This window comes from Felis catus, chromosome F1 (genome assembly GCF_018350175.1).
Source record: "Felis catus isolate Fca126 chromosome F1, F.catus_Fca126_mat1.0, whole genome shotgun sequence".
In the NCBI taxonomy this organism is placed as follows: Eukaryota; Metazoa; Chordata; class Mammalia; order Carnivora; family Felidae; genus Felis; species Felis catus.
This window is the reverse complement of record NC_058384.1, coordinates 48,273,643-48,562,000: the sequence shown is the minus strand read 5'-3', so window position 1 is coordinate 48,562,000 and position 288,358 is coordinate 48,273,643. Positions and strand designations below refer to the sequence as shown.

Sequence of the window (288,358 nt, the reverse complement as noted above, 5' to 3'; positions counted from 1 at the left end):
GTAATCAAATTAGCTCCTCCAAACTTTAGAGTATCTTTTCCCATCCCTAAACCAACAGTTTCTTCAAATGACACACAGAAGAACTCTTAAAAAGAAATTGGTAAATTTGCATTTCTAGTCAATAGTACATATGGTTTTAATTCATTTCTCCAAATATTTTCCTATCCTGGGTTTGAATTCATAATGATTCAACCACTGTTTAGGTAAACAATAAATACTATTTTCAAATTTGCAATTGAAATGTTTGTAATGATTTTTTTCGGCTCCTTTATTCATTGTCCCTTGCATTTTACATCTCCTAAAAGCTTTTTTTTTAATGCTTATTTATTTTTGAGAGAAAGAGAGACAGAGCACAAGTGGGGGAGGGGCAGAGAGAGAGGAAGACACAGAATCCAAAGCAAGCTCCGGGTTCCGAGCTGTCAGCACAAAGCCTGGGGCTTTGTGGGGCTCAAACTCAGGGGCTCAAACTCAGGAGCTGTGAGATCATGACCTGAATCAAAGTCAGATACTTAATTTAGTGAGCCAGGCACCCCTGTTTTGCATCTCCTAAATCAAGTGTCCTCAGGGTGCCCCCTGGTGTCCCAGGGTCTCCCACCAGTGCCATACTGTTCCCATCCCAGGCTCCCACACCAGAGCACAGCACTCAAATACCCAGCACGCTCTCCAGATTTTGCTGCCTACTGTGCTACTTGTCTTCTCTTCTAGACCTACTGTCCCTCCATTTCTTTAGAGCATAAAGAGTGATTGGCTAAGTAATACGTTGTCTTAAACTAAGTTTGCAATAGCTGCAATTAATTTTCTTTATCAAAATAAGTGTTGTCTAAATGCACTGTGACATTGTGGATTGTATCCTGGATCAGAAAAAGGCAAGCAGCGGGAAACCAGATGAAGTCTAAATACATTTTGGAGTACAGTTAGCAGTAATATACTAATGTTGCTTCTTTAGTTTTGATAAACATACCATGTGAATTTAGTATGTTAAAGGAGAAAGAACAGAATGGTTGAGGAGTCTCTATGAACTCTATTATCTTTGCAACTTCTCTGTAAAACTAAAATCAGTCCAAAATAAATAGTTTCTTTAAAAAACAAATGTTGCTTTTTAAAATAAGGCTTCAGTTTATGAACGAACATAAAGAATAAAGAAGATGGAAATTTCAGGTATAATGACGGTGCTGCAAACAGAAATGAAGAAAGTCACTCCCTGCTCACTTCACCTCACACAGGCAGCCGCCTCTTTTTGCCTTTGCATAGGGTTGGCTGTGGAGGAAATTGCCTTCATTTGCATGACATCTGGTCGGGCCGCGGCTTAATCTCAGATTTACTTTTCAAAGAGATGAATCTTGTTGCATATAGAATGTAGACTTTAGGAAAGCAAAAGAGGGCACAGGTAAACAGTTACGGAGTTGTTGCAGAAATGTCAGGCAAAAACTCTCCTAGACTAGAGCAAGAACAGAAATGGTGAATCAGCGGATACTAAGAAACTATACTGGATGTGGTGAGAGAGAGGAAAGAGGCAAAAATGATTCCTAGGTTTTTTGGGTTTTGTTTTTTGTGTTGTTTTTTTTTCCTCAGGTCACTGAACAGATGACAAAAAATAACTGACTGAAAAAGAAATTACAGGAGAAGGAGCCATTTTGATAGAAGGAAACAAAGACAATGTGCACGTATTATAAATTTGTGGACATTGTAACTAGAGATGACAGGATAAGCTGAGGAGAAGAGTCTGAGATGAGATGAAGATTTGGAAATCATCAGCCTTAAGGTGATATGCATGAATTTGTTGAAGATTACCCAAATAGTTATTGAGATAACCCAAATAAGATATATATTTAGAAGGGAAAAAAGTCAAATGCCATGTGATGGAAATACATAGCCCAGAGATTACTAACCAAGAGATTCACAACCTTATGCTAAGGAGTTTATACCAAAAAAAAGTAACTTGTAAGGAAAACACTGACTTTTAAAAACTGATTTTGCCTCATGTATTTATACCATGTTTCATTATTTATGCCTAAGAAACACCATAACTGATAAAAATATTCAGATAAACATATAAATACAGATATAAATGATACACATGTAATACTTATTAACCGTTTCCGCAGATACACATATATTTCTGTTTAGTCATAATGTTAAAAAATCAGCATTGAGGTTTTCTTTAATATTAAAAGATCAATAAGTCTTATGACCAACAATATACATAGTTACATTTGATTAAAATCAAATTGGCAAAAGCTAGGATGATGACAAATTCTACAAGAATATGCTATAATTATTCTACTTAAATAATATTCTTATGAGGAAAGTTATCACTGCAGTGTAATTATTTGGCTACATTTGGTATTATTCCCTCCTTGTTTAGGTTTCTCTGTAAAAGAGATCTATTTCACTGAAGGATAAGACATTGGTAGTTGCACTTAACAGAGATTTCATGTTACCCTAGTTGCACAATTGAACTAAAAGTCAAAAACATGATTTGCTGTTCCCTTTGGAATAGTATTTCATTTTAATGCGAATTTCACATTGGGAAAATGGAACTAATGATTACCTGGCATGTGGAAATCTGCACATAAAAAACACAAACTTATTCACAGATTTTATATATATATATATATGTGTGTGTGTGTGTGTGTGTGTGTGTGTGTGTGTGTGTATTAGACCTCCACTTACAGAAAAAAAATATATTGGCTTTATCATATTTAATAAACACTGCTTATCTCTTCTAATTTCAATGTTGAAAAATAAGTTATATTGAATCTCACCAAAAGTAGGCTACAAAGTTTATCCTATACCAACAAATGTATTAGTCACAATGTAATCATTTAGAAGCTGAATTGAAATAACAGAAAACTGATGTTTCCAAGAGTAGACTGGAAAAGCCAGACTTCTTAAGCTATGAAAAACCATTTCTCAAGAGAAGAAAAAAATAAGTCACAAAGTGGGAGAAAATACGTGCAAAAGACACATCTGGTAAAGGATTGTTATCCAAAATATATAAGGAACTCTTAAATGTTAATAAGTAGTGCCTGGGTGGCTCAGTCAGTTAAATATGTGACTCTTGATTTCAGCTCAGATCATGATCTCATGGTTCATGAGATTGAGCCCCACATTGGACTCTGCACTGACAGAGAAGAGCCTCCATGGGATTCTCTCTCCTCTCTCTTTCTGCCACCCCCCACCCCGCTCATGCTCTCTCTCTTAAAAAAAAAAAGTCAATAATAAGAAAACAAACAAATATATAAGTCAAAGGTTTTAACAGATATTTCACCAAAGAAGATATAAACATGGCAAATGAGCATATGAAAAGATTCCTCACATCATATGTCACCAGGGAAATACAAATTCAAGCAATGACATATTACTACACACCTCTTAGAATGGCCAAAACCCAGAATGCTGACAATATCAAATGCTGAGAAGGATGCGGAACAGAAGGAACTCTCATTCATTGCTGGTAGGAATGCAAAGTGGTACAGCTACTTTGGAAGACAGTTTGGTGGTTTCTTACAAAACTGAACATATGCTAACCATATAATCCAAAAGTTGAACTCTTTGATATTTACCCAAAGGAGTTCAAAACTTATCTGCACACAAAAATCTGCACCAAATATTTATATTAGCTTTCTTCAAAATTGCCAATACTTGGACACAACCATGAAATCCTTCAGTAGGTAAATGGATAAACTGTGGTAAATGGATATTGTCAGCGCTGGAAAAGAACCAAGCTATTAAGTCATGAAAAGAAATATAGGAAACTTAAATACATATTAACTAAGTGGAAGAAGCCAATTTGAAAAGTCTACCTACTATATGATTCCAAATATGTACATTCTGGAAAAGACAAAACTGTGGAAATAGTGAAAAAATTAGTGGCTGCCAGGGGTTGAGGAGGTTGATGGTGAGGAATGAATAGTCAGAGTGCAGAATTTCAGGGCACTGAAAGTACTGTTTGCTACTATAATGATGGACACATGTCATTCATTATACATTTGTCCAAACCCATGGAATACACAGAGTACACCACCAGGAGTGATCCCAAGATAAACTGCGAACTTTGAATGATTATGATGTGTCAGTGTAGATTCATCAATTATCATTTGTAACTAATGTAGTACTATGGTGGAATATGTTAATAAAGGGGGAGGCTATGCATATGTGGGGACAGGAAGAATATGGGAAAATCTCTTCCCTCTCAATTTTGCTGGAAATCTATAACAGCTCTTAAAAGAATGAAGTTTAAAAAAGTTTGTGATAATAGGGACACATTTTGCCTCTTCTCTCTTTCTTTAACTTGCTCTGTCCCTGAGAATGAAGGTATTCTGGTTTGAATATCTTGCTATTTTAGTTTTAAATTGCCTTATAATACCAAGAGGAATTCTGCTTTGATTAACTGAAGACAGATCTTGCAGGAAGAATATTGATCTTTTTAGGTTATTTTGTGAAAAAGAAGTAATGTGTCATATGGAAGATTGTAATGAAATTATTGTGTCATAGAGATAAAATATGGTTCTTCCAGGGCTAATAATTAATACTCAAAGATAGGAACCCTGTAACTACTGCAATTTAAGTACAGTGAATATGCAAAGGCTGTTGTCTACATGGACTGACAAATTTGGATAGGACTTTAGGGGACTGGATTTAGAAAAATGCTAGGCATGACTTGAAAATAATGATATTCCTCTATTATACCATCTGATAGAACAAAAGCTATTTTAAAATCCACTAACACAGTTATGAGATAAACAGTGGTGTTGTACCCAGGACAACTGAACTGGAAATGGAAAGGAAGAGGCCATATTAGATTTCCCAAAAGTGTTTAGGTGAACTTGAAGGATCTAACTCTATAACTTCCAATTTTAACTCTATAGCTTACTAGTTTTATGACCTAAGTGAGTCAATTTCCATACCTAAAAATACATAAATAACATTTACCTAAAGTTATTGTTAATAACATTGAAATTATATGAGACAAAGAATTCTATAAATACTATATGTGTGTGTGTGCTTATTAGTTTTAAGTTGTATTGCCTAATCAAACATAATCAACCAGAAATGTCATCTTTACATTAATGAGTAAAATCCAGTAATTGGCAATGTGAACTATATCCTATGTGCAAAATGAAATACAACTTTCCCAACTTTAGAAAGTAAAGGTAGGGGCGCCTGGATGGCTCAGTCGATTGAGCGTCTGACTTCGGCTCAGGTCATGATCTCACGGTTCGTGAGTTCAAGCCCCACATCAGACTCTGTGCTGACAGCTCAGAGCCTGGATGGAGCCTCCTTCAGATTCTGTGTTTCCTTCTCTCTGCCCCCACCCCTCTACTCTCTGTCTCTGTCTCTGTCTCTGTCTCTCTCTCAAAAATAAATAAACATTAAAAAAAAAGAAAATGAAGGTATACACAATGATATACCCCTGTTGAAATTAGCACTAATATCATATGCAGGTTATATTTATAATATACATAACAGCTGCATTTTCAAATACAGTTTCCTCCTAAGGCTTAGGAGTGGCATCTGGATATGCCTATGCATCATTTAAGTCAAGAAGAACATCAAATGTGCTAACCACTTGTTCATGGCAGATGAATGATGCCAATAAATTGATATACATATCTGCATAATGATAGGCTGTGATACAAAGACAGTATGAGCTCTCCAAAAAGTTCTAGCAGACACAACTCTAGTGCCCTTTGGTTCTGTTTAGAGTATTGTCAAGGATGGGAGAAGAACCAAAACTTGGTTTGTCTTCTGAGGAAATTGTTTTTACAATAACTCTTTCCAGAAATGTTTTACAATGACTCTTTTCAACAATGATTCTTTCAACCATTTCCTTCAAAAACAATAAGAGAATCTCTGGAAACATAAACCGCCCTTTCAATCTTCATCAAATCATAGAGGTGTTGTTAAACATTTTTAAATAACTGGTCTGAGAAGCTGTTAAGAGTCAGCCAAAAGGCCGGCAGCCTTCATAAGGAGGTGGGTGGACATTACCAAATGGTAAAAGGCAGTGTGTAAAAAGAAACTAAGTGCAATATAAAATAAGCCAAGCTCTGGAGAATGGCAGCAGTATTACACAAACGGTTAGGAGAATAACACTCTAGCAATAAGCAGATCATGTAAATTCTATAAAGCAGGAAATTTTAAAATAAATAAAAATCCTGAGTCCCAAAAATGTATGAAATGAGGAATATTGTATTTTTTTAAGAGTAAGTGAAAGCATCTTAAAAGGATTTGCTATCTGGAAAACAAAGTCCTATAAAAGTTTTCTGGTGGGTTTGTTTTATTTTTCATTTTGAGAGAGATAGTGAGAGCAGGCAAGGGGCAGAGAGAGGAGGGGAGAGAGGAAGAATTCCAAGTAGACTCCACACTGTCAGTGAGGAGCCCAATGCAGGGCTCGAACTCACAAACGAACCATGAGATCATGACCTGAGCTGAAATCAAGAGTCAGAGGCTTAACCTACTGAGCCACCAAGACACCTCAACCAAGTCCTATTATATAATTAAGAATTCGTTGAATATAGAAAATCAGTGATATCCTTAAGATGATTACATGAAGAAAAATTATCATGGCAAAAAAATTGAGATTGGCTTCAGCATCTGTAGCAACAGAGTATTTACAATTTCTTATAAAATGCCTATGATTTTTAAGTCATATTGCCCAATCAAATGAAAACTATGAAGATTGTCTTTAATTAGCAAAATCCAAGTAATTGTAATTTGTGACGATATCTCACTTGCAGAATAAAAATGCAATATTCTCAATTTTTTTAATGTTTATTTTTGACAGAGAGAGAGAGACAGAGCATGAGTGGGTTAGGGGCAGAGAGAGAGGGAGACACAGAATCCAAAGCAGGCTCCAGGCTCTGAGCTGTCAGCACAGAACCTGACACGGGGCTCAAACTCACTGACAGTGAGATCATGACCTGAGCCAAAGTCAGATGCTCAACCGACTGAACCACCCAGGCGCCCCACAATATTCTCAACTTTCTTTTTTTTTTTTTAAGTTTTTAATGTTTATTTATTTATTTATTTGTGAGAGAGACAGAGACAGAATGCGAGTGGGTTGGGGCAGAGAGAAAGGGAGACAAATCTGAAACAGGCTCCAGGCTCTGAGCTGTCAGCACAGAGCCCGACGCAGGGCTCGAACTCACGAGCTGCGAGATCGTGACCTGAGCTGAAGTCGGACGCTCAACCGACTGAGCCACCCAGGCACCCCTCAATTTTCAAAAATAAAGGTGTACACAATGATACAGACCTGCTGAAATAACACTGATTGTATTATATTAACACTAATGTATTATAAACATGTTATATAATTTTATATTATTTATTAACTTAATTTATCAGATTGGAGATATAGAAATTAAAGATAAAAATTAAACATGGATAGTTAACCTTTACCTGAAATCAGTTGGTTTTATTGTTAGTAATGTGCTTAGTAAATTCCATTAATAATTTTCTCTTTTTTTTCTAAATCAAATATATTTACAAGTTCCAAATAAGAGTTTCAACAGTTTCATTACCTATACTATGTAATTTTATCACTTTCTTCCATCAGAAATAGCAAATACTTTTTTAAAAATAAGAAAAACTCATTGTTGAAACGTGTGTGTAAATGCAACTGGTAAAAAGCTTCTTATGGGTAGTTTGACAGTAAGTATCAAAATATAAATTGCACATAAAATTTGACCTAGCAATCTTATTTCTAGGAATTTACACTGAAATAACTACATGGTAAAACATGTAACCACAGAATGTCCACCACAGTATTATTTACAATAGGGAAACAACCCAAACTTTAGTAAAGGATTGACTAAGTACATCATGACATAATTTGTAGACACTAGTCATTATGCTCAGAATGTATATTTACTGATACAGAAAGATTAAAGGTTGATACTAATGGGATCTCATACTTATACATTATAAATATGATTAAATTTAATTATTTGTAAAGCATTATATAATTTAGAATGATTTCAAACAGATCAAGTCTCGAAACAATTCCATGAGTCATTTTTTTCCTTTTAAATGACAAAAAGAGGTTCAGAGATATTAATCTCAATCAGAGTGACATAGGTAATAAGTTATTTGATCCAATAAGTCACAAATTTAATATTAAGTTTTGTATGTGAATTTAGTGGTTTAGTACTGTTAGGTTTAAATGGAAACAAATTTACAGTACTGCACTAAATTCAGTGAAAAAATTCAGTGAAAAAATACTTATTCTTTTTTTTCCTTTGAACATATGTTAGCATCATGATGAGCATAAACTGTACATCCCATCATTAATTTTGTTTCTCAAAGCCATTACCCTAAGATTAACCAGGTCTCCTGCTTATCATAGTAACATTTTAAATGTTTCTGACTCTGTGCACCTATTTTTGAAAAGAGTGAAATGTGGAAAGGTTTTTTTAATTTATCTGCTTGTTTTTATTAAAGGAAACAAGGTATCTATGCAAACTGCAGCTTACATAGGGAAAACAGAATGATATGACCACCTGTTACTCTTACTTAAATATTTGTAACTGAGGAATTAAAGTATTAAGCCAATTTCATAGACTATAAAGGAGAGAGATGTTTCTCAAATGAGGTGTGTCATGCAATTAATGTAAAACTGTAGCCAAATCTTTGTGCCATAATCTTGCTGCCTGAGGCAATAATACAAATGAGGATTGGAGGTCAGCATAGACAGGAAAGACTAAAAAATTGAATCATGATCCAAACCCAAAATATCAACATGTACAGAATAGACATTCGTTGCCTTTCCCACATTATGAATAAAATTAGGTATGGGAATTTATTTATTTATACAGCAATATTCTAACTCAAAGATAAATTCCATCTTGCAGATATGCTCATGGCAAGTTAAAGCCATGTTGCCATGAAAAGCTCCCTAGCTACTGAAGGAAGATATAAAATATTAAAGTCATTTTAATTCCATTATATTTAATTATTTTTATACCTAATGCTATTAATATTATATGCCAGTCAATTTTATTGTTACATATGAAGTAATGTGCTAAGTATTGATAAGGAACTCAAAGCTTAATAAAAACATTTCTTCATGGAAAATAAATCTATAAGGGGAAAGAAGACATGATCATACACCAGCAGTACACAAGTCAGAAAGTGATGAAGCATCCAATAGATGTTATGGAAGTTCAGGGGAATACAAAATCATTCCCAGTTCTGTGAATCAGAAATGTGAAAACACACAAGCCAAATTTTAATTTATGGGCAGAATTTAGAAAATTTAACATAGTGAGGTTAAAGCAATTCCAGAGGAGCTTTAGAGTATGGACAACAATACAGAGTCAACCAATTAAAGTTAAGTGTGAGCAAAAATAGTTTTCCTAGAGTACAACCTATTTCGAGACAATAAACTTTGGGAGAAAAATCTAGAAAACTGGGTTGGAACCAGATTATGGAAGATGTTGAAAATCACCTTAAGAGGTTCACACATAATTTAGCAAGTAACACAGGGATACATAAGGTCGTAGGACAGAAAATAATAAGATCATATGTTTTCAGTAAAACTCTTCTACGATATATAGGATGAATTGGAGAGAGAACAATCTGGAGACAGCACAATCAGTTAAAACAACTATGGACTAGGGTAATCTTGGCAGACCCAAGGAACTATAGATAAATGTGAGAACTAGCTAAATGAGACATGGCAATGTATTATCTTTGCCTGAGGTAATATTAATGATAACTGTGAGGTTTACATCCCAGTGGCTGAGAGTATAGTTTAGTAATAAGTGAAATATGACCAATGAATGATAGAGGATGGAAAATGAGGAAATCAGTTTTGACACACTGAATATGATTAGCTGAAGGATGACCAGTTTGAGGTGTTTAACAACTGGTAAAGTGGCACTGAGGCTTATAGGGTAATTACCATACAGTAGATTGTGGTGTTAATGCCTATGTATGTATCATAATAGCCCGTACTTGTGGTTGATGTATATTGTTTGGCCGTGCTATCTAGATTGCTTTAAGAAAGATTCAGTGAATCAGATTCAGAGCACATGCAGCTCTGGGTAAATAGGAGCTCTGCATTCTTGTTTAGATCTAGTTCCATACGGCAGTGCAAATTTTGCACAACTTACTTCTTTCTTCCTTTTTACTGGATCAAAAGCTATAGGTGACCTGATGGAAACAACAACAAAAAAGAATATATATATGTATATGTAATGTGGATGTGTATAGTTTAAGCTGATTTTCAGCTTTCTTGAGTTATAATTGATAAATAGGAATTATATACATTTAAGATATATAATTGATGTTTTGATATATGTATATATTGTGAAATAATCACTAAATCAAGCTCATTAGCATAACCACCACCTCACATAATTACCATTTTCTTTCTTAGTGGGTGTGTGCAGTAGGAATCTTTAAGTTCCACCCTCTTTGTAAATTTCAAGTACAAAATACAGACTACAGTCACCATGCTGTACATTAGATCTCCAAACTAATTCATCTTGCATAACTGAAACTTTGTACCTCTTACCTTACAACTCTCCATTTCCCCCTTGCGTCCATCCCTGGTAACCACCATTCTACTCTGTTTTTATAAATTTCACTATTTTAGATTCCACATATAAATTAGATCATGGAGTATTTGTCTGTGTCTGCCTTATTTCACTTAGCATAATGCCTTCGAGGTTCACTCATGTTATCATAAACGGTATGATTTTCTTGTTTTTTAAGACTAAATAGTATTCCAAGGATGGATATATATATATACACACACCCCCACACACACACCTATGCATACATATATGTACGTATATACATACATACATACATACATACACGTATATACGTGTATATATATACGTATATATGCGTGCGTGTGTGTGTGTGCATGTGGCGCATGTGTGTGTATATTTTCTTTCTCCATTCATCCACCAGTGGACACTTAGGGTGTTTCTACATTTTGACTATTATGAATAATGCTGCAATTACGTGAGAGTGCATATATCTCTTCAAGATCAAAATTTCATGCCCTTTGCACATATATCCAGTTACATAATAGTTCTATTTTTTGATATTTTGAGAAACTTCCATACTGTTTCCCATTATGGCTGTACCAGTGTACATTCCTGTCAACAGTGCACAAGTATTCCCTTTCCTCTACATTCTCATTAACACTTATTATTTTTCCTTCTTTTTTTGTTTATAAGAGTCATCCTAACAGGTATAAGTTGATAGCTCACTGTGGTTTTGATTTGCATTCTCTGATGATTTGTATTTCTGAGCACCATTTCATGAACCTGTTGGCCCAAATATGTAAAACAATTGATAACAAACATAAATGAATAATAATAAAATAATAGCAGGTGACCTTAATACCCCTCTTATTGTCAATTGACAGATGATCTAAACAGAAAATAAACACAGAAACAGCAGAATACACATTCTTTTCAAGTGCACATGGAACATTCTCCAGAATGGATCACATATTAAGTCACAAAACAATCCTCAACTAAAAAAAAAAAAAAAAAAAATAGACTGAAATCTTACTATGCACCATTTCTGACCACAATGCTATGAAAGTTGAAGTCAACCACAAGAAAAAATTTAGAAAGACATGAAGGTTAAACAATATGCCACTAAACAATGAATGGGTCAACTAGGAAATAATATTAAAAGAATAAATACTGCATATATCACAACAGCAAAGATATTTGTATAAGGGTCTTGAGTAAAAAAGAATTTTTTTTAATTTGGAAAACTTCTTTGATGCAAAAAAATTATTAGATGAAGCAGAATCTTAGACTAAAGCTTCACAATGAAGAAAAAAACCCAAATATAAAAGTGAAATTCAGGATGTTCATACTCTAATTGATAAATTGAAGGTCCAGAAAAAGAAGGCAGAATTGAAAAGAAAATATTAAAAAAATAAAGAAAAAATGTATGAAGAATATAAACCTCCATATTGAAAGGATAAGTTGTGTGTCTAGTTGAGTGAGTTTAAATACACAGACACACATTATGGAACAGCATCAAACTACTTAATAATAACAGCAACAAAAAATATAAAGAATTGTGAATTACATAGGATCACTCATCAGCATCATTGGATGAAAGCAGACATTAGAGCCAAACTATCAAAATTATAGGAGAAAATAGTTTTCAACCTAAAGTTCTATCTCAGACAACTATCAATTGTATATCCATAGGCAAAAATAAATAAATAAACCTAGATCTAAACTTCACACTTCTATCATATAAAAATTAACTGTAAATGGATATTTTTTAATGTAAAGTATAAAAGTCTAAACTTTTATAATATAACAGGAGAAAATGAGGATTTGAGAGAGTTCTTAGAAATAATGTGAGGGGCGCCTGGGTGGCTCAGTCGGTTAAGTGTCCGACTTCAGCCAGGTCACGATCTCGCGGTCGGTGAGTTCGAGCCCCGCGTCAGGCTCTGGGCTGATGGCTCAGAGCCTGGAGCCTGTTTCCGATTCTGTGTCTCCCTCTCTCTCTGCCCCTCCCCCGTTCATGCTCTGTCTCTCTCTGTCCCAAAAATAAAAAAAATAAAAAAATAAAAAAATAAAAATGTGAAAGGTACATCCATAAAACAACAAAAAACAACAGCAATACATTGAACTTTATCAAAATTAAAGACTTTTGCTCTGTGAAAGACCCTTGTAAGATAACAAAATATTATTAGGAAATAATATTTATAAGCTGCATATCTGACAAAATACTCATATCTACTATATAGAAAGAATTCTCAAAACTCGACAGTTTAAAAAAATAAATAACGGTCCAGTTAGAAAATGAGCAAAACTCATGAAAAGGCACTTCACCAAGAGGATATATATGACAAAATAAACACCTGAAAACATGTTTCCCATCACTAGCCTTAAGGGAATTAAAATAAGACCATGATGAGTTATCACTATATACCTATTAGAACATATAGAATAAAATTAAAAAAAAAAAACAGTGACAAAACTAAAAGCTGTTGAGAATGTACAAATTAATACTGGATCTCTCATACACTGCAAGTGGGAATATAAAATGGTAGACTCTCTGGAAATATTTCATCAGTTTCTTAAAATATATATATATCTGTGTATGTATATACATATATATACATGAACATATATGTGCACTTACCAAATGACCCAGAAATTACAATCCTCACTATATATTCTAGGTAAATGAAAACATGTCCACATAAATAATCTGCACACAGTTGTACATGGCAGCTCCTTTTATAATAGACCAGCAACTCTAAACAACCAAAATGTTCCTCAATAGGTGGACAGTTGAACAAACAGTGGTACATCCATACTATGGAATACTACTCAGCATCAAGAAGGAACAGGCTATTGAAACACACAACCTGGATAGATCTCAAGGACATTACGCTACGTGAAAATAGCCCATCTCTAAAGGTCACGTACTGCATGACTTCATTCACATGACACTATCAAAAGACAAAAAATAGAGATCTGAGAACAGGTTAGTAGTTTCCAGGGGTTAGAGGTGATGCAGAGGGGTAGACCATAAAGAAGATGGATCACTGGACTTGATGGAATAGTCCTGCATCTTGGTTGAAATGGTGGTTACATCAATCTGCACATGAGGTAAAATAACAGAACTATGTATGATGTGTAAAGATGTCAATTTTCTCATTTTCATATTTTGCTATAATTTTTTAAGATGCAACCACTGAGAAAGACTTTGTGAAGAATATATAGTACCTCTCCATCATATCTTTATAATTTCCTGTGAATCTATAATTATACCAAAATAGAAAGCTTTAAAAGGTAAATAAAATATGTTATATGACTTAAAATATAAGTCAAAATTATATCATTAATCCTGTGATAAAAATGAACTACTTTAACATAAGGCTCTTTAAAAAAACATTTTGGTTATAAAAAGATGGACTTCCTGTATATATTACATTGTTTTTGGGTCTGCATGTCCTTTGCTAAGCTAGGCTATATTTTAAGACTCATCAGAAGTGTAGTAGAAAGTATATTTGGATTTAGAGAGATCTCAGCTTCAATCCAAGGTCTCCAAGTTGTTAATTTAAGAAGTTTACTAGCTATGTAATCATAAGGAAAAATCTTAATGCATTTTCTGAGCTTCAGTTTATCATCTTTAAAGTGAAGATAATAAATAGTGATTGTATAGTTTTGTGGCCAAGATAAAATATAATTTATAAAGTGATTTCTACCAACATTCTCCCATTTTAGTTTTAGAATTGAATTTGTCTATGTTGGAAAGAACTTACATCCCTTCATAGAACAATGAGTATAACCTACTTTTATAGTTATATCATGACAGGCCACCCAACATATGTTTACCTTTAATTTAGAAACTTTATAAAATAAAGAGAACAAGTGGTGTCTAAATTCTGCTAAAATATATGTAGGAAACTGAGGACTCCCCCCCAAAAAATTAGGGAAAAACATGCAGAAGAGGAGATGGAATAAAAACTGAGTTGCAAACAGACACTAGGGAATGATATGTGGTGACTATGTGTGTGTATTTTGCTTACTAAGAGATCCCATGCAATAAGGAGCATAATGTATGTGAAATCATACTGTAAAAATTGCAAAAGAAAAGCAATTGCAAAAGAATATGTGCTCTATATCCACCCACCCCCCTTCACTTCCTTTCCCTTCTCCCACCAAGTTTGGGTTGACGCTATGGTAGCACTTCTTTTATAAAAAGTCATATGCCTATTCCACTTACGTCATTACAAAGCTTGGAAACCTGCCTAATGAGTTTGCACAGAACTTATTTTTAAGTTGCATTTCATATACTCTTACGAATAAATATTTAAGACCATATTAGGACATATAAATAACAATATTAAGATAGGATCCTGGGGCCACCTGGGTGGCTCAGTTGATTAAGCCTAAGCTCTTGATTTTGGCTCAGGACATGATCTTACAGTTCATGAGTTTGAGCCCCGTGTCAGGCTCTGTGCTTACAGCCGGATCCTACTTAGGATTTCTCTTTCCTTCTCTATAAGCCTCACTGGCTTGCACGTGAGTGTGCTCTCTCTCTCGCTCTCTCTCTCTCTCTTTCCCTCTCAAAATAAATAAATAAACATTTTTCAAAGAATCTATTACTTAGATCCTGAATAATTCTATTTATTATATTATTCTCACAGACATGTCTGCTTTAAAAAACTAATTCCATAGGTCATCAGAATAATGCTTGATGCATTTGTTTTTTTTTAAATTATAGCAAATAAGGACTCTGGGGTGGCTCAGTTGGTTAAGCATCTAACTCTTGATTTCAGTTCATGTCAGTTCATGTCATTTCATGACATGATCTCAAGGTTCATGAGTTCAAGTCCCACACTAGGTTCTACACTGACAGTGTGGAGCCTGCTTGGGATTCCCTCTCCCTCTCTGCCCCTCCTGCACTCTTGCTCTCTCTCTCTCAAAATAAATAAATAATAAAATAAACTTAAAAAAAAAGAAAGCATCAGTTTCAAAAACTAAATTAATTGATTAAATAAATTATAGCAAACACAGTAAACTCCCAGATCTGGGACTAAAATCAAGTAAAACCTTGATTTGTGAGCATAATTTATTCTGGAAACAGACTTGTAATCCAAATCACTTGTATATCAAAGTGAATTTCAAGAACCATTGGCTTACTTGTGATCATGTGATGTTTGGTGCCATGTACTACCCATATTGTGAGACATCACTCATTTATCAAGTTAAAATTTATTAGAAATGCTTGCTCGTCTTGTGGAACACTTGCAGAACAAGTTACTCACAATCCACTTACCTTCACACTTACCTTCACACTGAAGGATGTACATAATTTAAAATTTTAAATTATATGTAAGGAAAGAACATAGGTTTCGGAATCAGTTAAGCCTGTATTTGAGTCCTTGCTTTATCACTTAAACCAAGTGACTTTGGGGAAGAAGGAACCTGATTTTTTCAACTGTTTTCCTCACATGTATAAAAAGAACCTTAGAATTTGTAGAAGAATGAGTTTAAATACTGTATGTAAGCTATATAAAATGTATGGCATACAATAGAGGCTTGCTAATGGTAATCACTTTCATTCATCACTTTACCTATTAGCTTCCTCTCCAAGTTTTTTTTTTAATTTTTTTTTCAACGTTTATTTATTTTGGGAGAGAGACAGAGCATGAACGGGGGAGGGGCAGAGAGAGAGGGAGACACAGAATCGGAAACAGGCTCCAGGCTCCGAGCCATCAGCCCAGAGCCTGACGCGGAGCTCGAACTCACGGACCGCAAGATCGTGACCTGGCTGAAGTCGGACACTTAACCGACTGCGCCACCCAGGTGCCCCTCCAAGTTTTTTTTTTTAATACTTCCAGTATGTCTCTTACTTTTACCTATGTTTGTTTGTTTTTTACCATACCCATCTTATTTTAACTGTTCTGCAAATATTCACTGGTAATTCTTATAGTGCAAGGTACTATGCCATGTGCTGTGAGATGTACAAGACTCTACCTCTGTTCTAGACAAGAAAATAAGACCGAGAAACAGTATTGCAGTAGGAAACAAGTGATTAGTAGCACTGCAGTGTTACCCACTAAAGGTTATTGGTAAGATGGTCCTTTGGAGAATACCAAAGACTCCTAAGGAGAAGCAACTTTTAAGCTATGCTTTGGAGGTATTTCAGAAGAAAAAAAACCAGCAAAATATAGGTAGAAAAGAAAACCAATGAACAAGAGAGTTAGAATAGTTTATACACTGTCATGCTAATGATTTTGGACTCACCAAGTAAACAATGGGAAAGCAGTGAAGATTTTTGTTGTTCAAGGAAAGTATACTCATTGCAATAGTATCTAGATTAATAATTCCGTATAATATCCTTCTGTGTAAAGCATACTGTCTAAAAATCAATTGATTGAAAATTAATGTATATGTGACATTTCTGAATTTCCTGTAGCCAGTCTATAAGTCAAGCCTAAGCACCACTGAGCAGAAGATTAAAGGCTCATGGAGTCAAAGAATGATAAATTCAATGGAAGACATCGCTTCTGTCTGATTCCCGGCAGTACACATATTTGATGACTTCCTGCCTTCTTTTTAATGTTGAAAAGAGTTCTTACAGCAATAATCTACAAATTAAGAGAAACTCATTCAGCCTGTCAAAAAATTAAATGGTTGAATATCCCTAAGTATCTAGCCAGATATTTTACTAATACTTGCCATAAAGAGTGAACAGTTTTTCATCACCTTTTTTCCTTCTTCATTCTAGAAAAATAACTTCACGGGGCGCCTGGGTGGCGCAGTCGGTTAAGCGTCCGATTTCAGCCAGGTCACGATCTCGCGGTCCGGGAGTTCGAGCCCCGCGTCAGGCTCTGGGCTGATGGCTCAGAGCCTGGAGCCTGTTTCCGATTCTGTGTCTCCCTCTCTCTCTGCCCCTCCCCCGTTCATGCTCTGTCTCTCTCTGTCCCAAAAATAAATAAGCGTTGGAAAAAAAAAAAAATTAAAAAAAAAAAAAGAAAAATAACTTCACAAGTATAAAAGATACATATGTATATTCATATATGTATATATGTATATGCATGTATATGAAAACAAAATTATTATGCAAGGGTAAATGCCTTGTTATGAAGAAAAGAAATGAAAATAATCTTGTCACGTGTTGAGGGAGAAAGGTAATTGGCTTAGTGGGAATTTTATTTGACTTTTTCCTTTTCCATTCTGAACAACTAGTAAGTAGGGAGGGCCAAGTTTTTCCTAGTTGGAACCTGGATCTGGTTGAAATAATATAATTAAATATATTTTAATTTATATCATGGCTTAGATTATTGGTTTTAGTAATACCCAATAAATAGAGCCATTGCTTTATAAAATAGTAAAGAATACTGTATGCTATTCTTTTTTTTTTTCAACTTTTTTTTTTTTATTTATTTTTGGGACAGAGAGAGACAGAGCATGAACGGGGGAGGGGCAGAGAGAGAGGGAGACACAGAATCGGAAACAGGCTCCAGGCTCCAGCCATCAGCCCAGAGCCTGACGCGGGGCTCGAACTCCCGGACCGCGAGATCGTGACCTGGCTGAAGTCGGACGCTTAACCGACTGCGCCACCCAGGCGCCCCCTTTTTTTTTTTTCAACTTTTTTTTTTTATTTATTTGTACGCTATTCTTAAAATGTATTTGGCTATAACAGATAATTTCAACTTAGATACATATAGTGTGAATTGTGTTTCATCCTTTCTTTTTAGGGATTAGTGTTCTCAAATACCAGGAGCAATTTAGCATCTTCTCTTTATTGTATGTTTTAAAAAGCTACAATGTACAGAGAGCTAACCAACTCAATATTTCAAAATTCCACTACTCAGACTGTAGTATTTATTCCTTATCAAAATGTCTTGAATATTCTCTTGGGCCACAAAAAGTGAACAAAATATTTTGAGCCAAAGATGTACATAGATTCCAGTTCAAATTGTGTTTTATAAATTATACCACTTAGCTTTATTAATAGCTCTCATGACAAGCTACCTTTCCTTAAATATTTTTGCATTGAATGGTGAGCTCTACCAGACAGGTGAGAAAGAAATTTAGCTCAGGAGAAAAGTGAAATAGTTGCTGTGTGTATAAGATGGGAACACAGAAATTTGAAAGTTGGGGGAGAAAAGTAAGTTAAATGGTTATTTATCTCTATGTTGTCAAAAATCTCAATTAAAGGAAAGAAAAACTTCAAAGAATCGATTAACAAGATATTATGAAGACTATGAGATTATAATGTGGAGTTAAATATTCTTCACTGAAAAAGAAAAAGAGAGAGCAAAGCTGATCTTTTGATTTGGATATTTTTAGCTTTACTCATTTCTATCAAACTGTCCAAACTTAATTCTTTTTTTATTTAAAATTTTTTAAGGTTTATTCATTTTTTAGAAACAGAGAGAGATAGAGCCTGAGGGAGGGAAGGACAGAGAGAGAGGGAGACACAGAATCCAAAGCAGACTCCAGGCTCTGAGCTGTCAGCACAGAGACCTACAAGAGGCTTGAACTCACAGACTGTGAGATAATGACCTGAGCTGAAGTCAGCCATTCAACCGACTGAGCCCCTGTCCAAATTTAATTCTAATTAATTAATTTAAGTATATGAAACCATTAAAATGTAGAATGGTATTTAACTTTTAAAACATTTTAAGGCATTTTTGCTTGCATCAGAAAGCTTGTTAAACTTCTAAACTATTTCACTTTACTGAAGCAGATGTTTCTTTGACTATCAGTGCCTTCGTATTCTAAGATAACACAAAGAAAGTACATTCAGGACATACAACATGAGATGTGACTAGCAAGTAATGTGACTGATTTGCCAAAAAGCATACTAAGGACTAAACATCCAAATGAACATTATATTTCTAAGCAGCCACTTTGGGAGATCAGACACATTTCAATGGTGTTGCCATTGCTCAAAACATTTCAAACTTCTCCTTTAGAATGCTCTCAGAAATAATTTATGAACCATACAAAACTCAGGCTCATTGATTTATAAATTGCACCTCATATAGCAGTAACTTGAAGCAGAGCAGAATTGAAAAATATAATTTTTTCTTCTCCTTTGTTTATAAAAAGAAACTTACATTTTAAATTAGTCCCCAAAGAAAGTGTTTTTATACAAATCTAGAAAAACAATCAGAAAACTAATAATAATAGTAATAATTCTTCCTTTTTCCTTATAATTTGAATAAGAAGCATAATATGGACTAAGAATCAGTGGAACTTTTTTGGGAAGTGTCATCCATTTAATCTCAACTTTGTTGGTCCTGTTTATTTTTTCAATGACCACCTTGGCAAATTTGCTCTCTCTTCATCCTCCTTAACCCCTCTTAGACATCTGACATTCCTGATCATCCTTTCTGTTTCTAAAAATGCTATGAACAGTGTTCTTAAAAAACTTAAAGGAACCACTCTGTATCCTTAGCCTTTCCTGAACTTACTGTGCTATGTTCTTCCCACATCCATGGAAGCATTACCCTACATATAGAAGTTACTAAAGTATTTAAATATTTATTGAATAAATAAATAGACAAGCCTTTGGTTCTTGGCTCTATTTCCTGTGCTATTTCTCTTGTTAAAATAAATCTCATAGGTGTTAACTATCACCAGTGCTAAAATAACAAGTCCCACCACACAGCCCCCCCTGTATCCCTACCACTTTCAACTGTGCCAACTTCAGCAAGTTATTTAACTTCTCTGAGTCTTAATTTCCTCCTTTGTAAAATGGGGATAAAAATATAGTCGATCTCATAACATGATGCCCAGCTAGATAATGCTTAAGAAGTTTCTGATACTTTTTTTAAGTGTTCAATTATTGTTATTTTATTATTATTTTTTTACTTATTGAGGGAGAGACAGGTAGAGAGAGAGAGCACAGGTGAGGAAGGGGCAGGGGGAGAGAGAGAATCCCAAGCAGGCTCCACACTGTCAGAGCAGAGCCCAATGCAGGGCATGATCCCATGAACCATGAGATCATGACCTTAGCTGAAATCAAGAGTCAGCTGCTTAACCAACTGAGCCACCCAGGTGCCCCTCAATTATTATTTTTTTTTAAGTAAGCTCTACACCCAACATGGGACTTGAACTCACAACTCTAAGATCAAGAATTGAGTGCTCTACCAACTGAGCCAGCCAGGCACATCTAGATGTTGAATTATTTTAACTATTATTGTTTTACCCTAAAATCCTTCACAACATCCTCACAATCAATTCAACATCTTTTTTAAAATATGAATATTGTCTGATACTTGCACCAAGATAAAATGGTATGTTTTCACCTAGATTAAATTATGCAACTACCATAACTAAATTCCTATTTATCTTTCTCCAACCTTTAGTAGTGTAGATAGCAATGGCTTTCTTAGGCTAAAAAAGAGCCTCCATATAGATTCTTTTATTGTCTTTGAGTAGGCTGTCAAAATGCTATGACCTCTGTCTGACAGGAAAAGTTAATCAAACTATATCTAATAATCATTCTGCATGTCTCTAAACTTTCTTTTACCTATCAACTTCCCCAAACCTGCTTTTCTTTTGTTATTACTGTGATCACTTGTGGGAAATCCATTCTTTCAGGCTATGAGGTTTGAAATCTGTTCCCCTCACCCTCCCTATTCTAACCATTCTAGCCAGGCCCCACAGCCCTGATGTTCACTTTTCCATCCCTCTCCAATTGCCCTTGACATCTCACGCATGGACCCCCACACTATACTTCTACTCTCCTGTCTGTCTTTATTCTCACATTCTTCCAATTCATTGCACACACAACCTTATCATTCTAATGTTCCAAAATTACCAACTTTATACTGTCTGATTGAAATTTTGCAGGAGCACCTGGGTGGCTCAGTTGGTTGGGCATCCAACTTCAGCTCAGGTCATGATCTCGCGGTTCGTGAGTTCCAGCCCTACATTGGCTCTGTGCTGACAGCTCAGAGCCTGGAGACTGCTTTGGATTCTGTTTCCTTCTCTCTCTGCCCCTTCCCCACTCACACTCCATCTCTCTCTCAAAAATAAATAAACGGTATTTTATATATATACATATATATATGTATATATATATTTAATAATGAAATTTTGCATCCTTATACCACTTATGATAATTTTTTACAGAATGTAAAAACAAAAAATTTGTGAATAAATTTCATATCCTTATGATATGATATGGTATGATATCATACCTTGTATGATGGTAGTATTGTCCATAGAGTCACATGCTATATCTCAATAATGGTTCTGTGAATGTCAAATGAGATGAGAAGAAAATTTTAAAACATATATAAATAGCACTATGTAAGATGCTTTGGCTTAGTATATTACCATTTAGTCTCACACCATAACCTGTGAGAAAGGTACTATATCCATTCTGTAGCAAAAAGTCTCAGAGAAGTCAAGGTTACTATTCAGCAGAAAGGGTTCATACTATATATGAACTCACTGCTCAAGTGTCAGCATGTATGCTCATTTTATTTCATCCTACCTTCTTTTAAGCAGGGTTTTAAGACTGGAGTTCCTTGGATGTATTAGTTTTCTTTTGCTGCTGTAACAAAATATTACAAATTTAGTGGTTTAGGATAATACAAATTTGTTATCTTAGAGTCTAGGAGCTCCAAAGTCCAAAATCAGTCTCACTGGGTTAAAATGAAGATATTGGCAGGGCTGGTTGCTTCTGGAAGCTCTGAGGGGAGAATGTGCTTCCTGGCCTTTTCCCCTCCTAGATGACACCTGCATTGCTTGGTTCTTGCACCTTTCTCATACATCACTCCAACCCCTTGCTTCTGGCTTCCCATATCTTACTACAGGCTTCACCCCTCCTGCCCCCTCTTGTAAGGATCTTGTAATTATACAAGACCCATCTGGATAATCTAGGCTAACAAACAAACCCTTGCCATGAAGGGTAATATATTCACAGTTTCCAGGCACTAAGACATGGACATCTTTGGGGCCATTTTTTCACCTGCATCACTAGGCATGAGCTCTGACTATGGAGCCTGAATCCCCTGGGACTAAGAGGTGGTGATCATTAGCTGTTTCAACAATACTATCTATGCATTATGATCTTTGGTCAAAATGTATTGAACACCATAGGGAATCATTCAGCCTAAGAAGACAGTTCATTTACTCACCTGTTCATTTATTATGACCTTTCGTTTTGATAAATAACATCCAATTCTTAGTTTTTCCTGAAAAATTAAAAGAAGATTGTAAGAAATGAGCAGTGTATATTAGACAAATAGTAAGTGTGAGTTGGGGAAGGATGTACGAGAAAGAGCATTCTTGCAACTACACTGAAATCAAAATAGAAATTTCAATTTTTTTTCAATGCAAAATAAGCCTACTCCTGCTTGTGTGTCTCACAGACTTAGCATGGCTTTTACCAAGAGGGTCTTTACATTTTGACAGTTTATTTTTTCCAAAGTTTGCATGTTCGAGTATATATTATAAAGTTAGTGCTTCATTATACCCCTTCAGCAAAACAAAAAGTCTAAATATGTTTAATGATTTAGTTTTTGCATAAGAACATTACTTAATGGTGCTTGAATTAACAAAATGAATTGAGCTAATTGATGACAACCCTTCTTAATGATACACTGACTTTCTGGGTCATCTCTCCTACTTCTGTCAATCTCATTAGCCCAGGGCCACTTGCATACTGGGCGCCCTCAGGCGTTTCTATAGATCAACTAAATGGGGATGCTTCAATGCTAAGTCAGGGAGAAGCAGATTTTCTGCTGTCTTCTGACTCCTTTCTTTCTCCCACCCTGAAAATCATCAATCTTTCAGGAGTGTTAAATTTACTTTGAAGGTCATAAATATATACTGGTGCAATTTTTTACTGAAGAACTTTGTTATATTGAGATAAAGGCTTGATGAAGCACCAGGTTACATGTAAAAAACTTTGACTACAAACAAAAATACAATATATGGTCTGTATTTTAATAAATATATTCAAACATTATGAACTTAAATATCAGCGTCCATAAAGAAACATTGGCAGAACATACCAAGAGATTCATGGTTAAAAGAAATAGAGATACATGTGTTTAGGTAAAAAAAAAAAAAAAAAAAAAAGTGAAAGTGAATACATTTTGAAAAAAACATAATGCCTCATACTAGAACATTTTAGTCCATGAGTAAAATTGTAAAAATACTTAAACCTACATAGCTGTTGAAGATAAGCATATTAAAAGTACAGTCTTCCTAAGACTCTCTGAAAATCAAAGAACAGAGGGAAAAATTGATTGATGAAATACCTAAAGACAAATATTAAATTTTATATACTTTTTTTCTGCATTGATTTAACCTCCTATGAACAATAGTTGTCTTGTAAATGGATGTATATGAATTTTAGGAACCAAACTTTCAAATGGAATTTATTTCAGTTATGCCACAGACTCAGAGAAATGTCACATTTATTCAATGAGTTATTTGTTACTTAGAAGTTTAAGTGTTTTGACCAGTGAAAAGTTAACAACAAAATGAAAAGAGCTGAGCATAGCATGATTTAAAGAATGCCAATTTGTAACCTAGGGGATAGGTATTTGCATACTAATTGTAATGTTCCTGCTGTCACATTACCTTCAGCTTGAAGATCAGTCAGAAAGAGAAATTCGACATCATCTGTGACAGTCAGACAGTGGAACGAAAAATGCCAGTGAAGTGAGTTGCCTTTTAAAGCTATTTTTATCTCAGAAGAGGTACAAATGAAACACTTGAGCCTTCATTAGTCTTGATGTTTTGTTTCCTTCATTTCTGATAAATATGCTAATTGTTGTCTTTCTTACTGATTTATTTTCTTCCCCTTTCTCTATTGATTTCTTCTTTTCTAAAATATGTCAACAGCTCATGACTTGCTTTTGCAGTTAGTTCTTTATATTTGCTAATATAAAGCAAGGTTATAAAGGGAGAAAAACCGGTGAGCATTCTTTATGCGAAGCTTTTCAAAATAATGACATGTTAAGAGTTCGAGACATAGATATGTCTGATCCTTGCAAAAATTATTCATTATTGCAATATTTATTGAGAAATTTGAAAACAGATATTAAGTGCTGGGTAAGGAAGCAGCTGTCACTTCCTGGAGCACATGGACCCCTTGCTTGAATTTCCCATTCTCCAGCACACTGCTAATTGAGTGTGAACAGCTAAGTTGTTGGATTCCACATTTTTTAATGCAATACAACTGGTTCTAGCTGGCACAATTAGCAAGATAACTGGTAGCTTTCACGCAGTTCCCATCTGGCCTGGCTCTTCTCCGGACACATAATATGGGGACTGCTGGCCTTGATGGTGTTCGCTTAATGAAGGAAACAGAAAGGAAATCAGCCAAAACCCCATGAAACACTAAGTGCAATTTTGGCTCCAGATACATGGTGAATTTTCATGGCAAATCATACACATACAAAAAGTTACTCTGATTATGCATCACAGTTATTCAGGAAATGCACACACTCAGACAGTCAGACAAAAGCTCTGTTCGAGTTAAAACTAAAATCAAAACAAAATTTAAAAAGAGAGAGAAATAGCAGAGAGGCACATTGTCCGTTTTTTCAAGGTAACACGTGTCAAGTAAAATTTAACCAAGTTAGTACATTTTTAAATTAGCCACCTTCTTTTTTTCACCAATTTGAATTCGCTAGTTTCTTTCTTAACATTTATATAGTTGCATTTTTTAAAACATAAAACATAATTCTCAAGTCTAACATGAGAAATGTCCTATTTTCATTTGATAACATGTGACATTTAAGAATCTGTCTTCTGAAAAGTTTCTATTGAGTCCTCAATTACTGCAATTCAGCTATTATTTAGAGGAAATATTTGTGTGAAATGCAATAAACTCTATCAGAGAAAATGCAATTTCAAATTATTTATTATAAATGTTCCAAAACATGAACAAAGTACACGCATATGCATATTGACCTATTCATTCAAGGAAGAAGTGTAAAAAGAGTTTGGGTCATAAGGAGATATACCTGTGCTTGAATTCTAACTGCCTATTAGTATATGCAAGGTATTGCACCAGTCATTAGCATCTCTGAGGCTCTTTATTCATTTGTAACATAGGATTAAAACACATTGTCATTTATAAGATTAAATAAGGTAAAGTATATGACATGCTGAACACCATGTGGTATAGATTGCAAACATTCAATACATTGTTGTACATTTTGATGCTACTAAAAATAGTCTTTCAGCTTATTCATATATAACAATAACTTACTCTTCCACAGAATTGTAAATATACAATCAACCCAGAAGTTAAAATTTTAAACAGAAAATTAAGAACATTATTTCTTTAAATAGTTGCATTTCACCTAGCTTCTGAAAAGTAAATACTGTGTTACCACCAACCCTCCCATCATATCAGGTAGTCAAAATTGAACCTTTCAAGTCAAACTTGAAATAGGTTAGAAAATTGTTAGCTGAGAGCATTCCAGGAATTATCACACACCTGCAGAGGTATTCTTTCAGAGAGCTGAAAGGCAAATTTACCTTCTATAATAATGCAGCATTTGGTGGACCATAAATAATACTAGAATATCCCAGTATCTCTAATTCTGTTACCTATAATATTCTCTATCTGTAGAAAATTATAATCTAGTATGTCTCTTTAACTCAAAACATTACATTTTTTCTCTTGTCCTTGGTATCACACCATTTTCAGACTTTGTTTTCTTCCTTTGTTTTCACTGTTTTCCTACACTAATGAAGATAACTAGAATAGCTACCATTTACTTCAATACTTCCATTACTAAGACTCCTTTACTTCTGATAAGGTCTTCACTGAATATTCCTTTTGCTTTCAGTGTATGCAAAATCTGGCTCTCCCTAAATGACATGACTTGCCTTGATGACTTCAGAATGGATTTTGTCCATTTCCTCCAATTTCACATCTCTTAGGGATGGGAGTGAGGTCTGTAGTCTGTCGCTTCCCAATGATGCTTTCGCATCATGTCTCCTCTTCCTTCCACCATTACACGCTTTGATGCTAATGCCATTCAACTATAACTTTCAATAATCATCTTATCACTGTCATCTACCAGCATCTTGAAAGCCATTGCGCTGCCTCCACTGAAGGTTTTAATACCCACCACTATTTGGGGTTTGGTCATTCCTTCATTATTTGCTTCTATGTTCAACATTTTTTTGACCAGACATACTGTTCTTGATAGTGGAAAATAACAATATTTCATCAGAGAACCTACACAATGGGGGAAGTGTATTTTCATCCCTGAATGCTTTTTGCCTAGATTGTTTCTCAGTGGTTTTTGTTTGTTTGTTTGTTTGTTTGTTTGTGTGTGTGTGTATGTGTGTGTGTGTGTGTGGTTTTTTTTTGTTGTTTTTTTTTTTTGGTGGCTGTTCCTCATTCAAAGTGGGTGTACTGTGCAGCCAGGCTTTGTCTTAAACTCCTCACTGCCCTGTTCACTTACATGTATTCCACTCATGGAAAGTAGGCTTTTTAAAAATAATCTGTTAACCACTAAATATCAGTCTTCAAATAGAGATATTTTTAGACATGTGCACATTAGGAGACCATGTGATGATTTTAGCACTATTTGGTAGAATTCTTACAAGATCTAATATTTGAGTCATATGAATTATCACATATGCTTGTTAGAGTAACAGGTTTTATAGTGCACAAAAGCTCTTCAATGTAGATTTAAATCTAAGTTTCAGTCCCATTCTCCATTAATGAAAAATAGAAATTGAACAACTAAATTTTTTAAGTGTCCATTTAAATGAAAACCCACAATTTCAAAATGGTTTCACAGAAAATCTTGTGTCCCTAAGATTTAATAAATCAAGGGAGAAAGAAAAATCATCTGTCTACCACCAGCAAAGAAATCTCAGACAGGAAATGTAAGTAATGGAAGATAGTAAAATGAATTCCCAGTCACAGAGCCCTCTCTATGCACCCTCTAATGAGGACAGCCATTATTATCTGAAAATAGAACCACATCTGCAACCACAGAAGAAAGCACACTCAATCCCAACACAAATAATAAAAATGGCAGCAAATTATAGGAAGTAATAGATACAAAAGCATAGAGATCACTTCACAAAGCGTATTCAAGATTAGTCACCTTAACATGCAAATGTAAAATTTATAAGAATTACTAGATATGAGACTCTATTTTATTATCAATTGTTTTAATAAAAACTTTCAAAAATTAGCCCATGCATTTCCATAAGTAGGTCATTTGCACATCACAGCTACATGATCTAAGTTTTTTTTCTGGGTAGCAGATGCTTTCTATGGTTGGGAGCTTATCTCATCAGGATCTTAGTTTATTAAGGGGAATAATGCATGATATATTTGCATCTCAGAAAATTTATATCTTAAACCTGATTTACTATTTCTACATCATATCCCCAAAAGTATACCTTCTTCAGAAGACTTAAGTCTATAAATTTTTTGACTTCCTTGGAAAAGATATTACTCTGTCCTGACAGATACCTAGATTTAAATAAATCATCCCAGAATGGGAAGCATACCAGTCTTAGGAGAAATAAAGTCTGTCTCAGAGTGGGGTAAAATCTTCTCAAAATACTATAAATAAATACTTTCAAGATCATCACGTGTTAGAAATTCTTAACTGAAATTTTCTTTTACTTTTTTGATATACACAATTATGACACGGATAATTTTATATATTGTGAAAACTCAGAAAATAGTTCACTCATCACTACTGCTATCATGAAAACTTTTCAGAAATAGACTAGAGTAATGCCATGTAAATTAACAATTAATATATTTATAGTTGAGAAAAATTCAATATACTTCATAGAACCATGAGCAATATCTCCTTTGCACCTTTATTAGAATATAAGAATTTACAAATATTAATAACATTTAAGCATTAATAACATTTAGGCCTTAATAAGTAATTTGATGATATCAAATTATATACCACTTTATGTTGCTATTGCTGTCCACTATGAAAAACATTAAATAATTTTTGCTTACCTTTTGCAGTTTGGTTAATGGTGCTTTTAAATTACATAACTCAACAAATACACATATCTCAAATATTACTGTAGGTTATAGGAGAAAAAGATCACAATGCTATTGTCAAGGGTAGATGTTGTTTCTACAGGTCACCAACAACAGAAACAATGGCGTGGTCTGAAAATATGGACACACTTTTAACCAATCAAGGTAAGATCCAACTAAGTTTAAAAATATAACGATTAAAAGTAAATCATTAAATTCTGAACGTTGTAGTCATCATAAAATATGAGTTTGATCAATATTTGAAGTATAAGATTTCCAACAGTCTCACAAATTTAGGTCTCAAACCTAAATGGAATTAGGTTGGACTTAAAATAAGACAAGATTATAGAAACTCAAAACGTTAACACAAAAAGAAAATCCCAAATAGGAAGTGCGAAATTTGTCATTTTTTTGTACTCATTATCATTTGATGTATGTATAATGACTGTTCTTGCTACAAGTTGAAAAAAATTCACAAACTATTGAAAAGTTGAAAATTGAAGTAAATGACTTGTTTTTTCATGTCTTGGAAGCTAAAAAAACTTTTTAAAGTATTTATTTCAACTGATATTCTAATTTCTAGTGAAAACAAAAACATATTTAAATGTATTAATATGTACCTGTGTGGATGTTTATATTTATATTTAATACGGCTCAATAAGGCAATTTGGGCCAATTATAAATAAAATACCCTAGAATTTGATTCAAAGTAATCATTTGGAACTTCTGTTTCTGTTATAGATAATTTTGCTTTGCAGCAGTTCTATTGCATACAGGAAAAAGAAATGGCACTACAGAGACATATATTTTAAAATATTTAAAATTTAGTATTGTTGGTACTAATCAAATGGAATTTCCACTTTAAATTTGTAAAGTAAATATCAGAATATTAGAAAAGTTTTTTTTTAACGTTTATTCGTTTTTGAGAGACATAGAGACACAGACCATGAATGGGGGAAGGGCGGAAACAGAGGGAGACAGAATCCAAAGCAGGATCCAGGCTCTGAGCTGTCAGCACAGAGCCCCGACAGTGGACTCAAACTCACCAATTGTGAGATCATGACCTGAGCCGAAGTCAGATGCTTAACCGACTGGGTCACCCAGCCATCACTAGAAAAGTTTAAAACATAATAAAGTTAGGTGAATTTTTCATAGTTGCTTATTCATATATAAAATTGGATTGGATTAAACAAAATTATTCTGATTTTATGATTCTTAAACAACTAATTCCTAAAGCATAGACATAAAAGAATCCACGTTGCTCCTAGAATCCAATTAAGAACATAAACCAAAGACATCAAAGATATGGAATTGCATTTTTATAAGTTTTGAATGGCGTGTTTCTTTTCTACTTAAGTGTATAACCAGTGGGACAGATCAGGTTTACAAAAAGCCTTAAGAAAGTATCTCTGCAGGTGGTGATCCGGCTGGCTCCAGAGAAGCGGAGATCCAGGGGCCAACACTACAGACCAGAGGCATAGAAGATGTTGAGCTGAAGGCAAATGCTTTCCTCAACATATCTCCTGATCTTTTTTATTTCGTGCCCACATAGAGTAGAAGACACACAGATTCATTTGAGTAGCTGTTGGTTTTTGCTTTTTATAATACCAAAAACAGCTTACAAAAAGAAAATGCTTCTTAATGCTTTAAACAGCTAAATGATTTCACCAAATTATCTAGTTATTTTGTCATCTTGGAGATATGTCTTACAGGTACCACACAAAGGCTCTCAGATAGGTTTCAACACCTATTGTTTATTCCATTTGTCTAACCAGTAGCCATTCCAATTTGTAGAGAGTGCTCTCAGATGATATCATTTTAATCATATGTAGCATATTATTCCAAAGTCACATGACATTTTTTGATCATTCATATTGTATATATAGAATAGAAGCAGAGTTCAGTAAAATAGTGTGCTCAAGACAAGGATAGCTAACTTGTTCTAGCTGTTTATTCTGTTCCATTGTGCCCTAAACCTAGTGATGGCAGGGGGAGAGAAGCCGATAATGGCTCTCAGAATGGTCCTTCGTTAAAATGGTAGGATGTGAGAAAATAGTAAGTTTCTTGTTCTCTAACTTCCCATCTCTCTAAGATGCATTTAGATAATCCTCACTGGGAGGAAGCCTCATATACCTTAATGACACACATATAAAATATTGCCAGACAGGAATCTACATTCTTCCCGTATCCTTAAAGTATACTTCATTCTCTATATAAAATAGATTTTAGCATCAATTCTGTTTTGACCCCTCAAATTCATCATTGTTTGGACAAAACTCATGGAAATTTTAATTGAGTGTTACTAAGAGGATTTTTATAACCTAAATTTGTGTCACAGAAGCTTCTTGGATGTATGTTTAAATGCAATAAATGTGCAGTTAATTGAATTTTTTATAGTGATCACATATTAACGACATCCACACTCTCCAATATTTCTACTGAGAATTTTAATTGGTACCTGATAACCTTTTGCCATGACTTGTTATTTCAACGCTATTTCGAATGATAAAAAAATGGTTATATCTATTTTTAATCCAGTGTTTTTAGACATTTTAATCTTACTCCCTTGAAGCCTTTCCCATTTTCTTTCACTAAACCATTTTGCTTCGTACCTGCAGCAACCTACAAACAACTGACTTTGGCTTCTGTTTCATAAACTATCTCTAACATTTTCTTTTTCACTAGTTAATTTTCCCTTTCCCCTGATTCTCCACAAGCTTATTAGTCCCAGCTTTGGAACTTGAAGGATCAGGTCTCTAAGCACACAGTCAGGGAAGAGCTGCTTTGAGGACATGCTAAGGGACCCTCGTGGCAGATGGAAGAGAAAGCCACAAACATACCCTCCCAGAGGCAAGATCCCTCCCAGAGGCAAAAGCACTGATGTATATTTTCCTCCTCAGAGAGATCCAGAGTCTCATTTATAAACAAATACCAACCTCAGAAGTGTACAATCTATGAAACCACATAATGTGAACTCAAGGTACTGGCTTAGTCCATCAACTGCGGGAATCTGATAATGACTTTTCTTACCTGCTAACTAGAAGCACACTCCTAACCATACTCATCCCTAAACAATTTAGCAAGAATTACCTTCTTGAATGAGCTCTATATATGCCAAAGAAGAATATTTCAGGGCACATTTTGATGAAAAAATAAAGAAAAGAACAGTCTAAACAGGTGGTCATAAACTCAAATATCTATGAGAGCAAGGAATAACACATGTGTAAATTTGACTGAAAGTAAAATAATGGGGAGACATAAGACATATGGGAATCATAGGCTGCAAGCACTAGCTGTTGTTATTAAATTCAAAGGAAATAGCATATACGAATCGAGGCAAAGTAAACAGCCTGCAAGTATGTGGGCCTATTTGCAGTCCCTGGTCTAAAGTTTCTGAACAAATCCATGCTCAGGAGAATACATGGGAGCAGGAGAAAAACACCATGAACAGGCTGGATTACAGTAGGTGCCATGAGGGAGATTGGAGGGACATCAGTGTTTTGTTTAAGGTAACATTGGGGAAAAGCCCATTTATTTGCCTCCTTGACTTATAATTGCCTATCGCCACATCAAGAGGAAAAGCATTCACTCCAAGTATTTTGCCCATTATTTTCCTGGGTTAGAGATTAGAATTGGCCAATATATTCATCCAAAATTAATAAATGCCAGTCCTTCCTTCTTTGCTTTGAGCCCAAACCCACACAATCTAATCCCTTAGCATCAAATTGTGTTTCCTCACCAACTCAAGGTAACAAAGATATTCTTACTTGGAATTGCTTTTAACATCATTAGCTTGATTTGGGCTTAGTGCATTGGGTGTAGAAAGCTAAAGCCTATGCAGTTTCCCATAAAGTAACTGCTGTAAAGACTTTACCCTACGGGTGCCTGGGTGGTTCTGTCAGTTGAGCGTCCAACTTTGGTTCAGGTTATGATCTCATGGTTTGTGAGTCAAGCCCCGTGTTGGGTTCTGTGCTGACAGCTCAGAGCCTGGAGCCTGCTTTGGATTCTGTGTCTCTCTCTCTCTCTGTCCTCCCCTGCTTTCTCTCTCTCAAAAATAAATAAACATTAAAAAAAAAAAAGACTTTCCCCTAAACGCAACTCCTAGACATTTCAGATCTAGAAAGAAAAGTACAGGTTTTCTTTGTTAGTGGAGCTAATTGGATACATAGAGACAAGACTATTTTATGTTTATGATTACTGATCAAAAATAAGGTTTCTACACTTAAAGACAAAAACATAAGTATATATAGAAGGATGATAAATATTTGCCACTGAATACTAAGTAAATGCTCATATCATACAACGTATTCATATTGGTTATGTATACTGCACTGAATGTTTCTTAAATTTTTCTCTTTTACATTTTACAGCTGGTCTAGATGCTTTTCGAACATTTCTAAAATCAGAGTTTAGTGAAGAAAATGTTGAGTTCTGGCTTGCCTGTGAAGACTTCAAAAAAACAGAAAGTGCAGAAAAGATGGCTTCTAAAGCCAAGATGATTTATTCTGAATTCATTGAAGCTGATGCCCCTAAAGAGGTGAGTAGAATATTCTAGAATAGTGAATATTCATCTCCTAGCAAATCTGCTCCCAATTGTAAGACACTAAATCCATCTAAAGGGAAATCAAATTGTCGCTATGTATTCAAATAGAAAATGTCTGGAAACTCCAATAGAAGTGTCTTAAGATGATCCTATCTTTTACTGATTCAGCAAATATTTTTCAACACCTGTTATGTGCCAGGTTTTGTTTCTTTGACCAAAACTTTGACCAGAAGTTTTGTTTCTTTAGCACGACATTCATACTCTTGAAAAAGAGTATTTATTGTCTTAAGTTAAATTGCTCTAAAGTTAACCCTACAGAAATGCTATTTAAATGTGTTGTTGCATTTCAAGCTCACTTTGGTTTTTCCTGTTGTAAATCATGGTAGTCAAAATAGAATAGAATTCTAGAGTAGAATAATTTATTTAACAAATTAAGAATAATATGTGGGGGGAATACAGCTACTAACCAACATTATGAATTCTTCACTTTTAGTAGTTTGGATGTCCACATTATGGCATGTAATGTCTTATTTTTCAAAAGACAGATTTGCTTACCTTTATTTCTTTAATGGCAAAAATGAGCCAATGTGTGAGCCACATTGTTTTATGTGATCAGGACCCACCTGCGCTGCTTTAAGGTCAGGAAAGTAGAAAACGCCTTAGAAAGAAACCTGGAAAGACTGATAATAGCTCCCCAAAAAGTGTTTAATGTGTGTAACATCTCATTTATATTTGATTTCATTTTCAGAACCAAAACTGTGATCATCTTCACATACCCCTTTAACATTTCACTTTAAAGTTTAAGCAATTTATAATTTAAAACCACTTCCGTTCCCCCCGATGATATCCTGTAAGCAAAGAGTTTTAATGCATAAATAGCAAACAGAAAGCTACACTGCATTACTAGTACCAAATAGAAACTTTTGGTACAAGTCATTTTTCTAATAGAGGTAAAATATCAGTTTCCTCCAAAGGGACAGTTATCATATTTTCTGATCCAAAATTAGGATTCATGGTGTAAGAAGGGTTATTGTACTTATGGGGACAAAGAACAGAATAGGTGAAATGGAAACACTTTTGGAAAGTCCAGGACATAAAGTTGCTGTAGCAGTAGTTCAAGTTTTAATTGGACATTAATTACTGCAGCATACATTGGCTAGTATAACTTTACAGGCATATATATGAGCCACTAAAGCACAGCCTTGAATTCATGGGGTGGTGAAGGCAGGGGGTGGATTTTTAACTGCTGTGGAGCTATTTTAACATTCATTTCCCAGTCACCATCTAAGAATCAATAAATAATTCTGGAAAATTGAAAATATAGTGTATGAGATTTGTCAAGTTGATTAATGTGTCATTCCCTAAAAGGCTTTGAAATCAGCTCTAAAGATATCCTATTTATTGTGATATTGATTTGAAAGCCAGATTTTTTTCTTCTTTATGAATTCATCTAATTAACAGTGATTGTTTTAGAATAACATTCTCAAACATTTGCATGAAAAGTCTTCTAATAAGAAATGCCACCTTTTCATTCAATCTTACAATATATAATAAATTATCAATTTTGACAAAACAGTTTTGTTTTCCTAGTCTTGTCTTCTAAAATAAATTTACACAGTAATAATTTAAACAAACAGCACAGTCATTACTTTAGGATATAAGAATTTTACAGCTTTTTATAATTTGTCCATCTAATTAAATTGGCTAAATAAATCTAACTAAATTTGTGACTGCTTTTCAAGTAGTAGATTATGTTTTCTCCTTGAAGTGTCTAAAAATGTTTTTATTGAATATGACAAAATTCACTGAAAACAAAGAAATATATATGTATTTGAAATAGTCATTATCTTTCCTATTATTTGCCATTAGTTGTTTCTAGTTCAACAAATTATTAAATTTCAATTCCCAAATTACTAAGGACATTTGCCTCTTATATTATATACCAATCACAGTCTTCAAGATATTTCCCTGTAGTCCATCAGCTTTAGTTTAATTTTATTACAACAGTGAGTATGTTGAGTCATTAAATCTATTTTTTGAATACCTGTCCACACAGTGAAGTGATGAAACAGAAGATAGTGACTTGTAATAAAACCAGCCAAATATACAAAAAGCAATATAATAATAAAGCCACATTTAAAACTCATTTTAGCACACTGGAAAAGTGATCAAATCTGGAGAGTTAAGGGATGTTTTTTCAGGGTAATTCACACATGAAAAATGTATGTCATGAAAAGAGTAATATCAAGTCAGCATTTGAAGAAAGAATATTTCAGACTGAGGACATGGTGATACAACATGGAGGTACAAAGCTTCCCAGTGTTTTCTAGAAACTGCAAACATTTTGATATTGCTAATGAGAAGTGGGGGGTGAAGTTGGATAGGCAGCAGTAAAGATAAAGAAAAGATGGGAAGTATTCTAGATTTATCTAGTAGGCAGACTTAACAAGATGAGGTGATATATTTGATATGGAAGCTGGAAGACATGATTTTCATAAGTAAAAACAGTTACTTAAGAATGAGATTTATATGAAAATATTCTCCATTTTGTTATACAGTTGTAGTTGTATAAGTGACTCTTACAAAGAATCAAAATTATAACCAATTTCCTTGGTAGCAAACCCTAAAGTAAAGGACAATGGCAAAGTCATCTTATCCGAATGTCTATTAATTCCTGTTTATTTTCTTTTCCACTTCTTGTGTCTTTATTTCCTCATCTATAAAGTTGCTATCATAACTTAACAATTTTTAATTTATGCACTTAGACAATTTACAGTTAGATTATACTAAATTTACGATAAACAATCCCTGTCTATAAATTGACATTACTAATGGTTCTCAGTTTCCCAGGCAAAGACAGCACATTGAACAAAACAACAACAAAAAAAAATGAACTTCTAGGTCTCTAAGAGAAATGATAATAATTGTAACTGGCCTTTATGCCCTCTCACTTACAGTGTTACAGTTCCTTTGGTTTCTACACTAATAGAGAGTTAGTGTGATGTAATGGAAAATTGGAAATTTAGAGATACCTAGATCTAATTCAAATCCTGTAATTTTGTGGTAAGCTGCTTTATCTCTCTGAGCCTCAGTTTCCTCATCTAAGAAAGCATTTATAAAACAAGCATGTAACAACCACAGAACACACATGAGAATGATGAATGAGACCACATGCCAATGGTTTACATTATGCAGAACAGCTTTTAAGAAATTATAATCCCTTTCTTTTTTAAAAAACACAAGTCATGTTATAGCCCTATGGGCTATAGTTTCAACCTGAAAACAACAATTATACAAACATGTTAGCAAATCACTAGTTTCAAATAAAAAGTGCTACTCATTGAATGGACTATACCTAAATAATTTTAGAAGAAAATACTGAGAAAAAAAAAGTATGACCCAAGTATTTTAAGTAAGCGATTTGAAAATGAGAAAATTATTAGACAAGCAATATTTTTAAATTATTTTTAATAATGTTAAAATATTTTCAAGCAATATTTTCTACTTAACACACATTACGTACCTTTAGGTTAAACGGAAAAGTTCTTAAACTTGTATTCATTCTTCCTTTAATTTGGAAAGAATTTCATAATATTTCATAATATTGGGAAATTTTAAGAAAATAATACTTCATCTCAAAAGAATGGAAACCTTCAAAAAAATTCAAATAATATTTTTGTATTAGCTAAGACACTAACATATTTTAAATATTCATGTTATATCGATATCACTTATATATATTATATTTATATCATTCCTTTATATTGAAAAGAAAATTGGTCAGGATGGAAAAATATGTGATTAGAGAGAGAAATGTTTATGTCATCATTCTGTGATATTAGAAAATGTTCTAAATCATATAACAGTGAGATGCTTAAAATTATATAAATTCAAAATCCGACTGCATATTATCCTGGATTATTCAATCCAGGAACAAATACATTGGCAGTTTTTTAAGTCGAAGGATATTGGTGTGAAGTACTTAATTGCTAAATGTATTTATTAAATGTGAAGACACCATAATTCATAAGACAAAGCAGGAACTATAGTCATAAAGAAGAAGGTATCTTAATAAGTAGTGTGCAGGACACTTTTTAAAATATCTGTGTCTGGTTTTTTGCTTTTATTTTTAAGACAGTATAATGTTATTTATTGGCATATTTTATTTCACAACAGTAAATGCTTATTCTGTGCCTACTATTCACCCTCATATATGATAAAGTACCTCCATGGAAGAGAAGCTCAGTCTAGGTTGGAGAACAGAATTAACACACACACACACACACACACACACACACACACACACACATAAGTATAAAGCAATATGTTGTGTGAAGCAGGCAGCTTGATAAGGAAATGCAAGAAAATAAAATAGGTTGAAACTATGGTTTGACTCAAAAAAACTTTGAATCTAGTTGGGTTTTTAAAAATGAAATTTATAGAACTAGGAAAAAATAGCAAGGCAACAAATGATTAAGTGCAAAACCAAAAAAAAGTTGCAGAGGAACCTCTTTACATTAAACCTAGAAGGATATAATGATTGAATAGTAGTGAGACAAGATATTGAGATAAGGCCTTTAAGATTAGCTTTAAATGGAGTCATGAGCTAAGGAAACAGATACGTGAATTATTGGTAGAGAGAAGCCCATGAAAATGGGCATTTAGAAGCACTTCTGGATATAACTGTCTTGCCAATTTTGTATTCCCCATCTTATATTCAAAACTTTTCTTTGCATTTTTAAGTGCCATTTCCCCAGTGTGTTGATGTTTTTGTCCTACCCCACAAGTTGCTTCTTATCAACAGTGCCCCCCCCCAACTCTAGAATCATCTCCAGATATAATGAGTTTGCTTATTTATTAATTTCCTAACTTTGGTGCACTAATCACTAAGTGTCTAATACATGTCAGGGATTATGCTGGTGCAGATAAGAAAAAGGAAAGAATCCCTGAACAGGTAAAGCTAACCATTTTGATGGGAGGACTCCAGTTAAAAAATAATTACAATAAGCTTTCATGAGAGTTGCAGTAGGGAAATACAGGTAATGTGGTAGCATGCATCAGGAAAATCCGATTCTAGGGGGTGATAAAATATATCTCAAAAGAAGTAATTCATGAGCTTTGACCAGTGATGGGAATATAGAGGGAAATAAGACACAATAGGAGGGAAGAAAGGAAAGGAAGAACAGTGGAGAAAAGGATCAGCCAGTGCCTAGAAGCTAGTCCAGTAGGGAAGGAAGCCTAGTACTGTATGTCGCAGTGCAAACTGGGGTAATTCACCTCCTGGAGCCCAATAATTTCTGCCTCTGAAAATAAAGAGTCTATGAAAAAGAAAGAGAGAGACAGGAGAAAAAGGAGCAAATTGAGGAGGAGGTGAGGTAGGAGGAAGGGAGGAAAACACAGCTAAAGAAACCCATGAGTAACATGTGCACAGTGCTTCTACGTGGACTCATCCGATCATCGTTGTCACTATCTTATGGAGGTATAACAATCATCCACATTGTACGAATGAAAATGAACTGAGCCCTAGAGAAAAAGTAATGAGCCCTGCATCATTAAGATACAACAGACCACGAGGAGAGAGGTCTACAGCCCATGGTTTTAGGTTTCAAATTCCTTTCTTCAGATCTATTTATCTTATATGTTTGCAAAATAGCCCAGAAACCTTGATGTTTATGCTAAAGGCAAAAGTATAAAATTATCTTGGCACATAGAGTCTATCTTCCTTTCTAACAAAAGCTTTATTTCTCTTCTCATATTCTCTTTAATTTGTATAACTTCTTAAGCTATGAAGCTTAGATTCAAATATGACATTAAGAGAAAAAAGAGTTGTGGGAGTATTTCTTCCAAATAATTTGCAGTATCATTTTGGGCCTCTGAAAAATTGGTTGCTACATTTCAACTCAAAAAGAAAACAGTCAGGAGTGCCTGGGTGACTCAGTAGGTTAAGGATCCAATTCTTGATTTCGGCTCAGGTCATGATCTCACAGTTTGTGGGATCGAGCCACACATGTGGCTGTGCACTAGGTGTGGAGCCTGCTTAAGATTCTCTCTCTTCCTCTCCCTCTGCTCCTCCCCTACTCACACATGCACGCATAAGCTCTCTCACTCTCGCTCTCTCTTAAAAAAAAAAAAAGGAAAACAGAAACACTCAGGTGTTTTTTGAACTTCCATGGATCCCTGTGCTACTGAAATTAATCTTGGATTAGTATGTTTGTGTTGTTGAATGAAGCCAGTCGTTCTGACTCCCCTGCAGCTGTTCCAGATAGCTTTGCTTATGTACGTCTATTTTTAGCAATCCTTATACATTATCCATACATATTAAGTACATTATTTTTAGCAATTTGTGCGATTTCATATGTTATGATTTCTTTTGTTTCTTTGCCCAATTTGAGATGTTAGCATTACCTCCCGATTCGTGTCACTTATTTCTGCCTCTAAAGCCAATAAGAACAAAAGGATAAAGTCTTGTGCAGGGATGAATTCCTTCTAGATGTTACAAACTTGGCTATTTTCAACTTTAATAGCCCCTTGAGAATATATTTCAGAATATTCGTGTGCCTTTAATGATGCCAAAAATGAAGTAATAGAAGAGGTGTTAGTGGTGATTAAATAGAATTATGTAACCAAAAACATGATTATAGGCGGCTTTAATTTGAATAGTAATTTTTAAGCTCTGTTGTGAATGAGGTCTGAGATGCTGCCTGCTCCATTTTAGTAAGGTGTTTTACATATGCATGCACACACCCTTTGCATAATGACAGTCTCCTGCTACACTATACATTCTAAATGAGGACAAGGCTATCTAATTTGAATGTGAGAACACAATTGAAAACTTTTCATTCAAATTATGTAAAATTATATAAAGCACGGTTTAGGGTCACAGGAAAGCCAAATGGTACACTTTAAAATGTATTCTTCCTGATAAAATAATTTGTTGAAAACCAAAAGAATTTAAAAACCACTGGTGTAGCAAAGAGGAATTTGGCTGGCATGCCTTGTAGTTAACAAAATCACATGGGTACTAAAATATTCTGGATCTTTAGAATAAAATTGTTTTTAAACAATGACCACAAACATCATTCAGAAGGCAGTCATTTTAATGCAATGGATTGCTGTCAATGTCACCAGTGTCAAGGCCTTTTCAAAACTGACAGAATTTAAAAGCTTCTAAATGGTTGTGATGACATCTCAGCTGTCATTCTGGAAGAACCACAATTCTTGTTTTCTGAGATTGACAGTGCAGTGGTCTCAGATATCTAAGATAATTTATAATCTTTTGAAAAATAAGCATATTAAATATTGTATTTCTCGGAGTCCTTGAAACTAAAGAGTATCTTTACAAACACAATGCAAGTAACTATCATATTAGGAAATAATATATTTCTGTTTATTTCCTCAACTGACACACTGCTCAGCCCAGGCTCTGGACCTATTAGTTTGACTGCTCAGCGAAGTCTAAGCTGCCCTGTAACTCCCAAGCAATTCAGGAGCCCCTCAATACCATACAATTGGAAAGTGTGCATCTTTAGAAGGCCACTTCCTGATGGATCTCACTTTCGGTCTACTCTGAGCTCAACATCTTTTCTGTCTTACTTTTTGAGATAGAAATCTATCCATGTATTTTCTCGTAGAACTCAGCCAAAAATCATAGTTGAAATGAATGCAAAGTTGAGGGTATGGTTGACAGACATGCCCCAGAAGTGATTCTTTTAAAGAAATTTATGTCAGAATATATATATTAGGCCCAACATTTTTCACTTCTTCCCCCAGTTACTGAAAATTCAAGGCATTTTGAGAAGAAAAGACGTGACAATTTTGATAGCTTAATTCTCACATCTCACCCAAATTGACTTTTCAGGGGGCATTTAACAAAATTGATCACTCTCTCTTAATTGAAATACTATCTTTAATTGACTTCTAAGACTTGATCTCTTCCCTCCTTACTGACTGCTCTTTAACAATTGCTTTTGCTGTGCAGACCCATAACCCAACATACACTATAATGAGGGAAGGCAATCCTCATTTCTTTTCTTTTTTTAATATAATTTATTGTCAAGTTAACTAACATACAGTTTATAAAGTGTGCTCTTGGCTTCAGGAGTAGATTCCCATGTTTCACTGCTTATATACCACATCCAGTGCTCATCCCAACAAGTGCCCACCTCAATGCCCATCAGCCATTTCTCCTTCTGCCCTCCCCCCCCACACCTCCATCGACACTCAGTTTGTTCTCTGTATTTAAGTCTCTTATGGTTGCCTCCCTCTTTGTCTGAAACTACTTTTTTTCCAATTCCCTTCCCCCATGGTCTTCTGTTAAGTTTCTCAAATTCCACATATGAGTGAAAACATATGATATCGTCTTTCTCTGACTGACTTACTTTCTGCTTACATTCACTCTGCCAGGAATTTCCTCTAGTTCTATTTCTTTAAAAGAGCAGCTCAAGGGGGCACCTGGGTGGTTCAGTCAGTTAAGGGTCCGACTTGGGCTCAGATCATGATCCCATGGTTCATGAGTTCATGCCATACGTTGGGCTCTGTGCTGACAGATCAGAGCCTGGAGTCTTTTTCATATTCTGTGTCTCCCTCTCGCTCGGTGCCCCTCCCCCCACCTCATGTTCTGTCTCTCTCCCTCTCAAAAATAAAAAAATAAATAAATAAACATTAAAAAAATGTTTAAAGGGCAGCTCAAACTTAACAAATTCAAGTCTGAGTCCTGATTTTGTGTTCAAAACTATCTTCTACTTGAGTCTCCCAATCTTAGTTAATAGCAACTCTGTTCTTCTGTTTGCTCTGGTGAAATAATTGGTAGTCATCCTTGATTCTTCTCTTCCACTCGCACCCCATGTCCAATCCATCAACACTTTCTGTCACCTCATTCTTCAGAATATTGTTAAAATCCAGCCATTCTTAAAGATTGTGTCCCTCATCCCAGCTCACTATTCAATCACAAGCTCCACCCATTCTACCTTCTAGATATCTTTAAAATATGTGCATGTCCCACTAATTACATAGTTGAATTCACCATCACCGGTCGACCACCTGAACTTCTGATATTTTTTTTCATTTTTCTTCCTTTTAAACACACCCAGCTATCACACCACATGGCAACCAGTGACATGTTTTTTGTTGTTGTTGTTGTTGTTGTTTTCCAAACATGTTTGTACATTACCCCTTTACTTAAAATTCTCCTCCTTGCTCTCAGGTTAAGTAAGAATTCTTTAATGAGAACTACAAGGTCCCACATAATCTGGTGCCTTCATGCCTCTCCAGGTTCTTGTCTTTCCTCCTCTCAAACCCCACCAGGCTTCTTCTGGCTTACCCACCCATCTGCAATTACCTTCCTTAATCTCTATTCATGACAGTACTTCAAAGATTTGCTGAAAATCTCATTTCCTTTGAACCGCCTTTTCAAAATCTGTCTTCTTGATGGACTTTTCACTTTAATCACCTCTTCAGATCCTTCACACAACTTCTAAGCACCCACTCAATAAAATATTTCAAAGAAATAAGTTCTAGGAAAGATTACAAATGAAATGCCTACTTTTTCAGATATATATTAGTTTTTACCCTCAGAAAAATGGGGATAATAATAGTGTATATCTTATAGTTGTGTGCATGTGACATAAGACAGCCATATAAAGACTTAGTATATTGGTACTAATATTTAATAAATAGCAACAATTATTATTTACAGTTAAAATAGTCATATTTAAATATCATTATGATTATTTTAGAGATAATGCCAGTGTCCAAATATTTTGCCAGGGATGAAAACAGAGTAATCAAGGAAAACATCTAGGGAGAGAAGACTTTGTATAGATGAAAGAATGCATATTTTGGGAGGCATGCAAAAAAAAAGGGAATTAGCAAAATAAATAGGGAACAGACAACAGATACAAAAAGAGTTAGTTCCATATCATGAACTATTGAATTCTCTTTGTAGTGACAAATCTGTTTTCTCTGATAATCAGATTGAATACTTAATATTAACAGAAGCCTTTGTATCTAAATCTGTTTAAATTTTTTTTTTAACGTTTATTTATTTTTGAGACAGAGAGAGACAGAGCATGAACGGGGGAGGGGCAGAGAGAGAGGGAGACACAGAATCGGAAGCAGGCTCCAGGCTCTGAGCCATCAGCCTAGAGCCCGACACGGGGCTCGAACTCACGGACCGTGAGATCGTGACCTGAGCCGAAGTCGGACGCTTAACCGACTGAGCCACCCAGGTGCCCCTAAATCTGTTTAATCAAGAAATCAAATATCTTAAAAACTTTAAATCAAAATAGTGTGTATTGATAAGGAAATTATAGTGACTTTCCTTCTGTGGGTAAGGAAGGCTTCCCAGAGGACATTCAACTTAAGCTAAATCATAAAAGATAAGGAAAATCTATATAGAATAAAATCGTGGGGGTGAAAGGGATCTTAGATGCTGAAAACAGCACAAATAAGAGCTTTAGGTAGAGTTCCTTCAGGAACAGAAAGTAGACCAGTTTTCTAGATACTGCTAAGGACAAGTAGGAGATTTTGAAACAGCGCATTGGACTCTGGGCATGAGGAAGTTCAAATGCCAAGGTAAGATATGTAAAGCTTATGTTACTAAAAATAATGGGTTTTCAGCTGAATATTCGTACAATGAAAGTGATATTTTGGTGAAACTGGTGTAGTTATGCTTTCACATGTTCAGGAGGGAAAGAAAAGACATTATAAGAAGAGGTATCAGACTAGAGGTAAATTTCATAATTTAGGAAAGAAATTCCATTATAAAAGACTAAACTGGAGAAATATGAGTGAAAAGGACCATTACAAAATTACAAAAGAAAAGGCAAATGAGGGGGGAAAATAGAGAGAGATCAGAGAAAAAAGAAATGTCAGAGATGACTCCTATGTTTTGAGCTTGAAGAACTTGGAGGAAAATAATGACATTTATACAAACATGTGGGTGTGATGTTTTGTCACTGACATTAAGCTGAATTGCCAAGACACAGTCTCTTAAGACTACTAATTATCTCCTGGGATTAGTATATCTGCTCATCACTCAGCTATCATAGCTGATGTTGGCAGCTCCTTGGTAGGAAAACAGACAAGTCAGAAAAATAAGAGAGATAAGTCAGAAGAACAATTTTAACCTATTTTAATAAAAAACATTAATTATTGGTATTAGGCTGAAGTGGAATAGTTTTCTTCAAAATTCAAACATGATTTTTAACAGATATAGAAACTTTTTTTTTTTACTTTATTTATTCAGTACATATTTATTGAGTCCTTACATGGCTCAAGGCATGGAGAGGAATGCACAAAATGTAAATATAGCCTAAGTGACATAGGGTGGCTATTACTTGAATGTAGCCTTACAGACATAGAAGATGGTGAAAGGAGTGATTTTCAGCTAGACTAGGATGGTATGAAAGAAAATGTTTGTAGGTGGGAAAATAAAAGGAATTTGAAAGGAAGTGTCCAGCTTGGTAGAAATACAGGGCACACCTAGAGGAGAAACAATTGTATCAGGTAGGACTATGTTGTAAAGTCCATGAATGCTGAAATCAAAGCTTTGGAGTTTTCAAATAGGAAATGGGGAGTTACTGTAAGTGTTCAGTTCTGATGAAAATAATACGCCAGCACTGTGTACCAGGCACGCACCAGCCCTGCTGTCAGTGAAGACTCACCCAATGAATGAATGCCTCAATGAGCCGAATTGCTATATTTACTATTATGGGGAATACAAAGTTAAACAAATTGCAGATGATGCCATTAAACAATTAACAGCATGGCTAAGGGAGGGAACAGGCAATATTTATCCTCATATCCCCACAACACAAGATAGGATTGATGAAACAGAATACCCTAGATGTTTAAAAACCACTGCAAGAGCTTGACGTCGGCCACTATTTACTGATCCCCACTATGAGGCAGGCGGTATACTAGGTTCACGACATGGCATCATGCCACTTCCCTCCTCAGAACTCTTCAGGGTCTTCCTAGTGCTTCTAGCAGAAAAATAAGAACTCTTTACACTTCACGTAAGCCCTACAAGACTCATAGGCAACTCTCATTACAGGAACTTTCTTTGTCACACTCTGTACTCCAGCCATCCAGGCATAGCAGCTTTTCAGAACATAACAAATTCTTGCATCAGGGACTTTGCTTTCATTGTTTTTTTTTCTGCCAGAAATGTTTTGCCCCAGATCCTTAGAAGACTCGCTTCTTCTCATCATTCAAGTTTAAATCTAAAATAATGCTATTTATTTAGTTGTTGGTTATCTTTTCCCAAGTATAGAAAGCATTTTTACATAATAGATACTCATAAATATTTGTGAAATCAGTGAATATATGGATCATTTCGTTTTATTCCTTGTAACAACTCAGTTAAGAACTATCTAGCTTAAACATGAGGAAGTAGAGCTCAGAAATATTAAAATAACTCCCCTCTGGTCACCAAGGTCCTAAGTGTTAGAACACAGATGAGAAAATTATCCCAAAGTCTTTCCACTGTCCTGTACCATCTTCCTGTATAATGAAGAAGAAATTGATTCCAGCTTTTGAGGTCTTCAGGAAGTTGCAGCATTGAACCTGAGACTTTGATGGATGATGGAAAAGGATGATCAGAGAAATAAAAGTGCAGATGTGGGATCACTGAGTAGCTGAAGTCTCTCAACAAAGAACATCTGTGAACAAATAGTGGCCTTTTCATGATTCTTTTCAAATTAAAAGTTTTTCTTCTTCTTTTCTTCCTGGAACAACAATATTAAAATATTTTGATATTACTTATCTCATTTAGTCCTTGAAACAGTTTTAGATGCTATTCCTATTCCCTTTTATACCATGGAAATCGAACATTAAAAGAAATGATAGAACTTACTTCATTCAAATGAATAGCAAGTAAGTAGCTGAGGAAAGGTTTGATTATAGGTATGTCCTCCTCTTTTAACCTCCATTTAATAAGCAAAAATTATCATTCATAGTCTTTCTTTTACCAGACCCCCAAATTATGGCATTTTTGTAATCTCTTCCATTTTGCCAAGAAACACTTTAACTCTATTCAACTAATATTTATTGATTTCTTATTATATGGTAGATATTCTGCTAAAGACCAGAAAATAGAAAGATGAATAAGACAGATACAGCACCTGCCTTTCATGTTTTTAAATCTATGATTCAAATATCTTTTGCACTTCATGAATATTATCCATTTAAATTAGAGAACTTGGATATGAAATTTTCTGCTTCACAGAATATACCCTGGAATTTGTGTAGAGTTGGACAAGTATCTTGACAAGAAGGTTTGGGGCATTTTACAAATTTTCAGATGAATGGTGTGTCTACTATAATAGATCTCTATTAGATCTTGCTGGGAATACTCATGTATAGTAATGGTATGGGGACAGGGATACACACACACACACACACACACACACGCATACACATATAGATCTATTCTGTGGAAGGCATGGGAGTCAGTGAAGAGGGGGATATTATTTGCTTTATTTTGGCAAACAAAAAGAAACACAAATCAGAATGAAAAGCAATGATGTGTGGGAAAACAACAAGGGGAAGTATGAAAATGAGGATGGGTTGGCAGAAGCCAATCTAGTAAGTTCTATTTATTGTTCTGTCTAGGGAGAGTACATTGTAAGTATTAGGGTCAAAGTACTAAGGGAAAAGGATTTGCAGGAAAAGAAATTTAAAAACATGAAATATCTTGTTTGATTTTTCACCGTCCCATTTTTGTTTATAATCTCAAAATAAGGCTTTATCTGTGTTCTCTGTCAATGCCAACCCTCTCAACCTAGGAAATATAATTAAACCAAACATGTGTTCTACACTACAAAAAATAAATGTATGACCTTTCTGCTGTTTTGCATCAGATTAACTTTGTGTTTAGAAAAGAAATTATATAATATGTGTATCTACCATCTGTATAAACCATGTATTCCTTGATTAAACTAATGTAATTATATGCAAACTTATTTCCACAGATCAACATTGACTTCAGTACCAGGGACCTCATCTCAAAGAACATTGCAGAACCAACTCTCAAATGTTTTGATGAGGCTCAGAAGTTAATCTATAGTCTTATGGCCAAGGATTCTTTTCCTCGATTTCTAAAGTCAGAGATTTATAAGAAACTGGTAAATGGCAAGCAAGTTGGAAATCATAAAAAATGGTTTCCTTTTTTGTAAAAAAGGTTAATGATACACCAGTAATGAAGTTAAAATTTGGGGAGAAACAAATGACAGGAGAGATCAACCTTTAATCGCTATACTCAAGGCTAAAATGTTTTAAATACACAAAAACAATATAAGTTTCTGTTAGGGTTTAGAAAACATTTTTTTTACTCCAGAAGAATACTTTTTTTTAATATGTAAAGCTTGAATTTTTAAGTCATTTGTTTAGAATTATTCATTTTATCAGGTACTTAAAAATCTCTTACCGGGAGAATAAAAAGGAGTTAATAGAGATGTAATATACTCTTAAATCATAAGTGAATATTCTCATGACATTATGAATTCAAGAACTATATATCTTTGTGTTGCTGAGTGTGAGCTTGTTCAGCACCATACATGTGATTTTAAATTCCATTTACATTATTCAAAACCTTCTGTAAAAAGAGAAATTCTGAATCAAAACACAACCCTCCATTTAGTGCATTCAACTATTTCCTTTCAATCAAGATTTGCCACATAACAATGTGTGTTATGGCTGTTAGATTAATTAAAAAGAAAACTGCAAGAATGTGTGCATATATAGATAATAACACCATGGATCTAACTTTGTCAAAATATATCAATTGGTTCAATTCAATGGCAGCATATAGGCATATGTGTAGAAAAGGTCTTGAGGGCACAGAGGACTGATTTTTTTAGATTTGTATGGACATAAGGAAAGAGGAGAAATAAAATGGATGAATGGACAGATAAGTCCTTATAGAATGAACTGCATAGTAGTAACTGTGCCACAAAATAATGTATATATATATATATATATATATATATATATTGCAACATTATCTACCCAAATTAGGGACTTAAGCATCTATTCACTCATTCAGTACTGGAACTTGTTAATGGAACTCAAAGAAATTTTCAAAATGTATTTTTTGAGATATTCCTAAAACTGTTTCTTTCTATACATAAATATGAATAAGTATGAATAATTTTATGTCAAGACAAGAAGCTATAAAGATTCAAGAAAAATCTTCTGTTTCCATTTTATTTGCGAAGATTTATTTATTTTTGTTAATAACTCCAATTTGGAGATTATTTGAACATTTAAAAATGGAGGGCAAATAGCATGACTAACTTCGTGTTTCCACAAAGTATTCATTTGACAGACAAAATTTTGTCTTCTATTTGTCATGAAAAGTAAACATTTAAGCACATGCGAATGGAATATTCCCTGTACATTTGCAAATTCTTTAAAGGAAAGCATAATAAAAACTGATTGTAAAGTATTCAGTGCATCTTAAAGGTGCACTTAGTGGAACATGGTTACACACTTTTCATCATTTATTCTGAAAGTTCCAACCTTAATCTATTCTCTATTTAAATAGGAAACTTAAAAATCATTTCCAGGGAGAAAAAAAAAATTATTCCCAGAGATGAAAAACATTTTAAAAATTAGAAGGAAACTTAGAAACTAAAATCACATCCTTCCTCTTAGACACACACAAAAAACACGAGATCTCAGTTATTTCCTCTAATAACACAGCTGGTAAGTGGCAGAGCCCGTGAGAACAGTGCTTCTCTCCCACAGCGCCATATTGGCTCTTGTCCCTGCAGAAGCAGTGTAGACTCCTTCCCTGTTAGAACTGTGCTGAGGCCAGGGAATCTAAATTACTACAAATCCTCAAATACCCAGGCACTCTTCCTTCCACTGAATATTCAAATTGCTTTTTTATACTGTTTGCAACTTTCCTTGTTATCACAGAGTAAGATTTCATGTTGAATGACTGCCTCTTAGGTTTTCTCTAACAATGCATAGGAAGCCACAAATCAAACTTATAGAACTAGAGAAGTAGAAGATGATTGATAATGAGCAAAAATACACTAGGTGTCAAAACAATTTGTTGAAAAATTGGGAGCTGCAGGACCAGTATTATATCTCAACCAAAGGCCTTAAATAGCCATGCTTTCCTCTCATTTCCCCCACGCATTCTCCATACCAAGCTATAATTGTAGGTTTTCTGATTTAATGGGACAGAAAAAGGAACAATTGCATATGTTTGGAATAAAAAAATCAGGTTTTTGGAACAGTCGGTAGTGACAATTTTCAGTAAAATATCAGATGTATAACTTCCACATGTGGCTCTATTTATGTCTCTTTCACTCCATATGTTATTTGATTTCATCAGTTACCATTGATGAGTGATTTTATGACTGGAATTTTTAAATAAAAAAGATTAACTTGCAAAAAATGATAACAACATTCACATTCCTGGTAAAATATTTAAATATTCAATGATTGTGTAATGTCATTTTCTAAAAATATGTCATTGGCTTTAAGAAATGAAGTGCTTCTATTAAAAACTAAGCTGAGCAGTAGAATAGTAATAAAATTACAAGATATTGATATAGATGTAACCTTCAAATTTTAGAGTTTTCTCAGGCACAATGTTTTCTATTTTCTGACAGTTCCTACAGAATATATTTTAAAACAATTATGTTTGACCTCCATTAGATCAGATGTAAACAAATTAAATTATATATTCCTAAAAAAATCCTAGCTCCTTTAACAACCCATTGTGGATCTAAAATCCATGAATTTATTCAAAATCCTTTCGAATTTATTTGAATATCAAATAGTAAGAATTCGTTAATAATGATTACTTAATCTTATAATTTTATGCAAATATGGTTTCTTGTATTTGCCTAAAAAGGATCTATTTCAGCCTAAAAATAAAATCAACATTTTTTTTATTAATACTATATATTGTAAAAATCTAAAACTTTTAGGGCATTGCAAAAATGGGCTAGTGTCAAACTTTATCTTCCCAAGCCTTTTTTTTAGTTTATCTATATACAGAATTCACTCTACTCACCTCCATTGCTTTACTTTTCTCTAGAGTTTTCCTAATTTTTTGTGGTGCAGTAACTAGTGTGTGTGTCTGTAGTATTTCTGATGAGACTACTCTTGGTATAATAAAGGCAGAGAAAAAAATTTTCTGTTTCCTTTTATGATATCCTTTCTTATAAACTTAGTATCATCTCAGCTTTTAAACAATAGTAGCACTCTGGCTCATAAATCTGGAGAAAAGACTAGATTTCTTAATTGAAAATTCAAGAAACTTTCAAGTCTATTTCTTTGGACTTGAAATTTAGATTGATTTGACTTCCTTTTGTTTAAGTGGATGCTGGTCAGCTAATCTTCCCAATTATGTATGTCCTAACATAAGCAATCAATATGAATCATTGTTGAAAAACTGAAACTGAACTAAACCAAACCAAAAAACCTCTCCATTCTAAACAAAAGAAAGAAGAAGGAGAAGAGAAGAAGGAAAAAGAAGGAGAAGGAGAAGGAGAAGGAGAAGGAGAAGGAGAAGGAGAAGAAAATTCTGTTTAAAAATAAAAACAATTTGGTCTCAGTATCATTAGCCTTTCTCACATTTTTTTTCCTATGGAAAAATTCGATCTCCAGCCTTCACCCACACAATTCCTATATAACAGTTTCACCTCAATTATATCTAATGTGGGCCTGATTTGCTTCCCAATGACACAGTCAAGTAATTTATTTCATGGTGATGCCAATTAATTTAAAGTGAAACCTTTTCACAACCATGTGAAAAAGGTGGGATGTTGTCACAATAGTAATCAATTATTACATGAATAAAGAGTCACTCATTTTATGTTCCTCTTATTGTTTTGTCAGATTTGCCATTTCATTTTAATGAGAAATCATCAGGAATGAATATCAAATGACAACTATTTACTTCAGCGTTGCTATTTCAGAAGAATTTTTATAGTTTCATACAATTACTACTTATAGTGTGTGTTTGAACATAAAATGTATACGTGTAATTCACTCTAACAATAAATGAATAGACATTTGTGTGCTTCCAAGTATAACAAGAAAATAACACTTTTTAAATGACCTCATTTCTTTAAGAAACCACATTGTTTTTTCTCCTTATTTTATTTAAGATGCAAAAACAGGATTGAATGTCTGGTAGAGGAAGAAAAAAAACCAACAAAGTTTAATCAGGTTATTGTTTAGTCGTTAAATATTTATGCCTTGTGTTATGTGTTATATCTAGATTAAAACCAGCTATGAATATTTCTGAGAAAAGAAAACTGTCTTATTCAATTCACATTCTTTTCTTGAGTAATGATTGTATAATTATCTATTCCTGGATATCTCACATAAAACATCATTGTGCTGACATGTTTTTACAGATAACGAATTTTAAAGCAGTTAGTTTCTTAAAAATATGATGTATTTTTTGTTCTAATACTTTTAACTTTTTGTGCATTTAGGAAATAAATTGTAACATTTGGATTGTTAATTTTGTGAATAATGATGGCTCAGATATAGAATATAATAAATATCTGACTCTTTTTAAAACTGATTTTAAAAAGTCAAAGTTTTCATAATGTAGATTTATTAAATATTATTGCATTTATTTCATATAGATTTTAATTTTTAATGTTTATTTTTGAGATAGAGACAGAGTGGGAGTGGGAGAGGGGCAGAGAGAGGGGGAGACACAGAATCTGAAGCAGGCTTCAGGCTCTAAGCTATCAGCACAGAGCCCAATGTGAGGTTCGAGCTCAAAAACCATGAGATCATGACCTGAGCCGAAGTCAGACTCTTAACCGACAGAGCCACCCGGATGCCCCCAGATTTTAAATAAAATATCTTATTTTTAAAGTGGTCTTTTAGGCCTCTAAAAAGTAAATATTTTTGTGCATGATGCCTTTAGAGTATTGTCTTTGTTCTACTTTCCAAATATGCCATGTTTACCACAAAGACATAATCATGAATTCAAAATCATAAGACTGGTTCTCCTTACTTCTTACAAACAGAAAACACAGGGGGAATTCCTATTGTCTAGTAGGAAAACTAGATTTTAAAATTAATCGTTCAAAGCAGTGTTTGTTTCATATCTGGACATAAATCTTTCATGGGATCATACCAAAAATCCATTATTAAAAACCAGGAGCACTTCAAAGGAGATTTTAAATGTTGAATTTATGATTGATCTGTTACAAGTTTTTTAGTATTATTTACTGTCCAACAATTCTATAGATTCTCTTGTAGGATCTTCTTTTTGCTAGAAGCGGTCTTAAAATGAGTAAATAAACCCTAACACTAGAAGGTTAAAGATTGATTGGAAACTTCAAATCATGAGCCTGTTTTAAATCAGATAAAAAACCATTTTCCCAAATGTTGTTTTTATGTTAAGTGGTAGACCAATGGAGAGTAAAAAGTATCATTAGGTAGTGATTTTAAGTATATTTAGAACTTCACTGAAAATCTAAGGTTATCTGTATATGTGAATGCACGCACACATCCACTGCAGGAACTCTGTTTCTGCTTAAGTTTCTGTCTTTTGAAATGAATTGCTTATTTCAATTGGTTATTTTTAAGTCCATACAAATTGTGTTTCATAATACCTCCATTTCAGATAGGAGTGAAGACTCAGAAAAAAAGAACATGAAAGCAAGTGTTAATCAACTTAGAAGATTTATTTTTGAAATCAATAACCTTGAAAAAAGTCTAAATATAAGCAAAAACATTTACTCTCTCATTCTGTAATTAAGTAAAATGAAATCATTAGCTCTGAAACATGAAGGAACATTTAAGTCCCTGTGGAAACACTATAATTGTATATTCGTAAGTGTTGAATAACTATCATCTGATCAGTTGAGTTTTAAGAATTTCTCACTGAGTTAACAATCCTGAAGTAAGCAGTGTAGAAAACACAAAAAAATTTAAGTCTTCAGAAAGTGTGCCATAAACTGGAAAGACAGCAGTTTTCTACAGCAGCTCATAAAGTATTTTCACAGAGAAAATAATTTTTACCTTGTGTAAACTATGCAATTAAAAGAACTATAGCATATAAATTGCTGATAATTAATATTACTGCATACTATATATGATATAAAATACAAAATAAAATACATATAAAATATCACTATATGTAAAATAGACAAGACTTGCTAAAATGGGGCCAGCTGAAACTTAGAAACTGAGAACCAATGTGTGAGAAATGCAGTGGCCACGTCCCAGGGAAGAGAGCTGGAGAAATCATGCAGCAGCAGGTGAGAACCATAGGTAGAGAGGTGCCTGGGTGGCTCAGTCGGTGAAACACCCGACTTCAGCTCATGGTTCTGTGTTGACAGCTCAGAGCCTGGAACCTGCTTTGGATTTTGTGTTTCCCTCTCTCTCTGCCCCTCCCTCACTCACGCTCTGTGTCTCTCCCTCTCTGTCAAAAATAAACATAATAAAATAAAACAAAATAAAATAAAATAAAAACACGCAAAGGGCACAGTTTGACAGGGAAAGAAAAGTGCCAAAGGACACCTTGTAGTGGTTCTTTGGGCCTCGGAAGAAAGGAAGAATAATGCTAAAACGAACAGAAATATCTTGTTAAAAATCAGAAAGACTGAAGCAAGATCATGACTTAGGTTTATGTTAAAGGTATTCAATGTAACAAGTAAAATTGTAGGGCTGCCTATGTCTGGCCTGGAGTTCATGCTCCTCCTGAGGGAAGTAAAGCCCCTTCCCGTCAGCTTTCATGGACAGTTACAAATGCTCACGTCCTCCACTTCTGAATGAAAAGGCTGTCTCCACACTTAGTCCTGCTCCATTTCTACCCTGTGGCATCCTCCTCACAACCACACATCAGGAAAATTTTGTCTACACTTTATCTTCACCCACCCGAAATCCATTATTTAGCTTAGTGCAAGTGGGGCTTTTCTCTTTGGCCCTCACTTTTCACTGCAACGGCCAGGGCTGTTTGAGATTAAACCTAGTGACCAATTGTCAGTCCTCCCATTATGGCCATGCTGTGGCATTGAACACTGTTAGCCACTTCCTTCATAAAACTCGACTCACGTGGTCTCTGTGATCCCCCTTTTCACTACGCTCTTCATTCCCCAGCTGCTCCTTTTCCATCAGCTTCATGGGCTCCTCTTCCTCCGCCTGCTCCTTAGTTTCCCAAAATTAGATTTCTGTTCTCGTTCTCATTCTCCTGTCCCTCAGTACACTCTCCTGAGGGCATCCGCACCCCCAGTCTCCACCACCATGTATATTTTGACTCCTGAAGTGATTCAGGTCCTGTGGAATCTGAAACTTAAAGAAAAGGAATACAGAAATCTAAATACAAAATTATGTTTAAAAAACTGAACACATACTTAAAACAAACAAAAAATCATACTCTTTGAGAAGCTGAAAAATACCACAGCATTATAGAAACCAAAAAAGTTAACACAGTGTCATTAATCGTCTGGCACAACTCTATAATTTACTCCATTTCTACTATTTTGTAATATTATAGACAGAATGGAAAAATAAATCAGGCTTTCATCTAACATGGTTCATCAGATATAATTTTTATTACTGATATACGGAACACAAAAAACATGAGACTTCTTACACAGATAAACTTGCTGTACGTAGTATTGCTATAAATTTGTGTCTGAAAAAGGAATTCAGACAAAATTTACCTCTTACAATTCCCTTCAAAAAAATGAGACATTTGTAATTCTGTATTTCATTATTAAACACAACCGTGAAAGAAGAGAACTTGTGTCTGACCAAGCACTAGTCAAAGCAAAATTACCCACCGGAAGTTTTACATATCTGAATGATTAGGAGAATTTCCCACAGAGCAACTTGCAATTCCACATATTCAGACTTTGTTTCTCCTCCACAACCCATATTTTTCTCTACAAGTACCTTGGGACACTTGGCCCTGTCTCTTCGCATTATGTCAGGTGAGTCAGCACATGGGGAGTAGACACGTTCTTAAAAGCCTTTCCTGAATCAGGATGGCTAGCAACTGCTTAACTGTGCAGGGACATCCTAAGTACGTCATCCTCAACCTTTATCTTCAATCCTAAAATTCTGTATCATCATCACGTCTCTGTTGGATCCCCAAAACTCACCCAACTATTGTCGAGAGGGAGAGTGTGGAGGAAGGAAGTCAGAGTGGAAAGGGATGTCAGTCTTAGAAAATTGTGGTTAAAATACCTTATTTCTGCAAATTTTACAAAAACATACAGCCATGTGAGCACGGTGTTAAGGTCCCTCCCAGAGTCACGCTAGTGAGGTGGCCTAAAGTTTACCTAATCCAGATGGACGTCCCCACTTAGCTGTTACACAAACATCTCAAGTTGTAACAAGTAAAATTGTAGGGCTGCCTACAATCTTACCTTCATATAGCACCTCTGATACCCTCTAGTCCTCCTTCAGTTATCAGTCACCTATCCCCGAGTTGCCTAAGTCTAAATGACAGAGAATGTCTAAATCTCCTTCAATCTCAAATCTCAGTAATCGCTACCTGATATTGATTTCACTTATTTCCATAAACACTGCCACAACCATAGTGGAGATCCTCTTCATTTCTTCCATCCTTCTAACAGTCACCTAATTGGCACCCTCTGTGCCAGTCTTACCACGATGCAATTCATTTTTACATTTTGCCAGAGAGAGAAAGCTTTCTGAGCTGAAAATTATATTAAGTCATCCTCTTAAGGACTTAAGACAAAGAGAAAGCACGAGTGGGGGTGGAGCAGAGAGAGAGGGAGAGAGAATCCTAAGCAGGCTTTGAACTCTCAGTGCAGAGCCCAACGTGGGGCTCGAACCCATGAACCGTGAGATCATGACCTGAGCCAAAGCTGGATGACTAACCGACCGAGCCACCCAGGCGCCCCAGTTTCTGCTTTTTTGTTGAGCCACACCTCTCATCTATTCAGTGTTCCTCATCTCTATACCATCCTACATTCCAATAATATTAAAATATTATAGCTGGCCACACCATTGCCAAGCATTTATACCCATTGCTCCTTCCACCCAAAACATCACCAACTGAATAACTGGCTCCAATTCCTCTGGTGTTTTGGAACTCTTCCCAGCATGACTGCTTGGACCACTGCCACTACCCTTTAAAACCCTCTAACCTGGCTCAAGGCTTCCCAGATAAACCCATTCTGTGCCCTTATTAGAGTATGAAACATGTATTACAACTGGTCTCGTGTTCATATTTAAAAAAATGCATGAATTTGGTGAACAAAGCTCTGACACCTGGAGGGTGCTGCAGTGGTTTTAAGTTTGCCATATTTGTATACGATGGCCTGTTGAGATCCTGTTAAATGTTCCATGAGAGTTGATAATAATGTAAATTTCCCACTAAGGCAGAAGCTATAACTGACAGGAAAGCTGAGACTTTTTTACTCTCAAAATCATGAGAATATCTACTCTATCTTTACAGGCTTTAAATATCATCCTTCTTATTTGATCACAAATCATCTTGTTCCACATGATTAAGACCGGTTAGAGTGAAGAATCATAAAAATAAGTAAATATATACGTAAATAAGGATGACCTAAAATATCTTTTCTCTGACAATGAGTCAGAGAAGCAAATTATTTTGCTTACAGCTTTTTCACCTTTATCTTTTGATTTCATACCGACAATCAAAATTCTTCAATTTATAGTTCCAGTTTCTTTAAAGTGAATGAGAACCTAAGGACATAATCTGAATGCAGAAATTCTTCCAGATTTTTATTTTCCAAATGTGGGAGCCCAGTCCAGTTGTGGAGTCAGCAGTCAGACTATTTATGGAAGTTGCCCACATTTTCATAACTTGGGTAAGGGGAAGAGTTCAACTATTTAGAACAAAAGCTATACCTGGTCCCCCGTGCTTTCCAAATGCCTCACCAAGTGCACTCTGGGTTATAAGAGAAGAGAGATTCTCAGAGACTGGGTTTTTAAACCCAATCAGCCCCAATCCACACCTAAGAAGGAAATGTAACTACACTGCTATTACCATATCATATAAAAGGTAACAAACTTGCTAGTTGTGACTGTGCCACAAGGCATAAAGATAATATAGAGGGACTTTACATATAGCATAGATACTTTCAAAACTAGGCCCTTCCAGAGGCCTGATTATAGTCTAGCACACCAAACTTTTGCTGCTGTTTTACTCACACTTAACTGAATAACAAAACTTAGCAACTCACCTTTGTTGAGTCTTTTCAAAGCATTGGTCTGCATTGAATAAACTCTCTCTTCCTGCACTAATTTTATGTGTATTTTTTAATTGAATCATGTATTAACAATAATAAGTAAAGTTTACATAAAGAAATGAGGGGGGAAAAATTCCCTTTCAATAAGCATTCAATTCTACCAGTATGAGGAAATGAGCACTGGCTATAAGAATTCAATATTGCAGAAAGCAAAGAGTATATTTAAAAAATGGAGAGTGGAACAACTCTATGAGGCCCTTCATTGGAGTTCTGTTAAGAGAATATCTAGACTGACTTTTAAGATTAGCAATGTAGGAAAATCCATACTTAGTTGTCCAACTAAGTTGTCCGCCTAAGTTGTTGGTGTATTAAGAAAACCAGAGCTTGAGGCATCATAATCCTGGACTTTAGCTTCTACCACAAAGCTTCAATCATCAAGATAGTATGGTATTGGCACAAAAACAGACACATAGGCCAATGGAATAGAATAGAGAACCCAGAATTGGACCCACAAGTGTATGACTAATTAATCTTTGACAAGGCAGGAAAGAGTATACAGTGGAAAAAAAGACAGTCTCTGTAGCAAATGGTGTTGGGAGAGCTGGACAGCAACATGCAGAAGAATGAAACTGGACCACTTTCTTATACCATATACAAAAATACACTCAAAATGGATGAAAGACCTAAATGTGAGACAGGAAGCCATCAAAACCCTAGAGGAGAAAACAGGCAACAACCTCTTTGACCTCAGACTCAGCCATGTCTTACTCGACACGTCTCCGGAAGCAAGGGAAATAAAAGCAAAAATGGGCTATTGGGACCTCATCAAGATAAAAAGTTTCTGCACTGCAAAGGAAACAATCAACAAAACTAAAAGGCAACCGACAGAATGGGAGAAGACATTTGCAAATGATATATCAGACAAAGGGTTAGTAGCCAAAATCTATAAAGCACTGACCAAACTCAACACCTGAAAAACAAATAATCCAGTGAAGAAACGGGCAGAGGACATGAATAGACACTTTTCCAAAGACATACAGATGGCCAACAGACACATGAAAAGATGCTCAACATTGCTCATCATCAGGGAAATACAAATCAAAACCACACTGAGATACCACCTCATACCAATCAGAGTGGCTAAAATTAACAACTCAGGAAACAACAGATGTGGAGAAACAGGAACCCTCTTGCACTATTGGTGGGAATGAAAACTGGTGTAGCTGCTCTGGAAAACTGTGGAGGCTCCTTAAAAAATTAAAAATAGATCTACCCTACAACCCAGTAATAGCACCACTAGGAATTTATTCAAAGGATACAGGAGTGCTGATTCATAGGGGCACATGTACCCCAATGTTTATAGCAGCACTTTCAACAATAGCCAAATTATGGAAAGAGCCGAAATGCCCATCAACTGATGAATGGATAAAGAAGATGTGGTTTATATATACAATGGAATACTACTTGGCAATGAGAAATGAAATCTTGTCATTTGCAACAATGTGGATGGAACTGAAGAGTATTATGCTAAGTGAAATAAGTCAGAGAAAGATATATGTTTTCACTTGTATGTCAAATTTGAGACACTTAACAGAAGGCCACAGGGGAAGGAAATAGGAAAAAAATAGTTTCAAACAGAGAGGGAGGCAAACCATGAGAGACTTTTAAATACAGAGAACAAACTGAAGGTTGATGGTGGTGGGGAGAGAGGAAAATGGGTGATGGGCACTGAGGAGGGCACTTGTTGGGATAAGCACTGGGTGTTGTATGTAAGCAATGAATCACGGGAGTCTATCCCCAAAGCCACGAGCACACTGTATACACTGTATGTTAGCTAACTTGACAATAAATTATATTTTGAAGAAAAAAAAAGAAAAACGAATAGGGAAGAGAAAAATTGGTCCATTTATTGTGAGAGCTTAAATTTCTGTGAGTTAAAAATATGATTCAAATGCAATATAAAAATAAATACACACTGACAAAACTATTTTACTTAATATAAAAGAACCAGCAAGATAGTAAGCTTGTTTCAAAGCAGATGAGTGAGATTGAACTACTTATAGCCAATTGAAGATACTAAAATATAATTACAAAGCTGTATATGAAACCAGCTAATATCCTAGAGAGTAATACAGCCATGATCTTAGGATATCTTTTCTACCAGACACAAATCTATTGTTCCTTCAATGGGCAAAGGTCACTTGCAACTTATCAATCTAAAAGTTATCATCTACCTTCATGGAGTCTGAATCCTGATCAGTAGTAAGTAGTAAATCAAACAATGGTTCATTCCCATAGAGCAGGAGTTGGCAAATATTTTCTGTAAAGCACCAGGTAGTAAATATTTTAGTATTTATGGGCCACATAGTCTCTGTCACATACTAATATTTGTTTCATTTTTTAATAACTCTTTAGAAATGTAAAATCCATACTTAGCTCAAGGGCTGAACAAACACAGGCCCTGTGCCAGATGTCACCTGTGGGCCATAATTTGTCAAACCACTGCCCTAGGCAATAAAATAATCCTTGGAGGAACCTGTTGCATAAGGCTCTAGCATGACACTGAAAAAACTGTGGTCTTCACTTGCCTTTTCCCCAGATTTTGGGTAATTTTTTAACCACACAAATAAGGAAGCTGAAGCAGAGAGTAAATTGGCTCAAAATTCTAAAGGAAGATGCATAACTGGGACTTGAGTTTGACTTCAATGCCTTGTTCTCTCATCTCTTTTAATCACATATGTGCATACAGACACACACACACGCAGTTGTTACACAATTTTCGTGAATTTTTTTAAAAGATTTTATTTTACTTATTCCTTTTATATTGTGATACATAAGATATGTCACAAGAAATCCAGTCAACACTGTTTTCCATATTGCTATGTTGGGTAATTGTAATCATAGCCCGTTCTACCTGCAAAAAAAGTCAGCGTCAGTTGAGAAGTAAAAGAGAGAGAAGAACCTAGAAGGAAGGAGTGAAAGAAAATGAGGGAACTCTGACTAGTAAGGACAATAAAGGTGTTTATCACTTCAAGAGAGTTGTCAGGGTCCAGTAGGGAAAATAAAAACCATGCTGGGTATGTTAAAGAGAGGACATTTAATACATGGAATTAATTATAGAAGTTATGGGTGGGGGCACCTGAGCGGCTCAGTTAAGCATCCAACTTTGGCTCAGGTCATGGTCTCGCAGTTCATGAGTTCAAGCCCCATGTTGGGTGAGATCAAGCCCACTTCAGGTGGGCTCAAGTCTTGCTTCGGGATTCTCTCTCTCCCTCTCTCTCTGCCCTCGGTTTGTTCTCTCTCTCTCTCTCTCTCTCTCTCTCTCTGTTTTAAAAATAATAAAAAAACAGAAGTTATGGGTGAGCTGAATAGCTAAAAAAAAAACGGGGCGGGGGGGGGGGGCTGGTGATGAAATGCAGAGATTAACACCAGCAGAAAGCCACTGTCACTTTTAGGGCTAACAGTACACCAAGAGGAAGGGGGGTGTTAACGGACCTCAAAAGCCAGAAGTGTCTGTTGTGGCCAGAAGACCATGGTGAGAGTTGACTGGCAGAAGTTGGAAACACAGAAGGAAGGCTATGTTTAGAGGTGTGGAGAAGACACAGTCCCTGTTGGGGATAACACCCAGGACAGAGAGGAGGGAAAAACACCATGGATTCTCTCTTCCCAACTCCATTCACCAATTCTTGTCTATGGTTCCCATGAATCAACCCACTAAGCTTAAAAAAAAAATGTAAGGAAAAGAGGAAAGGAAACGTAAATATGGAAATAGAAGTAGGGAAGAAACAAGAACCAAAGAGAAATCGAGAGAAGGAACTACAGTGCACAATGCAGCATATTGATTATCAAGACTAAGCTTTCATTTCTGCACAATGATAGTCGTCATTCCTGATAAAACACCCAAGTTAATTTATCAAAGGGAATGTTTAAAAAGTGGGAACAACTATGAAATATACATAACTCCCTAATCTCAAGCATATTTATCACTATTAACATTATAATTGTCAGACACCAACTATTTTAAAAATCTGTTAAATTTACATAATGAAAAAGAACACTCTTACCTCACTGAATTTGCATTTTTCTGATAATTTTAAATCCTAAATATAATAACATATTATTATGCTGAATTACTTTTATTAAATCTGCATTATGAAATAAAAAAGTATTTAAATCTTTAAGTGCTTAATGAAAATTTCTATTTTATGAAATATATGTATTATTTGAAACTCTATTTGATTTATTTAAACCTGCTGTTTCAGGGTGCCCAGATGGTTCAATCGGGTTAGCATCTGATTCTTGATTTCAGCTCAGGTCATGATCTCAAGGTTCATGGGAATGAGTCGTGTGTCAGGCCCTGTGCTGACAGCTCAGAGCCTGGAGCCAGCTTGGGATCGTCTCTCCCCCTCTCTCTCTGCCCCTGCCCCATTCATGCTTCATGCTCATTCTGTCTCTCTCTCTCTCTCTCTCTCTCTCTCTCTCTTTCTCTTTCTCCCCCCTTCAAAATAAATATTTATAAAAATAAATAAAACTTGCTTAAATTAGGCTGCTTACAATTTTTTAGAATGCTACCAAAATTATAAACAATTGTAATGTTCCATGAATTTAAAATAGTATTTAGTAGCAATTAGACATTTACAGGTTTTAAAATACAACCATATTTAAATATGAACAAGTTGTAAACATTTGTATTAAGCCTGAATATTTCAGAAACTTGCCTTGAGAAAAATACGATTTCCTGGGGACACGAAATATCAGAAAATAATTGAGGAACATGATGAAAAAAGTTTTTCTTCTAAATTTCAACAGTTCTTATTTTTTAACGTGGTTACTTTGAAATGTCAATTACATTATGTATCTGTTGGTCAGCGACCGTGAGTATTTCCCAGAAAGCTGGCAATTTTCCAGCCTTGCTAATTCTTTGGTGTTCCATGGCAGCTAGTTCAGATCTGTCTTGTTCTTCGCAAATATCATCTCCTGTCACCTCCCACATTAGTCTTTCATGGCTGAGGCACCTGGATGGCTCAGTTTAAATGTCCGACGTCAGCTCAGGTAATGATCTCTCGGCTCATGGGTTCAAGCCCTGCATCTGGCTCTGTGCCGGCAAGGCGGAGCCTGCTTGGGATTCTCTCTCTCCCCAGCTCTCTCTGCCCTTCCCGCACTCGTGCTTTCTCTCTCAAAATGAATAAATAAAACTTAAAAAAAAAAAAGAGTCTCTTTTATGGTTTGCTTCCCTCTCTCTCTTTTTTTTTTCTTTCTCCTATGTTCATCTGATTTGTTTCTTAAATTCCACATATGAGTGAAATCATAGGGTATTTGTCTTTCTCGGACTGACTTCTGTCACTTAGCGTAATACTCTCTGGCTCCATCCACTTCATTGTGAATGGCTGAAGAAATTTAATGTGAAACTTTTAAGATTACTTTTCTCCCAAGAATAAAATGTTAAGCTTAGAAAAGTTGTAACTTTTCCACAAAACATGCAGTGCACTGGCTGTCAAGAGCGACACAATACATTATGCAAATGTAATTTTACCCTCACCGTAACACTGAATAAATGCACATACCATATCATAATGAAACATGTCTTCTTAGTATTATTCTAAACTTACCATACAACAACTCAGCTATCAGTAAAGGGTTAGTATATGCTACAAGTATTTGTCAAAACCGAATCTATAATTAATTCTATATCATAAATCTTAAAATAATACCTTACTCTTCTCACTTTGTTATTTTTTGTTAAGATTTTTTAATGTCTATTTTTGAGAGAGAGAGACAGACAGAGACAGAAACAGAGCTTGAGCAGGAGAGGAGCAGAGAGAGACAGACACAGAATCTGAAGGAGGCTCCAGGCTCTGAGCTATCAGCACAGAGCTGGACGTGGGGCTCAAACCCACAAGCCACAAGATCATGATCTGAGCCAAAGTCAGATGCTTAACTGACTGAGCCACCAACAGGTGCCCCTGTTATTTTTTTAAAGCTTAGTTGTTTATTTTGAGAAAGGGAGAGAATATGAGATACCATCTTCTATCTTCCCAAGTAAGCGAGAATAGGGGCACCTGGGTGGCTCAATCAGTTAAGCGTCTACTCTTGATTTCTGCTCAAGTTCATGGGATCGAGCCCCACATTGGGCTCTGTGCTGAAAGCGAGGAGCCTGCTTGGAATTCTCTTTCTCCCTCTCTCTCTCTGCCCCTCCCTGGCTCATGCTCACCTGTTCTCTCTCTCTCTCAAAATAAATACATAAAAATTTTTAAAAAGATATGAGATGTTATATTACTTTTAATTAACAAGTCAGCCTACTAAAATTTCAAAGATGCTAGCAGAAGACACAAGACTCATGAATCTGAGACCATAAATGTTATTATTCATAGCCATAGCAGTAAGCCAGATTATCAGCATTCTTGTGTCCCACCTCCCACAGGGCAATGTGCAAAGGGACATGTGACACCTGCGTGCTCAGTGGTTTGTTACAATAGAGAAATCCTGAGTATAGGGAATCTGAATCTTTTATAGAAGGCGGTAACTATGCCTATCCTTTGTTCTGAAGAGACACTATTTTCCAAGGCTGTTTGCTGCACAAACATCTTTGAAAAACTATACCAGAGCAAAAGTCTTGGTCAGTGCCTCTGCTTTTAACTTGGGCAGAAATGTGAGAAGATCATGGAGAACTGTCTCCCAACAACCACCCAAAGACCAGAAAATAATGAGTCTTGTTATAAGGAATATGGGGGAAATGCTCAGACATTTTCGTTCTATTGACTGTGAGGATAGAGATGCATTTGAACTTTCAGAAAGCCATTCCCTGAGGGCAGGAGATAATAATCAACAGAGAAAAGGTAACAGTCATCTTTTGCTAGAGAAAAAAATACATCAAAGTACATTACTTTGTATGAGATGAGATTTTTCTCTCCTTGGAAGCTCTTCAACAAGCTGCCTACAAATGGATAAGAGATATGCCTAGAAAAAGAGGCCTATATTTTTTAAAGATGGTAATACTTTGAGTTAACAGATTGCATTTAAAATAAGTGTCACAAGTGAGATGACTCAACTGAAACTTCACTGCTCCCAGATCTGCTGTTTGCTGTCTTCTAAAAAGAAGTCATCATTTCAAATCCTAAATTAACCATATATAGATTTAGTTGTGTCACACCTTGTGGCTCCATATTGTGGTTATGCAATATTGCAGCTGAGCAATGTTGCCCGCTCGGAAGTCAGCTTCGTTTACTGTGTCACTTTAGTCCTGAAAGCCCTGTGCAGTAGACACCAATCCATTTCCATTTCTGTTGAAACCAATTTATGTGAATTGGGAGTCATACTAAATTCTGGTGTTACACACGTTTTAAAAATAATTAAACACAGTTCCCACCATGAGTGGCACAGGACAGCTCCTTACCAATTCACTTTTTGTCAAATACAAAGATATAACTTAGGCATGCATTAAATCAACTACAGTAAAACATTTTAAGGAAAAATGGCATTAAAACAATGAGTGAAAATCATCGAGTTTTCTTTTTTTGAGGGCTGGTGATCTAATTTTTAAAATTTATTATCTATTTATGCCAATTCCGTCAAAAAATCTCTACAAAATAGGGAAATGTCTTAAATAACTTGATATCCTGTGTTACACAGTATAGGTGTCTAAGACTGTGCACCATATTGCTCACAATACTTTCTTTTAATCTATTTAATTTTGCCTATTATTTTGCTCTTAATTTCTTCCTGCAGAGTTTTTACTTTCACCTACCTAATCTGTTGTTGGAAGTAAGAATAATCCAAGTTGACCAGATAATGGAAAGAGCAGTTACTATTCCAGTCCCTCGTTGCCTCACCCATCCAATCTATCTGTCTGTCCATCTACCCTTTTATCCAGTCATCTATGTAATCCTTTAATTAATACAGCAAATAATTAACTGTTGAGTTGCTTCATAACAGTGGCTGATAGAAAAATGAATGAGAAGCAAAGACTTCTCTCAATGGGTTAAATAATATGTTACTTTCACTGATCAAGTTATAGGACAATTACAACAAGAACACAATGATAGAAGGTCCTGTATATGAGTCAGACGAGATGAAGCAGAGACTTTAAGGAAGAAAAAGAGTGTATGTGTATGAATGTGTGTCTGTTTGCCAGTTTGGAACAGAGCCTCAGAAGAAATCTAAGGAATAAGTTAGGTTTAAACCAATTCTCAAATCTTACCAGAGAGGGTGATAACATATGTGATGTCATTGGAGAAAAAGAGAGAGAGAGAGAGAGAGAGAGAGAGGTAGAGAGAGATAGAGACAGAGAGAGAGAGAGAGAGAGAGAGAGAGAGAGAGAGAGAGAACAACTTTAGAAAACTTCAATGCCCACCCAGCTTCATTCTGGTCCTGTATCTATTAGAATTCATTGGTCTCCTCATTTCTGTAGCCGATTGTGAAAGTCGATATATACAGCGTCCCTAGAAATTCTACCACTCCTCTCCCCAGTCAACACCTAAAAAGCTAAGATTGTAGGTGTCCACACAAAAGAGGAATAGAACTTTTCCTCTTGGCTTGGCTTTGTTGCTTGATGATGTGCCGCAACTTAGAGGCGTTGATTCTCTCATTACAGAAATCTTTGTTGAACACTTACCATGAGGTATGTAATGCACCAGTTTCTAGAGATACAAAAATGAATAGATTAGATACCTCCCTCTTTGGAAAACACAATTTAGCAGCAAAGAGAAAACAAAGTAAATCCAATAATAGTTTTTGTTCAAGGGAAAGGACAGTGTTCATGAAAGAATATATCAAAGTCTGACAGGGACAAAAGCTCAGATAAAGCTTTCCAAAAGGCGTCTTATATTCCGTACGTTGGAGTGAGAACTAAGCTATGGAAGAAGTTTAACGAAGTAACAAAATCAAAACTTTGTTTTAGAAAGATAAATGTCTGTAGTGTCGAAATGCCTTGGAAATGAGCAAAATTTCTGCTTCGAAATGTTAAATGTTTATGTATAATCTTGTAAATTCAGGAATGTTTATCAAAATAGTCTATTTATTCCGCCTCCTTTCCACATGCAAGTTATCAGCAACTTCAGGTCAAGAAGCTTTCTTTTCACAAAGCAGTGGGACAGTGCTTCATACACAGTAAACACTTTTTAAATACTCTTATAATGTCTAATTTAGAACCAGAAAATACAACGAACTGAAGCTGGAAGTGTCTGTGTGCTCCCTGTAAAGTATAGAGAAGCTGATCCAAACCCTGAAAGTGGTTACAAATGTGGTAGGCATGATTATAAACACCTCCATTGCATAAACCTTTCTTGCTCTGCATGCCACTGAATTAAAAAATTATATCAAAGTTTGATTAAAGCTCTGTGACCGGTTCTTTGAAAATAACAACTAGCCTCTCTGTTGCCTAGTTCCTTGGTCTACACCCGTGTAGTGGGTTCACGGGTCAGGAACAAAACTAACATTTTCCCTAAACTCTTCCTTGAACCTCTCCAGCTAATCTCCAGAGGAAATTCCCAGTGGGACCCATAATGGTATGTTGGAATGAGATCACCTTTCTACCTGATCATTTCACATCAAAATTCATTCCATTAGGGGGAAAAATTCACCACTAAACTTTCATCCAGTTCAAAGTCTAAATATGGGAGGAAGTGAAAGAGCACCGTGGTGGAAAATCAACTGCTTGCTGCTAATTAGGTGCTTCCGCAATCCCCCAAGGAAGGCCTGCTAGCCAATTAAGCTTAATTGCTCAGTGCCAGGGCCTAGGGGTCTGGCCCATCCAGAACTCACAACTGTAGCTGTAGGGACTTCTTCACCCAGAGCAGGGTTTCAACCCCTTGCTTCTCAAACTAATCTCGGTGACACTTTATCTTAATGCACTCAAGCCGAGGGAGAGGGCATATCCTACTTTTAGAATGTTGCCCATTATTTAAGATTGATTTCCAATTAGTTTTCTTTTTATGAACTTCAACATATTCCCTACTAAGTTTTTGCTACTTAACTTGGTTTATAATAATCAAGAGAGGTGCTGGAGAAAAATTCCCCTGTGGGGAAACAGGAGTGTAAAATTATCATTATGAAACACAAAACACACAATTTAATGAAAATGAGAACTCATTAAGTTATATATTTCTCTAATTTCACAAACAAAAAAATTAAACTTGCCTCTAATTTAGAAAATATTCCCAAAATTGTCAGTTATAGGAATGATGAACAGATTGCATATATCCTGCTGATGAACAGATTTCATATATCCACCTTTGTAAAGATATCATTTTCTGATATTATTCTTTCTCTAAAGCTCTTTTTTCAGGATCTCGATAACTAAGATTTTTCAGGATATATTCTCCATCTAACATTGACAGGAGTAAAATCACAAACCTGTGCCTGACTCATTCTCTTTTCAGATTTATTTTTATAAATAAGTAAGTTGCTATGCCTCCTAGTCACCATGACAGCTTTCTGCAATGCCTGAAAACTCACCCTTTCACACTGACACTCCTGTCCTACTCAGATTCCACTATTTGCATTTGAAATGAACGAATGCTGAATTAAATTCTTATTCAAGGCCTTTCTGCAAATGGGTTTGTATGAGGTTGCTGTTGGAGTGTGAATAATTTCCATACGGCATTCATTAGTCATAGAAATAAGCAAAGGGGATTTATAGGAAATGATTGAATTTGGAAGCTAATTTTTTTCTTTCTGGTGGCATTATCGATTTCTTGACTTCCTTCCATTTTTCTTTAGTTCTAAAAGCACAAATGATAGGCAAGAAATTTACTAAAAATACCATCTTCCAAGAAAAATCTGTGTATGGATTAGGACAAGAAGTGTGTATGTATATAAGAGAAATCTAGAAGAAAAAAAAAATAACAATGCCTACATAGGGAGGAAGGATGAAAAAAAGAAGAGACCAAAAAAGAGAAGGTCACATTACATAAGTCCTATGCCAATTATGATTATAAAGAGTATAATGGGTTTTATTTTGCAATATTTTGATGCAAATGTCACTACAATCTAGTCACACATCATATTCATGCATACTATATCTTGACAGTTTGCTCTGTCATGGCCAAGTGGTCCTAAGGTTTTTGATTTTCTAAAACTCTGTGGGAGAAGCTGAGGCTCATTCAGCACACAACTCCTGATTTCAGCCCAGATCATGATCTCATGGTCACGAGAGATTGGTCATGAGAGATCAAGCCCCAAGACAGGATCTGCACTAAGCGTGAAGCCTGCCCTCTCCCTCTCTCTCTGCCCCTGCCTCTCTCTCTCTCTCTCTCTCTCTCTCTCTCTCTCTCAAAATAAATAAATAAACATTGAAAAGAAACCTGCGTGAGTGTGTAAAATGAGAAAAGTAGCCAGAAAAGGAAATGACATCATGGAAATTATTTAAAATTGGATCTTTCCAAACTCTAGTCTAATTGAATAAATATAAGTAAATATATTTTAAATATATATATATATATATATTTATTTTATAATATATATAAATATATTTATTTAATATAAGTTATATGTTAAATATATATTTAAATATAAAGTAAATATACTTTACATTGTAGGTAAATTCATGGGACAATTTGGAAAAGAGTTTTAAAATAGACACATATGAAAAATTCTTTCTACTAAGCAATTAATCATGTTGGAAAGTTTCAAAAATGTTGAACAAAGTACAGAGGAGACTAGAGCTAAATACTTTCATAATTCCATCAGATGCTGTATTAGTCTGCTAGCACGGCCATAAAACAATGGACCACAAACTGGGTGCATTAAAAGAGAAATGTATTGCCTTACACTTCTGGAGGTTAGAAGTCTGAAATCATGGTATGGACAGGATTAGTTCTTTCTAAGTCTCTCCTTGGCTCGTAGATGGCCATGTTTAGGTTCATGTGGAATTCTTTGTGTGTCCAAATTTCCCTTCTTTTATAAAAACACCAGTTATCTTGGATTAGAAACCCACCCTACTAACTATGACCTTATTTTAACCAAATATATCTGCAACAATCCTACCTCCAAATAAGGTCACATTCTGAGATACTGAGGGTTAGGACTTCAACTTATGGAATTTGGTGGGGATACACAATTCAACCTATAACAGGTATGGCCCTCTTTTGAAAGGAAAAATACGCTAACAGATAACCAACATTGACAAATTACTTTTATGTTAGTGTTATCTAAATAAGTAACCGAATAAATATGTATTTTATACTTCACATAATACTAAATAGCCAAAAACAAAATTTTAAATGATATACAAATAAAATAAATGTAAATTAACACTAATTTATCATAATAGAAGTGCCATTTGCTGCAGCCATATAGCACTTCAGAATATGAATGTGCTTTGGAAAGCTGCAGTATTAGTTATTTTGATTTCAATATGTGCCATGGATAATTCCATTTTTCCACTAACTTCTTCTATTTGAGCCTCCAAAACAGAAGTGGTCTCAGTAGTACATGGCTTCCCCTTTTTGGACATCTGGTATGTTAGAATTAAGAGACAGTATTATCTCTTGCTCCGAATCTTGTTTGACTTATCAATGTAATATGGTATCAAATATATCAAAATCATATTTCTCTCATTACATAATCCACTCATTCGTTCCTTTGCCCTCAACTACTATTCCTACTTTTCTTCAATTATGCCCCAACTTTTCCACTTTTGGAAGGGACACTAGGTTCAGCCACTGTGCTGGTCTAGATTGCTAGTCTAGTAAATACCTTCAGTCCCCTTCCATTCATGTTCGGGTAAGGTCACATGGGTACAGAACTGGTGGACTCTCTTGACCAGCAGGCATTACTGCTGTAGTCACTGTTAGTCCCACTTTTGCCAGATGGGTAAGGCAGAGCCCACCCCCTCAGGCCCTTAGGAATTCCGACATAAAAGTTTAAAAATATCATTGGACTGTCTTGTTTGGGAGTCATCCCTGTTCCCAACACTTATATTTGGAGCCCTGGTGCTCACTGCATGAGGAGGAAAAAGAAAACTGAGTGATATGGGAGGGAAGGAAGGAAGGAAGGAAGGAAGGAAGGAAGGAAAAAGGAAAGGAAAGAAAGAAAAAAGAAAAAGAAAGAAAGGAAGAAAGAAAGAAAGAAAGAAAAGAAAGAAAGAAAAGAAAGAAAAAGATAAAAGGAAAAAGGGAGGGAGGAAGGAAGGGAGAGAGAGAGAGAGAGAGAGATGAGAAGGAAAGAAAGAAAAAGTATAGTCATACCTGTGTTCTCCTCAACCCCCTCTGCTACAGACCCACCAGAAAAACAGAGGAATCTATCCAGGGGATACTCCTTTGGCCCCCATTATGTTGAATGTGAGCTCACACAGGTGAAGGTGTGTAAGCCAGTCCTTCATGCCAGTATCTCTTCCTGTTTTAGACAACCAATGTTCCAACTGCTCATTCCAATTTCCTATCAAACTATTATTCTGAGAATCTCGCTCTGCCCACTGTTGGACTCTGGGCTGCAGAGTGTGTTCCTTGTTCTCAAGAAATGACAGAACCTGCAGCTGCAGCTCACTTTATAGCACAGAAGTAACTGTAGAACTGCACTAGTAGAACTTGCTGGAACTGTGTCCTTTAGGATGCCAGGTAAAGCCGTTCCCGAGGAGACCTCTTACCAGACCCATTCTGCTGTAAAACTTCCTACAATGGTGCCAAGGGGAAGCTGCTGGCTGCCCTGCAGGGTAGGAACCAGGCAAGTAGGAACTGAGGCAAGTATGCACCATCGACTGGCAAAAATTCAGTGCCAGCTGGCAAAGGAAAAATATTTAAAGGGCCCCTGTCTATTTTCACAGATCAGACAAAAAGGATTAATTTAGAGTGTAGAGGCAATAAATCAATGAGCAACATACACTCTCTATCATTAACACCATCATTGAGTGCACAGGTCATTTGTATATTAAGATTACTCAGTTCTTTTTTTTTACATATTTATTTATTTTTGAGAGAGAGACAGAGACAGAGATAGAGACAGAGCACGAGTGGGGCAGGGGCAGAGAGAGAGGGAGACATAGAATCCAAAGCAGGTTCCAGGCTCCGAGCTGTCAGCACAGAGCCTGATGTGGGGCTCGAACTCACAAACCACGAGATCATAACCTGAGCCAAAGTCAGATGCTTAACCAACTCAGCCACCCAGGCACCCCACGATCACTCAGTTCTTTTCCCATTTGCCAGTGAAAACAAAGTACCACTGGTTTACAATCATTATCCTCACTTTCCACTCTTGAAATGATTTGAAAACCAAATGATGATAGTTCATGTGATGGCAAAATCTGACCTGACCCAACAGGAAGAGAATATTTATAGTCTTTATTTTCCACTTACTCGAATATGCAAATTTGTCATTGTAGAAATGTGAGTGTGTGGATTTCACGGTCCTGCTCCACACTCTCTGGGGAAATTACACGGCACTGCATTACCTTTCTCAACGCTAAAAATATGAAAAACATCTGGCCTCAAGGGTTTCAGGTAAGGGATTGTAGACCTTACCACTTAGAACCAGTTTTGATCTTAAATACAGAAGCAGATACGGGGAGGTGACATCAATAATTTAGCAGAATAGGAAGCCCTTGACCTCATTCTCCAACAGAAACACCAACTCAACAACAATATACAGTCCAAGAAGACTTTACAACTCCAGAAACCAGTTAGGAAGTTGCAGTATTCTAAGCAAGCTCAAAGCCAAGACCAGTCACACTGAAATGAGCAGGAAAAGCCATTTCATGTCAACTAACCCTAAGCTGTCACAGCTGTAGATAGGAGGAAAAGCCACACTCTCCTTCCCACGGAGGGAAGGAGAAGAGTGGACTGGGGGTCTAGCATTTCAGCTTTTGGAGGGGGAGGGGGACAGAGAGGACTGTCCTAAGGACTGGTTTCTGACTCAGAGCACTGATGAAATCAGCGTAGCTGGAAATCTGGGGTCAAGGAGAACGGAAGAGCCTTCAGCAGCTTGATGCACTGGAGGAACTGCAGTACCACAGAGCGACACCAGAGGGAGCAAGAGGCCACAAACTCCTAAAAAAGAACCGAGCAAATCCCTCCTGTGGAAAATCCTAAAACAAGTGCAGTGAGGACACGTAGCCATAAAAGGTTTGAGAGGTCCCCAGAATCTGTAGCCACATTGATTGGTGAGAGTTTTCCTCTGTCTGAGGCCAGTCCATAAGTACGAGAAGTGTCTTTTTTTTCCGACTGCAAAATTCACAACAAAAATAACAACGCATGTAAGGAAAAAAGGAACATGTTCCAATCAAAGAAACAAACTAAATCCCCTAAAGAAAACTGAGATCTATAAATTACCTCAAAAAGAATTTAAAATAACCATTTTAAAGAAGCTCAAGTACAACAACACAAGTAGACAGCTAAATGAAATCAGTAAAAGAATGCATATACAAAATGAGAATACCTTCAAAGAAATAGAAACTGTAGAAAAGAATGAAACAGAAGTCTAGAGCTGAAAAATTCAGTAACTGAACTGAAAAATTCACTGAAAGGAATTAACAACAGACCTGGTCAAGGAGAAAAATCATCGAACTTAAAAAAAAAAGTCAACATGCTAGAACCTGGATGAAACTTGAGGGCATTTGTATGGTGAGTGAAGTCAGCCAGTCACAAAAACACAAATACTGCCTGATTCCACTGCTATGAGCTATCGAGAGTCAAACTCACAGACACAGCAAGTAGAACCCTGGTTACCAGGACCTGGGAGGAAGGAAGAGAAGGGGAGTTGCTCAATGGACACAGGGTTTCAGTTTTGCAAGATGAAAAAGTTCTAGAAATGTTGCACCATGTACATATAGTTAACACTACCTTACCTTACACCTGTATATTTTATGTTACGTGTTTTTGACCATAATAAAAAGTACTAAAACAGATGTGAGGTCTGAAATGATCTAACTGTGCTCAGTTATAGTATGTTCATTCAGGTGATTCAGAATATGCTTGCATTATTTTGTAGGTATCTGTATAAATTTAAAATTTTTTAAAAAATTCTCATGAAGAGCCAGAGTCCTTTCTGCAATAGGGGAGTTGAGGAGGGGGTGTGTGAAGGAGATGGAGGGGGCACCTTCATACCCCAATTTGAGAAACCAAGTGCACGTGGTTAATTCGTACTTTATATATGAAAGAGTAGAGCTTTATACACTGCTACATTGTCCTTCCAAATGTCACATCACCAGGAGGAAGCAAATCTAGGGTGTCAGCTTCAATAGTTAACCCTAACCTGATCCTAACCTTAACTGAAGTGAATTCTTAATATTTTGATAGTAATAAACTTTATTTTTAAATGATAACCTTGCCGTAAATGGAAGCGATGATAAATAAAGCCATTTCTATTTTTTTAATGTTTATTTATTTTTTGTGAGAGAGAAGGGGAGAGACAGAGAAGGGCAGAGGATTTGAAGCAGGCTGACAGCAGAGAGCCCCATGGGCCCTTGAACTTGCAACCGGGAGATCTTGACCTGAGCTGAAGTCAGACGCTTAAGTGACTGAGCCACCCAGGCGCCCCTAAAGCCATTTCTAATAACAAGAAATTCAACTGCTCTTACATTAATTTCTACCACTATCTAAAAATTTCTAAGCATTAAACAGTCTGCTAATATTTTCTGTGTTTTATTTTCTTCGGTTGCCACTCATTTTTTTAATATACTAAATGCCAATATAGTTACTTCATAATTCCTGTGAATTTTAATTGAAATTAAGAGTGTAAAGCAATCCCATACAGTTCATAAGTTCAGAGCACTACCATTTTACCACAAACTTAGTGCAGAGCAGACGTTGTTCATTTCTTTTATATATATTTTATCAAGTCCATGGCTCCACTATTTCCTGTAACTGCTGTTATAGAAAAGTATAACATCAAGTGTAACCTCTTGTGCTAAAGGAACCTGATAGATCAATTCAACAACACCGAAATCATTCAAGTCATACCAAACCTTCACTAAATAGTGAGCATGCAACATGATGCCTCACAACTTTAATTCAATAATTTCATTAAAATGCCATATGAAATAAAATAGTAGCCACAAACTTGGAAATAATGGAACATTAAAGAAAAGGTTTAACCACCATCTAAAGCGAGAACTTCTCTATCATACATTTGGCAGGCAAACAAAGACAGTGACATCCCCAGCTAATGGCCAAATATCGGCATTGTTAGCACACTGATGCCTGCAAAGATGGCTCAGATAATTGTTATAAACCACTGAGAGCACATAATGTCAAGCATTCACGTACTTGACCCCTAGCCATTAGAATGATTTTCTGCTCTTTGAAAATGTAACTGGCTAAGATTGTGTCCACCTGTAACAAAAGTACAAGTATGCTATTTGAAAATTAAAATACAGCCCACACTTTGCTATAAATTACTTTTAACGCATTTCATGAGAAAGTTTGAAATAATGGAAACCTCAAATAATTTTAACGTTAGTCGATAATGTTAAATTTGCAAAATTGGCAACCCACATGGATTATCAAGTCTGCTGAAACCTATGCCTCCTGTGGAGGTAGCACTTTTGCTGCTAAACAGAAATACCCACTTCTAAACTTTTACAGTGTCTTGTGATCCAAGCTGTTGTTTATACACATAGGAATTTTTACAGATGATTTTGGTTACCGCTGTGCTATTATTTTAACATGAAATAACATAATCTTTTTTAATTCTAATAATATCATGTAAGCATTTGTCAAGTTTAAAATCAGTAACTTTGGAATGCAAGTTAATATTTAAAAAACAAAAGAAAAGAAAACATAATGAGGATAGCCAAAGAGCCAGCACGACTCACTATGCTATTAACTTGGAAAATTGTATTCTGTGATATTTTAGAGAATAAAGCTGAGAAAATAAATATACTATCAAGGCAGGCACACTTTTAAGATAGCCAGAATCACATTCCAGGCAAGAAAAATAGGGAATATGTAAGAAAATTGTTGGAAACATGATTGTAAGATGAACCACTCATTATAAAGTGCCCCTAAGTTTAGTCTTAAGGAGAATTAAAACATGTTTGGTCTCTTAACATTCCCCTCAGTTTGACTTAACTTTAGAATCTAGGCCCCTGACCTCCCTTTTCTTAGAACATTTACTTGAGAAATCTTGTAATTATAACTGCAGTCTCTAGAAGTAACTGGTTTTTAAAAGCCTCTTGTCAGTTTTACAACCAGGAATGTCTTTCTCAAGGACCTGAGAGTCATTCCTTTGAAATGTAATCATCATGGAAGATTGCACTCTGATCTCCCAGTCTCTATGGAAAGTAGGATATTAACTTTGGTGGACATCTTCCTTCAAGTTGTGACACTACCCCTTGTCATGAAGATAGGAGAAAGTTGACTTTTCCTTTGGCTAAGGTCAACTAGCAAACACAGATGGCCTGCATTCCTTCACCCCAGCTCTTAAAAACTCCTGCCCTTTGTTTCAGTGGAGCTGGTATTCAGAATTGGTCTTGCTGTCTCTCCTATTGCTGGAGACAGGGTTGGAAGCAATCAGCTTCTGTCTTCATCTTCTTCAGTTCAATTTTCTTCTTTAGCAGGTGAGTTTTGAGGAATGTTCTTCCTCCATAGAATGTGGCTATACAGTAGTGGTGGGAGTTGGCAGCTGAGCAGATAAAACAAGGGCTCAGAAAGTGGTTCTGGAAGAAAGTGGAACTTCTCAAGGATTTAACTGTCAGCCCCAGAACTAAAAAGCAAAAAACAAAAAGAGAGAAAGAGAGAGGGGGGACAGGGAGATGATGTACTACTGAGGAAAGGTTGTGGTGAAATGTTCCAGTTCCATGATACTCTGGAAGCTATCAGGTCTCCACATTCCTCAGCAGAAGAAGCACATTCAAAGGTAAACAAGATTTAAATACCAAAAGGGGAGAAGGAGGGGCACTTGGGTGGATTTCAACTCAGGATTTCAGCTCAGGTCGTGATCTCCTGTTCATGACTTCAAGCCCTGCCTCGGGCTCTGTGCTGACAGCTCAAAGCCTGGAGCCTGCTTCAGATTCTGTGTCTCCCTCTTTCTCTGTCTCTCCCCCCACTCTCTCTTTCTGTGTCTCTCTCTCAAGAATAAAAAAAAAAACATTAAAAAAAATTTTTTAAGGCGGGAGGTGGAGAGAAAGAGCACAGAAGAGAAGAGGAACAGAGTCTTATTCATTGGAACACAAAGTCTTTAAGGAGGGTGCCTGCATAATGGACAGATTCAGAGGGATCTCAGGGCAGGACCTCAGGTTCACATGGTACCCCTTTGGTTTTATTAAAGGGAAAGGTGGAGAATAAATTGCTGTTCTCATTAGAGGATATTGGATACTTCTTCATTTATGTTCAATATGAGGAATTAATGGTATAAGAATATTTGAATCAGATGTTTTTTGAAGCCAAAAAATAGGAAATTTAGAGAATAAAACACTTGTTCCAGGTACATAGCTCCCCTCAAGCCTTGTTAAATTTTAGAATCCCAGCAGATTTCCACTGCCACATTGAGGGCACCATCAGCCAGCATGTCTTGGGCCTGCTGATGGGATTAGTAGTCCCTCTGGGCAGCTTCCCTGTGTCCTTTGAAGAAGAAAGAGTTCATACAAGTCTGCTGAAACTTATCTTTCTCTTTTTATCCAGTGGTGCTCCTTCTCGGTAGACATGAGGTAATTTCTTATTCAAAACTTTTGTTAAGAATCCTATACAGAAATCTGAATACACAAGCATCACATTTTTAATTTATTCCTTGTTGACTAGAATCTCAAGCTGCCTCCATTCTACACTGAGTCTGAGTGGAGAAAACTTAAATTTGGTCTCTCAACAAACTAAGCAAGAGCAGGAGGAGGAAGAGGAGGAGGAGGAGGAGGAGGAGAAGTAGTTAGCATTCAACTCTCAGTTGAGAGAAAAATGTCCTCAGAACGTCCTGAAGAAATCTGAACCTCCCAATCTCAGCGGTGGGAGATTCATGTTTGACCAGAGGAGGGAGACTTTCCCACAACTTAGACAATGCAAATGTAACACCACAGCCAGCTTGCGCTAGAAATTAATTCACCTAGAAAATATTTACTGAGCACTTAGTAGGCCAAAGCACCTGAGTAGATAGAGAAGATACAGAAGTGAAGACTAACCAGGGAGAAACAATCAATACAACAAACAAGAAAATACAAGTCAGTGATAATTGCTGGAGGAAAATTAAAATTGGGTGATTTGCTAGGAAAGATTTTTATAATTTTATAATTAGATTGGATGCTCACTCGGGACGTCCTAACAGAGGGGGAGGTATGTAAGCTACGAACACAAGAAGAGATCACTCATTTGAAAGTCAAGGATGCAGCTGGTATAAAGACCCTGAGGCAAAGAACTCAACTATAGGAGGAATGGAAACACCAGTGGCTAATCCACTGGGGATGAAGTGAGGGACAGTATAAAATGGGATGATGGAGGAATATGGGAGGGTTTCAAGGATAGGAAGAATCCTGATTCAAGGCATCTGTATTGTGGAGTAGGTCTGGACAGCCAGATCCTGGGGTACTGGATCCTTCGGAGACCTGGCTAAGTAACAGTTACAACAACTTGATTAACAGATCAAGAAATTCTTGTGTTTACTACCTTCTGTAAATGTCTTTGCTAAGCCTGCAGTTACCCAACAATTCACACTTAATCCCTTTTACAGCTTGAAAACCAAAACCTAGGTTACATGACCTTATCGAGGCCTCAAAGCAAGTGATTGGCAGAATCAGAATTTGCAATATTTTATGAATTTCCTGGATTTGATTCCTTGGTGAAAATATGGGGAGACCCAAGAAGGGTTTAGGAGACATTTCCTGTTTCCTAGGTTCCTTTTTCTCTTTCTCTCCTCCTACCCCAGGAGTGAGCTCCCATTCCAGATTCCTTGACGCTTTCTTACCTGAGTCTGCTCTGTGTTATGATTTGGTCATCGCACGGATTGAGCTGTAACTCACAGTGAGACATCTGCTCCTTCAAACAATTGCTGGAATGCATCCCAGGGAAATCATCCTCAGAGGGGCAACTCTTTATGAGTTTACTTTTTGAAATTTGCTCCGTAATCATTAATTTACACATATCAAAAGGAATAGAAACTTTAAATATAGGTACATTTTCAATATAACCTAAATCTATAACATGTAATATTTTGCATATAAGTATGGTCAAAAAAAAAAAAGTAATCAGAATATTTGATTAGAACATCTTAACACCCCCAGTTTACCGGAAAGCCTTTTCGAAGCATAAACTATCCTGCCCATTAGTCCACTTCTCCGGGTCATTACTGCTTTTTCATACTAAACACAAAATGTAGCCCCATAAATGCTACAGGACACACTAAAAGCAAGATTGCAAGTTTAGCACATTAAAGATGGAAAACATTGCAAAGTAACTTTCAAACTGCAAGAGTTTTCTTTAAAACCAAAGCAAGCTTATTAAAGTCAACTCCTACTTATGATGAGACTGTATAAGAAAAAAATAAATTGCTCTACTTTCCTTCTGAATAGGAAAAACTCATTTTATATAAGGAACATTCCACAGAGTTTTATTTAACCACATGCATTTGACTGAGTGTGTCTGAAGTACTTCAGCACCTCTTGGTATGTCATCATTCTGAACTCGTTTAGAATTCAGTGAAACATCACAGAGCATAATATATTCATTTGGTAACCATTTGGATGTCACATTTATTTCCAGAGGTGTTCAATTGCAATTTGACGTTACTGGGCACTCAGGGAAAGCGTAGCCTTAATTTCTATAGTTGCCCCACTGTTAGAACCCATCCCTCTGCATCCAAATCAGCACATTTGCATGTACAATTTATTCTTAATCTGAGTTTTATATTTTAAAGGATCTCTTTTTCCTGATTATCACGTTTAAATGCAAATTGTTTGATACACAGCTAGTCTGTTACAGCTGTGGAGAAATCTTATAAAGCAAGATACCATAGGTTAGATATAGCAGCAAACTTTATATAAGCTTGTGTTGTTTTCTTTAAAAAAAAAAAAAAAAGTTACATTGAACCTAAATAACATGAGCCTATTTTTGCCATTTTTCCCCCAGCTCAACCCGACCAGGCTGTGTTAAAATATAAATATCCCATAGGAATGGGTCTTAAATTTTGTGAGTTTTGAGGAATGCTATCCTTCACATAGAATGTGACCTCTTCGTGTTTTAGTGAAAGGAGCTGAGCAATAATGCAAGGGTCAGACAATGTTTCTGGAAGGGTAAAATGCCTCTGGTCTCTGATTCTCAGAGACTGAGCTGCCCGCACAAGAACTGAAAAGTAGGAATGAGGAAGCTGCGGATGAAAATGCTCTCATTCTAAAGATAGATATTTTAACAGATATCCAATCAGAATTGCAATTATAATCTGTCAAATTAATTCTACAGGGTCATAGTAAAGTATATGTGTACGAGATGAAAATGTTTCCATTATCTATCAGGTAGCAATATTTTTAAAAAGCGTAATAATTACGACTTATTGTAAATGACAATGTAAATTTCAATCTACATGAACTAGATTAAAAAATATACGTAAAATATATGTAAGTGTGTATATGTGTGTGTTTTATGTGGCTAGAGTGGAATTATTTATTATTAGTTATACAGCAATATTATTCTTAATTATAAAATAACCAACTGTAACTAAGATCTAAAATAAAATCTCAAAAATAAAATCTCACACAGCACTTCAGTATAACACTTCTTCAAAGGTATTAGATCAAGTTTAAACCCCATTTTAGGGGTACCTAGGTGGCTCAATCGGTTAAGTGTCCGGCTAGTGATTTTGGCTCAGGTCATGATCTCATGGTTCATGAGTTAGAGCCCTGCATCGGGCTCTGAGCTGACAGCCCAAAGCCTGCCTAGGGTCCTTTGTCCCCCTCTCTCTTTGCCCCACCCCCACTCACTCTCTCTCTCTCTCTCAAAATAAATAAATTAAAAAAAAAAAACCATTTTATACAAGACAAAATAGAGGTAGATTTGGAGAGTTGTAATGAGGTAAGCCCATAGTGAATAAGCAAGGGCTGACTCTAGGGGGTCTGGGTGACTCAGTCCTTTGGCCAACCGCTCAGGTCATGATCTCACCGTAGGTGAGATTGGGCTCACTACTGTCGGTGCAGAGCCCACTTTGGATTCTCCGCCCCTCCCTCTCTCTCTCAAAAATAAACATTAAAAAAATTTTTTTGGAAGAAAGGGCTGACTTCTCATATAATTTTCTTTGGGTTTTAAATATGTTCGGTTGTCCCCAATTCTCAAAGGCAATATATTTTCTACTGAGAAAACAGAATGAAAGACAGTAAATCATTGCTGAATCAAATTAATTTATTCATGTTTTTGTTGGTTTTGTAAAGGCTGAATCGTGAGTGAATAAATGAAGTGTAAACAGATGGAGGCATCGGTAATTACATAGCTCTGGTTTCAGATTCTGGCAGAGTCATCAACACATGTGGAAGGACCCACAGTGCCCTGGTCAACACTTGACCGTTCCCCCTGAGGGAACCTCAGCTTTTATTAACTGACCCTCACCTTAAACCTGAGAAATGCTACTTCCTGAGAATACCAAAAAAGGTCTTAAGTAAGAAGCAACTGAAGTGGCACATTGTCCCTTTTTAATAGCTTATCAGTCACATAATATAGAAAACAAATGTATGATCATTTAGACTGCATAATTACACCCGCTGAGACAAAATATTTTTGGAAAGAAGGTTTGATTTAAGAGAAGTGGTAAGAATAGACTCTTAAAGAATCATGGATTCTTGGGGAGTCTGGGTGGCTCAGTTGGTTGAGCGTCTGACTTCAGCTCAGGTCATGATCTCACAGTTCGTGAGTTCGAGCCCCACGTTGGGCCCTGTGCTGACAGCTCAGAGCCTGGAGCCTGTTTCAGATTCTGTGTCTCCCTCGCTCTCTCTGCTCCTCCCCTGCTCACACACTGTCTCTCTCTCTCAAAAATAAATAAAGATTAAATTTTTTTTAAATAAAAAAAAGAATCGTGGATTCTTTTTACGTCTACTATTCCTAACCAAAATGTCTGTTTTACCATATGTTTGCAGATCTAATTTTTAATTCTTTTACACTGTAAATCCACCAAATGGTATACAGTTATCACAAGTTCACATCATTCAATACATGAAAGAAAATTTTCTGTTTCACATTTTTCAATGAGAGATATTCAGGATTCTGCCATGCAGTTTTTCATTTGGAATTTTTCTTGACAAACAGTACCCAACAGTATTCCTAAGTAACAGAAGAAGAAATACATTTCAGTGAATTTTATGTCATTTGGAATTTGTTATGACATATAAGCATCTCTGAGTAACTAAATAATAAGCCGACTGTAGAAATAAAAAACGTTTTTTCTTGTCTTTCAAGGAGGAATTTTATTCTTTGACCTTGAGATGACTGTCATACCATACTAAAACTTCCAACCTTATCAAATATAATGTTATTGGCCTTAGATGCTATTTAAAACCACTAAAACTTCCTTCAGGTGGGGTAGAAGAAACAGCATTTCTAGCAAGCAGATATTAACCCCTTGCCTAATGAGATTAATTTGTTTCTCTGTGGGTTGGAGATATCTATCCAGAACAATTTCTTTTCAGAGGATTTCTGCTTTATCAGAGATGGCAGACAAATATTTAATCACCCCCTCATCTCTTCTCTTTTTTCCTGACCTGCTTCCTAAGAGGGAAGGACTAGTTGCTGAGCAACAGACATCTCTGAACAGCATACAGCTCCCCAGCTCCCTTAGTTGGTAAAATGAAGGCGGATGAAACCTAACTGAGACATGGGCACCAGGAAGGGGTTTTGGCTGGGCCACCTTCCTCAGGCTGTGACAACATTGCAATCAGTCGTGAGTTTGGCAGCCATATACTTTCACAGCTGCGGAATATCAAATGTCTTGTAATAACGGTTACTAAATTAGAGCGAACTAAACGTTTGGGAGCTAAAAAGAATCAGTCTAAGTCAGAACATTGAATATCTCAAAGAAGTGTTATTAAGTTGCAAGACAATAACTTGTGTGCTCTCATGTGGGCTAGACTGGAAAACAGAGCAACATCTAGTTTATACATGTTATGTATTTACTTATTTACCTATGTGTCTATTTATTCATCTATGTCAGGGAGGATATTTTGGTTTGTTAATAAACACATATAACAAATTTCACCTGAATATTGTTTATTAGATTTTCCCTGACTTCAATTGTGCTGTCCTGCAATTTATATAATTGATTTTAAATTGAAAGATCACTTAGGGTTCTAGTAATTAAGATATTTCTTTTTGTTCTCTATGAACAGGAGAGTAGCCTTGTCTATACTACCCCTAAAATGTATAGAACTTTAGCATTTTTTTTTTTTTTTTTTGTCATCAGAAGTAAGTTCCCAATTCTTAGTTCTCTGGTAAAGTTGCTACTCCACCCAAACTTTAAAACAAATCAGCAACACTCAGTAAACTTGTTTTTGCTTGGTTTCAGCACTTAAATAAGTCAAGGTTTCATTAAAACAAAAAGATTTAGGGGCGCCTGGGTGGCTCAGTCATTTGAGCGACTGACTTCGGCTCAGGTCATGATCTCATGGTTCGTGGGTTCGAGTGCCGCATCGGGTTCTGTGCTGACAGCTCAGAGCCTGGAGCCTGCTTCAGATTCTGTGTCACCTTCTCTCTCTGCCCCTCCCCACTCACACTCTTGTCTCTCTCTTGCTCTCAAAAATAAATATAAAAAACATTAAAAAAAATTTTTAAAAAGGTTTAGTTTCTTTATTGAAAGCAAAAAATATGGTAAGAATCTTGCAAAAGTGCTATATTCAAAGCACCTAAAAAAGTGAAGTCTTTACACACTATTTGCTGAGGCATGAAGCATTTCTCTGAATCACTGGAATCAACACAATAGGAATAGGCACAATAGGCACAATCTTGCCTTCATGGGTCACATAGTCTAGTAAAGCTGATGGGCATTTCTAAAAAATTATCATGTGCTTATTTTTCCTGCATTGTCTGGGTGCTGAGGATACAGCAGTAAAGAAAACAGCCATAATCATAGCTCCCAGGAGCTTACAGTTGCAGCTGGAAAAGACAAACAATAAACAGTCACACTCATATGTCAGATTGGGACCAGTTCCATGGAAGGAAGGAAGGAAGGAAGGAAGGAAGGAAGGAAGGAAGGAACCGATGGAGGGAGGGAAGGAAGAAGGTAACAGAGATCGATGACAGTGCAAGTGGAGTGAGGGACATTATAAGGGTCTGATTTAAAAAGGTAGTTTTCACTGCTGTTGTAATCAAGAGTTTGACTACATTTTTCATGTTTAACCACTGACAGCTTTTAAACCCCATATCTTTCTCTTTCCTGCTTACCCTACATCTGGGCAACCAGTAAGGAAACCCTGTGCATTCCTTCCCTTAGCACTAGTGGAAAGTTCAAGCGAAGTCCCTTCCTCCCACCCCCTCTTCACCATAAACCCTCACCTCACCGTCTAACTGCCCCCCTGGCCCCCACCCCTGCAACAAAGCCATGTGCCTCTCCTCTCCCTCGAGTCATTTTCAGACCACTTTAAGAGAATTCCCTGTTTTCCCCCAAAAGGGAAACACATGTCTTCACATCCTCATAATGTTCATGTGGTACCAACAGTATCCACATCCAGATCAAGTTTTGGGTGGGGAGGGGATCCCAGCCTCCAAGGGCAACAACAGAGTAGGCACTTAGATATTTCAGTTATTCCACGTTGTAGGAATTTACAAGGTTTAGAGAAATGATTTGGTCACTGTACATGAACTAATTGAGTCATTACCTGTTTAGTAGTTACTAGTGTTTTAGTAGCTACCAAATATTAACATTAAAAAAAGACACAGAGAAGTCTAGAATTTCCCCTGAGCACAGCTAGTATGTCCTAAACTCTACCTTCCTGTCTTCACGTTTGTTGTACTACTTTCTTGTAAGTCTCTTAAAGTTTTCATGAAATGAGACTAAATAAGTAGTTTTCCTGGCTTATTCAAACAAAACATCGCTATAGAATACTTGCCCTCATGTCAAGAGATGCCTGAGGAGAGAGAACAAAATCGCAAATATTTATTCCAGATGCAAAACATTCCAGACAAGGGCCCACTGTTCGTGTTTTGTTTTTCTCTCCAAACTTTTCTCTTGAATTTTAATTCTTCTGATTACATAAAGAAGAAAGCCTAATGTAGGTGCTAATCTAACTTTAGCCTCTGAGTTCTATAAAGTGTGTGAATCTCGCGTTAACAAGGAAGGCACGCTGCCCAATCCACTTCGGAGTCAAGAGTGGTGTTTTGGAGCAGTGGGACTGAAATTCCGAGGGAAGATGGGAAGAGCAAGGGACAGAATGGTGAGCAGGGGACCCGCAGCAGTAAAGGTTCCAGGAATAGGTGGCAGTTAAATCCACGGGGCCTTCTGAGGCAAAGAGCAAATATTTGAAACCTCCAATCCTGAATCTAAAAATCAAGGGTATTTCCTGAATACTATCCCATTACATAAAACAAATTGACCTCTTTATCTGTAGAAGCTGTAAAGTGCAGCTGTTTCAATAGGAGACACATGGAGTGAGAGAGTTTGCCCTGAGGTAGGCATTTCATGCATTTTTTAAAGCAAAATCAAAGTTCTAAAATAAGAACTATAATAAGAGAGAAATGTGGCAGGACCACTGGGAATTTCTCATGATCCCTCATGTAATTGAACAGCATGAATACAAAACCAGCTGCATATTAGTTGTCCTGACACGACTGTCTTAGCGCCTTTCAAAACAAAATGAATATTTCCCATTATTACTTTACCTTTTCTGCCGGTTTTATTCTGATTTAACACTTTCACAGTATTTTTTTCAGGTGTCTTCTCTGTATTCAGAATTTTTCTTAACTTCAAAGCAAGCTCTAAGCATTACAGTGTTCCAAGGAGGTTTCAATATTGAAAACATCCTTGCCCTAAACCATAATTATGTAATATATGATCATTGTAAAAACAGAAATTTGTATTAAAATTGGAATCTCCTGCTTGGCTACATAAGCTAAGCGTGAATTTATTTCTTTTTTCCCCATACTCATGATCGAAAAGGAACCCCCAAATTATATCAATTCCAAGAAGTCTTAAGGGACCTAGAAACAGAATAGGCTTTGGACCTCAGTATAATTGTATTACCTGCAAATAAGAAAAAGTACAAGATTATGAACTTATGATTTCTTTTCTTTTTTTGTTAATTTATAATTTCCTGTGTGAACCGAGATAATATGCTCCTATACATGACCACGTCAAACTCTATTCACTTTTTTGTCCAAACAGAAAAAGAAGCACAGTAAAAGCGATGAGTTTAATATATGAAATCGTATCAAAGAAAAAACCATATGAAACCTCCCTGTCTCCTTTACCACACTTGTGCACATAGCTGGATGTACAAGACAATTAAAACCTAAATAGGGATGTTGATATTATGGGGAATTGTCCCTGTCTCCACAGTGAAGCCACTAGAATGGTTTTGTCTTATTGTTACCTTTTTCAACTCTGAAAATCCTGACGTAGGCTCTAATGTTTCATAATGCCTTTTCCATTGAATGTTGTGCCTTTCAAGGAAATAATTAGAATTTTCTGTTGAAACTTTAATTCGCCACTCTTATTCTGACCCCAAAGAATAATCAATTTTGCTTTCTTTGTTTCATATAAATATTCTCAATGTTGTACATTCTAATTCCTAGGCCATACGATCTCCCAAGAGATTTTAGAGGAGATTTTTTCCTTTTAATGTTGGAGAATAAGATATGAATTTAAAAAAAAAAAACTAAGGCAAGAATTTTTAGAGCTAGGAGTAGAAATTAACTTTGTGGTAGTTTTCAGTGAGTCTCACCAGTATTTTGATTCTCTTCCCTGAGCACCTCAGTCATCAATAAACACTGACAAAATTCTCATGAAATTAGTCATATCTGTGAAATAATGCATATAAGTATAAAACAATGAATGGAGATATAAATATATCTTTTTAAAATTTTTTTAATGTTTACTTATTTTTGAGAGAGAGAGAGAGAGAGACAGAGTGTGAGCGGGGAAAGGGCAGAGAGAGAGGGAGACACAGAATTTGAAGAGGCTCCAGACTCTGAGCTGTCAGCACAGAGCCCAACATGGGGCTTGAACTCACAAACTGTGAGATCATGACCTGAGCCAAAGTTGGACACAACCGACTGAGCCACCCAGGCGCCCCAAGATATAAATATATCTTGATAATTATTGCTATGACTTCTACTAAGTACTATTATGAACCCTCAAATTGTCTAATAATTTACATATCAAACGAATTTGGTTTGTTTGTAGATGACTACCAAATACCACTCCAAACACAGTCTTTCCGAATGGAAAGCTCCCACAGTGTTTCCACCAGACAAATATATCTACACAGAGGTTCTCCATCGTTATCTCAAGCATATCTTATACACACTAAATTTGACAACTGCATAAAAGATTATTGCAAATGAGACACACAAAAGGAAGGTGTAGCATCATAGAACACTGCTGTATGTGTTCTATATGTATCAAAAAATCATTTATTTGATGAGAATAGACATCAACTAATAAAGTATGCAAAACTCAGCCAATGTGAGTCTATGTCAATAAGTGCTCAAGGACTAAATCTTGCTCCCCATTATCATTTAGTATGCTGAATTGCCATAAATTTCCTTTACCTTGCAATTAGAATGCAATCTACTACTAAGGTGGTTGACAAAGCAGAATGCAGTGTTGTATGGCCATGAACTGTAAGAATATTAAGATCAAGAGTTTTTTCCCCAGAATGCCAAAAATCTCTCAAGTAGAAATTCAGAATGGTATTTTTTTTAATTCTCTTTCTTTTCTTAAGCTAAAGGATTATATAACAACAACAGCAAATCTGAATTTGCCAGAAAATGAATTTTTCACTAGCAGTATATTAATTGGAGGCTGTCACAGTCTATAGACACAGGGCATCCATGATCAAAAGTAGTTGTCTCTCAGGCATGATCACATTCAGCACATAACAGTCATTACATAATTATTTAAAACTAATTTTGGAAATTAAACTAGAAAGGCAACATTACAAGTCATTTTCTCCTGTTCTGATATCTATTGCACTTTAGACAGATATTAATATTACCTACTGTCTTCTTAGTATTTTAGAGTTTCACATTTCTATTTGAATTTTCTATAATATAAAAATATGCCATCAATAAACGTATTCAACTCTAACAGGTCACACCTATTCACCCTACACTTCAAACTTTTCCATATTGTATATACAAAAAAGAAATGTGATATCTCTAATGGGGTATTTAATTACCTACTCTCTAGTTGGTTATTTTTATACACACACACACACACACTCACACACACATACACCCCACATAAATACACAAATTAGAATGTCAGAAAAAGCAACATTTTTTAATGTGAAAAACTGAGAGCACTGTTAATACCACAACCATTTCCCAGACCTTTTAGAATTCCTCTAAGACAATTTTGACAGAGATTTTAATCTTAATGACATAAACAAAGCTGCTATTCAATAATTTATTTCATAAAACCAGAAGGAAAGAGAGCAACTGCATGACAGTAAATCACTGCTTGGATCTTAAGTACTACTCACAATAACTAGCCTGGCCATTCTTTATGAGTACATGATTTCCTTTGAGAGATGCAAATTTTAATTTCACTGGCCTGGCGATCCTATCTTTATAAATCTGCAGATCCCTTGGAAAGATACACATTTTAATCTTAGATGTATGGAGAAAGAAAGCTGTGTACATATTTACTCAAACTCTTGAAGACTTGTAAGACCTTTTAGAACATAAGCTCTATTAATTCAAAATTTATGGTAATAACCTGGATAGAGAATGAACTAAAATTCATCTATGTTCAATCTAGAAAGAAAACAATGTTAAATAAAATATCTATGAATAAAATTTCACCAGTTGATGGATTCAATTGTTTTCCAAAACCTTTAAGTATTTACATTTCATATTCAATACATTTCATAAGATGTTTGTGACAATACCAATTCATATGTGAATATCAATTCGTATGTGAATATGTGAATATCAGACCTAGAAGTTAATTAATAATCATTCTTAGCTAACATACTAAAGATAATGATGTGAATTTTAGTTGAAATACACATGAAATAATATTTCCTCTGGCTCATTGTTTATAGCACTCATTTCACAATTAATCATGTGCTATCTTAAAAAAAAACAATTTTTATTTCTAACAAAATTTTCTGTTACTTTTTAACTTTTTGGTTTTTTTATTACTTTTGAGGCAGGAACTAATTTTTTTTTTAATTTTAACAGGAACTAATTTTTGTATACACACTCCACAACACTTACAAAGAACAAATGTTTGATGCGTCTGTGTGGCTCAGTCGATTAAGCAACGGACTCTTGCTTTTTGGCTCAGTTCCTGATCTCTTGGTTCATGGGTTTAAGCCTCTCATGAGGGTCTGTGCCGTCCCTGCTTGGGATTGTCTCTCTCTCTCTTTCTCCTCCCATTCCCCGCTCATGCTCTCTCTCTCAAAGAAAGAAAGAAAAAGAAAGAAAGAAAAAAAGAAAGAAAGAAAGAAAGAAAGAAAGAAAGAAAGAAGAGGAAAGAACAAATGCTTATTGATTTAAATTTGTTCCCTTAAATTTTATTAAAATACATAATTATATAATAATTATAGTTTAATTTTTATAACTATCATTTACATAATTATATTGTTTTGTATCTGAAGGTTTTTTTTTCCTATACATACCACATATACACGGTTTATCTACATATACAATGACTCACTAAAGCTAGTTTTTTGGTTCATTTTTCTTGTAAAAAACTGGAGTATCTTGACTGTTTAATTTGTAAATGAAAAGTATATAATGACTAAATGGACTCTCATTGAATGCTAACCGGACTGTCATTGCTAACTAAACTCCATTTTAAATGGAAAGATGGTGAGTGTTAAGCTAACAGCCCAGTGCCAGTAAAATCAGGAACCAAACATACCCCTTCCGTTGATCTCACTTCCTGCAACTTTGTATTGGTTGTTCTCCAGTCCAACAATAAGCACCTGAGTTTCTGTTGTTTATGCCTTACACCGGAGCAAATCAACAATGTTGACAATTAAAGTCATTTGCAGCCATATTACATATAAATAAAATAACCAGTCCTTCTAATGTTGGCAATGAACTCTAATTTTTCAGACAAGCACTTAATTGATTGCTTCTGCCTTTCTGTATTTCTCAACATGTGTAGCAAAAGGCAACTTCAGGTCTGATAGACAACACCCTCCCCATTTGAACAGTAGTTTCCTAACAGTACTATCAAGCACTGATGATGTCATTTAAAAATGAGCAATTTCTGTTACCTTTTGATCAAGATATTATCTTGGTTTGTTTTATGCAAAATGACCCAAGCCAATAACCACAGTCAGGTCCTGTCTACACAAGAAAAAAACAGGTATAATTTGAGATTCGTCTAAAACCAGATTCCATCTACATCACAATAAAACTAATGAGAAGTAATTTTAATGAAATAATTACAAATTTTCAAAAGAAAAGAAAATTTAATGGCACCTGGGTGGCTCAGTCAGTTGAGTGCCTGACTCTTGATTTTGGCTCTGGTTAGGGCAGAGCATGGAGTCTGCTTGAGATTTTCTCTTTCCCTGTATCCCTCCCCACCATTCATGTGCTCTTTCTCTAAAACAAACAAAAAACCCCCAAAAAACGGAACAACTACAACAACGACCCAAATTTAACAATTATTGATTGTCCACTATGCAGTTGTTATAGAATATGTAAAGGACTATAAAAATTATTGTTTGAACACAAGAAAAATTAAACAACTTTAAAGTTGGTAGAAAAGCTTGCTAGCTTTATAAAAAATTATAAAAGAGATGTCACAAAATAGCATAAGATTAAATTCAAAAGAGGAAGCATAAGCAATGAGTCAAAAGAGATATTCTTTCATATATGTTCCATAATTAACATTCATGACCTTAATGTTAGCTGAAAATGATTAATAATAATAAGTCAGGTATTCACATATGAATGGATCCAGAAATGTTTAAAGTTTTCTGAAAACTAAAGTATATATTTATATATAGTTATATGCTTTTATAATAAATATTATATAACTTTGTCTTTTATATATATATAAGATGAATAAATAGAATGAATAATTTTTAACAGCATATTTTGTTACTGAGATTATTTAGTTTTTTTGTGAACACTGATACTTTTGGTGAGTTTTTTCTGCAGGGTTTAAATCAAATAATTTTTTATTTAATATTTATTTAAATTATTTCTCCTTAAAAAACTTACTTTGTGGGGGCACCTGGGTGGCTCAGTCAGTTGAGCATCCAACTTTGGCTCAAGTCATGATCTCACAGCCCATGGGTTTGAGCCCCATGTTGGGCTGTGTACTGACAGCTCAGAGCCTGGAGCCTGCTTCAGATTGTGTGTCTCCTTTTCTCTCTGTCCCTCCCCTCTCTTGCACCCTGTGTCTCTCTCACTCTCAAAAATAAATATTTAAAAAAACCTTATTTTGTGGAACTTAATTCCATTTATTTCAGCATTTTTTTCCAAACAATCCAGACAGGAATTGTTATATTTAGCCTTCTGGTGGATTATACATTTATTTGCATTTTGGGGCACTAAAAGTAACACTGTAGAATATGGTGTTCTCCTTGACAACAAATCACAGATTCTGTAATAAGTTATATGTGAGGGGTTTTTTTTTTGACAGAAAAAAAATCTTTAACCCTTTTTGACAAACGTTATTCTCTATATTAACCCTGGGATTCCTTCAATTCTGTTATTCATTGTAGTAAGTAAAATTTCCCTCTTTTTTTATTGCTAAATTAAAATATGTGCATTTATTCTAGCATTTCAAGATTTTTGTAGGAAAAGTTGTTTGTTTCATCCATGTCATTCATGGTTTTGTATATCAAAATTTTATTTCTATTCAGTTTGGGTTTTTTAGACTTCTGAGCCTAAAAGTTGGTAATACCTCTGTTCGTTTTATTGCTTTAGCATTTGAAAAGAATTTTTTTAATTTTTTTTAACATTTATTTATTTTTGAGACAGAGAGAGAGAGAGAGAGAGAGCATGAACAGGGGAGGGTCAGAGAAAGAGGGAGACACAGAATCTGAAACAGGCTCCAGGCTCTGAGCTGTCAGCACAGAGTCCAACGCGGGGACCTGAACCGAAGTCGGATGCTTAACCGACTGAGCCACCCAGGCGCCCCTGAAAAGAATTTTTCTGAGTAAATGGTTTTTTGTTTGTTTTTAAGAATTACACTAGCTCTATTGGTTGCTGTCACTGTAAATTAATACCTTAGGACACCATCTCTGAATCTACGATGCTTTCCACTGCCAACATCAATAGCCATTAAATATTTAACTACTTTTAAAAATCTGTAGTTTTACCATTTCACCAAACATAAAACGAACCTGACACCTTTCTACTGATGCAAATGTTGGTGTGTCTCTTTCTCATAGAATAACAGTGTCTTTGCCCTTTGTTTTCCAGCTGTGGGCTGTTATCTTAAAAAAACAATAACTATTTATGTTACACCGATATAATATATTAAACCCTAGTTCTTTGTGGAACTCCAAAGTTACTCTTTGGGAATTCAAGTAGATTACTTAAAGTGAGTTCTGCTTTATTTATATAATTAACTTAAATTAGCATGATTTGTCATTGGAGTGAAAAATCACATAATCTATTTTTTCTAATTTGTCTTTTTTTTAACATTCAGGGTTTTTTTAAATTTTTAGTTTATCCACTGTGAAGATGATGTTAAATACTTTCTTATATTGACTTAAATTGATGATAAAATTTGAGATATGTCATTCAGCTTTGTATAAATGCAAATTACACATGTTGTCTTATAAAGCCTGTTTTCTCCTTGGATGGCTTTTCAGAAAGACACCATCCAGATATATTGATTTTCTATTTGGATTTTGTTAGATTGGCTTAAAAGCATCTTGTGAACTGGCCACACCAAGCCAATTTAAAAAATAATTTTGAAAAGAGGCTCCATCTATTACACACAACAAATGTAGATATATTTCAGGTAATTATGGCTCTAGGTCTGTTCTTTCTCAAGAATGCAAACTTTATTCTCATTTCTAATTCCAGTTTTATGTCAGTTATTAACATAATGAAGATTCTTTCTCTCATCTCTAGATTATTCCTGAACAAAATGACTGATTCAAAGTCTATAATAATATGATGCCTGGGATGACTTTAAACTAGTATACAATCATCTCTCAATTGTGTTTAATTTAAAATTCCACTGTCTCTTTAGATGAAAACGTTCCTTCCAATCTTTTTAAGAGCTTCAAGATTTTTCCATCTAAGCATTTCAGGTTCCTCCAACACAGCCTCTGTAATTAGTGGCTCCAGGCCAGTAAATTCATCCTGCCTGTCAGTGCCTCTGTTTCTGCTAGCTTCAGCCCATGATGTGAAAGTAAATCATTACAACTGGCTTCCCAGACTTGAAATTGAATTTGACAAACAGTCTTTGGGAGTTATATAGGATGAGAATGTGAGATACAGATAGCAATCACACCTGTGTAACCTCATTACACATATTCAGTTCCCACTGACTTCAAAGATAGTCATGGGTATATAAGAAAAAGCAAAATTTGTCACTGGATTCCTAATATGTCTCTAATGGTATACAGAAGGCATCATGCTTCTCATTGAGCACTGGGAGTTCCAGGTTCCAAGTAATGAATATCTTTTATTTGCTATTTAAATAATGTCCACTGCAGTATATTATTCCAAATAGATCTCATTTCAGTCCACAATGCCTCAAGAGTGTAATTTCAAAAGCATAATTATGAGAGATAAAACGTTCATGAATTAATAGTACATTGCGAAAGTTAGAAGTAAAGTCAGCAGAAAATGATGAAACAAACTCAGAAGATATTAGAACAAAGAAAATTAGAGATCTTTTAACACCATGCCTTCATTTTACCTACGAGAAAGCTCAGGTTGCAGGAAGAAAACGAAAGCCTAGGTCAAAGAACTAGTCACTGACTGACCTGGAATAAAAATCAAGTCTTGTGATTTTCATTTTAATGTTTTCCATCTCATATTAGTGACTTCCAGGGGAAACAAACATATAAATTAAACTTTTATAATTTCTAATTTTTACACAAATTTAGGATTTTTTTCCCAAGATCGTTATTTTATCAACAATGTTTTCCTTCTTTACAATTATAAATTCCAAATGATTGGCATGTTAATGTGGATTTTGAAGTCCAAGTTAATTACTTTGAAAAAGTAACCCTATTAATATGTTTATTAGTTTTCTAAAAGTTACTGCAATGATCACTTTATAAGTCCTGTTTAGAATATTTTTAGCCTCCTCTTGTTCTTTCAGAGTCGCTTTTAAAATTCAAAAAATTACAGGCAGAAATACGCTTCACTTGCAAAAGAATGATAAGCTCGGCCGTATGTTCCCCTCAAGCTTCCTTGTCATGGTCTCCTCAAGTGTGCTATAGCCAGAAGAAGACACTGGGGCAGTGTAGCCTTTGGTCTCTAATTAGTTTCATGCCTATCATTCCAGCATTCAAATACAAATGAATTTTCAAACTTCTTTTAAAACTGAAGACACTGATTGACTTTTGGCTGTTGCTTAAAAAAAACATCCTGAGGAAATGCATCCTTTTTACCTGCACATTCCTGACCTCATAAAAGAACGAGTACTCACAATGGCTTGCAGGTATTATTTATTACTTGTAAGGAGAATAGAGCATCTTGAAAATGCACACACACCCATAATATCAGTACTTCCAGTGATATAAAATGAAATGAATGAACGAATAACAAACAAAATATCACAAATGTATTTTCCTTGTCTTCTCATATAAATTAAGACGGGATAACAAAAGTCTCATAATAAATTCAAATAATTAAAAATCAGTGTTAAAAAATATGGATGCTATAGAGAGGGCTACTTCTAGAAATGCAAGGATTATTTCAGATCAGCATCTGTAAGGATTCATTGATTAATTTCGCCTATGACTACAATCAATACAAATGGGTTTTATGGCACCTGATATATTTATTTTCAGTCTTTTGCAGTTGAAACTCCTACTTCTAATAACAGTTGAAAACTTGGTAGCCACAATGTTTGGATTCCAGAAGCAGAAAAAAATTGTGACTTCATATCTCAAAGAGTCACAGATTTGTCTTAATTTGGAAACTGGAGCTAAATAATTTATGAAATGTGAAGGAGTAGTATCATGTCAATGACACTGCTTCAGATGATCTTTCCTAAGCAGCTATTGATAATTTACATGTAAAAGCCCAAATGCTAGGCGCTTTCTTTAATATCCTCTTTACTCTTTACAGCAACTGTATGAATAGAGGTTAGTTATACCTATTTTATAGTTTATTTTATTAAAAAAAAAACAACCTTAGAGCCCGTGGGATTAACTAACATGACCAAGGTAACACAACTAGTGAGAGTAGAGATATTTTTTTCAAACAAAATTGTCTATTATTTATTTATTCTTCAGCAAAGATAATAGAGTATGTTGGAAATTCAGTCATGAATTCAATCTTTCAAAAACTATAATTTTTATTGTTTTATAACTGAATGGGATTTGATCTACAATATATATATTTTTAAGCAGAAGAATTTATCTTCCCAATTCAAAGTAACACAGAAGTTTCCAATATAAAATGGAATCAAATCAAGTTGTCTCTTTCTCTCTCTCTCTCTCTCTCTCTCTCTCTCTCTCTCTCTCCATTTCCCTTTCCTGTCTTCCTTTCCTGGCTCTTTCTTTTCCTTTCCTTGAAGTAACATAAATTCCAAGTGGCCTTATTTTCCTGGAACTGAGGCACGGACATCTTAGCCATGTAATGTCATGTCCCCTGAGTCTAACTGATCCTTCTTTGCCTAGGTATTATCTTCTGTTTCTGTTGCATCTGTTCTGGATGTCTCTGATCCACCATGACCTCCAGTTGACTGATCCATAGTCTACATATCCATTCTTCCAATGGTAAGGCCCTCACTCACATCTATTTCCTACCTTTCTTGTAGACAGAGTAAATTTATAAATCTCAACATGCTTGGCCTGGATGTGCAGAACTCTATAATATTGCTATGGTTCAAGCTAGTCCAAAAAGTATCTCAAGCAACCATTGATAACCTGAGACATTTACCATCTTGCTTATCTGTGTCCTGAGACTCATAAGTCATGGCATGTTCAGCTCTGAGATACCTCCAAACTTATCTGGTGTCTCCAGAGACATTTATTCTCCCTAGACTCAGCTAAAAGCATATAGCAAAGACTAAATCTCTTTCCAAAGACCCAGCAACCACTAAACAGAATGCACTTTTCCTCTAGTCTCTTTCCTGCCTTGTAGTTGAACCCATCTCCAAAAATGGCTCCTGGGGAGAAATCATAAAGCAGGTTGTCTGCAATCCATAATCTCCCTGGTGGCAGAAGGAAGGAGATAGGGAAGACACCCTGAGAAACTAAGAAGTTCCTTTAGCCAAATCTCCTTGTAATCATGCTGATGACAGTTCTGGTACACAAACTAACGATATTCACTCTCAAGAGAGTCCATATCTGTGAAAATATTTTAGCATGCTATACTTGATTTGTCTAGGAATGTTTGTACTAAACAAACATGGCGTCTATGAATTTATAGCACATGTCTCTCTGGAAAATGTCAGATAAACTATGCAACCATCTGGGAACGTGACAATGTATCATAGCAAAATGGTCCTCTTCTGTGTCATTTATGTAACCATGAATATCACACAGAGTCCCATACAGTAATCTGAGCCGGAGCACATCCTGACTGACAAGAAGTCACCCAGGCAACTACATTGAAGGTTCTGGTCTCTCACTTTCACCTATGCTTCATGGTTACTTATCTTCCTGAAATTATTGGTAAAGTTTGCTATTAGGTAAGATTTCTTATTTGAGTGAGTCTGATTTGACAGTACAGTCCTTTGTGTTATCTCAATCCATTACCATCTTCTCTCACTGGTATAAACCCTAGGTTCTGAGTCATCCAGATCTGGTCTTTGGCATTTTTAAATAAGATTATAGATTTCACTAAAATGCTTTTCTCTTTAAAGCACCTCAGTCTTACAATTAAAAGTAGGAATATCCGTGACTATTGTATGCTTGAGGCCGTGGACATAAAAGACCCTTATTGATTCTTGAATGATGATGACAACAGTAAGGATAATGAGAATATTGAAAATACATAATCCAACATTAAGATATGAACTACTGCTTTTATTTGAGATGTTTGCTGTGGCAGCACCACATCATCTTTGGTACATTACAGTCACAAGTTTGTTACTCTTCTCTCCTGAAATCTTAAATGAAATGAGTACTTAACAATTTTAGCTAGATGCCAAGGAATTATTAATAAAAATTACATTGATAATTTTTGTTAATAATAGTGTGAATAGTTTTACAAATTCCTATGTCATCTTATTTTTTCAAGTATTGTTTAAAAACAAACACAAAGGATTAGCAACCTCTGCAATTGTGCCTCTGATACGTACAGACTGAGCAAAATATTCAATTATAACAATCAAATTGTGAGAATGGAATTTGTTGAACTCTTATTAAAAAGGTTCTAAAACACTTTATCAGATATTATTTGAGTACCAGGAAAGCCACGTGCACAAATATATTGCTAAATATGCCACAAAATGATTGACTATTTTATAAATAAAATATGTCGTATTCAGTGATTAAAGTCCAACAAATGTAAGATTCTAAGGTTTACATAGGACAAAATTTAATGCAAAAAACTCCTTAGTGGGGCGCCTGGGTGGCTCAGTCCGTTAAGCGTCCGATTTCGGCTCAGGTCACGATCTCGCGGTATGTGAGTTTGAGCCCCGCGTTGGGCTCTGTGCTGACTGCTCAGAGCCTGGAGCCTGTTTCCGATTCTGTGTCTCTCTCTCTCTCTCTGACCCTCCCCCGTTCATGCTCTGTCTCTCTCTGTCTCAAAAATAAATAAACGTTAAAAAAAATTAAAAAAAAAACTCCTTAGTAATCTACACAAATTAGGTACTTGCCTTATGATATAAATAATATTTTCAACTATAACTGAAATTAACTATAAATGAATAAAAAACATTATTATTACAGAAGAAAAAGACAAAACATTCTGAGTTTTCCAAATGAATCTACTATTATGGACCAAAGTATATGCCACTATACATAAGAATTAAATTATTTTCCTATTAAAATTAAGTATATTTCAACTGATAACTATTAGTCTATTTTTAATGTGTCTTTTTGGTATTTTTATCAGTGATATAAAAGAACTAAAAAAATTTTATGAGTATGGAAAGAGAAAAATACAAATAATTTATTTTAAGGTAAGAGTTAATGAAAATAGTTACTATTATTTTCTATTATTGAAAATTTTTCCAATTTAAAACTTAGAATTTCTGTGAATTCAGTTCTGCAAATATGCATTGCTTATGAAAAATGGAATTTTTATTACTAGAAGAAAATTTCAGAATATAAAATTTTAAAATCTAGAGCTTTCTACGGGACCTTGAGGAGACGTATTATGATAGTGTTTCCTAAGGCAATATATTTTAGGAAGTAAAAGTGACAGTGTGGCTCTTGGGCAAATCTATACATTTAAATGAAAACTGCATTGATGGTGTTTCTATACAAAACATTTTTTGTACCAATGATATTTTATTATATGGTGCCAAGTGGACCTTGTATAATATTTATCTTCATGACTCAGATCTAACTATAAAGAACCAAACCAGCAACTGCTCAAATTTACGTTACTTTGTGTCATATTATTAGAGAACACAAAGTACTCCAAGCACCATTTAGACAAGATACTTCACTAGATAGAACCTGTTCTGATTTTAAGGCAGAGCTGCCCAGGCAAAAACCTCCTCAAGTGAAATAATAACCCAAATGTGTGTGTTACTAGAATGATGTTTTGTGTAAATATATCACACAGTGTAGTGTACAATTTAGAATAACTTCAATATAGTGTTATCTGTCACAATATGGCATATATTAGGCTTTTGGCTCTTTTTTTTAATGTTTACTTATTTTTGAAGGAGGAGAGAGAGACAGAGAGAAAGAAAGAAAGAAAGAATCTGAAGCAGGCTCCAAGCTCTGAGCTGTCAGCACAGAGGCCTGTATGGGGCTCAAACCCACGAACCGTGAGATCTTGACCTGAGCCGAAGTCAGATACTTAACCAACTGAGCCACTCAGGCGCCCCTAGGCTTTTGGCTCTTTTAAACGTGATCTTATTTACCAAGAATTTTTATATTGTATATATGACTATAAAAAAAAAAAACACAGAAAAGTTTCTATTCTTTATTACAGTTGGTTACACAGTCCAAATGCATGCAGCATCCTTTGGCTATAGTATGGAAAAACGAACTTACAGCTATTAATACAAAAAATAAAAAGAAAACACTGCTGAAAATTAAAAAGAAAAGTGATTTCTGGATAAAATAATGACAATTCCAAAAGAAAAAATGTGTTTTCCAGTCTGTGGGTATCCCTACATGGAAAAGTTTTCTGTGTATTAGGCAGCAAATAAGCCTTTTTCCCTGATGAATCTTTGTCAGTTTACTGTCAGAACAGAATGGGGCAAATTAGTTTGAATTAACCATTTAGACCACATATGCACAATGCCTAATAGTCTGTGACTTGTCTGATAAACATTGAAAATTTTATTTTACAAATTCTTGTTTGACTAATTTTAATTTTTTTCTAAATTAAAATTCAGTTTAATGAGTTTATGAGTTTAGATCAATGGTTTTCAATCTAGAACCTTGGACCCCTAAGTTCACACCAAAATGGACTCAAAACTAACAATAATGATGCTAATGATTATATTGATAAAATAATCAGAAACAACATTTATTGTGTGCCTACTGTACTCCAGGAACTGTTCCATATATTTTATGTGTATTCAATATTTAATCTTTACAACACAGCTGTGAAATTAGTATTTTTCATTTTACAGATGAAGCGATTAATGCAAAGGTAGATGAGGTAGCTTTTCCCAAGATCATTTAGTTAGTAACTGGCTAGTTAAGATTCGAACCCAAGCAACCTAAATATTTTAATCATTATGCATATTATCTTCCAAGATAGTCATGGGAAGTCCATGAACTATTTTCAATTCTAAACTATCTTATAAATATTGCATATTTTTCTATTTTGGATAAACTAACTTAAATGCTATTTCTTTTACTTTGGTCAAAATTGTGTGAAATCAGAGTGATAACACTAATTGATTACAAATAATAATCAGAAGTCCACAGACGTCTTGGGGCATAAGGAAGATTATGACTTATGTGTTGTCTCACAACCATTTGATAAGAAAGTTAAAACAAGAAAACCTAGATTTCTTGGTTTCTTTCCAATATGTTTCTGAACCTCTATCTCTCTAATATAATACTATATCAGAATTTCCTTCACACAATGTTTTATATTTTTCCTGCACTTTCTAACCTTAGCACATTTAAAATATCTGGAGCTAATGCTTTAAAGACTTGCAAACTTTTAAAGTGGCTTCTATGCTCAAAAAATATGAAACAAGGTATAAAACCCACTTTTTATCCAGTCAGCACATCCTTTGGTAACATATTCTATTTCTTCTATCTAATTTTAAGGTGCCCAGTTGCAATGGTGTATAACAACCTGATAAGGTTTCATTGCAAAATTCAGTCACAGGGTAGGTCAATCTGAAAAAAATAATGTTCACATAAATCCAACCTGGATCAAAATTTTTATTGCAGACATGAAAGTAAGCTAGGGTTGGGGTAGAAATGAAAGAGCTATAGAAATGTAGCACACTCATAATCTTTCATTTCTGCCCTGGAGAGGCTTGAAATGTTGAAGCCAGGAAATAGAATATGATCAAACAGCCCTGCTTGTATGTGACTAAATTGATAAAAGCCATGAAAACCTCAATCTAAATTATAAAGCACATTTATGAAGTCCTATCAAACTGAATTGTTATCTTTATGTGTTTTAAACAAATTCTGAACACTGAATAATGGACCAATAAATGCTTAATGAAAGAATGAATATACGGTTCTACCAATCCACACTTTATTTTTTGAGATACTTACTTTCACATCTCTAAAATCCACGTGAAGCCAAGACTTGAAATTTTTTCTGAGTGATTTGTGGGAGAAAGAAAAGGTGCTGTATTACCAGTAGAGAAAATCCTATGCCTTTTTGAATATTAATAAGTTCTTTAAATGTGAATACAAATGCAATATATGTCATAACATTTGTTTGTAGTAGTGAATTGTCATGACATCCCAAAAATTATCCACTAATCACAATTGGCAAGACAAAAAAAAAAATAAAATGGTGACAGATTTGACATGCAAGCGATTAAGTTAATTTTAAACTCAAACTCATCTGCTAGGTTTTAAAAAGTGGAAACATAAATTCTAAATGGAATGGCCAATGTGAATAGCCATTTCGAGTTTAAATGCCCAACTTGAGAACGGGTTATACAGTACAGAAAAAATACTCAATTGTTCAGATTTTGAGAATCTGGAAATTTTGTCACATATAGATAAGGACAGAAAAAAGAAAGAATGTAATCTCCTCACACACTTGAAATTTTATGTCTGGCATTGTTTGAAGAAGATTGGAAATCTAGAACTGTATCCATAATGACAATTTTAAGTTACAGATGTTAGCTTGCAAATTCATGCACATATTATATACCGATTGCTCAACACTGTCTTAAATTACCTAATTAATGAAATGAAACACTTTGCATGTACTTATCATGGCAACATATCATAAGACTTTTAACTCTGTGTTTTTACTATGAATAAACAAGCAAATTGATAAATGCACATGTATCTCCAAATATCCTTTCTGTTACTACTATTTGACATAAAAAGTTAAAATTAATTATCACCCAATAAATATATCTTTTAATAAACAATTTACAGTAAAAGTTAAAGATTCAACATTGGTTGTCCTTAAAAAAGAACACCACATGGATATTTTTTGAATTGAGGAAGTGAAGGGAATGAAGTGAGAATATCCATGCATGTGTGCTGAACCTAGCTCTTCCATAGCTGCTAGAGAAGTAAGTGACTCTTAACACAATTCCTGTTTTTTGCCTTTAATTTGAGCCAGAGTGCCAACAATAACAGCAAAATAAGTAGCAGAAAAAGCATTCTCTACGTTGGAAAAAAATGGATTTAATGTAATGATAAGTTGAAAAGTTTTTAGAGACTGCTATATCAGAATAAGCTTGAGCAATGCTACTCAAAGTATCCTGTATGGAGCAGTGTTGGACAGAAAACTCTTCCCAGTACATGGTGAGATAAGGAGCTTATGACATCATATAAGTCAACTCTATAGTCACTAAACAATATTTAATTCAATTGATATATTTTTTATAACAATACTTCCTCAATGAAGAAAGCACTGTGTAGATTTATATTTGAGTACAAGCTCCTGATCTTATTCTAGACTGGTAATAATTATGAATAGTAATGAGCTAGCACAGAGGTCAGCAAATTAAGGCCTGCAAACCAAATCTCACCCACCACATTTTTTGTAAACAAAGTTTTATTGGAACACAGTTATGAGCATTCTTTTTTTTTTCCACGACCCAACTACAAGACATAGTTGAGTGCTTGTAGCAGAGACCATCTGGTCCTTCAGAATTTTGAACATCTGGCCCTTTAAAGAAAATATTTGCTGACCCCTGAGCTTGAGCATCCATATGATCTTGAAAGCTTTTGAAAAGGGAAGTTGAAAATCAAAAACAGGGGCTCCTGGATGATTCAGTCAGTTGAACATCTGACTCTTGATTTCAGCTCAGGTCATGATCTCACAGTTCATGAGTCTGAACGAGTGTCAAGCTCTGCACTGACAGTGCAGATCCTGATTGAGATTCTTTCGGTTTTCTTTTCTCTCTGCCTCTCCCCAACTCTCTCTCTTTTTCTCAAAAGAAATAAGTAAACTAAAAAAAAAAGAAAATCAACAGAGCATATCTAAATGTGCATGTTAAGGCACATATTATTCATTGTGTGCCATTCTATGGGAAGAGGTGTGACCTCATGAATCCTGACAATGTAAGCTGATTACGATTACAACTACGATTTGAGAACTATGTATTCTAACCAGACTCTCTGACTTGGATATCAAGAATAATTAAATATTCCCAAGGAAAACATGATGATTGTTCAGGTTTTAACCTGAATATTAGTCAGTCTGGAATTTTATAGAAAATAGAGAATTTCTATTCCGTATTCAGTGAGTGGTAAATACATTCTACACCTAATATTTTTACTCCTGTGTAGAAAGGCAGAATATCTTCCAACACTAAAGGGATATTTTTAAAATGCAAAAAAATAAGGTTATACCATGGATATACAAAACTATATTTTGAGGATAGGTAAATTTACAAAGGTATAAATAAGAATGAACAGGCCACAAATACCTTTTCCCCATTAATTTGAAATGTTACTTAAATTATGAGATATTTTTGCTTTCAAGCCATATTACAATATGTGGTTCTTTCTATTTTTTACCTAAAAGGAAAAATATACTATGAGAAAATTTTTTAAATTGTATTTAATTTGAAGAAACAACTATTTATGTACATAAACATTCATATGTATATACAAATGTATCTAGAAAAATAGACAAAAAGAAAAAAACTTCATATCTTGATTAGTCAAAATAAATGGAAAAGAAAACAATACAATTTCTCACATGCAGAATAATTGAATATGTTAAATGAGCACCAATTTACATATAACATCTGCTAAATGTTTAAACAATTTAAATAGTTTGATTATATTTATAGATGTGACTTTTAAATATGTAGGCCAAAGCAATTATAGCAAGGTTGCAGGTATAAAGCTAATATACCAAAGTTCAACTGCTTTCTTTTTTTTTTTAAATTTTTTTTTTTTTCAATATTTTTTTTAATTTACTTTTGGGACAGAGAGAGACAGAGCATGAACGGGGGAGGGGCAGAGAGAGAGGGGGACACAGAATCGGAAACAGGCTCCAGGCTCTGAGCCATCAGCCCAGAGCCTGACGCGGGGCTCGAACTCACGGACCGCGAGATCGTGACCTGGCTGAAGTCGGACGCTTAACCGACTGCGCCACCCAGGCGCCCCTCAACTGCTTTCTTATATACAGCAATGAACAAGTGGAATTAGAAATTAAAAACGCAATACAATTTACATTAGCATCAAAACACTGAAATACTTAGGTATACATTTAACAAAATCTGTACAAGATCTCTATGATGAAGACTATAAAACTTTAATGAAAGGAACCATAGAACTAAAGAAATGAAAAGATATTTCATGTTCATGGATAAGACCCAATATTGTCAAGATGTCAATTCTTCTCAATTTGATCTATAGATTCAATGGAATCTGAATCAAAATCCCAGCAACTTATTGTGTGGATATTGACAAACTGACTCTAAAGTTTATTTGGAAGGCAAAAGACCCAGAATAGTCAAGACAATATTGAAGAAGAACAATTAAGATTGATACTATTTGACTTCAAGACTTACGATAAAGGTAGAGCAATCCAAAAAGTGTGGTATTGACAAAAGAACAGGCAAATAGATCAATAAGACCGAATAAATAGCCCAGAAATAGACCCACAGAAATATACTCAACTGATCTCTGATAAAAGAGCAAAAGCAATACAATGAAGCAAAGATAGTCTTTTCAACAAATGGTGCTGAACAATGGGACATTCACATGAAAAAGAAAATCTAGACACAGACCTAATATCCTTCACAAATGTAAACTCAGAATGGATCACAGATATTGGTATAATATGCAAAAGTCTAAACTTCTAGAAGATAACACAGGAGAAAAATCTAAGTGATCTTAAGTTTTGGCAATGGCTTTTAGATGCAACACAAAAAGCATGATTCATGAAGGAGATAAGATTAATAAGCTGGGCTACATTAAAATTAAAATTTTTGTTCTGCAGGAGACACTGGCAAAAAAAATTAAAAAAAAAACAAGCCACAGACTGAAGGAAATATTTGCAAAAGACATGATTGATAAATAATTGGTGCATAAAATATCAAAGAACACTTATAACTCAACAATAAGAAAACCACCCAATTATAAAATGGACCAAAGACCTTAATAGATGCCTCACAAAAGAAGATAAACAGGTGGTAAATCAGCACATAAAAAGATGCTTCTCATTCTATGTCATCAGAAAAATGCAAATTAAAATGAGATACCATTGCACACCTGTTAAAATGGCCAAAATCTAGAACATTGACAACACCAAATGCTGACAAGGATGTGGAGCAACAAAAACTCATTGCTGGTGGGAATACAAAATGGTACGGCCACTTTGGAAGCCAGTTTGTCAGTTTCTTCCAAAAACTAAACATATTCTTGCTATAGAATCCAGCAATCATGCTCCTTGGTATTTACCTAAAGAAGTTGAAAACATGTCTACACAGAAACCTGCACATGGATGTTTGGGAGAGCTTTACTCATAACTGTAAAAACTAGGAAGCAACTAAGATGTCCTTCAGTAGGTGAATGGATGGACTATGTTCAGTGCAGACAATAAAATATTAAGCACTAAAAAGAAATGAGCTATCAAGCCATGAAAAGACGTGAAGTAAAATGTATATTACTAAGTGAAAGAAGTATGATTCCAGCTATATGAAATTCTGGAAAAGGCAAAACTATAGAAACCTTAAAAAGATCAATGATTGGGGTGCCTGGGTGGCTCAGTCGGTTAAGTGTCCAACTTCAGCTCAGGTCATGATCTCACAGTTTGTGAGTTGAAGCCCCGCATCGGGCTCTGTGCTGACAGCTCAAGAGCCTGGAGCCTGCTTCAGATTCTGTGCCTCCCTCTCTCTCTGCCCCTCCCATGCTTGCACTCTGTCTCTCTCTCTCTCTCTCTCAAAAATAAATAAACATTAGAAAATTAAAAAAAAAAAAGATCAATGACTGCCAGGGGCTGGGGAGAGAGACAGATGAATAGGCAGAGGACAGAGGATTTTTAGGACAGTAATACTACTCTGTAGGATACGATAATGATGTATACCATTATACATTTGTCCAAACCCATAGAATGTATTACACCAGGACTCAACCGTAACTAAACTGTGGGTTTGGGTGATAATGTGTCAATTTAGGTTCATAGGTTATAACAAATGTACCACTCTGATGGAGGAACGTTGATAATGAAGAAGGTTTTGCATGTGTGGAGGCAGAGGTATATGGGAAATCTCTGTACCTTTCTCTCAATTTTGCTTTAAAAATTAAGGTCTATTTAAAAATATGTAGGCCATTAGAAACCACTAGTTATTGTTACGAAATGCAGATGCTCTGACAAGTCAAAGACTTTTCTTTCAAATCACCAGAGAATGGTATGACTCAGTAATCAATATTTAAAAAGAAAAATATTCTACTTTGTTTTAAAGCTTACTTTTGAATATTAGAGATGACCAGTGTATTGTAGGAAAGAACATTTTGCACTAAAACAATGTGGGGTCAAAGAGGAAGAAGCAAGGACCCCTCCAGGGAATTGTAGGGTAATACAAATACCACCACGTTCACTGTTTCAGTTTTGAACGTACTCTTCCAAATGGTTGGAAAAGTAAATATGATTAATTTAAACAGACCAGTCTTGCAGAGGACACCCTCTGCAACCAGAGGCATATGGAAGATGGAAGCTAGGTATTGACATTGAAGGGATCCATGACATATTCTGGAGTAAAAATAATAATTTGAAGAATTAGTGGAATAGCATGAATATATTTTACACACACTCTCTCACATCTGAAAAAATATAACCCAAAAGGTTAACAGTTACCACTCACGGAAATAATAGTAGAGGAACAATGGAAACTTTCCTTTTGTTTTATGTTGTTCAGTGGTGTTGGAAAATACACACACATACACACATATATACACATATATACATTTTACAAACACTACTTCTGTAATTTAAAAACAAACTAAAATTACTATGAGAAAGGCTTAGAATCATATGTCACTATTGAGAGGGGAAAAGGGGGGCCTGTTCACTAGTTTTTTTTTAACGTTTTATTTATTTATTTATTTATTTATTTGAGAAAGAGAGAGACAGAGACAGAGAGCATGATTAGGGGAGAGGCAGAGAGAGAGGGAAACACAGAATCCAAAGCAGGCTCCAGGCTCTGAGCTGTCAACACAAAGCCTGACATGGGGCTCAAACCCACGAACCATGAGATCATGACCCTAGTCAAAGTTGGACACATAACTGACTGAATCATCCAGGTGCCCCATGTTCACCAGTTTTTAATATGCCCTAACCTTTAAGACCTGGTCATAACCTCCAGTGACTTATTGTATCTAATCATCAAGCAGAACACAGGGGACTGGAAAGATAGAAAAAATATTGGTCAAGATACAAGCAGTAATTAGCTCATTCATGACTTCCCCTTAATTTCAGTAAGAATCTGTTTTCTCATAGATCATTCATACTGATAGAATGGCTCTCAGGAAGAATTAAGGATATTTTACATATCAAGAATTCTGAAGAGAATGAAGTAAATCAATATTTAAAAAATTTATATAGGTAAACATATAAAGATTATCATCACTCTTCATTTTGGCCAGCAGAGTTGTCCCTGAATATACATGGATGGTTTTACCAATTTCTTCGTAAACTAGTGAGTTGCTGGTTCTCATGTGAAAACAGAAAGACAAACTTATGCATCCAAGAATGACCTTGGCCTGGCCACCCTCAGCAAAGTCTCTGGTACTGGGATGGAGACAGGATTTGACCTTCAATCTGCGGGAGGTGACTCAAAGTCCCAGAGTGGTGACAATTTCTGTTGACAACCTCAGATCTATTACTGATAATCAGATAGTATTAAGAAAATTTGCTACATATGCCACTTGTATTTAGTTTATAAAAATACTGGTTGAGCCATGTGCTTGGGTGCCTAGGGACCAAACACACACGGGCCCCAGGCAGAGAGGGCAGTACATCAGGATCACCAAGTTATACCTGAGCACATAATCCAAAAGAGAGCTTGGATTGGCTAGATGCAAACTGGAAAAAAAGGCTTTTTTTCCATACAAATATAACTTGTCTCATTAAGTACAATATATATGAAACTGAACCCTTCATTTCTATTCACCAATTAAACATAGCTGAAGGAATAAAAAGTGTTGGGAAGTTTTTAAATTAAATTAAGACAAGGGGACCCTGGGTGGCTCAGTTGGTTGAACATCAGACTCTTGATTTTGGCTCAAGTCATGATCTCCTGGTCATGAGATCGAGCTCTGCATGGGGCTCCATACTGAGCGTGGAGCCTGGTTGGGATTCTCTCCCTCCCTCTCTTTCTGTCCCTCACATGCTTGTGCATGTGCTCTCTCTCTCTCTCTCTCTCTCTCTCTCTCTCTCAAAATAAATAAATACACTTTTAAATTAAGAGAAGTCCCCTAATTCAAGGAATTTATATTCTAAAAGAGAATATGCTATAACAAAAATAATGTTTAAAATGTACATCAGAATTGAATAAGCACATAATTCTACACTAGAACAGGCACAGCACTGCAAGGATTCAGAAGAAAGGCATATGTCTCTGCACTAGACTTGGAGCCAGAAGGTTTTGCATTACAGCCCTGCCCCTGAAAAAGAAGTGAGCCTTCGATAAATCACTTAAATGATCTAATTTAATTTGCTCGTTTGCAAAACAGATGTACTATTACCTATTTCAAAGGATTACTTTAAAAGTTAAAGAATATAATAAATGCATAAAATTTTTGTGAACTATTAAGAAAATCTACACATATGAAGACATTACCAAAGATAAAAAATATTTAACTAGGAAAAACAGCATTTGAGCTATATGAAAGGACAGGAACAACAGAAAGTGGAAGAGGATAGCATCCCAGAGGAGAGAAGAAGTGAAATGTGTAGAAGATAAATTGGCAGCGATGCTTAGAGAATAGATCTTCCTGTTAACTCACTAGTAAAACATGTGTGGTAAATAGTTAAATATTTGACTGAAAGGTGAAAAAAAAATAATGTAGCATGAATGCCAGATTAAGGAGTTACAACTTTATTTGGTAGACTCTAAGGAAACACTGAAAGGCTTAAGGTTATTTTTTTATATGATCAGAAATATGTTAATGAAACACTAAAACTTTGTGGGATGGATGAGTGAGCAAAACCTAGAGATGACACGATCTCTTAAAAATTATTGAAACAGCTCAGACAAGAGATGAAAGTGAAAGGCCCCACTTTTACTCCAGCAACTCCATGTCTAGTATCCATTATATGCTAATATTGATAAATTTACATTTAAAAATGTGTGTAAAGAACAAATTGTATAATTGTTTCATAACAGTGATATTGTTTTTAAAAATGGAAACTACTGGGACACCTGGGTGGTTCAGTCAGTTAAGCGTCCCACTTCAGCTTAGGTCATGATCTCATGAGTTTGAATTCATGAGTTTGAGCCGTGTCAGGCTCTGTGCTGACAGCGTGGAGCCTGGACCCTGCTTCGGATTCTGTGTCTGTGTCTCCCTCTGTCTCTGCCTCTTTCCTTCTCATGCTCTGTCTCTGTCTCTCTCTCTCTCAAAAATAAACTTTTAAAAAAGTGGAAACTACCTAAATGTTATCAAGGAAATATTAGATAAATTACAGAGCATCCATTGTACACAATGCTATTCAGGAAATTAAGACAAAATTAAAACTACGTAAAGTGACATGGAAATATTTCTAAAACAAGTTAAATGGAAGAGCAAGTCAAAGAATGAGGCATAAAGTAAAATCACATTGAAGTGTCTTAATGTACATATTTTGATATGTATACACCTTAATGAATGACATTAGAATGGATGGAGCATATCAGAATATGAACAAAAGTGAATGCTGAAGAAAGGAGTCGGGGCAGAAAGATGTATGAAGGAGAATTCTCACGTATTTTTTTGTACATTTCTACATGTCACTCAACACTGCTCTACACACTGGGAACAAAACTGTAAATAAGACAAACAAGGTTACTGTCTCCATGTTGCTTCCATTTTGGTTATGAGAAATGGATAATGTGTAGATAAACAAGATAGCCTATGAATTTAAGTATTACGCAGAGAATTAAAACAGAGAGATGTGATAGGGAATAATTTAATGTATACTTCAGATTGCATGATTTTTTTTAGTTTTCTATTTCCACAAATTCAGTGACTTAAAACTATATCCACTTATTATCTTGGTTTCCATGGGTCAGGTTTTCTGGGTCCTCTGCCCAAGTCTCACCAAGCCACATGCAGGCAAGGTGTTGGCCAAGATGAATTCTTTTGGGCATTCAGGGCCTTTGTCCAAGCTCACCAGATTGTTAGAAGGACCCATTTTCTCAAGGTTCCATGACTGGGAGACCTCGCTTCTTAGTGGATATCAGCTGCTGGAGATGACAGCACTTCTGTGCCTCATGGACATCTCCATAGGTAGTTCACAGCAAGACTGTTTCTTCCAGGCTAGCAAGAGTCTTTTACACTCCAGTCTGCTAAGATGAAATCTTATAGAACCTAATGTGGTTATGGGAGTGGCATCCCATCACCTTTGCCATTTTCTATTGATGAGAAACAAATCAAGGATTCCATCCACACTTAAGGGGATAGGATGATACAAGAGGGTGATTCAGTGGGCATCACCTTGGGGCATGCCTGCCACAGCCCTTCTGCACAGGTGACATTTAGGTTGAGCTCTGAACAACCAGAAGTAGGCAGCTGGATTGGAATCTGTAATGGACCACCCAGAGTTCCCTGAGGACAGACAGATATTTTCCCAGCTGCTAGAAGTGTTGCTGGTTGAGAGCTTTTATTTGGGTTAAGTTAATTAAACAAGGAGACCATTAGACAGGTAGCTCTAATGTGGCAGCCTATGAAAACAAACCATAATCAAATCTATAAATGCCTCAAAATTACAATTAAACTTAAGAACAACCAATCACAAATAGTCAACTAGGCTTTAAGCTATAGCCAATAAATAATTTTGTTACATTGCTTCTGCCTTTTCTTTATAGAAGCCCTTCCCCAACTCCTATCAGTAGAGCACTCCTAATCACTTCCAGTTTGGAACTACTTGATTCAAATTGATTCTTGCTCAAATAAATTCAAAAATTTTAATATGCTTCAGCTTATCTTTTAAGAGCAGTTAGCCCTCTCCAGACATCTCCCTCACTGGAGAGAGCAGCTTTGCCCAAGATCACAGCCCTTCCAAGAACAGCTTTCATTCAATAACTGTTAATAAAGGAAAATAAAGGCCAGGTCCTCTCAACCCAACTCTAGACATTCTGGAAGAGCCAGCCCAGCCTCAAATTTCCTGATAGGGTCACCTAAGGCCTTGATTAACGCTGTGTAGCAACCCAACTTCTCTCTCTGCCTACCTTGCTTTCCTCCCTTGCACAATCTTGATCCCAAGAGCATTCCCTAATAAACTTGCTCCATCCTAATTTCCCCCTCAGAGTCTGTTTCCTGGGAAACTGAACCCCCAGCCCTAGCTCTGACACAATTAGCGTGATAATTATTCCAGGAAGAGGACACTGGGAGGACTACTGGTCTTCAGACCTCTCAAGTAAGAAGGACAGGCAAAAACCCAAAAAAAGTGATTGAAGTTGGAGTTTAACTGATCAAAAAAATGGCTGAAGTTGAGGTCATAAAATTAGGCCAGAAGGAGAAACCAGTGTTAGATCATGCAGGGCTGTGCAAGTGAGGGTATGGAGGTTTGATTTTTGAATGTGGATTTTGAATGTGATTTTTGAATGGAAAGCCATATTTATTGTACTTGTAAATTAAAAATTTAAAAGCCAATAAAAATCAATCCAAAGTGATGATTAAAATATGCAAATAATGAGAGAATAGATGATAGATGAATTTGATAATAGATCAATTAAAGAAAAAGAAAAAAGAAACCTTGGAAATAAAATATGGAAGTTTCTCATCAATGCAATGGACAAATAAGAGGGATAATTAGGTTATTTATTACCAATTCTGATTTAATTTTTTAAGTTTATTTATTTATTTTTAGAAGGGGGAAGGGCAGAGAGAGAAAGGGAGAGAGAGAATCCCTAGCAGATATTGTGGAGCCTGACACTGGGCTCGATCCCACAAAGAGTGAGATCATGACCTGAGCTGAAATCAAAAGTCAGATGCTCAACTGAATGAGCCACCCAGGGACCCCACTTCTGATTTAGTTTTAATAAAGAGTAATTGAGGCAATGATTTTGATAAACCTGTATTTGAAAAATTCTTATTGATGTCTCCATATATCTTTAAATTCAGCACTTTTGAATGAACATATCCTTTGCAAACAATGCCAAGACTGCTGACCCACTAAATATGGCACCCTATCAGGAAATAACACTTAAATAGACCCTAAAATCTATACTGTTCAATTCTCTCAAGCTGTCAATGTATGCCTGCAAAGAATAAGTCTTTTCTCTGCCATACACAAGACGAAGAAAGGTCTGCACTAGAAAGTTCAGATGGCTTTATCAACAATGGGGTCCATTCAAAAGCAGAGGAATCTGACAGAAAAGATGTTTGAGAAGCGAATTTGAAGAATTTCATAAATTCCCCTTTCCATTTCTTTCCACTTAAAGACAATTCGAATAGCTTGCTTCTACCCTATAAGATAGTATTGAGCTTTTAACCTTGACAGAGAGAAAAACTGCAATCTCATTGTGTAGGAGGCTTCCTGCTGAGTGCCACCAGCAACTTAAAATTCTTTCTCAAGTGGAAAGATGAAAATTCTTGGCAAATTTTATCAGTAAGAGTCAAACATTAGATTTCTGAGACTTAAAGATAGAATTATATTAAAATTCCAATAAATTCCCTCCATGCACTACTAATATTAAGATTTCAGTCATTCAAGTAATGCAAAAATGTATTTCAAATGGATACTAATTACTTTCAACCCACGTAGCTAATGAGCCACAGAGTCTATAAACACACAGATGAAAAATAGTTTTCCTTATTTATTCATCAACTCAGTTTTAGGGTTTTGGCAAAATGAGTTAACTGTAGACACAGTTGGCCTTAACTGTATTAATTAATAATGAGGGAGGAAATTAACCTCTGTGTAGGATTTTTTATCTACAAGGTGCTTTCATAGGCACTCCTTCACTGTTATAACAATACTGTGAAGTAATAAACAAAAAGTAAATATTATTCTCACTTTACAAATGAGAAAAGAAGTTCAGTGACATCAAATACCTTATCCAATATCACACAGTCAGTAAATGACAGTAAAGAGATAAAATCCACTTCTGTCCATTTTACATACTCATGAAGCCTTCATAACAATCTATACTGGTATTATTACTGTGGAGGTTGCATCCTCCTTAGCACTACTGATACCCCTTAGATGTCAGGCAACGAGCTAAAGGTACCCCCTAGATATCATCAGAAAAACTCTGACATTAGACACTTTTATAGCTGTAGTACTGTGAAACATTTTAAAAGAGTAAGTCACTGCTATCCAATTTCAGCCTCTTTGGTTAATGACCATTGATTTTCTGAATATCGCCTCTTTAATATCTGAAACCTTTTTAAAAAAAATAGGATATATGTAATTATTAGTGAAAGATGTAGCATCTGTGCTTAAATGTATATTGTTGAACGGAAACATGGATTAACTGTAAACAGGCACAAAGGAACTTTGGTAGAAACAGAAATGTTTTAAAAACTAGAACTTAATGAAGTTTGCATGACTCTATAAATTTATTAAAATTATTGAGTTGAACACTTACAATGTGAATTTCATGGTATGTAACTTACACATCAGTAAAGCTGCTTTAAAAACAGTAAGAAAAAATGAGGGGAATGTGTATTACTGTTAAATACTAAAATATGAATATATTAATATAAATAAATTAATATCACATTTGAAGGAAAGAAGACTACAAAGTCACTGAGTACCTGAATTTAAGAGAATGAGCATGTGGGGCCTAAAGAAAGAACACAAAGGGGAAATAATAACATCAAGCATTCTGTAGCATTTCCCTCTTACACTGCCCCGTGGCAAAATTACTATCTAATTTGATCATCACAAAGCCTCCATTTTATATCCCCATGAGGAAAAAGAAGTATGGAGAGGGAAGGTGATTTGACCAAGATCACAGAACTAGTGTCAGAGCTAGATTTCACACTCAGCCTCTAGAATGCAACCCTTACATTCCAAAGAAGTTGGATTTGTTCAGGCTCATTCTGGTACTGTTCTATCTGTTCTAACTACTCATTCAATCCACTTTGCCAGACATGGCTAGCCATTTCATTGTCATGTATAATCTGATGAGGCAGAAATTGTCATTGTGATTTTGGTGTCATGTGAGTCTCTCCGGGCCTGACCAAACTATGGGAATAAACAAGGGTCTTCTGAACATCAACCCAAATTCTCCTGGCACTTACTGACACTGACCTCATGGGATCCTAAACACTTGAAAAAGTTTACCTCTTCAAAATGTTTCTGAGAATCCCAAGGATTACATTCAAATTGAAGCTCTGAGAGGCTGCTTGGTCATTCTCTTGGGACAGCAATGTCTCCATCTAGGCTTTTCAGCGCCAGACGAAGATGTGCAGGGGTCTCTTGAATGTCTCAACGCCCCTCATCCTCTTTGTGTAAGGAATCCCAACACAATGTTGCTTGTCCATCAATATTTTTAAATATCATTAGTAAAACAAGCGGTTCCATTTTTTTGTTGTTGTTGTTCTTCTAGTTCCAGACACAAGCCACTGGCCTTGCATGAACTCATGTGCCAGTCACCAATTGGAACTCAGGACCACTGCTTTCCTAAAATGTCCAAGGTTTTGTTGCTGAGTGCAGCTCACCATGCCTGCCTTCGTCTTGGCTTATTATAAGCCAAGAGCTTTCACTCACTGGGACCCTTGGTAATCCATTCACCCCCATCACTTCCCCAACTATGTTTATACAGTTTGAATCCCTGTTAGACTGTGTTGCAGCTCTGCTATATGAGATATTCTGCTGTGCTGGAGCCCATCATGTGCCTAAAGAACAATACACTGAACAGGGCATAATACTTTGAAGTAGCATTTCTTTTGTTACACTGACCCTGTTAAATACATCACTTAAAAAAATGTTTATTTACTTATTTTGACAGAGAGATTGTGTGCAAGCAGAGGAGGGGCAGAGAGAGAGTGGGAGTGGGAATCCCAAGCAGGCTCCATGCTGCCAGCACAGAGCCCAGTATAGGGTTAGAACTCATGAACTGTGAGAACATAACCAGAGCTGAGATCAAGAGTCAGATGTTCAGCCAATGAGCCCCCAGGTACCCCTAAATACATCATTTTAAAGTACTTTTTTAACATCACAAAAAATTATTATTTGTTAAATTCTATAAATATATATCCATATATAATTCTATAATGTAAGCTTTGTGATTATAAATAAATGAGTCAATAAATGTTTACTCAATTCTCCGTATTCCTAATTTTTTAACCGATCATGTTTAACAACTCAAATTTAAGTTTAGCTTTTTCAAATAATATATCGCAAATTTGATGACTACATTGAAAGTCAAGCAAAAGTGATAAAATCAAATATATGTCTTTTAAATGTAGCAGAACAGTTCACCTTTGAAATAAAATGTATTTTTTTAATCTTTTCTCTGGCCGTTAGGAGAAATCTAGAGAGATAAAGTAACTCATTTGTTGCAGACCTCAGTAAACAACAACAATATTTACATGATTCTCCAAATAAGCCTTAAAAAAACTGAGCACATAGACAAACTACCCAGCTAAATTTCAGGATGCACATAATTCCCAATTGTTAATTTATATTTTTGATCTCATTTTTATGCCTGAATAATCAACTTATGCTTGGCCATGTATTTTTGCACTAAACATATTTAAGAATAGAACATTTATAATTTGATACTATTGACTAAAATTTTAATCTGGATTGGTCTGCATTTGTCTTACAGTTGAAATTACTAAACTTTCCTGTATTTGTTTAAAATAACTTACAAAATAGTATCCTAAAAGTGCATTGTAATATCTCTCATAACGATACAGGGAGTTTTTTTTTAAGAATAATATATTTAAAATGAAGATTCAAACCTAGCCAGATTCTCTTAGGATCTCAAATGACTTCTCATGTGTCAACTATTTCACTAGAGAAGCTGTATGGATGCACACAAAGCAGTTAATAAAGGACCTTCAGCCTGCTGAGGCTCTTAGAGAAGCAGAATAACCTGAAACAAACTTTAGGTTACTGGGAAAATATAGTTAATGAAAAAAACATATTGAGTGTTCTTGAGAGGGATTATTATATATTTTAATTAAAGTATAGTTGATACACAATGTTATATTAGTTTCAGATGTACAACATAGTGGTTTGATAATTCTATATATTATGCTATGCTCATCACAAGTGTAGCTACCATCTGTTGCCATACAATACTATTACAATACCATTGACCTTATTCCCTATGACCTTTTATCCCCATGACTTATACTTTCCATAATTGGAAGCCTATATTCTCCAACCCCCCTTCACCTACTTTGCCCATTCCTTTGCCACTCTCCCCTCTGATGATCACTAGTTTGTTCTCTGTGGTTATCGATCTGTTTCTGCTTTTTTTTGTTTGTTCATTTGCTTTGTTTTTTGAATTCTACATACAAGTGAAATCATATGGTCTTTGTCCTTCTGGTATTGTTTTTGATAAATCCCTTATAAATAGTAAATTATTTTAACTTTATTTTACTTTAATATAAACATATTGTAATATTTATACATTATTAATGTATTCACTGTTTCAACAAATATTTCCTGAGTGCCTGGGAGAGGCACTTAGCTATGAGTTGGCAGGAAATAAGAAAAAAAAAAAAATAACAAAGGCCCTTGTCTTCATAGAATTTGCTTTACAAAGAAAAAATAGAGAAATAAGCAAAATAAGTGAATAGTTTGTCAGATGGTGAAGAAGTGCTGTGGAAAAAAAAAGCATAGAAGGATTATGGGAGTCAATGGAGTAGTTGTAATTTAAAAGGATGGTCATAGGGGCGCCTGGGTGGCTCAGTCGGTTAAGCGGCCAACTTCAGCCCGGGTCACGATCTCCCGGTCCGTGAGTTCGAGCCCCACGTCGGGCTCTGGGCTGATGGCTCAGAGCCTGGAGCCTGCTTCCGATTCTGTCTCCCTCTCTCTCTGCCCCTCCCCCGTTCATGCTCTGTCTCTCTCTGTCTCAAAAATAAAATAAACGTTAAAAAAATAAAAGGATGGTCATTGAAAAGGTGACATTTGTACAATGGCCTGAAGATGAGCAAACCAGTCTTGTAGCTATGTAGAAAGAAAGAAATTGAGGACAAAGGAACAGCAACTGTTAAGGTCTTATAGCAGGAACATGCCTGGTAGGAAGACAGTATACATATGGTGAAGAGAACAGGGAGAAAAAACTAGAAAGGAGGTCAGCTGTGTGAGTATGCACATGCATATATGTTAGTGCTTATGGGATGCTTTAGGCCATTATAAGAACTTTGACTTTTGTCTGACTAAGATAGGAAGACACTGAGTAGACAAAGACAGGAGAGTTTTGAACAAAGAAAAAACATAAACTACTTTATATTCTTAAAACAATTATCCTATTTTGTTGAAAATAGACTCGAGAAAGTCACACATACAAAAGTAATAGACCAGGGAGGAGGCTATGCGAATATAATGCAGGAGAGATGATAATGGAATGAATCAGGGCCATAGAAATGGTGATAATGCATTTTAAAGGCAAAGCCAAGAGAATGGTCTTCCATATTGGATTAGATGGTAGGAGAAAGAGGGGGGAGAGAACTAATTTTTAACCTGAAAAACTGAATGAATGGATAATACTAAAACGGTATTTGACAGATCAAAAGGGTAACAGAATGTCAGGAATTTAGTCTGGGTCATGTTAAGTTTGACCTAGCTGTTGGACAGTCAAGTGGAGATGTACAGTAGGTGGCCTGGACCAGAAATGTTGTGTATGTGAGGCTTTAGATAGATAATAGATAACAGGTAGATGGGTTTTTTAAGACCATGGCACTGGATGAGCTCACTAACAGCAGACAGTTTAGGTAGAAAACACACCAGGTACAAGAATTGAGTGCTGGGGTACTCTAGTTGGAAGTTGAGAAGAGAGGAACCAGCAAAAGCATTGGAGTTGCCTTACACGCATATTAAAAAATTGTCTAAACAAGGACATTCTGTTCTTCTCAATCCCAATTCCACAATGTTTTTGTGAGGAGAAGGGAGAACACACAGCCAAGAACCAGGTACCATTTATAATCACTCTCTATGAGAATCATGAATCTATAGTCATCTTCGTGGTCAAACTCTTGTAGCTCATTCCAGGAAAAACTGTCAGGAAGCAGTGGAGGTCAAGAACTGAAAAGTATAATCAGAAGGTAGAACTAGCTCAGTCATCAAATCCTTCATATTCATTCAGCTAATAATGATTGAGAGCCAACCTTGTGAGTTACTGTCCCAGGTGCTGAACTCAGAGTGCTCACTAAATCAGAGACCATTGCTAATCTTACAAATGCAAAAATTTTATAAGTATACATCATAATGATATAATACCCTTTACAATAATGGCAAAATTTTTTGATCAAAAAATGTATATGTCAAGCACTATATAGACAGATTGCATTAAATAAAGATGACAGCAATAACACCTTCTATCCCATAAGCTCTCCTGCAATGTGATTTTTGCCCATTCCCAGGTGGACTCTTATTCATCTTTTCTTGGTATCTAGGTTGGACTTAAGGGCCGGGTTTTTTTTGCCAGTTTTTAACCAAAAGAACATGAGGAAGTGACTTTGTGTGACAACTAAAGCTAAATAAGTAAAATTAACCATCTTCCACCTGGTTCTCTTAGAACACTTGCTTTCCAGACATTCCTCTTAAGACTCTCCCTCTTGAGGGGCACCTGGGTGGCTCAGTCGGTTATGTGTCCGACTTTGGCTCAGGCACAATCTCACAGTTTATGGGTTCAAGCCCTGCCTGGGGCTCTGTGTTGACAGGTCAGAGCCTGCTTAGTATCCTTTGTCCCCCTCTTTCTGCCCCTCTCCCACTCTCTATCTCTCTCAAATAAATAAACTTTACAAAACCATTTTATAGAAGACAAAGTAGAGGAGCCTGCTTCACTCTGTTTCCCTTTCTCTCTGCCCCTCCCCACTTGTGCTCTATCTCTGTGTCTCTTAAAAATGAATAAATGTTTAAAAAAAAGTTAAAAAGACTCTCCCTCTTGAAACCCAGTCACCACACTCCAAGAAGCACAAGTCACATAGAGATGCTATATGAAGGAGCTCCAGTGAACAACCACAGGGGAGCCTGTTCTTCAGGTCATTACAATCAGATATGTCAGTAAAGTATGCTCCATATCATTCTGCCCTCAGCATTTGATGCATTCTCAGCTATCTGAGTCTTCCAAGCTCAGGCTGCTGGTTTCAATATTCTCCAACCAAATTTATAAGCATAATAAAATACTTCCCATTTTGTGTCAATGAGTTCTAAGGGTGGTGTATCAAGCAGAAATAAATGGCAGGAAGAGTAATGTTAAGTATTTTTGTCACATTATCTCATTTAATTATCAAAAGAAATCTATTAGCTGGATATCATTATTGTCTGCATTTTACAATGGGAAAATGGGGACTGAATCTTAAAGAACTGTTAATGCAGCTAATAAATGGTACTGCCATAATTACAGAACTAGACATTTTGAAAACAGCACTATGATATATACTACAGGTAAAAAACTCTGCAAAGCGCTGAAATAAGATATAAATACATGAAATAACCTCTGTTTTTGAAACTTCTATAAGCAAAATAAGAAGTCAAGACACGTATATGTAGCAATTGCTTTCTTCTCAAAATCTGTAATTCAATGGCAAATGGTGCATTCATTCATTAATCAAGCATTCAATAAGTGGCCACTGGGTGCCTAACATTGTATTAATCAGAAAACCAGGGAATGGTATAGGCAGAAAGAACAATAAGTAGTGAAATGAAAGAGAGGACACCTTTATAAATCACCCATTTGTATTCTATCCTAGAAGTAAGATATCTACAACACCTTGCTAATAAAAGAAAAAAACATAGAAGGATTGAAAATTTGTGAACATAGTTCATCAAAGTGATCCATGAATCATGCACAGAAAACAGATTCTAAAAGATTACATAAAGTATGGAAGAAATAAATAAAATAAGTATATATGTTCTTATGTGGGAGAAGGAAGAGGAAGATACAGAAGAAAGCATGCATAGGGTTGCTACTAAAATAAATTGAAATTGATATGAAATATGTCACACTTGAAGTTATTCATATTTAGAGGAATGGTTTACATGCATAGTTTTAAGGTTCTGCTATATAATTTTTAATTTTATCTACAAATTTTACATTTGAAGTTCTGAGGAATAAAAAACAGGTTTTGTCCATAGTACTAGGGAAAATAAGGATGGCATTTTAAAAGACAGAAAATATTGTTATCTCTTCTAGATTTTCTACCTCAAAAAGCTCACATTTACTTTTTTTTAATCTGAAAAAAATAGAAAAAATCTAAGAAAATGACAGAGTTAGAGCACTAGTCCCCAGATTCTATGCTACTTCAGTTTGCCCAGTGAACATCTTGGGAGACCTTTGTGTTTGGTCAGAATGCATCATTATCACATATCTTTAATCTCAAATCACTGAAGATCTTAATTAGTGAAGACTGAGGTGTGTGTGTGTGTGAATGCGCATGTGTGTCTTTAGTGTACTGGTATGTAGCAGAAATGAGATCTTGGTCAACTCCATTTTCCACTATTAAAAACAGAAATTAAAATGCTGTGTGTGTGTGTGTGTGTGTGTGTGTGTGTGTGTGTGTGTGTTTACCAAACATTGCCATTGAAAATGCTATTCCAGTTTTATATAATGCAAACTTAATTATTTTAAACTCTTTTCTTCAAAGACATTAAACCACTCACAAAGGTATTCATTAATCCACATATCTCCAAGATACTGTATCTTTATTTAGCTGAACATTTGGTTCTGAAAATTAAGTCTTGTTGGCTCAGGATTTTAGCATTGCTGCATTATTTGAAAATAAGCAGAAGGTTTGTAAACAGGGGGTTTAAAAAAATTAGAAATCTAAACTCCTAGCTGCTGAAGGAGTGCCAACCAGCATATGGAAGGATCAATGTTGAGTCTAGTTTTAATTGATCTGGTTATAGATGCAGTGAATAGAGAGGTAAGAAAGTTTCATGGCACAAGTTAATGTGCAAAATGGCTGACATAAACAGTGATCTGTCTAGTCTTCATATCTATTCAATTTAGCTTTGTGGGGTAGGAAAAATAATTTTCCCTCTACCCTTCTAGGTTCTTGGCTGAGACTCTCCCCCGCCCCCCCCATAATAAAAGACAGACTAACAGAAGAAAAACAAACAGAAATTTAATAACATATATATCTGGACTACATGGGAGACCCCAAGAAAACTGAGTAACTCTCCTAAATGGCCCAAGCCAGCACCTTAAATGACATTTGAAGCTGAAGACTAAAGAAGATTGGGGAAGGTGGTGAGCCAGTCATCTAAGTTTCTAGAGACTTACTCATCCTCCTCTTCCTGGTACAGAAAGAGAGACACCATTAAAAATGGAGATTTCCCTTATAAATGTAAATGTCTCTTTCAAAGGGTAACTTCTACTTGGTTTTTCAGTTTGTCCTGTGTATACTATTTCTGAAAAATCATAAGTTCAAAATAATCTTTATGCCAAAGAGACATATTTTGAGGTGATAAATACTGCTCCCCTTCAGTATCTTCAACCCCATACTCCAAAATACAGGAAGAATAGTTACCAGTTAATGATAATTTTTATATTAATATTAGTAAAATAATGTGAATTTATAAATTCATGATCACTGTTATTGATTAAACGTGATTGTCAGCAGAAAATGTTGCCATTTTAAACCACAATTTAAAGTATAGTCTCTGTTCTGTGCATTTTTTTTGCATCACATTTTCTCACCATAAAATGTCTGACATTTGTTCATGAAGCATTTCTTAGGCTTCTATTATGTGCCAGGCTCTGGGGGCGAAAACCAAATGAGATACAATTCTTCTCTTAAATGAGTCACAACTAAAAAAAAAATACAGCAGGTAGTAAAGTAAATAAGTGTGCTTACAAGGCACAGATACTGATATAAAATTGTGTACCGAAACTATGGGGCACAAACGATAAAGCAAGTAACAAGTTTTCCTTGGGAGTGATGTTGGGAAGTGCTTTATAAAGGAAGGGGTTTCTGCATGGAGTCTGGAAAAGAACATGAGACAGAGAACAGTTCGAGAAAGGGCACTATGGCACAAAACAGCCCAGCCTACTTCCTTTGAAAAAAATATTCTGCTTTGATAAATAGATACATAGAAGTTTGCTCAAATAGATAAAGTAGACACACATGTATAATACACACCATATGTTATGTATAATGTATACATACATATACACAACATATATATAATATGAATATACATAATAAACGGTATGTGTGTATATATGTATATATACATATCTATAGGTACTTCTATGTATTTTTCATGCTTTAGAGCAAAGTAGCCATTTTTGCCAGCCCATGGAATGCTCTTTATTACATATACCTTTTCTGGCCTTCCATTTCTGACTTGATCCACAGTTTTGTTTCTTAAAATGCTTACTCAGTGAGCTCTCACATTTAAGAACAAAATAGTACCCAGGAAATATTTTAAATTTTAAATTTTAATCATGTTTTTATTGAGTCATTTACATAAAAATCTAAAAATATTTTTTTAAAAGAACAGTAGCCCCATCATTGTTTTGTAATAGGTACAACGTAATGCACTTACTTTCAAATACTCTGGTGCCACCCTGTGGTTCATTTCCATATGACATCCTACTGATAAATTGATCATTTTTTTATTTCATTGTAGAAAACTTTTTAAATACTATACTTAAGCATATGTTTAACAACTACTATTAAGCATTATATTGGTATCATAAATATAATTAGTCACTATGTTTAAAAAACAAATAGTGTTTATTGTTTCAAGGGGTTTAATTTGGGGGATTTTTTTTTTGAGGGAGAGACTAGAATAGACATGGAAATAAGTATAATACAGTGCCTTTAATAAATGTGGACCCATGTCCGTATCTTTATCATCTTTTCTGTCATAATTAAATAAAAGATTGTGTAGGTGATCCTTTGAATGATTTCATCTGTTTGGGAAAACTATAGAGATATATCCTGAAGAAAGTGTTTATTATTACAATAAACCATTTTTCTTGCCTAATATGTGTAAATTTTCTGAGTCCCATTATCAAAACTGGCACTATCCTGTGAGGAGGCAGATAATTTATGTGCATTCCAGACCTTGGGAGTTTGATGGCACGTAGAAGCACACCACTGGACTCCACATCCCACTTCTCATAAAGCTCAAGAAAACAGCTTCCTCTTACAGAAGGAGAGAAATAATAAACTCCTTAGAAATAGCCAGCTTCGGGTCATAGAGTGGTTTTACTAAATGAATTGGCCATGGAGAATAACAGTTGCCTTGAGCTTGGAAAGAGTCATAATGAATGGGTAAGAAATGGTCCCATAAGAACCCCCATCATAAATATGCAGGTCTGACAAGGGTTGGTAAGCAACTCTAAAACAGATCATGACTCTCTATTAAATAATCTATGACCCTACCCAAGTTAAGGCAACTTATGAAGTGAAAAACTTTTTTTTTCTTTTTTCTTTTTTTTGCTTTGCTTTGACTCTTCAGGATCATCTGACATGAGTGCAATTCAATTTTGTCACAGCAAAAATATATAAAATAATTATATGTCATAAAGGTACAACACAATTTTAGTAAGAAAACATTTCTTTGGGACAGATTACTCTTTTGGGCACATTAAAAATTATATTGACCACCACTTCATGCAATTGTCAAGGGATTAAGAATCTAAATATGTAGTTGATTATTGTGAAATCTCTAGAACAGTCTTTTCTCATATTTTATCAAATTGTGCTATTTAAATTTGAGGGGGGAAAAGATCATTCTGGTTTAATTTAATAAGTAATAGTGTCAAATGCAGATCTCAATTTACTTAGAACCCCCTATTCCACCTCCCCTCTATCCTTTTCTCTCTTGCCCCACGGTGCTTGAAAACAACTTCAAACATGATCTTGCCCCTCAGGTTGGGATGCTTCACCCATTTCAGCAGCCATACTTGCTGGTAGCTACTATTTGCTTCACACTGTTTAGGTCAGTGTTTATAGTGGTGCCCCTTTAGACATTTGGGAAAGAAACAGTTATTCACTGTAAACAGCATCCCACACATTGCAGCATATTTAGCATTCCTGAGATTTAGGCACCAAATACCAGCAGTGCTCACCAGCCTTTGCTACAAAGCATAGCACTTCTGTACATTTTCGGATCCTCCCTAGAGGCTTGCAGCATATAGATGAGTATTGAAGTAGACACAAGAAAAATACTTATTCACTTATTCAACAAGAGTTTATCAAACATCTGTAATTAATCACATAACATAATGGGAACTCACTAATCAGACAAAATAAACATAAAATCACAATTCAGCTTAAATTTCTATAAAAATATAGACACGGTGTTAATAGAACACAAAAGAATAAAAAGACTGGGAGAATGGGGAAGGCTATAAAGAGGAGGAAAAAGAAGTGATCTCTGTTTGGAAGGGAACATAAGAGTAGCCAGGGAGAAAGGAAGAACATTCTAGTGAGTGGAAACAATATGCAAAATCTCAAGTGTGTGAAAGAGAATGAGGGATAGTGATTGCAGGTCCCTGTGACTGAAACAACAGGCTTTTGAGATAGTTTGATGGAAGGAAAGTTGATTCTTGAACAACATGGGAATGAGGGGCCAGCTTGACTAGAAGCCATACCAATAACATATATAGTTGATTAACACGTATTTTGTATGTGTATTGTATGCTGTATTTTTATAATAAAGAGAGAAAAAGGAACATGTTTTAAGAAAATCATAAGAAAGAAAAGATACATTTACAGTACTGTTCTGTTTTTATTAAAAAAAAAACTTGCATATGAGTGAATCTGTGCAGTTCAAACTCATGTTGTTCAGAGGTCAACTGTAGTTGGAAAGGGAAATGGAGAATGGGAAGGGGGGTGCTGGTAGTTGTAAAGGTGAATTTTAATCACTTATGGAATTTGAGCAATCTTCTGCCCCTCTAATTTTACAATCCTCCTTTGAGATCTCAGCTATTCTCACACAGTCAATTATGACTTCTACATGAGTGACTATCACACTCCATTGTTATATCTGACCCCTGTCCTGATATCCATATTACATTTTCAATTCTCCGCTCCCCTTTCTTTTAATGGTTCTACCCTAACTCCAGACTGAAAAGGTGTAAAGTGAACTCCTCCTCTTTTCTTCCAAACTAGGTATTGGCTCCTCTGTCACTATTTCAAGCTTATAGTCACTTTGACTATTTTTTTTCTTTCAGATTTCCCTGCTGTCCTAGAAATCAAATCAGTTTTTGTTCTCTAGTCTCTACTCATTTTTTTGAACAATATCTCTTTTATAAATTTTTCTCATAAATTCCAACTGCTATAATCTAGGAGCCTCCTTGGGTTATAGTACACCTCCCCTAGCCAGTCTCCTAGCCCCAGCTTTCCACTCTCTTCCATCATTCCAGCACATTGCCACGATACACATCTAACACATTATTTTAGTTGCTTTGGTCCTGTGCTCAAAAACTGAAGCTCCAATAACAGGAAAAAAAGAAAAGTCTGCTCATCTTGGAATTCAAGGCCTTCCGCAATCTGGGCCCAACCTGATTCCCTAAGGCAATTGAGTGGCAGTCTTCAACTTTCAATGCTATCTGTTGGTAATAAGGATGATGGTAATGGTCAACAAAGATTAAGAGTTTTCTATAACTTGATATTGAGAGAAGTGCTTTAATTTTCTCATGTAGACTTTATTAAACCTCATCAGTGGGCCCTTTTCTTTTTCATTTTGCCGATGAAGAAACAGATTTATCTGGTTAAGTTGGCCATATTTTCACAGGTAATAAATGATAAAGCCAAAATTTGACATGTGAAGTAATTTCTGATTCATAATGCCACTTTATACTTATTTTCTCCTCTCTTTCTCTTTTTCTATCTCCATTCACTCCTATTTATTCTCTGAAATGAATATGATTATATCACCTAAATTCCTCCATTTTTTCCATCAAAATTTAGCCCATCTGTCAAATCATACTTAGAGCCTACTTTCTCCATACACACTTCCCTATCAACTTAAGTCAAAGTCGCCTCTCCCTCCTGCCAAGCCAGTGGTTTCCAACTTTGCCTGCACATTGGAATCACCTGTGGAGACTTGATATAATTGGTTTGGGAAACCACCTGGGCTTTCAAGATTTTTAGATCTCTCAAGGTGATTGCAACGTGCAGCCAAGGTTGAAAACATTGTTCTAAGATCTTGACTATATATATATTTTTTTCTTTACAGCTCTTTTAGCAATTAGAATCACAGGCAAACATGATTTGGAGATCAGTGATTGTATCTATAAATGAGGGTGTTGATTATCATAGTGATCTTCAAACATTTTTTGGCAAAATATTTTAAAATCTTTTGGAGACACACCAAAAATATATAAAAAACAAAGCTGAACTTCTTTTATGGAAACAGAGGAGGGAAATATCAAATCCCATTAAATTGCCTCCTTCCTCCATTACATCTCTGGTCCCCCAAGGACCTACGTGAAACTTCTGAGGCACCTAGGTTCTAATCCTAAATATACTATATTATATCAACCCCTTCTGTCTGTAATAGTCTGATGTTCTATAGTACCATAAATGAAAGATGAATTATCTATATGTTAGCTGTATTATTGGGCTATTTCTCTCCCAATAATGTATTATTTAGCTAATGGAGTTTCTATTTCTTAGGGCATTATATTTATCCAAAAAATAATAATAATAGTATTTTCAAATGACTTAGAAATGGCAAAATGTACCAAACATCATATTAATATTTAAAATTCACAGCCACCTCTGAGGACAAATAGTAGTATAACCCTTTTGCCAGTGCAGAAACAGAGGGTTGAGGGGTTAAGTGACTCACCTCAAGTTGTGGTGCATTTGAGTGACATACTTCCCACTCTGAATCCAGTTTATTCTATTTTTTATAAATATTTTATGAGTCTCTCCTTCACCTACCACCATGGGCTTAAAAACATTTCCACTAATGAGTAGCACAGAGCTATCTCTAAGCTACTTGGAACCAAAGTTAAGCCAGAATTTAGTATAATAGACAATTCACAACACATATCCAGAGATCGGCGGGGGAATAAAACCACACAATAGGGTTTTGCATTCACAAAAGGTAAAATATTCTGGAGAATTTTTAAATGACAGGTATAAAATAAAATTATTTGTAGCAAAAAAATAACATATTGAGCTTCAATTCCAACTATCAAGTAAAGATTAAAGAAGAAGAAAATCAATGAAGAAAACCCATTAAAGGGAAGAAATAAAAGATCAGAGTAGAAATAAATGAAACAGAGACTAAAAAGATAACAAAAAAGGTCAATGAAACTAAGGTCTGGTTCTTTGTAAAGATAAACAAAACTAGCAGACTTTTAGCTAGACTCCAAGAAAAAGAGAAAGGGTTCAAATAAATAAAATCATAAATTAAAAAGAAGTTACAAGTGATACCACAGAAATACAAAAGATCATAAGAGACTACTGCAAACAATTATACACCACCAACTTGGAAAACCTAGAAAAGATGGATAAATTCCTAGAAACATACAATCTTCTAAAACTGAATCATAAATAGAAAATCCGAATAGACCAATTGCTAGCAATGAATTTGAATCAGTAATCAAGTATCTCCCAATAAACAAAAGTCCAGGACCAGACAGCATCACAGGTAAATTCTACCAAATATTCAAACATGCAATACCTATCCTTATCAAACTCTTCCAAAAAATTGGAGAAGAGAGAATGCTTTCAAACTCAATTTATGAGTCCAGCATTACCCTAATAATAAAACCAGACAAAGACACCATACACAAAGAAAAACTTATAAGCCAATATCCCTGATGAACATAGATGTAAAAATTCTCAATAAAACTAACAATCCAAATTCAATAATACATTAGAAGGATCATACATCATGATCAAGTGGGATTTATTCCAGGGATGCAGTGGTGGTTTAACAAACACAAATCAATTAATGTGATACACCACATGGACAAAATGAATAATAAAAATCATATGATCATCTCAATAGAAGCAGAAAAAATATTTCACAAAATTCAACATCCATTTACCAGAAAAACTCTTCACAAAATGGGTATAGAGGGAATATACCTCAATATAATGAAGGCCACAAATGAGAAACCCACACAGAATATCAAACTCAACCTGTTTATACTCTTAGAAGCAAGATGCCTACTCTCATCACTTTATTCAACGCAGTACTTGAAGTCCTCGAAATTAGTCAAGAAAAAGAAATAAATGGTATCCAAATGGAAAGGAAGAAGCAAAACTGTCATTATTTGTAGATGTCATGATTTTATACATAGAAAGCCCTAAAGACTCCACCAAAAGGCTGTCAGAACTAACAAGTGAATTCAATAAACTTGCAGGATGCAAAATCAATATACAGAAATCTGTTACATTTCTATACTCTAATAATAAACTACTGGAAAGAGAAATTAAGAAAAAAATCCCATTTACAATTGCATCAAAAAGAATAAAATACCTAGGAATACATTTAACCAAGGAGGTCTAAGACCCATACATTGAAAACTATAAAGCAGAGATGAAAGGAATTGAAGAAGACACAAATAAATGGAGAAATAGTCTGGTCTCATGGATTGCAAGAACACTGTTTAAATGCCCATTTTAGTCAAATTCAATCTACAGATCCAATGCAACATCTATCAAAATCCCAATGGCATTTTTCACAGAAATAGAACAAATAATCCCAAACTTCATATGGAACCACTTAAGACCCCAAATAGTCAAAGCAATCTTGAGAAAGAGGAACAAAGCTGGAGGTGTCACATTCTCTAATTTCAAAATGTTCTATAAACCTATGGTAATCAAAACAATATGATACTATATTTAGAACAGACACACAGATCAATGGAACAGAATAGAGAGTCCAGAAATTTACCCACACATATATGATCAATTAATTTACAACAAAGGAGTCAAGAGTATACAATAGGGTAAGGACAGTCTCTTCAATAAATGGTGCTCAGAAAACTGGACAGTCACATGTAAAAGAATGAAACTAGACCACTGTCTTACACCATTCACAAAAATGAAATGCAAATGGGTTACAGACTTGAATCTAAGATCTGAAATGATAAGACTTCTAGACGAAAACATAGGCAATAAGCTCCTTGACATCAGTCCTAGTGACGTTTTTCTGGATCTGGTGCCAAAGGGAAGGGTGATAAAAAGCAAAATTAAACAAATGGGACTACATCGAAGTAAAAAGCATCTTCACAGTGAAGGAAACCATCAACAAAATGAAACAACAGGCTACTGAATAGGAGATGTTTGCAACTCATACATTCAATAAGGGGTTAATATCCAAAATATATAAGGAACACATGCATCTCAACAACAAAAACAACAACCAAACAACCCAATTAAAAAATGGACAGAGGATCTGTATAGACATTTTTCCAAAGAAGACATACAGATAGCCAACAGGCATATGAAAAGATGTTCAACATCACTAATCATCAAGGAAATACAAATCAAAATCACAATGAGGTATCACCTGACACCTATTAGACTGGCCGGCTATTATCAAAAAGACAGAAAATAACCAGTGTTGGAGAGGATGTAGAGAAAAAGGAACTCTTGCTCCCTGTTGGTGGGAATGTAAATTGGTGCAGCCACTATGATAAACAATATGGAGATTCTCTCCCAAATAAAAAATAGAACTAGGGGTGCCTGGGTGGCTCAGTTGGATAAGCATCCGACTTTTGATTTTGGCTCAGCTCACGATCTCACAATTTGTAAGTCTGAGCCCCACATGGAACTCCATGATGACAGTGCAGAGACTGCTTGGGATTCTCTCTCTTCCTCTCTCTCTCTCTCTCTCTCAAAATAAATAAATAAAAACTTTAAAAAATAAATTAAATAAAATAAAAGCTTTAAAAATAAATAATAATAAAAATTAGAACTATGTGATCCAATAATTCTACTTCTGGGTATTTATACAAAGAAAATCAAAACACAAATTTGAAAAAATATCTGCACCCTTATGTTTATTGCAGCACGGTGTACAATTAATTGCCAAGATATGGAAACAATCTAAGTGTCCAAAGATGGATGAATGGATACAGAAGATGTGATAGATGATAGATAGATGATAGATAGATACATAGATACATAGATATACACATACAATGGAACACTACTCAGCCATAAAAAAAAGAAGGAAATCTTGCTGTTCACAATAACCTGGATGAAACTTGAAGATATTACTCTAAGTAAAATAAGTCAGATGGAGAAAGACAAATACCAGTTGATTTCACTTACATGTGAAATCTAAAAAAAACAAAAAAAATTAACAAACACAAAAAAATGAAAATAAGCTCATAAATACAGAGAACAGATTGGTGGTTCCCAGAGGAGGAGGGGTTTTGGGGTGGTTAAAACCAGTGAAGGGGCTCAACTGAATGGTGAAGGATAGTGATTAGACTTACAGTGATCATCACTTGGTAGTGTATACAAACATCGAGTTGTAATGTTGTATGCCTGAAGTTTATGTAACATTATAGACCAATTTTACCTCAAGAATAATAATAATAAAAGAAAACCTGTTATTTCAAAACAGATCATCTTGTAGCAAAAGAAAGAAAATTTTTAAAATGTTCAGACATGGGTGTCTCAGTTTTCTGAGAAAGCTCAGCTCACTACAACTCGCTTTTATTCTCATTTTAGTTCCTTCTCTCTTCCCAACAGAACTTTTACTGTCTGAGGATCAGTGCAGAGGTCTGCCATATTAAACTGTCACAAGAATACAGGGATAAAAGATTCCTGATAGTGGGGAAAGCTTAGGTGAATAATCCATCAGTGAAGTGCCATCACTAAGTCAAGCTAATAACACACATAGAAGGACACACATTCATCCACAGGAACAGAATCCTTTCAGTGTAATATATCTTATTACTTGTACCAACAGTCTTTAAGTTTGAAAGGCACATGCTACCCAAGAAATTACAGAGTAATTGCTTTTTTTTATTAACAGTGAAATAAAAAGAAACTGATAGCAACAGAACCAAATGACTGAAGACTTATTTAAAAGAATTTATTTCAATATTAAACTTCTAGTTCATCAATGAAAGATACATCTGCTCTCAATTCTTCAATCTCTGTAAGAAAAAAAGTATAAGGATTAGGAAGTTGGTCATGTATATTTAAATTTATATGGATTTGTATAATATTTCTTCAAATTGAACTTACCTAATAATTTTTCCTTAATTATGTTTAGAAAATACTACTTTAATCCATTTTAAACAAAAACTTTATTAAATATAATGGATATTTAGCTTCATTGGGGAAAGTTTTTAGGCTAACATTTACATAATTTAGGGGAAAATACGCAGAGTTATGATTTGGACACAATGTGTTGAATGTTTAACTGCCGTTAGCTCTCTTTGGAGGGAATCGGCCTAGGAATTTCATATACATACATTTCAGTCTTGGGCACAGCTGTTTGGAGCAGGGGTGGGTGTTGGACCTTAAGGCAGCCATCCCTAGGTGACTGTCACAGGATTTTGTCCATAAGAAATGCTTCTATACTGGATGGTGACAATTCAACTAACACAAATGCTCTCTCTTGAAGAGTTCGAACGTGAAACATGCAAAGCTAGAGTCAGCAGCAGAAGTAAAAGCAGTTGAAACAGAGATGAACTGGGACATAAAATAGCAAAGCTCAGGAAGAAAGAATAATGGACCTTTCTGGAGGCAGCACAGAGAACCAGGTTACTACCAGAGCGGTGTTGAATGCTGAGCAAAGTTCCACTTCTCCCTAGAGCATGACTGCAGAATTAGTGTTTATTTTGAATGTGGGCCTGAATATGCAGCTGTTCAAGCTATTTTCTGTTTCCCCCCTCCAACCCCCCCAGGTCTGGTCAACCCAGTACTTCCTATTCTTTCTTTTTTTTTTTAACGTTTATTTATTTATTGAGAGAGAGAGAGAAAGAGAGAGAGAGAGAGAGAGAGAGAGAGAGAGAGAGAGAGAATGGAAAAGGGGCAGAGAGAGAAGGAAAGAGAGAATCCAAGCAGGCTCTGGGTTGTTAGCGCGCGACCCGACACGGAGCTTGGAGGTTGAACTCACAAAAACTCTTGACCTGAGCTGAAACCAAGAATAGGATGCTTAGATGCCCCTTCCTATTCTTTCTTAATCAAAAGCCTCTTTACTTAGCATAACTGAGCACATCTCTACAGTCCTCATAGCCTCAAGAGACCATAAGGTCAAGTGCATTAAACATCTTTAATTAAGCATAATCAATAATACAGTTAAATATCAATAGATTTCAATACCAATTGCTGTTTTTAGTAATTACACATTTTTTCGTTTTTTTTAAGTTTTTTTTTTTTTGAGGGGGGCACAAGTGAGCAAAGGGCAGAGAGAGAGGGAGAGGAATCCCACGAGGGGCAGAAAGCGGGGGGGGGGGGGGGTGGAGGGGAGAGAAAGAGAAAAGCAGGGCTCACCCAAAATGGGGTTCCTGGGGCTTTTTCTATTTTTACTGGAAGCGGGGCTCATGCTCACCTGAAGCAGGGTTGGAGCTCACCCAATATGAGACTCGATCTCAGGAACCATGAGATCATGACTTGAGCCAAAGTCAGATGTTAACCAATTGAGCCACCCAGGCTCCCAGACACAAGCATTTTTAAATTTTTCCTCTATGTTACCACATAGTTGATCAGCAACACTAAATAATCCTAATTCATATTATAAATTTTTGAGAGGTATTACAGCATAGTGCTGAAGAACATAGATACATTCTGGGGCATTGGTTCAAATCTGTAAAACAGAGATATTAATTGTCTTTATGTCATAGAATTTTTGTGAAAATTAAATGAATTATTTTAGAACTTCAGCTGAAAATAAACATTATATGAAAACTAGTTATTAATTATTATTATTAATTAAATGCAAAATTTAAACTCTACAAGGTTGAATATCAATTTTTAAACAGCATCACCTACTTTAAAAAAAGAATTCATTTGGGGCATCTGTCTGTCTCAGAGTGTAGAGCATATGACTCTTGATCTCAGGGTTGTGAGTTCAAGCCCCATGTTGGGCATAGAGATTACTTAAAAAAAAAAAAAAAAGGACCAATTTTAGTAGAAACTGGTGGTATGCTTTAGCCCCACTGTGCTTTCATTGGTATTATTCTACTGAAATATAAAGGTGAAAATGAAGGCAACTATCAAAAGAATCCAATTGGGCCCATCACTTCATTACACTTAACTCTGGATATGAGATTTGGCAAGGAAAATATGTTTAGCCAAAACATTAGAAATTCTTCCATTACAGGGGCACCTGAGTGGTTCAGTCAGTCGAGCTTCCAACTTCGGCTCAGGTCATGATCTCACAGTTCGTGGGTTCGAGCCCCGCATCAGGTTCTGTGCTGACAGCTCAGAGCCTGGAGTCTGCTTCAGATTCTGTGTCTCCTTTCTCTCTCTGCCCCCCCCCCCCCCACACACACACTTTGGCTCACTCTGTTTCTCAAAAATAAATAAATGTAAAAAAAATTTTTTTGAAGAAATTCTTCTATTACATAGACAAGCACCCTATGCTATTCATAAAAATTCCAGGCCCTAGGATATTCACTGGAGCTATTCATCAAATGATTCAAACAGCTGATAAAGAGTTGACCGAAACAGAAATGACTGAATTCCTCTCTGAGGAGCCAGAGTGAGTCTCTGGCAAGAACAAGAAGCTATTATGTCATGTCCAATTTACTTGGTCTAGTGATTCAAAGAGCACTGTTGCATCCATTATCATCATTTCCCTTTCTAAGGTTCTTATATTCATTAGGAAATGTCCTTAGCTACCCTAAAGATTTCATGTTCATTGTCTATGTTAGATTGAATAAACTGGATATGGCCTAGCAGAGTGATAAAACAGTATTAGCAAACAGATGCTGGACATTAGTGCCCTAAAGTAGCTTTCAGAGACACTCTCACTGCCCCTGGCCTCCTCCCCACCTGAGGCTCCCAGCAGCGGGCTCTGCCTCCCTCCCCTCCGCGTGTGCACTCAGGCCTGGATAGTTTTTATAAGCAAGAGGATTAATAGGCCCAGGAGCAGATGCTCTTTTACAGTAAGTACGATTGCAATCTCCAATTGTGCTTTACATGCCGTTGATAGCAATCACTCCCCAAAGAGACATTTCTTAAATACCTCCCTATTTTAAGATCCACATTTTGGTAATTTTATTAAGTTAGAAGTTAAACACTTGCTGGCTAAAGTGCATCACTGACTGTGAACAAAACTGTGCTTAGAGATTCTTTTAAAGTACATCTTCTCTGCACTGTGCAATGCTGACTTTGCCTGACTAAATCCAAATCGTGGCCAAAAGGAACTGGAGCCATCTGTAAAAGAGTTAGAGAACTCCAGTGCCACATTTGAGGTCCTCAAAACCGTGTTTGTGGAACCCATCACTAAAGTTTTCATGATGAAAATGCTAGATTTTCTCTGCCCCTTCTAACAGAGAATATAATCTAAGCGTTTTGTCTATGTACCTATGAAGCGCAGAAAGCATTAAATCTCGAATCGCATTACATTGGAGCTGTTTTAGTTCTGACTTAGTTCTAAGGTAATATATGTGCCCATGATGAGTGATGAGAAGACATTAATGAAATTAATTGTGCTTAGTGCATCTCTTGTTAACATTGACATAACCATTTACTGATAGTCATTTTGGGAAAAGCAAACCAAGGAGGAAAATCAAGAAAATGAAAAGAAAAATTAAATTATACAAAGGATCTTGATGTTATTCATTCTTTCATCTGTTTCGACTTTACTACAAAACATCTCTGTATCTCTTTTTCTTTCCCTAAGCAATTTATCACCCTAGTGACCTCTGTTATGATCTATGTTTCCTTAGAATGAAATGTTCAATATATTCAGCATCTTCTTTTTGTAAAACCTTTGATCATTTCTAAATGTCAATAACTTTAAGTGTTGATGTATATTATATGCATATGTGTAAATATTGTAAGCATGTATATGTTTGTATGTATTTATATGTATTCACACATATAGATGCACATATATACTTACATTATAAATATAATTGATAAGATATATCTATATTTTTATCTACAGCTATATCTATATATTTCTATATACAGAGATATGCAATACTTAATCCTTTCCAGATCTTCAATTCCCTGTGCAATCTGATAAAATCGCCTAAGAAAACCGCACTTGCTCACATATACAAAAACTGATGTTACCAGCAAGGCATGCATTTATATCCAAGTCCATGGGTTGCAAATTGGGAACCTTGCTTAACCCTTAATTTGATCCACAGAAGTGTTCAGTTTAGAAAAAGTATTAAAGAGAGGCACCTGGGTGGCTTAGTCGGTTAAGTGTCCGACTTCAGCTTGGGTGATGATCTCACAGCTTGTGAGTTGAAGCCCTGCATCAGGCTGTCAGCAGTCAGTGAGGAGCCCACTTTGGATTCTCTGTCTCCTTCTCTCTCTGCCCCTCCCTTACTTGTTCTCTCTCTCTCTCTTTCTCAAAAATAAGCATTAAAAAAAAAATAAAGAAGTACTATAATATATCCTTATTTCAAATATTGTAATAAATAAAAAAGAACTATTAATCTTCCTCTGATTTTATTTTCAAGTCTGGCTGAAGAACTGTGAGAAAATGCCGTAAGACGGTGGTCATCAGACCAGCCTTTTGATTGTTTGGTTTGTTTGTTTTGCTTGTTTTTTTCTTTGCAACTTTCACATGCAACACAATAAAAGGCATCACGTGTCTCTTTTCCTTCAGTCTTTCTCAAGAGGACAGGGAGAAAGGACATGTGGCCCCGGAGAATGGACGGTGGTATTATCAGAGTATCTGGTAGGAGTGGAGATTGGGATGAGATGTGGATCACTGAATTATAAATTACCCACTTGAACAAGAGAGCATTTTATGGGTACTGATCAAGCTATATAGCATTTCTGTGTTTTCTTCCTAATGTCTAGAAAGGCATTAGAAGAGGGGTTTTCCTTGACTTTGAGGTTATTAATGATTAAATGTTGGAAAAGTCTTAATAATTAAGGTCCAGCCCCAGGAATAAAGGCAGAGAGAGCTCTCCGTTTGTGGCTACACACACCTGTCAACCCCACCCCTTTTTTTATTGTAGTCATCATGGCCTTTTGTGACTGGCGTAATTTCAAAAAAGGAAGCAGTCACCATGACTGAAAGAATGTTAAAATATTTTATTGGCTATCGGACATCCTCTGTGTCCTAGGAGTCAGGCAATATAATTTAACTCAGAGAGCACAGCTTTCATAAAATCTTATGAGCCAAACTAGTACACTGCGTTCTCCAGGATGCTTCCTGTTGGTAGCCCTTCCAGTCTTTATGATAAAACAAAAGGAGTGGGAGTGACTGGTGTCTCATTTAGGACACTATTGTGTCGTTCAGTGGTCTAAGATTTATAACACCATCAATATATTCTGTGCCATGCTCAGAACATACCAAATTCCCTTTTAAGTAAAGTTGGTTCCATTCAGAATATGAGGATTTCAAGAATAGTAGTGTCAATAAAAAAAGAAAAGTAAAGCCTTTACACAAATTTCTGGCCTTTTACCATTATTACCCTTGAGAGGAATTAAGTCTAACTACAGACAAAAAAAATGGAGAAGCAATTCAGCAAGTTCAAAAGTGCACTGACCATTTAATTACTCTTAAATTATATTTTACACAAGGATTAACATTAAGCCTCTGTAGCATCAAATCTCTACTTTGTTAACTTTCTAAATATATCTTACAAATTGTAACAGAGCCTCAGGATAATATGTAAGCCAGTAAGTAGTCGAGACAACGATTTTAAAATATCTCTAACACTTTCAGCTTTTCTTGTTATTTTTCCTTAAGCTTATGTCTATTTCTCTTTATTCAGTGAAGAAATGGTCATTGAATACCTACTATATCCCAAGCACTGTGCACAGTATCAAAGACACGGTAATAAATAGGATAAATATAGGTTTCCTGCCCTGAGAGAGCTTGCAGTATTTTGGAGACACAGAGAAGCAATGAGGCAATTCCAACGTGACATGTGCTTTGTTTGACAGGGAGGAGCAGTTTGCTAAAGGATGACATAAAAAAAAAAAAAGGCATCTAAACCAGATTGCAGGAATTATGGAAGGATTTCTAGATGAATCTTGAGTTGTGAGCCATTAGCCAAATGCAGGAAAGTGAATGGTTTGAAGAAAGAGAGAAAGCACAATAATGAGAGACAAAGCAATAGCTTCATCTTAAAATATGAGAGAAATGTGTCTAGGTCTAAAGGTTAATGGGAAATATGCAGCATGGAGGAAGAATATGAAGTTAGAGGAGATAAGTAAGTATAACTAACAGAGCAAGGACCTCATGAAGGCAGAGTGCAGCTGAGGAACGAGTTTGAGGAAGGACTTATTACACTGTAATGGAAGGAAAGAATAAACAAAAATATGAACAATTTTAAAGGTGCAGTGGCAAGAAGCTGAGAGAATTCCAGCAAAGTGGTTTCAATTTCTTAATATGAACAAATATAGTAATCAATATTTATTGATTATATTTTATATCTCAACCAGGGTGGTTAGAGGTCATCTAATACTCAGAATTTCCTGTGACATTGATAACATCCTCCCAGTTTGCAGGTACAAAAACAATGCCTCAGAGAAGACAGTTTGTCCGGCATCACATAACCAGCAAGTGTCAGAGTCAAAGACATGAATCCAGAATCTCCATATTATGTGTTTCTTTGCAGTCCCTCCAGTAAAGTAGAAGAAGCAATTCTCCTCTGTGTGAGTAAGGGCGGGGAGGGGGGAAGGGGGAGGTGGAGACAAAAGTTTGAAATGACTAAAAAAGGATCACAATTGCCACGAATTTCTCCTGTTCTGACTAGAGGGCTGCTGGAGAGTGCTAAAATAAGGAGAAATAAATTGTGTTACCAGTCCTTTAGAAATCTCAATTTGCTCAACAGCTCAATCAAGTGTGGACATGGAAAAAGTAGGCAGTTGAACTGATCTCGGATAGAAATTTTTCCAGGTAGATGGTGTTTCAGTCAGCTCAGGCTGCCATAACAAAATGTCATAGCCTGGTTTGACCCAACAGAAATTTATTTTTTCACTGTTCTATAGGTTGGAAATCTGAGATTAGGGTGCCAGCATGAGAAGATTTTGGTGAAAGCTCTCTTTCTGGATGGCTGACAGCTGGCCACTCTCTCTGTGTCTTCACATTGTGGAGAGAGAGCAAGTTCTCTGGTATCTCTTCATAAGGATAGTAATCCCATCATGGGGCCCCACCCTTACGACTCCATCTAAACCTCATTACCTTCCAAATGCCCCACCTTCAAATACCATCACATTGGGACTTAAGGCTTCAAAATATGGATTTTAGGGGGATCAGGGGGGAGGGGGACACAATACAGTCCATAGCAGATGGAAAAAATGGAAGATAATTAAATGTGTGATTTAAAAAATGTTCAAGACCTGAACCGGAAAAATCTAAAATGAAGGGTAAAGGCAGTGAATACCAGTTGGGCTTACTGTGGAGAAATAGTGGTAGAACCCAGGTGACAGAACATATGTAATGGAAACAATTCAGCTCAAATAAGACAGAAGGAAGACGGGATGATTGAATTGACTTTTTAATTCTTAATATCTTCCATATTGATTTTTAGTTAATATATAAAAATAAATAAGGGTCTGTAGGCTTATTTTCTACAAGCAGAAGAGAACAAGAGAGATTTGAGTGCTCTGAAAACACACCTGAGGAGAAACCGGAGGGTCGGAAGGAAGCTGGCAGCTTCAAAGAATGAATAGCCAATGGACTTTCCAGGAAAGAAGAAAAGGTGAACAAATTTGCTAAAAGAGATCTTCCTGGGCACCCCAGTAAAATCCTTCCCTGTGGCTAGTAAGGGAGAAACACAGGTGACTATTTAGGAAAAAAATCATGGAGTGCCTGAGTGGCTCAGTCAGTTAAGTGTTGGACTCTTGGTTTTGGCTCAAGTCATGGTCTCATGGCTCCACATCAGGCTCTGTGCTGACAGTGCAAAGGCAGCTTGGGATTCTTTCTCTGCCCCTCCTCTGTGTTCTTTCTCTCTGTCTCTGTCTCTGTCTCTCTTTCTCTGTCTCCCTTTCTCTCAAAACAGATAAATAATTTTTTAAAAAAAAATCCAATTCCTACTATATGTAAGATATACTCACTGCACAAAAATAATCTATCTCACCAGATAATGAGGTCTAACTCTTTCAATAAATAATTGAAACACTTTTTTAAAGGAATAAGAATTCAGAAATCAATGAAGAAAATTTGATAAACATTAAGATATCATTATAAATAGTATATTAAATGACAACTTTTATTTTTGTCTGATCCCACTATCTTTCACCAAATGGAGCTCAGAGAGTGTGGTCTTCTGTCTGTTGCTCTATGAATTATATTCACCGTGGAAATGGATTTTCAGGAAAGGGATAAAATTAGGCATTCAATCACTTAATGGACATTTTTAACCATCAAAATACAATTTTGTCCAATAAGCTATTTTTTGAGATTAAGAATACAAAACCATCAACTTTCAAGGATCTCAAAAATTGAACTGAGCACTAAAATGTGATTAAGTGCTGGTTATGTCAAACGTATCATTGAATGCTTTAGCCGTTTTCAATATGTGGTCTGCAGACCCTAAGGGTCCCCAAGACCCTTTCAGTGGGTCCAGTCGAGGTCACAGCCATTTCAATAACAAGACTAAGAGCTTATTTACCATTTTCACTGTGTTGACCTTTGTACTGAGTGTGCAGAACAGTGAGGGATCTAACAGCTGGCAATTTAGAATGAATCAAGGCAGTGGTACCAAGCTGTATAATGGTCATTTTGTTCAATGCCAATACATCCACTTTCATTTAAAAATATCCTCACAGAAGCACAAAAAATTATTATTATTAAATCTAAACTTCTGAGTACATAATACCCTGTGAGACCAAATGGGAAGTACACATAAAGCATTTCTGTTGTACAGCAAAGTATGATGGTTGTCATGAGGAAAAACATTTGTGCCACTGTTTGAGTTCTGAGCTGAACTATACCATGTTCAGGAAACATCACTTCTTCTGAAAAGAGTAACTGGAAATCTAACATCAATACCTAAACTTGGATATATGGCTGACATTTTCTCAAAAATGGTCAAAGTGAGCCTGTCACATAAAACAACTGACGGTTTTCATTGCCAATAACACAGTTTAAGCTTCAAGCGAAAGCTTCAATTACCTTGCCAGCTTTCCAATATACAGACTTTTCTGATGAATTTGGGAGTAGTATCAGTGAAATTTCATGACATAGTATAATGAAATTCATCAACATTTGGAAGATCTGCACAATTCATAATATTTTCCAAATGCCCCATGCATCATTACAGAATCATGCATGGGTAAAAACTGCATTTAAGTTACATAATAGACCAATGGGTACACCAATGGATTTCAATGTAATGAAAAGTTTATTGATATAGTTTCAGATTCCACATTACAGTTAACCTTGAAGTAATTACTCCTTACTGAGTTTAGGTATAGTATCAAAGAAAACTATTCAAAATTATTTATAAAGTCTCCTCCCTTTTCAGCTACCTATATATGTGCAAACCTGTATTTTTTTCATTTTCTTCAACCAGAGCAACACATCACAAATGACAGAATGCAGAAATGGATATGACAACCCAACTGTCCTCTATTAGGCCAGTATTAGAGAGATTTGCAAAATGTAAAACACTGCCACTCTTTTCACTAAATTTTTATCTGGGAAATACAGTTATTTCATTAAAATAGATTATTTATGTTAATATGCAATGAGGTTTTTTTAAGGAGGTTATTTTTTATTGTTGTTTTAAAATTTAAATATATGTAGTAGGGTCTATATGGATGCTTAATAGCCAAAGGAGTATTGCATATTATTTTTTTGAGAACAACCAATGTGCACCTTTATTTTTTTTCTTGCTTTCTTCATATCAAAGTGACTGGAGGTCTAGGAAAATGCATTTCCAAGAATCCCCTGAAATCAGATTTCTGGGTTAGAGTTTACTAAGCAGAGGTCACAAAGTTTGAAAGAAGTAGAAATCATTATTTTTTGTCCAGTAAGGAGACTTCATGGGCTCCAATGGAAGTGATTCTTTGTAGCTTCTTCAGACCCTTGGTAAGTGATTTATCTGGTGCAGTGGTGAGCTGAGATCATTAGTGGAAGATCCCTGTGATTCCTGGACCTTCCTAATCCTTCATGGTTTGTGATAAAACTGAGTAATAGTGGGTGTTTTCCATAATCACTGCTCCTCCAACCCCTCCTACATTTTTTTTTTCAGAGAGAGAGAGACTGAGACAGCAGTCTGAGGGGCAGAGAGGGAGAAAGAAAGAATCCTAAACAGGCTCCACTCTGTCACCACACAGTCCAAAGCAGGGCTTGATCTTACGACCATGAGATCATGACCTAAGCCAAAATCAATAGCTAGATGCTCAAACGCCTGAGCCACCCAGGTGCCCCACTATGTATTTTTAAGTCACTAGTTCACTGTTTTAAATTTATTCCTTTCTGAAACACCATCATCATTTGTTTTTCTGACTGAACCTTGACTCATACCAGGAAATTGCTTAAGTCAATCCTGAAAATGTGAGATTTGGCAACGCTTCTTGTTTTAGCTTAAACTTTTTCAATGAAAATTTGATCAACTGTTATCACACTGAGAAAAATACTTAAACCGGTTTTATAGCAAAAGAAATGAGAGACCACATTGATTTTTTGAGGAAGAACATAAAAATCCATGATACTCTATAGCATAATTATGTGGAGCTAATACTTCCTTTTTTACCAAAGTATAGTTGGCACACAATGTTAAATCAGTTTCATGTGTACAACATAGTGATTCAAAAAGTCTATATAATACGCTATGTTCATAAATGTTGCTACCATCTGTCACCACACAACACAACTACAATACTATTAACTAGATTCCCTACATTGAGCTTTTTGTCCCTGTGACATATTCATTCCATAACTGGAAGTTTATCTCTCCCACTCCCCTGCACCCATTTTACTCATCTCCCCACTCCCCTCTCTTCTGGCAACCATCAGTTTGTTCTCTGTACTTATGGTTTGTTTCTGCTTTTTGTTTGTTTATTTGCTTTGTTTTTTTTTAGATTTCACATTTAAGTGAAATCATGGTATTTGTCTTTCTCTGTCTGACTTACTTCATTTATTATAATATCTAGGTCCATCTATGCTATTGCAAATGGCAAGATCTCATTTTTTTTTAATGACTGGGTAATATTCCAGTGTGTGTGTGTGTGTGTGTGTGTGTGTGTGTGTGTGTGTGTGTGTGTTTATCACATCTTCTTTCTCCATTCACCTATCAATGAACACTTGGGTTGTTTATATATATAGGCTGTTGTAAATAATGCTGCAATAAACATGTTTTATTGTTCTGTTTCTTTTCTGAGCCAGTCCACTTTATGGTTTGGTTCTCCACTGTGGACTGAGTCATCCAGCAATGGTTCCCAGATGACCCACTTGCCCCTTCCTGCTGGATTTCATCTTTCTGTAGCAGAAATACCTCCTTGCCTTCCAACCACACATTCTCATCTTGTCTCTCAAAATAAAAGAATATTCATTTTTACCTAGAAAAACTGCTGAAAGTTTTGGTTTCCCAGCCTTCCTTGTCTCTAAGTACTGGTAAGTAAAATCTGTAGAAATTTCTGTGTAAATAAAGGTGTTATGTGGAACTTCCAGAAATCTTTAAGGAAAAAGGAAATATGCTCTTCTTCCTCCTTTTCTCCATACTGCCTCTGGAATGCAGTAATAATGCAGATTCGATGTGCTGCTGTAGCAACTGCATCCAAGTGCAAGGATAAGGGCTATACCATCAGGGTAGCAGGATGGACATGTAGTAGCACAGGTCCCTATGACCATGGAGTCCACATACCTGCTTAGACCGCCTTCCTCTAGAATTCTTTATGTGTGAAGTAAACAAATTTCCCATAATATTTCAGCTATCTTCTTTCAAGTTTTCTGCCACACAGAACCTTATCCAGTCCTGACCAAACCCAGTACTAACCTGTAATCTTCAAATTATAAATAACACAGGGCTGTGCTGCACAAAAAACTTTCCATAGAAACTTGGCAGTAATGGATGGGGATGTATGGAATGGAAATGAAACACTACATACAGTGGAAGACATTGCCATTTCTAGACATTTGTTATCACTACTCTGCTGTAGAAATATTCATCATTGTCCATAACTAACCATAAATCCCCTGCTTCCCATCACTTTTTGAGGTTTTCATCCCTTTTAGTTCGACTTGTCTCTTAAATGACCTCTTCTTGTTCACTCCCAGTAGGTCAAAATTCCTCCCATTTATATTGTCGACAGTTCATGTCTGTCTTTCTCTCACCTACTGAATCCAAACCACATGCATAGCATCACATTTCTAAGTAAAAATGCGGTAAGAGTCTATCTTAGTGTCTTTTCATCAGCAAAAGAACTATCTACCCCAGAGATAACCTCAGCAACTCCATTAGAAAGAAGCAGCGGCCACAATTAGTTTCTAATCATATTTTTTTCTTACTCCGTAATTACTTAGGAAGCAGCAAAAATACAACTGTGAAAATTTAATGAAATCAGAAATTCCCCCCAACAGATTTTAGCAGTTTCTTTGTATCATGAAAAATGCCCGGAAAGGCAGAAGCCCAGACACTGCTGATGCTCCTGTGACTGATGGAAAAGCAGAAGCCATTTCTTTTAACAGAGATACACCTCCAGCAATCTGTCATCCTCCCAACTTCCAGCCGGCTCTTGCTGATGCATGCAGACATTGCCACCCTAAGCCTGTCCTTGCTTACTACATCTGTTATGTGATTTTTCTCTCAAACTGTCATAGGATGTAGCTTCTCTCTTAAACACAGCATAAAATGTTTGCACTTTCACTCATTTCCGGTCCCATAGCTTTCAAGTCACACACATTCTCTAAGAACTTCATTATATAATGCACAGCCTCTTGAACCCCAATTACTGGAATTATTCTTCAACTCTCATATGGAAGATGAAATCAATGCCCCAGCTTGACAATTTCCTTACCTTTTCATCTCCATTGTTTTTCATCTCCACTCTACCTCTGATACAATAAGTATATTTGAATTTGTCACCATCTAAAACTTCACCTCTTAAATCTTAAACTCTAATTTTCTATCACTAACAATTTTTAGAACAATTCCAGTTTTTTCTCCCTCAGTCTCATCACAACTACTTTAAGTTTTTATTTGTTCATTTTAAGGCATCTCAACACCTAACATGGGGTTCGAACTCACAAGCCCAAGACCAAGAGTCACATGTTCTACCAAATGAGCCAGCCAGGTGCCCCTTATCACAACCACATTTTAAGCCTTCTAAGAGAATTTTAGGAAGAGAAGGCAGAGCAAAAGGTTCTTTGCCCCTCTCCTTCTTAGAAACTATCCAAAAATAACAAAGAAAACAGCCAAAAGACCACTTCATTTTCAATAAACACTAATGAAAGTCCATACCCCTGGATGAAAATAAATAAAGAAAAGCTCCAAACTGCAATGAAAATTAGTCCAAGGAGGGTGCCTGCGTGGCTCAGTTAAATGACTCACTCTTGGTTTTGGCTCAGGTCATGAACTCCCGGTTTGTGGGTTCCAGCACAGAGCCCGCTTGATATTCTCTCTTTTTCTCCCTCTGCCCCTCCCCCCACTGTGTGAGCTTGCTGTCTCACTCTTTCTCTCAAAATACATAAGTAAACTTAATTTAAAATATAAACAAAAATTAGACCAAAGCATTGAAAGTTTGGACAATATCTCTCCAAAATCCAGGCAGCGTACTCAGCCTTGAGTTCATCCTCTGGGGGGAAAAAATGGCCTCCTTGTTAAACCAGCAAGGTTCCAGTGGGGGATGGTCAGTAGGAGCTTTGTTTCGAACAAGTGTCCAGGAAGATGGAACTGAAAGAGGAAATATATAGAAAAGCTGTCTTTGCATTAGGAGTAACAGCATAGAGAATAAAATATGGGTAATACACAGCCCTAAAGCTTCTGATCTTGGACAGCTGGAAAGGAAAAAAAAAGATTTTCTATGTGGGCCCGTGTAGACAAACACACAGATGCACGCACATGCATCTACACACACACACACACACACACACACACACACACCATATCATACTAAAACAGAAATATATTAGATTTCCCAGAGCCCCAGGGGACCTTCTTACTACCTTAGAACACAGGAGACTGAGAAAACATTTGGAAAAGGCTGTTCGAATTTCAATAAACTGCAAGCCCACCCTCCTCTCTGATGCCTCTTCCAACTCTTCAGAACTGTTTGTCTTTCCAGAATAAACAATACTAAGAACAATAAGGGTGGAAAAAAAAAGAACTAAGAGAAGGAGGAAGATGTGGAGAGGAACACATTAACAAAATACAGATAAAAATCACTTGTCAAAAACTAAATATAGACAACAAGATAGGTGATTATTATTTACAGTCTTGGCTGTCTGCACCAGACTCTAGACTATTGTTCTTTGCATTCACCACACCTAGCAGAGTGGCTTGCACATAATAAATATTTCATCCACATTTGATGAGTAAATAAGCAATGTTCTGAAGCAGAATCTCAGATATTACTGGTCTCCATATGAAAATGATTTGCAGTAATTGGGCCTTCCTGGGTTTCCTGAAATGAAACAAATATATGTAGTTTTTGTACTAAGTTTAATCAAGGCAGGTCCTTTTGAAAAATCTAATTAAATTAAACAAATATTTGCTGAGTCCTTACTGTGTACAGATTGTTCTGCCAGTTTCCACCATGGATTTAAAAATGAGACCTTGAGTAGTTAAATATCTACTATTTAACTAATTAGAATATTAATTTTAAAAAGTAAGGTTTTTAATTCATCTAGGGAAGGGAAAATGCAATTTCCTTCCCACCACCCCATTCCAGAATCTATTCTAACAGTAAAACCATTTACCATTCCAATATAGTAGTAGATTGAACAGGTAGATAATTCAAACTATTCTAAATACTGCAAGTGAACTGGATTTCTTTATATTTAATAATATATGGTCATAGTTAATGGAACCTCATGCATTTATTTACTCATTAGTAAAGTATTTGTGAAATGCCTTCTATCAGGAAGATGCTACAGTATATTAGACAGTTTGAGAGTTCCTAAATCTTACTATATTCAAAGCATAGGTGACATTTGATTGTGATGCATTTTTATTTCTCTTTGTAAACAAAGGGATTTTCATTCACAGTTTTGTATCATATATAAGAAAAAGAAAGGGTGAGACTCTGGTTTTTAGTTCCACGTGTAAGGAACTTGGAAGTTTCCATGCCATCCTAACAACAAGTGAAACTATGAACAGAGTGAAAAATTAACAACTGTTCTTGGATCTATGAGAGAGATGAGGACACAGGGCAAATCACTGCACCCAAGACTGCAGAGACAAAAGTCAAATAATGGGAACCGAGGCAGAAGCCCAAGAGCTGAAACACCTATGGGAACAAGTGCAGGGGCAGGATCCCTGCACATTAATTAACAAATTGCTGGAGACTCAGTAGGAACAATTGTGAGAGTTAAAAATGCCAGGTAGACACAGTCATAGGGAGCCCCACAATTTTGTGACATTTATCTCCAGGAGCTCAACCAGGTTCCCATAGTAAATATCAGAGAAAAATCCCCTTGGGTTTCCAGCAGAGGGCAGGGATAGGGAACCATCTTGCATTCTGTTCTCCTTAATAGGGCTGCACTCAGGGGAAACTAGTTAACCAGTGCCTAACCTGATGGGACATTATCAGAGTCTAACTGGTCTAGGAGAGGGAAATACCCAACTCCAGCCCACTCTAGCCATCCTGCCCCACCTAAGAGAGGAAGGAAAAGAAAAACAGAAATTCTTGTGAAGTTCACAGTCTAGAGGCACAGTCTCAATAAAAACTGAGGTGTAGTCACAGGACTAGAGAAATATTCCTGTCCTCTCACACCTCAACACTACATTCCTAAGATCCTGTTTATAACAGTTCCTTATACCCAGTACACCATGACCAGTTGTCAAGAAAAAAATTACAAAGCATACCAAAAGGCAAAAAAGCACAATTTGAAGAGACAGAGCAAACATCAGAGCCAGACATGGCAGGGTGTTGAAATTATCAGACTGGGAATTTAAAACAATTAGGATTAATATGCAAAGGTCTCTAAGGACCTTTGAATACCATTCATAATTACCTTATGAATAAAATAGACATCATGTAAAAAGAGATGGGCAATGTAAGAAGCAAGATGGAAATCCTACAAAATAGCCAAAAAGAAATGCTAGAGATTAAAAACACTGTAATAGAAATGAAGAATGCCTTCAATGGACTTATAAGTTGACTGGACACAGATGAAGACAAATCTCTGAGCTTGAGGATATCTCAGTACAAACCTTCAAAACTGAAAAACAAAAAGAAGGTTTTCTGAAGAAAACAGAACAGAATATCCAAGGCCGTGGGACAGCTACAAAAGGTTTAATATACATATAATGGGAACACCAAAAGGAGAAGAAAGACAGAAAGAAACAGGAAAAAAACTCAAACAATAATGACTGACAATTCCCCAAATTAAAGTCAGACACCTACCCACAAACTGAGAAAGCTCAGAGAACACAAGTAGGATAAAAACCTACACCTAGAGGTGTCTGGGTGGCTCAGTCTGTGGAGTTTCTGACTCTTGATTTAGGCTCAGGTCATGATCTCACTGTTTGTGAGATCAAGCCCAATGTTGGGTTCTGCACTGTTAGTGCATAGCCTGCTTGGGATTCTCTCTCCCTCTCTCTCTGCCCCTTCCTGGCTCATACATGCACATGCATATGTGTGTGCACTCTCTCTCTCAAAATAAATAAATAAACTTAAAAAAAACCTACACCTAGGCATATCATTTTAAACTACAAAAACTCAAAGATAAGGAAAAAATTTTGAAAGAAATCAGAGAATAAGACTTTACCTATAGAAGAAAAAAGACAAGAATTACATCCAACATGCAAGAAGAAAGTGGAGTGAAATAAAATGTTGAGAGAAAAAAGCCACCAACCTAGAATTCTATACCCTGCAAAATTATTCTTCAAGAATGAAGGATAGAGAAAGACTTTCTCAAATAAACAAAAATTGAGGGAATTTGTTGCCAGCAGATCTGCCTTGCAAGAAATGCCAAAAAAAAAAAAAAATTCTTTGGAGAGTAGGAAAATAATATGGGTCAGAAACTCATCTACATAAAGAAAGGAAGAGCATTGAAGAAGGAATAAGTGAAGGCAAACACAAAAATTATTTCTCTTGGGAGTCTGGGTGACCCAGTTCATTAAGTGTCCAACTGTTGATCTCAGCTCAGGTCTTGATCTGGGATTGTGAATTCAAGACCTGCATTGGGCTCTGCACTGGGTGTGAAGCCTACTTAAAAAAATTATTTCTGTTATTCTTTTTTTTAAATTTTTTTAACATTTATTTATTTTTGAGACAGAGAGAGACAGAGCATGAACGGGGGAGGGGCAGAGAGAGAGGGAGACACAGAATCCGAAACAGGCTCCAGGCTCTGAGCTGTCAGCACAGAGCCCGACACGGGGCTTGAACTCACGGACCGCGAGATCATGACCTGAGCCGAAGTCGGACGCTTAACGGACTGAGACACCCAGGCGCCCCATGTTATTCTTAATTAATCTAAAAGGTAACAGTTTGTTCAAAATAATAGCAATGATGTATCAAGGTCACGTGCTTATGTATATATCTTATGTACATACACATTTAAGATGTTTATGTGTAAGAGAAGTGAATAGTGGCGATGATGCAAGGGACAGGAGGGAAAAATCAGGAATTGTTTTATTATATGGTATTCACATTAGTTATGAAGTGATCTAGTGTTACTTAAAAGTAGGCTAGGATTCATTACAAATGTATATTGAGAACTCTAGGACAATGATTAAAAAATTTTTAAAGAGGTATAACTGATAGGCTAAAAAGGAGAGAAAATGGACTTTCATAGAATGCTCAGTTAAGACCACAAAAGGCAGAAAAAGAGTTGAAGACAAAAATAAGAACAAATAATAAGGGCAACGTGTTGCAAACAAATACAAAACAGTAACAAAAAGCAATAGATATTAATCAAACTATATCAGGTAAAAAGTCATGCTTACATTGCTAGGGTTTTGTTTATTAAGAAAAAGTCAAGGAATGGCTAAAAATAACATGTGTCCACATATTTACCATATAATCTCCTTCTTCCTTTTATTTGAGTGCTAGAAAAATGGGTTTTATGAAAAAGAATATAAAGAAAAAAAGACCTTTTTAAAAATCAGTTTTAGTAAAACAAAACAAAACAAAACAAAACTCTAGTCCTTTTGATTATTCAGAATCCCCTGAAGTATATTCCTTAGAAAACTTCTTCCTGGACATAAAGGGTGGTTCATGAGAAAGGTCTTATATGTCAAATCAGTTTGGGATTTGTTGCAATCTATAAACTCTTTACAATACAGATGAGCAGATCAAAGAGTCTGAAAAGTCCCACAGTACAGTAAGTTCATTTAGCCAAATATTTCCCAAATTTTGGAAAGTGTAAAAAATTTTTGGCAAAGAATGTGATCTCATAGCTCAGAAGTACCAGATTTTTAAAGATGGTCGAGCAGAATTTGTTAAAGGTAAATACGATACATGCACGGCCTCTGTCTCTCCTGCCTGTCTTACATAAAAGGACTGGTCCCTCCTTCCATGTGCACTTTGGTTGATATCCCCTTTTACTTTCTTAAGGACTTAATTTCTACATCGTCTACTTTCCGTGGATGTTTTTCTCTGTTGGGGTGCTGACCCATTAACTGCAAAAACATACTTTTGTAACTACCATTTGGGAAAAAAAAACTACTTGAAAAATCTTAAGTTGCCACCTATTTCTTTGCTCCCTGTTACAGGAAAATTCTTGAAGGTTTCTGCTTGATATCTCTTTCTATATTACATCTTCACTCTTGAATCTATTCTAATCTGGCTTTCCTCCACATCACTCATTGACATCGTTCTTTTTTTCTTCTATTGACATCGTTCTTATAAAGGTCTCACAATTCCATGTAGCCAAATTCTGTAGACACTTCTCAATTCTTGTCTTAGTTGACACACAACTTCTGTGTAATTGGCCACTCACTCATTCCTGAACACTATCCTTTATTTCTGCGACATCATACTCTTCTGCTTTTCACCATAACTCATCTTAGTCACCATTGATGACTTCACTTCATCCACCTGACCTAAAGAGTTATAATTCTCCAGGTTCAATTCAGGTTACTTTTGATTTTCTAACTTCTTACTAGAACATTTCATTCACTTCCATGGCTTTAAATAACACATATGCTTAGATTAGTATCGCCAAATGGATAGCCCCAGTTCTCAATGCTGTTCTGAGTGCTAGCTTTTGTAGGTAGCTGCCTACTGACACTTCAGCATATACACCACATGCATCTAAAAGGTAAAAAGTCCAAGACAGAAAATTTTCTTTCCTACCCTATCCCAGGTTCTGCTTCTGTATTATGTATCACAATAAAGGGCAAGTCCCTCCACACGGTTACTCAAGACAAATATTACAGAGCAATCTTCATTCTGTCCTTCCTTTATCCTTCACTCCTAGGTCATTAACAAGATCTGTCAAATTTGCCCCTCTTATCTTGCATGTGTCCACTTCACTCCATCGCCATTTCTACCATCTCAGTTCAAGCCAGCGTCTTCTCCTGCCTGGTCTACTGCAATAGCTTCTTAGCTGATCTCTTTGTTTCACTTCCTGCCCCTCTTTAAGCAATACTCCCCCCAGCACAAGAGTTATTTTTTTAATGCAAATCCAGTTGACTTATTTCACACCCCACTGTTCAAAATCCTTCAATGGTTTCCCAGTGAACTTGGAATAAAGTCTGGTGAACAAGATCTGGTTCGTGTCTGCCTCGTATTGACCCATTTGCCCCATTTCTCATGTGTATCGGCTGTAAACATGCTCAGTTCTTTCCCTCCTGCTCTTTCCCTATTTTCCATAGAACTCACTTTTCTTTATTCATATCTTGACTCAAACAACAACTCTAACAGTCTGTCACTGCCAGTCCCATCAAAAGTTGCCAGTACTCCCACCAGACTCTATCACATGTCCAAGTTTCTTTCTGAGAACTTCAAATAACCTGTATTTATTTATTTACATTTTGAGAGAGAGACTGCAGGTGGGGGAAGGGCAGAGAGAGAGGAGGAGAGAGAGAATTCTAAGCAGGCGCCTGTCAGCAGGAGCCTGACGCGGAACTCAGTCTCACAACTGTGAAATCATGACCAGAGCCAAATCAAGAGTTGGAGACTTAACCAACGGAGCCACCCAGGTGCCCTGGTATCGTTTGTCTTCTCTTCACATATACACCACATACATCTCTGAGGGCAGAGATCTTTTTCATTTAGTTGAATCTTGTGATCCCAATGATCCTAATGCCCAAAGCAATTATGGCACAAAATAGCTGCTGAATTAATATTTATTGGCTAAAGCAATAGTTTTCATTATTAACAAATAAAGACTCATAAAATGTGTAATTATTTTTCAGTGTCCCCAAAAGGTATAATCCTTGTGAATTTCGATGTCAAGTAAGTCTAAGGAGGTCATTCCAGATTCCAAGAAGAAAACCTAATTAAAGGTGGAACGTGGACCTTAGAAGGTGATATATGTCCCTAGCACACCTGAGGTTTGAGTATGAAAATAATTCATCACCAATTTTTGCAGGCAATTTCAGTTAAAAGACACATCTCATTGTATACATATCTCCTTTTCAAACTGCAGTTCCTAACATCTTCAATTAAAATCCTAGACTCCAAAAAACTCTTTCCTCTCTGCTCAGTTTTTAAATGTGTATCTTGTTTTCAATAAAATGTAATATAGACTTTGGCCACTTGGAGGCACTTTCGCTGTTTTGTAGACACCCCCTTTTTTAAATGCCAGGTGCCCTTCAAAAGGACTAGAATTAATTTCCTTAAGAATATAACATTCTTGATTCTGACATTTTTAACTCTCCAACTCCTAAAATTTAAATAAGCTATTTCTAATCCAGGAAACTGACATTACTAACTCATGACATTATCTTATTCAATTTGCTATTACAACGCTGTCTTCTGTCAGCTCTCTCATAAAGAGATCACAGCACAATCCACTCTAGGCTAATTCACAACTAGGGTGAGGTTTAGAATCACTCCAGAGAATTTTCAAAATATGCCTTTCTGAGCCCCACTCTATCCGTTCAGGTGCATTAAATCACAACTGCCAGGGGTATAGCCTTAGGTTATGAGTTTTTATAAAGCCTTTTGAGTGCTTCTAATACACTCTTGGATGAGAACAAGCCCAATATTTCAAGCTGCCTTGCAAATACATATATATATATATATATATATATATATATATATATATATATATCAGAAAAACTACCTCAGAAGATATACAAATCGGCAATCTCCATAGGAATCATGGGCATTTCTTTGAGGTATAGTCATCAAAAGACTGCGTCAAACATTGCCACCAAATTTTTTCAGTTATAACTGTCTTCTGTCCCTATATGTCTATTGTCAAGGTTCTCATTCCCGACAAGAGAAATCAGACTGGCCTGATGTGGATCCATATCCACCTCAGAAGCTGGAGAACCTTGTCTGGTGAGCACATGGAGTGGAGAGGTGACTTGGTGAGAGACAAGAACAGCATCTATTGCTTTGCTATCTCCTGTCTCCACCACATAACATTCTTCTGCTTAAGTAGATAATACCCCTCAATTCCTCCAAATATGCCAACCACAGTCACCTTCTAGTGCCAGCAATGCCATTAGCTCCCTTTGCCTGGAAAATTTGTAAGTATTAACGAACATCGTTCTTTTTCCTGAAAGAATATGAGCAGGAGAGTTGTATTTTGATTTTACATCTTTTTATCCCAAGCCCAGGAAACCCACTCAACTCAGGAGACACTAAAGGCACTAAATCACTTCTCTTCGAATCTGATTCTCATCCTGATAAAAAGTGTGAGGAAAAGTGTGTGTGTGTGTGTGTGTGTGTGTGTGTAGGTTCCCTGTTATTCCAACATAGAATTAATGATGACATAGTACGATCATATCAAGATAGTGGGATGTGCTGTGCTTTGGAATAAAAGTGATATCATTTTCTATTCTGACTTTCCAGCATATTATTTCACTTGCTAGTGCCTCTATTTCCTCATCTACAAAATGGAGAAACAAAAATACTTATCTCTGTGGGGACTACACAGGATAACATGTTGTGCCTGATGTGGTCAATTGTCCCCAGCGCCCAACCCCACCCTTTTCTATGCCTCTTTCTGGTCCATAAGCTTCCCATATGGGAAGCTTAACACTACATTTCCTCGACTCCTTGGCAGCGAGGATTCTGGATGTGAATTGTGTTCTACCAATCAGAGACAGAAGTTGGATGTCAGCAAGAAGCTGGGGATCTCTGCTGGCAGAAAGGCATTAGAAATAGGAAGCTTTTATGCTGCAGGAGATGAGTCCGTTTTCCAGATTTTTCAGTGTTGTGAGATTTGAGGCATTACAACAGTGACAGCCTCAGAGGTGGAACTTCCTAGTGAATCGGTTTTGTATTGTTTCAACAGTCATCCCAGACGGTCCACCCAAAAACCTACTCCTCCTGTCCTCCCTCTGATTGTAGGGACCTCATTACCCGTCTTAACCTACTTCCACTTTAAGTTTCCAGAGTGGTTTCTATTTCCTACTCTAAACCCTAACACAGACATAAAAACTGCTTAACAACGTTTCTGATACTTAAAAATTGCTTTTAAAATATTAGACATTATCAGTATTTATATTTGACCTTAATCATGTTGCTTAAATACATTAAGCCTGAGTTTCCCTACCTGTAAAATGATAACCTGCTTCTGAAACTACTATGTAGATAAAATGAGATGATGTGTGGAAAGTGCATACCACAATACGTAAGTGCTCAATAAATTTTATCTGTGTTGTTATTTGTGTTTAATGCCATTGTTATGTTTTGTTATTTTTATCAATTTTTGCATCATTTTGATATTAGTCTTTTAGCTTAGGAGTAAGCTAAAATATCTTACCTACTTTACAATACCACCTGTAACAGCATTGAACAGGTGTATGTTAATGTCTATGCTATTGACATGTAGTAGATTTCTAAATTTAATAACATGTTACACAGAGAACTAGGCTAAACTTAAAAATAATAATAATAGTTTCTCAAAAATGAATCATCTGATTCTTGACTGTGGAATCTTATTTTGGACTTTGCTGTTCAACCACTAGAGGGTAGACAAGTACAGTGGAAAATCAGTACCAGGAAAAGCAGTATATTCTTGGTTTGCTTTTTGAATGCCCATGAGTAGAAGCCATATTTTTTTAACATGTTTCTTCTGTTGCAGCAACCAATGAAGAGGGTAGAATAAATATGCCTAACATATAAGCACACAAATGTCAGATAAAATATCATGTGCTTATTTTAACTTCATAGTTTCCTAAAATTAATAGGCACAATTCTCCACCCTGTACCTATATGCATTTTAAAGCAAACAACTCAACAACACACACATAATTTTTTTTTATTTAGAAGAGAATTAAACGGTCCATGAGTCTCTACAACAGAGGCAGAAGTACACAGTAGTATCCTAGTGAGAATACCATGAGCCTGGGATCATAAAAGGGGACTTTTTACTCATTAGGTGCTATAGACACAGTGCTTGAGGTTTATAAATTTTTCAAGTATTAGAAAAAAATACATGAGACTCATGAAAAAAGCTGACTCCCAACCTTGAAATAAAAACTGCTTTTTAATTTATATCTACACACATGCACACAAGCTAACAAACCAAACCCCTGAAACAACAAAAATCTGCTAGGATTTAGACTGAAAAGCATTAATAAACTTCCTTAAAATTGCCAATTTTACAAAACTGAATCTTAGAATCCATGAATTCAGTACTGCTGGGTTTCATTTAATTCCACTAAAAGATATTTTACAATTTTCTACATAGACTTCTTGCACATATTTAGAGTTAGGTATTTGGATTTTTTATATTCCTTTAAATAGTATCTTTTTCTTGAATTTTTTCTGTGTTACTGATATATATAAATGCAATGATTTCTATACCCTGGATGGAGTCAGTAAACTTGCTAAGTTCTTTTCTTAGTTGTTACTAATTATGTGTAAAATCTCTTGAATTTTCTATACATATAATTATGTCTTCTGCAAATAATATCAATTTCATGTCTTACTTTGCTAACATTAATTTTTTTTTCTTTGTCTTACTACATTGCTTGGAGCCTCCATTATCCTAGAAAATAAAGTAGTGACAACATCATGCTAGCCTTGTTCCTGATGTGAATGGAGAAGTTTTTAATCTTTCACCATTACATATAACATCTGCTAAAGATTTAACAATTTTATTGATCTTTCTAACATAGCTACTTAGACTTTATTAATCCCTTGTGTGCTCTTCTATTCATCATTTTTTCTGCTATTCTATCATTTTCTTCCTTTTATATTCTTTAGATTTAATTTTCTAAATTTTTTCTAATATCTAACATTGAAATGAAGGCATCGCTGATTTTTATATTTTCTTTTTAAATATATGCATATAAGACTTTCAGTATAAATTTCAATAAGTATGGAAAGTGAGTTGGAAATAATCAATTTTAATTATGTAAACTTACCTCCCCAGCATCTTCTTTCTGAAATTAAATTCTTTAATAATTTTTTATAATATTGTGTAGATCAAAATAATTCTTATAAGCCCATGGGTCTTGTCTTTCCTAATCCTCCATGTCTACTCTCCTCTTTAGTGTGGGACATGCCATCTCAAAACACACTGGATTCACTTGCTACAATTCTAGCTTTGGAATACTCCATAGTATGGCCATGTCTGGGGTCAACCCCATGCTCTGCAGTGAACCGAACACTTGATCATCTGTTCGCTTCTGAAATTCCATCATGTCAATGAAAACTTTCCTCACAATTATGGGTCTCGTTTTAGGGTTTTTGTTTTGAATTTCTCTGTGTCACACCTTAGGGAAGATCAGGATTCTGAGTGTTTTAAAGAAATAAATTCCATATCCACCTTCCAATCAATTCCTCTTTGGTTATCAGATTTATACTGTAATGGGAACCATGATTTCAATTTACAATAATGCCAATTTTGCTTCAATGTTGTGGCTGCATTATTTCAACCCAGTCAAATAGTGAGATGAATTTTCTGTTAATGTTAACTTCCCCACCACGGAAAGTAGAACCAGATGAAGTAAACTGGTAACTTTCTTACAAAATGGTGGATGTATTATTTAGAGTGTGGCATTTCTACAGCCAAGTTTTTACCTTGTGAAACATTTAATTTGGTTTTGTTTCATGGTTATAGTTTGGCACTGACCTGACTAGTCCTGTTGAAAATTCATGCTCAAGATCACGGTGCAGACAGGATATGAGAGGGTGAATGAGTCAGTGCACGCCCACAAACGCCGTTAAGAAAAACAACTACTAGCATTTTGATCTGGTATTAATCATCTTAGTAGATGGAAAGCCTATAAAAAGTGACTCCTTCCAGATGCCAGCAGAGAGCAGGTTACCAAAGAGCTGCAATGGCCAAAACTTTTGACAGAATGATTAAAGGGAAGGCCCTTACTACAACTCTAAATAAGGAGAATTATCCATAGCTGGCAGTTTCTAGAAGCCATAATTCCTTGGGAACAACTCAAATCTTTGACCCCAATGCAATTTATCCAAGTTTCTTTCTCCAATCTCAACTTGTTATAAATTCACACCACGTTTCTCATCATTCCTAGGGCAGATGAAAATCATCATCCCATCATTGCCCAACATTTGCTGGAGTAAACCAGCCAGTCATATATTCCGTGAGGGCAAGAACTGTACCTGGTCAAGTTGTAGGCATATAATACATACACAGATAGTCCTGACTTACCATGGTTTTCAATTTTACAATGATATGCACTCAGTAGAAACCATACTTCAAATTTCAAATTCTGATCTTTTTCCAGGTTCATAATGTGTGGTAGATACTCTCTCAGAGTACTCTCTCACAGCAAAGAGCCCGAACTACTAGTCAGCTACACAATCACGAAGGTCAATAACCAATACATTTACAACCATTCTGTACCCTTACAAGCATTCTTTGTTTTTTTTTTTTCATTTTCAATACACGAGTCAATAAATTACACGAGATAGTCAACACTTTGTTATAAAATAGGCTTTGTGTTAGATGGTTTTGCCCAACTGTAGACTAATGAAAGTGTCTGAGCATGTTTAAGATAGGATAGGCTAAGCTATGATGTGTGGTAGGTTAGGTGTATGAAATGTATTTTCTTTTCTTAATATATATATTTCTTAAACTTTTTTTTGTTTTGAGAGAGAGAGAGAGCACAAGTGGGGAGAGACAGACAGAGAGAGAGACAGACAGACAGACAGAATGTGAAGCAGGCTCCAGGCTCTGAGCTGTCAATGCAGAGCCTTATGTGGGGCTTGAAACCACAAACTGTGAGATCATGACCTGAGCTGAAGTTGGACACTTAACCAACTGAGCCACCCAGGCACCCCACGCATTTTCAACTTACAATGGTTTTATTGAGATTCAACCTCATGGTAAATCGAAGAAAATGTGTATAACAAATATGTATTGAACTATGTATTTCATAACAAATTAATCTACACTATTTTGTGAACACTTAAAAAATAAAAGTGAAATATTTACAAGAAAATATTTTATAATGGTAGTAAATGTTAGAACCATTTTAAAAGACTACTTATGTTGCATGAGACTATTACTCAGGGAAAAAATTGGCACACAGTTATCCATAGTAGTTATTTTCTTCTTCTTCCAATTTTTTAAATGTTTATTTATTTTTGAGAGAGCTCAAGCAGGGGAGAGGCAAAGAGAAGGGGACAGAGGATCCAAAGTGGGCTCTGCGCTGAGAGTAGCGAGCCCACTGTGGGGCTCGAACTCATGAACTGTGAGATCATGACCTGAATCAAAGTCAGATGCTGAACCAACTAAGCTACCCAGGTGCCCCCCCCCCATAGTAGTTAATTTCTACAATGAGATCACACTATGATAATAAATTTCTTAATGATGATTATAAAGCAAATATTTCCACAAAAATGATCACAACAAACTCAGAATGATATAACCATGAGGTCATTTACAACAGTTGTTCAATGAGTATCAAGTAAATAAAAGAAGTTGTAAAACAAAAAATTGTGAACATCCAAATGTTAACAGAAATTTTATTTTGCTTCTCTTTTTTACTTTGAAAATGTTCACAATCAAGGATCACACCTTGCAGTTAATTGTCATGTCTCTTTAATCTGAAACTGTTCCCAGTCATTTTTGTTGTTCATGATATTGACATTTTTTAAGGTCCAGACCAATTGTTTTCTGGAATGTTCTGTAATCTAGATTTTCGAATGGCTAGATTAAGTTTAAATATTCTGAACATTAGTGCTCTACAGATGAAATTGTGTCCTTTTTATGCATCAACAATTGATGTCAGTTTTTCTCCTCATACTTTTGTGCCCTATAGTCAAACTCTGTTATTACTCATCTCCTGAGCCAACTCGATGGGTATTTTCTCCTGATCTCTGCTAACACCATCAGTCTTCCTTTACAGGAAGCTCTCTCTGTTTCTTTTCCAAGCTCTCTCTGTTCTTTTTCACTTACCACAAAACTTTTCTATAATTCTCCAGCCTTCATACACACACATACACACACACACACACACACACACACACACACACACGTATATATATTCAAAATTCCTATAGTTTTCTGAAATCCACTCAGTGCTTCATCATAAAGAATTACTTTGTAGCTCCCCTTATATTAATACTATCTTATCACAATTATATATCTTGTAATCCTGCTAGATCACCATTCCATTGACAATAGCAAGCATGGACCTTGAATTCTCCACATTTGGATTTTATCTCCCACAGAGCCTATCAGGATCCAGAGCAATTAATAAACCATAATTGTGTGGTCCTTGGGGAATGAATGAATTAAAATTACCTTTGGAAAAATCCATCTTACAATTAATTGCTCCACTGTTATAAAGAACTCACCCAAGAAAACAGTATTTTCAATTTACTCTCCCCCCCACACACCCTGAAGGTCTTATAAATCCCCAGAGATTATCTCTACCTCTATATGTAACTATGCTCTTTCAAAAGTTTAAACTCTCAATGAAAATTTTCAGAAATTTACTGGAGAAAAAAATCCAGTTTAAAAAGAGTCTCCTCTTTCTTCAAAATAGTATTTCCTATTTTTAAAAAAATAAGTCAGTTGACTTGAAATAATCATAATAAAAATAACAAAAAATGGAGGCAATAAGAATATCGTATAAGCTATCTCAAGTAATTGTAGTATTTATTTTTTATTACTTTGTACATAAATTTACAGAAAACCCAAGGCTTTACAGCTCCGCATATTATATTCTGTTTGCCTTTATTTTTTTGTCTCTCTTATAGTGTAGAGCATATTTTCCAATGGTAAATACTTGTTTATATCTTCAGGCTAATGAACATCCAGCATCAATGTACGTCATCACAGATGAGAAAATGCAGAAGGCTCTGGTTTCAGGCCATGCTCTGTCATTGGTTTCTTGTTGCTAGGAACACACAGAAACACTGCTAGCTGCTGAAAATTCTTGTTAGTGTATTAACTAAATATAGGTGAATTTTTTTATGAGAAAAATATTCCCAATGTTTATTTTTTTTCATTGTCACCTGATTGTCAAGTTGCTAAAAGATTGACTGAATCAAATTATAATACAAATGATCTTCAAACTTTGGCTCTGAGAAGCCATAAATGTTTATCAAAACCAAGTATAATTCTGGAGCATGGTTTATATCAAGAAAACAATTGCTGATTGAACCTGCCAGTAAGTGGATTAACCCACACTTTTAACAGTAACAAGTCTCATGGCTTCGACACATTTTCAGGCTTATTGTGAGTGGGAGGATGTTCTGCGGTCTTGTAAAATCAGGAAACATTAAGAAATACAACACTAAACAGATTTTTAAAATACAGAAATTTTCAGAGACTTTACTTAATGTTATTTTGTATTGTGAATCTATAAAATGGGAATAGAGGATTTCCTACTCCTAAAACTTATTTGGAGTAATGTATGATGACTACAGAAGACATGGGTTAAAACACAAGAGTTCCATATGTGTTTGCAAGTAACTTGAGAGTCCGTGTCATTATAATGCAGAGCGGGAGGCAGACAACCTGAATTCTCCTCTTACCTCTGTCAGTAATTAGCGGTGTAAACTCAGCAAATCCTGGGGCAAAGGAATTTTGTCCCCATGCCTCAGTTTCCAGTTTGTAAAATAGAGAGAAAAACATAAGTTTATTGTGAAAATAGAATTAATAAATTCACAGTATAGAATTGTTGTATAGAATTGTTGAATCATTATATTCCAATAGAATGTAACACCTTATGTTAATTATACTTTAATTAATTAACAGTAAAATTGCCATATAAACTGAAAAGCACTATATGAATATGAATTGATATTCTATTTTTATTATATCCCACATATGTTTCCCTTTGGATTTATAACCCTTGCTTTCTCAGATTAGAAGTTCTGTTCTCAGGGCACCTGGGTGGCTCAGTTAGTTGAGCATCTGACTTCAGCTCAAGTCATGATCTCACAGTCTGTGAGCTCCAGCCCGGCGTCCGGGTCTGTGCTGACAGCTCAGAGCCTAAAGCCTGCTTCAGATTCTGTGTCTCCCTCTCTTTCTGCCCCTCCCCTGCTCATGCTCTGTCTCTCTCTCTCTCTCTCTGTCAAAAATAAACATTAAAAAATTTTTTTGAAAGAAGTTCTATTCTCTACACTAATACAAGACGAAGCAAGCTTCTATCTGATACAGTTTAACTACAGGACCAGGCCATGCTACTAACTATATGACTATGTTTGAAAATCCTTCTAATTTTCAATTTTAAAGAAATGCTTTCAGATAAGGAATACAAATACAAATTGACTAATGTTTTGACATGATGGGCAGATAAACCATAAGCTATTTTTAAATGGTACTATGGGGAAAGAGACAGGAACAGAAACTGGATGTCTATATATATATTTACATGGAACCCTGTAAATGTCTTTTGTAATAAAAAATATAATTATTTCAGAAATAAAAAAGCTAAGAATTTCTTAAAAGTAGTAAATAGAAGGAAAAAAAAGAATCTAATTGCATAACTAACTTTTGACAAAAATACACAGAGAAGAATTATTTCAAGTGACTTTAAACTGAAATATTTTTCGTGTCCATCACTAGCGAGATATATCCTACGGATAAAATTTACCACAAATAAATCATAAGCTGCAGTCAGTAGCCTTATTGTTAATGATAACATTGGTATTATTATTTTGAAACTATTGTATATTTATGGTATAGGATAATCAAATAAGAAATGACGGGGCACCTGGGTGGCGCAGTAGGTTAAGCTTCCGACTTCAGCCAGGTCACGATCTCGCAGTCCGTGAGTTCAAGCCCCGCTTCAGGCTCTGGGCTGATGGCTCAGAGCCTGGAGCCTGTTTCCGATTCTGTGTCTCCCTCTCTCTCTGCCCCTCCCCCGTTCATGCTCTGTCTCTCTCTGTCCCAAAAATAAAAATAAACGTTGAAAAAAAATTAAAAAAAAAAGAAATGATGTACATATCATGTCACCAACACTTTCAATATAAGAAAATATGAGAAGTATAACACCAAGTAAATTAATACATAATAATCACATATTTGAAATATAAGTATCATTATGGATTCATGATTTTTTTTCTTTTTCTAAAAAAAATTTATATTCTCATTGTTATGGACTAAATGTTTCCCCCCCCCAAATTCCTATGTTGAAGTCCTAATCTCCAAAGTGATGGTAATTGGAGGTGGAAACTTTGACAGGTGGTTAGGTTATAAGAGTGGAGCCCTCATAAGAAGAGACAGGAGAGAAATGATCTCTTTCTCTTCCATGTGAGGACACAGTGAGATGATGGCTGTCTACAAGCCAGGAAGCAGGCTCTCACCAAACATTAAATCTACTGGCACCTTAATCTTGTACTTCCCAGTCTCCAGAACAGTAAGGAATAAATGTTGTTGCTTAAGCCATCAAGTCTATGGCTTGTAGCCTGAGCTGGCTAAGACACCTACATTTATTTATCTTTTTAAAAACACGTATTATATAAATACCTGTCCCCTGAAAAGTTCCAGAAGCTGAGACACACCAGTAGCAATGACCACCTCTGGGGCCCTGATTCTGGTCTCTGAACTATATTTTCCTCCTTGGGAAACTGATTGATTCCAGGTCTGAGTGGAAAATCTGTCAGATAAATCTGCAACATCTTGTGCTGAAAAACAAGATAGCAGTCAAAGTTTATAGAGGTCATAACAAAGAGGCAGAGAAAGCTACTAAAGAGGCTCTTTCCAATTTAAGAAACAGTTTGAGCATCAATAGAAATGACTGGAAAGGCCTGAAATTGATCTTATATATTTATAAAATCATGAGTCAGTAATTATACCAAAAGAAAATTTTGTAAACATTCATTGGTCACCTTCAATAGTTACTAAAAGTTTCCCCAAAAAATTGATTTTAAAAAAGGGAAGGGATGGGGCGCCTGGGTGGTGCAGTCGGTTGAGCGTCCGACTTCAGCCAGGTCACAATCTCGCGGTCCGTGAGTTCGAGCCCCGCGTCAGGCTCTGGGCTGATGGCTCGGAGCCTGGAGCCTGTTTCCGATTCTGTGTCTCCCTCTCTCTCTGCCCCTCCCCCATTCATGCTCTGTCTCTCTCTGTCCCAAAAATAAATAAAAAACGTTGAAAAAAAATTAAAAAAAAAAAGGGAAGGGATTATGCATGATCTATTCTGTTTTTTCTGTGTATATTTCATGCTATACGCTTGGGACAACTCAAAAGGCCATCAAAGCTCTAAATCTCTCCATAGCACCAGTTGGGGACATTGTTGAGACTTCACTCCTGCTCTTTATTCTCCAAAGACGACTCACTAATAAATGCCCTGGGTGTTAATATCCATCACATAGTTTGCTTCCCAAAAGTCCCAACCCGCTGCAAGCAGTTATTGCCATGTGTGGTGTAAGGAAGCAAATACTAACAGAGGATTGTAGACCTGAATCATTTGTTTTCCATTTGGCACGGGAACTTGTTTACTGAAGGCAGGTGGAACACAGACTATGGCACAAGGTAGCAGTGGAATTGATGATATTTTCACTGGTTTGGTGTACTGATGAAAGAAAATACATTTGGTCATGCAGTGTGTCAGACATTTGAGAAACATGGGAGAAATAGTAATGATAAGGAAAAGAAGTGGGTGAGCTCAAGTGACATGCTGAAAAAAAATAAAAACTGAGAATGATTAATCTGCAGTTAAAAGCTAGCTGTAACAGCTATAGGCCTCCCTGGTGATAGATGATAGATGACTGATATAGATTAGATAGATAGATAGATAGATAGATAGATAGATAGATGATTCATTATGGATAGATAGACAATAGATGATAGATATAGATAGATGATAGATAAATAGATGGATAGAAAATAGATGATAGATAGATGACAGATAGATAGATAGAGACATGTCTCGTCTTCTACAGTGGGAAGACAGAAGCAAAAGAAGCCAAAAATAAGGCCCAAAAAAGTAGCCAAACTTCCAAAGATTAAAATCATAGACAACACAAATCTGCACCACCAATGTCAGTTTTCTATATGGGAGAGAATGTGATTCTCACACATATGATGGGGTATCTAGCTTGTTGTACCTGGAAATTTTAAATTCCCTTCCAAAGATACTGATTCCAAAAGCAATGCCTAATAAATGCCCTGCATATTAATCTCCAGCTTAGTGTTTCCCTCCCAAGAAAATCAACCTACAATAGTAACCAAATGGTTGATTAGTGTGAGAATTTTCTTTATCAAAGAATTCTTATAAATACAGAAGGAATTATAAATTTAGCAAATCACCAATGGCAGCCTGTAATGAAATAATAGATCTAGGCCACCCACCACTATAATTGATGGTTAAAATCATTGAGTCAAAGTTTGATGGGAAAACTTTATCAGGCTGGCAGTACATTAGCCCACTGATCAATCTTAATATCACTACAAATGGGATACCTACTATTAATGCTCCTGATGTGATAGATGTGCTATACCTATAGCAACATTTATGAAGTATTTTTTCCCTAAAAGTTGACTTCAATCTAATCAAAGATATACATTGTTGATTTACAAGAGATATGGGGAAAAGAAGAATAAAGTAAATATAATCAGCCACATCAAGAATGTGAGAAATGCTCCAGGACAAATGAACCAATATCTCAATAAATATATACCATTATAAAAGGGTGTTTAGAGGCATATTGACCAAAAACAAAGCATGGCTTTTGATTGGATCCTAATTCAAATAACTAAAAAGACATTTTTTTAGACAAGAAAATAGAACACAGATTAGTAGATGATATGATTATTTGTAATGTTATTTTTCATTATTTGTAACATTATTTGCAATGAAATATTACTAAGTAATGCTTTTTAAAAGTTGTTATCTACTAGAGATTCATATTGGAATACTTATAGGTGAAATGATATGATATCTGCTATTTGCTTTGTAATAACCTACAGAAAAATCACATAGGTTGGAGGGGGAATAGACAAAATAAGAATGGGAAATTGTTGGTAATTATTTGAGTGGGTAGTGGGTAGGTAGGGATTCATTGTGTTATTTCAATTTTAAAATATGTTCAAATTTTTCTAAATAAAAAGTTTTAAAAATTATTTACATCATTAATGTTAGTTTATATTTGATACCAAATCAATGCATTCAATTAAGAAGTCATGAGGTAATACAGTTTAATGTTGGAAATTTGTGAAATATTAATCACTTGATGATAAGTTACTTTTAAAAATATGAATTAATATTTTTAGGGAAATTATAATAATCTTCATACTAAGTCTTTAACAAATGACTTATATATAATACTTTAACATATTCACAATTAATTAAGAATTATAAGTACATATATAACTGATCATAAAATATCTACTTTATCTCTTTACATAAAAATGACTAATTCCCCCCAAAAAAGACTAATTCCCTTTAAGAATGCAATGATATTATTTGATTTTTTTTAAATGTCTGATAGAAATTTATTAGAATAAAAATGTACTAACAGCAAGTTGATTAATTTGACACTTAGCTATAAGAATAGTTTGGTGAAAAAGTTATTCCCAAACATTTATGTTTCAAATATTTTTAATTTTAGTTCATTATAGAAAGTTTTCTGACACTTTTTGCATAAACACTATTGATAATTTTTAATTTTTTTAAATATAGGTGATAAATTATTAATAGATTGTTAAGAATTTAACCTACCAGTTTGGCATATTTCAATTTTTTTCAACTTTTGGCATTTCAGAGAGTATAATAATATAAAAAAGATAATCAAAATATTAACTATCATTATAAAACAAATATTAAATAAAATTTAAAAATTTACAAGATGAATAAAATGTAGGAAAAGTACTCAAAATGTTGCAAGTCTACCCATTGCTCACCAAAGTTATCAATACCACAACACAATTTTTTTGATCATCATGTCTAACTTAATTTTTCAGTCAGACTTGAGTCAAACTGCTTTTGGTTAAATTGCTATTAACTTGGGGCGCCTGGGTGGTGCAGTCGGTTGAGCGTTCGACTTCAGCCAGGTCACGATCTCGCGGTCCGTGAGTTCGAGCCCCGCGTCGGGCTCTGGGCTGATGGCTCAGAGCCTGGAGCCTGTTTCCGATTCTGTGTCTCCCTCTCTCTCTACCCCTTCCCCGTTCATGCTCTGTCTCTCTCTGTCCCAAAAATAAATAAACGTTGAAAAAAAAATTTTTTTAATAAAAATAATAAAAAAATAAATTGTTATTAACTCAATTGTTTTCTGCTAGTCATATAACAATCGTTCCATTTTGAAGATTATTGGTTTTTAAATAGCTAGAAAATGTCATTTATTATGCATTCTTCATGTGAATTGAATAAAAAAACAAATTATTTCTAATCAATAGAGAAACGTAGCCTCCAGAAATATTATATCTTTTTTCTTAATTTTTTTTTAACGTTTATTTATTTTTTGACACAGAGAGAGCATGAACGGGGGAGGGTCAGCGAGAGGGAGACACAGAATCTGAAACAGGCTCCGGGCTCCGAGCTGTCAGCACAGAGAACGAGGCGGGGCTCGAACTCACAGACGGCGAGATCATGACCTGAGCTGAAGTCGGCCACTTAACCTACTGAGCCACCCAGGCGCCCCCAGAAATGTTATTTCTGCTTACAATGCCAAACTCTGGAAATGAGTTAATTGGTTTGGAAATATTATGTAATCTCTCTCTGTCCACTCTCCCGCCCTTCACCTACCCAATCTTTGACACCCACCACTAGAATAACCAAGATTCATTTGGTCTCTGTCTCACTAAAGGAGTAAGTGACTCATGAGTATATTCCATATTCACCAATGCTGGAAGGTAAAACTAGATATAGCACTTTACTGCAAGAATCTTGGAGTGACGCTGTCACATTCACCACGTGTGGTGCATTGTTTAATAAATATCCAAAACTGGGACGCCTGGTTGGCTCAGTCCATTAAGCATCCAACTCTTGATTTTGGCTCAGGTCGGGATCCCAGGGTCGTGAGATTGAGCTCCATGTTGAGCTCCGTGCTATGCATGGAGCCTACTTGGAATTCTCTCTCTCCCTCTGCCTGCCGCTCCCCCGTTCACCCAGGTGTCTGCTGTCTCTCTCGCTCTCTCTCTTTCAAAAAAAAAAAAATCCAATACTAAGTTGTTTGTATAGCTCATGTTTATAAGTATGCATATATATTGACAGATAATTTGCAGGTACAAATACTCTGTACTCTTAAATTTGTTTTGTCAATGTTCACACTCTTTAATCTTTCAGATATCCATGAAGATCAAAGCATTACATAAGTCCTTGTTTCTCTTCAAAGTTTCATTCTTTTATATTGACTGTAAACAATCAATTTTGTAACTTACAGTTCTTGTAATATCAGACTGTTCTGCTTTTCTTTCAGTTTAATACAAACATCCTAACTTGTCTGAATTTAATTAACATGACAAGCTGTCTTACAAATCTGCCTTCCTCACTGATATATGAAAAATTATTTAGGGCAAAACACAATTATTTTTAAAATCATTTATATATTCAAGTTTTATTTTTAATTTTGCTTAACACATGTACTTAGGCATGCTTTTTGTGAAAATAATTGGTTAGGAACGTGCATAATAGAGTATTATCTTTCCATATATAACAATTAAAATAGATCATGTCATACAATTCTTAACATGATCTCTATTTTGTTTTTAAAAATCTAGATAGTTCTGTATATGGACAATTTAAAAATATAGAAATATATATACCAAGAAAGTCACAGTGATCATCTTTAAAGGTAACATTAAGGAAATACTCACTTTCTATTTTTATCTTAAGAATTTTTTTTAAGTAGGCTTCATGCCCAAAGCAGAGACCATTGAGGGGCTTGAATTCATGACCCTAAGATCAAGACCTTGAGATCAAAACCTGAGTTGAGATTGAAAGTCCCAAGCTTAACTGACTGAGCCATGCAGACACCCCTGTCTTTTGACTTTTTAATAATGAATATATCTTACTGGAGATGAAGTATAAATATACCTTTTAAAAGAATTTAATATATAGAATTATATATATATAAGAATTATATATATGTAAGAATTATATATATATAATATGCACATTCTATATATAATATATGCACTTATATATACTTAAGTATGAGTATATATACATAATTGAATGTATTTTTTATTTAATAAGATAAAGTATAAATATTTATTTCAAAAAAGGATGTCATTGATGGTCTTGTAAGTTCTCATAATCTGTTCTATCATCTTTTTCTCTCTATCAAAAAAAATTTTAGGGGTGCCTGGGTGGTTGATTGAGCATCCCACTCTTGATTTTGGCCTAGATGGTGGGATTGAGACCCGCATTGGGCTCCATGCTGAACGTGGAGCCTGCTCAACATTCTCTCTGTCTCCCTCTGCCCCCTCCCGCTTGCCCTCTCTCTGTCTTTCTCTAAAAACAACAAAAAAAAATGTTTTTCAAATGTTTAAAAAATATATTTTTAATTCTGCACCAAGCTATGAGGTTTTCAAAAATATGTTCTGTGACCATAAAGAACTTCTGTAAAATTAACCTTCATCTTTCAAAGATTTGTATAAAACATCCTTTACCTTCACTCCACTCAAATAAAAGTATTTATTAAATTTTTCTGTAAGGACCATGAAATTGAATTGGGACCTGTGCTGTAAGAAATCGCCCAGAAAGTCACAGGAGACTGGCACACACCCTCTAATGAGAAAACATTTCACAAGCAACAAAAACCACGGTCAAAAATAATCAGAGAGTTGATGATGGAAAGAAACCTAAAGGAGCATAATCCAAAAAGCGGTGAGTCCTTCTTAGAAGAGAAGTAAGCCAAATTCTGGTTTCTTCCCTGACAGAATGGTGAAGAAAGAGCAGGAATCTATCATATGTTAGCATAAGAAAAAAAACTATTTAAATCCTTAATTATCTATTAATGACTACATGAGGGTTGGCATAATGAATTAGAATCCCTAGGAGCCCTGACCTGGGAGCAAGTCTGCTCCACCAACCATTTGCCTACAAACCTTCAAGGTATATGGGCTTAAATATGGGGATAAGAGAACTAAGAGACCCTCCTTGAGGCACAGATGGCCTTCCCTGAAAGAAGCAGTGCACTGAAGACTGGGACAAGCCAAGAAAAATCCTTCCAAGGCTTTTCAGGCTCTCAATGGATATAAACAATTGCTACTGAAGGCTGGTGCTGAGGCAAGAGGAAAGGAAAGAGATCTCCCCAAAGTCAGAAAGCTGAGAGTGTGAACACATAACAAAAAGTACTGTGAGCAACTTAAAAAGCTCACAGCCAGTCTCTGGAACCAAAAAAAGAACTGCGAGGGTACAGAAAATAACGGTTGCTCATATTTGCTCCTGAGTCAACACTCCAAGTATTTATAGACAGAAGTCCAGAAGGGAAGATGAAGGACACAGGACTTGCTGGTTATAAAACTTCAAAAAGTCATTGTTCTAGTTTCATAGAAGAGATGGGACCAGGAAGATCAGAAGATCAGACAAAGTACCAGAGAAGTTCCTATGTCTATTAAGAAGTCCCACTTGAGGGACGCTTGGGTGGGTCAGTCAGCCAAGCATCTGATTTCAGCTCAGGTCATGATCTCACTGAGTTCAAGTTTGGAAGTTTGAGCCCCACATCCGGCTCTGTGCTGACAGCTCAGTGCCTGGGGCCTGCTTCGGATTCTGTGTCTCCTTCTCTCTCTGCCCCTCCCCTGCATGTGCTCTCTCTCTCAAAAATAAAAATAAATATGCATTTAAAAAAAGAAAAGAAACCCCACTTGAGCTCTGGGGAACTGTTTAACCATTAGGGGGACCCCTCAGTTCACACAGGCAGTATGACTCTACTCTTAGACATCAACTTCAGTTTGGTGATCCATTCAGCCTGATTAGGCACATTAAAGGCAATACTTGGATAACACAGGGAACTTTCACTTAAGTGAAAGTCATAATTGATGTCATCATTTTAATATCAATACAGTTAAAGTTTAACACATTAATTATATCCACCTGCTATCATATATAGCTAACTAATTAGTTCACATTTCCCAGTTAGATTATAAATTCCTCATAGGCTAAGATCATGTTTTAATATTTTTCTGTGTCTCCCAAAAGATGTAAGACAGCCTAGATATATATGATTTAATTAATGAATAATCAGCTATTCTTTTTTTTTTTTTTTTTTTTGCCCAGGAAAAAGTTAATCCTCTCCATCCACCCAGGATTAGCCTGCCCATCCAACAGATCCATGACTTTGATATTAGCTCTCTGGAAGCATTAAATTAATTGTGAAATTTTTTTCCTAAGGAGAAAGGATGAATATTTGTTTTAAAAATAAAACAAAATTAAGACTATATACAGTCGGAAGAAGACAGAAATGGTAGAAGAAAGAAGAAAATGAAGAGCAGAAGCAGAGGAGAAGTAGAAGGAGAAGGAAGGGAAGAAGGGGAAGGAGAAGAAGAAGAAATGTAGAAATGGCAATTACATAAAATCAAAAATTTTTTTTGAATTTCATTTTCATCCTCTAAATTCTTACTCATAACCATTTATCTCTCCAAATGGCATTTAAAAATCAGGATAAAAGTTGGTACTATATTTATTGATTTTTTATATCAATAATCACCTCTAATTAGGGTTTTTCCTTTGAGTTTCTAAACAAAGATAAAAATTATAATTGTTTAAAAGTACTACTTCATCTTCAATCCAGTAGAGGCCATTCCATATATTGAGTAAATTTCAATAGCACATACATAGCATCTGTACATACACTTGAAGATTACATGAAATAATATACACACATAAGAACAATTAAGCACCCACTGTATATATGAGAAATGAAAATGGGCTGGGTGAGGAAAAGCTTCCAGAAGTAAGAAAACTCAACCTGGATTCATACACAAAGAGACATGTAAAGCTTGATGACTGTCTTCAGTACTTCTAGTTTTTGTGCTAATAATGTAAATGTTTTAAAACAGTATCACATAGGGGGCACCTGGGTGGCTCAGTCTGTTAAACATCTGACTCTTGGTTTCGGCTCAGGTCACGATCTCACAGTTTCATGAGTTCAAGCCCCACATCAGGCTCTGAGCTGGCGGTGCAGAGCCTGCTTGAGATTCTCTCTCTCTCCCTTGCTCTCTGCCCCTCCCTCACTTATTCTGTCTCTGTTTCTCTCAAAGTAAATAAATAAACTTAAAAAAAACCTTAAGTACGTATTATATGGAAACAGGCAATTGATAAAAAACATAAAAATATGTAATATGCTATATGTTGAGAAATACTAAGGAGAAGCATAACACAGGGAAAGTAAGTAGAAATTATGTGCAGGGGGGTTATTATTTAAATTAGGTGGTCAGAGAGAGCCTCACTAAACAGATGGTATTTGAGCTAAGATTTGGGTGATAAGGAAGGAAGCCATGCAAATATTTGGAGGAAGAGCATTCCATGTAGAAAGAACATGAGCAGCACTTCCCAGGGCAGAAAATGCCTCGTATGTTTAAGAAATAGCAAGGCGAGCTGTGCACCTAGAAGAGAGAGAGGAGAGTAACGGGAGATGAAGTCATAGAGTTGAGGGCACAGGTGGACATGGGCTTGCCCATGCTTCTAATGACTGTCTTTACTGTTAGTGAAGTGAGAACACTGGAGGATTGTTACCGGGAAAGTGCAATTATCTGTTTATGGTGGAGTAGTTCGTGGCTAGTGTGTCGCAGGGAGAACAACACCGATGTGGAGAAAGCAATTAGGAAGCCATCATTGCAATAGGTGAGATGGTGGCTTAGACAAGGGTGAGCATAGCAAGAAATGTTTGGATTCTTGACTCTATCATCAAATTGTTAACTGCTCAGTTAGGAGAAAAAGTCTGGAAAACATTAAAAATATTTTCTAAAAAAAGGTGGGGGGGGGGTGGGGAATAAATCATTTGTTTCTTAAACTCTAGCTTAGAACAATATGAAAGCTTTTAGCAACTATTTTGTTAAAGTCATTAAGATTAAATTTCATTCACAGCCCATGGTACCATGTTTGAAACAGAGAAGATGCTCAAAAATATATCCTGAATTGAACTGAATTGAATCAAGAAATTATCAGAGAAAAAGAATGAATTCCAGTCTTATGCCTGCAGCTGGCTTAAGCCTGAATATCAGAAAGAAAATGTTCAGAATTTCTCCCTATTTTTCTACTGTCTTGTTCAAGTTCCCAGCCAGACTTATTCCAAGTGTGGCCCCCTGGACCAGAGCATCAGCACAAGTGAGAGCTTGTTGGCTATGCAAACCTTAGGTGCCATTTGCAGACATCCTGGACCAGCATCTTGGGAGGTAGCCCAAGAATCTGTGTTTTAACAACCTTGCAGGTGATTCTTAGGAACGCTGAAGTTTAAGAAGAACAGTTCACAACTATCCTCAAAATCAAATTCAGTTACTTATTACTACCCAGAATAGGATCCTAGACTCAAAACCAGAGTTTTTATTAAGGTATTTTTAAATCCAAAGATCACTAAATAATTTATATATAATATAATCATGCAATTTATAAATACACATATGTGTATGTGTATGAGTGTATAATCACCCCAGGTATACTTTCAGACTGGCCGTCACCTGACAGCCTTGGTTAGCAAAGCTATATCTATGACACTTGTTCTTCTAGGACTTTTTGAGCCATCCCAGATACCCTGCACTCTAAGAATGACTTCAAGAAGCAAAAGACAGAAGCAGCCCTATTGGGAAAGCCTTGCTTTTTATCTCTTTCTAAGCAAGCTATTATACAAAGTGAAACAATATAAACAAGATTTGTTCATTTGCTTATTTGATTGTTTTAACCAGGAAAGATGATCGTTTATAAAGGCTTTGCTTCTCAGCTCTTGGATGTTCAGAGTAATGAAGTGGAGAGGTTGTATGCAGGCTTTGGGAGCTGACAGATCCTAGTTCGAATCCTGGTTCTGCTTATTCTAGCCACGCAAACTCGGTCAAGTTACCTAATCTCTCTGAGTCTCATTCCTCATCTAAAAAGTAAGCTGGAGGGTAGTCTCTGTGGTGCAATTGCAATTGGCTAGCGAATTGGGCTGTGAACTGAAATGCTGGTGGTTCAATCCCACCCGTGTAAGTCTGGAATTATGCAGTCTTGGGGCAAATGGCTGGCTCAGTCGGTTGAGCATCAGACTCTTGATTTCGGTTCAGGTCATGATCTCAAGGTGCTGGGATGAGCCCTGCCTCAGGCTCCACACTGGGCATGGATCCTGCTTCAGATTCTCTCTCTCCCTCTGCCCCTCCCCTGCTCTTGGTCTCTCTCTCTCTCTCTCTCTAAAGTAAACAAACAAACAAATAATAAGAAGTAAACAAGACACTATGGTAATAGATTGGTGTGTGACACAAATGAAGTACTCAACAAATTTGCATTCCCTTCTTCTATCTCTAATCTGTCAGTAATTTTTATTTCCAGACCTTTTCCCTACATGCTAGAACTGATGTAAAAAATAACCTTTCCTCCACCCACCCACAATGTGATGCATTGAGGAAATACTGATTTGGGGAAATGTGTAGCTTAAATGTCTTTAATGCTGGATTTCCAGATTCTCTTCCCCCAGAACCACCCATGGGGAAAAGGAAGAGAAACCACTTCCCACAGCTGGGGCTTTCCTCATTTCCAAAGCTGCAGAATAATCACAATTCCCAAAGGAAGCATGCCAGGCTTGGAGGCTCTCTTTTCTACCAGGAGAGCATTTAATAGTTCTTTCAACAGGACAGGCCTTCAGCCATTCTCCATATTATTTGTCTGTAACCTATTACTTTTAAGTAAAATCTTACCGTTTTACAAAATAAAGAACATTAATCTTCTACACTCCATATTCCTACTTTCTCAATTTGTATTTTGCTTGAATGATAAGAATGGAGGAGGTAGAGGGAACAACTCTACTTCTTAATGGTTAGTCTAGAAAGAGCCACTTGCAATAGCATTTTCTCTGAACAGAATTCATCATTGTGCTGTCAGGATCAACTTTCTTATCTGAACTTGAGAAATCTGCTTTTTTGTCTCCCTATCTTAGAACACTGTGAATGGGAAAGCTGACAACGGTCAAACGTGGCCACAGAGTTGATGTGTGGGAGGGTGAATCTAACAATTAACTGCCAAAATTCATTTTTTTAAGTCTCTTTGACCCTGTTTACAATAAGCTTCTACAGTTCTCTAGTTTGTGACCATATCAGGCTTGTAAAGTGAAGAATTATAGAAATTATAGGAGTAAAAAAAATTAGTTCAAAAGTTTTGTGATACCCATACTGTGTGAGAAATACTCTTGTTTGAATAGTAAAATATTTTAGATCTCTAGTTCAGTTAACACACATATTTTCCAAAAGGAAAAAGAAGTCTGTATATATGTATGTGTGTTGGTGGGTGGGTGGAGGGCACAGGGGTGGTTTTGCATTGATCATGGGGCTTCAATAGATTTAAGAAATGACGAAGAAGAAGAAGAAGAAGAAGAAGAAGAAGAAGGGGAAGGAGAAGGTGGAGGAGGAGGAGGAGAAGGAGAAGGAGAAAGGGAAGAAGAAATATAGCTAACTTCATTTTACTTTCAGGCTAAATGAAATACAAAAATAAAGCCATATGCATTTCTCTCTAAGCATTAACATACAGGCACAGAGGTGAAGTATTATCAAATTTGATGCTATCTAATTTTAAATTATTTAAAGTTATAGAAAAAGTTCATTTTCTTGATATTTGTCCTTTATAAATTTTAAGAACTCTTCTTACATTATAGGACAAAAAAATAGAAGCAGGTGATGACAACAAGAGGCCTCTAGTTTTTGAATTTATTCTGTACAGGCTGCTTTCAGTATAAAGTAAGCTGCTGACTGCCACTCCCAGACTGCTCCTTCCTAACATCCTCAAGGCAGGGAGCTTGGCTCTTGGGCTGGTTCAGACCCTTCTCAATATGGAAGTACGACCACACACTGGACATCAAACCAATTAAAGTAATCTTTTCTACTTGCCTTTTTCTTCCCATTTCATCCCAGAGCCTATCATCAATTCAAGTTTATTCATTATCATGAAATACGAAACTTTTTTTTTCTGTTTCTGAGTATTTTTATTAACCACTAATAATTAATTCACTTGGCTATGTGGCTGCCAGAATAAAATAAAATATATGTTTTGTGATTCCCAAAATAGGCTAAATGATAGGGTTGAGCTGGTGTTATTTGAGTTAATTTTATTGGGCAACAGTTTGGGCTTGATCAGCTTACAGAGATTTTTTTTTGTTTTTCCAGGATTCCCCAAGACATTTCTGGTTTCCAAGAACAGAAAAGTTTGTTATTTCAGTCTGTGTTAGCACCTTGGAAACAAAAAGAGATTTGTTATATTACTCTTCACAAATACATTTAGTAACCACCATGCCAAGATTTACATTAGATTTTCTTTGTTATGGTAATTCCTTCTGATATACATATGAACGAGGTTGATTCCTGACAATGACTATGAAACAGTAACCATATTACTTAAGTAAGCTATGCTCCCAACTCAATTCAAAGGGGATATGTCTACAGATAGATCCACTCTTGTAGATACATACATATGGCTATAAGTGAACATTTTACTATCTATAAAGAAAAGAACTCATATTTTATTGCTATAAACTTTTTCAATCTTTAAGTGTTTAAGGTTGTGAATTCACTCAAATATGCAAATATAATGATATTTTAAGGCAATCAAAAAGGGATGGGATTTCTATTTATTGTCTATTATGTACCTGGTTTCATGCCAGGTGCTTTATATCTGTCATATCATTTAAGATTTCACAGCATTCTAAATCTAACCATATAATTCAAAGTTGGTGTAAAGCTCTTACATCACCAATCCAATTTTCTAAGAAAAGGCACCCAAATCAACAGGGCCAGTTGGAAGCAACCAAAGTTTAAGATCAAGGAAACCAGGACACGTTTTTTGCCTCTACAGTGTGCTCTTGAACTCCAAATCCTTGTTTTTTACCCATATCATGGAGATAATACAACTACCTCATGATACGTTAGTGACGATTAAAAGAGACGATGCGGGGCGCCTGGGTGGCTCAGTCGGTTGAGCGTCCGACTTCGGCCTGGGTCATGATCTCGCAGTCTGTGAATTCGAGCCCTGCGTCAGGCTCTGGGCTGATGGCTCGGAGCCTGGAGCCTGTTTCGGATTCTGTGTCTCCCTCTCTCTCTGCCCCTCCCCCGTTCATGCTCTGTCTCTCTCTGTCTCAAGAATAAATAAACATTAAAAAAAAAATTAAAAAATAAAAATTAAAAAAAATAAAAGAGACGATGCAATTGGGGCGTGTGGGTGGCTCAGTCCGTTGAGCGTCCTACTTCAGCTCATGTCTCACGGTTTGTGGGTTCAAGCCCCACATCGGTCTCTGTGCTGACAGCTCAGAGCCTGGAGCCTACTTTGGATTCTGGGTCTCCCTCTCTCTCTGCCCCTCCCCTGCTGGCATTCTGTGTGTCTCTCTCTCAAAAATAAACAAACATTAAACAATTAAAAAAAAAGATACAATGCAAAAAAGTAGCTGGGAAATAGGACTAGATGTCAGTTTGCTTCCTCTAAGTTCTACTTCTTTCTCTCCCTACACGTGTTGTACTCCACTTCCATTGGATAGTTAACTAAAGTATCAGAAAATGTAAAACCGAGAGCAGCTTTAGTGACCACCAAGTGACATCATTTAACAAATGAAGAGAATAAGTTCCAGAATGTGTCAAGACGTAGACACAGCTAAGCAGGGACAAATTTTGTTTACAAAAAGTTCTTAATTCAATGTCTTTTCCATTATACCTACCTAAAGTACATAACTTACTTAAAAATCAGCTGATGTGTTACCGTCTATGCCCCCCTCCCATCCTAACTTAATCAGTACTTCTGAAACGCCCACGTGTGATGCCAACTCCAATTGTATAGCTCTACGTGTCTCAAACATACATATACAGTGACTGACCGCAATAGTGTCCGTGTGTCCTGTTTGTGAGTGGCAGCCGTTCAGAGACAAGTATGGCTGTGCAGAAGTCCTCGCTGTTGCTCGATACTTTTCAAGAATAGACATACGTGTCAATAATGATGTAAGTTTTTCTATTTTTTAAAACGTAAGAAGGCTAAACAAACCTGTTTGTGCTTTCTATAATAACGCGTAAAGTGAAGAAACAAGCATTCATAGCATTCCATACAGCTTACTGTACAAGGTCTGCACTCAGTAAAGGAATTAGAGGAGAATAAACAATTCTTTTCCTCCTACTTCCTCTTTCCACTTGCTTTCATTTTGAATTGGGTAAAAAGTGAGCTTTAATGACCGTTCTATCATATTTCCCTTATGTACTCTGAAGTTCACAGCTCACAAACAGGAGCTTGGCAAACATTTGTGAATTGATTCACTGCCTGTGGGGCTGCTATCAATTTCTTCCACCTCCTATGGACACTAACTCTATCCCTTTATTCCTTCCTCGAACATTTATCCGATAAACATTCACTGAACACCTGCAATTTTTCAGGCCCTGTGCTGGAGATGAGAAAGAAATAAGAAACAATTCCTCCCTTCCAAGAACTCCAAGTCTAAAGTAAGGAAGTGGATATGTAACAAAGTAACTCTTTTTGATGGTATATAAAAGTGATATAGGAGATGATCCCCTTTAAAGTGGCATTCTTTACTCACTACCCACCACATCCACATTGCCACAAAAGAGCACAGAAGTTTAAAAAAAAAGTGCAGCTGTCACCAATGATTAACACAATGGCGAGACATGGTGTATGAGAACGGATATAGGTGGTTTTATAAGGACCATGTGGTTGTGTGGGACACGCATGCTGAACACAGACTGCAGACACTGCCCAAAACTTCCTTTTGCAGGGTGCGGATGTAACCGAGCCTTGCGTGGAAGTCTTCGCTTCCGGAATAGGAAGATTGACTAACCAGTGAAGCTCTATATTACTCATTTCAGCAGTCATTTGCTTTTCTTGATGCAGCACATAAAACTTGTACAAGATACAGCAAAGGAACTTAGTCAGGTCACCCACATTAATTTAGGACATGTTTCTGTTGACTGATTATACAGACTCTACCTGTTAAAGTTTATAACAAAGTCAAAGATGTTGGGCTCAAACGGAATCTCAGATCTAAAATTACAATCTTATGGCCGGTGGGGGAAAATGATTCAGCAATTTTTTATTTAAATTAAACTTCCAAAATGATTATAGAAGAAATTATATTCTGAATACCTGCTATTTGCTTGGCACTCTCGTAGATGCTGTAGAGATAAAAAGACATGTAAAATATGCTTCTGATGCTCAGGAATTTGCAATCCAATTGGGGGAAGAAACTTTAAGTGCAAAAAGGAACAGCCAAACAAGGCAACACGCAATATATTGCTAAATGACTGATGTTGGTAATCAGAGATATGTACACAGTTAGATAACAGTATCTTTGAGGTAAAGCAATCTAGAGAGAAATTGTACTTGGTGTGAGCTTTGGAAAGGATAAAATGGAAGAATGAGGTGTTGTAAGAGAAAACCGGAAGTGGAACAAAGGCACAGAGTAGGAAAACTCTAGGGAAGTTAAGGAAATAGGGGTTGGATTCATTTGGCTGTGCAGAGATAGCCTGGGAGAAGAGTGGAGCCAGGGCTGAGAATGTAGGTTGAAATCAGAACATAAATGCAAACCCAAGGAGTTCAAGCCCCCTTCCATGGTAATGCTGAGCCATTGAATTTTTTTTTCATCAGCGAAGTGATGTAATAAACCTGGAAATTATGTTTAGGGTAAAAACCAGGAGTCCAAGTTAAGACCAGGTATATTAGGAGAAGCGTGAGAGCCCCATTTGGTTCATAATATGGCATTTTTTCAAGTGAATATATTCTTTAAGTCATATTTTCAGTATGTATTTAGTAAGCTGTGAAGAAACTTTCTATTAGGGTAGAGTATATGCCACTTAATATTAAAAATAGATTTGTTACATTTACTGAGTAGAATATCTTCACTGCTTTGGAATTTTCTGGTTTTCAAATCAACAATTGTTTCTCATATTTCAGAATTCATGTTTTACTGTGTTTCCCTCTGTGATTCTTTGTAACATTCTTGGCATGGGTTTAAATATGTAGGCAATAAAGCCCATCTTGTACCCCATTAAATAGTGCTATATGGTGCTTTATATTCAGAATCAGTGCACTGAACTGCCTACCCAGAGTGACTCTCAGCTGACTGGCTTCAGAGCTAGTGGGGTGGCTTTTTTTGCACTGGGCCATTTCCTGTGTATAATTCATCAAAATACCAAACCAAGGTGGATCAATGTGAGGACAAGTTTGTTCAATATCCATGCTTGGAACTGGCTCTTTCGGCAGGAGTAAAACCAAGATTCATTCTGCCAATTGGAGAAACTGAAAATTGGAGAACTCAGTGACCTGACACTTCATTTTGTTTGTTTTTATTTTTGACAGAGAGTGGAGGAGGGGCAGAGAGAGAGGGAGACACAGAATCTGAAACAGGCTCCAGGCTCTGAGCTGTCAGCACAGAGCCCGAAGTGGGGCTTGAACTCATGCAGGATCATGACCCGAGCCGAAGTTGGAGACTTAACTGACTGAGCCACCCAGGCGCCCTGACACTTCATTTTGATTTATTACATAGATACTGCAACATCACATAGATAGGTAGCCAGGTAGCTACCTGACTAGTTTATGATTAAGATCAACCAAACTTTCCCTCTTAACTGTATGATTTCATAAAGTCAGTTTTATAGCTCTAAAATGATTGCCATACATCTAGTCAGAAACCAGGTGGGGCCATGCACCAGAGTTCATATTTGCATGATCACAGACCCTAATTCACCCAGGGACAGGGTTAAATTTGAGTGTATGTCATCTTTTCTGAACTGGTCCAGAACTTCATAAGTTTGCTCTGGAGTAATTTCTTCAATTCTTACTCTTACCTGCTAAAAAAGTGGGTCTTTTATATGGTGCTTTATATTCAGAATCAGTGTGCTGAACTGGGATCAGAATACTCTTTCTTGGATTTAATATTAAATCACATGGATGCATCACATGAAATTTATTTGGCTATAAAATTCAACCTTTAACCATCGGAAGAGAAATGAAATCCATATGTAATAAGGTAACATTAGTTTGTAGTATTGCTTTTCAATCTTGTTTTTAATGTAGACTACTGTAGTAGATCAAAGACCTTAAAAGACCCCTACTCATTTCTTCATGACCATGCCAAACAAAAAATTTTCTTTTTTTTTATTTTTAATTTTTTTTTAATTTTTTTTCAACGTTTTTTATTTATTTTTGGGACAGAGAGAGACAGAGCATGAACGGGGGAGGGGCAGAGAGAGAGGGAGACACAGAATCGGAAACAGGCTCCAGGCTCCGAGCCATCAGCCCAGAGCCTGACATGGGGCTCGAACTCACGGACCGAAGATCGTGACCTGGCTGAAGTCGGACGCTTAACCGACTGCACCACCCAGGCGCCCCCAAAAAATTTTCTAAAAAATAACATTTACAAAACAAAACTCTAAACAGAAAGACTAATAGAGGCTTTGGTAACATTGTGTTTTGTTAAATATTTTAATCAAGAATTCTTATTCGAGGCCATATAATATACAGAAATTATCATAACTAGAAAGTTTAGTTCCCTTAGAGATGTTCACAAATGACCTAGAAAACTACTCTGTTTCAAAACTCATCACAGTGCATGCATAGAGTATTGTGATAAACAAGTTGACAGAGGTTAACAATTTCGTCTGAATGTTGTTCTGTCGGTTGTGAAGAATGAATCAATTATTTTGTTCACATACACCAGAGGTGAATATGAGAAACCCACACCACTACATATCTAGCGTAGACTTGGGGTAGTGTCAGTAAGAAGTACTTCTCACAGCCTGCTAGTTAATAGAAACATTAATTCTATTTGAGTATGTCCTCTCATTCTGCTCTACTTTTCTAACCAACGGTTAAACTCTGCCCACATGATCCTAGGTATATAGGAGAAGGAAAGCAGAAAGAGTCTCCCTTCACTGATTTGTCCGCGAGTCAACAGAAGCACCACACTGTGCAGCCTACTGTCAGCAGCACCAAAATGCATAATGTAGACACAACGTATACATTATGGATTTTCCCAGCGCATGGTTCCAGAAATGTGGAGTTTGTGAGATAATGATCCTGAGAATGCTTTCCTTGATTCTAGAGAAATAGAGACTATCCTGCAATAGCAGGGTTGATTACCCTAAATCAACCTAAATGGTTGATTACCCATTCTAAATAGAATGTACTATAAAAGAGCTCACACTGGATTTGGAGAGAGAAAATGTGAGACACTGCCACTTGCTACTTGTAATTGACTCTGTTAAGCGTTTGACTCTTGATTTCGGCTCAGGTCATGATCTCACAGTTCATGAAATCGAGCCCCGAGTCAGGCTCTGCACTGACAGCACACTTTCTCTCTCACTCTCTCTCTCTCAAAATAAAAATAAACTTAAAAAAAAGGATAATGATGTCTACCTTATCAACAGAGTAAGCAAATAAAAGAGCATGCACCAAAACAAACTACACAACAACATGCATTCTCAAAAGCTTTGGTTTTCATAATCGATGTTTAAAAAAAGTTATCCATATAACCTATGGATGGCCAAATGGATCACTCATTCATTCCTTTATCTATTTCTTAAATGTTGCCAAAACCTACAAGATGCTAATGGTATTACACATTGCATGTAAGTTACTGATTAAATAAACAAAGTTAGACAGACAATAAGTGACTACACACACACACACACACACACACATTTGTGTAGGTGTATTGTGTGTATATGTATTTACAAAAATTACGTCTGCAGTAAGTGCTGCAACATAGTGAGGGCTGAGAAAAGGACCAGGTTCTTAAAGTGTTTAAAGAAGTTAGGGAAAGTCTCTGAGGAAGTGACATTTCGGAGAAGATTTGAAAGACATTTGAAAGAGAAGAAAGAGTGAAGAAAGCAAATGGGGGTGGGAGTGAAGAGGTGTATTAACTGTGCGAATGGGTGACTTTGCACTGACGAACATTTTGAACTTTACCACTTCAGAAGCAATATTCAACAGCATGTGTAACTAAGAGAGCCAGTAATTATTACAGGAAACAAAATTAAATCACATCTCTTGAATTTCTTTGCTCTTTCTTCTATTTACTCCCCAGGCATCAGTAATCACTTGGTATGTGTCTTTTGAGCTCTTACTGATGACTCTAGTGTTTTCCAAAGTATAATCATTATCCCAGAGAGAACTGGTTTTAAAAAAGATATGTTCTGGGGCGCCTGGGTGGCTCAGTCAGTTAAGCATCTGACTCTTGATTTCGGCTCAGGTCTTGATCTCATGGTACCTGAGATGGAGCCCTGAGTCGAGCTTCAGGCGACAGCATGGAGCCTGCTTGGGATTCTCTCTCTCTCTCTCTCTCTCTCTCTCTCTCTCTCTCTTTCTCTCTCTCTCTCTGCACCTCCCCTGTGTGCATTTGTGCGCACTCGCACACGTGTGCATGCACTCAGTCCCTCTCTGGCCTTCCCCTGCTTGAGCTCGCACATGCACTCTCTCTCTCTCTCAAAATAAACTTTAAAAAAATATATATGTTCCGGGGCTCCACCCTGGAATTACTAAATCACAGCACCTTGGAGAGGAGTCCTGGAATGTGCATTTGTAATGATTTTCTCAGGTGACTTTCGTGGGCAATAGAATGTGAAAACTGCTGGACCTGGCACGAAAGTATTGCACACAATATCAAAACGGACATTTGTGTTCCCTGACACAAAGACCTCACAACATCTTCAACAGACAACCTGGGAAACAGAGGGGCACAGAACAAAACACAAGCAGACAGAGCACAGGAGTCAGGACTGCATCTGAAACCCCACTGGAAAAACTGATGCAGAAAAGGTGATCTGAGTCACTGCAAACTCATAATCTAAAAATTCTGCCTATCTCTTGAGACCCTGTTCTCCCATTTCTGTAAAACATAAATAAGCCTTTACTTACAAAATGAGAATTGTTTACCTTTAAGGCAGCTCTTGCCATAGAAAGGAGGTATGCTACATCCCGTACCAGGAAAGGTTTCGGTCTAGCATTTATTTATTTATTTATTTATTTATTTATTTATTTATTTATTTATTTAGATTCTTTTAATGTTTATTTATTTTTGAGAGAGAGAGAGAGAGAGAGAGAGAGAGAGAGGAGCAGAGACAGGGAGAGACATAGAATCTGAAGCAAATTCCAGGCTCCAAACTGTCAGCACAGACCCCGATGCAGAGCTTGAACTCACAAACTAAGGTGAGATCATGACCTGAACCAAAGTTGGACACTCAATGACTGAGACACCCAGGCACCCTTATTTATTTTTATTTTAGTAATCTCTGCACCCAGAGTGGGGCTCAAACTCATGACCCAGAGATCAAGAGTCACATGCTCTTCTGACTGAGCCAGCCAGGCACCCCTTTGGTTCAGTATTAAACCACATTACTGGGGCGCCTGGGTGGCGCAGTCGGTTGAGCTTCCGACTTCAGCCAGGTCACGATCTCGCCGTCCGTGAGTTCGAGCCCCGCGTCAGGCTCTGGGCTGATGGCTCAGAGCCTGGAGCCTGTTTCTGATTCTGTGTCTCCTTCTCTCTCTGCCCCTCCCCCGCTCATGCTCTGTCTCGCTCTGTCCCAAAAATAAATAAAAACGTTGAAAAAAAAATTAAAAAAAATAAAATTAAATAAACCACATTACTGAACTACCATTATTTAGCCCTGTTTCCCAAATTGATGCCCGGACTGAGGTACTTTGCTAAGGAGATTTTTTACCTGGATGTTTCTTTCTTGTTTTAATCTGCAAGGTCAGTTTGCACTTGGTTTGGATTTTTAATCCACTTGGAGTGGATTTTATGATCTCTGAGAACTACAATACTCTACTGTAGTTCTACAATACTCTTGCTGACTTGACTTCAGGTCTTCAATTAATAATACTTTTCTAATGTTATATTATAAAAGTAATCAATATTGGCAAAAGAGATATTTATAATAAGTGCAGAATTGAAGAGAAGACACCCTACCCTTACTGCCTGCCCTCTTTCTCCATATTCTACTCTTGGCCCTCTAAATAATTCAATATCCCAGGATTGTTTTTAATTTTTTTAATGTTTATTTATTTTTGAGAGAGTGGGAGACACAGAGTGTGAGCAGGGGAGGAGCAGAGAGAGAGGGAGACACAGAATCCAAAGCAGGCTCCAGGCTGAGAGCTGTCAGCACAGAGCCCAACATGGGGCTCGAACCCATGAACTGTGAGATCATGAGCTGAGTGGAAGATGGACGCTTAACTGACTGAGCCACCCAGGCATCTCCGATAGCCCAGGATTTTGAGGCACTCTCCTAAGGCATGTTTCCAACTGTCCTTCTGCTGCTGATTGTTCAGGTAAGCTGCTAGGTAGGCATGCCAATACCAACTTCCATCACTACCAACATATGTCCAATACCAAAGAGTATGAATGAATTCTTGAATACAGAGACTTGCTACTCTACCTCAGAAAGGTTTTCAGCAGCTAGTTTATTAGTCATTGAGATATATAGCATGCAACTACAAACATCATCATTTTTATGATTTTATGCCTTTTCTTGTTTCTCCAAAAGTCAGGAATGCCATAATCTCTCATGCTAATCTGTTAAGAGCCAATAGAAAGTATACTTCTATGGCCTTAACAAAAGATCATTCCTGTTCCTGCCAATATTTATCAGACTATGTGCTGGTTAGCTGTATATGTGCATCTGTTTATCTAGCACTTATGTTGTCAGGAGGTTAGACATAGACTTTGAATTCAGAGAGTCTGGGATCCATCATTTACTTCCTGTGTGTCTTTAATAAAACTACTTAAACATGGTTAGTATTAGAATTTTCTTCTATATAATGTCATTAGTAATATCTACTAGGGTGCCTGGGTGGCTTAGTTGGTTGAGCATCTGACTCTTGGTTTTGGCTCAGGTCATGATCTTGCAGTTTCATGGGTTCAAGCCCCACATCAGGCTCTGCACTGGCAGTGTGAAGCCTGCTTGGGACTCTCTCTCTCTCTCTCTCTCTCTCTCTCTCTCCCTCTCTGCCCCTCCGCCACTTGCAGTGTCTCTCTCTCAAAATAAATAAATAAACTTTAAAAAAAAAGTAATATCTACTTAATGGGCTTGTTAGGAAAATTGAGAAAATTAACAAAGAAGGTCTCATACATGCTAAGCACAGATTAAGTGCTCAAAATATCAGCTGAGCTGGTTAATCAGAATGACCAGTTGCCGCTGGCATTGTCACTTCTGGCAGAACTGGTGCCCACAGCAGTGGCTGCTTTTTTTATCATGTACCGAAAAGAGCTCTCATTTCTCAAAATTCCATCCCAGAAAAAAAAAAAAATGACACTGTGTGTTCTGATTTCAGTGGCCTGAAAGCTCCCATATAAAAATACAACATGAGCTATAAACCCCCAAATCCTCAAAGTCGTTCTACCAACTACCAACTAAAACACAGAATTTTCCCAATTCCTCTCCTGTATTCCACACAGTTAGTGAGAAGGTGCTGGTAAAAATAGTAGTTCCCCCTAAACACAAATTCGTTGACCTTCTGCCCTTTCTAAATGTGTTTCCCTCTTCTACATTTGAAGAACTATAATATTTCATCTTTCCCACTGAATAATCAGTGACTACGTAGGCAAGCCATTATCTGAAATCATGGGAAAGAAAAAAGAACATTCCCTAGGAAATATTACCCACATCACTAATTTAGCTGGAACACTGTTGATTCACTAAGAGACCTATCTACCTCTACTAGAGAAACTGGTACTTCTGAAACACTAAGAGCCCAAGTAACAAGCACATAGCTGGAACAACACTGGCAAGTGGTCATAATAAAAAGTTTGAAATAAAATACTATTAGGATATTACTGTGGAAAGACAAATTGAATTTGCTTTTCAAAAGTTAGCCTACAATTTTTAACACATAGACCACAGAGAGTGAGCCGGAAAAAAATGTTTGGAAGTGTGACAATAAACTGCCTAAAATTTGAATTTTGAGAAATGACATGAGAGCAAGAAGCCCTAACATTTAGTTAAGAAAGAAAAAGAAAAAGAAATAATGTTGCAACTTAGATGAACATAGGACTTTGACTACTGAGAAAGACAGGAAAATATTAACAGATAATGGAGAATAGGGATGCAAAAAAAGGGAATCTTTTAGAAACTTAACCATATTACCACACCTTGATAACGATCCAAGGATCTTCACATTTCAAATTCCAGGAGTTGTTTGTCATTCCTTTGCTTACTTGATCTATCAGCTGCATTTAACACATATAGACCTCCTCCTCATGAAAATATCTACTTTCCTCACTTCGTTCCATGAGATCTCACTTCCCACTCCTCTGACTCTTTACTGGATCACCCCCTTCTTCCCAATTTCTCAATATTGAGGTTCTTCTCTATCTGCACTTTGTAGGTGCTCTCACCAAGTCCCGCTTATGTACTAATGTCCTCCACGTTTCTATCTCCAGCCCTCACTTCTCTCCTTCAGTCCAGACTCCTGCATCCAACTCTGTTCAATCTCTTCTCCTGGATACCTAATGGGGCCTTGATGATAAATTTAAATTTAAATGATAAATTTAACATTTATCAAACTGAACAGTTGATCTTCCACCCACCTACCCAAACCTATTCCTCCTTCCAAAGCCTTCTGCATGTCACTTAGAGCCACCGTCATTCACCTGTTGCTCAGCCAAAAGCCTTAAAGTTTATCCATGACTCCTCTCTTTCTCTCACATCCTACATCAAACTCCTTCATAAATCCCTGACAACTCTATGTCCATTTAGTATCGTGAAGCAAGCTGTGTCTTATCACCTCCTTTTGTCTAGCATTCTTCACTTTTTATATTTTCTATTTTTTTAATGTTTATATATTTATTTTGAGAGAGAGAGCATGAGTATGAGAGGGGCAGAGAGAGAGGGAGAGAGAGAATCCCAACCAAGCTCCACATTGTCAGTGCCTTGTCCTCCACTTTTTAAAATCACATGGCTCGTATGTCACTATTAAGCATTATATTGTTAATTTCTATATTTGCTTATGGTCTGCACTACCATTCCCACTAGAATGTAGGCTCCATGAGGGCAGGAAATTGTCTGTTTTGTTTTCTGCTACACTTCTAGTATTTAGAACAATTTCCAAAACATGATGGGAACTAATAAACAGTTTTTGAATAAAACAAATTACTAATTGAACATGTATAAATTATTTATTTAGTCATTTACAAGTGACTTATAATATGGATGTAGTCAATCTCAATGAAATCTCTTGATTTTATAAAATCTCGAGCAGAATTCCCTACACACCTGGCTGGTGATAATGGACAGGGTTCTGGAGTCCACTTCTGTTTGTATGAGCAACATATCACTTACATACAAATGCAAATGTAACTTACATCAATAGTAACTAAACATGAACTCTAACCAGCTCATTTTGAACTATAAATTAATAAAATATTTCCTATAAATATGAAGGTATCACTTACATACAAATGCAAATGTAACTTACATCAATAGTAACTAAACATGAACTCTAACCAGCTCATTTTGAACTATAAATTAATAAAATATTTCCTATAAATATGAAGGTACACAGACAAAGAAACCACACAAGGAAAAAACAAGTGGTTAGTATTCACACATGTGGTTATCAGCCTGGGATCACAAAACCAAGATAAGAAAAGATTAAGGCCAAATCCTTTGATTCACCTCCACATGACCAACCTACACAGTTTCCACAGAAAACAGAAAACTTACTGGAGGCACCTATTGTCTTTCCTCTAGTGTTTTCATTGGATGATATGAGGTCTGCTCACTAAACTTTTCAGTGAATAGGTCCTGGAAGAAACACTTTGGGGGATTTGCTGAATGACAACATAATGAATCCATTCTTCCTCACATACCTTAAAAGGAGTGTAAGTGTCTTAAAAAAAAAAAGTCATCCATAAATATCAAGTTAGTTGTCCTTAAAAATTCCAGGAACTAAAAGATTCTCACCATTAGTCACTTTCCCAGGAGCTCTACGCCATTTACTTCTGGTCAAAGATCAGGAGAGTCATGGAGGGAAGGCAGGTGCTCAGCTTCAAAGACAAATCCTGGGGATTTCTCAAGGACAATCCCCTTCTCTTGAGCAGTTTCAAGTACATTTAAAAAGTAGGCACATGCGCAAAGATACACACACACACACACACACACACACACATTTAGAATCATGCTAACTTGGATATACCACAAGAGATTACAGGAAACACATGTATCATTCATGCATTCCCCTAAGTTTTTTCTTTTTGATTTATCATTTTCATGTTTTTGGAAAGGATAATTAAACTAAATATCTGAAAATTTGAGTGTTTGCACATATGGGAAAGATTTAATCATAGAAAAACAGGTTGTTAAGTTACAACAAGGATTTTTCCTTTTTCCTTTATCTTTCATTCATATTTCACACTCTGAGGGAGAGCAAAGTCAGAATGTCCTCCTCTTCAACATGGGCTCTTTGGGTGCCCAATACCAAAGAGTTGCTACTGGCCCAGGCAAACTCTTAAGCTGAAAATATCTATAATAAAATAATTATTAAACAACCACAAGGCCACTTTTTACTTACTTAAAAAATATTTATTGAACACCTACTTACTTAAAAAATATTTATTGAACACCTACTCATGCAGGCACCAGGGGAACAGCAATAGACAAAAAGACAAAAATACTTGTTCTTGTAGTAATTATATTCTAGTATTAGCAAACAATTTTAAAAAGTAACAAGTAGATATATAGAATGTTAGGTGATTATAACTGCTGTAGATGAGAAAAAAGGAGGGAAGGAAAATAAAGTGTTTTGAACAGTCACAATATAAATATCATAGTCAGGCAAGACTTCATTGAGAAACCAAGATATAAACAAAATTTAAAAGAAGTAAGGGGTGGGGTGCCTGGGTGGCTCAGTTGGTTGAGTGACCAGCTTCAGCTCAGGTCATGATCTCATGGTTTGTGAGTTCGAGCCCTATGTCGGGCTCTGTGTTCACAGTTCAGAGCCTGGAGCCTGTTTCAGATTCTGTGTCTCCCTCTCTCTCTGCTCCTCCCCTGCTCATGCTCTCTCTCTCTCTCTCTCTCTCTCTCTCTCTCTCTCTCTCAAAACTAAATAAACATTAAAAAAAAATTTTAAAGAAGTAAGGGACCAAGTCATCCAGATATTCAAGAAATATTATTCTAAGTGGGGAAAACAATAGTCAAGGAAGAAATGTCAGTGGAATGAAGTATTCAAGAAGGACATAAAGTTAGAGACATTATAGAAGGTCGGACTGCTTACAGCCCTGTAGGGCATCATAGTGACTGGCTTTGCTATGAGTAAAATACAAAGTCAGTGGAGGATTTTGAGCAGAAGAGTAAATAATCAGCTTTTTAAAATTCTCATTCTGACTGTTATATTGAGAATAGACTAAAGGTGAGAGATGAGATGGGGGAGAAAAAAGGAAGCTTGGATAAGAGGCTATTGATATAATACAAGTACAGGGAAATGAAAGCTTACACCAGGTTAGTAGCAGTGGAATTGATATGAAGGAATCAGATTCTGAATATTTTAAAGACAAAGCTGACAGGATGTACTACAGACTTGATATGAGTGGTATGGAGATTTACTCTAAAGATTGTCTCTAAAGGAGCACCTACAAAATGGAATTTTTATATGCCATGGAAAGCAAAAGGAATTTGAAAAACATAAGGTAAGAGTGATGGGAAATATGGACATCCTAATTTTGAAACACCAATTAAACATTCAAGTTAAAGGGAAGATATTCAGGGAAAGATGGAAATTTAGGAGATGTACAACATATGAATGGCATTAAAACCATAAGGATGAATGAGATGACTCAAGAATTAAATCAGAACAGAATAGATTTGAGGACCCCTCCAAACTTAAGAAGTCAGGAGATGAAGAGGAACCAGCAATGGGAAATGAAAAGAAATGGCCAGTGAAGTAAAAGGAAAACCAGACTCGTCCTGGAAGACAAGTGAAAACATATTTCAAGGAGGAAGTGATAATCAACCATGTCTGATTTTGCTCTTTGTTCAGGTAAGAAGGGAATTGAGCATAGATCTTGGTTTCAATGACAGAAGATTTCAGTGACATAGACAAGAGCAGTTTCTGTGGAATAATGAAAGCAAAAGCTTGAGTCAGAATAAAATGGAAATGAAGAAATTAGAGATAGTGACCACAGTTTATGCTATTATGGAAATTTACCAGAAGAGAGAGAAAAATCAGGGCAGTAGTTGAAAGGGGGTAATGAGATAAAGAAATGTAACTTTTCTTAATAGGAAAAGAAAATTAAAGACTCAATCCATATTTACATCCTGATGAAAAAGATCACATTAGCAGAGAGAAAATTCCAGAGAAAAGAGAATTTCTGTAGCAATATCCTTCCAGAAAAGGAAGAGTTAGCTCTGGCCTTCACCAGGGTCGATTCCTCCATGGTAACAGCAGAGAAAATAGAATAAGTAGGCCCAGAGGCCAGAGGTTGAATAGATGAGGTAGTGGGAATTTGCAGAAATTCTCCTTTAATTGCCTCTATTTTCTCAGGAAAATGGGAAACAAGATTATCACCTGATAGTAAAGGTTCAAAGAGTAGAACTCATAACATAATTCAAGAGAAAAACAACAATAATGTCCAGAGAGAAAGATCTGAGACCTGCTTGTAACCTGCCATCTGTTTAAAGACAAACATCTGAAAAATAAATAAATAAATACATAAATAAATAAATAAATAAATAATAAAGACAAACATCTGTATCGGGACTCAAGACAGGATAAGATGTGTTGATGTACCAGAGTATCCATCTGCAACACAGCCGTGAAGAGACGAAGAGGGCCGTGTACTTAGAGCTGCACTTAAAGGAAATGAAACTCAGTAAAGATAAGTCAAATCTGGCTGATAACTTCTGCCTCCAGTTCTGTCCAGACTCAACCATTAACACCAACAGGTTTCAGTTTTACCACCAAATACATCTTGTGTACTTACACATATTTATTTGTCAGGGGGGAGGCATGTGAGGAATGGAGGAGTATTACTTTGTTTTATCTGTTGCTTTTTAAAATTTTTTTTTAATGTTTATTTATTTTTGAGAGACAGAGAGACAGAAACCAAAGTGGGCTCCAGGCTCTAAGCTGTCAGCACAGAGCCTAACGCAGGGCTCAAACCCACGAGCCATGAGATCATGACCTGAGCCAAAGTCAGACACTTAACCAACTGAGTCACCCAGGCACCCTGTTTTATTTGTTTTTAATGAAGAATCCCAATTTACTAGGCTTTTGTATTTCTGTTATAAAAACTTCTGTTTTATATTTCTTCACAAAATATGTTGTATTTCAAAATTGGCCTAAAGTTGACCATTTTTACATAAACTATACTGGATTTCTTTCATACTTCAGTGGATAAAATTGACATGTTCCTTTTTGAATTAGAACAAGCCAGTTGCATATCAACACAATAAAAAGATTTGGTGTGAATGAAATGAGTCACATTCTGTAATGAAAACTATATGTATGAAGCTTATTGTTCCATATTCTACATATTAACTATAGACGTTATATCTTGAACTTTGATAATCTCCAATGCTTATTCATTCATTCAGCAAACATTTATTAAGTACCTAGTATGTATCAGGCACAAAGTTTATAACAGTGAAGAAATAAAGATCCTTGCTTCATGAAGCTTATTATAGTCAAGAGAGAGAAATATAGATAATAGATAATCAACAAAATGTTAAAAATATAAGAAGGTCATGAGGTGCCTGGGTGGCTTAGCTGGTTGAGCATCTAAGGCTCAGGTCATAATCTCGAGGTTCACGAGTTTGAGCCTCATATTGGGCTCTGTGCTGAATGCTTAGAGCCTGGAACCTGCTTTGCATTCTGTGTCTCCCTCTCTCTCTGCCCCTCCCCCCTCCTGCTCTCTCTCTCTCTCTCTCTCTCTCTCTCTCTCTCTCTCTCAAAACTAAATAAAAACATTATTATATATATATGTATATTTATACATATATATATAGTGTGTGTATGTGTGTGTGTGTGTGTGTGTGTATACGTGTCATAAGTACAATGAAAAAAAATACATCAGAGTAAGAAAAATGGGAAGACAGTCTGCAATATACATGGTGTGGTCAAAGTGAGTCTCACTGAAAAACTAACATTAGCACAAAGATTGTAGCTGATGAAGGTGAAGTCATAAAAACTCTAGGGAAGAGAAAGCCAAGCAGAGGGAACAATAAATACAAAGGTTCCGAGAAGAGAGAGTGCCTGGATTGTTCCCAGCAGTATGAGGGGTCAGCTTGAGAGATGTGAGTGAGGAAAAGAGAAGTTGAAGAAAGGACTGGTTACATTAACTGGGGGGTCCTGTGCAACATTTAAATGTAGAGCTCTCTGCTCAAGATTATTAAAAATTTCATACTATCTACTGTGGAGCGTTAAGCCATTCATGGGCACCTTCTGATTACAGGACATTGTGTGACTGCACAGGTCAGACATCCACGAAGTTGAATTTGGCAGGACTTAAGTTCAGGTCAAATAGTAGGAAAGTGAGGGAACATATTCTGGAGGGTTTTCCAGGTTCTCCAAAGAACTTTGACTTTGACTATGAGAGAAATGGCACATCACTGGAGGGTTTTAAGCAAACTTACAGCATCTGAGTTAAATTAGTTTAGGGCCCAAAGTGGAAGCAACAGCCTGGCTAGGAGACTACTACCATAATTCAGGTGAGAGATGATCGTGGCTTGGTCCAAGGACAGTGCTCATGGAGGTAGTGAAAATTTCCAGACTCTGGACACACCTTGAAGATGAAACTGACAAGGTCAGTGATGGGTTTTATGTAAGGAGAAAGAGAAACTTAAAGAGGCATGAATAGGAATGACTCCAAGGTTTGTGGCCTGAGGAACAGGAAAACAACGGGAGTTGTCGTGAACTTAGACAAGGAAGTGTGACAGAGACAGAGGGGATGGTGGTGGAGACAGACATCAGGAGTTCAGTTCTCGGCACAGAAGTTTGAGATTCCTCTTAGACACTTGACTAGTGGAGACAATGAGTTGGCCGTTGGATACATGAATACGGTATTTAGAAGAGTGGTCAAGCTGGAGATAAAATGTGGAAGTAATCAGAAAGGCCTTAATTCTTCAGTGCAACCAAAAGTAAAAGTCTCAACTGCTCTAGATTCTTCAAAAGTTCTAGATTAATTGAAATTCTCCTTTGTGTGCTACATTGATCTTGGCTAATGACATCTTGTACTATTTATACTCTATTTCCATTTTATTAAAAAGGTTTTCCGCCCCCTCATTTAACAGCATGACTTGGCTGAAACTGAACAGCAAAGAGTTGGGGAAAACTGTTTCTAAATATCACAATTGGTTTTCTGTACCAGTTGCTGACTTTCCTATTTGATTTTGGAACACACTATTTTTTTTTCTAATATCCCGAATGGCCCTTCTATTTCATAAATGTAAAGAAAATTTTCATCTATTACATTTATAATGTCATCATTAATGTAAATGCAGAAAATAAATATTCTGTCTTAGGAATGTTAACTGGTAGGTTAAGCAAAGGTTGCATATTATTTTTGTTAGTCAAAGAGGAAAAGAAATTGTCAGGGATGGGTGAGACTAACAATGGATGGTGTCTGGACTTTCGCTTGTACCTAGTAAAAGAGTTGGGTTTTTTGTTAGTTTTAGGAGTTGCTTGTGGGAAATATGGAATAGAAGGAGCTGTCTTACAAAGAAAAGGCATCGTGAATCTGTACATTCAAACAATGCTGTGCAAGGACCTGGGTGTCAAAAAGAGGCAAGAGATTCTAGAGAGAGGCATTTTTTCGTAAACTTGTTCAGAACCAAATCCACAATTCCAGCACATCTGGGAGAGGCCATAGAGACAGCCCCCTTAGCAGGATCCCTCTCAATTCCTGAGAGATGCCCTCAAGAAAAGAGATGCCCAAAGAAAAGGGGCTGCGGGGGATGGCTGAAGACCGGAAACACCAGCAACAGGAAGCAACACAAGAGAGAGGAGGAAATGAGGGGCCATATGGTGGCTGTTTGTGAGGCCCCCTTTGGGGAGCTCAGAAATAATTTGAGAATGATTTATAGGAGAGGTTATTCAATAATTATAATGAGGGAGGGTCAGAGTCATTGTAGTTTACTTCACTGTGTATTGATACGAGAGGTCATTTTTACCCCAGCTTTTTAAAAGATGCATGAACATATATATTCTAGTTCCAAATGGAACCTGAGGTACTATGTACTTATCAGCTGATTTCTTTGAAATTGGTTTCCTGGCAATATGTTCTGCTGGCTAAGTAATGCAGTACCACATCTTTTCTCTAAGCTGAGTGAACTGCATCCATTATTTTTTCCAGTCTTCTCCACATCTCCTTTTTCCTGCCCTATGTCACAGTGGGAGCAGTGGATAGAAAGAGAATTTTCATAATTGTAATCCAAAATGAATACAGATTTCCCCTGTGTAAATATTTTATACCTCACTCTACTCTTATATTTTAACAAGATGAAGAAAACCTAGAGGTGTTACTATTTAACAGCTCAGTATAATGTGGGTTATAATAATGTTGACAGTGCTTATAACTTCAATGTAAAATAAAACTTTTTTTTTCCAGAAATTCGCATTAAACTTATTCTCAGGTTTGAAGATGGCCTCTATGCTAGGGTTTATGAAAGAGTGGGAAAAAGCAAATTGATACTAACACACAAACAGAAGAGGAAATACATCTTTTCCGTGTGTTTCAAAATATAATTTTGTCCTCCAGGCTCAAGGTGAGTATAACATGACTAATTGTTTTCTGTGTTTGATAACGAAACTCTGAAAATATGTAGAAAAACACTGTAATGTAAAATTGGTAATGTGAAAAGAACAAAAATACTTCTGGATCATGTCATGTACATGTTAGGTAAGTTGTTTCTGATCATTCATGCAAAATAGAATCTCTCCATCTTGGCCCTGTAGACACAGGAGCTGGATAATTTTTTGTTGTGGGAGGCCATCCTATGCATTGTACCACGTTCACCATCATCCTGGACCTCTCACGACTCCCTGCTCTGTCATGAAAATCAAAAATGTCTCCTAAAGATGTAAAGTGTTCCCTGGGTGGCAAAATCACCCTTGGCAGAGAACCACTGATACAAACTCTACTAGTTTGCAGTCTACAATAGAGAACTGAATTCATTTTCACAAAATATTTTGTTATTCTTTCATTCTGAGCAACCATTTTGAAGTTATCAGTCAATGGAAAACAACAAAAGTGTGCCAAAAAGATAATGTAAAAACATCCTATCTCCTAAAATTATTAAATGACGCCATGCACACTGTCATTTGATGAGGCATACAAAGTATCAGTTATACTGGTGTCATAGTCCTGCCACTCATAGATGACACAGTTGACTAATCTACTTCCTTCTTCAGAAATTTAGCCTAGAAACAGCAAGTATCAGGCCGTTTTTTTGTCCACTCAGTAGGATCTATGTCTCATTAAGCTGGGCAAAAGGCAGGAAGACCACAGAATTATACTATAGGTTTGTTTGGTTTTTTTTAATCTGTTGGTTGTTAATCTGTTTACTGATAAAAGCTGAACTTTGAGCATGCCTTACCACTGACATCTTTTTAATACAATTAATTTTCAGGTCAGACTTTTAAAAAGCTTTGCCAGTTGCTTACATTTCCATTTCTCATGGAAAAAGTCACAGTTGGAAACTTCTAACTGAATCATAAGTAAATCCGAACTACTTTTCTCTTTTGTCCACTGCATTCTTATCTTTTGTTTTGTGCTTGTAGAAAAACGAAGCTGCACAGACTTCATGCACATAAAGCATTTCTTATGAGGAATGTGAGAGTCTCTGTAGCAAAACCTGTTTTCAAGACCAGATGAACATGCCTCTTATTTTGAACAATATTTGGTACAATAGCAATAATGTCACAGAATTTGATTAGTTCTTACAACTCCTATATTTACACTTGTTGTAGCTGAACTTTGACCCTGTTTTGCTAACTTTCATGTGATTGAGGGAGCGTAAGGCAAGCCGTTGGCAAAGCACAAGCTAACAACAGCACCCTTCCACCCCTACCCCAGGGCGGGATAGGCCTGAGGTTCCTTAAGCACTCCTGACTGCCCAAGAACAAAGGAATCGAGAAAACAGATGGTAGCTGATAGAGATCACAGTCATACAAGACCAGAGTCTCCATCAGTTTACAAATGTCTTAGTAAGTTACCAGAAAAAGGCAATCTTATCAATAGCCTAATCTCCAGAAACTTATAGACTCTATTTCCAGGATCCCCATTCATAATGACGTGGGGAACAAAGACAAGAAGGAAATGGCAGGTAAAATAAAAAATTTCCTTATAACCTGCAGCACATTGACAAATCCTTGAGGCAAATACAGAGTAGAACATTTCTCCAGGAATCCCCCACTCTTTTAATGCCTTACTAAAGGGTAAACAACCTTTGCTTGACAATAGCAAGGCCTCCAGTATCTTAGGAGTCTTCTTTAGCACATGAAAGCCCTTTTTAGAGGCCTCTATTTTGCCTTTACCTCCCCCAACTCCATAGTATATAACCAGTCACCCTTCACAACCCAGTGCAGCTCTTCCTGCCCATGGATCCTGCTCCTGTGCTTTAATAAAATCACCTTTTTACACCAAAGATGTCTCAAGAATTCTTTTTTGGCCGTCAATTCTGGACCCCCACCCTATCAATTGTATATGAATGGCCTCAAAAAAAGAAAAGAAAAGAATATTGGACAATTCGATGCTTGGAAATAATTCTGAGACAATATTTCATTCAACAGATATCTTTTAACTTTCTCTACTTAGTATGCCTTTTTTCTATACCTCCCACACTTTTTAAGGTATATTCCAGACAGGAACATCCAGGTGGTGATAGTTCTAAGAAAATTGATATAAACAGGAAAAAAATTTTTTTAATTTATTTTCTTCTTGTTTTAATGAGGAACAAGAAAAAAAGAAAAAAAGAGAGAAAGCATTCTTCCTCTCTTCATAGGCAGGGCAGATGAGAAAATAGAAAAACAGTGAGAAGTAGATACTCTCTACTGTTAGGGAAACAACCAGATATTGAGACAAATGGAGTTTTCTGTGTTCTGCAAAGTGAAACTTCTTCATTCTCTTGAAAGTTTTCAACTTTTTAATTTGATTTTTTTTGGTGCAGGCAAAGGATTTATAAAAACACATTTCTCCCTCTTTAATTAAAAAAATAAAAAGTATTCAATAGCAACAGTCTGAAGAGGGGGAAAAAAAAGGAAAGAAAACAAGAGAAGCCACAAAGCCCCAGCTGCACTTAGTTCCTGTTCACTCAGTGCAGCTTGTGACGTAGGCTTGTTGTATTTTGAATTCACAGGTTAGAACAGTTCATTCAAAGAGGAAACTGGCTTCAGCATAATCTGCAGAAGAAAATAGCATTCACAGAACTGTTATTTGAAAAGGTACACAGAAAGCTGTATTTCTTATTTAAATGAACTTCACCTTAGCTTTAACGGGGGAGGGAGGGGCTAGATACATTTTATGATAGGTAACTTCTGATTTTAAATTTGAACAAAGTTGCATAAACAATTATTGGAATCTGAGAGTCAAACACCAAAACCTGAGTAGCTGAGAGTGTGGGGTCTCACTGCTCAAAGGAGGGGTCTGGAAGAAGGGGCCATTGCTTTGCCTTGGCCTTGCTTTGATTTCCCAGAGCTGGGAGATGAGCCATCTTGTTTACTTCCAACCACACCTCTGGGGTGAGACTTAAGCAGCTCTAGTTGGAACATTGATATTAAACTGAGGTCCCTGAGGCTAATGTTGGGGAGAAAACATTTTTAATCTATCCTTCTGGATTTCTTTGGCTGGTATATTGATATAAGACAAATTAACAGGAGAAAAACAAATTTAATTGCATACATACAGAAGCCCCACAAGAATATGAGACCCAAAGACGATTTGGGTAATTGAGGTTTATAAGCCATCCTGAGTTAAGAAATGAGATAGGGGTCTGGGACTTCAAAGGGGAGGGTAATTCACAGGACAATAAGAAAAGCAGATGTTTGGTAATTAGATGTTTGTCCTGCTAGATAGGTAGGTCATTCAGATAAGACTCCATCTCTGGTAATAGCTTTCTTTCTGGGCAAGGCCTCCTATCTAAATTCATTTAGGTAGTTAAGGAAGAGGTCAAAAGTTTTTTTGAGTCTGCTGGGGCTTGGTTGCCTTCAACTCAAAATAATCCACATGATGCTAAAGTGGCATATTTCAGAGTCCGTTATTTTGCTGTTCCTCAGTCACACCTTTGAAACTTCCCCAAGAAGTTTCACAGTCCATAAATGCAGTTGGTAGATTGCTTCATCTCACTGAACCAGTCTCTTAGTCCTGAGAATAGGTCAGTTCAGTTAAACAGTGTGTCTCATTTCAGGAGGTGGTGATGCAGGTAAGTTTCCAAAATTAGACCTATCATGCAAGGTTTTTTTATTTTTTTTAAGTTTATTTATTTTAAGAGAGAGGGAGGGAAAAAGCATGAGAGCAGGAGAGAGACAGACAGAAGGAGAGACAGAGAGAATCCCAAGCAGGCTCTACACTGTCAGTGCAGAGCCTCACACAGGGCTTGAACTCACAAACGGAGAGATCACGACCTGAACCAAAATTAAAAGTCAGAGGCTAACCCAGATGAGCCACCCAGGCACCCCAGTCCAGTATTTAATAAGAGGTGTTTCTCTGCAACAAGAGAAACATAGTGGTTAATGATTAGAACAGACTATAATCCTGGTTTCTGAGATCTGAAGGCAATCAGTTGAGATTTCTAGATGTCTGCCTTGAAGCATCTCAGATGGAATGAAGACAGGCATTGGCAGTCTGACAGATTTTCCTGGTTCACAGTTTGAATGTCTCTGGTGGTCTTTCTGAGTGACCACACAGCAACAATCCATGCATGAGCTATTGTGGTGATTTCTCATGAGTTTGTAACAAGTTGCTCACCCTTAGTTTTGAAGGACTTGATGGGGTGGGGGAAGGCAGCTTTTTGTTTAGTGATTCCAAGCCAAAAAAGTGGGAGAAAATTGGGAATGTTAGTTTGGAGAGTTGTAGCCAGATATGAGGAAACAGAAGATTTCAAAATCCAGTCTAAAACCTCAAAGACAATGAACAGCACTAGAATGTAAGACCCAAAAGTGTATATAATAATTTCCACTGAAACATATTTTTTCTCTCAAATCATCCCATTTCTATCAAAGATAGCCAACTTAAGACTAACGTGTTTGCAAATTAAGTCTAGTTTCAAGAATCTTGGCATGATTATTTATATAAGTGCAGCGAGAGTAGTGATTGACCATATAGGTTTTATTAATCTGCTTTGATGGAATTTTTTTATAAGAAACTTTAAATTTTTCTTTTTTATGTTTATTTATTTTTGAGAGAAAGAGAGAGAGACAGACTGCGAAAAGGGGAGGGGCAGAGGGAGAGGGAGACACAGAATCCGAAACAGACTCCAGGCCCCGAGCTGTCAGCACAGAGGCCAACTCGGGGCCTGAACTCTTGAACCGTGAGATCATGACCTGAGCCAAAGTCAGACGATTAACCGAGTGAGCCACCCAGGCGCCTCTTTATAAAAAACTTTAGACTGAACTTGTAAAAGACTGTGAAGCTAAGAAGCCATGCCAAGAACCCATCATCAGACCTTGCATTCAATGTCTATAAATTTGGGTGAATTCCTCTCTTCTTAAAGTCCTCCAAATATCTTAAGTTTCCTGAGCCTGTCAGGAAGTGACTTTCCTTACTCAACTGATAAGGCTCCTAAGAACTCTGTAAGCAAGGTACCAAGCCAATTTTTCCCAGAGGCCTTATTGGCTCCATAAAGTCAACCTTAGTTCCTTAAAGTTGTCTGGTTATATCTCTGAGGATACAAGTATGTCTCTCAAATATGACATTCCAATCAACGCCTATGTGATATAACCAGTGTTTCCAATTGTGAGCTTTTACAAGAAGAACAAATTCTTACTGAAGTTATATAAATAACTATATTGCCATGAGAATAAGAATGCAAAGTTTTCCAAATTCTGGAGGGATCAGGTAGAGAAAAAAGGTGATTGTTTCACCATTGCTCACAAAGGTATATCTTACCAAACTGTTGATAGCCTAAGAGAAAAGAAAAAATTTCCTGAAATCTGGAAAAATAAAAAAGAACTGGCAATGTTTCAAACAAAAGTCATAAAAATTATAGTCATCCTGGGGCGCCTGGGTGGCGCAGTCGGTTAAGCGTCCAACTTCAGCCACGTCACGATCTCACGGTCCGTGAGTTCGAGCCCCGCGTCGGGCTCTGGGCTGATGGCTCAGAGCCTGGAGCCTGTTTCCGATTCTGTGTCTCCCTCTCTCTCTGCCCCTCCCCCGTTCATGCTCTGTCTCTCTCTGTCCCAAAAATAAATAAACGTTGAAAAAAAAATTAAAAAAAAAAATTATAGTCATCCTCCTCAGTTTATTCAGTCCCATGTAATTAATTAACACTTGTTCTGCTTGAATCCAGTTTTCCTCTAGTTCTGGAAATTCTTACCCAGCTCAGTTTCAGTTTCATAATCTTGAAGTTATCAGAAACCTGTACTTGTCAAAAGATGTTTCCTTGAATCTTCTTGAAGGCAAAGTACTTTTGCAGGAAGACTTTTACAAAACACCAATGTAGAGTAATAACTGTAAATGACCAAACCAAAGATTTTAAATAACCCATTTTTTTTTTTTTTTTTTTTTTAGAGAGACAGTGTGTGTGTCATTGGGAGAGAGGGACAAAAGAAATGAGAGAGAGAGAGAGAGAGAGAGAGAATCTTAAGCAGGCTCCAGGCTCAGTGCAGAACCTGACGTGGGGCTTTATCCCATGATCATGGGATCATGGGGCTTTATCCCAGGGATCATGACCTGAGCTGAACTTAAGAGTCATATGTTCAACTGACTGAGCCACCCAGGCTCCCTTAAATGCCTGTTCCTAAAGATCTGATGAGTTCATTGTAATGGAATTGACAACAGAATTTGGTTATTTTTATGACACATAACAGTTTAAGGTAATAACCAGAACTGTGACTGATAACACTGTACCAGGACATATCAGAATTTTAGAAATTTCAGACCATTTTTCATATATTTGCATTAAAAACATTTATCCACATAATAACCTAAAAAGTTTTGTCATCACTTATTTGACAACACTTCCCATGTAACTTAACATACCAAATAAGCCCAAGTTGTGTAACGTCTCTTTTTATAAGGAGAGAGAACAAATCTTTTAAAATGTTTCAGGGACCGTCTGAAAATTCTCAAATTTAGTTTGAGGTCAAAAAAGGCTTATTTAGAATTTGATTTCAGGAAACATGTCAAAAATAATAAAAGAGGTAGACACTTGACTAAATAGATTCATAGTTCATTATGAGCTAATACTTAGTTATCCATTTAATGAAAGTGAGAAAAGATTTTAAGGGCAAATGCAAGGAATGACATCGTTATGAGCAAAACCAATAAAAGACCTGATAAAGCACAGAGAATTATTTTGATAAAACATAGAATTTTTGCTTTCTAGGCAGATTACTTAAAAGGTAAAGACATTTTCACAATCTATTATCAAAAGCAGACCAAAAGCCCAAGAAAATATTATCATTTTTAAAAGAGAGAAAAACAATTTTAATTTTACACCAGCTTACTTTGACATTAAAAAAACTTAAATTTATTCTAACCTTAGTCAGCCTGACTACACTTTAAAATTCCTTTGCAAAGATTTCTTCTCCACAAACCTTCTACAACTTTCTTTTTCTTCAACAGAAATATATCTCCATTCCTCATAGCTTCTTTAGCTAAAAGTACTACTTTCCTTGCATGGGGAGATTTCTACCTTATTATTTCTAGTAACTTTAACCAGACATATTAATTAGAATTCATAGCACTCAGAAATCCTAATTTCTAGTGAAAACTAAGAATTAAGCAATTGTGAACCGTCTGTTATGATGAGGAAGCAAAGGTAACCTGATACCCCACAAACATCCTCCCCCCCCCACACCCAAGGTGGGATATATGTGATATTCCACAGACACACTTGACTGCTCAAGAGGAAAGGAAAGAAAACAAATGATTAACTGATAGAGATCACTGTCACGCAGGACAAGAGTCTCCATCAGTTTACAAATGTTTTAGTAAATTACAAGAAAAAGGCAATCTTATCAATAGCCTCATCTCTAGAAACCTATAGACACAGTTTCCTGGAGCCCCAACATCATCCTCCCCTCCATAGTGATGTGGGGAACAAAGGCAAGAAGGAAACGGTAGGTAAAATTAAATTTCCTTATAACCTGCAGCCCACTGACCAATCCTTGAGTTAGGCAGAGTATAACCTTTCTCCAGGAACTCCCTACTATCTTAATGTTAACCCCTTACTAGAGGGAAAACAACCTTAGTTTGACAATAGCAAGACCTCCAGTATCTTAAGAGTCTTCTTTAGCATGTGAGAGTCCTTCTGGAAGCCTCCCTTTTGCCTTTGCCTCTTCCAACTCCATAGTATATAATCAGTCACTCCTCACAACCCCACTGCAGCTCTTTCTGCCCACAGGTCCTTTCCCTGTGCTTTAATAAAATCACCTTTTGGGGCATCTGGGTGGCTCAATAGGTTAAGCAACCCATTCGGTTCAGGTCATAATCTCATAGTTCATTAGTTCGGGCCCCACGTAGGGCTCTATGCTGACAGCTCAGAGCATGGAGCCTGCTTCAGATTCTGTGTCTCCCTCTTTCACTGCCCCTTCCCTGCTCATGCTCTGTCTTTCCCTCTCTCTCAAAAATAAATAAACATTTTTAAAAAGCACCATTTTACACTAAAGATGTCTTAAGAATTCTTTCTTGGCTGTTGGCTTCGGACCCCCACCACCCCAAAACTTCATCACATTATGCCAGCATTCTTTAGATTGGCAGAATTATGGATACATTTCAGAAGTTCTAGAGACATATGCTTTTCACAGTACAAAGGTTTTTTTTTTTTAATGTAGCACAAAAACATGTTTACTAAAATATTCAAATGTTTTATTTCCTCTGTAAAAGGAAGCTCCCAAAATGGATAAATCTATGTTTTGTGATTATTTCAGATTTTATCTTATTTGGAAATGATCTAAATATGTAATGACTATCTATCATATAATTTAACTCAGCAATACTTTAAGGTTTCAGGTTACCAAAAGATTTGGGGAAACTATTTCAAAAATTGACCTAAAAGCTCTTATCACACTTCCATCCATTTCATTCATTTGGTCTTAACAATCATACTCAGATTTTTCCTGAAGCTTTCATGAGCCATTAGAGCAGTCAGCCACCATCTTAAATTCTTTTTCTTGCTGATAGATTTTGTAAGAGATAACATGGGCTTATTTGACTAATAACACAGGTAGAATAAAAGTATACTTAATGCTAAAAACTCTAAAGACATATCTGTATTAATGAAACCACCAAATTTAAACTTGCTTCAACACCAATATTTTCCTAAGCAACATGATCCTGAAAAGCATTTAGGTTAGTTTCTAGTTCATTTTTTGAGAATTTTTATAAATAATAAATTTATATAAGTGCTTGTTTGTTTAAGCCAATTAAATAGAGCTATTTTAAAAATTAAGTTTGGCAATCCCATCCAGAGGTAGGAAAATATCACACATCTACAACATACATATATAACATACATAAACATAAACATACAGACACACAGAGACCCTATAATTTGTGGAGAAGACCTTTCATTTGTCCAATTTCCAAATACATCTCTCCATTTTTTTTTTCTGATAAGAAACCTCTCCCTAAAAGTTTTCATTTGAAGAAATGGTTCTTGGGCCCTGGAGAAGATAAGGGTAGAAAATCTATATCACACGGGAAAAGTATCCAGAGTACTCCAAGAAGGACTTTGGTTTCTTAAGGACAATACTTACAAGCCAAAGATAAAGAGGAGAGGTTTTTGGTTTGGTAAAAAGGGCAAGTTGACTTTGAATTGCTTCTAGATCCACATTTCTGGTTTTGTAGAGATTTGCAAGGCAAAGACAATTTTTCCAATTCCCCAAAGAACTTGATTCTAGCTGGCATGTCAAGGGAAGGACCCATCTATCCAACTGTGTTATATCCAATTTGATTCTTTCCCTGTGGGCACATAGCTTTATTTTAGCTTAAGGAAAAAGACAAAAAAAAAAAAAAAAAGAAAAAAAAAAAAAGAAAAATCCTATTAGGCTCTGAATATCTCAAGTTCAACCAGACCAGTAGCCTCTCATCTTATTTTCTGCATCCACTGATCTCAGAAAGTAGTTCATTTACAAAAACTTTTGAGGATCCTCTCTGGGTTTAAGAAATTCTTTAACTATGGCCCTTAGTTCAGCTTTGACCAAAGAGTAAAAGATACCTGAAGAAAATTGCCTATAGCTTCTGGTGGTTTTACTTATTTATTTTTATTTCTTTTAAAGTTTATTTATTTTTCAGAGAGAGAGAGACAGAGCATGAGCAGGGAAGGGGCAGAGAGAGAGGGAGACACAGAACCAAAAGAAGGCTCCAGGTTCTAAGCTGTCAGCACAAAGCCTGATGCAGGGCTTGAACTCACGAACTGTGAGACCATGACCTGAGCTGAAGTTAGAGGATCAACTGACAGAGCCGCCCAGGTGCCCCTGGTGGTTTTCTTTTAAAAGGTAATGGTGTAATAGTCTCTTCAGAGTGGAAGAGCAAGTCAAACAAAGGATTATTAGAATGAACATTCAGAGGAAGATAGAGAGGAGCAGTATGAGTTACATCAATCTTACAGTCTTTTGTTTTAGGTACCTCTTATATCTCTAATTTTTTATTAGCAGTTTTACAGAAAATCTTTCAGTGAAGCTATTTTGGAATTTTGAAGACTTTTGGAGGATTCTGCATACCAATTAAAATAGATATTCCAGTACGTTCATTTGATTTGGAAGCTTTTTTTTTTAATGTTTGTTTATTTTGAGAGAGAGTATGCACAGGCCAGTGGGGGAGGGGCAGAGAGAGAGAGAGAGAGAGAGAGAGAGAGAGAGAATCCCAAGCAGACTCTTCCCTGAGACCATAAGATTCCAAACTGATCTGATATCAAGAGTCAAGGACACTTAACTGACTGAATCACCCAGGCACCTCTTAAGTGCCCTTCTTAAGTGATCTTATCTCATTGGAAAGTTCCTCATAATGGCCATCATTGTTCTAGGCTGTAATTCCCCCAAGGGCTGGCAGCAGCTTGGTAGGACCCAGACACAAGAGTTCAGTTCAAATTTTCTATCCAGCTATATCTAGCTGCAAATGGAACACAACCCACATTTCTGTCTGGTCATATTTTGGAGTCCTCAACCTGAGAGTTACCAAGCCAAATTCTCAGAACATTAAACAGCTTAGTAAGTTTTTGTCATTTTTATCAATATATATGGCTTCCAGGACTACAGTTCTTAGACATAAAATAAGCAGATGGTGTGCTTAACTCAAAATTTTAAGGGGTGAGAAGAATGATTTACATTGGATGTGGACTTTAATTTTTGGTCTAAGTTTAATTTCTGGACTTTCATTTTGTAAAGGGTATCCCTAAAGCTAGCTATTATATTTCTTTGTATCCACTTTACAATTTGATCTTTTCATAGGTGCTGAAAATTACTTTTTCTTTCAAATATAGCCAATTCAAAGGATCCAGCTTCTGGCCACTTGATGAGCAGGATCTTATTAACCTTAATAGTGTCTCAAACCAATAAGCCTTTTCATGGTTTAACCAAAGGTGTGAAAGGCATCATCAAAGAAGCATGCAAAGGATGCAGCCTTCATAAGATCCAGAAAGCTCACTCCCAAAGATAGTCTAAGAAAGTAAAAGCTCTTTATTGTTACAGGTGGTAAGAAAGGTGTAATGAAAATGGTATTATTCTCTGGTTTCCCACAAGAACATGACACCTCCAGTCACAGACCCACTAATCTGTGACACCAGGCAGATACCCTAGGAATTGGATTTTTCCAGCACTAGCAAAGCAAGAAGGTTGAGACAACAAAAGGCCCTAATAGACTGGGGCCCTTGATGACATGTCTCTGAGAGCAGGCACAGTCAGACAAAGAGTGTTGCTTGTAATTTTCTCTCTTGGAACCCCAGTCTATTCAACTGGCCACCAAGATACACACTGGTATGTGCACCTTTCAGCTAGGAGACCAAAAAGAATGCTCTCACTGGTCACCAGACCAAGCTCTAAAGACACAGAACAAGACAAAAAGAAAACCTCATCCAGTTTTTCTTATATGCACTTTAACATCTTTAGTTAAGGCTTGGTTCTCTTAGTGCCAAACTAACACCTAAGAGGGATGTGCTGCTGAGTTGAGAATTGTGTAGTGTTTCATAGTGTACCTCATTGCACAAAATTTTTTTGAGGTTGGCAAGTGACCAGCTGTCAGTCCAACCAACTCTGTGACCAACTTATCCCAGCCTGGGAGTCTTTTGAGTTAGGTGGTGAGCGCTCTATGTACTGAACCCATGCCCACCAACTTTGTGGCTTTGGCTTCCAAGTTGTTCTTTAGCAACAGCCCTTACTTCATGTGCACATTAACCCACAACAAAGTTTGTTTAAGTAGATGCTGGTCTGGTGAGAATCACAACTTCACCAAGTCTGGGAGACTGACTAAACCCCAGGCTTCTAGGACCCATGCCTGCCTCTGTCCTATGGTTTCCATCCTAAGACAAACCCAAGAAGCAGAGACAAAGAAAAACAGCGACCATGCCTGGAAGGAAAAGTATCAATAAAAATCAATAGCTCATAATAATACATCTTTACCAGAGTCACTATATCCAAGAAACAACCTCCACAAACATTTCTGCCAATTTTAAAATTAGAAAAGGGAATAAAAAGGACTCTCGCCACTCTCTCTTCCAGCAGACCCTTGTAGGCAGAGGTCCAGGAGACTGACGTGGTAAAAATTCTTACCTTCTGTCTGTGCTTGTCAGAGGGGCCAGGATCTCCCTGCAGTAGAACCCTGGAGCGTGTGGTGTCCAGCCAGCAAAGTATCCTGCCAACTACGCTAACTGTTGGAAAAGAAAGCTTTTTTCTCTACCCTTTCTTGGTTCTTTGGCTGGTAAATTGATATAAGATGCATTAACAAGAGTAAAACAAATTTTATTACGTATGTATGGGGGGGTGGTTCTATAAGAAGATAAGACCCAGGGACAATTTGGGAAATTGAGGCTTATATGCCATCCTGAGCTAAAGAACAGGATGGAGATCTGAGGCTCCAAAATGGGGAGAGGTTAACTCCCAAGACAATAACAAGAGTAGATGTTAGGTAACTAGATGTTTGCCCTGCCATATAGGTAGGTCATTCAGATAAAAAGTTCATCTCTGATAATATCTTTTTTTTCTGGCCCAAGCCCCTATCTAAATTATTTTAAGTAGTTATAGAAGAAAAAGGTTTTTTTTCTTAATTCGGCTGGGTCTCAATTGCCTTCAGCCCAAAATAACCCACATGCCAAAGTGGCATATTTTGGGGTCACATATTGCGCTACCCCTCACTACCAAGCTCTTTATTGAACCCACCTTCACTAGGCCTTCCCTGGCGTGCTTGTGCCTTTCCTTGTTTAGGGTCCACACAACTCTCCCTGCACTCAAGCTCCTTTGAAGTCTGAGACTTTATATCTCCCACCTAAGATCTAATTTAGTGCTTAAAGGATAATTCATTTATTAAAGGCACTGGTGCCATTTTTAAACTGGAAGCTTACCTTTCAGAGATATGAAAATGATTTCTAGTTGCCATAATTTCACGACGTTAGATCATTGTATGTCAAATACTACTGCTCTGTTCATAATATTTAGACAGTTCCATAGCAACACATAAAATATTACCTCCAGAGGTCTGCATTCCTGCCACCGTGTATCAGGATTGGTGGCATTCCTGAGAAGAGAGCATTACAGAGCATTACATCTGAAATTCTCCCTTTATGGTAGTGATTGCAGGAACCTGGAGCAGAAACGTACCCTAGGATTTTGTACCCAGGACTCACTACAATTTCTAGAAGTGTCCCCTTTGCACTTGTATTTCTTGGACTTTATTTGCAAGGCATCAAGAAATCTTCTTCCTGGGGGCACCTGGGTGGCTCAGTCAGTTAAGCATCTGACTGTTGGTTTTGGCTCAGGTCAGGATGCCACAGTTTCATGGGTTTGGGCCCTGCAGTGGGCTTTGTGCTGACAGTGTGGAGCCTGCTTGGGATTCTCTCTGTCCCCCTCTGTCTACCCCTTTCCCACTTGTACTATCTCTGTCTCTCTCAAAATAAATAAATAAACTTAAAAAAAAAACGGAAATCCTCTTTCAATCCTGAAAAGAGCTGATAAAATTTGACTGCTTCATAATTGATCTTTTTTTCTCCACAGTAGAAAAAATAGATTGTCATCTTTTTGTTATCTAAAATGTTTTGTATTAAAATATTGCTAGAGATTACAGAGATGCAAATATCTTTCTAAAATCTTGTTCTCTTTGCATATGCTTGAAATTCAAAAATAAGTTTCTCATTCTGGCTTGATTCTGAACCCGACAACAAAAACTTGGTTTACTGTACTATCCGTTTGCATTAAAATCGGTTTTCTGCAGTGTCCAGCACAGAGGTTTTATTTTATTTTATTTTATTTTATTTTATTTTATTTTATTTTACTTTTTATTTTTATTTTTATTTTATCTTATTTTATTTTTATTTTATTTTTATTTTGTTTTGTTTTGTTTTGTTTTTAGCAGTTTAAAACAACAAATATTTATTTTCTCAGAGTTTCTCCAGAAGTAGCTTAGCCCAGTGGTTCTGACTTAGGGTCTCTCATGAGATTGCAGTTGAGCTGTTTGCTGGAGCTGTGGTCATCACTTTTCACATTGGTGGCTTTGTCACATCATGTTCAACAGATTCTTTTTCTCTCTTTTTCTTTTTAAGTGTAAATTCTCTGCGCCACTTTCCTCAAAGTATCATCAACATTTCTCTGGTTGAAGTTAACAGCATTTTATCTGCCTGGCTTCCTCAGAAAGCAGAGCATTGTTTGAAATAATCCCCCTGTTTTATTGATTAGGAAAAAGTCTCAGATCAGTTTCAGTTGTCACTCTGAGGCACAGGGACCATTCAGTCTCTGGCCTTCCATCAGCATTAGTCGATTAGCGACTGTTATGATGACACAACATTCAGTTTTGGTATCTTCTAGCACAGTGGGTCTTAGGAGTCAACGTTTACACAAATTACTTGGACATCTTGTTAAGGCTCATATTCTAATTCCCTAGGTCTAGGATGAGCCTGAGATCCTGCATCAAGCACAAAGATTATAAAGATATGTTAACTACCTCTCTTTTCATTATTAGCAGCTCACCACCTCCACCTCATCTTCTTGTCCATAAACCCTGTAAGTCACTATTTTCTAACTGCATTTCCTTCAAAGTACCTTCATATATGTTTGTTGTTATTGTCTATTTGCATAGCATTACTTATGTCCAGATCATGTCTTCTCACACAGGATTACTATACGGTATGCTACTTTACGTCTTTTAAAATGCGTCCTGTAACACTTTATAGAATACACAATATTTAAATTTTTTTAACATTTATTTATTTTTGAGAGACAGAGTGCTAGCAGGGGAGGGGCAGAGAGAGAAGGAGACACAGAATGTAAAGCAGGCTCCAGGCTCTGAGCAAGCGTTCAGCACAGATCCCTACGTGGGGCTTGAACCTATGAACTCTGAGATCCTGACTTGAGCCTAAGTAGGACATTTACCCCACTGAGCCACCCAGGCGCCCCCACAATATTTTATATAGTCATCACATTTGATCCTCAAACAACCTTAGTGGTGGGTAAGGTGAACCTTATCCTAGCTCTGCAGATAAGGAAATAGACTTAGAAAAAGTCCATTACTTTCTCAAGGTCATGAAACTAGCAAATGCAGAGCTGAAATCCCAGTTCCCCAAATTTAATTTTACCTTCTTAAGGCCAAATAACAATAGCACCCACAATAAAATCCACTAGAAATTTCAACATGTCTTAAAGCCATGTAGCCATTTAGAACTGAAAGTGGCCTTATAGATTATGAAATTTAACAGCCTTTACTTCATACATTGTGTGCCGTGTCCAACATTACAGAACTGATTGTAGACATGACAAGTGCTTGAATCTACTGACTCCCAGATACAACATTTTATGCTATATTTCTCTAGCTTACTCCCTTAAATGTGCCTTGGCATTTTTAGCTTTCCATTATATGGGCCAGTAACATGGCCAACAGTAATTTCTGCCAGTCTCAAAGATGTGCCTCTGCTAAAGACGAGCTCTATTTCCTGCTCTCCAGTAGTTGGACCACACTAATATTATCTCCAGAGAGTAGTTCACATCACTTGCCAAATCTGGAACGAAGTCCTTCCAAATCCAAGTTTTAATCAAATTCCACCCCTTGTTGGACTTCCCAACAAGTCCTTGTTGCCTTCCCTGGGCCTCAGGAAACCTCTCCTCTCCAGGAGCTCATGCAGTTTCTACTACACAATTTCTGCTATACCTTTGAGTGCAGTGTTTGACCTGTCTTATGTATCTGCATATCATCACGTGCCATTCCAATCCCACACTGGCCTTCTCCTAGTAGCCAGCTTCTTCTCACTGAGGACAGTTGATATATGAAAAGCATCTCCTTAGAACATCCTTCCATCTCCATATATTAAACCATCTAGAAAATTCCTACTCAGTCTTCACTTCTCAATTCAAATACTGTTTCTGTCAGGAAGCCTCTGCTGATGTTTCCATGTGACTATGGAGAGCCCTCATCTGGGTTCCTGGAGCATTCTGTATACATTATTCCTTCAGAGTAGTAGTCCACTTATATAGCTAATGTCTACACATCTGTATCTTGACTAAAGATTCTTCATCACAGACATAAGCATCTGCTTTTCTTCTGTACTGTGTATGGCACACAGCACAAAATTGGCAATTGTTATTTGTTAAATGAGTCAGAAAATGACATGTGTATGCCCATAATAATGAGGCATTCTGTGTTCTTTCAAGGTGAAGAAATAAACACAGAGTTAGGAGGTTAGAGGGAAAATATTTGTTCATCAGGGAAGCACGTTTTGGGTATCACAGGCCCAGACCTAATGCCTACACCAACTGTGAAGCAAGGTTGGAAAAAGGTCAATGGCATCCTGTTTAGATATTATTGTGCTTTGAGAAATTATAGCCTCATGCTGAGAGGTAAGGTCTTGTCTTCAACTATTCTCTTCTAGAGTTAGAGCCACTATCCTTATATCAGAACTATATTAAATGGTTTGCTATTCCATTAGCTCACCAGACTTCCTTAACTATGATTTCTCTAAAGAGACCCCCCGACAATGGACAACTTTGTAGTCATTTTTTCATAGACAACATTAGGATCATTTTTGTAACAACACCTCTGGTACCATCAAGAGACAACCTCTCCTGTTTCCGGAGCCCTGCACCCACAATTCTATTCCAGCACTTACCTGTGGGACAGCAACTCCTCATCTATCTCCCTGCCAGACTGCAAACTACATAAAAGCATGAGATTCACCTGTTGTGTGTAATGTTCATAGCTCAGCAAAGTTTAGCACTTTTGGTGGGATAAGTACATACTCATACATTTGAAGATGGGGGTGGAGAGAAAAAGAGGGGCAAAATGAAAAGAAACAAAGGCACTTTTGTAGCTCGTGTTCTGGATACAAATTAGTTTCTGTTGATAAAAGATTCGGAAGTACAGCAGAGTCAAAGCTATCTTTTTATTTCTGCTTGCCAGCAAGGTTGTGGAAACGAGGTATTCCTGCAGCCAACTTCTAGCATCTTTTCTATAGCTCCTTGAATGTCAAGAGTCAATGCCTAACTTCTAGCTATGGGAATCCACTTTCTAGTGTCCTTAATATTGCAAGGCACACACAGGGGCTGCAGTGACAGCTTCTTCATTTTAGCGTTCCAACACCTGCATTACAGCTCAGGGAATTATTCTTAAACTTACCGTTCTAGTAAAGACCTCAGAGATAGCAGCTTCCCAGTGGGGTCAATCTGGGATCAGTCCTGAAGGCCCAGCCTAGAATCTTTTCTCTTATAATTTCCAATATTTGTGTAAGCACATAATTTCCTCTATTAAAACTCATCTTGCTTAAAATACCTACAGCGATAGTTTCTGTTTTCTATAGTTCATCCTGTCAGATAACAATAAGAAGGAATAAGAGAGAGGAGAGAGAGAGAGAGAAAGACAGGGAGGGGGGAGGGAGAGAGAGAGAGAGAGAGAGAGAGAGAGAGAGAGAGAGAGGTCTTTTTGTCTGAAAAAGCTCAGTCAGAACTGTCAAAAGAATTTACAGCTTGTTGTAGGCAGCTCCTGATGATAGGCCTCTGACTCCCTTTCTTAGAGCATTGACTAAAAAAGGGCTTACAACTATGACTCCTTCCTCTGTCCCTTTGAGATAGATATATTTGTATCTCCTCAAGGACGTGAAAACCGTTCCTTGAAAAGTGATCATCAGGAAGGAAAGGGCCTCTGTCTCTCAGTCTCTGTGGGAGGACACAATCCTAACTTCCATAACTGTAGCTAACAGACACAGCTGGCTGATCATTTACACTGAACAACCCTTCGTAGGTTTTCACTCCCTGGACTCTACTGGAGCCCCTCACTGCTCCTCCTCCCTCTCTCACTCTCCCTTTCAAAGGCCACAGTGCTTCCATGCAAATGTAAATGGGGTTCAGCCCTTTCCCCTACCATCAGTAGTTAATGAATAAAATCTTCTTTTACCACTTTACCTAATGTTTTCTTTATCTTTGAGAAGAGAAGGCCTTACCCTTTTTTTCTTTTTTCTTCTACTCTTGTTAAATCTGCTTGCTAGTCAATTAAATCATAAAAATACAATTTACTTTATCTATAAAAACTTCATAATGGTTTATTTTAAATTATAAAGGTTATGAAATGTCATAACAACTTGCCATGGATGGTTATGAAAGCACGTTTTCTCTATATCTTTTAACAAAGGAAATGTTTTTCAGAATTCCAAATGAATTCTAAAAATTGTCTTTAGAATATTTTCTTCTGTGATTTTACCTAAAGTCTGATGGATTAGGGTAATACCTCAAGTACAACTCACCATTATGAAACAATCCCATGAATGTTAGAAATTTCTAGCGTACTTACAGTTTCAGGCTAAATGCTAATGAACAGTGTTCCTTGAAATTTCACCTGTACAACTATGATTTAGTGTAGGAACTGTGAACTACAAAATAAGCAACATGAATAGGGTCTTTTTTGCCAGTTGGTGGCAGAAAGAAATTCCCATTGGTGGTTTGCATGGGAAATTTCCTGAAGTAGAGACAGACTTAGAGATCTTCTCTTTCTCTGGCCTTTAATTAAACAGAAATATTTTGGAGGAGCTCTAATTCTTTGCAACAAATTTATAATACACAACTTGTTGCTATTCTCATTTCATGTGAACTGTTAGGTTTTGCATTTTCAGGAAATAAGTAATCAGTCAGACATGCAGAGTTCCATTATTTGGCTTCTCTTCTTTTAAGGGGATGAAAACAGTTAGTTTAAGAGGGAGTTAGAGATGCTTAACATCTCAGGCTCCAGTTGTAAATGTGTCTGACCTGAAAGACAGATACTGCTGACAGATGCTGTCCTGGGTGGAGCTTTAAGAATGTTTGAGAAATTCCCCTGTTGACTAAGAATCAATACACTGTAGTCTCAGAGAGTTATCCTCTGGACATCCCCTTTGAACATTTTTTTTTTCTTCAAAGGGGTTTATGCAAGGAACTGTGATTCATCGAATATTCTTTCCTAAAAAGAAAGCACCTCCATGGACAACTTGAAAATTCCCAGTGACAATAATCTTATCACCATTGTTCTCATTTTTCCTAGTCATTTCTAATGAGGAACCCATAAAAAATGAGACTAACCCACGAGCTGAGAATCAATAAGTTTCATTTCATCCCTACCTCATTAACTCCTGGTAGGGCCTACAAAATTCCTCCATTTCTAAAAGAAAATAAATTTTTTATCACTTCTAACTTCATAAGAATAGCACAAAGATGAAAAAAATCTGTACCAAACTATGTGAAGTCTTTGGTAGAGATTAATATTTATGGCTATAATGTTGGGATCATAATAGAAATTATTAGGGATAATAATATTAAGAGACTTAATAATTTATAGCTTTTATGGTAGGGGAAAGAAGGCAGACTTTTGGAACTATAAATATTATTTCTAGTGGTACAAAATCTTTCTTGACATAAATATTTCTTTTATTTCTATGAGAGCACAAGTTAGTCTTAATAAAACAATAGAGCTGGACAGTAGTAAAGGCAGTAAAAATTGATTTTATTTTTTTATTTTTTTAGCTTATTCTTATTTATTTTGAGAAAGAGAAAGAGAGGGCACATAGGAGTGGGGGAGGGACAGAGAGAGAGAGAGAGCAAGAGAGAGAGAGAGAGAGAGAGAGAGAAAGAAAGAGAATCCCAAGCAGGCTTGCACTGTCAGCACAGAGCCCCATGTGGGGCTCAAACCCATGAACCATGAGATCATGATTTGAGCTGAAATCAAGAGTCAGATGCTTAACTGACTAGGTGCCCCCAAATAGATTTTATTCAAGAGTAACACAAAAGAAGAAAAGGGATCTCAATATAGAATTGGGCTCAACTCTGAATATAACATGGGCACTTGGGAATTTATAACCAAGGAGCAGAGTGGGGGTTAGTGGATGAAAAATTACTAAGAGGAGCATAAGGGGTAAGAGGGTTGTAGTCAAACTAACCAAGCAAGATTCTTGCCAAAGACAGGACAGAGTGATCAGACATCACCTGGGACTGATGGAGGATGAAGACCTCAGTTAGATACTGAGAATGATCAGATATGGAAGACGGGAGGGTTTTGCTAAACTGATTTAGCAAGGGTCTGGCTAAAATTGGATTTTTAAGGAAGTGCACAGATGGACCTAGGAGAAGGTTCAGGAGCCTTGACTAAAGTTGGCCAAGTAAAGAATCTTTGCTATTAGAGACTGTATTACTGAGAAATTTTTCTGTACCAAGAAATGTAGCTAAAATGACATTTTGTCCCCACCTTTTAGGAATATTTCACTGAGAATGCTGTCTGTATTTCACACCATCGCTTACTTTTTTTTTTTTCAATTTTCTTTTAATGTTTATTTATTTTTGAGAGAGAAAGAGAGAAACAGAGTGCAAGCAGGGGAAGGGCAGAGAGAGAGGGAGACACTGGATCTGGAGCAGGCTCCAGGCTCTAAGCTGTCAGCACAGAGCCCGACGTGGGGCTCAAACTCATGAACCTCGAGATCATGACCTGAGCTGAAGTCGGATGCTTAACTGACTGAGCCACCCAGGTGCCCTATAATTCCTCTTTTTTTTTTTTAATTTTTTTTTCAACGTTTATTTATTTTTGGGACAGAGAGAGACACAGCATGAATGGGGGAGGGTCAGAGAGAGGGAGACACAGAATCGGAAACAGGCTCCAGGCTCTGAGCCATCAGCCCAGAGCCTGACGCGGGGCTCGAACTCACGGACCGCGAGATCGTGACCTGGCTGAAATCGGACGCTTAACCGACTGCGCCACCCAGGCGCCCCTATAATTCCTCTTTTTAAAGTAGTGGCAATTGAAGGAAACGTGAATTTACAAAAAATATGTTAAAAAATATGAGGGCATTGAACATGGGATGAACTGAAGCTAATGCCTTTCTGGATGTTATCATTGAAAACCACACTTTGGGTTTGCCTGAAAATCATGATGTGAGATGGTAGCCGAAGCAAAAACGTGGACATATAGAGGCAGATAGCAGACTGGAGAGGGACGTGTGTCTGAGGATTGCCTGAAGGGCTCAGAGTTACTGGCTTATTGAGTGAGTACATGAGATGAACTTTAAACCGCCCTCCAGTCAGCATGTAAAATGATTTTAATATATCAAGGTGGCTTCTGAGAGATCTAGCAGTTTGTGGTTGCCAGGCTCTGTTTAACTAAGATCACAGAGACTTGCATTAATATCTCACATGCTGATATTCATAATCTCTGTGCACAGTCTTCATGACACAATTACTCACTTATGAAAAGTACATGCTGATGCTTTAGTACAATTGTGTCTTCCGTTTTTCATGTGGTCACTCATAGCACTGCAGCTGCCACCATAGATGGAAAATGTTGACAAATGCTTTGTGCAAGCTCACTTCCATTATCAACTTTCTTAACAACAATAACTCAGCTTTTTACTAAATATAAACTTTGGCTTAATGGCTGCTGAAAGAGTTTTGTTGCAAGATAAATAAAAAAATAACTGAGTAGTTGTATGTTGATACCCACGGGATGAGTAAACAATAAAACACTTTTGCAAAAGCATTCAGACAACCTTCTGCTCATTCTTCAGCAAGAGTGCTCAGCATCTATTTCCTGGCTAGGCTTCCTGTGCAACTAACTTTCCAATTCCTGTATTTCCCAGTGACTTCACTAACATGAGTTGTTTTTTTGTTTTTTGGTTTTTTCTTCCAATTTTGATAAAGGCTAGAGCAGGGCACAAATGGCTGGTGCAAAAAACACTAGCTGGGAAAAAGGCTTCAAATACTTTTCCTGTGGCTATGCAAAACCAGAGGAATGTGGCTATCTCTGGGTACTGTGTAGGTCTCAATATCTCTGAAAAGGTGGAGGAAAATGAGAGATATGTTATCACTCATTGCTTTTCAGATTTAACCATGTGTTGGATATGAACTCTCTTTAACTGCCATATGATTCACAGATTAGTAGATTAAATCATGACAGATATTGGAAACATAAAATAAAAGGTCACCAAGTCCATTCCATTTTATGTTAATGCAATACAATAAGTATTTTATTAAAAAATGAAAAATCTGGGAGGACAAATGCTAAACCAGAAGGGATAATTGAACATAAACATAAATATGAATTATAAACAAGAGTTATTTAAATAAACCAATAATGAATGTGGAAAAGTATCAGAGAATTAATATTGGCTTGAAATCACAAATGAAGTAATATAAAGGTGGGCAATTGGTGCTCTAATTTTACTTTTTTTTCTTTTTTTAATAATATCCTTTATTTTTTAGAGCAGTTTTAGGTTCACAGCACTAGGTACAGAGATTTCCCATATACCCCTTGTCCTCACACATGCATAGCCTCCCCCATGATCATCATCTCCCATCAGAGTGGTGTATTTGTTACAAATGATGAACCTACATTGGCACATCAGAATCACCCAAAGTCCATCGTTTACATTAGGATTCACTGTCAGTGGTGTCCATTCTATAGGTTTTGATAAATGTATAAAGACATGTATCCACCATTATGAAACATCATACAGAGTAGTTTAATTACCCTAAAAATCCTCTATGCTTTACCTATTCATCTCTCCCATCCCCCTAACATCTGGCAACCACTGATCTTTTTACTATTTCTATAGTTTTGCTTTTCCCAAAATGTCATACAATTGAAATCATATAGTATGTAGCCTTTTCAGATTGGCTTCTTACATATTTTAGTAATATGCACTTGTTTCCTTCATGTCTTTCATCTCTTAGTAACTTATTTCTTTTAGCACTGAATACTATTCTATGTCTGGATGTAGCACAGTTTAGTTTTACTTTTTTTTTTTTAATGTTTATTTTGAGAGAGATAGAGCATGCTTGCACAAGCCGGGGCGGGGGGTAGAGAGAAATCCCAAGCAGGCTCCATGCCATCAGCATGGAGCTGGACACAGGGCTCCATCCTATGAACTGTGAGATCATGACGGGAGCCTAAACCAAGAGTCAGATACTCATCTGACTGAGCCACCCGGGCACCCCTAGTTTTACTTTTTAAATATTTTATCTTTTGAAAAAGTACTAAGATATTTCAAATATGTACAAAATATTGAATTACAACAGCCATGTATCTATCATCTGAATCTAACAAATGTTAATTTTTTTCATATTTATAAGAGACAATTTTAAAAGAAAAAGCATTTGAGTACAAAACATTTATGTTTCTTCATCTTAGATAGAAATATTACACTATAGTTGGTGTGTATCTCCTCTATCAGTTAGCTATTGCCATAAAAAGTGCTGTGTAACAAATGACACAAAAATGAAATAGCTTAAAACTATAATCTTCTATTCTCATGGACCTGAGAGAAAACTGAGGATTCAGTAAATCTAGGCTGGGATGCAATGTGTGTCTCAGCAGATCTCAATACGTTCATTCGTATGTGAGTTAGTCCAGTAGAGCTGAGGAAGTCTGGCTTAGCTGGGGCCTTTTGGCTCTGTTCCATGTGTCTCCCATTAGGACTAGTGGCTAGCCTAGGCATGTTCTTTAACTAGCAATGCAGAGACACAGGAGAGTAAGGAGAAATAGACAAGGCTCTTGAGGCCTAGGAACTAGCATACTCTCACTTCTGCCATATATTTTTGGCCAAGGAAAACACATGGCCAAACCCAAAGTCAAAAAGGGGGAAGTGCAGCCCACATATAATGAGAGGGCACTATAAGTTACAAGTCAAAAAGGGTGCACATATTGAGGGTAAAAAACAGGGTCAAAAATGCAGTCAATCTCAACTCCCATCCATGTTTTTATCCTTTTTCATTTATGTCTATATCCATAAAGAATGAATTAATGATTTGAGCATTTTTTAATTTTTAACTTTTACATTAAGATGATATAGAACACTTTACTTAACCTTGTATTATTTGTCTCTTTTAATCATTTTGTTTGCAATGATTATCTATACCGATCAGTAAATGTAGACAATTTTTTACTACTGAATTTTTTCCATTATGTAAATATATTAAAATTTATTTATATATTCTTCTATTGAAAAACATATAAGTTGTTTCTAATTTCCTGTTATTACAATATTAATACAATGGAAGTCTTGCATATGTCCCTTCATTATAAACTATGAGAACTTCTCTAAAATGTATCTAAAGTATCTGAGTGTTAGGGTAAACACTTCTTTTACATTCTAGATCAGTGTGTTCAATAAAAATGTACTGTGATCCCCATATATAATTTAAAATTCTCCAGTTCCCATGTCTAAAGTGAAAAGAAACAATATTAATACTATAGTTTATTCAATGCAAACATATTTAATAATATATTCCATTGAATATAAAATATCATCTCAAAGGCACAGTGAAGGCCTAGATATTACTAACTTATTTGTCCAAGTGTTGGTACCAATGTATGAGATTTTCAATTATTGTACATCCTTATCATCAGTTAGTATTACAAATATTTTCAATATTTTTGCCATCTGAAGGCTAAGCATAAAAAGGATATTAGTGGGAAACTGGGGAAATCTGACTTTAAAGTCTGTAGCTTAGCTACAGTACCAAGCCAATGTTGATTTCTTAGTTTTACTAACATAAAATGTTAAAGTTAAGGGAAGTGGCTGAAAATTACACATGAACCCTGCACTATCTTCCAAGTCTTCTGTGATTATATCAAAATAAAAAAATATATCAAAATTATATCAAAATATTTCATAATTATATCAAAAAATATATCAAAATAGAAAGTCTTTTAAAATCATCCCTTCATTGAACTTGAATTTTATTTTTTCCTGCAGATCATCAGGTCTACCACTTAACAAAGCCTTCCAAAGTTTTTGATATGCTAATTGAAAGCATATGTTCAACTACAATAGCAGATGAAAGAGTTTACACATCCCACTAGCAGTTAAGTCCATCTGTAATTAAGGATTGGCCAGACTATCTCCTGTCAGAGAGCACTGACACGAGGCAGGCAAGGTGAAAGAGGAAGCTAGCAGCCTCTGGGAACTGAACTTGATACCTCAGTTGTAAGTTCTTCACGTTTTCTATGTCATTTCATTTTTTTGCATTCCTCTAATAACATGGTTTTTATCCTGCCCTGTATTAAACATAATTGTGCAATTAGCATGCAACACCTTCTCTACTGGGTAAAACAATTCTGCATTCCTCTCCATAGCATGAACTACACACTAATTAAATGTCTTAAATTGAGTAGATGATGACAGTAGCATCCCAACCCTCAAAGATTTTCTAGAGAAGTTCAAATGACACTCTTCCTTTCCCTTGAACTTATCTTTTACCATATAATGTTGTCTTTCCCCTACAGTGTTCCTCAGAAGTCTTCAAAATTGCTTCTAGTAACTAAAGGTTTTGACCAAAAGGAAAAAAAAATTAAATAAAGTAAAAAGCTTCAAACCTGCTCCTGCTGCTGCCCTACTTACAGTTACTTAGAAATCATGAGCCTCCTTTAAGCCAGCTGAAGGCAGCTCTGAGGACAGGAGGAGGGCGTTCTGTGAGGAAGTCGTGGTTTTTTTCTTAAGCTCTCTGGACTTGAATCCCCACATCTGGGCCACTCTCAGACCTGAGCTTCACTTACATAGTGCACATACAGCTGCCTTCCCCTCATATTTTGCAATTCCTCTAGCCAGCCTTTAAGGGGCACTTACAATTCAATTACCGTAGCTTCCACTTAACAAATACTCAATTTGATCTCACTTTAACAATAAAAAGCTAAGCCAATTCCTTTTAAGATAAGCTTTGGAAGTCCAAAAATTGGGGACTGTTCAGAATAAGCATTACATGGAGCTAATACAGCTAAGAAGTAATAAGCTTGCTCTAAAGTATCTTCCCTTTAGGCATCACTGTCACTGATAAAGATGCACAAAGGGTTAAGTGTTTTCATTGTGAAACTACTTAAGAGATCCACTGAAGACAGCCCAGTGAAGACAGCTGGAAAGGGTATCCAGAAAGAGATGGCAGGGGGATTACACATCAATTTTCATTTGATCCATAATTTTATCTATGACTTAGGTTGAATTTTCAAGGTTGAAGGGCTCAGTAGCATTTCCTCATCAGCTAAAAGACACAACCCGCAAGCATTAACTCACACACTAGAATATCTGAATGCAGTCACAGCTCTATTTTCAAGAACTGTATGTGCCCTGGCTTGAACAAACTATTACAGCATTCAGCCACGGTTTGTACTTTTTAGTCTCAACACCGAGTAAAGAATGTTCAAAGGGAAGAAAAACAGCAAGGATCTCTATTGATCGATGCCACCTATGACTAATTGTGGTCACTAACTTTCATACTGGCATTTTCCGAAGTTTTGGGGCCAGTTACTTAGTCAGAGATAGAATGCCCTAGGTTGCCATCATCCTGGAAGAGAAATTGACAAAGTGTCAGCTGGAACACTTCCCTCCTATCAGATGTCATGGAGGAAGTTCAAGAGTGAGACTGAGAAGGAGAATTGACCTCAGAGGACAGAGCAGTGGATTGACTATGTACATGTCCTCGCTTATGCAGTTTTGAAGTTGACTGCAGGGAAATCTGACCTCAGTTTGTGGGACAGGAAGGTCAGAGTAGTACTCCAGAATAAGCCACCTCTGCTCCTTTCACAGGGTTTTCTTGGCTGACTCAAAACCAAGGCTTTACCAAGGACGTAGGGTTTATGTTTTAAACAGTTAAAGGAAATGCCTTGGAGAGATTTTATTTTAATTATATTTAAGATTTATTTATAATCATAGTAGCAGTCAGTTACTTTCAAGGGCACCCTTTTAGATAAGGTGCTTTTCCGGCTGTTTACTGCTGAGCTGCTAAAACATCTTCTATCAGTCTTAGTCAAGGATATGTCTCAGGGGCAGATGCTTCTGCAGTTTTACTCTTGAGTAATAAATCATGTAAAAAATAATTCCACTTGTGGGGATTATTGCTACCTCTAAATACCAATGTGTTGAAACTCTCATACCAATTAAATTCTTGTACTTGTAAAACTAACACATCTTAGAGTGGATACTCCATGGACAATGGAGTCAGAGGCCCTGGGTGTATGTCCTTGCACTGTCCTCGTAGGGCCAAAGGACAGGAAAATAAATATGGTCGAGTGAACAGCAGTTAGGTGTTAAATCAGACACCAGGGACTATGAATTCTAGCCCTAAAGTTTGTTAAGTGTGTAAATTCAGGCTCATTACTTAACCTTCCAAAACTATAGCTCCATCAAATGGAGATTAAGTTGTCCCTTCCTTCTATGGTCATTGTGAGGATTGGTAAATATACAGAAAACATAGCTCATAGTGAGTTCTAAATTTATACATTCATATATATACACACACACATATATATACATATATGTATTAATATATATAAATCTTGAAGAAGGTTTAAAAACATCTCTGAGACTAGATTTCCCATTGTAAAATATAAGAATAATAACATCTGTCTCATAGTATTCAAGATCTGTTCATAGTAGTCAAGATGAATGGATTTATGTAGGAAAAAATGGTTTTTATGCTCTAGAGATAGATATAAGTCAGTTGTTACATATTTAAACCAGTGTGCTTTTCTAGTAAAGAGCTTTTGAGATTCTTTAAAAGAAGCATACTACAACAAAAGTGAAACATAAGTGAAGTAGATTATCTTAAAATGTTTCTTGAATTACATATAAAAAGTGAAACGTGAAAAAGCATGTAGAACATTCAGATGCATATGTCTACATGTCAGTGTTAATGATAAATATATGAACACATGACTGCACCAGCAAAGATGCTTGACAATTGCTCAAATGTGAATACTTTCTCATCAGTGTGTTTTAAGTATATCACGTGAAAAATAATCAATCACTGATTCCTGGAAATGGCCACATTAGTATGAACTAGTGTGCAGGGCATTCTGCATAGCAATTGTATGCCTTTCTCATATCTTTTCTCATATCTATTTTTTTAACCTATTTCCTGCACTGCAAAGAAACTGACACAGGATGCTTATGAAACGAGATTTAATTTTTCAGTCCAGATGTGTTACAGCTGAACATCAGAAAGCCCCTAGATTTCACAGAACTAAATTTTAGTATTTTTCTAATGGAAACCCCCATGGTTTATAGGGTTCTCATAAGCTGCCTTGGAATCATATTATTAAAGTTGGTCTCATGCTTCCTCCCTAGCTTGTTGCCACCAAAATGTTTTTGTTTTTGTTATTTTCACTTCGACAAAAATGCTGTCCTACTAAGTGATCTTGAAGTACTAACTTTAAAAAACAATACACTCTACAAAGAACCCTAAATGCTAGAATTTACAAATTATACTCAAAGTAATTACATAATAGATGAATTAAAAGCCCTAAACTAGAATGATTTTTGTCAGGGATGTTCTGTGAGGCATGCAACTCACAAGCCAAGTCTTAAAATCTCATAAGATGGTATATTGTCATTCTAAATGTGAACTGAAAGAGCTAAAGGTTCTGAATCATACTTGAACATCAGATAAAGGTCTTAACATGCTGTAAGAAAACCAAAATAACAACAACAAAAAAAAATAAACCCCAAAACAACAACAACAACAACAAAACTACAGTCTTCATATACACGAACACTTCTGTGAGGAGAACTGCCTAGGAAAAGAAAGCAATTGGTAAAGTTGATGGAGGTGGGGAAACCATGGAGGGTAAGTTGCCAGGAAAGAGTCTTGATTATGAGCCTTGAGCTTCACACATGTAAGGCAAGCCCCAAACGAAGCTGCAAAGACAAGATGAGCTCCAAACCAGATTCCAATTTGAGAAAGAAATAGATGCAAAAAAAAAAAAGAGCTACAGGGTACCCCCCAGGACTACCCAAGTAGGGGAAAAATGATCTGGATGGAAAATTTCTCTCTTTGTGGTGCTGAGAAAGTCTCCTGAGTGTCCCGTTCTCATACACTTAAGGGAAGTGGCACCTTGAAGAGCTGGCAGCTTGAGTCATGCAAAATAGTTATTTTGAGAGGAACACTTTGCACTGTTGGTGGGAATGCAAAGTGGTGCAGCCACTCTGCAAAACAGTAGGAAGGTTCCTCAAAAAATTAAAAATAGAACTATTCTATGACCCAGTAATTGCACTACTAGGTATTTATCCAAAGGATACAGGAGTGCTGATCCAAAGGGGCACATGCACTTCAATGTTTATAGCAGTGCTATTGACAATAGCCAAAGTTATGGAAAGAGCCCAAATGTCCATTGACTGACAAATGGATAAAGAAGATGTAGTATATATATGCACAATGGAATATTGCTCAGCGATCAAAAAGAATGAAATCTTGCCATTGCAACAACATGGATGGAAGTAAAGTGTATTATGCTAAGTGAAATAAGTTGGTCTCAGAAAGACAAATATCATATGATTTCACTCACGTGGAATTTAAGAAACAAAACAGATGAACATGGGGAAGGGAAGCAAAAATAAGATAAAAACAGAGAGGGAGACAAATAATAAGAGACTTTTAAATACAGAGAACAAACTGAGGGTTGCTGGCAGGGTATTGGTTGGGGAGTGGGCTAAATGGGTCATGGGCATTAAGGAGGACACTTGTGGGGATGAGCACTGGGTGTTGTATATAAGTGACGAATCACTAAATTCTATTCCTGAAATCATTATTACACTACATGTTAACTAACTTAGATTTAAATTTTAAAAAAGAAAAAAAAAGCAGTGATTTTGAGAAGCACCTTAGAACAATGGAAGAAGCATGAACTTTGAAGTCAGACTTCAGTTCTATTGCACGTTTTGACATATTTAGTTAGAAAAATTAATTTCTTTGAAACTCAGTTATCTAATTTGTTAAATGGGGACAATGACATTTGTCTCAAAGGATAATAATAAAGATTAGATCAAGTAATCAAAAAAAAATCTAAGTACATTTTACCTCTCTTGTCTCGCTTTATTAGCTCTCATTATTACTTTTATGAGTAGTGTAAAATTATTTCTATACCAAATCTGAAGGAAAATATTGGTATGAGTGTTACCTAGGGTAATATTTCTTTAGAATAACTGGTGTATATAACAAATGAAACAATTAGCACCTCCTCTGTTAATCTGCCTGTTTTGCATCTCTGCTTCCCTGGGTTGATCCCTTTCCATATCACAACACTAAAGGATTACTACATGAAATTGGGGTCTTGAGTGTGATGCTTATTTTGTGATTCCTGTACTATGGCAAAGTTTCTCCTACTGGCCAAACTACTGCAAATGTAATGTGTTACTCCCTGCATTGGGAAGAAAGGGAAACCAGGGTGTGTTAAACATATGAATGAATTTCTAGATCTATCTGTGACACATTCAAACAAGAGAGTGACCATTTGACAGAAGTACTCTAAGAAAGCAAGCAATACTTCCCTAAGCATGTTCAGGGTTTTGAATGATGAAAAGTGTGGTCTAGAGGTTATGACAAGTGGTTGGAAGTCATGCTCCCAAGAGTTGTCCCTGGCTCTGACAGTGACGTGTTGGTTGACTTTAGACAAATCATTTGACCAGCATGAGCCAATTTGTTCATTTATATTCCTCCTTTTAAACCTCAAATGCCATCACCCTAGACAGAAAGCCTAACACTTCAATTTTAAAAACTGTACAAGTCCAAAATCCAGATGATTTGATAATCTTTATAATTATTATATTCAATAGTAAACGTAATAAGGTCAGCATGATAGTACTCTGAAGGTGAAGATTGTAATCAAATGACTGTACGAATAAAGAATAAAATTTTGATATGAATGTGTTGTTGTCAGCATGTAATGTCATAGCAAGAAGGAGTTAGTGCTAGGTAATAATTATATCAATGTAAAAATGACACAAAAACTGGTCACTGAATTTAAGGATGTCACCAAGCTGGTTATTTCTTTATTCAAAGATTTACTGTTGTAGGAGCTCAAGATCTCAGACAATAAAGAACAATGATCCCTGAAAGATGGGGTACAAGTGAGGTACACCTTATGTTCACAGTTTATTGCCTACAGAAAATGTCCCAGCTATGCTTGAGGGCGAGGGAACCAAGGCAGAGCCCTGCAGGCTCCCTGAAGGAGGCAATGTTGGGAGTTTAGAGAGACCAGAGCAGGTAAAGCAGGAAAATATATCAGCAGGAAAAGATATCATGAAAGAATGAGCTCCCCAGAGAAAGGACTCTAGAGTTTGCAGAGGGGTCCACTTCAGTATTTCCTGAATACTAACAAGTGTTTATCTGTGATGAACCTACTGGAGGCCAAGGAAAAAACCATTTGAAAGGGAAAGGGGGTGGTGCGCCTGGGTGGCTCCGTCAGTTAAGCAGTTAAGCGTTCAGCTCAGGGCATGATCTCACCGTTCAGTGAGCTCAAGGCCCACACTGTCAGTGTGGAGCCTACTTGGGATTCTCTGTCTCCCTCTCTCTCTGCTCCCCGCCCCCACATTCTCTCTTTATCAAAATAAATAAATAAACATTTTTTTAAAAAAAGGATGAGGGAACCATACACAGAGACAGAATTTGTCACAAAGGGCAGAGTGGAAGACCTAAAATTCAAAGGATATTTAGAATACTAGAAAAGGGCCTTGCTGCAAAAACAGAAAATCAACCTGTGACCAAATATTGCTTTGATCCCACCTAACAAAGGCCAGTCTGGAAAAATCAGAATGTTTTCAAGTAACCTAATCATCTAAGAATACTTATAGGAATGAAAATAAGTAGCACCCCGAAAGATAAAATCATAACTTCTGGTTTCCAATCAAAACTCACCAGGCATGCATAGAAGCCTGGAAAATAGGACCAAAAGTGAGGGTGAGAATGAGTCCATTGAAAGACCTCTGCAGAAATGATACAAATAATACCACATACAACAATAGTACAAACACAGCTAGTACAAGAACATCAAAACACTTATTACAACTGCATCCCATATGTTCAAAAAGATGTTAATTAAAGACACAGAAGACATAAGAAGATACAAATTAAACTTTTAGAAATGGAAACTACGATATCCAGAATGAAAAATACACTGGATGGGATAATGTCATTATTAGACAATTAAAACAAAATTTCAAAGGAGAAAATAGAATATGTGACCATATGTCCCATTTACCACAATTCTTGAAAAGAAAATTAGAGGCAGAACCTCAAGATATGAAAACCCAAGATTTTATAGATTAACAGAGAAGCCTTAACTGGGATGTAAAATGTCCTATCACTGAGAAGAAGAAAGGAAGAAGAAGAAGAAGAAGAAGAAGAAGAAGAAGAAGAAGAAGAAGAAGAAGAAGAAGAAGAAGAAGAAGGAGGAGGAGGAGGAAAAGGAGAAGGAGGAAAAGGAGGAGGAGGAGGAGGAGGAAAAGGAGAAGGAGGAGGAGGAGGAGGAGAAGGAAAAACCTCTTTAGATGGGAGATTTTGATTTCTGTTTTAGAAGCACTAATGATGTGTGCATGTGTGTGTGTTTCTTTTCCTTCAAAAGGAAGAGAACTAGAAAATGAAAGTGGACACTGGGGAATGAAGAGGTCTTCCCCGGTAAGACCAGGCCTGCTGGAGGCAGGGCACTGCCAGGCCTCCAGACATCTAGGGGGACGAAGCAAACTCTGAGCAGAGACCACTAAAGAGACCACCAGCAAAGTGAAGAAAGACAGTTGCTCAAGAGAGACCTATTCCGCGGTTCAGAGAGCAGAAACAGACAGGGTCTGAGCATGGGATGGGGCCAGAGTCCCTGTCTTTCTCTATTAACTACCACGTATTAGTTGTGTGATCCTGGGTCCATTACTTAATCCCCTTGAGCCTTCATTTCCTTACCTAAAAGGGGAATAATAATATATATGCCTCATAAATTGCTTTAAAGATTAAATGATAAAATTTTCCTAATCATACTGCTCAATATGATCAATTTTCTCAGGAGCTGGAAGTAGGGGTGGGGAGAAAAAGTGAGTTTTAATAAGCAGACACATCTGACTTGGGTCCTGGCATGTGTTCAGAACAGTAAGTTCAGTACAACACTGAGGCGTTTCTATAACCTGCTTGTCTCCCCTTTCTACATTTGTTATTTAAGGTTCACAACATATTCTGTTCTCATGTTTAAAGACACTGCAAGTGGTACGATAGCAGTGAGCAGTGCTTCTTTCAAAATACCAGTATGAGGGGCACCTGGGTGACTCAGTTGGTTAAGCATTGGAATTCGGCTCAGGTCACGATCTCACGGTTCATGGCTTCGAGCCCCACTTCGGGCTCTGTGCTGACAGCTCAGAGCCTGGAGCCTGTTTCAGAATCTGTGTCTCCCTCTCTCTCTCTCTTTCTCTGCCCCTCCCCTGCTCATGCTCTGTCTCTCTCTCTCTCTGTCTCTCTCTCTCTCGCTCTCTCTCTCAAAAATAAAACACTTAAAAAATAAACAAAGAAACCAACAAACCCAAATGTCAGTATGGTAGGAAGGATGCTACTGCCTACCAGGGCTGTAAAATAGCAGCGTCTGCCTATCTTCCTTCCTGAGACTAGAGAGAAAAGTTAATTCAGCTTGGAATCCCAGTACATATGTATAATTTCACAAAATCTGTAAGAGTTCAGAAATCTGTTTCTGAGAACAGAGTGGGCAGTGGCAGGACATTGCTTCCTGATACAACAACTAGGAAAATAAAAGCAAAAAATACCAAAAATTCACTTTTTATTTCTGTAAGCACTTATTAAAATTTTACTATTTAAACATTTAATTTCTTGTTTTTTCCAGTTTTAGGGAGATATAATTGACATATAACATTGTATTAGTTTTGGTGCAACATAGTGCCTTGATAAACATATATATTGCAAAATATAGCCATCACCTCTCATAGAACAATAGAAATTGTTTTCTTGTGATAAGGACTCTTAAGATCTGCTGTTGCTAGCTTTCAAATGTACAGTAATGTATTGTTAACTATAGTCATCATGCTGTACCTTACATCACCAGGACTTATTTATCTTATAACTGGAACTTTGTGCCTTTGCACTGCTTCACCCATTTCTCCCACACCCCACACCCCACCTCTGGCAACCACCAATCTATTCTCTGTTTCAATGAGTTTGTGTTTTTTAGATTCCACATGTAAGTTGAGATTACACAGTATTTGTCTTTCTCTGTCCGACTTATTTGACTTAGCATAATGCCCCCAAGTTTCATTCACATTGTCACAGATGGCAGGATTCTTTCATTTTTATGACTGAATAATATTCCATTGTGTTTGTGTATAGATATATATAGACATATCTACATATAGATAAATAGATCACACTTTCTTTATTCATCCATCAATGAACACTTAGGTTGTTTCTGTGTCTTGGCCATTGTAAATAATGCTGGAATAAACAGGGGCACAGATTTCTTTTCAGTGTAATAATTTTGGAAATGTCATGTTTTTTTAAGGTTGTAGATTGTTGTAGAAGCAAAGAGAGCTAGAAGAATTAAAATTCAGAGAGGGAAGAGTCCTTCATAAGTGGACTTCATCACCAGCCATTTTCCCGGCCACACCCAGGAACAGGTAGAGGGTAGGGTTTTAGACTAGGCAGAGAAAACTCCACAGTGGAAAAGATGTGAGCTGAGCTTTCAATGGTCCCATGGGCTGAAATAGTGGATTAGAATCTAGAGGAGTCCCAAACACACAGCCAGTTTCTACATAAGAAACCTGTTTTGTGCTCCTGCTGCACAGGGAGTTGGGCACCTCCCCTTGAAAAGTTGAATGAAATCTTTGATGGCCTGCTGTACTAAGCCGACCCTTCTGGCTTAGTGGGGGGCAGAGAAAGTACATGATCCACAATCGCTAAATAAAGCAATCTGAAAGAATGGGAGAGACTTCTCATTGCTTCATCTCTATCTGAAGCATGAAGTCCTTCCCAAAAGGCTGGAGCCCATATTCCTTCACAACCCCTTCACGTGCTCATCACCCAGGGACTGACACACCAGCTGCAGACATTGGAAAGAGAAAGAGGGTGGAGGTAACTGGAGATGCGCTCATTTTCCTTCTCTTTACTCTCTTTATTGCCAAATGATATTTCGTAAAGATAAGTCAAGTTCCACTGGTGAAAGCATTTAAGAGTATTGAGACAAGCTGAGAAAACATGATATAGCAAAATTGTATTGTAGAGGGAGAGGAGGGGAGTAGGGAAAGTAGAATATACTGACGGATTATAACTCCTTGTCAGTTACAGACATCATTTAAAGCAATAAAGGTCAACGTGTGTAATATAAAGTCATAGCTATAAAGGTAACCACCAGGACAAAAATGCAAATCTTCAAATTAACCAGGACAAATACAAACATAAACTAAAACAACAATAGCAACAATCACACAGAGTATATATTTTAGAATAATAAAAATTAAAAGCAGAACATAACATAGTAAAACTCAAAGTTTGATCATTTTCTTTTTATCATGTACAAGAGACTTGGAGATCTGCTGACCAGGCTGGAACGGTGGCTTCCTGGTTGCATCAGGTGCTCAGATCCTTCTATATTTCTGCTGGGGCATCCTTAGCCTCTGGCTTTCATCCTTTTGAAACTGCTTGATAGCAACATAACTGCCCAGACAGATGGCAAAAAGGAAAGGAGCTAAGGGCAAAAGGCATATGCTAGCTGAGTCTGTCCTCTTTTAAAGTGCCCAGAAGAGTAACTGGTACTTAATAAGTATTACTTGTTGGGTGAATATGTTTTTCATGACCCCGCTGATGCTGAATTAGGTACCACCTTATACCCTCACAGAATACCCTACATTGTAAGCTTAACCCTACATTGTACAGTTAGCACATTTTTAAATTTCCCTTTATTTGCCTCTCTCCAGAATATGATTTGCTCTAGATTCCCTAATATCTTGCAGAATGATTAGCATACACAATGAGCATTCAATAAATACACTACCTAAAAAAAATCAATGTAAGTCTTAGCCCTTAACCCCTTATTTTAGCTATCAATACACAAAGCATTCAATAAATACACTACCTAAAAAAATTAATGTAAGTCTTAGCCCTTAACCCCTTATTTTAGCCATCTTCTTTTACTACCTCATATGTGCCAAACATTGTTCTGGACATTTGAGCAGAACAGACCCATTATTATCCATTTAAAATCACACAAAAAAAGTATTTAGAAGAAATCTTTTTTGGTTGTAGAGTCTGACTGAAAGATTATAGATCCTATTGGAACTCAGGAGATGGTACCCTCAGGAGCCCTAAGCTTTCAACTTCACATTGATTTGTTTTGTTCTAATTTCTCAAAGGAAGACAATTAATAAAGGTAAAATTTTCACAGTGAAATCAGGTAATGATAATCTATCTGCACATTCAGAAGCCAATGAAGTTAGAGAAGAAGGAAGGGAAGGGAAGGAAGGGAAGGGAAGTCAAGGGAAGGGAAGGGAAGGGAAAGGAAGGGAAGGGAAATGTTTGAGCACAAAAATACAAAGGGTTTAGCAGGAAAGGAAAGCTAAAGGGAAAGGAAAAGGAGACTGAAGAACAATTCTGAGAAAGAATAAATAAATTTGGATAGTGGCCTACTAACTACATAATGTTGGATATAGTTTTATTCATCAATTAATATCAATTATTGCCACCAAGTTAGACTGTGGTTCAGATAGACCTTAATTTGATGTAATCATGGGTGACTTAAGACTTCTATGAGATCACACATACCTGAATCAGTATCTTAATCTTACAGCAGTTCTATAAGTGGATGGCATTCTGGTTTTGAAGACATCCATAGCTGACCAGATCTTTCTCTGGATTGACTGATACTTGATTTGATAATTGAATATGGATTCTACTGGGGGGGCGGGGAGGGGAGACATAACCCAAAATTGAAAACCGCTTTCATAGTTCCGAAGTGATATGCTTTTCATTTTTATTTTTTTATTTTTATTTATTTTGGAGGGGGCAGGGGTAGGGACAGGGAGAAACAGAGAGAGAGAATCTCAAGCAGGTTCCATGCTGTCAGTCCAAAGCCCAGTGTGGGGCATGAACTCACAAATATGAGATCATAACCTGAGCTGAAACCAAGTGTTGGACACTTAAACGACTGAGCCACCCAGGCGCCCCCGAAGTGATATACTTTTTAAATAAATTTTTCTAGTAAAAGAAAAGTCAACCGGTGACATTTTCCCTGGTCTATGGCCTCCATTGTCTTTGAAACTGTCCCAAATCAGGAGGAAAGGTACATAAAAAGGAAAATCCCAATGTACTGATCTTTTTTAGGTCTTCTCAGATGCTTTTGATTTTCTATACTTGGTGAATAATGATTCACTTAAAGATGCAAATGTTGAATTATATAATATGTAACTACCTACAAGATATTTGTTTTAAAGGCTGTGGTTCCCAGGATTGAATAGGATCATGTAAGTCATGATACAACTGCCATATTCTAAAGAGGTTTCAGTTTTGTCGAGATTCAATTGCTGTTGTGTAGTGAACAGGGAAGTCAGGAGAGGGATAAATCAGTTTCAGAGTCGGTCATACTCATTGCCAGTCTCACTGTGACATTTCAAATCCTTATCCCATTTTGACCTAGTTTTCCTGCTTTCTTGCCTATGCCCAACCTCCTGTTATAATTTAGTCCAAACATTGCTAATCACTTCACTTTGTTTTTTTTTTTTTTTTTTGCATTGCCCACTCACTCATATGGGGAAGACAAATATACCTCAATCTTGCTTAAACAAAATGTGAAAAAAAAAAAACCCTAGGCAAAGAAAATGGAACAAACTTCCCCACAAACCAGGTTGCTTTTAATATGTCTACACTGTTTTTGGTGTGTTAAGATCTTACTGTCTCAACTAAAAGCCTGGTCAAACCAGACTCAATAAGAGGAAAAAGCCAAAGAGTCAAAAGAAGACACCAAATCTAGATGAAATAGAACTTAAAACTTCACAATGACAAAACAAAGACAAAAATTTCTCAAAGTAACAGTTACCTGATTTTTACAAATGAAATAACAGAAGCAAATAGCAGTTTATCTCTCCTGATCTCCCATATCATTTGACACAAAAGATAAAACAGGATTATGAGCTTGTTCTAAATTTTAGTTCCCATCAAATATATTGCCCTGACATTATGTTTCTGCAAAGCCATGTAAAGACAAAACAAAGCACATAGGAGAAGAAAACCAAGATATGAAGTTTAGAAGAGGGGCTATTTACACTTTAGGAAAGTAAGTAGCTGGTGGCAGCCATATTTCTCCAATTAGTAGCTTTACCTGGTCTATATTACTTAGTACCCCCATGAGGCTTCCAGTTTTACTGTTTGCCTAAGCTAACTTAATACTCAAAATAGGGTTGCTGACATCTGTTACCATGAAGATCCTATCTTAAAAATGGACTCCAGAGACTTTCTGCCAGTTCAAATTCAAACTGAAATAACTTAGCTCTTGCTAGTCTCATTATGGATTGGCTTGGAAACTGAAACTGGATAAAGTCTGCAGTTGGGAATGATCAGTATTTCCAGCTATGAGTATCTGTAAAAAGCAGATGGTGACAAAATTAGATTGGGGTTGGCAGAAATAGCCTGTGGTATTTCCACGTCATTAACATCCGAACATACATTTGTACGTTTGTTTAACATATTGGTTTCCAGAAATGCCCTAGCTAAGAGAAAAGATTTGTGACACACAAATATTGATAGAGAAAGACACAGTCTGAGAGATTGGCGCAGTCCATGCTGAGATACGATGCCAAGAGGAGCCCTGCATCTAGAACAGTTTGGCTGCCAGATTCACTGAGCTTTAGGAGGGAGAAGTCTAGACAGAGGGCTTTAACATAAAATACAATGGAAAACGTACTACCCGTCACAAATTCTATCTAAATCCTGATTTTTATGAGTATAATGTTTTTTTAATTTTTTAATGTTTATTTTTGAGAGAGAGTGAGTGGAGGAGGGGCAGAGAGAGGGAGACACAGAATCTGAAACAGGCTTCAGGCTCTGAGCTGTCGGCACAGAGCCCGATGCAGGGCTTGAACTCACGAACCACGAGATCATGACCTGAGCCAAAGCTGAATGCTTAACAGACTGAGCTACCCAGGCGCCCCTAATTTTTGTTTTTAATTTTATTTAAGTAATATCTACGGCCAACGTGGGGCTCAAACTCATGACCCCAAGACCAAGAGTCGTATGCACTTCTGACTGAGCCAGCCCGAAGCCCCATCTGAGTGTAATTTTTTTTTTCACTATAGAATCTCAGAAGGAGCAAAGATGTCCCCACAACACTGCCAGCACTGCAAGTTGCTTAATGATCACCTTTGACTTCTATACAGAGGAAACTGACAAGAAGTTAGCCGATTTGATCAAGCTCACAAAAACAAGCCAAAGTTACAGCTTGGTATTGAACCCACAGCACTTTGAAACACAGCAAGGTTACCACATCATTAGGATTCATTGGGCTCCAAGCCTTTCATTTAGGCAAGAATTAAAAAAAAAGAAAAACCAAATTAACAAATCAAGCCTATTTGAAGAGGACCTAGGGCAGACACAGGAACACTGGAACACCAGACCACATGTACCTACAGTAATAGTAGAATCATGCTAAAGTAGCCACTATGTATTGATTAAGGTCTTTTCTAAAGTAGGAAGAACATGATTTATTTTGAGTGTATGACATTTATTATAAAATAAGTATCCTGTAAGTTTGACATCAATACTTGGTAAAAATAAATAAATACACACACGTGCGCACACACACACACACACACACACACGCAAAACATTAGAAAAGACATGAAGAAAATAGTCAATGGGGTCATGAGAAATAAGTGCCGTAGTTTCGGAAAGAACAAAGCATATCAGGCAAACTTGATAGATTTTTCTAGAAAAAATATATAATTAATGGAGAAAACAAAGCAAATTAGTCACTGCTGTTAACCACTATAATGTATAGTAAAAGCAAAGGCAAATCGCTGAAATAGTGTTATTAGAAATTTAAGAAATAGGGGCACCTGGGTGGTTCAGTCAGTCAGTTCAGCTCAGGTCATGATCTCATGGTTTCATGATTCAAGCCCCATGTCGGACTCTGAGCTGACAGCACGGAACCTGCTTGAGATTCTCTGTCTCCCTCTCTCTGCCCCTCCCCCACTAGCACTGTCTCTGTCTCTCTCATAATGAATAAACTTTAGAAAAAAGAAACTTGAGAAATTAACACAGTCATTTATTGAAGTTGTTCCCTAATAATTAAAAAATACTTTGTTTTATGTCCCTTCAAATCAGCATTTTTGTATCCTTTGTATAAGTACCTCCTAGTAGTGCAATTGCTGGGTTGTAGGGTAGTTCTATTTTTAATTTTTGAGGAACCTTCATACTGTTTTCCAAAGTGGCTGCACCAGTATAGCAACACTATCAATAGCCAAATTATGGAAAGACCCCAAATGTCCGTTGACAGCTGAATGGATAAAGATGTGGTGTATATATAGACGTATATACATAGACGTCTATATATATACGTATATATATATATACGTGTATATATATATATATATATATATACACGTATATATATAGACGTCTATGTATATACGTCTATATATATACGTATATATATATATATATATATATATGTATACACACACACACACACATACACACACACACTGGAATACTACTTGGTGATGAAAAAGAATGAAATCTTGCCATTTGCAACAACGTGGATGGAACTAGAGGGTATTATGCTAAGTGAAATAAGTGAGCCAGAGAAAGACAAATATATGATTTCACTCATATGTAGAATTTGAGAAACAAAACAGATGAACATAGGGGAAGGGAAGCAAAAATAAGATAAAAGCAGAGAGGGAGGCAAACCATAAGAGACTCTTAAATACAGAGAACAAACAGGGTGGCTGGAGGGGAGATGATGGGGGGAATGGGCTAAATGGGTGCTAGGCTTTAAGGAGGGCACTTTTAGGTATGAGCACTGGGTGTCTCATGTAAGACATGAGTCACTGGGTTCTACTTCTGAAGCCAAGACTACACTGTATGTTAACTTACTTGAATTTAAATTAAAAAAAAAAACTTTGTTTTTACAGATTGCCTCTCCATGCTGACCTTTGAATATCTCTGCTTTTGCATTTATGTCCTGTCTTATGTAACATATCATTCCAGTCCAACTGCAAATAATGTGTCAATGTTCTTATAGCATTTAGTTTTCCATTTATTTCAACTCAGGAACAAGACACTTGCTTCAGTACTTGCAAATTTTGTTTGCAAAGCATAGTCAAATAGAGTCTGATAGAACTACTTTCCCTTGTTGAAATGATTATAAATCATAGGGTGATAATAAATGAAATGAGTCCAATGTGGAGGAAGTATATCAGAGATAATATTAATCAAATATTAATCTTTAGTACATTCAAGAATGAAGCAAAAATGAGCCAATTAATGAGAACTTTATTGTTAAGATGAGCTCTATGGTGAATGAGTTTTCTAGAATCACATGAGCCTAGTTCACTGAAGGCCTCACATTTGATTTTCTTATAATCACTTATATTATAGAAAGGAGGTGTTTGGTGTTGACTATAAGTAGATTAGAACAGAGAGAAAAAGAAACTAGATTCTTATCTTGCTCAGTTTGCATTTACTGAGATCACTGGATTTCACCAAGTTGCAAATATCTTACTAAAACTTATCAGCTGATTTCTTCATTTAGAGAATAAAACCATAAGCAAATCTAAAATGCTTAATTCTTTCACTCTACATAGACATAGAGAACAAAATCTTTCCAAATTCTCCTTTGTTGATGCTTATCAAATAAACTCTATGAAATGTAGCTGAAACATATAAACCTGGATGTTGCAGGAGCCCAAAAAGTAGTGAGCCTTTGTCTTAATTCCCTGACCACTGAGTGATTATACTAATTCAACGAAGTCTTTCAGAGTCACTTTTAACCTCTGCAGAGCTTTGTGTTTACATATGGGGCCCATTCTTCCATCATCTGTACGCATGTAAGTGGTGTCTACTTGCTGAAGACCAGTTTCCCCATTTCAGTCTTTTGTACTTTCCAAGGGGTGTTGACCTGGAATGAAGAAATGGGCAGAGAAAAGGTACTTGCTGGTTTGTAATGGTAACAGCATTTTTTTCTTCCTGTCCCACACATCCAGAGTTAATATCACTCCTCTTATATATTCCTCTCTGCTGGCACTTTTCACTTTGATTACTTACTTAAATACATGTCTGCACTACTCTACTGTAAATCCCTTAGGACAGAGATTCATTCATCTTTCTATTTGCTGTACCTACATCTGATACATTGCAGGAGTGCAATTAAAATTTGTCAAATCAAGACATTTTGTTTTTATGAATCAAAATTTCTGTTCATGTCACTGGCCTTTTTTTTTAATGTTTATTTTTAAGAGAGAGACAGACAGAACGTGAGCAGAGGAGGGGCAGAAAGGGGGAGACACAGAATCCAAAGCAGGCTCCAGGCTATGAGCTGTCAGCACAGAGCTTGACATGGAGCTGGAAGCCATGAACAGTGAAATCATGACTTGAGCCAAAGTCAAATGCTCAACCAACTGAGCCACCAGGCGCCCCATCATATCACTGACTTTAATGACATCTTACACATTTTTATTTTTATATTTTTATTCTTAAGATATAATCTCATACTCATTTTTGTCCTTTTCCCCATAATTCCTAATGTTTACAAAAATTTCAGGAATATTATAAAGGATTAAAATCTGTTGAATCAATATAAAATTTGAAAAAGTCATAGATCAAAGCCCTCCCTACTAGGATTCAGGTGATTGGAGTGTTTGGAACCAAAATGTAAAATAAACTCAGCAAAGATTAAAATTTTCCCCATTAAAATCGACAGCCATAATCAGAATTTTTTTTAACCAATCTCCTCCACATTTTAGAACATAACACTGGGATTTTTAGGGCAGGGAAACTATTCGGTATGATCCTATAATAGTGGATACATGTCATTATACATTTGTCAAAACCTATACCATTAGAGGAAGCCAAAATGTAAACTAAGGACTTTGGGTGATAATGATGTATCAGTGTAGGTTCACGAACAAACATACCACACACACTGATGCGGGATGTTGATGGTGGGGAAGGCTGTGGGGAAGGGAGAGAGTATGTGGGAACTCTGTACTTTCCTCTCGATTTTCCTGTAAACCTAAAATGCTCTACAACTAACATCTCTTAATTTTTTTTAAATAACACTAAGACCACATGAAGTATTTCTTTTCTTAAGACTCCAACTTACTTACTTATATGCAGTTTCACAGAGGAAATATTCAAATAAGATTACGTTTATGAGAGCCACTGTTTCTTCTATTGGTTTTTATCAAACCCGCTACAGTTTCAACCAAAGGGATGGATCTAGTTAAGTTCCCATTTGACCATTTGTCTTTTCTCAATGAATTTCACAAAGAGGGGCCAGACAGTGCCACTGTATGATTCATAAAGAACTTTCAATGCCCTGCCATGGACTCATGGGTCCTTGCTGATGCAGCCTCACCAAATTTGCCTAGCTCTGGCACATATATGCTTTGCATATCTAGCAAGCAGCCTTTGAAACAGCAGCTACATTATTGTGCCACAGTTGGATCCAACAGCCAGTTGTAACATAGGAATTTCAGAAGGACCCTTCTATCAGGAGTTTAATTCTCCATCTGGGCTGGAAGCATGCAATTGTACTTGCTTACAAATGCTTGAGCCCAAAAGTCAATATTTAGGTAGCAAAAAATTAGAGATTTAAAGGAATTATTAATCTATGAGGCGACTTTTTATTTTTGTCTCAGACCAGAGTTTCCTAATCTATCCAGAGAATATTGTTCCTGAAGACTATCTTCCCTACCTAATGAGAGTTCAGTTTTCAAAAATGTTAGGAAACTGTCACATATTCTACCCTCCTTTTAAAAATTGACAAATGTGTGTTAAAGGCTCTGAAAAGATCTGCCTTGGCAATTTAAGAACCTTATTTAACCTTAACTCCATTATTTCCCCAACCTATGTGGCTGCATAAACTTTGCTGCTGCTGCTGCTGTTATTGTTGTCTTAATATTATTAATTCACATCCAAAGGAAATATTGTTGCAGAAACATACTTTGGATATTGTCAGTATATTTGGATAATACTAATAATAGCAGGCCATTAAAAATAATGTTAAATTATTTTTTTAACATAGCTTACCCACAATTATCTAGAGAAATCAGAAGTTATCAGGTAAACAAACATGAGCAATATTGAACATTTTAACAGAAAAGTAAATATGGACTGAACCACAGGAAATATACAAGTAAATGCCTTTCTGTCATTAGCCTTTAAGCCCCATCGATTTTGTTTGGGTCACTTTCAAAGTGGCCACCTCATCTCACTAGCTCTCTTTCTGCATCATGCTATCTTTCAAACATCAAATGATGCTTGCCCATACAATGTAATATATATATATTCATGACTGTGTAATAAGTGAATTTTGAAATATTATAAATGTGATCTTTTCATTTATATTTTATCCTGATGATAGAACCAAGATAGGAAAAGTAATACGCCCTTCTTTTTGTCAAATTTACATAATACCATCAGAAACCTCTCTAAAAATTTATTTTGTCTTTTCAGGGCAAGAACCAAAGGAGGGTTATGTGAAACTGGACACTATAAACACACTGTGTATACAAACTCTATAAAAGCTTACATGGCATTAACCATTCTTCCTTGTCACCTAATTCATTGGGTTTAAGGTTTTTTTTTTTTAATCCTTAATTTTGATTAAAGCTAGACTGGCTCTCTCCAGAGATACTGCCAAAATTTGGAAGATCATAACCTAAGAAGTGCACATTATTGGGATGTCCAGATATACTCTTATTCATTTTACCATACGCAGTTTTCCTTCGATACAATATGATACTTTAGTATCAATGTATTTACATGACATTATATTATTGTACTAACTATACTTCATGTCCTTACAGTTTTAATTGCAGTAATAGTTTAATGCAGTAAAATACACAAAATCAGTTTGATATATTATATTCTTAATAAAAATTAATACTCATGGACCCCTTAAAATCATCTTGTATATCACCAGTAGAATGTCTAGCACACAGCTTGGAAAATTCTAACACGGAAATTTCTTGTCATGGAAGTGGGAAAAATTCAAGATATATTTTCTTCCTACATATATATATATATATATATATATATATATATATATATATATATTTGTGAGAGAGACAGCATGAGCATGGGAGGGGCAGAGAGAGAGGGAGACACTGAATCCGAAGCAGGTTCCTGGCTCTGAGCTGTCAGCACAGAGCCTGATGTGGGGCTCAAACTCACCAACTATGAGATCATGACCTGAGTGGAAGTTGGACAGTCAACCAACTGAGCTACCCAAGAGCACCAGATAAAAGGTATTTTATTTTACACTGCTTTCTGAAAGGAAAAAAGAACTTTTTCAAATATTGTGATCAGATGAATTTTGCAGTCAGGGACTATTCAAAGCATTGAGGATATACATGTCTAGTACTGAATTTGTATGTGATACAATAAATATGCCAAATGAAATATTTTATTGAAATGTGCAATTTTTTATGAAGAAACAAACATCCCCTAGAACCAAAGGTTGATGCTGCGAATACTTTAGACATGTGGTATATATGTGTGTGCCTCTGTAGGTTAAATTTTCTCTTTCTTTTTAATCAAGTGACCTGTTCTCATTTGGTTAAGTTTCAACCACAAGACATCACTGCATGCTTCTTTTCTTTTTTTTTTTTTTTCAAGATACACGTCATAACACACCAAGAAAGGGGGAACTTCCAGTGTCTGTGGTAACATCACTTGATAAACAGACTCATTTGAACAGCACGAGCCTGTCTGCCTTTACTATATAAAGCCGCCCAGACGTTGACCAGCAGATATTTACGGAGTGAGGACTATGCGAGCAGCAGCGATCTCCACGCCAAGGTTAAACAAAATGCCAGGGATGTTCTTCTCTGCTAATCCAAAGGAATTGAAAGAAACTGACCATTCACTTCTAGATGACAAAACTCAAAAAAAGAGGCCAAAGACTTTGTAAGTTCATTTTGTGTGTCACTTTGTGGATTTTGACTTAGATTATCTTTAATGGCAGAAGGATTGAGAATGAATAGAAGAAAATATGAGCAGTTAGCTTAACTAGATCACAGAAATTAGCTGTTGTATATGTATATATGTGTATGTCTAAAAAATAAATCATGATAGGCCATTAAATTATATGGAAATTTTTGCAGACTTTGGCTCATAAAAATTAGCTCAATCTTAATACAGCAAAATGTTATAACAATAATTTTTATTATTGCCTTGTTCCTTGAGAAGTTTATTTCATGCTCCTTTTACAAATAATATGTATTCTAATAAGGAAATATGAATATTCATATTTGTGTCTTTTGTAGTGGGATGGATATGAAAGCATACCTGAGATCTATGATCCCACATCCAGAGTCTGGAATGAAATCTTCTAAGTCCAAAGACATGTATGTACATTAATACTGCTGACTTTTCTTTTTAAGAGTAGTCTATGCATTAGCTAGCTCTATATTCTAGCAAGTGATTGATATTGCACATACTAGATTTCATTTCTTTTAAGTAACCAGCCAAATAAGAGTAGACTACTTAGTACGAATGTAAACTAAATGTCAACATGTGTGTACATAATTTGCAATTTATTATACTGCTGGAGTATATGTATTTGGATTTCTTCATACTTTGTTGGTAGATATTTTTCATATCTATAGTAATTTTAAGGGAAGTTTTGTTTTCTTACAGACAATTTTTTTTAAAAAATTATAGAACTAGAATCTTAGTTTGTGGAATTACCAAAATATAGCAGCCATTCTGATTTTATTTGTGATTACACAAAAAAGTTCACTAATTTATGTAAATTTTGTCCCCAGTAGACTCTCTGCTAATGAAGTAATGCAGTGGTCTCAATCTCTGGAAAAACTACTTGCAAACCAAAGTAAGTGTGATTAACTGCTAAATGTTTTGGGTTTAGCTCAATACACTAATACATTGAATGACTTCAATAACATATCGTCTTCTGGATAGCAGAGTGTGTGAAAAGGTGTATTATAGTTTTTCTGTAGTCACTAATGGCTTCAGTACATTATGTCTCATTGTAGTGTAAAGACCTGGTACTCAGTTCTGCCACTATCCTTCGGACAAATTTGCCAAGACGATTAGGTATTCCCTTGAGTCATTATAGGAGTGAAATTTAAAATTATGCTGAGGTTCTGAAGTTTCAAGTTTTTTAACATAAACCAAACATCTCAACATGTGAACTGCCATTCTGAAAGCTCCCTATAGAATGTATTTTTGTAACTGTTGGATGTAAGAAGTGGGATTCATTCAATTAATTAACTACTGTATTATCCATACATTCATTAATTTACTCATTTAGCTCACTTTTAAGTGGCAGGCATTTTAGAAGAACCAAGGATTAAAAAACAAGGGCACAGTGCCTTGTTGCCTTGAAGGAAGTTGAGACACATAATACATAATTGCATTATATGTAACATGATATATGATAACACAGATAGGATTAGAACAATTTTTAAACAGTCTTGACGGGGAGTTTCTGATAAGACAAGGTAAAGAATGAAATCAGCTTGCCTTTCCCCAATCATAGGCATCAGAGTTCTCTTGGGATTAAGACCTTGCTCAGAGGTATGGGTGAGCAGAGTGGTCTCCAGAATCCTTGCTTGGGGGTCAAGTTGTTCAATATCCTTCATCCATCTTATTATCTGACTTAGTTTACAATCCAGCCAAATAAATAAATGGCATAGAAATGGCCCATTTAAAAGCCTCAGTAACACGAGCAAATATAATCAGCACATCAGCACATTTTCTGACTAATAAGAATTGGATGGGGAAATTATATTTGGTAATAATGAACATGATGTTAATGACTTTCGTCAATGTTTGCTTTCCTAAAATACTCTACAGTCTGGTTAGGAGTTAGTATTTATAAGAAAAGAGATTATTTTGTAATCACAAGAGCAGAATTTTAACTTAATTAACAGATGGAAGCAAAACACTGTTCTGTAGATCACTAAGTAGCTGTGTGACTGTGGATAGGTTTGTTTGGCCCCAGATAAACTATAAATGAAAGAACCTCTGAGGCCTTCCCATCTCTATAAATTATGACACAGCTATTTCAGCATTAGCCATCTCTTACCTTTGTGCATAGGCAATGCAATAGTATTTTTCTTGTATTCATTTACCGGCTCAATTAATTTAATTAGATCACCACCCGCCCTGTCTTTTTAGTTGGTCAAGATGTCTTTGGAAGTTTCCTGAAGTCTGAGTTCAGTGAGGAGAACATTGAGTTCTGGCTGGCTTGTGAAGACTATAAAAAAACGGAGTCTGATCTTTTGCATTGCAAAGCAGAGAAAATATATAAAGCATTTGTGCATTCAGATGCTGCTAAACAAGTGAGTATTATCTTCATTACCACCAGTTTATGTTTAAGGAACTTAGATGCAGAAATAGCATTCCACACACATAGCAAGATTACATCTTTTTTAAGTGTCATAATTTCATTGCTAAGTACTTAGGCATGTTCATATACTTCAGTGCAATAATAATCTAATTTTCTATATTTATGTATATTTGAAGACAGTAGGATGAAAAGACTGATTTTGCAAAATTAGCTAATGTGACAGGGGGTGGGTAGGACTACCAGTATTATTAGCCAGAATTGCATATCAGAATGTCCTTAATGAGATGCTCATCTTACATTAGGATAAAACACAGATTAGTATGTATCATACACACAATTGCAGCAGCAGAAATATTTTCACTTAGTAATGTACCCACCTTCCCATGAAATATTCTTGGTCCAAGCAAAAAATAGCTACACAAAGTGTCCTCTCCTATACATTTCAAATGACCATATCACTTTTTCTGATGCATGTATCACCTTGTATGGATATTTAAATTTTTCACGCCTGCCTCTTTTGCATCTCCCAACTATACTATAAGCTAACTTGGAACAAAGAATTTTGAGAGGATATTTCTTCTTACCTCCTTCACATCCAGTATAGGGCTGGTTTAGAATAGGCATTTAAGAGATACTTGAACTGATATAAACGAGGACTTAATGCCATTGTCTTGAGGTGCTTCAACAAACATAGCTACATCATAAAATGTGCAATATATTGGAAGTGCATATTAACTAGTGAGTATTTGTTTTTAGATCAATATTGACTTTCGCACTCGAGAATCTACAGCCAAGAAGATTAAAGCACCAACACCAACGTGTTTTGATGAAGCCCAAAAAATTATATATACTCTTATGGAAAAGGACTCTTACCCCAGATTTCTCAAATCAAATATTTACTTAAATCTGCTGAATGACCTTCAGGCTAATAGTCTAAAGTGATCAGTTCCTAGCTGGAGAGAAATGAAGATGGTTTCGAGGACAGAAGGAATGTGCCACTTAATGGCTCCCTGGGTGAACAACCTGGCCCTTTTGAGTGACTCCACAGGCCCAGGGGAAGAACAAATGATTCAACATGGATTCACATGGAAGTTATCCAGGCTCAGGATCGAAGAAACATGAGCAAGATGAAACCCAAGAGACAGTAACAGGAAGGAGACACTGTGGTACTGTCTCCTTCATACAGTGGACATGTCAGAAAAATCTCTCAAAACTGAGAAGGCTGGGAAAGTTCAGTTACACAGAAACTGTGAATAAAGATTTTGAAACTGATTAAAACATGCTATAAGCTTCAAGGTCAGCTTATATTTATGCTACATATTATTATATAGAGATTTATTGAGCTGCTAACAAGTCTTTAACTTGGATGACTGTTTGGAAAATATGTGTTCGAAACCACCGTTGTTATTTTTCATGCCAAAGGGTTTTTGGTGTTGTTTTATTTTTTTTGGTTTGTTTTTGACTTGAAAGAAATGAAGAAGAAAACAATGTATTAACTTAAGCTGTTGCTCTTAAAACTGGGAAGTCAGAATTTGTAAATTTCACAGTGTCAGTAATAAATGAGTTTTGTATTAAAAATATATAGAAGCCATTTCTGTTTACATTTCTTTGCTGTTTTTAAAAACTGGTATTTATTCCTCAGATTTAACAAAAATTCAAGCAAGTGTCTTTCTACTTTCTATCATCTCTTCAACAACTAAAACTATCATACAATTAATGCTATATTTATGTATTATATGTATCTATTAGACAAAGTTCATTGGTTTTCTCTTTGTTATCACAATGCATAAAAATCAAACAAACATGTTCTCATACGGTCAAGATTCAAATAGATGAGAAATTGAAGAAGTCATATATATATGCAGTAATTATCTATCTATCTATATATATGACTTCTTCAATTTCTCATCTATTTGAATATAGATGAACTATTTGAATATAGATGAACTATTTGAACTATATATATGTGTGTGTGTATATATATATATATACACACACACATATATATATATACACACACATATATAGTTATTTATTTATTTTGAAAGACAGAAACTGTGAGTGAGGGAGGGCCAGAGAGAGAAGAGAGAGAGCCAGAATCCCAAGCAGGCTTCACACCAGAGCCCTATGGGGGGCTCAAAGCGGGCCTCAAACCCACAAACCATGAGATCATGACGTGAGGGAAGTCAGCCGCTTAATCAACTGAGCCACCCAGGTGACTGAAGAAGCCTTTTCAAAGGGGATAGAATAGTTATTTCAAGAAGAAACTTCATTAACAGTTGAGATTTTATTGTAATTGAAAGTTTATAAAACTCAATCCTACGAAAGTTGAGACTCAGATTAAACCACTAGTTTTCAAATTTAGCTATCAAAGTTACTTAGGATGTTTAAGAAAACAAAACAGAACAAAAAAACACACCTTTTTCAGACCTTATGCCAAATTGACTGAATCAGAATCTCCAAGGGATAGGGTATGAAAATCTATATTTTAGAAAGAAATCCCAGGTGATTCAAAAGATAATTCAGGGTTGGGAACCCTAAGATTAAGTGAAAATCACACTCCCAGGGATTGCACAGAAATCTGACTGCTCTTTCTGCGATGTGACACTGCCCCCCACTGACCAGAACACATTTCCTAAATCACTCAAGTCTGTAAATAGTCTTCCAAAGTGTCAAATATGAAAGTAAGACTACTCTGTAAGGATCACCTACAGAGAGCAGAAAAATAACCAAGATGATGCACATGCTAGCACATAGCTGTATCTTCCCATGTGCTTGTGTTTCATATCTTACTGAATAATCAGCCCCCCAAAACCACAGTGAAATATGATGGATATTCTCAATATAGGCTTACCCAGTCATCAGGTCCAGAGCTAAAGTATGGGGCAAGACGCAATAATATTTTTAAAGTATTACTCTTGTGTTTCCATGGAATAGAATCCATATAGGCTCCATCTTAAGCTTTGTTCCATGGTTGAGCAGATCACATCGTAAGAGAAGCTTAGGAAGAATTCAGGTTTATAACAATAGTAATAATCAAGTATTTCTCTCCCTTACTCATTCCATCACCAAGTTCTGCCAATCTTCCTTCCACCACCAGTGTGGGGAGCTGGCATATCACCTGCTCTTTCTCTATAACCACTGCCTTAGGCTCTCATTGCTTGCTAACTCATGTGCCTTGTTTTCCCTCTGCCAGCCTCTTCTCTTCAATCCGTCCTCTGAATAGCCACAAACATCCCCTTCTGATTTGACCGTGTCATTTCTCATAACATATAGAATAACTTCAAATTTCTCTTTCTGGAATTGAAAACACTCTCAGTTAGACTTTGGTGGTATAATTCCCATTGCTCCTCTCTGGTTACTTTCTTACCTTCATGTCATACTGGATGGTCTTTTCTTGAATGAGTCCTGGGCTTCACTATCTCCAGGCTTTTGGTTAATTTCTACTATCCATCTAAAATGCCTTTGCCTCCCTCCTCCCAGTTTTCAAAATCCAGCCAATTATTCAAGGCCCAGATAGAATAACTCGTCCGCAAAGGTTTTCTAAAATCTTCCATCGCTATGTAGTTATTTTCACTGTCTAATGGATATGAACTGAGTGAGTCCATATAAACACAAGACACTCTGCTTCTATTTCCAGTACTACTGTCACATTAAATAGTCCAGGCCCTTCAGACTTCAAGGCATGAGAAGTGCAACTGTCCAAGACACACATTGGTCACAAAATAAATGCTTCTGGTCTTTGTCTTGTTAAGATGCCATGTTAAACAGCCATCCAGTTTTGGCCAGATGGTCAAAACAAACATCTAAGACACCTTCTCATTTTCAAAGAAAACCAAATAAAAATAAAAAAAAACTCATCATGACAGCATAGATTCAAGATATTAAAAAATACTTGAAAAGATAATTTTCTTACACTGGCACTTTTATTATGGTGTGACTGTTTTATAATACTATTCATAGTATGTGATTAGCTGTCATGAATCTACTATTTATTTTTATTTTGTTTTATTTTTCTTATTTATTTTTGAGAGAGAGAGAGAGAGAGAGAGAGGGAGAGCATGAGCAGGGGAGGGGTAGAGAGAGAAGGACAGAGAATCCAAAGTGGGCTCTGTGCTGACAGCAGTGAGCCCATGACGGTATAGAACTCATGAACCATGAGATCATGACCTGAGCTGCAGTCGGACATTCAACCAAATGAACCACCCAGGTGCCCCAAACTATCTAAAGAAATCTAATCCAATGGCTCTGTCTGAGTCCCAGCTCACATTTTGTGTTCTATTGTCATACAAAAGCAGTTGCAGTTAACAATATGTATGATTTAAAACTCATGAATTTAACTACTTGGCAATGGGAAAGAATGAAATCATGCCATTTGCAGCAATGTGGATGGAAGTGGAAGGTATTATGCTAAGTGAAATAAGTCAGAGAAAGACAGATATCACATGTTTTCACTCATATGTGGAACTTGAGAAACTTAACAGAAGATCATGGGGGAAGTGAAGGGGAAAAATAGTTACAAACAGAGAGGGAGGGAAACCATAAGAGACTTTTAAATACAGAGAACAAATTGAGGGTTGATGAGGGGGTGGGGGAGAGGGGAAAATGGGTGATGGGCATTGAGGAGGGCACTTGTTGGGATGAGCACGGGTGTTGTATGTAAGCGATGAACCACAGGAATCTACCCCCGAAACAAAGAGCACACTGTACACACTGTATGTTAGCCAATTTGACAATAAATTATATTAAAAATAAATAAATAATATAAATAAACAAATAAACAAATAAATAAAACTCATTAATTTAAAAAATAAAAACAAGTTCACTTTCTCAGATTTATTTTATATTATTTCTAATATGCGTATCATAGGAAACTAGGGATCTAAGAAGATAACAATGAGGAGGACATATACCCCACTATATCTAACAATTTCTTCGTTTTTCTCTTTTCAAGTCAAAAATATAAGACTTCTAAAAAGTTCCTTAACTCCAAGTTTTCTTAACAAAAGTAGATATTCAAATAACAATAACAATAGACATTAGATTTGTTCACTCAGGAAAAGTATTTGCAATTGCCTTATATTTAATATGTATTTTTACTTGCTATAATGTTAGCTGACTGATTTTTCTCCATTTTTTCCCTCAGGGAAGGGGTAATTTGGGTGAATCTTGAAGAATAAATAGAACCTAAGCAGGGGAGAAGGAAAGTGGGAACACTTCAGTGCAGAGAAGAGTCTGTGAGAAAGTCAGGAAATCAGGGGAAAAAAGAAGAAAAAAAAAAACTTCAGTAATGGTGACTTATTTGGTGTGGCCGGAATATACGGGGGAAAAGAAAGAATAAGAGGGAAAACTAACAATGTAGTTTAGGGTAGATTCTAAGAAGAGATACAGTCTACTCCAAAGAATGTACATTTCATCTTTTATGTGGTAGGTAAGCACTGAAACTTTAAACAAATGAGGAAAAGACGTACCTACCTGTTTTTGAGTATCTACGCCATCCAGACGCTGTGCCAGATACACATAACTTGCTAAGTCCACACCTAAACTCTTTGAGATAAGTACTCTAAGCCTATTTTTTTTCCTCAACAAATATAGAAACAAAAAAGTGAAAAAATTATCTAAGGATACATAACTACTGAGTAGCAGATCCAAGATTTGAAGACTTTCCATTATCTCATGCTTCTTTCTGAATGTGACATCATTACCTTGTTTTTTAAAAGCTAATTCTAGATTTAGTGTGGAAGACACTTCCAAAGGAAGACATCATTGAGGAAGGAAAGCTAAGTGTGAAGCTAGTTTTTTTAGCCCCACAGGAAAGATCAGGGCCTGAACTAGGGCAGCAATCAAAGCAATGGGAAGGAAGGGGGGAGTAGACAAACTTGGTTAGCAGTATGCTGTGATAAATAAGAGAAAGCAATATAGGATCCCTCTGGGTTGTCTAGCCCAGGCCCTCAAAGTTACAGCAAATTCCTTTCTGGGTGCATTTTAAATATATCCTCTCTCAGGCCCTTCAGTTACAAATGTGCATCAAACAACTTGGAAATAGAAGAAGGGAGTACTGGAGGAAGGCTGAGGCTTTTGATTTTAAGAAGTTCCACATGCAAAATAAATTATGTAGTACTTTCAATAGATAACAGCTTATTCTTAATTAACCTACAGATGAAGCATTCCACATGTTTTCCCCTAAACGTCACTCTCCTCTTGGAAAAAACAGAGGCTTACAAGTCTTCATCCAGGCTGAGAACAAAAACCAAGAACCAAGAGACTCAACACATTTGCAGCAAGCAATTGCTCTAAGTTGAGAGCACCTTTCAAAGACAGGAAACAAAACCAAAGTCTAGGATTCAGGCCAAGAGACAGGCAAAACAGAAGCCGCCACAGGGATCAGGAACACTAGACAACACAGAGGACTGTGATGAAATCAAAGCTGGGGCAGGAATTCTGCCTCCTTATATGGAAGGCCTGGTCATTAACTTGACAGTAAAATTACGTGACTGGTGGAATGTTCTCGTGTTCGCTTCTTGGCAACAGAGAGAAACAAGGGGCCTGGAGGCCTGCAGTTAGCTGGTCACTCTCTTGGCACATTCTTCATTTCAATAATTCTTACCTCAACTCTTCAAAATAGGTGAAGTTATTTTTGCTCTTTATTCTGGATTGAGAAAAAGAAAAATGGGAATTTTGTGGGTTTCAGATATTCTCTTATCTCCTTCAAACTCTCTGTTGCTATTCTAGTCAAACATGGTGAAAAATTCGGTGGGTTTGGTTTAAATCAGTAAAATCTACATGTTTTCCATTTGTCTTAAAGTTTATACTCTATGTTAAAACCCTCAGTTTGAATCAGCTCTAAAAACAGATTGTATTCCTAGTGTAGTGCTTTTTTTCCTTAAATCTGTTAATTCAGTATTTACATACGATCCACTGTAAACAAGTAATAGAACATGTTCCCATATTAAAAATTGAGCAAGATACTTCCTACAATGTTTTGTTTTGTTTTGTTTTGTCACAATGGTGACTAGAATGATTATAATTTACACTATCTATGAGGGTAGTTTAAAGTGTCAAAATTGAGGGGGAGAAGCACAAAAAATGTCTCACTCCGAGGTTTTTAAATTTAGAAATCTGGGCTCAACTATAAACTTCTAGAAAAGAGTCTAGATTATTGCTCCCTTAATATATTCACCAATTAATGACACTTGCTATGTGCCATAAACCATCCTAGGTGGTAGGGAAACAGAGATGAATAAGACAGAGCCCTCCACTACTGAGAAGCTCACAGTGCTCTTGGAAAGAAAAGAGCAAAAAAGCATTACGGTGAAATAGACTAAGCATTATAAGAGAGGTATACAGGAGGGACTATTTTTAAGTTTATTTATTTACTGTGAAAGGGAGAGAGATAGCAAGATGGAGAGGGACAGAGAGAGAATCCCAAGCAGGCTCCATCCACACTGCCAGTGCAGAGCCCGATGCAGTGCTTGAACTCACAAACCGCAAAATCATGATCTGAGCTGAAATCCAGAGTCAGATGCTTAACCAACTGAGCCACAGGCGCCCCAAGGAGGGACTATTAAGATTGTATGATAGTTAACCTCCCCAGTGGCTCTCTTCAGGTCTCTGATGAAAAGCCAAAGGGGACTGACTGGTGGTCCCTCCTCTCCCTAAGGGGAGAAGCTGTGTGGTGCCAACTTTCTAAAAGGTCATCAGGTGCTAGCAACAGTTTAAGGAACTCCCCTGGGCATCAAGTTACATCAAGTTTACCTCCATTAGCAAGCTCTGTCTATTATCACTAACTCAGTTGGGTGCTTGCCTACTCCCATCCAAAGTTCCTGATGAAAAGGGAGCAGTGAGGGCAAACCACACCTCCCGCTCCTTAGGATGCTGCAAAGCTAAGAAATCACAGATATCCTGCGGCTTCTCCATCTTGCTCCTGTGGAATCTGCAGCATTTACACCAGCTCAACAGACATGAGCAATGTGCTATGAGAACTCAGAAAAGGGGTTAGTCATTCTATCCTGGAGGGAGGATATGGCTCTAGAGAAATGATGGTTGCACAACACAAACGTGTATTAAATTCAAAGTAACCCAAGTAACTTTCTGAACTACCATATCACTGAGCTCTGTAACTCACCAATAAATGTAACTTCTGGCATTATTGGGTTCCAAAAGGGCTAGGATAAGTCTGTCCTCTTAATTACTAATATTAATCGCTCACATCAATATCGTTTTACTTTAGCTCTCATTGTCCAAAAATAACGATTTCTTTTTCTCTTTCATTTCAGGAGGTTGTGATAGAGACTGCCTACATGCCTGCCAATCTTAGGCCCTCTCCTTGGACTTCAGGAAAACTACATTTCACAGGTCCTCTGACAGTGAGTGGCAAATTTAGAACCTTCTTTGAATGTTTCCATACAGTCAATATTTGACTGGGTATTTACTTCTCAGTAGTTATTTTACTTGAATTTGGTATTTTACCTTGAATTACAACTTGATATTTCACCTTACATTATGAGGGCCACGAAACTGAGTTCTGTTCCAGAACTGGCAATAAAACATGCTGGTTATCTCTCTCTTCTCCATATACACTGCTAGAGACAAAGGACTCTGACATTGCAAAGCTACATGCAGGAGTTACCAGACCCAGAATAGTCATGCAACCCACACCAGCATTTGTATGAGTAAAAATAAAAGCCTATGAGATTAGGAGATTATTTTTTAGAACAACTAGGGAGTTTTATCCTGATGAATGCAAAGACACTGATTATATATATATATATATATATATATATATATATATGTGTGTGTGTGTATAATATATGTATATACAACATTTTATTCATAAAGAAACAATTCCTTATTTCATCTCTAAAGATATTTGGAAACATCCTGGAAAAAACCAGGGCAATATCTCTGTCACAGCTCAATATTATTTAGTTCCCACATTAGGCAAAGGCTATCTCTCTGACCTTGTGATTTTCTTTGAGATAGAGCTGCCTGGAACAGAGGATGTAAGCTATGGACGAGAACAATATGTGAAAAGCATATTTCAGACGTAACTTAGAATAGAAAATGCCAAAAACAACACAAAAAGGGAGGTGAGGGCTAGGAAGCAGGAAAAGAATAAGTGATGGAAAATTTTACAACTGATAAAAACCTAAGTGAAAGTTGGCCATGCAACATGTATTTTCCACTCACTCACTTTGACTCAATTTAGGGCTATATACTATATTGGTAAAAATACTTGCAGGTTTAAACAGGCCAATCACCAAATCAGAATTCCAAGAATATGTGATGTGGGGCCCTGGAAATCATGTGTGTGGTTAAGCTGGGGTTCAGACAGGAAGTGTGAATTCAGTGCATCCAGGAAAATTAGAGGGTGAACTCACCAGGGCCAATTTTCCAGAGAAACTGAAGAACTGCCTATGAATTAATTCATCCTAAAAGAAAAGAATTTCATGATGTACAACTATGGCCTAAAAACAGTGGACAGAGTTGGAGGAAATGGACTACTTTAAGTATGGCAGGAGGCTAATGCTTATATCTCCCTTTGATGTAAATCCAAAATCTGAGGTAAAGGAGAGCCCAATTAAAGAGGGATAAACACTAAAAGGACAAATTCCCTGAACATTTGGTAAATCTTTGAAAATACATAGGAAGAGGTATTAGTCAAGTGATGGTGATGCACACTCCCCTTTTGGAGTTAGGATTAGAGCCCTGATGGGACAGAGAAACAGAACACTCCAAATCTAGAAAGAAGAACTGGGAGAGTGTGTGGTGCCCCATTAGATATCACCCCCATCATGAGCAGACACTTATGTCAGCCTAATCGCTTATGTAGGTGTTGGGTATTGAAAAGGTCTCTTGAAAGGGAATAATGTCCTTTTTCCCAACTTAGGTTCTGATTGTTTGAGAAATACCATAAAAAAACTAAGGTGGAGGCCAAAATATTACTGATACAGCTAGGTCAAAGAAAAGAGAATTGGGAGATTCCAATAGGTCTGCTAATTCAAACTCAGAATTAGACCAACTTGCCACCCTGCTATAGGCAGTGTCAGACAGAGGCACGATCTCTAGATATTGGATGGCCAATGTGGGGAACAAACATCCAGGTGTCTTTTCTCAATTAGGACAAGTGTGAAGAGTCAGCCCAGCTCAGAGCTCCTGGCTTGTGACTGGGCCTAATAGTATTGGAGCATCTGTTCATTAGGAACTGGGTTAGATGAGATCACCAAACCATAAAATCAGGTGGGCCCACAGAAATCCTCTGAGAGTTGGAAATGGTAAATCCAACGCTGAACATGAGCAGGTCTTATCTGTTCCCCATGGCAGCTTAGGGCTCCCATATGATGAATGATGGAGGATGAAAAGCCCCAAGTTTGTGTTGGGATAGTATGGAGGTGGAGGCTAAAGATTGACTGCTACTGAAATACATTTCCACTAAGGGGTGGACCTAAAAGAGAGAAGTGAGGGAAAATCTCCTCAGTGTTACATTTTATGGCAATGCACCTGGTCATCTACTTAATATGGAAAGAAAAGTGACCTGAGGTTAGACTAGGCATAGACTTACAGGCAGTGGAGAATGGCTTGGCTAGTGGATTCAGGCCTAGAAGAACAATGTTTAGAAAATTGAGAATAAGATGGGGCACTTGAGTGGCTCACTTGAGTGAGCATCTGACTCTTGATTTAGGCTCAGGTCACAATCTCACAGTTCTTAAGTTTGAGCTTTGCGTCGGGCTCCACACTGAGAGCACAGAGCTTGCTTGGGGTTCTCTCTCTCCTTCTCACTGCCCCTCCCCTGCTTTGCTCTCTCTCTCTCTCTTTCTCAAAATAAATAAATAAACTTAAAAAAAAAGAAAATTGAGAATAAGAAGGTCTAGGGGAGATGCATATGGGTGGACGTACCAGAGTGTTCAAAAGTAAAGGCCTTTGTACCACATGGTAATACTCAGCAGAGATCATTGCCTACACAAAAAGCATAAACAACCAAATAGAATAACTTTACCAGTTGACCTCAGCCAGCCTGTTATCAGCCAGCCCATGAACAGAATAACAATGATGGCAGAGATGGATATGCATTGGCCCAAAAGAATGGACTTCTACTCATGAAGGCTGATCTAACTACTGTCCTTGCCAAAGCCCAATCATCAAGAAAAAGGGAGCCAATACTGAACAAATGACATGGTACCCTATTTCAGGGGCCAACCAACCATTTCATGGCAACTCGATTACATTGGACTTCTTTCACCTTGAAAGAAGTAATTCGTCTTTACTTGAATCAATATATATCAACTACGGTATAGGTTTACCTTTCCTGCCTTAGCCAGCCCCACTCTAAGAGGGCTTGTAGATTTTGACTCACCAGTACAGGATCCTATATCACATCAAACCAAGAGACTTACTTCACAGCAAAGGTGATATAGCTATGGGCACACGGTTATGGGATCCAAGGGTCATATCACATGCCATAATACCCAGATGCTGCCAGCCTGACGGAGCAATGGAATGGTCTTGTGATGGCACAGTTGAGGCACCATCTTGCGATGATATTCTTTAAGGAACCATCTTCTAGAATAAAGGATACACTCTTAATTAATAACCATTATATGGTGCTATGCCCACAATATATGGAATATATGGGTCTGGGAACCAAAGGGCCAGAGTAGGAGTGGCCCCATTTGCTATCACTCTCAGTGACTTTGCTCCCAGAAGATGAATGCTTCCATCAAGGTCAAAACCACAGTTATATTAAATTTGAAACTGCAGGCACCTATTGCTTTCCTTGAGCTCCTTGTACTAAGAGACCATCAAGCAGAGAAAGGAGTCATCATCCCAGCAGAGGTAATTGATCTTGGTTATTAAGAAAAAGTAGGGCTGCTGTTACAGATGAAGGATAAGAAAGAATATTTTTGGGCACTCAATTGTTCCCATGGGGCATCTCCTGACCCTTGAAATAGTACAATGATGAATGTAGCAGCCAGGCCTGGGGTGGGCATGGTGACCAGGGAATCAGACCCCTGAACAATGATAATCTGGATAACTCCAACACATAAGCCAAAACACCAGCAGAAGTGGTGGCCCAGGGTGAGAGGAATCTAGAATGGGTAATAGAAGAGAAAAATAATGAAGACTAGCTGTGACCTCTAGACCAAATGTGGTGATGGTGTTGGTGAAGTGCTTCATCCCACAGACTTTCCTCCAGAAAACTTTCCCCAGGAAAAGAGTCCTTCCAGAACCCTATAGCAGCTGTTTATGGATACAGTTGAATATCCTGTATGAAGCAATTATATCTGGGTAGTGCAAGGGTGAACTGTAATAGATACGATAGGGCACAATCCATCTTCAGAACCAAAGTGCTATCTCTCCTAACACCTGAGTTCAGCCTACTAATAGCTTACTGATGAGTTTCTTTCCAGGAATTTTCTTTGTCCTAAGAAAGCTGCTTCACCAGGTTTATATCCCCTCTTTGGGAGCAGCCTAGGGCCAATGACTAGTGAGTGCAGGGTCCAAAAATTTGGCCTCCTTGCTTCAACTATATCAAATATGAAGGGCTATTCCACCTCCAAAACTATTGCTAGGATCATCTGAGACCTCTGATGCAGCTACATTATATATTTACTTGAGATTTGTAATCCATCTTCTTCCAAAAAAAAAAAAAAGGAGTTGTATCATGTTTTAAAATTAGCATATTATATAACAGAATAAATTACATGAAATAAGGCAAAACTAAAGGATATATTGTTCATTGTTCACAACAAAAATTTTTAAGGCTATTCTTCAAGTAAGGTACTGGTGTAAGTGCTATGATAAACCAGGCACATATTATGCCATCAATATGATTATAGTTTGATCTAGCAGATGGTATGTGCATAAACAAAATAGGAAGATGAAAACCTGTCACAGAATTCTAACTGTAACATATATCATTTCTTTGATTCCAGACCAGCACTATGACATAGAGCTGTTACTATTCCTATTTTATAGATAGTAAATGAAAATTCAGCAAGGTAGAGTGATTTACTTTTTGAGTACAATTTTTTCTTTTACAGCATTATGATAAATGTTTGTTTGGATGATGGTATCATCCAAATAGATGATACATTTTCTCAGTCATCATCAAAAAACCTCTTAAGAACATCAATTTTATATCATTTAAGCATTTTGAGAGTTTACTTCATCTTGCTTGGTATCCTGCATTATTTTTTAAAATATTTAAAAAATATTCAATATCTCTGGGTTACACTAAATGCTATCTGCTAACTGAATCTTTCAAGCTTTATAACATTAGAATGACAACTTGGTCATTTGCTGACTCATTCCCTAGGTATTTCCACTATATGAAATTGTTAATTCATGGGAGGATGTTTGCTTAATAATAATCAACTGTAGAAATAAAGAATGCAGAATTCTATTTTCAAAAGATTAGATTCTAAGTGTAGTCTTTTGAGAAAGAACCTGCAGTGGCTGGTGAATCATAAGTGGAGACAGCTCATTTGACTTCCCAAGAGAAGGAAAATGAATAGAAAAGAAGGAAAGGAAGAAACAGCAGGAGGATTGCTTGTTCTGGAATTGAACTAAGGAGAAATACAATAGGTGTTGATTTGAGGTGAGGAGAGTTACTAGAGAGAGTAGCTGACCAGTGGGTACAGTGTTGACAGGAAGATGAGACTACTTCCCTTGAATAATTTAAAGCACTCACTTGGAAACAAGCTAAGGATCAGGAATGGAGATTCAATGCAAAGAGGAAAAAAAGAAAGAAAGAAAAAAGAAAGAAAAAGAAAGAGAGAGAGAAAGAAAGAGAGAAAGAAAGAAAGAGAAAGAAAGAAAGAAAAGAAAGAAAGAAAGAAAGAAAGAAAAAGAAAAAGACAGAGAGAGAGAGAGGACGTTAAAACTACTGCTGAGCAGGACAGAAAACTGGGCCAGGATTGTGGGAAACACCAGAAAGGGGACAGGTGATGAGTTTTGTGAAGTTCTATTTCCCACCCAGGAGCCATCTTGAGATATAAAGTTGTAGACACAGAGCAATTCAAGCTTCCTTCTAACTTTACTGGTCAGGGCTTTGTGGTAAAGTTTGTCAAATTCTAGAACTGCCTAATCTTAAAGATGATGGGAAGCTTCTGATTCCTAAACTAGCAGCAGGGAAAGGCAAAGAGGATAGGAATTGAAGCAAGCAAATCAAGGAAGGAAGGAAAATGGAGACCAAGAAGGGAAGAAAAGAGTAAAGCCCAATAATCCCCCATGGCATCATGAATGGTCTGACACATATTGGCAAAATCAACCTGTGACCAAATAAACACGTACAGATGATTGTTTTTTCTCTACTTTTTGTTACCTCTCTGAGTGCCTAGGCCACCCAGACTTTATTAAGCACTTTTCAGGAGGAGAGAGGTGCATGCTTAAATTGATTTTATTTTTATTTTTATTTCCCTTTATTAATCAATTCGACATATTTGTATTTATCACAAAAAAAAATCTTGAGTTTCAACTAAAATAATAAAATAAGCTCAAAATGGATTCTTGATATTTTCTTTCAAAGAACTCAATGCATATACTCTAATTTTTTTAAGTTTATTTATTTATTTTGAGAGAAAGAGAAAGAGCAGGAGAGGGGAATAAAAAGAGGAAGACAGAGAATCCTAAGCAGGTTCTGCACTGTCAGCTCAGAGCCCAACATGGGGCTCAGACTCATTAACCTTGAATCATGACCTGGGCTGAAATCAAGAGTCAGACACTCACCCAGCTGAGACACCCAGATGCCCTGATAGTCTAATTTTTATATAAGAATTTATTAATGTATACCCTAAGCAAGGCAATTCACTAAGCATATTAAAATATGAATCATAGAACAAATGTTTCTTGAATCAAGATGTAACTTAGACAAGGTAAATTCTACCTGCATTAACAGGGGAAAAGAAAAAATCTCAGTGACTTAGCATAATAGAAATTTATTTCAGTTTATTTCTCTTAAGAGAAGTTCTGCTCTTAACCAGGCTGACTTAACCTACCTGTCTGTCATGCTCAACATAAGCTTACATAGTCATCTAACCATCAATATCTAGTTGGCAGGTGAAGAAAGAAAACACAAGGAGATTTTCATGGATGGAGCCTAAAAGTGATATGATCATTTTAGTGCACATTCTATTGGCCAGAAGTCTAGTCACATGGCATCAGAAATCCTCAAGGGAGTCTGGGAAATGTAGTCCCTTGCTGAACAGCCACTTCCCAGCAATAAATTTGCACTATAAAGGTGAAGCATGAGTATATAGCAGCCGGCCAACTCTTTCTATCTCAAGACACTTAAAGTGTGATAGACATGAGTGATTCATAAATATCATTTCAATGTAGGATATTTCTTATGGCAAAATGTTCAAGAGGCCTTTCTGTATTAAAAGAAAATTGACTTCTTTATGCCACTATTTGTAGTAACTATTGTTAATAGCAGCAATTGTCTGGTTGCCTCAGTTTGCCCAATCTTTTCCTTATAAAAGGCCATTTGTATTTGCAACATATTCCAAATGGTCCATCAGCTAGTCTTCTAACTACTTGGACATTTTGTTACAGTCCAAAAAGATAATAAAACAAAACATCTCATTAATAAACCTTATTTCTTACCATGTGCTTTTATTCCCTTAATAAGCTTTATTAATGTGCCAAATTCAATATTAGTCCAAGAATATTGTGTTAGGGGATTTAGGGGTATCCCAAATTCATATAGAATAATTTCACTCTCTGGGGAACCTGGGTGGCTTGGTCGGTTAAGCATGACTCTTGATTTTGGCTCAGGTCATGATCTCATAGTCATGAGATCGTGCCCCATGTCGGGCTCCAAGCTGGGAGTGGAGCATGCTTAAGATTCTCTCTCCTCCTCTCCCTCTGTCCATCCCCTACTCAAAAGGGCCTGTAAGTGGAGTTGGGGTGTTCACTGATACCCGGCGGTGGGTGGGCCAGCTCCACACTTTACTCCACTTCCTGTCAGCTAGAACCTAGACACATACCCACCCAGCTTTAACTATAGAGATGATGACAATGTCACAGAGGAAGGCAGAGCAACCCTTGTTGGTTGGGTACCCACATGGCTTTGGGAAGTAGTAGTCATCTACCTGCCCAATGACTTGGAGATGTTTCCACTTGCCTTTGGAGTCTCTTTGTTATAACCTTTCATCTAGCTAACACAGTAATATATTTATTATCATGGTATTTACATTTCAGGTGAACAATGATATTTAATTCCTTTGCCCTTCAGGTGGGACATGGGGTGGCTAAAGTCCCAGAGCTGGCCTATCACCTTTGAAAATGGATGCCTTCAAGCATCTACCACAGTAATATGGACAAGTTTTATCCTTTTTTAAGATGTGCATAATGATATGAAAAAGCTAAGAAGGGATTAACTTAGAGTTTTCTGAACATGTCCCCAAAACTCTTAAGCTTCTTTTCTAAAATCACTGTCCATTTTTATACTTCATATTCCTACCTCATCCACCATACTCAGTGATACATATGTGGCTTAGTGCCAGACACCCTATATTAAAAGAAACAAAAATACTACCTGAAAGCTATTTCCCCCTTTTGTCCTCACCCTTGCTTTGATTTTTCCTCTTTTCTGTTTTAGCCATAAGCAACAGGAAAGTTTTCTTTTCACTAAAATTGGAAATTCAATGATCCTCCACCCACTCATTTCCCTTTCCAACAACAAGCTCCGTGGACCCACACAAAGGGAGATTTTTGTGACTCCTCCTATGGTCAGGATTCAGGCCCTTCCTTTTACATTCTTCCTCCTTCTTATGGTTCAGAGCCTTTTCTATCTCCTGTGGTTTCTGTTTCTATCCCTGGGTATTTGTTCATCAAGTTTCTAAGGTGGGATGGTGTGATATTTCCACTAGGTTCTCTTTCAAAAATGAATCCTCGTGGCCTGCATTACTTTGCTTTTCCATTTATAAAAGTGAACCCATGTCCCAGCTTCTATAACATAATTACAACAGAAAAAATTTCCAATTACAGCAGTTCAAATTTATTCCAGGAAAATTCCTGACTAAAATAAGTACTCACATGCCCCAAAATCCATGCTTTTAAATGTGTCATAAAAGAAACGTCATTGACAAAATGGGGCATCTTTCTTTAATACCCTGGGGTCCAAATCTGGAGAATATTTGCAAAAATCCCTGAGGGCTCCCGACCATCCAGAAAGATCATTACTCAGTCAAGAAAGACCTATTAAATGTCTATTCCACTCAGTAGTGTCTGGGAGGAAGTCATGAGATGAGAAAGCAATATAAGTGGGCTTTTTGTCTAGCTAAGTACTCTCTCATCTGCTTGGTGGGAGGAAAATAAAAACCCACACTATTTATCCCATTGTCTGGAATCACAGAATGTCAGATCTTGTGTTATCTAATTTACTCTTCCTGTTGGTAGATTTTGAAGCCCCAGTGCAAAAAGATCAAGTGGTTTATCTATGGAGACCATGGAGACCCATATAATAAATTTATAAAGTTAAAAACCCAGAAGTCAATAGTGCACTAGAACCTCTCTCAGAGCAGAGAGTTTTATAAACTGTCCCATGCTGACTCCCTCACTAAAGCTGGTATACACAATTGTATCTTGGGAATATTTTAGTAATATTTCAATAATACAATGCTCCAGTAATACTTCAGTAATACAATGCCAGGCTGTTCTCTGTTTTTATTCAGTGCATTAGGACAGGGCAGTTTACCCTGCACAGAATTATACATCAATAACAAATCTATGGCTTACAAATCTTATCAAGGTGAAGTAGAAAGTGCCAATTAACGCTATGAATATTTTGCTGAACAATAACTCGTGGAGCCTCTATTGTGTCTAGCCAGTGACTCTTCTGCACACCAGCATCAGGTAAGTTATCTTAGCCTGATTCCACATAACAACCACTAATAGCCAGCTCACTGATCCATCACTTACATACTCCCCATTATCTCATACTCTGTTAGTGCAAATTTGGTAAGCTATTATCCTGAAAGCTGGAAAACAGCAAAATTCTGCTAGATGCTTCTGAGAAAATTGTTGCCAGCAATTTGAATGTGTTACAGCAGACAATAAATTGAGAAAAATTTCCCTATCTTCATCTTTATTCTACCTTTCTATCATTTCTCACCTTTCTCTACATGTGCCCCATACCCAATAGGTACCTTGATCCATTAGAAAAGCATTTTCCATTGTCCCACTGTTGAATGGTCCATCTCTGGAACATATAATAATTATTTGTTTTCCAAAGTGACTTGGGCCACCCACACCCAAACATTGTCAGTGAAAAGTTGTCCAGACCCTCTTTTGTAACCCTTCTGTATCCACAATGCAAGCTTATCATAGCACTGATACCATGTATTTGGATAATTTATTTAAATGACAATCATTGGACTGTCATGTCTTTGAAGTCAAAATACCTAATTTACTTTTGCATCTCCGTTCCCTGTTATTCCTGATAAATATGCATGTTTGCTAGGTGAATGAAAATATCATTCAATCTATCAATAGCTTCGAAAAACAGTGTTGAGTATTACACTCCGTGTAAGGAATATGGGAGTTAAGAGGAAAAACCACCAAACAGTCCCTATGGGTAGCTGAAACAGAAGAGAAATGGAAAGAACTTTCTCCTTTGATTCAGGAGCAGCATTCCATAGAACAGAAAATGTTGCGTTCTTTACCTGTACAGTGTATGTTTTCTGGTTGAAAGTCTTCTTTTAGGTCACATTATTGCCATCTTGCCATCACTTGCAATACATATGTGCCCTTTTCATTAGGCAGCCTTTGTGTTTAGTGTCTCATTGTTCTTTATGAAAATTATAGGATATCTGATTTAAAAAATCGGTATTTCCCTTAGGATAGATTAGAATCTAAGGGCATAGGTGTCAGGCTGAATATGGGTAGGGAAGATGTTCCCTGTAAGCAAAGGGAGCAAGTTGCTATAATGGCTCCTCAAAGGAAGTGGTAGCTATAAATGCAGAAGAGTGAGCCAGAGAAAGGAAAGAGGAGGACCACAAGCTGAGAGGGCCAGAGAGGAGGTGGTGAGGTAACAGGGCATATTGGGTATCTCTTGTTTCATTTGAGGTTGACTTATTATGATGTAAACTCCTTCACTTTACCCAATTTCCCAGACAAAAATACACACTTTTTGTTTGGCTTTTTTCCACAGTAACATGTGCTAACTTACCTAATAAGTGCTGTGTGTGAATGAAGAAATTTTTTGTTGTTGCTACTAATAAAGTAAGGAAGAACCTGTGCTCATCTGTGTTGAGATGCTGAAGAATAAGCAAAGCCTATCATTAAAGAAAAAGACCTAGAAACTATGAAATTTAAGCTCTCCAACTCCTTTTTACCCTCAGAATTGATGGAAAATTTGGTATGGTTTTTGGATTACACAGGCTATAAAACTCAAGTTTCAGGGACATTTTTTACTGAGAACTGGAAGGAGAAAGAAAGTCCCAAAGCAAGAGTGATTTGCACATGGTTTCTGAGAATGAACTCTCTAATGTAAACTGAAATAAAACTACTAAAGGACAGTTTCACAGAAACATATAGATTGATGCGTAGAAATATCTCTAAACTAGACTGGGAACTAGTCTTGACTTTAGAGAATGGACCTGTACCCATCTTCACATTGAAAGGTAATTAAAAAATGTGTCTAAGAAAAGTTGAAGAGGTTTTTAAATGATTTACAGGAAACTGTTTCAAGCGACGAGTTAAAGAGATTAGCCTTCAACTCCATTAGCTACAAAAAGATGGGTTTGTTTTGGTGAATGATTGTGAAGTGCCAGAAGGAGTGGAAATGAAATCTTAACAAAGATGGTGTATTTCTAATTGTATATTTTAAAGTGCAGAGTTCCTGGAAGTGTTTACCATAATACTCCTTGAAAGGACACAATTCTTTACTTGTTTGTTGCAATCAAAGCATTACTCTTGATCTGTCAGAACTCTGTACTTCTCCTTGGCAATTTCAGATGTCTGAAATTTAATTGAGAGGTTTAACATAACAATCCACAAAAAGAATCCTTTCCTCTTTGCAAAAAAATGAAAAATCTGCTTATTCTATTATCTTGGCAATTTTCTTCATATTATCAACAGTGATTGTGAAGATTAGTTCTATGTACCAACTTGTCTCCACCAAGTACCCCATTCATCCAATATTGGGCTGGGTGTTGTTGTGGAAGATATTTTGTAGAAGTGATTTCCGTCTATAATCAATTGACCTTGAGTAAAGGAGATTATCCTTAAAAATGTGAGCGGTCTTCCATCAAGTCTAAACGGCTTAAGAGCAAAATCAGTTTCCCTGAGGGAAAAGAAATTCTGCCTCCAGACTGCACCATTAGTTTCAAGCCTTTCAAGCCTACCAGCTTGCCCTACAGATTCAGATTTGCCCATCCCAACAATCACAGGAGCCAATGCCTATATCAATATAAATATATAAATATGTAAATAAATAAATAAATATTTCAAAGCTTTATATACATCCTACTGGTTCTGTTTCTATATAGAACTCTGACTAATACAGTAAACAGATTAAACCATGGTATTGGCAGCAGGACTGCCAAACACTGATAAGAATAGATATGAGAGAGATGGTTAACCTAGCAAAAAATGTAATTGCTGAATTTTTTAGATAGTAGATACATAGGAATTATGCTGGAACTGAGAAATTAGATAAAAAGCCAATTTTAAAAAAAGTCAAGCAATATGAAAGCCGTTAAGGAAAATTTGATTATTGCCCAGTCTACATTTTAAGATTGAATGGAGAAATAATCATCTTGGAGGAAAATACGCTACTTCATTTAGCACTAAAATACATGCCTTATCCCCCTTTCCCTAAATTATAACCTTCTAGAAGATAAAGGAACATGTCTCAGAATGCCCTGTTCATGATAGGTACCCAATAAATGGTTACTGAATAAATAAACATCTTGGACATTCATCATTCAACACATACTGACTGTGTTCCAACACTGTGCTAAGTGCGGGTGCTATAGTGGTAAAAACACACAGTCCTTCCCTCATGAAAGCAAGTCATAGTTTATCTGAACTAGGGTCTGACAAAGGTGTTCAGAGATACGCTGGAGAAAAAGAGATGACACGATTTATGTCAAACTCAGAAAGTTAGCAGGGTTTTTTTCCAGAACATTTTGTTTGGCTTCTTAACTCTCACATATTTAAACCATTTGGTGGAGGCAATGTGGAGGTTAAGGGCATCAGTGGAGTTGTCAGAAAGACCCAACCTGGCATCACTACTACCCACGTCACTGTGGACAAGTTGCTTAACATCTTTGAATTTCAGGATTCCCAACTATAAAATGAGAACAATACTTAACTGACAGGGTGTGTATGGGGCGGGGGGATGAAGTAGTGTCAGTAAAGCTTGCAGCTCAGCACCTAGCATGTAGAAAGTCGGCAATGAATGGTAGCTAGCTTTGATATACTTTACACTTAAAGCTACAATCTCTGGGGTGACAAGTTCCTTAAGCAAAGTAACCACTGCACTAAATAGAACTTCCTCATATTTCTCAAAGCATGTGTCCATTAGGCTCAGAGGGGCCTCCCTTCTTTCGGGATGACTGAGGCTGTGCTCAAACCATTAGTTTATCCAAGGGGAAATCCCCAACATGTGATGGTAAGGCTATAAAGAGGAATTTCCGTGAAGAAGAAGAGGTATGTATTTTTTAAATAATTGGGTTTAAAAAAAATTTTTTTTCAACGTTTATTTATTTTTGGGACAGAGAGAGACAGAGCATGAACAGGGGAGGGGCAGAGAGAGAGGGAGACACAGAATTGGAAACAGGCTCCAGGCTCTGAGCCATCAGCCCAGAGCCTGACGCGGGGCTCGAACTCACGGACCGCGAGATCGTGACCTGGCTGAAGTCGGACGCTTAACCGACTGCGCCACCCAGGCGCCCCAATAATTGGGTTTTTAAAAATGTTTAATATTTATTTATTTTTGAGAGAGAGAGCATGAGCAGGGGAGGGGCAGAGAGAGGGAGACACAGAATCGGAAGCAGGCTCCAGGCTCTGAGCTGTCAGCACACAGCCTGATGCAGGGCTCAAACTCACAGACCGGAAGATCATGACCTGAGCCGAAGTCAGACGCTTAATTGACTGAGCCACCCAGGCACCCAAATTTTTAAAATAATTGTGTATATATATATACATATATATATGTATATATACATATATATATGTATATATACATATATATGTATACATATATATATGTATACATATATATATGTATATATGTATACATATATATATGTATACATATATATGTATATATGTATACATATATGTATATAACTTACAAATAATAAGTATACATAGACTGTGTGTGTGTGTGTGTGTATGTATATAGACTATATATATATATACTCATGAGAATCACAGGCTATTACACCTAGAAGTATTGGAGACCATCTAAATCCACTTTATAAAAGTTCAGAAAAGCAAAATAACTTCTCCAAGGGCACCAATTAGTGGCTGAGTGAGGACAACCTATCACTTACAAGATATGATCTCTATATTACCTACAATTTATCTTCATACCTTAGAATTATTATTTTTCAAAGGGATAAATGCTATTTCCAAAAAAATCCTACAACCTACACTATTTTCTGCAAAAATTAAAAAGACAATGTTTTTTTTTCTCTAACATGACTCATAATTTTTTAACTAAGTCTCTGGTCACTACATGGGAATTATAACTGGGTGGCAAGTCTGTCCGTCATTCCCGTGTGCCTGGCACTATATTAAGTACTTTGCTGTGATTTCTCATTTAATCCTCACCTACAAGTGGTTAAGACACATACCCTTATTTTCAAAATTAGCCAAATGGGTTAACTCAGGCCCAGTGACGTTAGATCATTTGTACAAGTTCACACCGTTACCAGGTAGGAAGGAAAGATTTGAAGCTATTCAGCCTAACTCCAGAGGCACAGAAATATGAGAGATTCTTCGCACAAACTTGCTAAATCCTGCCCTTTTATCTTATTTTCCAGTGTTCGGACTTCCCTGCTCAAGCCATGATATATTATGCTGAGTGTTGACCTGATTCTCTAGCTGGTTGACTAGAGATTACAGTCACATAAGTCAGAAGAAACCAGCTCAGGGCTTTGTGCTGATGTAGCTAAGGAGTGGGATAGGTCAGACTGGACCTTTTGCTCCTGCAGGTGATGACACAGGAATGCAGCTTCCTTGGGGTGTGATCGGGATGGCCCAATAGAGAGCCTGGTGTCCTGTGGGCCTCAACAATGTAAAAATCTTCCTGGACAGCTTTCCAAATCGCTAAGAAAATTACATTACCCAAATATCTCTAAAAGCCCACTCCCTTTAATAATTCTCTTTGCTAATCTGATATACTACATTCAAGCAGAAATCATCAAAGTTACAGCAAAGTATATCAATGTTCCCTGTGGTAGCAGACAGAGAGAGTCAGGCAGAGTAGCTCTCTTACATTTGGCCACCTAACTGCAATGATAAGTAACACTTTTATAGATCCGTTTATTTGACAGTGTGGAAATTGAATTGAATTGAAATCAGAAGCTTGGGCCTACCTCACATTAGCTGTATAATCTAGGGCTTGCCATGACCCTGTATGAACTTCAATACCTTTTATATAATGGAACTGATTTCATTTGCTTTTACTTATTTAATGTGTTTATTATGCTCATCAAATAAGAATGTTTTAGACATGGGTGTGAAAAATATAAAATGTTATACAAATACCTGATACCATCATTAGTAACTAGTAGTATTTGGAAGGATTTTTACGCCTTATTTATCATACGTAGTTTATTCAGGTAGAGGTGTATCAGTCCTACACTAAGAGGGAATGATACAAACCACAGAGGACATGGCTATCACCAGTGTTAAAGGAAAACCCTCTTGTCCAGAACAGGTGACAGATTCCAAACAACAGAACTGAGAGGAACTTTTTCAGGGATGATTATTCCAAACCCACCTAGGGAAACAAAGTTTTAGGAGAGACGGAGAGACTTGCTCAAACCCATCCAGTTTCAGTCCAATGCTCTCCTAATGTGGTTTTATTCTCTTCTTCATTTTGATTATTATACTCTAATTGTCTTTTAAAATAATCTAAAAGGGAGAAATTTGCATGATTGATGTCCTTTAATGGTCAGACTGCATTTTCTGAAAACTTCATAGAATAAATCAGATGAAAAGAAAATGACATCAAGGCAGCTATGGGACATGGGCTTGCAACCACCACCCCGAGATGACAACCATTAATCCTGTCACTAATGACATAGCCAGTAACAGTGTGACTCTTCTCCTTTCTGTGATTACTGAAGAGGTGACAAAGCACCAGCCCATGGAAAACTCCTAGAAAATAAAAAGAGACTAGATGAGGCATATTTTCCCTCAAGTTTGTTTAAAATGCAAGGATGGTGATTGGCTTTTGAAACGTATTACCCACCACTCTTTCCTTCTCAAACACTCCATTTTACTTCCACCCACTCAAAACTTTTTATAAATAAGACCATTTGGTCACAGAATAAAAGGAAGTAAACAAGACTGATGGTTGCTTAATTATTTCATGTGTTAAAAAGTCATAAGCTTTCAATAGATATAGAAATGCCAATTCAAAATTTTAGGTATTTAACAGACCTCTTCTCCAGAACTAACAACCCCATATCCTGTGGCAACTCCTGACCTGACTGTTCCATTGGAGACATTGTCCCCAGAATGAGCCTCAGTTAGTCAAAATCTTCTAAAAACTGTTACAAAAAGTGAAAGAGGACACCAGCAGAATACAATGAAACTATGATCTCCCTTGAGCCCACTTCATCTCTGTCAATGCTGTCTGTGTTTGTATCCCTTTCTTAATTAATCACATAACTTTTTTGGACTATATTGCATTAAGTTCCTATTCATTTTCACATGAATTTATTTGAAGAAAGCTCTCTATATTGTCTGAAACTAAATATAAGATTTTAATGTATTCCTAACTTTTTCAGTCCATAGTCCTTTTTATTAAGAATATTGTTTATTCCTGGTTACCTCATTTCACTTTTGAGATGCCCCTCCCATCCTCCAAACTATCCATAATGTTAGTGTCATACCACCTTGAAAAGGACTAGAATTATAGAAGTGATCATGCTGACAATCTAGAAAGAGAATTTTTTTTAATTTACGTGTAATTTTGGAGAAAATGGTCCCTAACTATGTCCAGCATGGATGTGAGCACATTCCCATGGATAAGATGCCCTAGCTAATACTGATAGACATAAAGCTCTGTAAGCTTTTTAACTCTGTAAAAGCCCACCCTTCCATTTAGAATGCTCCTCCCTGCTCTAAATAAATAAACTCATAAATGAGTAATACAAACATACAATCTGATTGCCAAAAATTTGAAGCTTTTTACATGTAAGAGTCAATTAGAGATTTTTTTCAAATCTAAGCTAATCATTTTTCTGTAAATCTCCATTACTCTTTAAAACCCACTTCTGTTCCAGGTATCCCCATTAGAATTCTAAATTAAAATCAACACTTATCTTTGACTAGTTCCTATCCTCACTGCCTTTATCCGAGAGAGAGAGAAAGAGAGAGAGAGAGACAGAGAGAGAGAGAGAGAGAGAGAGAGACAAAGCATGAGTGGGGGAGGGGCAGAGAAAGGGAGACAGAATCTGAAGCAGGCTCCAGGCTCTGAGCTGTCAGCACAGAGCCCAGCACAGGGCTCAGACTTTCAAGCTGTGAGATCATGACTTTAGCTGAAGTCCAACACTCAACCGACTAAGCCACCCAGGCGCCCCACACCCAGACATTCTCTTGACTCACTTCCTATCCATTTTTCAACCCACTGCACTGAAACTTATATCCTCACAACTTCTCTGAAGCTGCCTAATAAATAAAGTTAATGTGTACCATAACTTCACATATTTGGTACAGAATATTATTTTTTTCATATTTATTTTTGAGAGAGTGTAAGCAGGAGAGGGGCAAAGAGAGAGGGAGACAGAGGATCTGAAGAAGACTCTGCACTGACAGCAGAGAGCCAGATGCGGGGCTCAAACTCACGAATTGTGGGATCATGACCTGGGCGGAGATTGGACGCTCAACCGACTGAACCACTCAGGGGCCCCACTACAAAATATTCTTATCTGCTCAATTTCCCTTTTCCAGTTACCACACATGCTATTGCCAGAACAGTTTGCATAAATAACTACCTCAATGTGGTTACTCCCCTGCTAAAGAGCCTATGGAATACCAACCACATCAAAACTGAACTCTTCTTCCTAGTTTCTGAGTTGTTCATGCCCAACTTTATTTCCCATACTCTAATACCTGCTCTCAAGTTCAATCATGAAGAATGGCATGTTTGGTTCCTAATCTCTATATCCACCCCATTGTTGAAGACTCAGTATCCCTACTCACAGGTTTAACCCTGCCTCTAGGCTTTGAGCAATCCTACACCTAAAACAACGGAATATGAGAATCCCTGTATTAATAATTTCCTGGTGTTATGTTGAACTAGTCTTGCTGCTTATGTCCACTTTGACATGAGGACCTTTCATCTTTTCTTCTGATCACTAGTGCCTCATACTGACTTGACTTACCTTTTATTAGCCCCATGCACCCAGGCACTGATACTAGACCTCCACTAGTATCTTCACTAGCTCCTTATCTTCCTGACTTTCTGTTTGTTGACTGCTGTTTCAGCCTCTCTTGATAATTATCCTCTTTCCCTCTGCACCTGTACTTGTCTTGGACCCTTGATTAGAGTTACTTTGCCTTCTCCTGATAGTCAAACTCCCTGGTTTCACACACTGGCCAACATATCCGCTTTTCAGATAACCTTGATTCCATATTCTAGAGCTGGCTTAGACTCGAGTTCATCAATTCTAACTTGAAGTTTTTCGGCCTGGATCATCCCATAAGCAGACAAGCTCAGCCGCTTCATTGTAAGGTCTGCTACAGCATTTATTCCACATCCATTTTTCTTTCTTTTTTCTCCAGATTTTATTGAGGAATAGTTTAAAAATAAAAAGTGCATGCATCTAAGTGTACAATGTGATGCTTTGATATTACACATATGCATTGTGCAATCATTATCACAATCAAGCTAATTAACATAACCATCACATCACATTATTTTTGTTGTTGTTTTTGGTGAGGACAATTATAATCTACTCTCTTAGCAAATTTCAAGTATACAATACAATATTAACTATTGTCACCATGTTGTATGCTAGCTCTCTGGATCTTATTCATTCTGCATAACTGAAACTTTGATCCCTTTCACCAGCACCTCCCCATTTTCCCCACCTCCGAGCTCCTGGTAGCCACCATTCTACTCTCTGCTTCCATGAGTCCTGTGAGATTTTTTTTTTATGTTCCTCATTTTTACAACGTTACACGTCTGTTCCGCAAAGGCAGATCTATCATTCGAAGCCCACTTCAAGTCCTACTTCAACAAATTCAAGTGTGTGGTATAACATCTCTGAACGTTACAATAGTTCTAATCTGTATTATAAATAATATCTTACCTTTCTCTACTCTTCAAAGTATACAACATAATTGTTGCTAATAACTTTGCAGTTACAGGACACATTTTATCTCAGCATGAAATTGCATTTTAATATTCAGAATATTTTAAAATAGGAATTTTTATAAAATAAATGACAAAGTATTAGACTATAAGTTTAACTCATATATAAATGGAAAGATAGATCGTTTACACAATATCAAACCTGTAGGAAAATTTTAGCCTCAAGTTTTCAATCATCTTCCAACATAAGTTTTACTCTGTTGTTGGTGTTTATCTAGAAAATGTATATTAAGTAGACTAGAGACAAACCAAGAAGAGTAAAATATAAACCCTATAATGTAAGCAGATTATGGATGAACTGCTTTAGGCTATATTCTCTCTTAAGAGAGTATGATGGTTGTTCCAATATATGGTATTATGATTTTCTTGTACATTAAAAAAAAGTATTTAGCATCATACGGACAAACTTGTTACATACTATATTTATTTAGTATTTTTTACATATGTGAACAGTTAAAATTTGGTTTTGATAGATTAACAGGAAGGAACTACAATTACAACATAAAATAAAATGAGATGGCCAAATTGGATCTCTTAGATCTATCTAGCTTTACAATTGTAGGATTCTATGGAATATTCAATCATCTGCCACCAACAAACTCTTGAGATAACTTTCATCTCAGTAATATTGTAAACCATAAGCACGGAAGTGGACCTGGATAATGTTTTCTGATGGTTTTTAATTTTATTCCATGATTATAGTCTTTGAAGATTAGATTGAGTCTGGGCTTCACCATTAAATAGTTATGTGATCTAAGACAAGTCACTTCACTTCTCTGACTTCATTCCCTCATTTATAACGTAGGAATAATATAAATAATTAACCTATCTTCCTCAGGATAATATTACAAAAACATATGAGATAACATATATTAAAGTGCTATACAAATAACAAAATTTTATATAAAATTTGATTATTACATTATATATGTAACTACTTAAATATACCAAGATTATATTCATTCCACTTGAAATAGTTAACATTTTGCATTAGTATCAGACCACTTCTTCTTGCCTTGGTTACTGGTGAATGGCCAAGACTGTTGCTGTAAATAAATGGGCACTAGGTTGTTTCTAAAAAATACATGTGGTTCAAGATTAGACTTCTTCTGCTTTGTGGTCTCACATGTCTGACCACAGCAACTATTTTTAATCATAGTCTATACTTTTTAGTGACATCTAACTCCATACGTCAGAGTCATCATCCTTAGCAAGACGTAGAGATGTATGACGTGTTTGATGTACTTCTTTTTTTGTTTTGTTTTTCTTTATCATTTTCATATGTGTTTCTACTTCGATAATTTTAAGAACATTCAGATCACCTCACAACATTGAGGCAGGCATTGACCACTACTTCCTCAAGTCTATAAAGTTCTGATAAGAAAATGTGCTAGCCAACTGTTCTTGACCTAACTTAACTAATAAAAATATTTCTTTTTTTTTTTAATTTTTTTTAATGTTTACTTATTTTTGACAGAGAGAGAGAGAGAGAGACAGAGCATGAGCCGGGGAGGGGCAGAGAGAGAGGGAGACACAGAATCTGAAGCAGGCTCCAGGCTCTGAGCTATCAGCACAGAGCCGGACATGGGGCACGAACTCACAGACCATGAGATCATGACCTGAGCTGAAGTCGGATGCTGAACTGACTGAGCCATCCAGGTGCCCCTACTAATAAAAATATTTCTAAAGGAAGTTTATAAAATAACAATGAATTGCCATTATTTTCAACTCTAACTGAATATTTTTACGTACTAAAGGCTGAACTATATTATTTAAATAAACACTTGGAATTACAACTTAGACTGTCTCTATATGTTAATGCATAAAGGAGCATGATATTTGCCACTTTATCTGCTTAGTCTTGATAGAGAAAACATGGCAAAGACTCATGAATATGTGGTTCAGTTGGATTAACTAAAACATCATTAATATTCTAGTGTCATCTGTTTCTCTCTCTCCCAGAACACAGTAAGGCTATGAGAAGAGAAGTTCGTATCCCAAAATAAGTGTACTCCACAGTTAAACATTGAGAGGAATGATGAGACAAGGAGCTTTAGGGATTAGCTGCCCATCCCACAGTATGAGATCAGCCTCCAAGGCCATTTCAACCTCAAAAATGAAACAGGGTGGGGTTGGGGATAGGGGTATAGCAGCAGAAAAAGCCTGCCGTGGACTCTATTTCTTCAACACCACACTCCCAACCACTCTGACCTCTTAGTAAATTTCTTTCAAATAAATATGGTGCATTTCAAAAGAATTGCAGTAAATAAAAATGTATCTTTCTTTTAGCATAGGTATGTTCCTTCTAAAGAGAATAAATGCATCTTTTTTGAAGATTAAATAAAACATGAGAAAAGTTGATCACAAAGAAAATCCTCAACAAGTTCCGAAAAAGTAAGTTACACAGACCACAATTCAATAAAAATCTGATATTAAAAATACACATTTAAACAAAAAACGTTTTTGATTATAATATTCTAAAGAAAACCTCTTAAGTCAAAAGAATAAAATAAAGAACAATTTGTAAAATAAAACATAGGACCATTTCAACAACAAACTTGAGAATACTATATATAAAATCACAAGTTCATTGCTTATTTTTTTAAGGAAAATAAATGTATTAAATATTTACATCACAAAAAGAATGAAGAAACAACAGCAAGAAAAAGCAGTTATTCAATGAATAAAATTATTCAATGAAGAAAATACTAGATAAAAAACTGAAATTAATAAATTATACATTGGTGAATCTAGGAATGGTTAATTGCAAGAAAATAAAATAAATAGGAAAACCTCTATTAATTCTAATGAAACATTAAAAAGTAATTATATTGGGGCACCTGGGTGGCTCAGTTGGTTAAGCATCCAACTTCAGCTCAGGTCATGATCTTATAGTTCATGAGTTCAAGCCCCACATTGGGCTCTCTGCTATCAGCACAGAGCATGCCTCAGATCCTCTACCCCCCCTCTCTCTCTGCCCCTCCCCTGCTCTCTTTCTCAAAAATAAATAAACATTTTTTTTAAAAGTAATTATATCTTAAAGAATATATAATAACAAGAAGATAATTCATTATCCATTCTTTCATTTGTTTGTTCAAAAAGTCTATGAAGCATGAAGTGTTAAATTCTATGCACTGAGGATATAATAAAGAATGATCAGGAAAAATTCTAACCTTAATGAGCCAATATTCTATTGGGAAGAGACAAATTAATAATAATAATAATAATAATAGTAATAATAGAGAGAAAAAGGGAGGGAATAAAGAAAAGACAGAAAATAGAAAAGAAAAAAGGGAAATCAATTGACAATAAGTGCTAAAATAAAAAAGTAATGGAATCAAAGTCATAGAGAATATGGAGATAGAGAAGTTTACATGGTGTGTTTAGGGAAGGTCCCTGGATAAGACAATGTTGGAACTGAAGGACATGAAGAGATGAACTTTGTGTATTTATGGGAAGAACATTTCATAGGTAATGAACAGCAAGTACAAAGTACCCAACTGACCAAGCGAGGTTGATGGCAAGGAAGAAATATTACAAAATCTCCATCTGGTTCTCAGGAATCCAGGTGCTGAGGGAATGGGCCAGGTAGAGTCTGAAAAAGCAACATGTCTGACCGAATTCTCCAAACCCAGCATGATGCAGGAGCAGTAGAGGATGAACTGTTTGGGGTCCTTAGGCAGCTGGGCTCAGGAAGCTTTAGAATGCCCCTCTCCTTGTGCCATGGAGGGACATAGAAATAGCTGGAGAGTTGGACTCAAAATGCTTTATAGCCAGAGATGAGAAGAATTTAGCAGTTACTCTGAACTAACATCTAAGGACTAAGCAGGACCAGGGACGACTGGACCATTAATGTGGTTTGACCACCAAGGTCCAGAGGGAAGCTTGGAAGGACACCAAGATGAACAGAGGATGACAACTTGTGACCAAATGGTCTCTTCTGTTAGAAACAAGACAGAGGCATCTGGGTGGCTCAGTTGGTTGAGCATCCAACTTTTGATTTTGGCTCAGGTCATGATCCCAGGGTTGTGGGATGGAGTCCCATGTCAGCCTCTGTGCTGTGCATGGAGCTTGCTTAGGATTCTCTCTATTTCTCTCACTCTCTCTCTCTTTCTCTCCTTCTGCCCCTCTCCCCTGCTCATATGCTCTCTCTCTCTCTTTCTCTCTAAAAAAGAAAGAAAGAAGAAAGAAAGAAAGAAAGAAAGAAAGAAAGAAAGAAAGAAAGAAAGAAAGAAAGAGGGAGAGAGAGAGGAAGGAAGGAAGGAAGGAAGGAAGGAAGGAAGGAAGGAAGGAAGGAAGGAAGGAAGGAAGGAACAAGACAACAAACTGAAAATAGAGTCACTTATACTAAGTCCTGTCCCCAAATGGAGACACGGTTTCAGCCTCCCCAGAAATTGATTCTTAAACCAATCAGGAATCACCTGATCAACACTAGTTAGGTAATCTGCCTGATGGACCCCTGCCATCCCCTAAAGGAAAGTAATCTTGCAATAACCAACCCACTTTTTGCCTCCTCATTTCCACTCCCTTCTGCATATAAAAGTCTTTCATTTGTACAGTCCTTGGAGCTCCTTTCTATGTGTTAGGTTAGATACTTCCTGATTTGAATCAATTTTCACTCAAATAAACTCAACATTTTTAATATGTCTCAGTTTATCTGATATGTCTCAGATAAAGTTTAATATGTCTCAGTTTACTCTGATACCACAATTTTATGGAAACGCCAGAACAGCCAGAGATTTTGAAATGAGGTTAGAGGAGATGAGAAATTTTAATTTCTTGAATACATGAGTTAATGGATTGAAGTCCATATTCACTCACCTGTTGAGAGCAACAAGAATGCAAATATGTATATTCCTACACAAATATAAAATACACATTTGGCATGAAGCATAGACCAAGACAGGTTTTTTTTGGTCCTATTTCTTTGGGATTTAGGTTATCTAAACTCTGGATATGTCATCCCTGTAGTACAGACCAAATCCTGGACATGCTAGGTAAATCTACTGTAACTCAGAAAATAAATTACAGCTACAAAACTGTCATGAAGAAGGAGTGTTGTGGGAGGAGAGCAGGGAAATTGGACCAAGGCTGGAGGATCAGGTAAAACTTCTCTAAGCAAGAAGCATTTTAACTCAGTTACCTGCATGAGGGAGCCTCACCACAAGTCTGTCCATCCAGTGAGTTTTTAACACCTATTTTATAGGTGAGGAAAAGTGTAATGATGTTTGCCTGGGGGGAAGGTCAGGTATTGATACACTGAGGGGATGTCAAATATTTTTATTTAGCCTTTTTCTTTTAAAAAAAAACTTTGTTTGTTTGTTTGTTTGTTTGTTTGTTTTGAGGCGGAAGCAGGGGGCAAGAGAGACGGGAGAGAGAGAAACCCAAGCAGGCTCCTCGTTGTCAGTGCAGAGCCCAACATGGGGCTCTATCCCATGAACCATGAGATCATGACCTGAGCTGAAATCAACAGTGAGATGCTCAAACGACTAAACCACCCAGGTGTCCTTATTAGCCTTATTTCTAATTGTTTACTTTTCATAAAGAGAATAACTTTGTATAATACTTATGTAATTAAAATCCATTTTGCATAAGTAACTCATGCCGGAGATCACCTAGCAAATAACTGTCAATGCTAAGATTTCAACTCAGGTCTATCAGACCCCAATGCTTGTAACCAGTATGTTCTGGAAAACATCTAAACTTCCACTAATAAGGCAATGGGTATGTAAATCATAGTAAAAAGTAGCTAATTTGGAGTCTAAGGTTCAGGCGCTTTTGATAAATAGAATAGGTCTACCACAGACCGACTAGCTTTTGGAACTTATATCCTGCTCCATGGGAAGTACCTGATGCCTTTCCTCCTCCATGTTTACATTCTCCATTTTTCTGCATAAAAGCTGTGGCATTCACCTGGCTACAGGTACCATAAGTTATGTGTGATGTTCTGAAAGATGAAGAAAAGATACAGAACTTAAACAAATACCTAAGACAGGACCTGGATCATCAGCCTCTGATGGAGGCAATCTCTCCCTGTTGCCAACCACACGCAGACACACACACACACACACACACACACACACACACGCACACAGCACATACACACTCTTATACACCACGACGGCCAGCACCATTTTATCCAACTCATTGTTGGCAGCAAAGAGGACATCTATGATAATCGGGTAAGGAAGAGTGATAGGTCTTATTTTATCACAATGTAGGCATCAATGCTTTTCTGCCTTGGAAACTGGAAGTACATAAGTCAGAATTCTTTGTTGTAAGCAAAAATAGTTCAAAACAAAAACCTAATTAATCATAAAAGGAATTTATATATTAGAAGGCTATTGGCTGGCTCTTATAACTGCTAGAAGGCCCAGAGGTTGGAAACTCTATCCCAAATCCTGCTGCAAAACTGTCTCATAGACTGGCCCTCACTACCCCTCAACCCCTGGGCACTGACATGGCGCTTGTGATGCCCACACTCCAAACACCAAGAGCTGCTATGGACATCACAGCACTTCTGCCTCCGGGAGCGGACAGCAGCTGCCATGTTCACTGCTCTCCCTGGAAGGATCCTGCCATTCCCCCTTCCACGGGACTGACTTCTGATTCACATATGGCACGGTACATCTGTTTGGCAGGTGCTGTGACACATCCCCATGTCCTAGCTACAAGGGAGTCTGGAACATTTTTAATTTTCCTCCACAAAGTGAGAGATGGGCTCTATCTTATAAGGTAAGGGATTCTTTAAGGGGTTCAGATGCTGAGAAATCCACAGAATGACAAACATCAACCACAGAGTGAGATGGGAGAGATGAAGAGAACCCAAAATGTCTTTCTCTGTCTCCCTCTGCTTCTGAAACAAGGGACTAAAAAACCAAAGCAGTCAATGATGGATGTGACAGACCTATTCCAAAAACATCTTAATACCTTCATTTTCAGCCATGAGTAAATGAATATTTTACCTGAAGCAAACAAATATCCACACAAGTTAAAGTGCAGTATTACAAGTGGTTCAGGAGAAAACAGATGCCAGGCTGGCCTCCAGTCAGCCAGGCCTAATAATACACATACCTGTCACAGGTCCTTCAGAGTCACCCCAGGTGACCATCCTCCTTCTCCACCTCCTCTGCCCCTGCTCTTCTCCACCCTGCAACAGACTGCCAGGGCAGATCTTGGATCTTCCCCCAACCTTCCCTCTCTCATGAATACCACATGCATGACAAGTGAAATCCCAGGATTTGATGAATGTTTGGTCCCTCAAATCCTCAGTCTTACAATTATTCCTAGTTCATGGACTATGAAAATAACTATGTGAGGTTCCCACATAGTAATAATTATTCCCAATTAATCTTTCCACCTAGAGCTTAGATATAGAATACCAGGGGTGCAAAAAAATAGAGCTATGTGTCTAACTCTCTAAAATGCCACTTTATGCTTCAGCAAAAATGTTATTGACCTTTCCTACAAAATTATCATACTGGCTTTTAATTATAGTGGGTTACGGTGACACCTAGTGGCTAATAGGCATATTTTGGAATACCAATTTGATCAGCTTAATCAACTTTCTCTCTTTTTTTCATAAATACAGTCATAATGTCCATTTATGGATTCTCGCACATTTAAAGAATACTGAAAATATATAAAATTTCCATTTCCCACAAAAAGATAGAAATGCTCAGATGAGCAATCTATAATTTAAAAAGGTCACCTTTTAAAAATTCTACTTAAATAAACCTTAAAAAGATAGAAAATAAAATTATGGGCAGTCAGAATTAATGCATACTTTGTAATCAGTTAACCCCTCAACAGTTTAAGAATGTGAGGCATAATTGCTTAAACTAAAATTACTGGGATAGAAGTCAGTTTCATAGTCCTGGCTGTGCTGCTAATTAGCTGTTGTGAACTTGAACAAATTATGTATTTCTCTGCCCCACAATTCCATAATTGATAACACAAGATTAGAACTTAGATCGTTTTTGAGTGACTCCCAACAAGACACTCCACAAATTGCCAGTCTCATGGTCCTCCTCATCATCTAGTCCTCTGTTCTAACACTACCAGACATCTAAGTGCTCAGTGCTGACTCTGGATGAAAAGTTTACTATATATTAGCATTTCTGGTACATGTATTTTATTTTGGGTCCCAAATTCATAATATGTCCTCAACATTTAATTCATTTATAGTCTCAACCTTGAGTAGATATACTAGCTTTGAATGTTTCCTCAACATGCTTCAGTAAACTGTCAAAAGGAATCACTAGTGTCTTGTTTTTACTTCATATTTAATAAAGAGATAGTTTTTCACTTAATCCATGAAATTGTAATTTTGTGTAACTCAATCAAATCTTCTCAATGTCTTCCACTTGTTACATCTGAAAAGCCCTATTCTTTGAACTCATTTTATGGTTACCCTCTCTCGCCCAACTACACCTCCCCCACCACTTTTCTGTCCTCACTTTCTCTCTCGTTATTTTGCTTTTCATTTTATTCTTTTTTAAAAAAATGTTTTTACCAGTAAGTCTCCAAAGCATAGATATTAGTAGTAACAATATGTCAAAGACTCATGGATCCACCACTTTTTCTGGGTAAATTTTAACATGCCATCATATTTGATTTAGTAAAAACAGAACGCTGTGCAGACAATTGAGACCCTTATACCTATCTCTACTCTATCCCTGTCTTTGCAGATAATCACTCTCTAGATTTGGGATTCATAATCTACCTGCATATCTTTATATTTTCATTACATGTAACTACAAATCATTGTATATTGGGTGGCATGTTTTTAAATGTTATATAAATTTTATATATAAGGATATATCCTTATGCAGTCTGTACAGAAGTTATTAAGTTTAACAGAAATATTTATCAATATTTTCCATTAAGGTTTACACTTTTAGTTTTTTCTTTAAGGATATTTCTGTAGCTCAAGGTCATAAAAATATTCTCCATTAATTTTTTTGAGGCATTAACATTTATGTCTTTAACCCATATTTTTGTAGGTATTGTGAGGTTGGGGTCTAAATTTATGAGGGACTTTCTCCATGTGGATAATCAATTATACCAGCACTATTCATTGAAAATTCTATATTTTCTGCTGATTTTCACCTCTGTGATCTTATTTTTCCATATGAGGAGGAACATTCTGTCCTTGTACATTTTTCCATTTGTCTTTCTTTGCACAGATATTCCACCTTCATAATTTCTATTACCTCGAGTAAATCTAGATATCTGTTCTTTCCACCTGTTTGGAAAGTGCATTCACTATTTTTGATCCTTCCTTTTATAATGAATTATAGCAAGAATTTATCAAATTCAAAGGAAAAACTCTATTGTAACTTTGTTTGGAATTGTATGGAATGTATAAGCTAGTAAGGGCAGAGTTAATACGTTGGCAATGTTCTCCTCCATGGACATAACATAGTTCTCCATTTCTTTTGCAAAATAAAATGTTCATTTTCTCTAGAAATTCCTTTATATCCCTTGTTAAATTTATTCCTAGGCTCTATATAATTTTTGTCACTATTATAAGTATTATGCTTTAAGTTGTGTTTTTCTCATTGTTTATGCTATGTAAAGAAAGGCAGTGTATTTTTACATACTAACCGTGTATTTCAAAAACTTTGGTGAGCTTTTTCCAAATGTCAGATAATTTCCCTAAGTAGATTTTCTAAGTAGGTAATCCTACCATAACATAGTTATACTACTTTTGTCTCTTCATTGCTTATAGTTATGCTTATTTTTAATTTCTGCACTAGGCGTGGCCTCTAGTAAAATATTGAATAGAAAAAGTAATAGTAACTTCCTACGATAATGCTTTGAGTGTTTTACTCTTCCTATGACATTTGCTGTAAATTTTTGGTAGAAATTCTACACAGCATTAAGGAAATTTTCCTCTATTCCTTGTTTTTCAGGAATTTTTATTACAAATGGGTATTGCATATTTTTATCAAATGCTTTTTCTAAATTTATTGAGGTAATCATGGGGCTTTTATCTATTAATGGGATGAAATATGCTAATAGTTTCATTACAGTAAAACTTCCTTGCATTCTGAAACAAACCCAATATAATCTTCATGTATTTGTTTATACAATATTAGCCTGGATTTGCTAATATCTTAGGAATTTTGCTTGTAAGTCCATAAGAAAGATGAGCCTACAATTTTCCTTTGTTGTGTTGTCTTTCTTCAGTTTTGGCATAGAAGTTTTACTAGTCTCAGAAAACGTGTTTATGAGGGTACTGATTCTCTACTCTGAAGAAGCTGATGTTGTATTGATATTATCTGCTGCCGACATTATTTGGTAAAATCTACCTGTAAAATTATCTGGGACTGGATTTGTATGTTTGTAAGTGTAAGAGAAAGTGATGTTTGGCTTGGGGTGGGGGAATGTGCTCAAGATTTTCAACTTTTCATGCAATTGCCTTAATAAAGATTTATTCAAAAATTTTATTCACGTTTCAGTAATTCACATAAATTACATTTGTGTGGAAACCTGACCAGTTATTTCCTGAATGCATAGTACTCTCCTATGATTGTACTTAATATCTATTGGATCTGTAGATCTATAACCATGACATTTTTCCATGTCTAATATTGTTATAGAACATCTCTCCTCTTTCCACCATCACTGCTGCCACACAGACTTTTCTATTAACTTTACATAGAGACAAATATATTTTTTAATTCTATGTTCCCTTTCTCTTAATTTTTTAAATTCATTTTTGAGAGAGAAACAGAGCATGAGCAGGGGAGGGGCAGAGAGAGAGGGAGACACAGAATCTGAAGCAGGCTCCAGGCTCTGAGTTGTCATTACGGAGCCCAATGTGGGGCTCGAACCTATGAACTGCAAGATCATGATCTGAGGCGAAGTTGGCTGCTTAACCAACTGAGCCACCAGGAGCCCCTCTATGTTCCCTTTCTCTTAATTTAGAATTATAGTTGCTTTTTATTTCATTAACTTTTTCTCTCAGTTGTACTATTCCTTTCCTTTGATTTTGATGGGTTTTCCCTACTGATATTCTCCCTGACTTTTTGTGTTGGTCATTTAGCTCATTATTTTATAGTTTTTCTTCTTTTTAAAAAATCAGCATTTAATGTTATAAAAAAATTTAAGAATCACTTTAACTTTACCTCACAAGTTTTGATACATAACATTTTTATCTTTCATTCACACTTTCCAGTTCCCATTTTGATTCCTGTGTATTTTTATTTGACTTCAGTTTCCAAATGTATGAGCAATTTTTAGATATCTTTTAAAAATTGAATTCTAATTTATTTTTTAATTTTCATTTGTATTTTATTTGTGGAAAAACACTTGACATGAGAGCTATCCATTTAACAGATTTTTTTAATACTTATTTTATTTTCGAGAGAAAGAAATGTGTAAACAGGGCAGGGGTAGAGAGAGAGGGAGACACAGAATGTGAAGCAGGCTCCAGGCTCTGAGCTGTCAGCACAGAGTCCAGTTTGGGTTCTAACTCATGAACCACAAGATCATAATCTGAGCTGAAGTCGGACACTTAACCCATGAAACACCCAGGCACCCCCATTTAATGGATTTTTAAGTATACTGTAAAGAATTATTAACTATAGACACAATGTTGTACAGCAGATTTCTAGAATTTATTGACCTCACATAACTAAAACTTTATACCCATTGATTAGCAACTAATATCTCCCCTCCCTTAGCCCCTGGAAACCACCATTTTCCTCTCTACTTCTACAAAATTGACTATTTTAGAATCCTTATATACATGGAATCACGCAGTATTTGTCCTTCTGTGACTGGCTTATTTCACTTAGCATAATGTCCTAAAGTTTCATTCATTTTGTGGCACGTTGCAGGATTTTCTTCATTTTTGAAGTTGAATAGTATACCATTGTATATATGCAACATATTTTCTTTAGTCAATTACCCATCAATGGGCATTTAGGTTGTTTCCACATTTTGACTATTGTGAATAATACTTCAAAAAACATGGGAATGCAGATAGTGTTTCAAGATCTGATTTCAGCCGAGGGTACTTTTTACATTTATTTCTTATTTGAGAATTTCAGGAGCTCAAAGGTAAGCTAAATTTAAATCTCTCTCCCATGGTTACAAATTCTCATCAAAGACTTCATTTTTCTATCCCCAGTCCAGGCTGACAGTTAAGCTTCCTTGTCTTCTTCTGTGCCAATGGACAAATGTTTTCTCGTTCAACCATTTCCAATATTTATTCCTTTAAAGAATTCAGCTTTAAGCGGGGAGTAAAGGTAGGAGTCTCAATACCAATTCCTTCCATGAACTGGCCCAAAGCCCTGTCTTCTGTTCAGCATTAGCATCATAAGGAAGATCCTAGCTTTCTCAGCTGACAATGCCTTCCCCCCCACCCCAACCCACCCCCACCAGCCTCTATTCTCTACCAGAGAGAACCACAGTATAAATTTTCCTTCTTACCACTGCGGGCTCTGATTCCCCATTTAAAAGCATATTTAACTATGTTAGCTAGCAAATCTGTTTTGTTTTTTTTTTTGTTTTGTTTCGTTTTGTAAGGTTCTATTTGAATTCCAGTTAGTTAACATACAGTGTGATGTTAGTCTCAGATGTACAATTTATTGATTTAACACTTATACAACACCTGGTGCTTTTGTAATGGGAGGGTTTGCAGGTTACTCGGTTCAAAAATTTCTGGAAATAAATTAGTCATTTTCTTTTCCAATTCAATTATAATTATATAGATAATTGACAAGAACACTGTACATAAGCCAAACATAAGTGTGAATAGAATGTTGTTTTCCATTATAAGTGAAAATGCTCTTTTCAAATAGTGGCCATGATTGTTAACCATTTTATTTTGTTATTTTTTATTTTTTTAAACATTTTTAATTTTTATTTATTTTTGAGAGAGAGAGAGCAAGGGAGGGTGAGGGGGAGAGGAAGGGGGAGACACAGAATCTGAAGCAGACTCCAGGCTCTGAGCTGTCAGCAGAGCCCAACATGGGGCTCGAACCCATGAACCGTGAGATCATGACCTGAGTGGAAGCAGGACACTTAACTGACTGAGCCACCAAGGTGCCCTGATAATTAATTAAAGTTTATATATTGAGTAGGCATTATTATGGAAAAATAATAACAACAAAATTAAAATAAATATTAATAAAGTTTATCAATCATTAAGCACTTAGGATGTGTCAGTTATTACCAATCCTTATAACTCTCAATTTCCTTCAGGAAATTAGCACTTGTTAAGTGTTTATCATCATGCAGCCAATTTGATGACTCAGCTAGGAATAAGGATCCATCAGTTTCTGACACCAGAGTTGGTCACCCTTCTACATTAAGGATTTCCATATGTCATTTATGGATCTTAATTCATAAAGCACTATTATTTACTTTGGGTTTTTATTTGTGAGCTCTTTAACTCAAGGTTGCTAAAGCAAAACCTAGGTTACTTTTCTCTTTATTCACTATATTCACCTCCATCAGGTTGTATGTATATCTAGAGCTTATTTTTTTATATGTAAACTTGTTTAAGTTGTTACAAATGGAGATTAAAGTCATAAAAAATATGCAAAATGCAACTAAGTATGGAGACTGTGTCATATTTATCTATATAATCCCACTTCCTCACATAGTACCTAATTTTTTTACATAAATAAAATCAAAATGATCTGAAAATATTTTATCTAAGTACTTCATAAGTTACCTTATAGTTCATGAATTAAATATATTATAAATATAGTTCCTCCTCAAAATTAATGAAAGCCCAGACCGGGGCGCCTGGGTGGCACAGTCGGTTAGGCATCCGACTTCAGCCAGGTCACGATCTCAGGGTCCATGAGTTCGAGCCCCGCGTCAGGCTCTGGGCTGATGGCTCAGAGCCTGGAGCCTGTTTCCGATTCTGTGTCTCCCTCTCTCTCTGCCCCTCCCCCGTTCATGCTCTGTCTCTCTCTGTCCCAAAAATAAATAAACGTTGAAAAAAAAATTAAAAAAAAAAAAAGCCCAGACCTTAGCAACTATGTCTATAAAGAAATATTTCAGTGTAAAAATAAAGAGAAAACTGAATTCAAGATCTAAAAGTTTAAAATCATAATTTTCTCATGTAGCAATTATAAGTACCAGTCAACAAACTCAAGTGTGCAAAAAACTTTATTTTTCTAAAGTAAACATATTGTCTATATCAGTAACTTTAGACTTAACTATGAAATAAACCAATGAGCCTTATTACCACAACAGAACTTAAACCATGTGGTTCCAGAACTATCTTGCTCTCGTCTATGGTACTAACCAAACTATAGGACATATTTCTGTCATCCTGTTAACACTTTCCAGGACTGGCCCTGGGCAGAAAGGCATAGCCTCTGCCCAGTAACTGACTCTCTTCAGAACAGATGTTTCTTGCTGTTACTCAGACTTTTCTTTCCTTCTACAGTAGAATCTTAATTTAATCCAGAGACATAGGTAGCAGAATTTCTATTGTCTTCAAAATCTATATTTTATATTCTGATTTAAGTGTATATACTTCAAAAGGCAACAGTAGTAATTTTTTGTTGCTGGGTTTTTCTCTCTGCATGTTGCGTAACATTCTTCCCTGAAGCAAAGAAAGCCACCAGCCTGACTTCCTGAATGTCTGAGATAGGTTGGGGTGGAAGGAATTTCCAAAGAAACGAGGTGATCTTTCTGCTTTATCAACAGAGATAAGTTGTTGAAACCAACAAAAGTTGACTTTAAACATGAGTAGAGATATTAGCTTGAATCATATAAAATTACTAATTTGCTACCATTTTTACCTTATAAAAAGAAAACTTCGTATGATTCAACCTAATATTAGTGGATACATGTCATAATGAGTCAGTTCACGAGTTTAACATATTCTCTTAACAGGGAAATCAAGCACCATTCTGAATCTATATTATTATCTAATCTATAATCTATATTATTCTGTAGAGGAGAGATAGAATTCCTTTCATAACTGCTATCCTCAGAGATGAGGGTGATAAATTCTCCATCTATGAACTTTTATAATGTAAAAACCATTTGGACAGATTACAAATACCAAGACAGTGGCATAGTGCACTTTTCTGTATAAGAGTATGTACATTGGAGCCAGTTGGCCTAGGTTCCAACCCAAGATCCACACTTGCTAGCTGACTGACCTTTCTGTGCTTCATTTCTTTTTCAATCTATAAATAGTCATACCTATCTCGTGGGGTTTTTATGAGAATTCAATGAGTTCATGCTTTTATGTGCTTGTCAGAACAATGCTAAATACATTGTGTTATGTGCATATTTAGCATCATTATTAGATGCTATGGGTTGAACTGTGTCCTCCAAAGATTCATATGCTAAAGCCTCCAGAGTACCTCAGAATATGATCTTATTTGGAAATAGGATTGTTGCAGATGCAGTTAAGATAAAATATTGCTGCACTAGGGTAGGACAGAGAGAATAAATGTGGACACAGTGACACCTGTGCATTCAGGAAGTACATTTTGTGAGGATCAAGACAGAGATGTGGTGATGCTTTCATGAGTCAAAGAATGGCAAAGGTAGCCAGCAAACCACCAGAAGCAGAGGGAAGAAGCATGGAACAGATTCTTCCTCACCCCCTCAGAAGGAGCCATGTCTGCTGACAACTTGATCTTGGACTTCTAGCCTCCAGAATGTGAGACAATGTATTTCTCTTGTATAAGCCACCCAGTGGTATTTTGTTTTAATATCCCTAACACTTTAATACATTAATTAAACTCATTTGTCTAGAAATATGGTCAAGAAGTCTGAAAATATATCTACTTTCTCTTTTAAAAGACACCCTCTTTCCTTAAACATACTACCGTTTGACAGAGAGTTGTGTCCCCAAGTAGTGATGACAGTAAGGGAGAACACTGGCCTTGAACTTCATGGACAACATTCTTGTAGAGTGTAATATGATACTGGCAGCCTATGAGCTCTCCATCTTGCTAAGCAGGCTTTCTGTACTCACATGTATGGGCAGAATAGGTTTCACTGTGATGTGTGTTATGTGACCTTCCAACTCAGAAAATAGCTGGGCCGACATGTCCAATATTTAAGTTCAAGATTAACTACAATTTAGTTAGTCTTAAGGATTGTAGTTTATCCTAAATATAAATTATCCTAATATAAATTTCTTTCCTCATTGAAAAACAAAGAAGTGGAAGGATTATCGCATCATTCAATCAAACACTTTTATCCAAATGAATAAGACATTTCAGCTGAAATATCTTGGTCTCTAATTTATTTGTTTCATTTCTTCATCTTTCTACATGTATAGCTCTTGCCCCTTTTTAGTTCTGTATCTGTGGCCCCAATATAGAATTTTTTTTCCAACATACAAAGTTTATTGTCAAATTGGTTTCCATACAACACCCAGTGCTCATCCCAAAAGGTGCCCTCCTCAATACCCATCACCCACCCTCTCCTCCCTCCCACCCCCCATCAACCCTCAGTTTGTTCTCAGTTTTTTAGAGTCTCTTATGCTTTGGCTCTCTCCCACTCTAACCTCTTTTTTTTTTCCTTCCCCTCCCCCACGGGTTTCTGTTAAGTTTCTCAGGATCCACATAAGAGTGAAACCATATGGTATCTGTCTTTCTCTGTATGGCTTATTTCACTTAGCATCAGTTCCATCCATGTTGCTACAAAGGGCCATATTTCGTTCTTTCTCATTGCCATGTAGTACTCCATTGTGTATATAAACCACAATTTCCTTATCCATTCATCAATGGATGGACATTTAGGCTCTTTCCATAATTTGGCTATTGTTGAGAGTGCTGCTATAAACATTGGGGTACAAGTGCCCCTATGCATCAGTACTCCTGTCCCAATATAGAATTTAACCCTTAACTTTACCATTCACTTCTGGAAGTACAATGTTAACCTCACCTTTCCTAGTTGTTTATCAGGTTTTTGAAAACAGAAAACATGCTTTACTTAAAAAAAATAATAATACTCCCCGTAGTCACCAATTCATAGAAATTCCTCAAGAATAATTATTGTGAAATGTTCAAAAAAGACAAATCTATAGAGACATAAAGTAGACTACTGTTGGGGCCTGGGGAGAGATGGCAAATGGGCACAGAGATCTTTTGGGAGTGGTGGATATGTTCTAAAATTAGGTTATAGTGATGATTGTACAACTGTACATACTTACTAAAATCATTGAATTTTAGGGGCGCCTGGGTGGCGCAGTCGGTTAAGCGTCCGACTTCAACCAGGTCACGATCTCGCAGTCCGTGAGTTCGAGCCCCGCGTCAGGCTCTGGGCTGATGGCTCAGAGCCTGGAGCCTGTTTCCGATTCTGTGTCTCCCTCTCTCTCTGCCCCTCCCCCGTTCATGCTCTGTCTCTCTCTGTCCCAAAAATAAATAAACATTGAAAAAAAAATTTTTAAAAAACATTGAATTTTACAATCAAAATGAGTGAATTTAATGGCATGTAAATTATTCCTCAACAAAGTTATTAAAATAAATTATTGATCGTTTTGAATAAAATATTTCTCCACACTAGTTGTATACTCATTCTCAGCAACATGGAGCTGTACACATGGGAGATGAATAGAGATGCTGAGTGTTATAGAAAAAGCTGTTGCCATAGTGCAGTTAATTAACATGTTTAACATCCATCTCATTTTCCTTCTATTAGTAAAAGTATCTCTGGCCATCCTTGCAAGGAAACAGTTGTAGTGTTTGATTATGTGTGTTGCTTTATTATGGTTTACAATCTTCATCTAAGGAAAAGCTAGTTGACCCCAAAAGGAACGGATTGCCTAATATTTAGGCAGCACTTACTATATTTTACATTCTAGCTATTGCTATTTGAGAAAGATTATTTACCATGACAAATCTTAAATGGGAAAGGAAACAACATTTAACTAGAAAAACATTTCTGTGCCAGAGTCATATGTTCATTGTAAGAGGGAAAAACAAACTTCCCTTTAAAGTGGTTTTAATTATTCAGTCTTTGACGTGATTTCAGTATAATCCAACCCAAATGCTCCCTGACTTTTCTTTGCCAATTCTGATGAGTAGTACAACAACATACTCCACTGTTTAAATAGAATCCTTTCCCTTTCCAGACCTTGTGGATTCCCTACTCAAAGCAATCTGACTTCCCAAGAAAACTGAGTCACTGAACTGGAGCTTACGTTAATTGAGTTTCGAACGTGTCTCTAAAAGCCCGCTTTCAATCTGTTTTTAGAACAAACTTTTAAGAGCCAGATCAACATAACCTAAAATCTCAGGTTCCCAGACTGCCAGCTACCCATATCAGAAGTCTTAACTATTCCCCTAAAAAGACACAAGTTCCACATTATTTTTTTCAATGTCATCTTGCATAATTATTTAATTGCATTCTCTAGTCCACAGTTGTCTGACCCACTGATACTCACTCACTACTCATTT

The 288,358-nt window shown here is 36.4% G+C and overlaps 2 protein-coding genes and 1 long non-coding RNA gene across 4 annotated transcripts; all 3 read left to right on the top strand.

Moving 5' to 3' along the window:
• Window positions 1-24,147: 24,147 nt before the first annotated feature.
• Window positions 24,148-47,211, top strand: RGS21 (regulator of G protein signaling 21). The gene is made up of 4 exons (XM_003999494.2): window positions 24,148-24,158; window positions 28,580-28,656; window positions 32,862-33,028; window positions 47,008-47,211. Exons 1-4 carry the CDS (start codon window positions 24,148-24,150, stop codon window positions 47,209-47,211), a joined length of 459 nt encoding a protein of 152 aa, XP_003999543.1.
• Window positions 47,212-75,603: 28,392 nt separating this feature from the next.
• LOC111558384 lies at window positions 75,604-170,257 on the top strand. The gene is made up of 4 exons (XR_002739244.2): window positions 75,604-75,709; window positions 95,051-95,149; window positions 167,826-167,997; window positions 169,390-170,257. It is a non-coding gene; the product is annotated as an uncharacterized LOC111558384 (long non-coding RNA).
• A 69,502-nt stretch (window positions 170,258-239,759) lies between these two features.
• Window positions 239,760-243,983, top strand: RGS1 (regulator of G protein signaling 1). 2 transcript variants are annotated; one of them, XM_003999493.5, is made up of 5 exons: window positions 239,760-239,985; window positions 240,345-240,425; window positions 240,849-240,910; window positions 242,221-242,384; window positions 243,149-243,983. In XM_003999493.5, exons 1-5 carry the CDS (start codon window positions 239,849-239,851, stop codon window positions 243,332-243,334), a joined length of 630 nt encoding a protein of 209 aa, XP_003999542.1. In that variant the 5' UTR covers window positions 239,760-239,848; the 3' UTR covers window positions 243,335-243,983. The 2 variants fall into 2 exon arrangements, with proteins under 2 accessions (XP_003999542.1, XP_006943029.1); XM_006942967.3 differs by having other exon boundaries at window positions 239,761-239,985; window positions 240,846-240,910.
• The last annotated feature ends 44,375 nt before the right edge of the window (window positions 243,984-288,358 follow it).

Bases quoted from the DNA above. Each gene is read 5' to 3' on its own strand.
- RGS21 (XM_003999494.2), top strand. The intron at 28,657-32,861 runs GTAAGATCCAAC...TACATTTTACAG, and splicing joins CACACTTTTAACCAATCAAG to CTGGTCTAGATGCTTTTCGA. The intron at 33,029-47,007 runs GTGAGTAGAATA...TTATTTCCACAG, and splicing joins AAGCTGATGCCCCTAAAGAG to ATCAACATTGACTTCAGTAC.
- RGS1 (XM_006942967.3), top strand. From the start codon at position 239,849: ATGCGAGCAGCAGCGATCTCCACGCCAAGGTTAAACAAAATGCCAGGG. The intron at 240,426-240,845 runs GTATGTACATTA...TTTTGTCCCCAG, and splicing joins TCTTCTAAGTCCAAAGACAT to TAGACTCTCTGCTAATGAAG. The intron at 240,911-242,220 runs GTAAGTGTGATT...CTGTCTTTTTAG, and splicing joins AAAACTACTTGCAAACCAAA to TTGGTCAAGATGTCTTTGGA.